Source organism: Dipodomys spectabilis, unplaced genomic scaffold (genome assembly GCF_019054845.1).
Source record: "Dipodomys spectabilis isolate Male_0828 unplaced genomic scaffold, ASM1905484v1 ptg000098l, whole genome shotgun sequence".
NCBI classification, from domain to species: Eukaryota; Metazoa; Chordata; class Mammalia; order Rodentia; family Heteromyidae; genus Dipodomys; species Dipodomys spectabilis.
The window spans coordinates 7609670-7895433 of NW_024870775.1; the positions used below are offsets into that span (position 1 = coordinate 7609670).

The window sequence follows — 285764 nt, forward strand, 5'->3', positions numbered from 1 at the left end:
ACAACCCAGGGACCCAGCAAGGGGAAGACTCGGGTGCTGCCCGCCATGCGTTGTGAGCGCTGTTGCATGCATGCACATGGGTTTTGCGCATGTGCGTGCCCACCTGGCTAGGTACCAAGCCTTGAGTCAGAGACTTGAGCTCTTGCTCTGCGTGGCTTTTTTTGTTGGTTCATTAGAGATAGACACTCAAGCTCTTCTGCCTAGTCTAGCATTGAACCATGTTTCTCTAGTTCTCAGTCTCCTGAATAGCCAGATTTGCAAGCTTGAGCCACCCGGCTTTGGTACTAGGTTTGTGTGTATGTGTGTGTATATGCATGCTGGTTCTGGGGCTTGAACTCAGTGCCTGGTCACCATCCCTGAGTTTTTTCACTCTACCACTTGAGCCATGGCTCTACTTCTGGCTTTTTATTTTTATTTTTGGTAGTTACTGGGGATAAGAGTCTTTATGGACTTTCTTCCCCAGCCTGGCTTCCAACTGCAGCCTTCAGAGCAGCTAAGATTATAGATGTTAAAGGTGAGCGTGATGCTGGACTGGGATGTTGGTAATTGATGCTCAAGGGTTTTCTGAAACTACAGATGCATCCAAACTTACAATGACTTTATGATTTCTGTTTTTTTAAATTTAAAAAACTGAAAAAAAACTGTATTATACTTTGGGTAGAAACTTCATTCCCTTCTTTCCTCCCTTTTTCCTCCTTCCTCCTCTCTCCCTTCTCTTTCCTTCCTCTCTCCTTCCCCGTCTCACTCCCCGCCTCCACTTGGGATGGAACAGAGCTGGGGCTGTGAGGCAGACACTCCACCGCTGAGCTATAGCCCCAGTCCTGAAGTTTCATCTTTCCTCAGACTAGAGATACTCAATTTGATGCTGTCTTGACATGCTGTCCAATGTGAGTCGCAGGGGTAAACAGTATAACTAAAGTTACATAAGGCATTTAGCACCTTTATAACATGAGTCTTGTAGTTTTGTTCAACTGTAGGCTACTCTGTTATGTTGTCTGAGCTTATTAAGGTTGAGCGAGGCTATGTTAGCATGTTTAAGTATATTAAATGTTTCTCTTTTTCTGATATGGAGTTTGAACTCAGGGCCTTGTCTTGCTTGCTTGGCTGGTTCTCTACAGCCTGACCCACGCCTCCAGCCTGGTTTCTTGTTGGGTTAGTTGGAGATGGAATCCTGCAGACTTTTCTGCCCAGGCTAGCCTGAAAGTGAGATCCGGATCTCCGCCTTCTACGTAGCATGGATTACAAGCAAAGAGCAACCAGTGCCTGGATTTAAATGGATTTTTCACTTAAAATTTCAGTTTATGAGTTTATTTGGTTATGATCCAATCCAAAATCAAGAAGAATCCTATTTACATTTTTAAAAGTCATTGATCTGTTACTTTAAAATGTAAGAAAAATAAAATGAAGACTGGGCATGGTGGTACACGTAATTCCAAATACTCTGGAAGTCAAAGGTAGGAGGATTGAGAGTTTGAGTTCAGCCTGCAAAGGGAGCAAAATTCTGTCTCTAAAACAAAATGTTTAAAAAGCACTGATGTATAATCAAGTAACTGAGCACTTGGCTAGCAAGCTGGACTCTCTGATTTCAATCTCCAGCACCACACAAAAAAAATAAGAATAAAGGGAGGGAAGAGGGCTGGGTGCCAGTGACTCACACCTGCAATCCTAGCTACTCAGGAGGCTGAGATCTAAGGATTACAACACCAGCCTTGAGCCAAGAAGCTCAGGGACAGTGCTCAGTCCCAGTACTGGCACGCACATGTGCACACGAAAGAGACATTTATGTTTTCTGTGCAGCTTCCTTTTGGCCATCAATGGTCAGGTTCCAGCCTAGCTTCCTTTTAAAAGATTCCTTCTTCTGTGACCCAGGACTGGCCCCTCAGCATTCCCACCATGCTGTCATCGCTGATTGCCCTGAGAAGCTTTCACCTAGTAACCCAAGCCCTAAACACTAAGTATCTTTTTTTTTTTCTGCTTATGTGGTGCTGAGGAATCGAACCCAGGGCCTCATGCATGCAAGGCAAGTGCTCTACCACTGAGCCACCTTCCCAGCTCCAACACTAAGTATCTTTGTGATTGTTCACTTACAGGTGTTTCCTTTCCTCCCATGAGCATGCCTCTCTTGGACGCTCCTGAGGAGAGGCTGAGAAAATTTAAATACCGAGGCAAAGATGCATCTGTGAGTATGGGGGCCAGGCCATGGCAAAGCATGTGATGGCAAGATATCAAAAGTGGGATGCAAACTAGGTGTGGTGGGGCATGCCTGTAATCCCAGCCCTGGGGAGGCTGAGGTAGGAGGATGGATCTCCAGTTGCAAGCCAGACCAGTGGCATAGCAAGACTTTGTCTCCAAACAAAGGATTGAGGGGTCTAGGGATATAGCTCAGTTGTATGCACCAGGTCTTGGGTTCCAGCCCCAGCACTGAAATAAAAAAAAAAGTGAATAGACTTAGGAGACAGACCATTTTGGACTCAAATCAGGGTTTCTGTGTAGTCTTGAAACCACTTTAAAAAAACAAAACACCTTTTTTGTGTGCTGGTACTGGGCATGAACTCCGGGACTAGGTACTATCCTTTAGCTAGGATTACATGTGTTTGAGCCAGTAGTGCTGGCTTGAAACCACATTTTTTAATCAACAAAATGGAACTAAAATCAGATGCTGTGGTAAATGCCTATAATTCCAGCTACCCAGGGCACAGATGCAGGAAGACTGAAGTCCAAGGCCAGATGGAGCAAAAGTCTGAGACCCTATCTAAGATAGGACTATTAATACTGTGAAATTTATGTAATCAATCTCAATTAAAAAAAATTTCAGAAAGAAAGGTCTGGGCCTGGAGGCATGGCACAAATGGTAGAACACCTGCCTAGCAACGGTGAGGCCCTGAGTTCAAACTGCAGTACTGTCAAAACAATACAAATGAGTCATAATTCTAAATGGGGCTGGGGCCAGCTGCATAGATACTGAGCTGCAGCTGTTTCTGCCTTTTTTTTTTTTTTTTGCCAGTCCTGAGCTTGAACTCTTGGCCTGGGCACTGTCCCTGAACTACTTTTGCTCAAGGCTAGCACTCTACCACTTGAGCCACAGCGCCACTTCTGGCTTTTTCTGTTTCTGTGGTATTGAGCAATTGAACCCAGGGCTTCATGCATGCTAGGCAAGCACTCTACCATTAAGCCACATTCCCAGCCCTGCGGCTGTTTCTGGGAGGTTTACAGAGGCTGCAAATGCTGACAGACAAGCATGCCTTGAAAAAGTCAGACTTGGATCAGAGAAGTCCAGACTGGTCTTATGGTTGAGATAAACAGGGGAAGGGATGTGTGTGTGTGTGTGTGTGTGTGTGTGTGTGTGTGTGTGTGTGTGTGTGTGTGTATGTGTGTGTGCGTGCATGTGTGCATGCATGCGCATGCGCTCTGTGTGTGGCTTTTCCTCCCACTCAGCCACTCTGGCCTGAGGGCTGCTGGCTCTCGCCATGCCCTACGAGTGTGTATGTGCTGCTCATGTCACATACGATTGGTGACATCTGGGATTTGAAAGGTGGCTTAGGTCTGGGGGAGAACCCCCTCCCCACGGCGCCAAGTGACTCTTAGCGCAGTGCTCTCCAGCACGCGTGGTTTCTGGCTGCCAAAACCACTGCATGATAGAACCAGTTTGAAGCTGTACACTTGGTGACTGAAGCAAGGAAAATTTTGAGTTCAAGGCCAGCCTGGGCTACATAGTGACACCCTGTCTGAAAAGAAGGAAAATATTTAGAACAAAGCCAGAGCAAAGGCTAGCAAAGGGGGGCCAAAGGGGCAAAATCTCCTTTCAACAAGGAGATGTGATTTGGCTACCATAGTCCTCAGGTTCCTACCTCGCTGTGTGGCACTACCATGGCCCCACTTTCAAGCAAGAAGCAAATCACTTGCCTCAGGATGTATTTGTTCCTGATACGTATGAACCTCTCGCACAGCTCATGCCAGCAGTCAATCTTTCTGTTGGTCTTTCTGTTCAGGGACTGAACTCCAGGCCACATCTCCAGACCGTGCATTGGTTATTTTTAAAGATCGGGTCTGATTTTATACCCAGGCAAGCCTGGGCTGTGATCCTCCTATTTCTGCTTCCCCGTGTCCCTGGGGGAGGGATGGCCATGAGCCATGGCACCCAGCCATTGTGCTGGCTGGGATTGCAGACTTATGCCACCACACCTAGCTATTGTTTGAGGAGAGAATTTTGAACTTTTCTGCTCTGCCTACCTTTGAACCTCAGTTCTTCTGATCTTTATCTTCCAAGTAGCTAGGATTATAAGTGTGAGCCACCAAACTCAGCTACCACCTACTCTGTGGTTGGTCCCCTAAGATTTTATTGCTTTGTGACACTGAAGCTTTTCTGCTTTTTGTAACTTCATCTTGTCATGTGTGCACAAGACAAAATAAGCCAACAGCCTGTTTCTCACAGTGTGCCCCTGTTGATAAGCAATGCATGATTGTAATTACTATTTCAAAGTCTTTAGTTAAAACTACATATCAGGAACATTGAAGTAATTTCTTTGAGAGTCTCAATACTGTCAAGTCTGTGAGCTGTCTAGAGATGAAAGAAAAAGGTTTTTGTTTTTGTTTTTTTTTAATTAGGGCCAGGCACCAGTGGCTCACACCTGTAATCCTAGCTACTGAGGAAGCTGAGATCTGAGGATCACAGTTCAAAGCCAGTTGGGGCAGGAAAGTCCCCAAGAGACTCTTCAATTAACCACCAGAAAACTGGAAATAGTGCTGTGGCTCAAGTGGTAGAGAGCTCGCCTTGAGCTGAAGAGCTCAGGGATAGGGCCCAGGCCCAGAGTTCAAACCCTACAAGCAAAAAAAAAAAAAATCCAGGCACTGGTGGTTCACATCTACGGATCACAGTTTAAAGCCAGCCTGGGCAGGAACATCTGTGAGACTCTTATTTCCACTAAACTACCAAAGGAAAAAAAAAATCTTCCAAGTGGTGCTGTGGCTCAAGTGGTAGAGCACTAGCCTTGAGCCAAAGAAGCTCAAGGACAGCACCTAGGCCCTGAGTTCAAACCCCAGAACCAGCACCAAAAAAAAAAAAAAAAAAGAGCCAAGTATTGATGATTCACTCATCCTAGCTTCTTTGGAGGCAAAGATCTGATCCTGATTCGAGATTAGCCAGGGCAAAGGTGAGACCCTATCTACAAAACAAAGGAAAGGCAAATGGACTGGTGGTGTGGCTTAGTGGTAGAGTACCCGCCTAACAAGCCTAGTCTTCTGAGTTCAAGCCCTAGTACCATAAAGTTCTAAATCGCCCCAGGAAATCTGGGTCTGGATCAAGGCCTGGGTGATCTGCTTGGGGCATCTAGGTCTAAGGTGGTCCCTGGAAGGGTCGCTCTTACCTGTCTATGTTGGAAGGCTCAGGCCCATCCAGGAAGCAGGGTGATCTTCAGGAATGAATGGGCTTCAGGTGTGAATCCTGGCCTGTCAATGTGCACACGATCTTCCTTTACTTGGGACCAAGACTGAATCATTCATTGCTTAGGGGAGTCAGGTCTTAACGGCAGGAGAGAGCTCAGAGACATTTCTTGTCTCTGGTCTTAGCAGTTTCAGGCAATTGCATCTGTAAAAACGCCTCCAGACGCTACAATGCTTGATAAGAAATGTACTCATTATCTTGCCCATGTAATTGTAACCCCTCTGTACAGTATTTTCACAATAAAAAAATGTTTATAAAAAAAGTATAGGAGCCGGGCGCTGGTGGCTCATGCCTGTAATCCTAGCTACTCAGGAGGCTGAGATCTGAGGATCGCGGTTCAAAGCCAGCCCGGGCAGGAGAGACCGTGAGACTCCTATCTCCAATAAACCACTACAAAACCAGAAGTGGCGCTGTAGCTCAAGTGGTAGAGCACTCGCTCGCCTTGAGCTGAAGAGCTGAGGGACAGCGCCCAGGCCCAGAGTTCAAGCCCCACGGCCGACCAAAAAAAAAAGTATAGGAAAGGCAAAACGATAAAAGGAAAGACAATATGACTATATATGATATCTAACTCCATGACGTTCTGACTTATCTTCTTTGCCACAAATTTTACAACTTCTTTGCAAAGTGATCCAACCTTACCTTGATAAAAATCAATGTTAATATCTTTTGAACAAACATATTTGTTCATACTTTGCCAATGCAAAATAAAAAGGACTAAACAACAAAAATAAGGTAAAGCCGAATTGTCAAAAACATGAAATATATGTATGAGATGCTATTAACTGAAACAATAATCTTAATAAAAATATTTACAGACATTTAAAAATAATTTTTAAAAAAACGCACTGGTGGCTCATGCCTATAATCCTAGCTACTCAGGAGGCTGAGATCTGAAGATTATGGTTTGAAGCCAGCCCAGACAGAAAAGTCTTATCTCCAATTAACTACTCAAAAATCAGAAGTGGTGCTGAAAGTTGTAGAATGCTAACCTTGAACTCAGTGATAGTGCCCAGGCCCTGAGTTCAAGTCTCACAACTGACAAAACAAAAAAACAAGCAAATGAACATGCAGCCAGATGCTTCGAGACACGTATGATGACATCTTTGGTGGACTTACTGAATTGTTTCTCTCCTCCCCTTAGGTGCTGCGGCAGCAGAGGGTGGTGGCCAGCTTGGAGCTCCGCAAGGCCAAAAAAGATGAGCAAGCCTTAAAGAGAAGGAACATTACTCTCCTGTCCTGTGATTCGGCTTTTGAAACTCCAGCCAAAGTGGTATGTAGGCATGTAGCCTATAGAGTAGTGTGCAAAGATCCCCTTCTCCACATGGCTCTCTAGGGTGACAAATTTGAGAGATTCAGTTTGTGACTTCTTATTTAATTTCTTTCTTAAAGAGGGAGTAACATAGCCAGGCGCTGGTGGCTCACAGCTGTAATCCTAACTATTCAGGAGGCTAAGATCTGAGGATTATCATTTGAGGCTGGAACTCCACTACACTTTGTCTCCAAAATAACTAGCAAAAAAGCAGGGCTTGGCTGGCCGCCGGTGGTTCACGCCTGTAATCCTAGCTACTCAGGAGGCTGAGATCTGAGGATCACAGTTCAAAGCCTGCCCAGGCAAGAAAGTCCATGAGACTCTTATCTCCAATTAACCACCAGAAAGGGCCAGAAGTAGCGTTGTGCCTCAAGTGGTAGAGTGCTCACCTTGAGCTAAAGAGTTCAAGGACAGTGCCCAGGCCCAGAGTTCAAGCCCCATGACCGACAAAGAGCAAGGCTTGGAGGTGTGACTTAGGTAGTAGAGTGCCAAACATGAGCGAGCAAGCAAGCAGCAAGATTGAATTCAAACTCCAATGCCACTGAAGGGGCGGGGCGTTGTAAAGAGATCAAGGTTAGAGCTAAAATGCCTTTGTTAGAAGGCTAAGGCTTTTTGATGGCTGAGTCTGGGATCTGTGTTCTACTGAGGGTAGAGAAATTGCTACCTTTGTTTGGGTGCTACTACTAGGGATCAAACTTAGCCTGGAGTGTGAGGAAAGCAATCACCATTGAGCTACACTGCTTGTTCTTTTCCTTTGTAGTTTTTTGGATCGGGTCTTGCACTTGTGTACTTTTGCACAGGCTGACTTACAATGATTCTCCTGTCTCTACCTCCTGAGGAGCCATGTTTGCAGTCATGAACCACCATATCTAGCCCTTGTGTTTTTCTTACCTCTTCAAGACCATCTTAGGCAGCCCAGGCTGGCCTCAAATTTGTGATTCTCCTGTCTTAGCCTCCTGAGTATTGGGGATTAGGGGTGTACAACACCATACCTGGCTAGAAATGATTACTTCTGATTGAAATTTTTCTTGTTCTCTCTAAACCCGGAAATGGAGGGAATGGGCATTTGTGTAGTTTAGGACTTAGCGGGAAAATCACTGGATGTTGTCATTCACTGTACTGCTGTAGAGATAGCCAGGTGTCACATTAAATTCAGTAGGCCTTGGTATTCTATTCTGGAAGGAATGAAGCAGAATGAAGAAACATGATTTTTGCCCCATACGAAAAGGTCCCTTTTTTAAAAAATTAAGATATAATTCAAAATTGAGATACAGCCGGGCGCTGGTGGCTCACGCCTGTAATCCTAGCTACTCAGGAGGCTGAGTTCTGAGGATCGCGGTTCAAAGCCAGCCCGGGCAGGAGAGACCGTGAGACTCCTATCTCCAATAAACCACCAGAAAACCGGAAGTGGCGCTGTAGCTCAAGTGGTAGAGCGCTCGCCTTGAGCTGAAGAGCTGAGGGACAGCGCCCAGGCCCAGAGTTCAGGCCCTACGACTGGACCCAAAAAATTTTTAAAAAATTAAAAAAAATTTATTTTTTAGTACAAATTCTAGGTATAGGTTTCTTCTAGCTTTCTTTTTTTTTTTTTTTAAATGTCGGTCATGGAACTTGAACTCAGGGTCTGGGCTGTCCCTAAGCTTTTTCACTCAAGGCTAGCATTCTACCACTTTGAGCCACAGCTCCACTTCCAGTTTTCTGATGGTTAATTGGAGATAAGACTCTGTCCTGGACTTTTTTTTTTTTGTCGGCCGTGGGGCTTGAACTCTGGGCCTGGGCGCTGTCCCTCAGCTCTTCAGCTCAAGGCGAGCGCTCTACCACTTGAGCTACAGCGCCACTTCCGGTTTTCTGGTGGTTTATTGGAGATAGGAGTCTCACGGTCTCTTCTGCCCGGCTGGCTTTGAACCATGATCCTCAGATCTCAGCCTCCTGAGTAGCTAGGATTACAGGCGTGAGCCACCAGCGCCCGGCTAGTCCTGGACTTTTTTATGCCTGGGCTGGCTTTTACTCATGATCCTCAGATCTCAGCCTCCTGAATAGCTAGGATTATGTGAGCCACCAGCACCCGGCTGGTTTTTTCTTTTGGTGGCTGTACCTTTCTAGGACTTAAATTTCGGTTCATTTCTTGGGTTGTATTTGTTCATAGTTCCTTTACTGTTTTTTAGGTCTGTAAGCTCAGTAGGTATTTCTGTACTTTTCATTCTTGAGTTTAGTAACTCAGGTCTCCTCTCTTTTTTTCTCTTGGTAAGTCTGCCTGTGGGTTTTGTAGTGTTGATCATTTTCAGGATTATTGGAAAAGATTTTTTTTTTTGTTCCATAGTTTTGTTTTCCCATTCTGATTCTATTCAGTCATTTCCTTCCTTCCCTGCCTCCTTCTCTAAAGAACTTCGCACATGCTCTATCCTTTGGAATACCTTCTCAGCCTTTTTGTCCTTGAGACAATCTCACTACATTTGCTGGCCTCAAACTCTCAATCCTTCTGCCTCCACTTCCCATGTAGTCTAGATTACAGACATGAGCCACCAGATTAGGCCCTGCTTTGGGTTTGCTTTCTCTTGCTTTCATAGAGGAGGGAAATTTTGGAGGTCCTCACTTTCCTTTTTTTATCTTTTTCTTTTCCTGCTGCATACACGAACATGTCCTTATTGCATAGGATAAGAAAAAAAGGTTCTGGTGAATCTACACGAGGAATTCTCACATGTGAGGAGTGTCTCCCTGTGACCTATGACCTATGTCCTATGCCATGGACCTATTACCTATGCCACAGCAGGCCTGCAGCTCATGCTGGCCTATCTGATCACCTGGACACCCTGCTCATTGATGTTTATGCTTCCTTTTTGGAGGGAGCTCTCACCTAGATGTATGTATTCTTGCAGGCCAGCCTCACTCTGGAGGAGATAATCGAAGGTGTGAATGGCTCAGATCCAATCCTCTGTTTCCTGGCCACCCAGGCAGCCAGGTATAGCCAAGCCCACAGCTGCTCTTGATGAGTTTATAACCAGAAAGGTGTGCCAGTGGTCTGTGGCATCTTGGGATTGGTAAAATACCCATAAAATTCAGGGAAAGGCTCCTGCCTTCAAAAGCAGATGGCTGGGCTACCTTGTCCTTGAGGGCAGCTTAATAGATGCCATGTGTTGACAGAGATGAATGACTTCATTTACATTGGCCTCTGCAGGAATGTAGCTCATAGATAATACCTGAAGGTGAAATGCTGCTGCTGTGTTTCAGGGCTGCAGAGCTCGTGCTGCAGCCTGAACAACAGATTCTGAAGGAAGTCTGGCCGAGGGGTTTGCCCCATCTGTTCATTAGGGGGTGAGGCTTTGGATGTAGGGGTGTGGTTTGGCAGGGGTGGGACTTTATGGCAGGGCAGGGTCTGGTGGCAGTGGTGGCTATTGAGCTTGCTGGTGTGAGTCCCCAGCACTGCAATATAAATAAATACGTATGTAGATATGTGTGTATATGTGTATATATATATATATATATATATGTGAGTGTGTGTCTATATCTATATAATATCACAAAGGTATCAGACAGATGTTCCTTTATGTGCATCTAGAAAGGAGGGTCTTCATCCCTCCCTGACCTGACCTTTTTCACTGCACAGGAAGATGCTCTCCCAGGAGAAGAACCCTCCTCTGAAAGTGATCGTGGACGCTGGGCTCATTCCCAGGCTGGTGGAGTTCCTGAAGCCCTCGCTGCACCCCCACCTGCAGTTAGAGGCTGCCTGGGCTCTGACCAATGTAGCCTCCGGGACTACGGAGCAGACCCGTGCCGTGGTGGAAGCTGGCGCTGTCCAGTCCCTGGTGGAGCTCCTGTCCTCCCCCCACATGACGGTGTGCGAGCAGGCTGCCTGGGCCCTCGGCAACATCGCAGGTGAGACGCTCTCCTTGGAGCAGCTTGTTTGGGTAGTAGGGTGCACTTGACATCCCGGGCACCCCTTGAAGCACTAGGGAAGAGACGATGTTATTTTGAAAATCATAGCTAAGTTCAGAGATGACAAACAGAAGCTGAAAGTAGACGATGCATAGCATACTAAAGTTACAGTTTTCCAAAGGACACCTGCCCCAAAACACAAATCTGCCTTATGCAGGAGGGGGGCAGGGGAGGGAGTTAAGGCCCTACCTTACATAGCCCGAACCCTGAAAGCCCCAAAGCCCACTAAGGGAACATACTCAAAAATGTATCCTTGGACTGGTCAATATGTGCTGTGCATATACTGATACATTGAATTGAAACCTTTTTGTACAAATAGGTAAAGATAATTACATTTATAAACTTATAAATGTAATAAACTCATTATAAATGTATTAAACTCCCTAAAAATGCAGCCTTGGGTTTCCCTTAAGAGCAAGACTGCCTATCTAGCATGGATAAGATCCTGGGTTCAATCCCTAGTACTGCAAAAAAATAAAAAAGTAAAATTTAAAACTAGGCCAGGCCTGGTGTCTCACACCTGTAATTCCAGCTACTTAGGAGGTGGAGACAGGAATGCAATTCAAGGCCAACCCAGCCCCAAATAGTTATCAAGAAAGTATCTCACAAACCCGACCTGGTGAGGTATCCCTGTAATCCTCATTACTTGGGAGATGGAGGGAGGGGATCTCTAAGGTCAATCCTGGGCAAAAGCCAGGGACTCTGAAAATAAAAAGGGGGAGGGGGTGGGCACCTGGCTCAAAGGTAGAGCATTTGTGAACAAGTTTGAAGTCTTGAGTCCGAACTTCAGGACATTCTCTTCCCCACTCCTCCCCCCCCCAAAAAAAAAAGGCCAAAAAAGCAATCTTAAAATCCCTGTGTGGATTTGGGGTTTGGTGCTTTACTCCCTGTATGGTCTGTGAAACCGCAAGGTAGGAAATTAATGGTGGAAGGGTTGAAAGTCCTGTGTTTTCTGGCTGAAATCAAATGTTCTGTAGGGGGAAAAAGCTCAACTGAGTCCCTCAGTGTGTGTGCATGTGTGTGGGGGGGGGCATGTGTGGTGATAATGGGACTTGAACTCAGAGCTTCATGCTCTTGCCTGGGCTTTTTTCTCTCCCTGCTCATAGTTAACACTATCATGTGAGCTATGTCTCTAGTTCTGGATTTTTTGCTGGTTAATTAGAGCTGAAGAGACTTGGAGATTTGTTTGTCTGGGCTGGCTTTGAATCACAATCCTCAAATTTCAACTGAGCAGCTGGAATTATACCCCTGAGCCACTAGCACCCAGCTTCCCATCAGGGTTTTTGGCAAATTAAGATGGGCCAAATCTTAGCAATTTCAAGTACAGAAAAACAGCAAGCCATTCTCATGGAGCCAGCACAAACACTAGCAAGCAGGACATAAATTAATGGCTTTAACAATACTCGCAGAGGGGCTGGGAAGGTGGCTCAGTGGTAGAGTGCTTGCCTTGCATGCATGAGGCCCTGGGTTCCACTCCTCAGTACCACATAAGCAGAAAAAAATGGAAGTGGCACTGTGGCTCAAGTGGAAGAGTGCTAGCCTTGAGCTGAGGAGCTGAGGGACAGTGCCCAGGCCCAGAGTTCAGGCACCAAGACACACACACACACAAACAACAAAAAACAATGCTTGCAGAGGTGATGCATGCATTACAGATATTACCTCTCATCTTTGTTGTTGTTGTTGTGGGGATTGAACTCTGGGCTTGGGTGCTGTCCCTGCGCTCTTCAGCTCAAGGCGAGCGCTCTACCTCGAGCCACAGTGCCACTTCCGGTTTTATAGTGGTTAATTGGAGATAAGAATCTCACGGACTTTTCTACCCAGGCTGACTTTGAACCACGATCCTCAGATCTCAGCCTCCTGAGTAGCTAGGATTACAGGCATGAGCCACTGGCGCCTGGTGACCTCTCATCTTGCTGGATGCAGTAAGAAGCAGTCAAGACTGGGTGGTATAAACATAATATGGTATAAACATGATATGGTATAAACATGATAAGTCTTCCTTTAATGGCTGAAGATAGAAGTTGAGGAGCCAGCCCTAGTGGCTCACTCCTGTAATACCAGCTAGACAGGAGGTGAAGATAGGAGAATCATAGTTCCAGGTCAGCCTGGGTAAAAACTTAGCCAGACCCCCTCGATAAGGCGGGTGTTGTGGCACAAACCTGCCATCCCAACTTCACAAGAGATCTCAATCTGATGGGCAAAATCATGAGCCTACCTGAATCACCCTTCCTGGCTGATTGCCAACCCCTGTGCACCCCAACCCCTGTGCACCCCAAGGTTTTGCTTTGAATTGCGTTTGGAAGGTATTTCTGCATGCTGAAGCCTCTGCCCCTGCCTCTGCTGCCAGCTGCCGAGTGGCACCTGTCTGTCCTGTTGGGAATGTACATCCAGCAGACCCGGGAGAGCCAGGATCTGGTTCCTGGCTTGCCTAGTATCCTGACAAACTTGTAGTCTCTGATCCTTTGTACGAACTTTTGAAGTCAGACACCCATTACAAAATTTGCTTTGTTCTCCCTTTGGATGTCATGTTTTGATCTATTTGTAGGCGATGGCCCAGAATTCAGAGACCTCGTTATCTCCAGCAATGCCATCCCACACCTTCTGGACCTTATGACGTCAGACATACCAGTGAGTGTCTTTAAACCGCCACACCCAGCAAGCTGACCATTTCTGGGTGAGAAGCAGGGGAAAGGACTTCCGTATCATAGCTGGCCTATGGGCTGCAGGCTAGACCTTTCTGTTAGGGCTCGGGGACTCAGCGTATTTTGGCTGAAGACTAAGTTAGATTTGTCGCTAGGGACCAATAGCACAAGTTTCTGAGGTAACTAGCAGAGGTCCGTTACAGTTTTGTTTTTTTTTTTTCCTATTTTGCTGCAATGCTGAGATTTGAGCTCTGAGCCTCATACTTGGCAGGAAAGCACTCTACCACTTGACCATCTTCTATTCGGGAGGCCCAGACAGATAATCTCCAGTTTTGATCATAGTTATTAGGGGCTAGATTTGAGGCCTAGGGTCAAAGTTCATTCGGGTGGTAACAAGAGAGGAAATTATGTGTAGAAGTTTTGTGGTTTAGAAACTGGGTTCTAGCCAGGTATGGTGACTCATGACTATGATCTCAGCTACAAGGGGCGGGGCAAATAGGCGGTTTATAGTCCACGGCCTGTTCAGGCAAAAGTATGAGACCCTGTCTGAAGACAAGACGACCTAAAAACTAAAAGCAAAAGCAGTGGGATGTGGCTCAATTAAGAGTATTTGAGGGCTGGGAAGGTGGCTCAGTGGTACAACGCTTGCCTTGCATGCTTGAGGCCCTGGGTTCGAGTCCTCAGCACCACATAAGCAGAAAAAAAAAAAAGCCAGAAGTGGCGCTGTGGCTCAAGTGGTAGAGCGCTAGCCTTGAGCTGAAGAGCTGAGGGACAGTGCCCAGACCCAAGAGTTCAGGCCCCACAACCGGACCCAAAAAAGAAGAGTATTTGACTTAGCAAGTGAGACTCTGAGCTCAATTGCCAGAGAAAGGAAGGAGAGAAAGGAGAAAAGGAGGGGAAGAAAAAGGATGGAAGGAAAGAGGGAAAGATGGATGGAAGGAGGGAAACAGAGGCAGAGACCTAGAATGGCAGAAGGAGTGAGGAATTCCTACTTGAGATTTTTGTTGAGGAAAATGAAATTAAGTCATCAAGCGAGTAATATGGGAGAGGACATTTTGAAGGACTGTTCTCTCTGAAGGACCCTCCAGGTAGCATTTGAATCCTTCATCTGCACAGCAGCCTCAAAGACGATGCACAAACTCTTTGGCTGGGGCTTGGTCTGTCACATGGATCTGAGACACATAGGGAGGGCATGCTGCCATTTACATCCTTTCCCCTTGGGCCTGGTTACAGATTGGCTTTCTGCGCAACCTCACGTGGACCTTGTCCAACCTGTGCCGTAACAAGAACCCATATCCCAGCAAGGAGGCCGTGATGCTGATGCTGCCCCATCTCACTCTCCTCCTGCGCCACCTCGACAATGAGATCCTGTCAGACACCTGCTGGGCCCTGTCCTATCTCACCGATGGCCACAATGAACGCATTGAACAGGTGGTCCGCATGGGAGTCCTGCCCCGGCTGGTGGAACTCATGACCGTCCCAGAGCTCAATGTCTTGGTAAATGTCACCCTATCTTCTCCCTGCCTTGTACCCTATTTCTTCTCAGCCAGTTCAAATCCTTTACCTGGAGCTCAGTTTCCTGTGGACATTGCTCTGCTTCTTGCTGCTCTCTAGCCAAAGGAAGGCTGGAATCCCTTTTGATCTGGCTGTTCCAGGAGCTTTCTCTTCTTTAATCTGATAACTAGAAAAAAAAAATGAACCAAGTGAAAAATGAAAAATGAACCAAGTGAAAAATGGCTTAGAATCCTGCCAGTCCGGAACCGTCCTTGCATTCTTGCCTTCTCGTTGTATAATTTGGATTTCTTAGGTAAATATAAGGGGAGATTTCCTCTTCTCTCCCCAGTGGCTTCTCAGATTACCTAGATGCAGGTAAAAGCATTATGGACACTTTAAACAAGTACTTACTGTTCTGAGTTGCGGGTGCTGGCTTGGTGTATGGTCAAGTAGTGGTCATCTCCTCTGAGTTAGTGTCCTATTACCCAGGTGGCCTACCACTTGTTAAGTGTTCTACCACTTGAGCCACATCCCCAGATCTGTTGTTTGTTGTTTGCATAGAGTCTCCAGCTTTTGCCTTGGCCAGCCTCAGTCTTTCTGCCTCCACCTCTTGAGGAGCTGGGATTAGAGACATCCCTCATCCTTCCAGTTTGTTTTCGAGATACTGTTTCACTAACTTTTGCCTTGGCTGGCCTCGGAACTGAGATCCTGTTATTTCTGCTTCTCATGTAACTGGAATTACAGGCATGTGCCACCATGCCCAGTTTTTACAGACAACCTCTTTTTTTTAGTAAGACATCTCACTTTATTAACAAAACAACACTACACTGAATACATGTTACTTTCACTACTACATTAAGTTTTTGATTTTTAATATTTAAAGCAATCTCCTTAAGAAAACCCACTTACTCCTTAATGTATCCCACTTTTAACAACTTCCTTTTACTATGCACTGTGTCAGCCTTTTTATGTCATTACTCATTACACAAGACACAATTACTTTTAAATTTGAATGCTTTTTTTTTTACATATTTTTATTATTTTTAAGTAGTTGTACAAAGAACTTCTCATTCTACAAAACAGTATATGAATATAAGGTGTCTGACAACATTGTCACCCAGCATTCCTAACCCATCCCTTCTCTCACTTTTTTTTTTAAAAATTGAGATTAGGTGATTACATAAATTTCACACATTTCACAGTAATGTGGAATAATGACACTTAAAGTCACAAACCCATTTTAGCCCTCACAAGGCAAATTGCCATTATCATGGTCTATAAAGTTTGTGAGTTCTATGAGCTTTGACAAATTATTTCTTCCACATCAGGTGATGATTACATTTCTTTCCTTTTGCTTAGTGTAAGCCGTTCCCTGTTTCCCTCTCATTCCTCCTTTCCCATCACTGTCTTTGGGTTGCTTAGTTCTTTCTTGTCTATGTACAGACAAGCTTTTATAGAAGTATTGGGGGCCCAGTTGAAGCTGCCCTGTCAAGGCTGTGATTGACCTGCGGAGCTGCTTCTCCATGGAATAGCAGGTGTACAATTCTGATAGGCTAGGAAAACTCTGGAATGGTTAACAGACTCCATTGTCCCAGGGGCAGAGAAACTCAGATCAATCCATGGTCAGTCTTCTACAGCATTTGCTGCCTTGAGTCCAATCATTAGCCATCCTGCAGACCTTCAGGGTCACTAGGAGGCAGTCTGTGAGCATACTGGGCAATGCCATTGGGCTCTCCTATGTCCCACTTAGAAATAAGCAGTCACAAATACCAAATACAAACGTGATCTGCACTGTCACTGGCTTAGCGTTTTCCCCAGTTGAAAAGTAATGCAAGTGGCAGCATTTCCTTTTTACTTTAGTTACCAGGGTTTGAACTCAGAGCCTCTTGCTTGCTAGGAAAGCCCTCTACCATTTGAGCCATGCTCTCAGCCCTTTCTGCTTTAGTTTAATTTTTGATAGGGTCTCATGCTTTTGCCCAGAGTAGCCTGGACCACCATCCTCCTATTAATGCCTTCCTTCCGCAGAGCTGGGATGACAGGTGTGCACAAGTCAGCAGCATTCCTTGCTAAAGGTGTCCCTTGCCCCTTAGCCAATAGAGCCACTATCATAGAAAGCCAGCAAGAACCTGAAACTAGATGGAAAATAGCCACCCATGATTTGTTGCATGACAAGGGTCATGAGTATGGTTCCCAAGCTGACCCTGGGCCTGTGAGTCCAGTCTTCATGTTTGGGAGGGCATGGGGTTCACATGATGATAGCTTTATCTCTTGCCTGGCTCTTCCAGACCCCTTCTCTCCGCACCATGGGCAACGTCGTCACTGGAACGGACGAGCAGACGCAGATGGCCATAGATGCGGGAGTGCTGAAGGTGCTGCCCCAGCTCCTGAAGCACCCCAAATCCTCCATCCAGAAGGAGGCCATGTGGGCCCTGAGCAACGTGGCCGCCGGGCCCCGCCACCACATCCAGCAGCTGATCGCAAGTGATGTCCTGCCTGCTTTGGTGAGGATGCTGAGAGATGTAAGTAGCACACGTAGCCCTCCAGCCTGAGACATCTCCCAGAGGCTCAGGACTCCCGGTCATTGCAGGCTAGAAAGGGAAGCCTAGTTCTGGCCATTCTGTTTTGTCACCAGACAAAACAAGCTTATGTCAATGGATAGGGATCCCTTGGCTCCAGAAAATGTGAGACTGTGCAAAAAAATAAAAGGACTGCTGGTGTGGTTCAAATGGTAGAGTGTCTGGCCAGTAAGCCTGAGACCTTAGGTTAAATCCCAATTTGAAGAGGGAGAGATTTTATTTTATTTTATTTTATTTTGGTAGTGGGGCCTGAACTCTGGGCCTGGGTACTGTCCCTCAGCTCTTCAGCTCAAGGCTAGCGCTCTACCACTTGAGCCACAGCACCACTTCTGACTTTTTCTGCTTATGTGGTACTGAGGAATTGAACCCAGGGCCTCATGCATGCAAGGCAAGCACTCTACCACTGAGCCACCTTCCCAGCCCGAGGGAGAGATTTTAAATATAAATGTAGAAATGCAGAAGCTTCCTTCTTTTTTACTTGGTCTTTCCTTAAGAGCAATTCCTACTGTCTGAGTTTCCTTTTGCCACCTTTTAATGAATGACTTGTGATTATACTACCTGCGTGCAATTGGGCTGTGGTGGGAAGACCATCAGGGAGGGAAATTGAGGCACGTATGCAATCCAATGGCCTCTTCTCATCTCTTGGTACTCCTAGCCTGCCTCCTATGGTTGAGGAAATGCATATTTTTTTTCCTGAGGACCAAGGTTTGAACTTAGGGCCTCATGCCCCTGGTCTCACTAATGTAGCCAACACTAGCCTTGAACGTAAGATCCTTCCACTTTAATTTCCTGATAGCTGGGATTACAGGTTTGTACCATCATGCCTGACTTCAGAACTTGCATATTTGATTTTATTTCACATGGAGGGTAACTTTCCCCAATCATAAAACGAGACGAGCTCTCTGCCCAGGAACAGAAGGTCCATGATAAATTATGCCCATATCTCCGGGGCCAAACACTCTTGCTGCACATGAAGGATTCATTGAGCAGTATTTAAAGTCTTGTTGTTACCTCTGGCCTGACTCTGTCCCCTGGATGACATCTGTGTGCCTGTCATGGAACTTGTCCAACTTTTTATTGGGTGAGAAAGATGAGAAGTGTAGCTGTAAGCCGCTGCCATCGGAAAAGTCCGAGTGTAATTCCTAGTTTATGTTTGTGGCTGGACTGTTTCTGTCTCTGCAGACAGACCTAGGGAAGAAGCTACCTTAGCCTCCCTGCCTCCTTGCCTGAGGGTTTCATGGCTTTATATAGGCGCCATTTCCTGATCCAGAACTAGAGGCAGGGACAAATGCAAGGAATGGGGGGATCACAGCTTGAGGCCAGCCTGGTTAGAAAGTGAGAACACACAGGTGGTCCACACCTGTGGTTCCAGACACAAGGAAGCATAGACAGGCAGATTGTGCCCCCCACACAAAAGCTCTAGACCCTGTGTGAAAAATAACTAAAGCAAAACACAGCTGGGAGTGTGGCTCAAATGCTGGAGCATATGCCTAGCAAGCACAAGATTCTTGAGTTCAATTCCCTGTCCTTGAAAGAAAAAAAAAAGCCGGGCGCTGGTGGCTCACGCCTGTAATCCTAGCTACTCAGGAGGCTGAGATCTGAGGATCTCGGTTCAAAGCCAGCCCGGGCAGGAGAGACCGTGAGACTCCTATCTCCAATAAACCACCAGAAAACCGGAAGTGGCGCTGTAGCTCAAGTGGTAGAGCGCTCGCCTTGAGCTGAAGAGCTGAGGGACAGCGCCCAGGCCCAGAGTTCAAGCCCCACGACCGACAAAAAAAAAAAGAAAAAAAGAAAAAAAAAAAGTCAGGCAGCCAGGACATTCTGCAGAAGTGACCCAGTGCTGGCTGTCGCCAGTCTGCCTGGAAAGCAAACCTTCCGTTTTTCCAGGATCCTGAGAATGTAAACATTATGTTCCTGCAGGGAGAATTCCGGGTCCAGAAGGAGGCAGTGTGGACAGTGGCTAACTTCGTCACCGGGGCCTCGGTGGACCAGTTGTTCCAGCTTGTCTACTCGGGTGTTTTGGGGCCGCTGGTGAATCTGCTCAAGGCCCCCGACGTGCGGCTGCTCCTTCTCCTCCTCGATGTCATCGCCTGTATCCTCCAGGTGTGTGTACACCTGCGACTCCCCGTCTACATTCTTATTTTACTTTTGTTTCTTAACATAATTTTACCAGTAAGGTGTTGTACAAGGGGGCTACCATTTCATAAGTCAGGTCATGAGTACATTTATTTTTTGGGACAATGGCCCCCTTCCTTCGCTTTCCCCCAATTTTCCCCTCCCTACCCACAAGTTTCTCATGTGCTTACATTTGTTTTTTTTTTGGGGGGGGGGTGGTTGGCACTAGGAATTGATTTGGGAGTCTCACACTTGCTAGGCAAGTCCAGGATGACTATGCCATTTCCTTACCTCAAATACTTCTTTTATTTTAATTTATTTATTCATTTATTGTCAGTTGTGGAACTTGAACTCTGGGCCTGGGCGCTGTCCCTTAGCTCTTCAGCTCAAGGCTAGTGCTCTACCACTTGAGCCACAGCGCCACTTCCAGTTTTGCTGGTGGTTAATTGGAGATAAGAGTCTCACAGATGTTTCCTGCCTGGGCAGGCTTTGAACTGCAACCCTCAGATCTCAGCCTCCTGAGTAGCTAGGATGACGGGTATGAGCCACCAGGCCCCGGCTTTTATTTGTATCAGTCCTGGGGCTTGAACTCTGGGCCTGCACACTGTCCCTGAGCTTTTCTGCTCAAGGCTGGAAAGTGGGCCACAGCATCACTTCCAGCTTCTTTTTTTTTTCCCTCCTCCTTTTTGGTGGTTAACTGGAGATCAACCACATAGACTTTCCTGCCTAGGCTGGCTTCAAACCATGATCCTCTGATCTCAGCCTCCTGAGTAGCTAGGATTATAGCTCACCCTCACTGTCCCACCTGTCCACGCAAACATCTCAGGTCCAGGTAGGGAGTAAGTGGAGCCTTCACCTGCGACAGGATAGGAATGGCCTCTGAGCAGAGCTGTGAGGGAGTGAACCGGGAGTGGTGTGGGTATTGGAGGAGAGGGTGTAGTGGGAGCTCAGGCCTGGAAATGCTGGATGATGAGGCCTGCAGGGCCTGGCAGACAGGAGGCAGTGATTAGTTCTGTGTAAGGTAGAGAAACGCACAGAATGTTTAAAATGGGGCAAAGCCAGTGAGCAGCCGGCCCATTAAAACAGCCTTGCTCCAGGGAGAGGCAAGAAGTTAGCAGCAGTAAATCCTGAGGATGGTGGTAAACTTGTGCTCCATCCACCTGTGTGCCTGTGAGGGTGGGGAAGGGACTGCAAAGCACAGACCCGTGATTCTAGAAAAGTCTTAGCTCTCACATATACCAAAATTAAACCCACTAGTTAAGTACTGTTTGAGTTACTTCTATATTGCTGCATCATGAATTCCCATCAATTGAACTCCTAAGCCATACCTCCCTCCCCAATCCTTCTGCAGAAAGGGTCTCATACTAACTTTGCCTGGGTTGGGCCTCCTATCACATTCCTACCTCTGCCTCCAGGGTAGCTATGCACTACCACAGCCAGCCTCAGTAGTGTCTTAGCACAAATATTTGTGTTTCTGGAGTTAGGAATCTAGGGCTGGCTTAGCTAGTATGTTCTGCTTCAGGGTTGGTGATGCATAAGGTTTAGTTAAGGTGTCACCTGGGGTGGGGGTGGGGTGCAAGCACTGTGGCTCACACCTGTGATTGGAATCCCAGCTACTCAGGAGATAGAGATCTAGAGGATTGTGATTGGAGGCCAGACTGGGCAAAAGTTACAGAAAGCTCATCTCAGCCTAATAGTATGGGTGCCTGTCATCCTAATTAATTAATAGAAGAGATCATAGGTGGGAGGATCATGTTCTAAAAGTTTGCAAAAAAAAAAAAAGGGCAAATCTGTATCTCCTTCCTTCCTTCCTTTTGGTAGTACTAGCATTTGAACTCAGGGCCTCGTGCTTTCTAGGCAGATTCTACCACTTGAGGCATACCTCTAGCTCTTTTTACATTAGTTAGTTTTCAGGTAGGGTCTCACACTTTTGCTCAGTGCCAGCCTCAGATTGCAACCCTCCTACCTTTGTTCCCATTTCTTTGCTCCAGCCAGTAACTGACTTTGGACCTTCATATAGGGCTTGAGGCTATCAAGATTTAGACAGGCAAGCCCTGTCAAAACAAAGGCACTTCGAGTATGTTTAATTTGACCAATAGCATATTTTTGTGCTGCTGCTCATAACACTGTAATAAAAGGGCTCTTCAGCCAGATGCCAGTGGCTCACGTCTGTAATCCTAGCTACTCAGGAGGCTGAGATCTGAGGATCGTGGTTCAAAGCCAGCCAGGGCAGGAAAGTCCGTGAGACTCTTAATCTGCAGTAAACCACTCAGAAAACGGGAAGTGACACTGTGGCTCAAGTGGTAGAGCACTTGTCTTGAGCTGAAGAGCTAAGGGACAGCGCCCAGGCCCAGAGTTCAAGCCCCACAACCGACCAAAAAAAAGGGGGAGGGCTCTTCAGGAGAATGATGGCAAAGTACTTTTTTTCTTCTCCTTTCTGTCTGTCTTTCCCCACCTCCAAATAAGCCATTTGGCCCATTTCCCTCCTGTCATAAAATGCAGCATTTGTTTCTCCAACCTTTTGTCTTTACTGTCCCTTCTTTGGGAATGTTATTCTCCTGGCCAGCAAAGTGTCATTTATTATATTTGGGACACCTTCCAAACCTGGCCTCTATGTTTCTTATTACTTTCCTCTCTGATGGCTCACTAGGTTTTTCTAGTGCTGGGCTAGAACCCAGAGCCTTGTAAGTACTTGACCACCAAGTTCCATTTTCAACTCCCATATTTTTTACACTGTAACTATTAATTTGTCACCTTAATGGTCTCAGAGATGAAAAGACCTTCTGAGTCCACTCCCCACCCACAACACAGTGAGGGATGTTGTAAGCAAAACAACTCAGGTTGTTTGCTCCAAGGACTTTGTTCTTTGCCATGCGGTGGCTTCTGTGATGCAGGGGCTCCTGATCTCTCTCCTGAGGCTCCAGGGGGCACAGGACTGATCATCCACGTTACTTGAAATTCCATATTTAAAATGACTTCCACACTGGGCACCTAGCTATTCAGGAGATGAGATGTGAGGACTGCATTTTGAAGCCCAGGCAGGAAACTCTGCTGAGCTCTCCACTGAACTGCCTAAAAAGCCAGAAGTGGAGGTTTGATTCAAGTGGTAGAATACTAGCCTTGAGTAAAAGAAACTCAGAGACAGTTCAAGACCCAGGACTGGCACCAAAAATAAAAACTTCCAGGGCTAGGATATAGTACCTGCCTTGCAAGTCCTGGGGTTGGATCCCCAGTACCAAAGAAGAAAAGGAAAAAAAATACAGTTAAAAACAAAGCCCCCAAAACACAACTTCCCATGAATTAGAAGACCATTTTTACAAACTAGTCATAAAAATGTATTTAGCTAAAAAAAAGACATCATCCTAAGACCAAGTGTGGTAGTATATGCATATAATTCCAGCAGTTTGGGAGGTGGAGATCGATCATGGTCTAAGGATGGCCTGGGCAAAATCCCATCTGGCAAACAAAAAGGCTGGGAACACATGGCTCAGGGTGTAGAGCACTTACCTGGCAAGCATGAAATTTTGAGTTCAAACCACAGTATGACAGAAAAAAATTGTGTATGTGTGTATTTGGTATAAATACCCATGTAGTCTCGAAATACTCTATTTTGTGCAATGAAAATAGGCATAAGTGAATAGCAAAGAAGCATGCGCTATACATACATGTTTTGTATGAATGTGCATGGATTTATATGCATGTAATTGCTGTGTTCTGCAGAGGGCATTATGTAATCTATATATCATATTATGTATTCGGTATATCACAAGTATGTGGCAGGGAGAAGGTGGTGCCATTTCCAGTCACCCTGGGGGTCCTGGGTTTGGTTCCCTGAGGTGACATGAAAACTGGGTAGAGGGTCCCCCCTCCAGGGTGCTGAGGGTCTCAGGAGCGCCCCCCCCCCCCCCCGCCTTAGGCAGCCAAAAAGACGCAGCAGCAGGAACGCCTGCGGCTCCTGATGGAAGAGCTGGGCGGCATGGACCGCATTGAGGCGCTGCTAATGCACAACAACCACCGCGTGGGCCAGAGTGCACTGACCATCTTGGACAAACACTTCAATGAGGTGAGTGAGCCCCAGGACCCTGCACCCCCCTACTCCACCCTACTGGGGAGGAGGAGGTGAGTACTGTGCAACTTGTCTTGTGTACATGTATACGTCAGTCTTGGGGCTTGAACTCAGGGCCTAGAGGCTGTCCCTGAGTGTGTGTGCTCAAGGTTGGCACTCTACCACTTGAGCCACAGCTCCACTTTCTGGCATTTTTTTGGAAATGGAGATAAGTCTTACAGATTTCCCTGCTCAGGCTGGCTTCGAACCTCGATCCTTAAGATCTCAGCCTCCTGAGTGGACTAGGATGACAGGCGTTGAGTCATTTCTGGCAAAATCATGCTTTCCTTGCCACCTTTCGGAGAGGATAGGGTGAGACAGGGAGCACTGGCCCGGCAAACCTGAGTCCCTGAGTTCAAAACCCCAGGACCTCTAAAAATGTTTTCTTTTTTTTTCTTGTTCTCCCATGTGTCCCTGTGGACTTGGCTGGTCATAGGTCTCTGTGTGGAATTCACCATCCTTCTCCCTATGACTGGCATTTATCTACTCCAGTTCACCCAAGTTAAAGCTTGTGTCAGAGTTTGATTATTTATTGTTGTTGGCAATACCAGAGTTGGAACTCTGGGTCTCACACTTGCTAGGCAATCCGCTGCTGAACCATAATCTCCAGCTCTTTTTGCTTTAGTTAATTTTGGATAGTGTCGGATGGGTTTTTCCCTAAGGCTGGGCTCAAACTACAATTTTCTCCCCTACTCCTGCTAAGTAGACGAGACAACAGATGTGGGCCACTACACGTAGATTGTCTGTTGAAATGGGGGTCTGCTCACTTTTTGCATGAGCTGTCGAACCCTGATTAACCTGATTTCCCCTTATCCAAGGTGCTGGGCTTGTAGGCATGTACTACCCTGCCCGGCTCTTCATTCTTTTTTTTTTTTTTTTTCCAAAACAGAATATTCCATCGAATATAGATATATATACCATATCTTGTTTAGAATGCATTCATCAATGGACTCAGGTTGCTTCTATTTGAGTATTCTGAATAACACTGCTATGAACATGACTGAACAAATAATCTATTAGAGCTCCAGCTTTCAATTCGCAAGTAGAATTGGTGGGTCATAAGGTGTTCTGTTTTTGGTTTTGTTTTCTTTTGTTTCCTGGTGCTAGGGTTTGTACTTAGGGCTTCACTCTTGTTCAGTGTGCTTACGCATGGCCACACCTCCAGCCTGGTTTTTTGCAGTTGGGCCTTGTCTGGTTATTTTAGAGATGAAGTCTCACTTTTCTTACCCAGGCTGGCCTTGAACCCGGATACTTCTGGCTCAGCCTCCTGAGTAGCTAGGATTACAAGTGTGAGCCACTGGTACCAGGCTGGTATCTGTTTTTTTAGCTTTTGAAGAATTTCCATATAGTTTTTCACAGTAAATGTGTCTTTTCATTGCTACAGCAGTGTTGAAGGTTTCCTGACCAGCACTTGGTATTTTCTAGCGTTTTGGATAGTCATTGTCCTCATGAGTATGAAGTAATGCCTTGTGGTTTGGACTTGGGGTTCCAATTAGGCACTCTTTATTTGTCCATTGATTTTATTTTGTTATGTATGTGTAAAGAAAAGAGGTTTAGTTGGGCAGGTGTTCTACCACTTGAGCCACATCCCCAGCCCCTTAGGCTTTAGTTATTTTTCAGATAGGTTCTTGAGATTTTGCCCAGGTCCAGCCTTGCAGCATGATCTTCCTCTCCATGCCTCATCCACATCAGATACCTTGTCTGACTTATTAATTAAAATGAAGTCTTGTTAACTTTTTGCCCAGGCTGCTGTCGAGCCGTGATGCTCTCGATCTCTGCCTCCCAAGCAGCTGGGATTACAGGTGTGAGCTACTGTGTCCAGCATGTGAATGTTCTTAATGCCACGGAACTCTTCTTTCAAATGGTGAAGGTGGGAGATCTTTATGATGTATGTTTCACCACAGACAAAACTGCACTTGAAGTATTTCCAGGCTCTGTCCTCAGAGGGGGCTCCTGGCCACTGGCAGCAAACGAGGTGTAACAGGCTGGGCCCCTGGTACCTGTCTTCCCTGAAGAAAAAAAACAAAACATCATTTTCTCCATCCTCTGCCAGGACTGAGAGCTGGAGGTCCTAATATCAGTCTCTGAATTGAGACTGAAACCCAGGTATTCTAGGCTAACTTCTTTGAGAGGCAATACCCCAATATCTATGAGTGTCACAGATGGAAAACTTTTTAAAACTTAATAAAATGTTCAGTGCTTTCACCTCTTAGTATGGTTTGGGATCTGAAAAGTCCCCCAAAGGGTCCGAGCCGTTTGTGGCCAGCCTGTGACATTCTCACACCGGGAAGCGATGTGAGGACCCGGTGACTTCCTGTTCTCTGCTTCCTGGCCAAATTCCACACATATTTTTAATTTGATTTGGATCACATTCTTTTTTTTTTTTTTGGGTCCGGTCGTGGGGCCTGAACTCTGGGCCTGGGCGCTTTCCCTCAGCTCTTCAGCTCAAGGCTAGCGCTCTACCACTTGAGCCACAGTGCCACTTCCAACTTTTTTCTTTTTGCTTATGTGGTGCTGAGGAATTGAACCCAGGGCCTCAGGCATGCAAGGCAAGTGCTTTAACCACTGAGCCACCTTCTCAGCCCCTAGGATCACATTCTTTTTCTACTTTTTTTTCCCTGTTAACTAGGGCCTCACTCTCTAGGCAAGTGCTCTACCACTTGAACCACGCCCTCCAGTCCTTTTGCTTTTACCATGCTTTTTAGAGAGGGTCTTGCACTGTTGTTGCCCAGGACAGCCTCTGGTTGTGATTCTCGTATCTCTGTCTCCCGGCAGAGAATTAGAGGCATTTACCTCTGGAATTAGAGGCATTTGCCACCACATTTGGCTGCTTTCTGAACATTTAAAAAGCATCATTTCTCCCATTTGTAGATTAAAGTTGGAAGGCTGTTTACAAATTATATCTATGACAGGTTTCTTTTTTCAGTCCAGGGGTTTGAACTCAGAGCCTCATACTTGCTAGGCAGACATTCTTTAATACTGAGCCACACCTCTAGTCCTTTTCTGTGCTATTTATTTTTGAGATGGGATCTCACTTTTTGTCCAGGAAAAAAAAAAAAGTCTTACGTTCCTCTATCACAGTGGAGATGGTGTGCACCACGGTGGGTGCCTAGCTTTTGATTGAGATGGGGGAGGGGTTCCCCCTGCCTTTTCTTTTGCTTGGGCTGGCCTCAAACTGCAATCCTTCCCATCTCTGCCTCCCCAGAAGCTAGGGTTATGAGACACCATTATGCAAATTTTTAAAGTCAAAACGGTTGCAAACTCTTGAAGTTTAGTCCCTCTGCCCATGTGGTCTAACTTTGACTCCACTGAAAGTTAGCCTCTTGCTTCTTACTTACTTAACTATTCTTTATTCTGGTGGTGACACAAAGGGACTTTTGTAGTTGGGAGTTACTGATCACCAGCTGGTCTAGCAAGGTTTTAAAAAAAGCAGCAATTTGCTTTTAGGACTTGGCCTGGGTATACATCCAGGCTGTTAGTCACCTTCTGGCTGGATGCCCTTGGGCCTGGACTTAGCCTTTTGGGGTGACTGGCAGGGTAACAATGACAGGAAGGAAGGAGTGAGTGGTGATCATCTAGCCCTGGGTGAGCAAACTCCTGGAACAACAGACCTTGCCCGTGGCTGCCCCTCAGTCCTGTAGCGCGGAAGAGCCATGGTCTCTGCTATCCTCCATCAGGGTGCCCAAGTCTAGCCGAACACTGATGGAGGGCAGAGTGGAGGAGCAGGCAGAGGGTCCTGCACCCGTGTCCTTGCCCAACATTGGTGGAAACATGGTAGTCAACAAAGTTTCTTAACACACACAACCATCCCCACGTATGTGTGCCTACCTGTGTACACACTTGCATTTGCAGGTAGACCCAGAACACGAGTGCCACTTCTTGGAAGGGGAAAGGAAGAAGTGAACAATTTAGAAATACAGCTCTAAGAAAATGGCTCAAAGCCCTTCTGTGAGAGCTGGTGACCAGCAGTGGGTTGGGGGCAGGGAAGGAGAAGCAGGCTTTGGGGGTGAGTACTAGCAGAAGGGGGTTGGGCCGACAAGGATGAGAGAATAAATGAAGTAGTTTGTTTGCATATATGAAGATAGAACAATGAAACCTTTAGGAAGTGTGTGTGTGTGTGTGGGGGGGAGGAACACATTGTAAACATATTTGGAAAAAGCCCCCCCCCCAACTTGTGTAACTAATGTAAACTAATAAAAGCCAAGATATGGGAAAATAGTATCTTCAAAAATGGACACACAGGGGAAGACTTAATTACAGACTCTTTCATAATGGGAGAATCTTGATCTGGTGAATCAAGGAATAAAAGGGTGAAGCTGGGCACGCCTGTTATCCTAGCTTCTGTGGAGGCTGCAATGTGAGGATCGCAGTTTGAGGCCAGCTCAGGCAGGCCAGTCCAAAAGAGGCTTAGGTTTATTTTACTAGCAAAAAAGCTGGAGGCAGAGGTATGGTTCAAGTTAGAATGTTAGCCTTGAGTGAAAAAGCTAAGGTAGGGAGAGTACAGGTCCCTGAGTTCGAGTCCCAGGGTGAGCTAGAGCTAGTGGTACATACCTGTAACATTAGAGTTTGGGAGACTGAGGCAGGCGGACAGTGAAGTTTCAGGCCAGTTTGGGCTATATAGGGAGACTGTTTAAAAAAGGAAGGGGAAATAGTTTATGTACTATTTATAAATCATATATGTGACATTTTACATATAGAAAATTCTAGAATACTTTTCAACTAACTCCTGGCTTCTAGTTGAGACAGAGTTGACTAATCCCCAATTTCTCATTCATAGATTTTTTTTTTAAGTAATGAAAAAAATATCAGAAACCTGATACATTACATAATGTCATCTGACCTTTGGATTCTAAACCTGTATTTCTGAATTACACTACTTACAATATACAATGAAAGTTGGGTTTTTTTTTTTGAATCAGTACTGGGGTTTGAGTTCAAACACTTGATAGGCAGGTTCTCTACCACTTGAGTCACACTCCCAAACCCTTTTTGCTTTAGTTATCTTTCTGGCAGGAGCTCACTCTTTTGCCCAATGCTGACGTCACGCCATGATCCTCCCACCTCTGGTCTCCCAAGCAGCTAGGATCACAGCTTGGTGTAGAGCATCACCAAACCCGGCCTCACACAGTACGAGTCTGATAAAGGGTCTGGGAGTTACCTGGGAGGAAAAGGCGTTTCCTTATCAGAGCTGCTCTCCTCCAAAGAAAACAGTCTGGTTCACATGGAGTGATTCATAAATTGCTAATTCACTTGTCCTTGAGGAACTGGACTATTTAGAAAACCTTTAACTTCTTTGTTTTTGTTTCCCAATGGAGAGAGAGAGGAAAGGGAATCCTGGTCAGTCACTGCTTTCAGTGGAGAAATTCTATGGAGGAAACATTTTCTCTGGTGACAGTTGAGGTACAAATCTCCTGAGATCAAGAACTATCATTTACTATCACTTAAATGATTTCTTTGTAAAGTACTTTCATGGATATCCTCTCTCCCTTCCTTCCTCCCTCTCCCTGCTCCTTCTTTCTCTCACCATCTCTCTGTGCTAGGGAATGGAGAAGCCAGGGCCTTTCTACTTCCTCAGCCTTGTGTTTTGTTGTGTTTTGAAGGCAGGGTCTCGGTATCTAGCTCACGCTGTACTCTAGACTCATGATCTTCCTGCCTCAACCTCTCAAGTGCTAGAATTACAGGTGTATGCCACCATGCCCAGCTGAATATCTGTATTTGTACTACTTATAAGCCTGAGTTGGTGTCAATCTCTGGTTTATAGATGAGGAAGTTGGACATCAGAGATTTAAAGGGTCTCAGGGTAGCAAGTAGGAGAGCACATCAGCCCATCAAGTTTATGTCTGTCTGACAGCCCTACTCTGGAAGTTGTCAGGGAAGTCATTGCTCTGGGATCTCTCATGGTTCTTGAGTGTGTTGGAATTAAGTTTGCTATGTATTTTGTGGGCTGGAAATGCATTTTAAAAAGCAAAATAGTTTATTACTCTCTAGGTTTAAGTAAAAATGTTTGGGTGACCAAGAAGTCAGAACAAGGAGGAATGAAAAGTAGATTACAGGTGCTCTCCTTTGGTACTGGGTTTGATTGAACTCAGGGCTTTTGCTCAAGAGGCAGGTGCTCTACCACTTGAATCTCACCCCCAACTCTTTTGTACTTTCGTTATTATTTTTTGTCAGTTGTGGGGCTTGAACTCTGGGCCTGGGCACTGTCCCTCAGCAATTCAGCTCAAAGCTAGTGCTCTACCACTTGAGCCACAGTGCCACTTCTGGTTTTCTAGTGGTTTATTGGAGATAAAAGTCTCATGGTCTTTCCTGCCCAGGCTGGCTTTGAACGGTGATCCTCAGATCTCAGCCTCCTGAGTAGCTAGGATTACAGGTGTGAGCCACCAGTGCCCAGCTTTGCACTTTATTTCTTGGAGAGGATCTCAATATTTTTTGCCAAGGGTGGCCTCAGACTTCACTCCTCCTACCTCTGGCTTGCTGAGTAGCCAGCCATGTACCATCATGCCCGGCCCTATAGGACTCTGTCATCCTTGAGGCTTTGGTCTACAGCACATACAGACTTTCTTTTTGTGTACAGCCTGAAGATTAGTCCTGATTTATAGGCCCTACCAAAACCCTAGGAATCTTCTGAGTGAGAAGCCAAGGCAAGAACTTTGCTGGTACTAGGATTTGAAATCAGGGCTTCACTCTGGCTTGTTTTGCTGGTGCTCAACCACTTGAGCCACACCTGCAGCTTGCCCTTTGTTTTTTGGCCGGTTAATTGGAGATAAGAGTCTCAAAGACTTCTGCCGTAGCTGGCCTCGAACCAAGTACCTCCAGGTTTCAGCCTTCTAAGCAGCTAGGCTTTCAGGTGTGAGCCCCTGGTGCCTAAACTGCAGCTTTCCCTTTTCAACTTCCAGGGCAATTTCTTTTTAACAAAATAACTTAAATCCATATTCTAGACAACCGGCCAGTTTCATAACTTTCCTTTGTCTTTTATTTGCACCAACAACCCGGTCTCCATTCATGTCTCCTTGTGAGTTCTATTACGAATTCCATAAAAAAACACGGTGGCTCACGCCCGTACTCCCAGCAGCAACTCAGGAGGTGGAGGGAGGAAGATCCAGGTTCAAGATCAGCTGGGCAAAAAGTACAAGACCCCATCAGAACAATACAAAGTCAGACAAAACAAACAAAAAACCATGCAGACGCGATGGCGAGCCGGACCGAAGCCCTCCTGCGCTCGGCGGGCACCCACAGGCCTGACTTTTGCCGCCTCTCCCGGGCGGCTGCACGGCTCAGGGCCCCACGCGCCCGCGGGTGACGGGTGACGCAGAGGCGCGCCCCGCCCCGACGTGCCGGGGCGCACGCGCACGCAGGCTCGGGGGCGCGCAGGGCCGGGCCGGCGCGGCGGCGGGCGCGCGTGCGGCTCCGGGAGGCGGCAGCGCGGCGGAAGCGGCGAGGGCGGCGGGCGTCCGGCTCTAAGGAGGCGGAGGACGACGAGGAGGAGGAGGAGGAGGAGGAGGAGGAGAAGGCGGCGGCGGCGGCAGCAGCAGCGGGAGCTGCGGACCGGGCTCGTCTGGCAGGACCAAGGGCTCGGGGTGTGGGGCCGAGCACGGAACCTCCCCTCCCACACACACCCCCGGCTCGACCACCCTGTCGGCCGCCCCGACGCCTGGGCCGCGGAGTTCGTGTCCCGGCTCGGACCCCGGCGCCCAGCCTGGAGCCGTAACCTTGAGGCGGCGGCGCCGGCGGGGCTGGGCCGGGCCGGGCCGGGGGGCGGCGGCGGCGGCGGCGCTGGATCCACGGTTGCCGGAACGTTGGCGGGAGATGTCGAACCCCGGGACGCGCAGGAACGGCTCCAGCATCAAGATCCGCCTGACAGGTAAGGCCGGACCCAGGCCCACCCGCCGCCCCGGCGCCCCCTCTCCGCGCAGCCCGGGCATCCCCCCCGCAGGGCGCCCTCGGATGTCGCCCTTCCCCACGCCGCCCCGGTCCCCGGACCTCGTCACCCCCCTCCACCCCCTCGGCGAGAGCCCCTCGCTTCTCCCTCCGGCCCCGCCCCCGGCGCCCCGCCTCCTGGATGCTCCCCTTCACCCCCCCCCCCGCGCTTCCCTCCCTCTCCCCCACACCTGCCCCTAGCTTCTCCCGGCCCCCCCCTCCGTCCCCAGGCCACGCCCCCGCACCGAGACCACGCCCCCTGGCTTCACTCGTTTGCTCCCCCCCCCATTCCTGCCTGTGGCTTCTCCCAGTCCTGCTCCCTCCTTCCCCCCATACCCCCCTCCCTGTCAAGGCAACGCCCCCCTAGCCTCGCTTTCCCCCCCCCCCCGCCCCCCCGGCCCCGGCTTCTCCCGACCCCACCTCTGTCACCGAGGCCTCGCTCCTGACTTCACTCTCTTGCTTGTCCTCCCCCCCCAATTCCTGTCTCTGGCTTCTCCTGGCCCCACCCCCCCGACATCAAGCCACCCCTAGGCATCTAGGCAATACCCTCCGGCTTCACCCTCCCCCCGGGTCCCTCCTAACTGCCCCTGGCTTGGCTTCTCCAGGCCCCGCCCCCGGCCTCGAGGCCATGCCCCTGTTGGTCCCCCCCCCCACCTGCTCAAGGCCTCTTCTGCCCCCGGCCTCGAGACCACGCCCCTTGGCTTCACTTACCTATTCCCCCCCCTTCGTGTTCCGGGCTTCTCTGGTCCCTGGCTTCCCTCCTGTTCCCTCCCCTCCCCTGATTCGTCCCCCCTCCCCCACACCTGTTCCTGGTTTCTCCCTGGCCCCGCCCACTCAGTGCCCCTTTTTTTTTCTCCTTCCACCCCTCCTCACCCCCCGTATTCTCCCCTGCTCTCCCCCACCGGCTTCCTCCCTCGGCCCCACCCCTTGCTCCACTCCGCCCCCTCGCTTTTCCCTTGTCCCTGCCCCCTCTTCTCACCCACCACCTTCCCACCTTCTTTATGTCTTTCTTCCCTCGTCCCCAGCCTGCTCTCACTTTTACTCCCACCCTCTCCTCCCCACTCATGTACTTGTTCCCTTATTTCATCCCTCTTGGATCCCCATCTCCAGCCCACCCTCCCCTCCGTCCTCTTTCTGGCTTCCCGCCCCCGGCCTTCTTCCCCCTCCGGCCCCGCCCACTCTTTCCCCTAAGCCCCGCCTCTCATTTCCACTTAGTCCTGCCCTCGCTTATCTCCCCGACTCGCCCCCACGCTTCTGTCTAGCAGCCTCCACCCTTTCTTTCCTACAGCCCCGAATTCCTCCAGCCTGGCTTGGAGGGAGCGGCTCCATGGCCTGTTCTTGCTTTCCCCCTGGTCCAGACCTCACCCGTCTGGTGCATTTCCTTTTTCCTGAGGCCAGGCCACTGTTTTCTGTCCTTTCTGCTTCATCCCTTCTTACCTGGCCCTTGTTGCAATTCTGCCCCATTCACTCTCCCTCACACACTAGGGGCTGTGTAGCAGCTCTGCGCTGGTGCAGGCCCCTAGATTCCCTGAGTCTTCAATGGAATGCCTATGTTTCCTAGGAGGCTCTGTAGTGCCACCTTCAAGGGTGGGCGCGAAGCTCTGCTGTGGGCCTATGACGTGGTTGTGGTTTGGATGCGTAGAGGAGCGAGATGCCTGTTGTAGTGGCTCCTTCTCCGGGGCTCCCCAGGTTCCCGGCCACACTGCAGCCGGGCTTCCCTTCTCACTCTGCAGTCCTGGCTGCGGGCCTCAGCCTCCTCCCCTTGCACCTCCCTGCCCTGCCTGTGACAGCCGGTCCCTCAGTGTTGCAGATATGGTTCTGTTTGCAGAGTTTCAAAACTCCAGTATTTCCAGTCCTAAAAGGGAAGAAAAACTTCAGTCTCAGGAATTTGACACTGGATTTTCCTGCTTGGTGGCCTGAGGATTCTAAAATCGGGCCTGGCCAGGTTCCTTTAAAATGAGCATTTTGAGCTTTCTGGCACAGATATATACCAAGTAAACAATAGATGACTTTTTCATACCGGAATTTCCTTTGAAAGACTGTAGTTGTGTGGTCTACTTTTTGATTTAAGAAAGGGATTTGTATGAAGATGTCAGATGAGGTTATTTGGCCCCAAACACAATCTCTGGTCTCGTAAAGTGACTGTTACATTTGTGAGATCGTTGCTGTTGGAAAAACAATACTACTCATTTGTGCCAGGGCCTGAAACCCTTCTACCTAAGGCATGCATATACACATCGTTATTTTTTGTAGTTACTTAAGTAATTTTTGGTATTGCTATGCTTGTAAAGCCTTAATTACAAATTTGGTTCTGATTTACAAGGTAATATGTAATTGACATCAGATTGGTTTCATTTTCCTTGTTAAAAGGAGTAGTAACTGGTTTGGGAAGTTGTAGTAGAAACGAGGTAACTGTTATAGAAGGACTAGAGTTCATTTACAGTATTTGTGTCAGGTGTATGTGTATTAACTAGTCCTAATTGGCTGCTCTGGTTTCTTTCCTGTCAAAAGGGGGGACTTTGTTGATTTAAGTGTTACAAATGCAGAACTGCTTCAGAGTTTTGGGGTATTCTTTATATGGAAGTGGTACTGTGACTTTGCAATGAATATCACACTAAGCATAACGAATACAGTTCTAAGTCTGTAGGACTCTAGAGTTCTAAAAGAACATGAAGGACTTTTTGGCCCATGATGGCTCATCTGTGGTGGCAAGCAAGTGGAGAGTAAGGTTAGGAGCCTTGGGTTGGTGAGATCTGTACCTGCGCAAGTGTTTAACCTTGCTGGATCTGAGTCCTACCTTGAATGTCAAGTGAGGTTTCAACTCCCTTACAACATTCTTGGATGTCTTCACATGATATATCCACTTGGGTGCCCACTTGTTTCAAGTGACTGTTGGGTGTGTACACTTTCTTGTTCTTGTCTTGATGGTCAGAACAACATCGATGTTTGAGTTAGGCCCAGCATTGATTTTGTGTGCTGATTACATTTGTACTGTTTTTCTTCCTGGGGGACCTGTTTTGATTTTGAAAACAGTTGGGTAATATGGTGAACTACATTTGAAAGTCTGGTCCAAACAGAAGAAAAATGTCTGAGTTTTTGAAATAATATAATCTTAATGAATGTCTTTGTGATATTTTCACAGGGAAATAATTTTTCAACAGTTTCATTAAGTTTGGCAATATAATAAACACAAAATCAAGTGATGCTTGTTAAAGAGCATTGTCCTGCACACATCTTAGAGCCCATTGGCAAATCCAACACTTTCAGAAACATTTTGATTTCAGACTCAAGCAGAATTGCAAAAGCTTTGTTCTTATGTGGTATACAAATGAATCCCAGATACTCATCTAGGTCACTTTGGGTAAAAAAATGGAATTTGGAGAACTATGGGTTACATGGTGCTCTTCAAGAAAATTTTACTCTGATGTTAACTAGTTAGTTGAAATCCTTTATGCCTGAACCTTGTAAATGCTTTAATGCCAACACTCTCCTAGGCCATAATACCTCCAGTATCTTGCCTTTTGGAACACAACTATCAAGACCAAGGTTTCCTTATGGAAATGTGAGGCTAGTTTTTATTTTTGGTGCCAGTACTCAGAGCCTGGGCACTGTCCCTTTGTGCGTGCGTGCGTGCGTGCGTGCGTGCGTGCGTGCGTGCGTGCGTGTGTGTGTGTGTGTGTGTGTTGGTCCTGGGGCTTGAACTTAAGGCCTAGGCACTGTCCCTGAGTTTTTTAGCTCAAGGCTAGTGCTCTACCACTTTGTGCCACAGCTCCACTTCCAGTTTTCAGGTGGTTAGTTGGAGGTAAGAGTCTCACAGACTTTTCCTGCCCAGGCTGGCTTCAAACCATGATTCTCAGATCATAGCCTCCTGAGTATCTAGGATTACAGGCATGAGCCACCAGTGCCTAGCTCTGTCCCTTAGCTTTTTCTCTCTAGGTTGGCGCTCTACTACTTGACTTACAACTCCACTTCTTCCAGCGTTTTGCTGGTTTATTGGAGATAAAGAATCTCATGGACTTGCCTGCCCAGGCAGGCTTTGAAGTATGATCCTCAGATCTCATCTGCCTATTCCTGATCGTGGCTCCCAGCATACGGCTGTTTTTAAAGAAGGAGCACATATGCCTTTGCAATGAAATAGCTGCTGTCCTGGCTCTCTGTCCTGGAGGCTTTTGTTATTTCCATTGTGCAGGAGCAGTTAGGTGGCCTAGTTGATTCAACATAGTTCAGCTTCTCGAGAAAGTTTAAGAAAACCACTAGGCATGTTGATCTTGTCCACTGTATCAGCAAAGAGCCTCACTCACTGGCTGGCCTTAGTAAGAGGTCTTATTTCACCTACTATGGTAAGATGCAGACAGTGTCAGATCATTGCTTAGCCATGTGCTGCATCTCAGTTTGTGTGATAATTTCCTTAGGGTTTGCATCAAGTCTAAGCAAGTACAAGATTTAGGTCCCAAAATCTTTCATGGATTTTATTTGTGTGTATATTTGTCCGTGTGTCTGTATGTCTGTGTGTGTTGTGCCAGTCCTGGGCCTTGAACTCAGGGCTTGGGTTACTGTTTCAGAGCTTTTTTGCTCAAGGATAGAGCTCTACAATTTGCTCCACATCTTACTTTTTTTTTTTTTTTTAAGTTCATTGGAGGTAAGCGTCTCAAGGACTTTCCTGTCCAGGCTGGCTTTGATTTGAGATCCTTAGATCTCAGCCTCCTGATCAGCTAGGATTACAGGCATGAGCCACCAGTGCCTGCCTATGTGTATTTTTTAAAGTAAATTATCCATCAAACTGAAATTTTTTACTCCATGTTTATCACTTAGAGTTCAATGCTGCTCTTTTTGCCACCCTGAAAGTTGTTTCTGAACATTCTGCTTTTTTCTTAGTTAAATTTTTATCTTCTTAGGTCACTCTGGAGGCTTATTACTAGTAAACTATTTTCTCAGGAATTGAAAAGGAAGGAAGAGAAAGAAGAAACACCCAAAATATTTCAACATTAGCCTAGTGGTCCAGTTAAGTAGATGGGCTGTTTTGTAACTTGTGTGGGCACTGTTAAAAGTTAAAATAGCCAAATTATGCAATTCAGTAAGTGGTTGAAAGCTCTGTGGGGTGGAATATTTGATATCTTCACAATAACTTCTGCTTGAGGATTTTTTTTTCTTGGATTGATTTTTTTATAATGTCAAAACTTTCAGAAGTTCAATATTTTTCAGCAAGTAAGGAATGAAAACCTTTGTTACTAAACAGCTAATTTATGGTTTGTTGTTTTCTAAGGGCATTTTATCAAGAGCAAGCCTCAACTTATATTTGCTTGTCTGCAGCTTGCTGGCTCTGACTCTGTCTCCAGCTGATGGAAATCCCACAGGCCATTGCTAGTTAAAGGAGAGCAGAAATCACATAGCCATGTGGAGCGGGTGTATTTTCTTTATACCACATTAGAGAATTACTATTGTATTTACAGATGCAATTTAATCCATTTCAATATTTAAACCTAGTGGAATGCTGTTTCCCCATTTCCGGACTCATGGAATGGGGTGGGCTCCGGAGGACTTTCATTGTCTTAAAACACGGCTAAATCATGTTCAGCTCCCTGACGCTGTGCCAGCCCTGCCATTCCAGCTGTGTGCACCTCCTCTGCAGCCAAAAGGAATTCTAATTGGCTGAGGAATGTCGGCAGCATCGTGTATCACTGAGCAGAAACCTATTCTGCTGCCTGATGCGTTTTAGATGTTGCCAGCTCCTGACTCCAGCGTGGAGTTGCTTTCAGGAGAATGTGTGCAGCTTCAGTTGTAGATGGCAGCCTGATTTCTTATGTGGTGGGCGTGTGCTCAGTTCTCTGAAAGCCATGGGTCTTCCTGGTGCTAAGGAGCCCACTGGCTTGGCAATCAGAAGGCCTGAATTTTACTTCTAACTCACTGAAATACCACCATGAAGAAGAGATGTGGAGAATTACCACGTTTCCATGCCTCCATTTCCTGTCTGTAATATGAGCTATCTTTCTTTTTATACCATGCTAGACCTGAAAAGGATGGGTTAACTATTTTGATGGGTAGTTGTGAATTATTTATGGTCTAGCACAGTGTAATAGACTCCTAGCTGGACGGTCTGTCTTGTGCCACTGTGACTACAAGTGGTAAAGCTCATGTGTCCGTTGACACTGGAGAAAATCTCTGGAACGGATTGATAAACATGGAAGATGATACCCAGAAATGAATAGTTTTCTATGTGTTCAGAAAGTTCCTTAGGGAGATAGTGTTACAAGCCCAAAGCTACATTGTCCGTAATGGAGAAACCTTGGAGGCATTCCTTTAAAATGAGGAGTAATTCAGTGATATACAGTGTCTCCATATTTATTAACAGGAGTAAGGTGTCAATACGGGAAACAAAATGGCTGTGATTTGCAGGTTATATGTTTGTATATATTTTAAAACCATCCTGAAAATAATCTGAAAAGTAATAAGCAATAAAGAACTTTTTTTGTAGCTAAATAGAAAATGTTTCCTTGGTAAATATATGATGAAACCATTGTGCAAGGATAAACTAGGAAAACAATTTCAAATCTATATGGAAATGAATGTCTGGGAGCCTAAGCATGGTGGTGCATTCCTGTAATCTCAGCTACTTGGGAGGTGGAGATGACGAGGATCACGGTTCAAGGACAGCACTAGCAGAGTTAGCCATACCCCGCCTCAGCCAATAAACTGGGCATTGTGTCTTGAATCTGATGCCAGCTACATGGGATATATGTATAGAAGGATGGAGGCCCAGGGCAGAAAACAAAACCCTATCTTAAAAATAACTGAAAGAGGAAATGACTGATGGTGAGGAGACTGCCTAGCAAGCCCAAGGTCCTAGGTCCAAACCTCAGTACTGCCCCCTGCTTGCTTGAATCCCTCCCTCCCTCCCTTCCCTCTCTACTTCCCTTCCTTCCCTCCCTCCTTCCCTTCCCTTCCTTCCCTCCCTCCTTCCCTTCCTTCCCTCCCCTTCCTTCCCTCCCTCCTTCCCTTTCCTCCCTTCCCTTTCCTCCCTCCCTTCCCTTCCCTCCCTTCCTTCCTTCGTTTTTTTGGTTATGGGGCTTGGTTCCAGGCTGGGGCACTATCCCTGAGCATTTTTGCTCAAAAGGCTAGCACTCTACCACTTTGAGCCACAGTGCCACTTCCAGTTTTCTTGTGGTTAGCTGGAGGTAGGAGTCTCTTGGATTTGTTTGCCTGGGCTGGCTATGAATGGTGATCCTCAGATACGAGCCACTAGTACCTGGCTTTGAAATCCATTCTGTAAAGTTAATATATACTAATAAACATTTTAAAAGTTAATCAAGAAAAGGGCAATGACAGAACAGCAAAACTACAGACAGTTCATTGGAAACAAAGTGAAGGTGGATTTCAAACACATGAAAAAACAATCAAGCCTGGTTTTGCTAAAAATGCACTTTTCTTTTTAAAAATATCTTTAAATTCATAGCCTTCTCTGTTTTCATAGAACAAAATATAAATTGGAGCTTAGGTGCAGTGATTTTTCACAGATCCCCTGGGCAGGCAGAAGGAGGACAGGTGGGAAAAATAGTTCTGGTTGGTTGTAGGCCCAGGGCAGACTGGTGCAGGGAGGTGCTGTCAGGTAGGGAGTGTGTGTACCCCTTCTAGCACTCGGTCCCTCACACTTTTCCTCTCAGTGCTATTCAAATCTCATGAACAAAATGATTGCGGCATTGTTTGCAATTACAGAGCCGGAGATCAGCTTAAATACGCAGCCAAAGAGAACTACTTAAATAAATTACTGTGTATCCCCCAAGGGTGTGTAGCTAGTCAAAAGAATAAGATAGTGCTTTTGTTGTGATTAGGAACATTCTCCCAGATACTGTGCTGAGTGGGAAGGGGCATGATTCAGTAGAGTGCTCAGTGCACATACTAGTTAAGTAATAAAACTTAAAAAGGGCGGGGGCGAGGCTTGTAGATAGGTTTGTATAGACTGTCAGGAGGAGGCTACTGTTGAAAATAAAATGCTAACTGGGGGGAGAGGGAAGAAAATGCTGTGATTTCTCTCAGGAGGGGGAACCTGGAGGAGGAGACCCCAAAGTCTTCTGATTGAATTCTCTTTTTTTTTATTTTTGTGTGCCAGTACTGGGGCTTACACTCAGCTTTGCACTCTTACTTGGCTTTTTTTTTTTTTTTAAGGCTGGTGATCTCCTACTTGAGTCACAGTTCCAGTTCTGGCTTTTTGCTAGTTAACTGGAGATAAGAGTCTCACAGACTTTCCTGCCTGGTCTAGCTTCCAACAGTGATCCTCAGATCTCAGCCTCTTGAGAAGCTAGAATTACTGGTGTGAGCTGCTGGCATGTGGCTTCATTGAATTCCTTTTGTGCAGCTTAATCTCCTCCACCTTTTACCTTTTACTCCATTGCTTTCCAAGAGTGAAAAATACTAAAAACAGGAAAGAACCTATAGCTCTTAAGTTTTTAATATATTAACTGCCAGTAGTAATTGTTTTACAATGTAAGTGTTCTGAACATCTGAAATGCTGATACCAAGTGTATTTTATTTATCAATTTCTTGAGACAGGGTCTCAAGACGTAGCTCAGACTATAAGCCTCAGCCTTGTGATCCTCTCTCAACATCCTGAATGCTGGGATTGCAGGTGTAGCCCACATGGCTGGCTCCAAATACTGTTTCAAGACTGGTCTAGCATCCCAGATTTGCCATGTGTCTGGTGTTTCCTATAGGAGGGCTCTGGGTTTTGCACTGTGAAACACTTTGTACACTTGCCTTTTGCTCAGAACAAACTTGTTTTCCTAGAGAATGTGTTTATTCTGATACTGAGACATCTTTCCTCTCAAAATCCTGTTAGCACATGTTACAGTAAGTCTCGGTGATTCTTTCCAGATTCAGAAACTGGAGCCCTGTTGTCCAGGGTTCCTACAGAGTTCTTTGAAAAACTGCAGTCTCAATTTTGAAGATTGATGCTGGTTTTGTAATTTATTTGGAAGGTTAGTTGGGGTTATCACTGGTTTTTGTAAAATAACCTCATCTTGGCGGGGGGGGGGGGGGGGGGGGGGGGGGGGAGGGGGGGGGGAGACGTTTACCCAGTAAAGCAGGTGTTTGTAATCACTGGTCACATGGAGGCTGTTTGAAGGCTTTTTTTTTTTTTTTTTTGGTCATGGGGCTTGAACTCTGGGCTTGGGTGCTGTCCCTGCGCTCTTCATCTTTTTTTTTGGGGTCCGGTCGTGGGGCCTGAACTCTGGGCCTGGGCGCTGTCCCTCAGCTCTTCAGCTCAAGGCTAGCGCTCGACCACTTGAGCCACAGCACCACTTCCGGCTTTTTTTCTTTTTGCTTATGTGGTGCTGAGGAATCGAACCCAGGGCCTCATGCATGCAAGGCAAGCGCTCTACCACTGAGCCACCTTCCCAGCCCCTGTCCCTGCGCTCTTAAGCGCAAGGCGAGCACTCTACCGCTTGAGCCACAGCACCGCTTCCGGTTTTCTAGTGGTTTATTGGAGTAAGAGTCTCATGGAGTTTCCTGCCAGGGCTAGCTTTGAACCGTGATCCTCAGATCTCAGCCTCCTGAGTAGCTAGGATGACAGGAGGGGAGGGGGGGGTTGTTGATACCTGACTCAAGTAGAGAAGAAAAGGCCCTGTGTTATTTTGCTTGTACTTTACCTCTTAGCTCTTGGGATGAAAACCCTGAGGTTTTACTCGCTTTGTAGGTTGGTTACTGCTGACCGTGCCCCATTACAGATGAGTGGATGGCTGCCGTTTGTCTGCAGCTGGCTGCAGAGCTAAGGGAGGCCTCAGAGCAGCCACAGCTGCGCACTGGGTCTCAGAGCGTCCTTCGAGTGCACACACACACAGCTCTCACGTGAGCCAAGGCAAAAGCTTCTTTTTTTGGTGTGTGCTGCTTTTATTGCTGAGTTTAAAAAAACTAGCATGCAATTTGTTTTATTATCTAAAAACATACTGTACCAGAGAGAAAAGGGATGTTCCCTTGTCTGAATGGATAATGCTACAGTGTGCAGGTACAAAACACTCAGAAGCACACTTTATCCAGCTGTTAGAGATGCATTTGTTTAAAATAATATCATGGAGGAGAAAGGGTAAATTTATTGGTGGACACTGACACATCTCTTCTTAGGATATTAGGTAAAGCTTGGGTTTGTTTTTGAACAGGTAGCTTTTTTTTAACCTGTAATTATGCAAGGCTGGAAACTTGATATTCTTTTTGTGTGTATGTGCCAATCTTGGGGTGTGAACTCAGGGCCTGGGCACTGTCCCTGAACTACTTTTGCTCAAGGCTAGTACTCTACTACTTGAGCCACAAGTACCACTTCTGTTTATGTGGTACTGAGGAATTGAACCCAGGGCTTCAGGCATGCCAGGCAAGTACTCTACCACTGAGCCACATTCCCAGCCCATTGATACTCTTTTCTCTAGTGGATTTTTTGTTCGTTTGTTTGTTTTGTTTGTCGGTCGTGCGGCTTGGAACTCTTGAGCTTGGACGCTGTCTCTGAGCTCTTCAGCTCAAGGCTAGCACTCTACTATTTGAGTCCCAGTGCCACTTCCAGCTTTTTCTGCTGATGTGGTACTGAGGAATCAAACCCTGGGCCTCATGCATACAAGGCAAGCACTCTACCACTGAGCTACCTTCCCAGCCCTACAGTGGATGTTTTAAACTTAGTGAATCCAGGGAGTCCCCTCCGACCACAGACCTCCTTCCCCACTCCTCAAATCTGTCTGTCCACATGCCCAAATAAAAAGTCAAGATTGAGTGGGGCACTGGGGGCTTACACCTATAATTCTAACTAATCAGGAGGCTGAGATCTGAGGGTCACTGGCCAAAGGCAAGCATGGTCAGATAAATCCTCAAGACAAAAAGCCAGGCTAGAGGCATTGCTCAAGTATTAAGCTCCAGCTGAGAGCAAGAAAGCTAAGCAAGCAGACCCATACTGGCATATACACCCCAAAATGTCGAGCTCCATTGTAATTGTTCTTAGCTGATTCATCATTAGATCCTCCTTTCTGCCATTAGTGTTTCCCTAGACTTTGTCTTCTCTCTATACCCATTGTTCTGTCTTGGTTCAAGTCTGAACATCTCTTTCTTGCTCACCTTGCTGTGGCTTACCCCATTTTTATCTAATGTACTCATGACCTAAACCATCCTGCTAGTGTTACTTGTTTTTTTAAATTTCAAGATGGTAAAGAATTAAGTATAGTCAGGCCTTGTGTCATCTCAATACTAGGGAGATTAAGGTGTAAGTTCGGAGCCAGCCAGGGCTATGTACCTAGACTTTTTCTCAACAACAACCAAAAAAAAAAAATAGGAAAAAGAGAAGTCAAGCATAGTGGCCTATGCCTGCAATTTCAACTACCCTGGAGGAGGAGATTGAGGTTCTGGTTCAGGGCCAGCTAGGGAAGAAAGTTAGCAAGACCCTATCTCAATCTCTAAGCGATGTATAGTGGTACATGTCTGTTATCCCAACTATGTAGGAGATATAAGTAGGAGTTTCACTGTCGGAGGCTGGTCTGGGTAAAGAAAAGCTGGATGACTGGCTGTTACTACTCTTTTCTCCTGGCTAGAATGGCCCCTTCACTTGGCTCTTCTGCCCCTGCCTCCAGGCAACAGCTCTGAAAGTTCCAGGAAGGTCAGCTGGAGGTCTTTGTCAGGGTGAGGTGTGATGACTTAGGGATGGCCCGAACACAAGTTGAATTGTGTCCAACACAGCATAATGGTGGGGTGGAGCTGACCCGAGGGCCAGCCTGAGGGCTCTGCTTGCATAACGAGCCTGTTCCAGTCCTCTAGTACAGGCACTGGACACTGGTAACCTGTGGGTAACCCCTGTGACCTTTCCCCAGAGGCACTTGCCCTAGCCTGCCCCAGCTTTGTAAGGTGACTCTGCCACACAGGCCATCACCCAGACGTATTGTCACCAGTCCCGACATCAGTGCTCCTATCAGCTGGCGTCATCACCTCATCCTCAAGCTTTATTCCACATCTGTCATCCCTGGTTCCAGCCCCTCACCGCTCCCTGGGGTGTGTCTCCGTGGTCTCCGTGCAGTCTGCTAATTGAAATCTCTGTCACTTATTTACAGAATAGTGGTTGGTGTGTTGATACTTGATAAATCAAACATGCTCATCTAATTAGCAACTAGGTTACAAGTGGGGGCAGTTTTGCAACTCAAGGGACAGCAATGTCTGGATACTTGGTTTCTTGCTGTAGCTTTGTGGGTGCTTCTGATATCTTGCAGGAAGGAGGAGGCCAAGAAAGCTACTAAATGCTTTCTGGGCCTGGATACTGTCCCTGAGCTCTCTTTGTTCAAGGCTAGAGCTCTACCACTTGAGCCACAGTGCCACTTCTGGCTTTTTCTGAGTAGTTTATTGGAGATGAGTCTTACAGACTTTCCTGTTTTGGCTGGATTTGAATCATGATCTTCAGATCTCAGCCTCCTGAGTAGCTAGGTTATAGGGGTGAACCTCTGGCACCCAGCTTAAGGTGTAGCCCAGGGTGGTCTCAAATTTGCGTTCCTCCTCCCTTATTCTTGTTGATTATCATATATGCCACTATGGCCTGCCTCCATCTTTAATATTTTAAGTAAGCATAACATCAAAGCCAGGAAATTGACCATTGTCATTGGTATTGTCCACAAAATTTGTTCACCTTTCCCCAGTGTGTATGAGTGTATGTCCGTGTGCTCACATGCATGTGTATAGTGTGTGTGCATGTGCTCACATGCATGTGCAGAGTGTGCGCACGTGTGTTCACGTGCATGTGTAGTGTGTGCGTGTGCTCACATGCATGTGTGGAGTGTGTGCACGTGTGCTCACATGCATGTGTAGTGTGCACACGTGTGCTCACATGCATGTGTACTGTGTGCACATATGTTCACGTGCATGTGTAGTGTGTGCGTGTGCTCACATGCATGTGTGGAGTGTGTGCACGTGTGCTCACATGCATGTGTAGTGTGTGCATGTGCTCACATGCATGTGTAGTGTGCACACGTGTGCTCACATGCATGTGTACTGTGTGCACATATGTTCACGTGCATATGTAGTGTGTGCGTGTGCTCACATGCATGTGTGGAGTGTGTGCACGTGTGCTCACATGCATGTGTGCCGTGTGTGTGCGTGTGTTCACATGCACGTGTTAAGTGTGCATGTGTTCACATGCATGTGGAGTGTGTGCGCGTGTGCTCACATGCGAGTGTAGAGTGTGTGGGTTGATGTAGTCATCACCACAGGGGAGGTGCAGAACTGCCCCTCCTTCAGGCTCCCAGCTGTGCTCCTTCCCTTGCTGGAGGCCTGGCAGCCAGTTACCCACTCACCTGCTGGAAGGCTTTGCAGAGCCTGAGCACAGATGAGACTTCATCACTCCCTTCCTAAAGAAGGAGGTCTCCGGTGTCTTCCCCCTCAGTGATGCTGTCACTGACTCTCTGGTCTGGCCTCTCCTATTCTGTACAGCTGAGATTTCAGGCATGAGCCACTGTTCCTGGCTTGGTTTTTGAGATGGGGTTCTTGCTAACTTTATGCCCAGGTTAGCCTCAAACTGTGATCGTCTTGGTCTCTGACAATTATAGGCATGAGCCATTAGACTGGGCCCCTTATCTCCATTTTTTTCTTATGGGTTCTTTATGTCATCCAGGTTTCATCATAGAGCTCTTTCCAATCCCATGAAGGACCCTTACCACATATACTCATAGCTGCTGCTGCTGCTGTTACTTCCTCCTCCTTCTTCTCCTGCGCTTCCTCCTCCTCCTCCTCCTCTTCCTCCTCCTCCTCTTCTCTTCCTTTCCTCCTCCTTCCTCTCCTCTCCCCCCCCTCTTCTTCATGTAAAAGTGAGGTACAGAAGGGTTACAGTTACACAAATCAGGTAGAGTCCATTTCTGCCTGGCGTTGGTAGCTCATGCCTGTAATCCTGGCTACTCAAGAGGCTGAGATCTGATGATCAAGAGTCTTGAAGTGAGACTCTTATCTCCAATAAATTACTCAGAAAAAGCTGGAATGGCACTGTGGCTCAAGTGGTAGAGTGCTAGCCTTGAACACATAGAGGCTCAGGGACAGTACCCAGACTCTGAGTTCAAGCCCCAGGACTGGCCAAAAAAAAAAAAAAGGTATTTCTTTTTTGACAGTTCCCTTCCTGGTGCTATCCCAGTTTTCCCTTCCTGTCCCTACCTACAAGTTGTTTAGTTCATTTTCAACATAATATACTCACAACTGAGATCCTCAGATCTCAGCCTCCTGAGTAGCTAGGATTACAGGTGTGAGCCACTGGCGTCTGGTTCTTGATATTTTTTGCTGGGTTGCTGGTCCATTGTTCATCTAGTCATTCATTCAATTTTATATTTTGTATCTGCTCCTGGTCTGCAAATTCCATGACACCAGGGCCCTTGCTGTCTTCTGTGTCCCCACTGAGCACAGCTTGGTATGTGGTGGGGTTTGGACCTGGTCCACCTCCTTGTTGCTGGGGCTCTCTGACAGTGTCTGAGCTGGGCAGCCTTCTGTAAGTCAGCTGCTGCTTGTTGATGTGAGTTGGGGGTCCTGGGGTTTGGGCAGCCATAGACTGTCACCAGCAAGTCTCGGCTGGCTATGTGACTTTTGAATATGTGACTTAGTGACAATTTAGAAACCTATTTTTTGTTCTCCTGAGTTTCTAGGCAGTTCCAAGGCCTTGAACTAAAGCCTGAAATGTTTTCATCTGGAATTTTCTTTCCAACTTCCTGATTTCCTGCCTTTCTCCTTAGCTCTTCCTCTATATGCTGTTGAAACTAGTGTTGGAGAGAGTGGAACAGGGATTTTACTTTTCCTTTTGTTTGGGCCATGCATTTGCATCCTACACAGTATTTTCTGTTTTCTGATTGTGGAGAATACCTTCCAATGCTTGTTGCCTGGAGTGGTACTTCCTACTCTTAGTGAGGAATAGGTAGGAGGATTGCATTGTATAAGTTTGGCCTTGGGCAGAAAGGAGAGACCCTATCTGGAAAACATGCTAAAAGTCAAAAGACTAGGGATGTGGCTTAGCCCTTGCCCAGTAATTTGAGGTCAGAGCCACACACCAATCTTTGAGATAATGAGGCTAGACCTTTTCTATAACAAGTGCTGAGAAGTAATGTTTCTTCTTCTTCTCCTCCTCCTCCTCCTCCTCCTCCTCCTCCTTCTCCTCCTTCTCCTCCTCCTCCTCCTCCTTCTCCTCCTCCTCCTTCTCCTCCTCTTCCTCCTTTTCCTCCTCTTCCTCCTTCCTCCTCCTCCTCTTCCTCCTCCTCCTCCTCCTCCTCCTCCTCCTCCTCCTCCTCCTTCTCCTCCTCCTCCTCCTCTTCCTCCTTTTCCTCCTCTTCCTCCTTCCTCCTCCTCCTCCTCCTCCTCCTCCTCCTCCTCCTCCTCCTCCGCCTCCTCCTCCTCCTCCTCCTTCTCCTCCTCCTCCTCCTCTTCCTCCTTTTCCTCCTCTTCCTCCTTCCTCCTCCTCCTCTTCCTCCTCCTCCTCCTCCTCCTCCTCCTCCTCCTCCTCCTCCGCCTCCTCCTCCTCCTCCTCCTCCTCCTCCTCCTCCTCCTCCTCCTCCTCCTCCTCCTCCTCCTCCTCTTCCTCCTTCCTCCTCCTCCTCTTCCTCCTCCTCCTCCTCCTCCTCCTCCTCCTTCTCCTCCTCCTCCTCTTCCTCCTCCTCCTCCTCCTCCTCCTCCTCCTCCTCCTCCTTCTCCTCCTCCTCCTTCTCCTCCTCCTCCTCCTCTTCCTCTCTTCTGTCATGGGGCTTCAATTCAGGGCCTGGGTGCTGTCTATCAACTCTTCAGCTCAAGGCGAGCACTCGGGTGATTAATTGGGAGATAAGAGTCTCGTAGGACTTTGCTGTCCAGGCTGGATTTGAACCGTGCTCCTCAGATCTCAGCCTCCTGAGTAGCTAGGATTACAGGCGTGAGCCACCAGTGCCTGGCTGTAATGTTTCTTCTTTGATATTTAGAGTTTTGTATTGTTACTTTTGGATTCCTAAACAAGCAAACAAAAAACCCAAAACCAGTCCGGCACTGGTGGCTTACACTTGTAATCCTAGCTACTCAGGAGATCTGAGGATCACGGTTTGAAACCAGCCCAGGCAGGAAAGTCCCTGAGGCTCTTATCTCCAATTAATCACAGAAAAAGCTGGAAGTGACACTATGGCTCAAGAATGCTAGCCTTGAATGAAAGAGCTCAGGGACAGTGCCCAAGTTAAGAGTTCAAGCCCCAGGACCGCCCCCCCCCCCCAAAAAAAAAGTGTTTCTAAGAGGCTGACTGATGTTTGAACCTGTGCTCCCAGAGTGGTCTGTTCTCTCAACCCTCCCCCCTCCCCCAGCTCTTCCCTCTGCGGTGTCAGTGAGGAGGTGGCCAGGGTCAAGGGCTTACACAGTGACTTCCTTGCTTGAGGCCTCCTTGGTGAAAGGGGGTAGAGAACTGAAAACTGGGGGTTGTGGGTGGTATCATCACATGAGAGTGGAGAGTGGTTGGTGTGTGTCAGGTAGTGCTCACATTGTCTTATTTCACCAAATCTGGGATGGCTCTGCCTGAAAGTCATGTCATCACTTTAGGTTCCATTGAAAAGAACCTCTAGTCATTTCTCTAGAAAATGGGATTCACTGAAGGAGTTCAGAGAGGCTGGAATGGTCTTGGAATGCATGGTCTGTGGCGTTCCCCCCAACTCAAAAGTCTTGGAGGACGTGCCTCCCCCATGAGGCTGCCTCCTGCCTTCAGCCACTCACCAGGATTGCAATGTGAGGCTTCTCTTCATTTGCTGCCTCTGCCCTGAACTTACATTGGGTTTGGTCTCCTGTGTTACAGTATTGGAAATTTAACAACACAGATTCATTCTGGAGGTTTAAATGATGGGTTATGCATGATTCAAGATAGGCTTGCCAACTGCTTATTTGCCTTTCATTAGCAAATGAGAAAACAGTCTGAGCTGTGTTTTGGAAGTCATTACTGTAGGAAGCTGGAGACAGGTTACATGGTGAGGCCCAGAACCTTCAGAGTAATCCCCACACAGTCTGTTTTGAAAGCATAGGATTGATATTTCAAAGCAGTGTGTAGTAGTTGACTCCCTATTAAAATTTAAATGTGGACAGTGTATTAGAGAGCCTGAGTGGCAGTCACCTGGTATTTCAGTGTCAACTTAGCATAGTAAAAAGTTGCTACGTCAAATGCTCAGCATTTCAATGCAGAAATGCTGCAGAGAAGATAGCAGATAGCTATGTAGAGCCCAGTTTCCTTTAAAGCCTGCTGTTTAGGGTAGTCCACAGCTGGTCATTTTAATATTAATTTTGCAGTGAATTGCAGCTGACGTCTTTGGGGACTTGATCTGTTTGCTTACCACATTATTTGTAGCTTACCTCATTAGTTGCACATTGGCAGATTGTACTTCTAAGACAGCTACACAAGAGGAGCCCATGTCCTGGTGGGTTCTCTTTTAGTGAGCCCCAAAGGCTGCCCTCTGGTGCACCTCGCATGTGCTGCACTTGGGTATTATTTGAGGGTGTTGATTAGCATTTGTTAAAAAAAAAAAAAAACCAACCGCTTCAAAAAACCAACTGCTTCCCATGGTGGGCGCTGGTGGCTAACACCAATGATCCTAAGTACTCAGGAGGCTGAAATCTGAGGATCGTGGTTTGAAGCCAGGCTAGGCAGGAAAGTCTGTGAGACTCTGATCTCCAGTAAAATACTCAGGAAAAAGCCAGAAGTGCCTCTGTGACTGAAAGTAGTAGAATGTTAGCCTTGAGCAAAAGAAGCTCAGGGGACAGCACCCAGGCTCAGAGTTGAAGCCCCAGGACCAACCAAAAAAAAAAAAAAAAGAGGGCTGGGAAGGTAGCTCAGTGGTAGAGTGCTTGCCTTGTATGCCTGAGGCCCTGAGTTAGATTCCTCAGCACCACATAAGCAAAAAGAAAAAAGCCGGAAGTGGCGCTGTGGCTCAAGTGGTAGAGAGCTAGCCTTGAGCTGAAGAGCTGAGGGACAGCGCCCACCCAGGCCCAGAGTTCAGGCCCCACAACAAGACCCCAAAAAAAAAAGAAAGAAAAAGAAAAAAACAGAACAAAAGAGAAGTAAATAAGATGGCTTCCCAGTGTTATGTTTTAATACTCCCTGAAACAGCAGTGCTTTCTGAAGCCAGCAGGCTTTACTGCATCTATAGGGGGTTTGCCTTAACAGTATCTGAAATACATTTTTATTTTCTTGTATTTCAGTTTTTCTGAGCTAGAGTTGTGCTATGGAGTGTAGGCTGATCTGGAATTCACTGTGTAGTATAGGTTGGCCTCGAACTCATGATCCTTCTACCTCAGCCTCCTGAGAATTGGGGTTACAGGCATGCACCAACAACATTTTTGAAAGGCAATTCTGTTTTTAGAAGATGGTTCTTGAATTGAATTAAAAAGGAAATTGTTCTTCACAGAGGCAGTGTCTCAGGAAGTGCTGTTCATGTCTCCTGCATAGCGGGTCAGGGACTGCCTATGTTCAGGGTAGATGGAGCAGGACACCCTTCCCCAGGCTGGCTAGGCAGCAGAACGTGGCTGTGACAGTGTTCCTGGATGGCTTTAGTTGCTAGCAGTGAGTCAAAGGATCCTTTGATTCTTTTTACTAGAATAGATTAGACTTTATTCAGAAAAGAAAGACTGACTAATTTGAAGTTCATGCATACCTAACAGCCTAAAATTTAGTTAGTGTTTTTAAATAGACAGTGTGTGCATATGCTATAAAGGGATATCCATTAAAAATAACTTTCAGGGCTGGCAATGTGGCTTAGTGGTAGAGTGCTTGCCTAGCATTCATGAAGCCCTGGGTTTGATTCCTCAGTATGCATAAACAGAAAAAGCTGGAAGGGCACTGTGCTCAAAGTGATAGAGTGCTAGCCTTGAGCAAAAGAAGCTCAGGGACAGTGCCCAGGCCCTGACTTCAAATCCCAGGACTGGCCAAAAAAAAAGTCTCCCAGCTGCCTGTTAACTGCTTTGTCTGCAGAAAAGCCTCCCGGCTGCCTGTATGGCAAAGACACTGCCCATAGGTGCTTTACCATTTCTGCTGCCTTGTTGTGAGGTTGGGACCCCGTGGCTGGTTCAAGCTCCTGAGCTATGAGAGTGGCTGTGTAGTCCTACTTCTGGGCTGGGGGACTGGGGCTCCCTGAAGCTGCGTCCTGTCTCCTTCTGTGGCCTGAGTCCCTCTGCAGGAGCAGCTGCCCTTCTCCCCACCCCTCCGTCCCGCCCAAGTCTCTGCCAATCATCCTGACCTCTCCTAGTCAGTAACAGCCCATTTCTTGTCAACAAATGGGAAGGGACTAACACTTTGGAGGAACCCAGTACAGATTATCAAAAGAAGCATCTAATTAAAGAATAATAATGGAAACAAATACCAGATAAACACACATTACCCAAAGTGTTACTATACCAGTGAATTGGTTTTTCTTAAAAAATAAAGGATCCTATTATATATTTAGTGAAAAATATAAAGGAGAAATAAGTATTTTAACTAGGCTTGATTCTTTTAACATAAGTTTTGCCTTAGAACTTGATATTCCCTAGTCATTTTTTAAAATTTTGTAAGATAGTTTTTATTATCTTGAAGTAGTTGTACAAAGTGGTTTCAATTTATCATATCAGTTTATGAGTACAATGCAGTTTTGATCAATGCCACCCCTTCTATTTTCTTCCCCATCTCCCCCGACTCTAACAATGACAGTTTTAATGTCATGCCAGATAAATATTACAAAGAAAAAACACCTTTTAGGAGTTTAAGTTTATAAGGGCTGCTGTGTTCAATAAGATAGTCAGTGAAGGCTGTGTAGAAGAGATGAAGTTCGAGCAGTTTTGGTTGAAAAGTAATATACAGCCATGCAACTATCTGGGGGAAGAGTTCAGATAGTGGGAACAGCACATACAAAGGCCCTGGGTGGGAGCAGGACGTGAGCATACTGATGACAGTGATGGGATGGGACTTGACTTGTTGACCAGAGGCAGCTAGGAAGGCAGATAGTGTCCCCAGTTACTTTTACACATCCACGATAGAGTTCTACATCAGGCCTGTTGAGTTCTATCACTCAGGACTGGAGAGTATGTCCCCTGTAAGGAGAGGTAGCACTTGCTTTTCTGGTGTCCAACACATGATGATCCTTCACAGAGCAAAGTAAAGTGTGAGGTAGATATCAAGCTTTTTACACCAGTAAAGGTCCTGGGAGCTGGGCATGAGAGAAAAAACTTGCCTTCTGGGAATTTCCAACGATCTACTCTTTTATCCTCAGACCAACCAGTCAGGCAATCTCAGTAGCAGGCTCAAAACAAAAACCAGTTGGAGTGCATATAGCAATTGGCGATTGTTGAGCATGTGGTATATTCTAGGCCTACTTTTGAGGGTTGAATGTACAATAATAACTCAGGTTATTCTCAGGGTGAGGCTATACTATTGTGACTCTGTTTCACAGATGAGAAAACTGAGGCATAGAGATGAAGAAAGTTGCCTGGGGTTGCACAGGCAAGTAAGTAGAGAATGAAAATTTGACATTAAGTGTTGGAACTTTTGGGCCAATACTGTTAACCATTGTGCTGTAGCCAAAATATACAGATTCAGCCTCTGTCCCCACTGTTAGGAGACTCAATCAGGATGGAGTTCTGTCTGTCTGCTGCCCCAGTAGATGACACATGAAATCGGTCCCATGATAAAGTACCCATGCCATATGGCTCATTCCTTTAAATAGTCCTAGGTTGTGGAGTGGACACAGGTGCAGGGCAAACATTGGGTGGGCTGGTCAGGTTCTTTTAATTTCTACTGATGTGAGCCTCAGCCTTATGCCCAGAAAGTGCCATTTCTCTGTGTGTCTTCTAGCCTCTCAGCTGTCACTTTAATGTCACCATTCTCTTTCCTCATCCACGTCAGAACACATGGATGATAGATTCTATCTATCTATCTATCTATCTATCTATCTATCTATCTATCTATCTATCTATCTATCTATCTATCATCTATCTATCTATCTATCTATCTATCTTGTAGTTTAGCCAAGGTACAGAATGAGGATCTGAAACAGGATGTTGGTGTTTTAGATTGTTTTCTGTTGCTGTAACAAAGGGACAGGGTAATTTATAAAGAATAGGGTTGGAGGGCTGGGAAGGTGGCTCAGTGGTAGAGTGCTTGCCTTGCATGCCTGAGGCCCTGGGTTCGATTCCTCAGCACCACGTAAGCAAAAAGAAAAAAGCCGGAAGTGCTGCTGTGGCTCAAGTGGTAGAGCGCTAGCCTTGAGCTGAAGAGCTGAGGGACAGTGCCCAGGCCCAGAGTTCAGGCCCCATGACTGGACCCAAAAAAAGAAAAAAGAATAGGGTTGGAGAGGGTTAACCTATGGTTTTGAAGGATGGGCAGTCTTTTTTTTTTTTTTGTCGGTCGTGGGACTTGAACTCTGGGCCTGGGCGCTGTCCCTCAGCTCTTCAGCTCAAGGTGAGCGCTCTACCACTTGAGCTACAGCGCCACTTCCGGTTTTCTGGTGGTTTATTGGAGATAGGAGTCTCACGGTCTCTCCTGCCCGGGCTGGCTTTGAACCTCGATCCTCAGATCTCAGCCTCCTGAGTAGTTAGGATTACAGGCGTGAGCCACCAGTGCCCAGCTTAGGATGGGCAGTCTTAAGAGCATGATGCTAGTACCTAACAAAGGCTTTCTTGGAGTCACGAATCTGGGTACAGTATCACATAACAAGACAGCAAGCTAGACAGTTGCTTTTATCACAAAGTCAGTCCTAAGAAACAAGTTGCTTAATCACCTCCCATAGTTCCCATCTCTCAAATACCAATAACATATGTATGACTGAAGATTAAGTTTCCAACCCAGGAATTTCAGAGGACACATTCAGATAATTGAAATTGACCTTCTACTCGGCTTCTGTGGTTTGCAAACAATGATTTGAGTGGACAAATTAGAATATGCTCACAATGTGATCAAGTGCTGGGCACCTGGCTCCCATCTATAATCCCTGGAGGGTAGACATGGAAAGAATCATGGTTCCAGGCCAGTCTGGGCAAAAAGTTTGTGAGATCTCATCTTAAAAGCTGGACCTAGTGGCACACACCCATCATCTCACCTATTAAGGAAGCATAAATAGAACATGATCCAGGCTAGCCAAACATGAATTCAAGACCTTATCTTAAAAATAACCAAATCAAAAGACCAGGGACATAACTTATGGGAGAGCACCTGCATAACAAGCCCTAGTTATTGTTTTAAGTTTTATTTTTGTTTATTGATTTTTTTTTTGTTTTTTGTTTCTTTCTTTGTGTTGGTCCTGGGGCTTGAACTCAGGGCCTGAGCGCTGTCAATGAGCCTTTTTTTCCCTCAAAGCTAGCACTTTACCACTTGAACCACATCTCCACTTCTGCCTTTTTATTGCATCATTGGAGATAAAAGCCTCACAGACCAGTTCTTGTCTGGGTTGACTTTGAACCATGATCCTCAGATCTCAGCCTCCTGAGCAGCAAGGATGAGCTGCTGGTGCCTGGCTTTTATTGAAGGTTTTGAGACAAAGTCTTGCTGTTTATGTAGCTCAGCCTTGAACTACTGATCTTCCTACCTTGACCTCCCAAGTGTTGAGGTTACAGGCTGTGCTTTCACACATGGCCTCTAATCAAGTTTCTAAAAAATGCTGAACACGAAAGCCACGTTTACCATCTGTCCATTACTGAGTGTGATAGACAGTAATCATTATGACAGAATGAAGAGTACTAGAAAAGACAGCAGTGTCCAGGAATGTCCCAGGATAGAGAAGTAAAACAGACATTCAGTAGAAAGTTAGATGACAGTACCAGCATTTAGAGACTGGAGAGCAACTGTGGGGCCATTTTGAAGGCTGAAGTAAAAGGTAGGGCAGGTGGAGCTGGCAGCAGGCGAGTGGCTCCTTTGACCTGTGCAGTGATCTGGGCAGGTGGGAGGGATTGGAGCAGGAACTCCAAGGATCAGTTATAACTGGTAGAAAGAAGAGGCACATTTTTTTCCGTGCTTGGAGGGCAGCACAGGTGGCAGTGACTGGAGCTGCTTGGTTGCAAGGGGCCAGGTACCTGGCCTTGCTGGGAAAAGTGTTGGAACGGTGCACAGAGCTAGAGCTTAGGGAGTGTGGTCGTACATGGTGGAAGGACTTTTGTGACAGTGCTGTCTGATGAGGGAATAAATGAGTCTCCTAGACTGTGTTGTTTGCAAGTATGCTGGATGACAGTTTTCCTGAGGTGTTTTAGAAGGACTTCTTTATTGTGGACTTATTTATTTAGGCTAAATACAAAGTTTCTTTCTCATTTTTTTTTTAAACCCACTTGTTGCATTGCTGCTTTGGATTCTTTGGAAAGCTGGAGTCTGGCTGTAAGGAAAGGGCATGGGGGGTGGGAGGAGTGCTGTTTATATTCAAGGGATTATTACAAAAGTACTGAAAGGATCTTTCACAGTCCATCTCAGGATAGTCCATCCCAGGGGACCACCCGGAGGCAAGCAGGCACTCAAGAAAGCTTTTTACAAAGTTCATTAGAGGGGCCGTATTTCCCAGGAGGGGAGCATATGGCACCTGTCCCTATTCAGGTAGGAGGAGTGTCTGGGGGCAGGAAGTGAGATAGGTGAGTGCTCAGATTGGTCTGGGTGAAGAGAGGGAGTGGCCAATGTAAGGCAGGGAGGAGCTCAGGTATGGGTGGAGCTGAGGACCAAAGGTGGGTATAATACTAACAAGTACCAAATTCCTCTGGGCCCTCAAATAGCTGCCAGCTTCATTGTCACCTGCTTTCTTGGCCTGCTTTTCTTTTTCTTTTTTGTCAGTCATGGGGCTTGAACTTGGCCTGAGCACTGTCCCTGAGCTCTTCATCTCAAGACTAGCACTCTACTACTTGAGCTACAGAGCCACTTCTGGTTTTCTGGTGGCTTAGTGGAGATAACAGTCTGCCTTTCCTGCCCAGTCTGGCTTTGAACCACAATCCTCAGATCTCAATCCCCTGAGTGGCTAGGCTTACAGATGTGAACCATCACCTGATTTCATTTATTTATTTAGTTATTGGTCAGCTGTGGGGCCTGAACTCAGCCTGGGCGCTGTCCCTTAGCTCTTAAGCTCAAGAGTAGTGCTCTACCATTTGAGCCACAACACCACTTCCAGCTTTGTGGTGCTGAGGAATCGAATCTAGGACCTCATGCATGCAAGGCAAGCACTCTACCACTGAGCCACCTTCCCAGCTAATCACCTGCTTTCTTCAAGCTGTCTCTGTGGCTGGTCTCGTCTTTGTTTTTTTTTTTTTTTCCCCATGGGGAGCACAGGTAGTCACCATCAGTGTGCGCAAGGTAGGGCACAGAGTGCAGTTCTAGGAAGGGGGCAGGGTGGCCTCTGTGTGGGGAGGCAGTCTCTGCCAGCTCCATCCTCTTTTCCCCTTCTGCCCTGTCCTCTACATGGAACCGTGCAGCCTTCACACCAATGCTTGGAGTCTTTCCAGGAATATTCTAGAACAAGGTGCTGTCAAAAACCAACTTTAAAAAAGCTGAGGAGCAATGGGTGACAATGTTGTCAGACACTTTGTATTCACATACTGTTTTGTAGAATGGGAACTTCTTTGTACAACTACTTAAAGATAGCAATAATAAAAAAAATAAATAAAGCTCAGGAGCTGGGCAACGGTGGCTCATGCCTGTAATCCCAGCTACTCAGGAGGCTGAGATATGAGGATCTGGTTCAAAGCCAGCTTGGGTAGAAAGTCTGTGAGACTTTTTTTTTTTTTTTTTTGGGTCTGGTCGTGGGGCCTGAACTCTGGGTCTGGGCACTGTCCCTCAGCTCTTCAGCTCAAGGCTAGCATTCTACCACTTGAGCCACAGCACCACTTCCGGCTTTTTTCTTTTTGCTTATGTGGTGCTGAGGAATCGAACCCAGGGCCTCGTGCATGCAAGGCAAGCACTCTACCACTGAGCCACCTTCTCAGCCCTGTGAGACTCTTATCTCCAGTAAACCACTCAGAAAACCAGAAGTGGCGCTGTGGCTCAAGTGGTAGACCACTAGCCTTGAGCTGAAGAGCTCAGGAGACAGCACCTAGGTCCAGAGTTCAAGCCCTACAACCAACAAAAACAAAAAGCTCAGGATTAGGATATCATTCTTCAGTGTGCCATTTCTGTCCTTTGACTTTTTTTTTTTTTTTAATGGGAACGAGATCAGATTTAGTACCCTGAGGTGAACACATAGGTTCCAGGGTGGGTGTTAGGGCATAGCTCCCCGCTTCCCATTCCAGCCTTGCAGGAGCTGAGTGTCTGTGAGACGTGCTGATAAAGGCATTTGTCACTTGCTGAGCTGTCACTCTTGTCCAGACAGGAAGTGTACAGAGAACTTTTCCTCCTCTCCATTCATGCCCCCTTTTAGAAACATGCAGGGACCCAGTTCCCCACACACCAGTGGCCGTGGGCAAAGGCCCGTGAAGTCGCCTAGTGCCCAGCAGATGCCTGGCAGAGGGCCTGCTCTTCTGAGGGTATTTTGTAAATGGATTCTTAAGTTGAACTGCTGTGTGAAGCATTCTACTTCTTTCTTAGTAAAAGCTGAAGTAGGGATTGCTTGCTGATGTTTCTTGTATTTTTTTTTGGTCATGGGGCTTGAATTCTGGGCCCGGGCGCTGTCCCTCAGCTCTTCAGCTTTAGGCTAGTCTTCTACCACTTGAGCCACAGTGCCACTTCTGTTTTTTTGAGTGGTTTGTTGGAGATGAGTCTCATGGCCTTTCCTGCCCAGGCTGGCTTTGAACTCAGATCCTCAGATCTCAGCCTCCTGAGTAGGATTGTAGGTGTGAGCCACCAGGGCCTGGCATAATTTTTTTTTTTTTAATCTCCAAATTACAGTCTCATGATTGTTCAGTTAGGAACTCCTAAGGCCTGCCCAGGAAGCAGTCAGTCCAAGTTGTGTAGAGGGAAGTAGTTTTAGCTGTAATGGGACTCATAATAACAAATAAAATGAAGGAGAAAGAATATTCATAAACTTCAGCTCCACCCCTTTTACCAACCTAATATTTATTCTGTATTTTTGTTGGTACTGGAATTTGAACTCAAGGCCTCATATCTGTTAGGCAAGTGCTCCAGCACCCCAAGTTCCTAAAACTAGTGTTTTGTTCCTGTTTACAAGTTGGTCTCTCCACTTCTATTGATTACTTAAATCAGAATGAACTTTGCCTATTAATTTATTGCATATGTAAATATGTATTTGCCTGTGGCTTATATGTTTTTGAAATGTCTTTAATGCAGTTCTAGAGTGACTTCTCACAGTTTGAAAAGTCTCAGTACAAGCCGGGCGCCAGTGGCTCACGCCTGTAATCCTAGCTACTCAGGAGGCTGAGATCTGAGGATCGTGGTTCAAAGCCAGCCCGGGCAGGAAAGTCTGTAAGACTCTTATCTCCAATAAATCACTAGAAAATCGAAAGTGGTGCTGTGGCTCAAGTGATAGAGCGCTTGCCTTGAGCTGAAGAGCGCAGGGACAGCGCCCAAGCCCAGAGTTCAAGCCCCACGACTGACAAAAAAAATTAAAATGAAAAGTCTCAGTACAGACTGGCATTGTGCTGTTGTGTGGGCCAAGTCACTGCACTCTCTCTGAAATTTTGCTTTAGGTTCCATTTGATAACGGGTGCCTAGTGCTGATCCTCACTATAGGAGAGGACCAGTTTGTGGTTCAACATAATCAGTCTGTGAACTCTCAAAGCAAAAAGGAGAGACTTTGCAAGGGTGGATAATTGCAAGATCTTGGAAACATTTTATTTATTTAGTTTGTTTTTGCCGGTCGTGGGGCCTGAACTCTGGGCCTGGGTGCTGTCCCTTAGCTCTTTAGCTCAAGGCTAGCGCTCTGCCACTTGAACCACAACGCCCATTCCGGCTTTTTCTGCTTATGTGGTGCTGAGAATCGAACCCAGGGCTTCATGCATGCAAGGCAAGCACTCTACCACTGAGCCACCTTCCCAGCCCTAGGAAACATTTTGAATAGCACTCAAATACAACTAGAGTGGCAGTCCAAGGGACAGCAGGGAAAGATGTGGGATTCTGCTGTGTGAAGGGATGGCTGGAGGCGGTGACTGAGTCAGCTTCTGAGTGCAGAGGAAGGGGACACACACTGAAGACAGGTTGTTCAAGTTCACACCATTTGTTGCTCACGGTAGCTCTTACTGGCTTAGTGAGGAACTGAACTGGTGGTTATCTTTCCTTGTCCCTCTGCCCCCTATTCCTGAACACAGTCCTGTGGGCGCTGTCTTAAACAGTACTTTTCCCTGGACTTGGGAGCTTTTCTGTGTGTGTGCTGTGATTTTAACTCCCTGCAGGTGAAAATGCAAAAGGCCAGGCTGTGTACCAGCTGGTACAAGGAGGTTGTGACCTGCACTAAGTTCCTCCATGTATGGAACAGCTTTCAGGCTGGGCCTTGCTCTGAGTCACTCCACTGTGTGGAACAGCACTTTGCTCCATTTTGACTGAAGTTGTGGAGGCAAAATGAGTCTATATGTTTGTGGGAATTTTGTTTTTGCTTTTGTTTTTTTTTGATCAGAACTGGGATTATGAACTCAGGACCTTGTGATTGCCAAGCAAGTGCTCTTAGCTGCTGAGCCACACCTCCAGCCCTGATTTTTGCTCATTATTTTTGAGATAGGATCTTGTTTCCTGCCAAGTTTGTACCTGTGTATAATCCACCTATGTTGGGTTTCCAGTAGCTAGTCCAGTGCTCAGTTAAGGGGTCTTTCCAGCCGGGTGCTCGTGGCTCACACCTGTAATCCTAGCTACTCAGGCTGAGGTCTGAGGATCCCGGTTCAAAGCCAGCCTGGGCAGGAAAGTCCATGAAACTCTTTATCTCCAATAAACCACCAGAAAACTGGAAGTAGAGCTAGCCTTGAGCTGTGAAGAGCTCAGGGACAGCGCCCAGGCCTAGAGTTCAAGCCATGACCACAAAAAAAAAAAGGGTCTTTCAGACTTTTTTCCTGCCCAGGCCAGCCTTGACTTTTGATCCTCCCAATTCAATCTCCCAAATAGGTAGATACAGATGTAAGCCACTGGTGACACCTTTACATCTTGTTTAGTCAACCCCTTGCTGCCCAGCAACAATAATGGAAATACTGAGAAATTATTGCTGTAAGTGAAAGAGAGCCACCTATCAAATTAAGTCAAGTATATATATCAAACTCATATCAGAAAAATCACACCCATGAACTTACTAAACACATGAGACCCAGGGACCTGAATCATATAAAAAGAGAGGCACCCTAACACTAGGATACCACCAATCTGCCATTCATCAGCCCGGCAAGAGCGATGTGACCTGCCGGCAACTCCCAACTCTGGGCCTGGGCTTCAGCTCAGCTCAGCTGGATCCCCCTGCTTGTGGGTCTAGTAATCCAGGAGGCAGCATTGTGCCTGGGGCCCCTTCCTCCCTCTCCTAAGACCTTACCTAGGTAGGATTGGGTGCCCTATGTTGTCTTATTCTGCATCCTTAGGGAATCTCTGCTGTTGTCTTCAGCAAAGACTCTTGGAACCCTGCAGTTGCTTTAACCCTTTCTTACCAATCTTGTAACCTCCATGTTATCTACAGTGTAATGTGTGATCTGAGTTAATATCAGTAATTAAGATGGAAAAACTTGAACCCATGTTGCCTATGGCTCAGGGCTATCAAGCGAAAGCAGCAACACTTGGCACATTCATGACAAAGAAATTGTTGTAACTTGTGAATTTATTACTATCCAGTAAGCTCTGATATTTTGGAAAGACACAAACAGGTCCGGCTGTTTGTGACCGGCTCACTATAACAGGAGTAGTCTGCCATCCCAGGCATTTCCTGGCCTGCATGCTTTCCCTCCACACTGAGCTTGGACAGAATCTGGGAAAGGCTCCCAGGCGCCTGTTGAGGTGGGAGGGGGAAGAAAGGACACGCCTCCCTCTCTTCCTTTAGTGTCCACAGGTTCTCGCTGAAGTCTGTCCACAGATGTGCTTTGCAAAACAGAACCTCCCCCAATGCCCCTCCCCTAGGGCTACTAAATGTTCATATGAAAACCATCTAGAATGATTTTATTGCAAGAATGGACTTCAGAGATTAGCTTTTAAATGAATCAGCTTTACTCTTGAAAAAAATTTTTTTTTAAATTCAGGAAGCATAGTTTCCTTCCTTCCTTCCTTCCTTCCTTCCTTCCTTCCTTCCTTCCTTCCTTCCTTCCTTCCTTCCTTCCTTCCTTCCTTCCTTCTTTCCTTCTTTCCTTCCTTCCTTCTTCCTTCCCCCCATGCAGCACCCCCCCTCCCCCTGTCTCTGTCTCTCTCTTTTTTTTTTTTTTTTTTGGTTCGTCATGGGGCTTGAACTCTGGGCCTCTGGGCCTGGGTGCTGTCCCTCAGCTCTTCAGCTCAAGGCTAGCACTTTACCACTTGAGCCACTGCACCACTTCTGGCCTTTTCTGCTTATGTCGTACTGAGGAATCAAACCCAGAGCCTCATGCATGCAAGGCATGCATTCTACTACTGAGCCACCTTCCCAGCCCCTTCCTTTCTTTCTTACTTACCTCAGCAGCTTGCTCTGACCTTTGTCATCTGAGTTGGCTGTTGGAAAGATACCACAAGTAGCTGGTTTCTGCCTCCTAATGGACTATTGTAGACAATGTGTTGATTTCAAGTCTCACTGGTAGTAAAGTGGCTTATTAAGCGTTTTGTTTTGTTTTCTAAGACTATTTTGCTATGTAGCTCAGAGTTTTGGGAACTCATAGTCCTCCTGCTTCATCTTCCCAAGTGCGGGTATTACACACAGGCATCACAGTGTGTTTCTTAGTCAAAGTCTTGTAAAAACAACTTCCTTTTTTTTTTTTTTTGGTCAGTCTGGGGCTTGAACTTAGGGCCTGGGCGCTGCCACTGAGCTTTTTCTGCTCAAGGCTAGCACTCTACCACTTTGAGCCACAGTGTCACTTTTCCTGTGTTCTGGTGGTTAATTAGAGAAGAGTCTCACAGACTTTCCTGCCCAGGCTGGCTTTGAACTGCAACCGTCAGATCTCAGCCTCCTGAGCAGCTAGGATGACAGGCTTGAGCCACTGGTGCCTGGCAATTACTTCCTTTTTTTAAGTAGCAAAGGACTATAATAATTTCCTTCCGTCCGTCTGTCCGTCCATCCGTTCTTTCTCTTTCTTTCGGTTATTGTGAAGTCATGGCACACTGCAAGGGGTAGCATGCTGGCTTAAGGGCTGCCTGCTTTGTTTGGTTGGAGCCTATACTGTCCAGGGGTAGCTGCACACAGGTGAAGTGTACCTGGGCCTTGGTGACTCTTGACTGACAGAAACAGCTGTTTCCTCAGTTCACTGTGTCTTAAAAGTTTTTGTAGCTCTTTTGTATCCTTGATGTCCAATGAAGATCCCAGAAGCCGGCTCTTGGGACTGTGCAGTTTCCCTTCCTCAATACACAGATGCATTTGTCTGTGTTTTGAAGTCGTGTTTCGCCCACCTCACCCAGCCCCAGCTGTACATATGGCTCCCTAGCTGCAGAGGCTGGTTGGTGAAAGACTTGAACATAAGTTTAGATCTTCATCCTCTTCAGAGGTTTCGCAGCATATTCTCAGATGGAGTCACAGTCTGCAGAGCTACTGAGAAATAGGGTTTTAAGATGAAGCAGGGCAGGAAGGGCTGGCTCTCACCCCGGCCTGTTTGCAGTTTTCCACCTCTAAACTGAAGGCAGAGAGAGCGTCCATACACAGCCCTTGAGAGAGGGTGGTAGTGTTTGTTAACAGTCTGACATAGGGGAAGCAGTCTGAATATTGGGAGCATGGGGAAAACAGGTACACTATTGGGTTGGGTTGCCTGTCATGGGTGCTAGCAATAGGCTTTCTTTGTCTGCTACCTGTGACTTTAAGCAGAAACTTAAAACGCCATGAGTCAGTTTTAGTGATAGTGGTGCAAGTGGAAGATCTTCAGAGACGAGAGCTGAAAATGGAGTATTGGGCCCTGATTCATGGGTATTTTATACAGTCTCTCCTCATGCAATCTCTTCCCCCCCATTTTGTGTCAGTACTGAGGCTTGAACTCAGGGCCTCAAGCTCTTGTTTAGTTTTTTGTTGAGGCTAAGAGTCTCTTGGATTTGTCTGTTTGGGCTGGCTTTGAACTGTAATCCTCAGATCTTACCTTCTTCAGTAGCTGGGATTACAGCCATGAACCCATTACTCAGTGTTTAAATTCAGGACTTCACACTCCCTAGGCAGGCATTCTACCACTTGAACCATGCAGTTAACCCCTTTTTGCTGCAGTTATTTTTCAGGTAGGATCTCATGTGTGTGTCCCAGCTGGCCTGGATTATGATCCTTCCTCTGCCTCATGTATAGCTTAGCTACACAGGCATGTGCCACCATGCCTAAGTTCTCTTTGCCTCTTATAGCCTCAAACTGCAATCCTCCTGATCTCAGCCTCCCAAGTAGCTGAGATTGTAGATGTGAGCCTTGCACTTGACTCTCCTTGAAAATAGAAATGATGGTTTTTAAGGTTCCCTTCAATCTGGAAAACTCGCTCACTTACCAGTACCGACGGCCCACCCTAGAGAAGTCCAGAATGGAGGGAGCAGGTGGTCATGGCCCAGATTTTCTTGCCCCTAGAGAAGTGTGGGTCCTGATGACATACCTTCCACTTGTGCTGGGGCCCACTTTACTGTTACGGGATCCTGAGCTGGGGAAGAACTACATCAGATCTTTCACAAATTGCTGCCATATCCCTTATTGCCAGATCAATCCCACGTCCTCTCCCCCCCATGTTCTCTCCCAGCTTGGGTGCTCAGCCTCCCACAGCACACTTTCCTTATGTAACTACCCTGTCCCTAAATATTTGCTCTTTAAAAGGTTAATTTGTGTTTTGTGAAAGTCACACATAAACCGTGCAGCCCTGAAACTATACAAGATGGTATTTGACACTTGACCCAGGGCACTGTGGTGATGACTTCTCGTATACTTTTGTAAATTTACATCAGGTACAAGTGTTTATTGCTCTTCCTCTATTCCTTGCCCTTTTAAGGGATAGCATGCTACCTACATGGTAGGTTTTGGTGGTTAATTAGAGGTAAGAGTCTTTTATGCTTTTCCACCTGGGCTAGCTTTGAACCACGATCCTCACATCTCAGTCTCCTGTGTAGCTAGGATTGATTATAGGTGTGAGCCAGCAGCATCCTGCTAGCGTCCTTTTCTAATGTAGCATCTGTCTCCCTGGGTTTCCCTTCCTGTACTGCTCTTCCCAGTTCCATGCACTTAGATAGACTCCTTTTCATTTGCTTGTCTCGTTTTCTGATTTCCTTTGTTGTTTTACTTTTGTCTTAAGTGTGGTGCTTAATTCAGGTAATCATGAATTCATATTTCCTTCCGTTACTAATTTCTAATTTCATTCTTCTTTGGTCAGAAAAGGTACTTGGGAGGGGGTAACAGTGTTCGACAACAATATACTCATTACATTGTATGTGTAACTGTAACTCCTCTGTACATCACCTCTATAATACAATTTTTAAAAATTACATAATTATATGATTATAATATATATGCTATAATCATATAATTATATAATTTTGGTATTTTAAATGTATTAATTCATTTATGTCATATCCAGAATGCGTTTTCTGTTGTTGCTGGCTAATGTGCTCTGTTGTCTGATTGGTAAGTCTGGTTGGTTTATCATCCTGTTTAAGTCTTCTGTTTCCTTGTTCTCCTGTCTGGTTGTGTCCATGACTGAGAATAGGGAATGGGTGTCTCCAGCAGGGACTGGACAGTTTTTCTCCTGCATTCTCCCACAGTGCTGTCACTTTCCCTTCCTATATTTGGGCTTTTGCTGCTAGGTGCTTGCACATATGTTTGTAATTGTTTAATCTTCTTGATGGTCTGACTCACCTATCATTATATAGTTTACACTCTCCTGTCAAAAGTTTTTGGCATCGGGTCTACTGTGGCTGACACTGTCAGCCATTGTGGTTGTCTGCGTGGAGCAGCTTTACATGTCCTGTTCCTAGGCCTGCTTCTGTCCACACGCCGTATCTAGAGAATCCCTTGTAAATAGCCTGCAGTTGAATCAATTCTGTTAATTTCTGCCTTCAATTGAGGAGTTTATCCTATTTACATTGATGTAATTGCCAATAAGGAAGATTGCTACCATAATTTTTGCATCCTATTTTTTTATTATGTTACTCCCCCAATATTGCCTTGTTTATGTTAGGTAGATTTTTTTTTCTCTTTTTCTTTTTCTTTTTTTTGGTTGGTTGTGGGCCTTGAATTCTGGGTCTGGATGCTGTCCCTGAGCTCAAGGCGAGCCCTCTACTCCTTGAGCCATAGAGCCACTTCTGGCTTTCTGGTGGTTAATTGGAGATAAGAGCCTCATGGACTTTTCCTGACTGGGCTGGCTTTGAACTGAGATCCTCAGATCTCAGCTTCCTGAGTAGCTAGGATTACAGGCATGCGCCACCGGCCCCTGGCTAAGTAGATATTTTCTACCACACTATTTTAATTTTCTTTTACTATGAATTTAAGAATATTTTCTCTAGTGGTTGCACTGTGAATTACAATTATTATTCATAACAACCTAGTTTGACTTGATGGCAGTGTAGTTTTAACAGTAGATAAAAACTATGTTCCTAGTAGTTGTATCTTCCTGTTTACCTTCCTTTTTGCTTGTTTTATTGTTTAGAAGCAAAGTCTTGCTTTTGGTCTGGCCTGGACCTGAGATCCTCCCCCCTCAGCCTCCTGGAGGCTGGGATATCAGGCATGCATCTGGCTCTCTGAGGGACTGGGTGCCTGTTGTCAGGAATGGCAATTTGTTTACAAGGCTGCAGTGGGCAGCTCTTTATTCTTTACTCTTTTCTCTTATTTACCATAAGTTTCTCTCTCTTGCTCTCTTGTTATCTTTGTGCCCGTACTGGGTTTGAATTCGGGGCCTTGTGCTCTTGCTTAGTTGTGGGGTTTTTTTTTTTTTGGCTCAAGGCTGGCACTTTACCACTTGGGCTACACCTTCACTTCTGGCTTTTTGCTGGTTAACTGGAGATGAGTATCTTGGATTTGTCTTCCTTGATTGGCTTTGAACTCAATCCTCAGATCTCAGCCTCCCGAGTACCTGGGATTATAGGCATGAGCCACTGGTGCCTAGTTTGCAGTAAGCTTTTGATTGTTTTCCAGAGTTTTGAAACGTGGACTTTGCCAGCTTTTACTAGTAGTATTTCATTGTTTTTAAGAGAGTGACAGACTTTTGTTGTTGGATGCTCTGGCACTTTTATTGTGTTTTACTTTGTAATTTTTTCTGGTGGTACTTGGTAATTGAACTTAGGACCTCATGCTTGCTATTAGGCACCACTGGAGTCGTGCCTCTGGCCCTGATACCTCATCTTTGTAAGAATACTCGTAAGAGATTGGTGTCATATTCTCTCTTTTTCCCCCTCATCTTTTGGCAGTACTGAGAATAGAACTAAGCTGTGGTGCTTACTAGACAGGTATCTACCACTTGAGCCACAGCCCCAGTCTTTTGCTTTCAGCTTGTTTTTCAGATAGGATCTTCAGTTTTTGGCCCAGCTGACCTTAAACCTTAAACTCCCACCTCTACCTCTCAAGCTGGGACTATATGCATGTGCTACCATGCTCACCCATTTCCATTACTTTTTTTTCTTTATTGAGATTAAATGATTACATAAATTTCACAGTATTGTGGGATAGTGATACTTAGTTAAAGTCCTAAACACATTTTAAGCCAGGTACTGGTGGCTCACGCCTGTCTTAGCTATTGAAGAAGCTGAGATCTGAGGATCAAAGCCAGGCCGGGCAGGAAAGTCCATGAGACTCTTATCTCCAAGAAACCACTAGAAAACCGGAATTGGTGCTGTGGCTTAAGAGGTAGAGCCTTGAGCTGAAGAGCGCAGGGATAGTGCCCAAGCCCAGAGTTCAAACCCCACAACTGACAAAACACACACACACACACAAACCAAAAACCACATTTTAACCTTCACAAGGCAAAGTGTCATTATCATGGTCTATAAAGCTTATACAAACTTAGACACTACAACTATTTTTTCCAAATCGAGTGACATGTACATTTCTTTCCTTTTGCTTAGTGTAAATGGTTCCCTTTTTCTCTCTCATTCCCTCCCTCCCATCACTGCCCTTGAATTGCTTAGTTCACTTTCATCAATGTCCAGTGCAGCTGATGGGCTCCTCTGCTATATTTTTTTGCCCTTTTCCCTTTGATTTTGTGCCCTCCTCCTAGTTTCCTCAGATGTGCACGTGTATATACCATATATGAGGTCAGGAACATGGAGTCATCTAGAAATGATGTGACAAAGTAAGAAGTCTTTGTTTCTTGAGTCCTGTTTACTTTGTCATATCTCCTTGCATTTTGAATCCATTCTTTTTTAATGGCTTGCTTGGATGTACACCAATCACCTTGCCCACTCTGATGGACATGTAGGATGTCTCCAGTCCTGTTTCTATTGACAGTGCTGCAGTAAGCATGCTCAGAATCTTATAGCCAAATGTATATGTGTGATAACTTTCCACCATTGGTATTTCTGTATTGGAAGGTGTGTGTATGTGTGTGTGTTAAATAGTTTGTTATAGAGATGGTGTTAATTTGTATGACAGGACCTGTTTCTCCACATCCGCCATACTGTGCCATCCAATTTCTTTGTCTTTTCAGTTGTAATAAGAATACTTAGCCAGCCGGGTGCTGGTGGCTCACGCCTGTAATCCTAGCTACTCAGGAGGCTGAGATCTGAGGATCACGGTTCAAAGCCAGCTCGGGCAGGAAAGACAGTGAGACTCCTATCTCCAATAAACCACCAGAAAGCCGGAAGTGGCACTGTAGCTCAAGTGGTAGAGCGCTCGTCTTGAGCTGAAGAGCTGAAGGACAGCGCCCAGGCCCAGAGTTCAAGCCCCACGACCGACAAAAAAAAAAAAAGAATACTTAGCCATTGTTTTTTTGTAAGTCGTGGGGCTTAAACTCTGGGCCTGGGTGCTCTCCCTCAACTCTTCAGCTCAAGGTGAGTTCTCTACCACTTGAGCCACAGTACCACTTCCGGCTTTCTGGTAGGTTATTGGAGATAAGAGTCTTATGGACTTTCCTGCCTGGGTTGGCTTTGAACCATGATTCTCAGATCTCAGCCTCCTGAGTAGCTAGCATTACAGGCGTGAGCCACCAATAACTGGCTCTGCATAGCCATTTTTGGTGTGGATTTCTCTATAATTGTGGATAAGCACCTGTTCTTGTGTCATTTGTGGTTTTGCCCAAGAACTGCTTTTTTTATGTCATTAACTATTGCATCAGATTGTTGGCCTTTCCTGTTACATTGTTTTGTTATTCCGATTGAGTGGTTCAAAAATCAAAGTAAAAAGATTATATGAAATTTTGTACTGTGTTTGCCAGCTTATCCTTTTCTCATCTCCATAGGTAATTGTAACTTTCTTATTTACTTATTTATTTTGGAGTTGATGTACATTGTAATAGAGGAGGTTTCGTTGTGATATTTCCGTACATACACACAGTGTACTTTGAACAATCCCTCCTCCCCTGTTTTCATTCCTCCTGTCCCTGTAGTGTGTGTATCTTTCCAGTGGTTTTCAGAATGTGAACATTAACACTGCTGTTTTCTTCTCTCCCCCTTACCCAGAGCAGCACCTTGTGTCTAGCATTCTGTATCTTGCTTTTGTCACTGGTTCCCTGGAGATAACATCTGTGTGTGCCACTGCACAGAATTCTGTGGATTGACTAGAGTTTGTTCAACAGGTGTGTGTGTTGCTGGACCATTGGTCTTTGGCAATATGCTGAAATCCCAGGTACATGTCACTTCTACACATGCGCCACTTTGTGGACAACAGCTTTCCTAAAGGAAAATTGTCATTTAAAAAACTGATAGATATGACCAGGCGCCGGTGGCTTACGCCTGTAATCCTAGCTACCCAGGAGGCTGAGATATGAGAATCATGATTCAAAGAGCCTTGGGCAGGAAAGTCTGTGAGACTTACCTCCAATAAACCACAAGAAAACTAGAAGTGTCACTGGCTCAAGTGGTAGAGTGCTCGCCTTGAGCTGAAGAGCACAGGGATAGTGCCCAAGCCTAGAGTTCAAGCTCCATGACCAATTAAAAACAAAAAAACAAAACTGATAGATATGGCTGCATTTCTCTCTCTAGGTGGTGTATCATTTTGCATTGTCCTAGTCTGCTCCCTCTGTGTTTTTGTTTGTTTTGTTGTTATTGAGACATAGTTGCATTGTATAAACCAGACTGGTCTCAAACTCGAAATCCTCCTTCCTCAGCCTGAGTCTCATAGGTGAGAAGTAACATGTCAATGTAGGGGTTTTTTTGTTTTGTTTTGTTTTGTTAGTCCTTTGGCTTGAACTCAGGGCCTGGGCACTGTCCCTGAGCTGCTTTTGCTCATGGCTGGCACTCTACCACTTGAACCACAGCACCACTTCTGGCTTTTTCTGTTTATATGGTACTGAGGAATTGAACCAAGGGCTTCATGTATGAAAAGCAAGCACTCTACCACTAAGCCACATTCCCAGCCCCAATGTAGAGTTTGTCTGTCCATCCTCCTCCCTCCCTCCTTCCCTCCCTCCCTCCCCCCTCCCCCCTCCCTCTTTCCCTCCCTTCCTTTTCTTTTGGGGTTTGAACTCAAGGCCTCACGGTTGTTAGGTAGGAGCACTGCTGAGCCACACCTCCAGCCCTGTTCCTCCCTGGTTGTTGTTGTTATTGTTATTATTATATTCTGGTGCTGGTACTCAGGGTCTGGACACTGTCCCCAAACTTTTTCACTAAGCCCTGTGTTAGGCTAGTTGTGCCATAGTTCCACTTGTGGCTTTTTGCTAGTTAATTGGAGATAAGAGTCTCGTGGAGTTTTCTGCCCAGGCTGGCTTCAAACTGCAATCCTCAGATCTCAGCCTCCTGAATAGCTAGGATTATAGGTGTGAGCCACTGGCACTCAGCTTTCTCTGGTTATTTTTGCAATAGAGTTTCTATCACTTCCTTCCTGAGAGGGGAGCCTGGACCATTTTAGGCTTCTCATTGTCCCTGGGGTGACATGCGTCCAGCACAGTGTCCCACATCTTCCCATTGAGATGGAGTCTCATGAACTTTTCTTCTAGTCTGACATGGAACCACCATCATCCTAATCCTAGTTTGGGATAGCCAGCATTCGCCACCCTGCTCAGCCAGGGCTGGAGAAGGGATCTTGTTTCAAAAGGCTGGCCTGGAAGTTCGGTCCTCTCATTCTCAGCCATTCAAGTAGCTGGGATTTCAGGTGTGAAGCATCAGAACCTGGAACTTTGTAGGATGTTACTCTACATCCTTCTATGCTTATGTGAAGTGGGGCATTTTTTGAAACATCTGAGGACCATTTCAATTTATTTTCTTCGTTACTTGTTGATATCTAGTTCTATCCTCAAGAAAATTGCACTGACAATTTAAGTTCCTAGATTAATTTGGAAAGAACTGATATTTAGAGTATTGGTCTCTACAAGTTGTGTTTTCTCAATTGTTCAATTTTTCACATACCAAGTTTTTGTTAAGATTTCAAAAACTTTCCCTTTTTTCACTATAGTCTAAATAAGGTGTCCTCACACCTTTGAGGTATATACACAAAAGATTTCCGTTTTCTTACTGTGTAACCAGTTATATTATGGAATTATTCTTTATAACAGTGTCTCAGTTGATTCTCTTGATAAGTAATTATGGCATTTAAAATTCAAGTCCACTGAAGGCTCTTGTGTTTTCCTTCTGGCTCTTTCTCTTATCCGTTGAGTCATTCCTGCCTCGGATGGATCTGGATGGATGGCTCTGGCTCGGCAGTGCCGGGAGGCGTGCTGGCGCCAGGGAATGTCCTGGCTTGCTCTCAGTGGATGGAAATGCTGTCGTTTGCCCATGAACTCAGTCTCGTGACAGCTTTCCAGTTGAAATATGTATCTTTTCTCATGGAGAAAATAATCTACCTTTTACTTTTGTCAAGTTTGACCCTCATTCAAGGTTTTATCAAAGGCTTTTTGTATCCTTGGTGACTGAGTCAGCCCAGGGCAGTGTGGGGGCAGCTTGGAGCTTAGGCCTCCCCGCAGCAGGCTCGCGGGTGTCTTTGAGGGGAGGTGACAACATTGGTGCTAAGAGTGAGAAGAGAAAGTGGAGGCTGGAGCTGCTGCCATCTGCTGCTGGGGTGCTACCACAGAAACGGAAATCAGAAGGAAGCCCTCTCTTTCCTCTTTTAGCCTCTTCTTATGTGAGAATCAAACTTCTCATCTCCCTGACAACATACCTGAGAAACCATTGAAGTGGGGAAAGATTTATTTTTCATAGTTCTGGCAGACAGAAAGCAGAGCAGAGTGGCAGCAGGAAGGGGCTAGGGTAAGATCTAGCCCCTTCTTCCAACCACAGTTCTACCACCTCCCTGCTCTGTTTAGTTCTGAGTGGATTCTGTGGATTCAGCCACTGATTGGTCCAGCGCCCTGGTGATCTGAGAGCCACCCCCACACCCTCCCTGACATTTGCCTTGCTATCCTGGGCACTACTCATCTAGCTTGACCATTGAGATCAGCCTTCACAAAGGCTCAGGAGGCTCACGGAGCAGCCATTGCAGTCAGGAGACCCATCTGTAGAGCCTAGCCTCGGTGTCTATGAACAGAGTAGAGCAGAGTGGGCTCAGAGGGCGAGAAGAGGGGCACAGAACCCTATAAGAAGCCCCGCCCTGCCTCGCATTGCTGTGTCTAGATACGCACCATGATTTTCAGCATGGTGTGTAAGCTTCTCAGCATCCTCATAGGAGAAATGGAACAGCCCGTACCACAAAGTGTGCTCATCTGTTGGCTCTGAGTCCTGCTCCTGTGCCTGCTGACCTCCCTTTTGAGTTAAAGTGTGCAGATGATGGGGCTGGCAGCTAGGTTTCTAGTGACTGAACTGCACAATTGGCTCTGTGAAGTGGTGCCCCTAGTGGCCGGCTTGCTCATGCGTGTCCCTTGTTGGCAGATGTCTAAGGGCAGGTAAGTGGCTGCATGTTAGGGCATCTGTACATGAGAGCTGAGGAGGGCATTATCTTAGGTTGGCCAGGTTTTCAGCGCCTACCTGTGGTCCCCACATTAAACTACCACGTGCCTGGGTTGCTTGATACGGTCACCACAGAACACCCTGTCTAGCTGTTGGTCGGTGTTATTCTCAGACATTCTAGAAGTTCAGCGGCTCAGATGTTGAGCTGCGTTAGAGAAGCCATCGTCTGGCTTGGAGGGGGCACAAAAGCCTGTGCTGTCAGGCTTCCGGGTCTTCAGCATGTACACCCTGCAGGCTTTCAACCCTCACGTGCGAGCGTGCACACAGCCTTGCAGATTCTGTTCTGCCCATCTTCTGAGCTGTTACTCTTTAATAAAGGGCGGCTTCTTGGGGCTGGTGGTGTGGCTCAGTGGTGAGGTGCTTGCCTAGCATAGGAGGCCCTCTGCTCCCTCTCAGCTCCACACACAAAAAAAGAATAATTCTAGTTGAGAGATCCCATTAATCTTTTCTAGTTGTCTTTTTTTTTTTTTTCTTTTTTCTTTCCTGGTTTGAACCCTGGGCCTGGGTGCTGTCCCTGAGCTCTTCAGCTCAAGGTGAGCACTCTATCACTTGAGCCACAGTGCTGGTATTCTGGTGTTAATTTGAGATAAGAGTCTCAAGAATTTTCCTGCCTGGGCTGGCTCTGAACCTGATCCTCAGATCTCAGCCTCCTGAATAGCTAGAATTACAGGTATGAGCTACTGGCACCTGGCTCAGTTGTAAGTCTTGAGTGCAGGTGCGTAACAAGGAAATACCTGGTCTGGGTTGCTTGCTCAGACTTGGCACAACAGCAGTGGCCTTTTGTTCTGTGGTGGGAGCAGGGTGGTAATTGCTATAGGTTTGATTGCATTTGCTCTGTTTGTGCTTTCTTTCAGGGAATATTATTATTGAGCTGCTGAGTCTGGCAATGTGTGTTAGGAAGGAGTTCTTTGGACGTATTGATACCCTCAAATTCCATTCTTCTTACATTTTGGGGATATCTGTCCCTTGTTTTCTGGCACAGGTGGGTGTCCATGTGAAGTCTTGTTGGGGAAGTGAACAACACATGGCTGGGTGTGGTAATCCCAGCACTCAGGAAGCTGAAGTAGGAGGATCACAAGTTCAAGGTCAGCCTGGGTTGTTAGGCGAGGCCCTATCACAAGTGAGTGAGTGTTGAAATTCTTGTTTCTAAGTCCAGGTGGACTTGCTTCCAATTTGGTGGTGGGATGAAGCCAACAAGTCTCCAGAGAGCCTTGTGTCCCTGGGTCACAAGAACTGACTGACCTAGCCAGAAATGACTGGATGTGCACTTTTTAGTTTACTGTCAAACTTGAGATTTTTCTTAAAGACCGGTGTCCCCAAGGACCACTGAGAGAGGTCTTCCTGGTGGAGGACACACTCACTATTAGCCCTTCCAGCCCTCTCCACAGGGACGGACATGTTCTACCTGTGATCTGCAGGTGGTGTGGACCGCCCACCATCTTTGTTTCTGCATATACCTTGACCAAACACCATTGGCTGCCTCCAGGGTGTTATTTCCACTTGGCAAGTCATTGGACTTCTGTGAGGAGGTCTTCCTCCCATCTGATCCTTCCTTGTCCATCCTTTCTTGTGCACCTGGAGAAAATGCAAGCGGGAGCCTGTTTTATATTGCTGTAGTACTGCAAGGGTCTGTGCAGGATGAACTGACAGCTCAGGGAGGCGCCTCGCAGCTTCCATTCAGACCCAGGGTTGCTGGAGGAGAGCCAGTGGAATGGGGAAAGGAGAGTGCGGAAGGCCATGGTGTGCATGTGTGAGTGTGTGCGAGCACAAGTGTGTTTATTAGGGTTAGCACTTGCTAGGCAGGCACTTTACCACTTGAACCATGCCTCCAGTCCTCTTTACTGTTAGTTATTTTTCAAGTAGGATCTTGCAATTTTGTAGGCCAGCATCCAGCTGTGATCCTCATGTTTACACAATAGTGTGATCATAGTGTGATCACAGATATGCACTATCATTTCAGCCTTATTTGTTGAAGTCTCAAGATTTTGGACCTGCCTGACCCTAATATCTGGTCCTTCTAATCTTGTCTTTCCAAGTAGCTGGGATTGCAGGAATGTGCCACTGTGCCCATGGCTATGGAATTCTTAAAGCCAAAGGCTTGCAGTATTTACCCACACTGCTTGATGCAGAGATTGCCAGAGTTTTAGCCCCTCTTCCTTATGTTCATGTGACCTTGTATGCCTAGTGTTTACCAAATACTTCAATTTCCTCCTTTGTTTTGTGCAGTGTATACTTGTGGACCGTAAAAGGATCCATTGATACAAATGCTGAAGTTTCACAAATCACAGAGCATCTTACTAACTGGTGTTTGGATTGAGATTTCTAGGTCACTTAGTGGTTTAATGGAGGGGGGCTGGCTACTTGTGAGTTCTTGCTATTTTGCAGTAGCCTCTTTGGGACTAGATCTTGGTAGAACGTTTTGCCCATCCATTTTCTTTCTTTCTTTCTCTCTTTCTTTCCTTCCTTCTTTCTTTCTTTCTTTCTTTCTTTCTTTCTTTCTTTCTTTCTTTCTTTCTTTCTTTCTTTCTTTCTTTCATTCTTTCTTTCTCTCTTTCTCTCTTTCTTTCTCGCTCTCTTTCCTCTCTCTCTTTCTTTCTCCTTCCTTCCTTCCTTCCTTCCTTCCTTCCTTCCTTCCTTCCTTCCTTCCTTCCTTCCTTCCTTCCTTCCTTCCTTCCTTTCCTTCCTTCTTTCCTTCTTTCTCTCTCTCTTTCTTTCTTTCTTTTCTTGGGTCTAGTTGTAGGGCCTGAACTCTGGGCCTAGGCTGTCCCTCAGCTCTTCAGCTCAAGGCTAGCACTCTACCACTTGAGCCACAGCGCCACTTCCAGCTTTTTTCTTTTTGCTTATGTGGTGCTGAGGAATCGAACCCAGGGCCTCATGCATGCAAGGCAAGCGCTCTACCACTGAGCCACCTTCCCAGCCCCCCATCCATTTTCTTAATGTCAGCAAAGATGAATTGAGGAGGCCAAGCAAAGGAAGAGAACTTGTTGGGTGATTCCCTTCTTTGTGGAATTTTACCTTGTTGGGGAAGAGCAGCACTGGGTGGTGTATTAGGTGGTGGGTCAAAGAGGGGAGGCAGAGGCATATTCCTGTCGCCAGAGGGGTTTGTGGAAAACATGCATTGATTGACTTGTAGTGTGCTTGGCTGGAAAGAGGCAGATAAGTGGTGGGTTGGGTGGGCATTGTCAATCATGGAAATAGCTCAAGAAAAGGCTTGCAAGCAGAAAGCACTCGTCCTCTGTGAATAGAACATAGCCTTAGTCCAAGAGAATCTTAAGTAGATGGAGCCCACATTTGTGGGGTCCAAGTGTTGGGACCATTTAATCCCTGTCTGTGACACAATAAAAGAGAAGATATGATCAGAACTCAGATGTCTGTCTTTATAAAACAGTTACCTGGTAGTTGGGGGCATGGCGTTTGAGGCTGGCTTGCCTGTATTTAGGTCCTTAGAGGCTATGGGTATAGCTCAGTGGGTATCACAGAGACCCTGGGTTCCCCTCTGGCATTCTGTGAAAACAACACAGTACAACCTGAGTAGTACACTCCAAGACTCTGATGCTTTTGTTCCTCTTATTAATGCGGGGCTAATAATGCTGGTGAGAGGCTTGCTAGAAGAATTTGATGCTTATGACATGTCCACAGCAAGGCTTGGTGTACTTCACAGCATTAGTAGCTAGCACTCACCCTGGTTTTGGTATTAGTACTTTGGGTAAAACGTGCAGGGTTATCTTTTTCCTCTGAGAGTCATCAGGTTGGCTTTTCTGTAATTTCACTCTTGTGTGTAATTTTTCTTTGGTGGGATTACAGCATACTGGGCATGCCTTACATGAAGAACTGCAGCTGGATTTTCATGGGGATGAAAGTGGCCTTCCTGGGAACCTGAGCATAGATTGCAGCTGATTCCTGACCATCAGTGGGGCGTTTGATTATGAGCCACAGAGTTTGGGTTTGACTAGCTCAAGTGAAAGCCTTTGGACCATCTTGGGAGGGTGTTGGTAGCTGTGAGAATGGCTAAAAGGTTGGATACTGAACTTAAGAGGAGGAATCGGGTTTTAGGCCAGTAGCCTTGTGTGCGCTGTTGGCATCATCTTCCAGGCACACTGCTGTCCCTGTCTAATGGCTCCATGACATGGCAGCAGAATAGTCAGGGCCAGGTGTAGCTGCTGTGTGGTGAGGAGCTCTGACTTCACTGTTGAATAGCCTTGCACTGGAATCCCTTGCAGCCCTTACAGGTTTCAGACAAGAGTTACCTAGTCAGAGATGGTGGTTCACACCTGAAATCCCAACCACTTGGGAGGTGAGGTGGGAGGATTGCAGTTTAAGACCAGCCTCAAGCAAAACATTACTGAGACCCTAACCCAAATAACAAGCTTGCATGATTGATGAGTCATGTCCATAATCCCAGCTATATGGAAGGCAGAGGTGGGAGAATCTTGAGATGCTACCTGAAAAATGACATCAGAAAGGAATTGGGGCCCCAGGTACTGGTACATCATGTCTGTGTAACACTAGCAGCTTAGGAGGCTGAGATACGAGGATTGTGGTTCAAAGCCACACCTGGGCAGGAAAGTTCATGAGACTCTAATCTTCACTTTAATCATCAGAAAACTGGAAGTGGCTCAAAGTGGTAGAGTGCTAGCCTTGAGCAAAAAAGCTCAGGGACAGTGCCCAGGCCCTGAGTTCAAGCCCCATGACCACCAAATAGAAGGACTTGAGACATGGCTGAAGTGGTAGAGAACCCTCCTAGCAAGCACAAGGCCCACCTTGTTGTCCTACCAACAATGAATGACACAGAGGCTGTTAATACATTGTCACAAGTGCACACAGCGGTAGGGAGGTGGTCTGGGGTGATTCCGTTAACCGTTTGATGCAGCGGCAGTGGGAGTGCCATTGCTGCCCCGTGGCACCGAGTCCACCATGTGCGGAGTAAGTAGAGTAAGGGCTGAGCTTGGGAGTTAGGCACCAGGGTGGACAGGCAGTCACTTCCCTGGCTGTGAAAAGGGCAGAGAAAGCACTTTGAGGGCTGGGGAGATTGTGTTCTGTGACCATTTTGTCATTTCTGTGATGCCCTCACGCCACCTCTGTTGTGACTAAACATGATTCATAGACTGTGTAGAGATGTCAGCTTGCAGGGTGTTCTTTCAGATGAAAAGTTAATTGCCCAGAGACACTCACTGAAGGTTTCTCTTTTTGGGTAACAAGAAATCCCAGTAATCATCTCCATTCATGTTTCGGTTTTGAGTTTGTAGGTCATCACTGTGTGTTTCTTATTGCTGGGACAAGCAGATACCTTGCTTATGACCAGCAGATGACATTGGAAATTTACATTCAGTGTTGCTGCATGTTCAGGATTACGATTACATAAAAGCACTGATGAAGTAGCTTGTGCTTTAAGTGGAAAATTTAAATCTGCGAAGCTTTTTCAGATTTTTGTTTGTCACGTCTTGGCATGAGTTTCTTGTTTGTAAAGTCTACTTAGGAAAAGATCGTGGTGTCCATATGTATATTTAAAAACACCGAGTCATACATTCAAATTAGTACTTGACATAATATCTATCTATAAAAGGTCTGCCCTGTCATGTCTTGACATGAAGGCAGGCAGCAAATTTATTTTAGCTTCTCTCCGCGCTCACTCTCTTCAGGGCCTAGCATTTTCTAGGTAGCCCTCTGTCCCAGCACTTATTTCAGTAATGAACAGCAAACATATTTAACTGGTATGTGATACTCGTATTAAATTCCCTTCCTAGTGTCTGCTTGGAGTGTGTAGACATGGCTGTAATGGAATGGAGGCTGTTGGTTTCCCAGGTTCTTGAGTACAGGCGTGCATAGGTGCTGTGGGCACTGTGTGTAGAGGTTTTATAAATCCCTACTTCCATGTCTGCATTCCCACATTACCAAGTCTTACTCCTCTAAAATCACCTTGATGGGCTTGGGAGCAGGGCAGGGGGAGTGTACCCACTAGCATGCTGGAGGCCCTGAGTTCAAATCCCAGTACCCCTAAAACATTAACTGTAAGATCAGATTGCTTGTGAGCCATCCAGTTAACGTGCATCATGAGGGCAGAGAATATGATATTGTAGGACTTACATGATGACAGTGCTTCCCACTCATGGAGAACGTTACTTTACCAGTGAGAGGGCTCATTACTTAGGTCTCCTTCATGTGTTACTGCCTACAAAAATGAAAGGTAGCCAATGTAGATTCCAGAGCTGGTGACCCGGGTGGCTGTCGGAAGTGGATAGTTGGATGGTTAAACATCTGGATACCACTGCACAGCTACAGAAGGGAGCCGATTGTGGAGCATGTAGAGACTTGAATGTGTGTCCAGGGAATTATACTGAGTGAATAGAACATTCCAGAAGATTACATACATCCTGTGCCATCCTGTTCATAGCATGTTTTCTGTGGGTTTGGTTGAGGTAGCAAGGTCTTGCTTTGAAGCCCAGGCTCTTATGGAACTCCTGAGTTCTTCTCCCTCAGCCTCTCAAGCGCTGGTTCACAGGCATGTGCCACCTTGCTTGAACTGGCAACATTGTAGAAATGGAGGGTCCAGTGATTGGTAGGTATTGCAAGAGGGGGCTGCAGAGGCGGAGCTTGAGGGCCCGAGTGATGCTGGAATGATTTGCAATCTTGACTATTTGTGGACACATGGATCTCCAAGTGCTCAGATTGCATAGGACTCACACACAGCTCAGTGCAAGGGAAGATGGGAGCTCTGAGTGAGATGGTGGGTTGTGTCAGTCTCACTGTGCTGACTGTAACAGTGCAGAATGTTGCCACTGAGAGAACCAGGGCAGAGGCGCAAAGGACGTCTGCATTTCTCAGCACTTCTTGTGACTGCAAATATCTTAGTAAATGTTTTCATTAAAAAAGTTAATACAAGGGGCTGGGAAGGTGGCTCAGTGGTAGAGCGCTTGCCTTGAGCTGAAGAGCTGAGGGACAGCGTCCAGGCCCAGAGTTCAGGCCCCATGACCGGACCCCCCCCCCCCAAAATTAATACAATCATTATATTCAATATACAATATGTAAAACTTGAACTAGGTAACTTGAGGGTAGGGGAGGGGTGACATTGGTCAAGAAGCATTTGTACAACTACTTAATAATAAAATCATTTAGGCAGGCACCTCGCTACTCAGGAGGCTGAGATCTGAGAATTGCTATTCAAAGATAGTCTGGGTAGAAAAGTCTGTGGGACTCTTATCCCCAATAAGCCACTCAGAAAACCAGAAGTAGCCTCTGTGGCTCAAGTGGTAGAGTGCTGGCCTTGAGCTGAAGAGCTGAGGGACAGCGCCCAGGCCCAGAGTTCAAGCCCCACGACCAATAAAAAATAAATAAACAAAATATTTTTATTTTTACTTATTTTTAACTATTTTATTAAAATCTTTTTTTTTAAAGTTAATTTCAGCTGCTGAGGAGGTGAAAGAAGGAGGGCTTAGGTCCAGACCAGTCTAGAAACAAACTAAAGCTAAAGGGCTAGGAGTGTGGTACAAGTGGTAGAGCCTCTGCCTAAACAGCTCAGGGCCCGAGTTCAAATCCTAAAATAGTGTTTACCAAATGTGTTATGGGACGCAAGGCTGTCAAAGTGCACCTTGGGCTTAGTGAGGTTGCACATAGCCTTGGAACAAAGCTTGTGACTGGTAACTTCAAGCAGTGAATAGGCTTCACTGTTTTTGGTGGTGGGGAAGGTGTGGATAGAGGATAGAGCTGATGGCAGTGCCGCTGCCCTCTGTCTGCAAGCTCTCCCCCCACGCCCGCCCCCTCCCCCAGCCTTGACCAGCATACGTGAAAGTTGCCTGTGTCCTATATCTGGCCTCTGCTTCTCTTGTGATACCTCTCTCTCTCTCTCTTTCTCTCTCTCTCTCTCTCTCTCTTTATTGTAAAGATACTGTACGGGGGGGGGGGTGGTTATAGTTACATGAGTAAGGTAATGAGTACATTTCTTCTTGAGCATTTTTGCCCCCTCCTTTGTTTTTCCCCAGCCATCCCTTCTCTCCCCACCTCCCCAACTCCTCCTTCCCCTCCACCCCCAAGTTGTAGAGTTTGTTTTGTTTTTTGTTGGTTGTGGGGCTTGAACTCTCCTGGGCGCTGTCCCTCAGCTCTTCAGCTCAAGGCTGGTGCTCCATCACTTGAGCCACAGCGCCACTTCGGTTTTCTGATAGTTATTGGAGATTAGAGTCTCATGGACTTTCCTGGCCTGGCTTTGAACCTCGATCCTCAGATCTCAGCCTCCTGAGTAGCTAGGATTTCAGGTGTGAGCCACCAGCGCCCAGCTTAGAGTTCGTTTTTAACATAATGTCTTGTACATCTCATTGTTGCAATAGGTCAGCCTGTATCTTTGTTTCAGTGTTTTGTTATTTTTTTCTAATTTGGGGAGGAGAAGGGATTAGAAAATTAGAAAAATGTATATACAAGATGCAGGGTACCAGAATCAAATACAGTGAAAACTGGGGTATACCGATAGGGAAGAACATATGAAAGAAACAAAAGAAATCATGTAGTGCATTATAAGTACATGAAAAGCAAATACAACAAAGATAAACTCTTGTGTGTCTATCTTGGGGTTCATTTTGCTTAGCATCATCTTATATGGTCATATGTGCATAGCTTTTGACCTTTTCTACTTGTCTGGTAAGGTTATCCTACACATATACATTACTGCAAATAAGGGAAACCAAGGGACCTATGTTTCTTTGGGTCTGGCTTACTTTACTTAGTATAATATTTTTCCAAGTCTTTCCATTTCCTAACAAATGGGGCGATGTCTTCTTTCTGATGGAGGCATAGAATTCCATTATATATATATATGTGTGTGATATATACATATATATATATATATGTATATATCACATATATATATCACATTTTCTTGATTCATTCATCTACTGAGGGGCATCTGGGTTGGTTCCATACCTTAGCTATGGAGAATAATGCTGTGATAAACATAGTTGTGCTGGTAGATTTACTATGGCCTTGTTTGTGATCATTTGGGTAAATGCCCAAAAGTGGGATTGCTGGGTCATAAGAGAGCTCTATGTGTAGTCTTTTTTTTTGGGGGGGGGGGGCGGGGGGAAGTGTCTGGTCGTGGGGCCTTGAACTCTGGGCTTGGGCGCTGTCCCTCAGCTCTTCAGCTCAGGGCTAGCGCTCTACCACTTGAGCCACAGCGCCACTTCGGCTTTTTCCTTTTTGCTTATGTGGTGCTGAGGAATCGAACCCAGGGCCTTATGCAAGGCATAAGTGCATGCAAGGCAAGCACTCTACCACTGAGCCACCTTCCTAGCCCCCTATGTGTAGTCTTTTGAGGAACCTCCATAATGGTTGAACAAGTTTACACTCTTACCAACAATCAGTAGGGTTCCCTTTTGGCCACATCCCCTCCAGCATCTATTGTTACTAGATTTCTTGATTATAGCCATTCTAACTGGGGTGAGGTGGAATCTCAATGTTGTTTTGATTTGCATTTCTTTCATGGCTAGAGAGGTTGAGCATTTCTTCATGTGTCTATTGACCATTCTTATTTCCTCTTCAGAGAAGTCTCTCTTTAAGTCTCTAGCCCACTTATTAATTGGGCGGGTGTTTCTTTGAGGATTTGTTGTTGGGGAATTTAATTTTTTGAGTTCTAAGTATATTTTAGATATGAGGCCCTTCTTTGTTATATGGCTAGTGAAGATCTTCTCCCAATCTGTGGGCTTTCTCTTGATCTTGCTAGGTATGTCCTTTGCCATGCAGAAGCTCTGCAGTTTATGCAATCCCATTTGTCCAACCTTTCTTTGATTTGTTATGTTTCTGGGTCTCTTAATAGAGACCCAGAATTTGTGTAACGCCTGGGCCAGCCTTCTGTCTCCATCCTGTCTCTGAGTCACATTTGTGTACTGTGCACTGCACCACGGCTGGCCACAGGGTGGGTGAGCAGGGTGATGGATGAATGAGCAGTCCCTTCCATCTAGAAAGTCCTCGAGCAGCTGGGGGTGAGGCGTTGAAATGTCTATGCAGCTGCCCTTCCTGAAAAGGGAAGTGACTTCTAGTAACCTTCAGAAGCAAGCTGGTGACTCAGGGATTGAAAGCAGGCAAGACACGTAGGCAGGTACGGGAAGCAGAGCGAGGCCACATAGTTTGTAGGTCAGGAAGCACAGGAGGGCCGAGGGAGAGGCATAGTAAGGAGTAGGCTGGGGAACCTGGAGCCAGAAAGGATGGGAAAATGCGGCCAGTCTAGGGACCAGGTGGCCTGGGACCATGGCGGAGACCTTGGGTCTCCTGCTGCCACCTCCAGCACAGACTCATTGGAATCCAAATAGCAAAGCGCAGATGGATAGACTGGGCTCATCTGGGACAGTGGGCTGGAGCCTGCCCAGCTGTCCCCTAGCATTTGTGAGGCCAGGGTTCCTTCCCCAATACTAATGCTGTCAGGAGCATGGGCCAAGGCTTGATTTCCTTGGGAACACAAACCAAATAAAGGCACCACAAGAATTTGTGTATTACAGGCTGGAGGTGTGGCCCTAGTGATGGAGCTTAAGGACCTGAGTTCAAATCCTAGTACTTGACAAACCCAGGCATTGCCGGAAATTAGATAGCAAGTCAAATGTCAGTTGGATGAACAAAGTCAGCTTTTCCTCTCTAGTAACATTTTATTTCCCCTTTATAGCATATAGCATGGTGATGAATTGGTTTGCTGGAGAAAGCATTGTTTTGAGTTTTTACCTTCTGTTCTGGGAGGAGAGGAGATTCGGAAAGCCCTTCTTGCTGCTTTTGGTTTGGTTCAGTTGCGTGTAGACTGTATGGTAACAAAGTGGCTTGCTGGCTTGTTCATGTAGGGTACTAACTGCAAGTCTGAAAATTTGTTACTGGTGACTAGAACATACCGGTTGCACACAACACAACAAAGCCATTTGGTGTTGTTGAGTAGGATCTAAAAGCCGTATAATACAGTGTGCAGGGTGATTAGTGTAGGATTAGCCACAGTCTTTTGCCACTGAGGCTCAGCTGGAGCCCAGAGCCTTGGGTCTAAGATGTGGTAACGCAATTCTGCTCTCAAACCTCTGCCACTGAGCCTACAAATTTGGTCTCTCAGACCTTGTGGCTGAGGCCAAGGTGATCATGCACTGGTGGCCTCTTGAGTTCACTTTCCAGCGTGTCTCCTCATTTCTTTGTTCCCCAGGCCCCTGCTCCAAGTCACAGGCCCAGTACAACTCAAACATTTCCAATCTACTGTTTCTATAGAGTCTTATGTTGCCTGTCTTTTGTATAGAGTGCAGATTGAGGGGAATCACAATTTAATAATCCTTCTATGAAAAGATGGCCAGTAAGCGATGGCTTATCTTAAATTTTTTTTAATTGTCCACCATAAGTCAGATTATAAATCTTGGATAGGCATGGTGGCTCACGCCTGTCATCCCAGCTAAACTGAGAAGGCAGAGATGATGAGGATAACGGGTCATTGCCAGCCCAGGCAAAAAGTTAATGAGACCACATCTCAACTAATGGCTGAGCATGGTAGAGTGGGCCTGTTGCTGTGGTGGGAAACATACTGAAAGGATTTGGGTCCAAGCAAAATTGAGCAAATAGTAAGGTCGTATCTCAGCCATAACCAGAGCAAAAAGGGCTGGAGGCATGTCTGAAGTGATAGAGCAACCACCTCACAAACATGGAGCCCCAAGTTCAAACCCAGAGCCACCCAATAAAACAAATGGTGACTTTTCCCTGTATTAGAAAGTATTAAACTTCTGTGTTCTGTTCTCTTCCTGGGATTTGCATTTGAATCTAGTAAGAATCACTTAGGAATCCTTTTTTTTTCCCTGCAGATTCTTACTGCGTCACAGAGTGTGACCATTGGAATTTTACTCCAGTCTTAAGTGTTTATTTGATTATTAACAGAGGGTCCAGCTATGACTGAGTTAATGATTGCTAGTCTCTGGAAGGCAGGACACTCTCCCTTCACTAGTCTTCTTAGAAGGTGGGTACTTGTTTCTCTACTGCTGACCTGGCACTAGGAACCTGAGTCTTAAGTTGGGGTTAAGCTGGCACCCTCCTCTCCTTGGTAAAGGCCGACTCTTTGCTGAGCTCACTCTTTGCATTTCTCCACCCATGTGTGTGCACCTCCCTGTGTGCAAATGAAGACTTGAATATTCATTCTTAGCCTTAGTTTTTAGTAATGATTAAAAATAAAGTGGTTTGTTACATTCAATAAAAGGCAGTGTCCTTTCATTTCAAACACGATTTGCTTTTGACCTTGTGAGGCCCCAAGTAAGTGCCTGTGGTCCGTCGTGGAGTGTGTTTAGTGAATGCTAGCTTCGTAGTGTTTGGCACAAATGCCTGATTTAACTCTGGATTTCAGAACACAGATGAGCTCAGTGTTCCAGTAGATCCTAAATGCTATGTATTTAGGGCAGTAAGAATATAATGTGTTGGCTTTGCCCAACATAAGTAAATACCTTTTGTACTCTGTTTCTATGCTGTTGTCCATCATATTTGTGATAACTTTATTTTTCCTTTTTTTTTTTTTTTGCAGTACTGTCACTTGAACTCAGAGCAGTAAACTTGGTATGCAGACATTCCACCATTTGAGCAATGCCTCCTGTCTATTTTGACTTACTAGTTAAGTTTTTAATAGTCTTCAGTTTTTGCTAGAACTGGCCTCAGATCTCCAATCCTACCTAGGCTGACCTTGTAGCATGGGCACCATCACCTCTGGCTTGCTTCTTGGTTGAGTCTTGTTACTTCAACTGTAATTCTCCCATCTCATATAGTTGGGAGTATATATGTGCACTACAATACCTGGCCTGCAAATAATTTTTAAGCTATTTGTTTATAAAGGGCAGATACTTAACACAGGTGCCAACTTAGCTGATAAACAACAGACGGATACCATGTGTTTTAACATATGTGTGACAGCTGTATTGAAATAAGATCCCCTTGCCATGAAATTCACTATTTTGAGTACAATTCAGTATCTCTCAGTATATTCCCAAAGGAGTACATCCTCCACCACTATCTCAGTTTCGAACATTTTCATCACTCTAAAGAGAACCTCTGCATGCCTGGCATGGGAGGTATACGCCTGTAATATTCCTAATTACTGAGGAAGTTGAGATCTGAGGATCATGGTTTGAAATCAGCCCAGGCAGGAAAGTCTGTGGGACTCTTACTTCAGTTAACCAGCAAAAAGTCAGAAGTGGATGTGTGGCTCAAATGGTAGTGCACCTGCTTTGAGCAAAAAAGCTAAGGAACAGTGCCCCATCCTGAGTTCAAGCCCCAGTATTGGCATGAAAAGAGTCCTTGCTTATTTGCAGTTACTTTCCATACCTGCTAGCCCAGACTTTGGCCATCTCTCACTGATTGACTTTCTGTCTCTATGTTTGCCTGCCCTGCACATTCATCTCAGTGGATCCTTATGATACGTGTCTTGTTTTTTTTTTTCCTTCGTTAACACAATGTTTCCAAGGCCCATGCTTGTTACAGCGCGCTGCAGCCCTTCGTTCCTTCTCATCTTTGAATAGGGAATAGTATTGCATACATTGATGGGTGTTGGTGCTTTCCACCCTGGGCCCTGGCTCCTAATAAGCAAGTGTGTATAACCATCAGCAGTGTGGAAGGCTTCTGGTCCTGCCCTTGCATACACATGCACATTCTCTCTACGCAGGAGGCTCCAGCCCTTCTGCTTCCTCACGTTCATACTAGGCCAGCGCTCTATCACTGGGCTGCATTCCCATCCTGAAGGGTAGGACGTAGTATCTGTAGTGTCTGGCTGGAGTTGGGTTGGAGTTTGTGGGATGTAGTATCTGTAGTGTCTGGCTGGAGTTGGGTTGGCGTTTGACTTTAGAAATCACCTGTAGAGTTATTTAAAAATTCCGATGATATATATAGTTGTAAGGTGCTCCATTTTAGCTATGTTTCTGATTAGTGGGAGACCTCTGTGATGGAGAAAGCTCTGCTTTTTCTTACAGAAGGAATTGTCCGTGAACTTTTAGCTTGATTCAAATAATACTTTTAGTTTGCTTCCGTGAAATATTTAAGACTTCTTTTAGTCAACAATCATTGGGTTTTAATCTCAAGATTAACTCATATATAACTGATTTTCATTGTATTTAGTTTTATTAATTTTGTGTATAAAGTTCAGCTGAGCTAGTCATGAAATTTGCAGTTTGAGTTAATATGGATTTTGATGATCTGTTTGGTGTGTGCATGCGTGCATGCGGGTCCTGGACCTTAAACTCAGGACCTGGGTGCTATCCCTAAGCTTTTTTGCCCAAGGCTAGCACTCTACCATTTGAGCCACAGATCCACTTCTACCATTTTGCTGGTTACTTGGAGATAAGAGTCTCACTGACTGCTAGGTGGTACTATACAACAGAGCCATACCCCAGCACCTCATTAGCTGTGAATTTTGAAATTTCAAATTACTACAACATAAAAATCTATCAGCTCTACTATTTATACTGTAAACTTTTTATTTCAACATACTTATAATCAACTCATAGCTGAAGAATTGGCCTCTTATTTCAGTTTAGCCTGAGGTGTATATATGTGTGTGCTATGCATACAGAAAAGTAGATGTATGAAGAGCGCAAAGCTATAAGCTGCACTTGACACAAAGGAACTTATGCATGACATTTTCAGAGGGAATAGTGGGTTGCAGGGCTTCAGGTGATGTTTCTGTGGGGCTCTAGCAGTCAGGACTGGGTGGTGGCTTTGTTGCGCTTTGCTGAAATGTTGACCTCTGTTCCCTGAGAGTCACAAACCCCAAGCTAAACCTGCACATGGTCCCAGGGTGGTGATACCTCTCCCGCAAGGACAGGGAGGCCCGCTCTGCTCAGGGGCCCCAGACCAGAGATGTCTCCTGATGCTATTCATTGGCAGCTCATCTTGGGGAGACATTTCCCACAAGCGGGGCTTCAGAGAACACTTCTGGAATGTTCTCTGTGTACTGGCTACTCCTCTTCCTTCCATGCCATGAAGTTACCATACGCCACCTCCCCAGCCCTTTGTCTTTCTTCCCAGTGCTCTACTACATTCTGTGCAGCGCAGGCCTCAGGTAGAGCAGCTGAAGTCAGGTCTCCCCACGCAGTGGCCCCAACACCTGACAGGGCTCCTTCTGCATCTGTCCCAACCTTTTCATCGGATGGTTAATACGTAGACTCATTTTCTGTGTGTTTAAGCTGTTCAAAGACACCATTCCTATATGATAGTGAGCTCGTGGCTCCCAGCTGCGGCCGTGGCCACACCACGCACAACCTCCCTGGAGGCATGATGAGCCTCTGCAGCAGGCTTGGGGCCTCTGACACAGCGGAAGTCTCCGAATGTGGACGCTGGCACCGAGTGGATCTTGAAAAAACCACTTGTTTGCAGCGCAAGGCTGAAGCAAGACCACAGTGTTGCTTTTGCATCTGCTGCTTAGGCCCTAGCAGGACTCGGATTGCTGCTTCTCAGAGCCAGGACTAGTGATGGAGCACTGAGCGCTGAGTGGCGAGGGCTGCCGCCTTTGAAGGCTGGGTACCATCCTACCTCGGCCCCCAGATGGCTGGGGCAACAGGCGTGTGCCACCACTCTCAACTCATTCCTTTCATGGGGTGATCTTGGAAAGGGCTTCTTATCCTCCCACAGCTAGTCTTTACAGTTGGGGGGAGTTGGGAGCCATCCAGTTTCTTATGTCACCCTAGTTCTTTGATGGACAAAGGCCTCAACAGGGCCCTCCCCCGCTGCCAGCAGTGCCGTTCAGAGCCAAGGCTGGGCAGCACTGTGAATGCCCAGTCTCTCAGACAGACGTGGTAAGGTTTTTATTCTGCACACATTCTTCAGAGGCCTGCAGAAGCAGAAGGCGGGGAGCGTCTCTCGGAGTTCCTGTGGAGTTCTTACGGACGATTACATCTGCTGCACGTTTGTGGATAGACATTGCCTGATTCTTACCAAATTGCGTGTGTTTCCACTCTGTGTGAATAAATGAATAAGTAGTCAAAAGCAAGGGAGGTATTTTGGGAATGTTTATCTTACTTTCTGAGGGTTACAGGAAAACTCCTGAAATGCCCAGATAGTAAATATTGTATGCTTTGCAGCCATATGGGCTCTGTTGCAGTGACTCAGCCCTGCGTGTAGCCATGGATACCACATAAACCGACTAGTGTGTCTGTGTCCCAGTAAAACTTTATGCAACCCCCGGTATAAAGGAGAGATCTTACCTTGTGACCTGCAGAGCTTCTCCCTTTGTCAGACCCTGTAGAGGTCAGTGGACAGGGCAGTGGAGGTATATACAGTGTGTTAGATAGAAAAGTTACCTTCTGGGCTGGGCACTGGTGGCTTATACCTGTAATCCTAGCTACTCAGGAGGCTGAGATCTGAGGATCTCGGTTCAAAGCCAGCCTCGGCAGGAAAGTCTGTGAGACTCTTATCTCCAATAAACCACTCAGAAAACTGGAAGTGGCGCTGTGGCTCAAGTGGTAGAGCACTAGCCTTGAACTGAAAAGCTGAGGGACAGCACCCAGGCCCAGAGTTCAAGACCGATGACCAACAAAAAAAAAAAAAAAAAAGAAAAGTGACCTTCTATGAAGAATCCAATACCAAGGTACTAAATTCATAGAACCATCTTTTGGAATACCCAGAACTGAGCCTTGCACTCAGAGGCACTCCCACTTGCTAGCCCCCCATCAGCCTGGAAGATCCTCTTACCTCTGCCTCCCATATAGGTAGAATTACAGGCATGCACCACCACATGCATTGAACATTTTTATTGGTGGTAGAAAAGTAAAATGGAAATGAAATATAGGAAGCCTAGTAAATTTGCTTTGTTCTAATAGGTTTTTTTTCTACTATAAATTGAGCATTTAGTGATAAATTCTGGAATATAGGAATTATGTACTCAGGCAGGATATGTTCCAAGACCACTCCCCAGCCTGCCCACCCTCCCTTCCCTCCCTCCCTCCTTCCCTTCTTCCCTTCCCTTTTGCCTTCCCTCCCTCCCTCCTCCCTACCTCCCTTCCTTCCTTCCTTGGCCTTGAACTCAGGGCTTGGATGTTGTTCCTGAGCTTTTTCACTCAAGGCTAGCATTCTACCACTTTGAGCCACAGCATTCTTCCAGTTTCCTGGTCATTAATTGGAGAGAAGAATCTCACAAACTTTCTTGCCTGGTCTCGCTTGGAACCATGATCCTCATATCTCAGTCTCTTGAGTAGTAGGATTACAGGTATGAGCTACAGGTACCTGGCTCTTTTTAAATGTTTGTTGCTGTTGTTGTTGTTGGTGGTGGTGGTGTGGAGCTTGTTTTAGGGCCTGGGTGCTTCTTTGAACATCTTTGTGATCAAGACCAGCACTCTACCACTGGAGTCACAGCTCCACTTCTGGTTTTTGAGTGATTAATCGGAGATATTTTTCTCACCAGGCCAGATGCCAGTGGCTCTTGCCTGTAATTCTAGTTACTCAGGAGGCTAAGATCTGAGGATTATGGTTCAAAGCCAGCCTGGGAAGGAAAGTCCATGAGATGCTTATCTCCAATTAACCACCAGAAAACTGGAAGTGGTGCTGTGGCTCAAGTGCTAGAGCGCTAGCCTTGAGCTGAAGAGAGGGACAGCACCCAGGCCCAGATTCTAAACCCCATGATGGACGAAAAAATAAATAAAATAAACAAAAGAGTCTCACGGAGACTTTCCTGCTCAGGCTGGCTTTGAACCATGCTCCTCAGATCTAAACCTCTTGAGTAGCTAGGATTACCAAGTGTGAGGCACCAGTGCCCATCTTAAAATATTTTTTTTGAGGAATTCATATTGTACATCAGATATTTATGTGCCAGGCGTTAGATAGTGAAAAGTGTATTATTCATCTCTCCAACAGATAATTGTTTCAGGATGAAAATGAATTAGAGCAAAGAGATGCCAGTGCCTGTTGTAAAATCTAAACACGGGCTGAGTGTTGGCTGGAACAGAGCAGAAGCAGTGGGACAGACACGTGGACTTAAGGATATTACAAAAGATGAATTGATATGGTGCTTCACAAAAGTGATCTACGCAATTGTTTGGTTTTCTTGGTGATGATTTTAGCTAACTGTCAAGTCTTAGGGCGTAAACTACATTTTACAGTCCTGTTACAGTAAGTGTCTTTGTCTTTTTGCCCCCAGTGCCCATTACTTCACACAGCACAGCATTTTAAACATCGATTTATAATGCCCTAATAACATAAGGCTAAGACTGAGAAGTTTGTCTTATAAGAAACAAAACTAGCCTGGCAGGTTGGTAACACTTGTAATTCCAGCTGGTTGGGAAGAGATAGAGGTAAAAGGATTGAGTCTGAGCCTGGCCCTGGGTAAAAAGCATGAGACTCAATCTGAAAGAAAAACTAGAAGCTAAAGGACTGGGAGCAGGCTCTAGTGGTAGAGGGCAAGCTGGAGGCTCTGAGTCCAAACCCCAGTAAAGCAAAACCAACCAGCCAACCAAACAAAAACCCCCAAATGCTAATAGAGGGCTTTGTATCATAATTATGTTTAATTAATCACAATTTTATTAGCATATATTTGTTCTGTGGGGGTATCATTAATACACTATGACCCATAAATACAATATTTCCAATTAATCTCACTCCCTTTATGACTCTTTCTTCCCCTCATCCTTTGAAATATAATTACAAGGCCCACATTACCTGTACAAGTCGGTGTTTTAGTGTATATTCAGAGTCCTTCCTGGTCCTAGCTCCAGCCCCTGGCAACCATTGATCCACTTTCTCTCCAGACTTGTCTGATCTGAATAGTCTTATGAATGCAATCATATACTATTTGTGGGGTTGTTTTGTTTTGTATCTTCTCTTTCTTTAGTACAGTGTGGTCAAAGTGCATTTATGTTATATATCAGAACGTCTTTCTTACAGCTAAATAAGATTTCATTATTACAGATTTTAGCTATTATCCAATGATGGGCATTTCAACTGTTTTGCAGAGTAAAGAGTGCTGCTGCAAATATTACTGTAGAAGATTTTGTGTTACCATGTGTCTGCAGATCTTGGGGTATTCTATTTAGGCATAGAATTGCTAGGTTATATCCTGCCTTCTTTTTTTTTTTTTTGGTCGGTCGTGGGGCCTGAACTCTGGGCCTGGGCACTGTCCCTCAGCTCTTCAGTTCAAGGCTAGCGCTCTACCACTTGAGCCACAGCGCCACTTCTGGCTTTTTCTGCTTATGTGGTGCTGAGGAATTGAACCCAGGGCTTCATGCATGCAAGGCAAGCACTCTACCACTGAGCCACCTTCCCAGCCTATATCCTGCATTTTGAGGAACCAGCAAACTGTTTTACAGAATGGCTGCATGCAAGGAAAAAGGGTGAAAAAGTGCAACAGTGGAGTGCACTAGACATTGATGAAAGTGAACTGGGCAGCTTGTGGGTGCAAATGGGAGAGAATGAGGAAACAGATGCCCCTGTATGAAAGCAAATGTACTGATTAGCTGACTCATGTAAATGTAACCCTGCTGTATAGCAGTAAAGTTACCTTAAGAAAGCAAAACGAAGTGGCTGCATGGGTTCCACTGCCATGGTCAACATTGGTATGTCCACTTTTCCAGATCCCTCCTGGCATTTGCCCCCCTCTCCCATAGTCCCTGGGTGCTCTACTGTTACCTTGTTCCTTTCTCCCTGATGAGCACATTGACAGTTTGTATGTGTGGAGGAGTGTCTGTTTGGTTCCATTGCCTGTGCTTTAATTGGCTAATATGTCTTTTCACTGTTGGTGAGTAAAACTAAGCGAAAGAGGCCAATTTGAGAAAGCTACACACAAGGTGGGCACTAGTGGCTCACTCCTGTAATCCTAGCCACTCAAGAGACTGAGATCTGAGGAACAAGGTTCTAGGCCAGCCTGGCCAGGAAAGTCTGTGAGACTCTTTTCTCTCCAATGAACCACCAGAAGACTGGAAGTGGCACTGTGGTTCAAAGTGGTAGAGCGCTCACCTTGAGCACAAAAACTTGAGGACAGCGCCCAGGCCCTGAGTTCAAGCCCCATGACCAACAAAAAACAAGAAAGAAAGGAAAAGCTACACACTGTGGTTCCAACTCTAGAACATTCTGGAAAAGGGAAAAATGCGGTATTAGGAGGAGGGTAGCTTCACCAGGACCTGTGACCTTACCGTCTTTTGAAGTAGTTTCCGCTTCGGTGGTAGCCTTATGAATTCAGTTGGGGTGACACCCTTATTTTCAAATTTATTTTATAAGATGAGAACTGCCTGGATCTTGAAACCTTCATAAGTTGTTGTTGTTTGCCTGTCAAACCCTCTGTTGGTGCCTTGCTTTTGTGGGCAGCACCAATTAAACTTTCTATGAATATTAGGCAGAGCTTTGATTGCTTCTTGGGCTAATTTTCTAATAGGACAGTTTGCCGGTAAGCACTTTCTTGTGGCTTTCTTTTGTCTTCTGTATATTATTTGTGCTCCCTGCTTCCTCTTATTTACTGCCACAGGTTTGCTCTTTTCAGTTTTGTTTTAACTTAGTCCCTCCTCTTCCCCCTCCCCTCAGCCTCCTCCCCCTCTCCCTCCCCTTTGTCTCCTCTTCCCACCTCCCTCCTTTTCCTTTCTCTTGGTACTGGTGTTTAAAACTTGCTAGAACAGGCACACTACCATTTGAGCTACATTCCAGCCCTATTTGTGCTGTTTGCTTTTGAAATAGGGTCCCACTTTATGCCCAGACTCAGCTGGACAAAATTTTACTGTGCTCTCTGTAGCTGGGTGATAGGTGCACTCTACTAAAGCCTGCTATTGTAATAGCTTCCCCGTGCCTGGCTTCCTATCACTCCCTCCTCCAGACCTCCACCTCCTGAATGGCTAAGGGTACAGCCTGAAGTGACATGCCCAGCTGTTTGAGGAAGGATCTCACGTAGCGCAGGCTGGCCTGGGGCTTATGAACATCTTTCCTTAGCATTCCATGTGCTGTGGTTACAGACCTGCACCACCATACTTGGCTTTTCCTGTATTTTTAAGGATTGAATTCCAGTCTGTATTTTAGCAGAGTGTTCTCATTGGATTTCAGATACTCTCTCATTTCTGTTCCGTCTTTAATCCAAGAGCTACTTAGAATTGTTCCAAAAGTTGAAGAATTAAGTAAACTGTCCTTTGTAGCTTAGCATGTAGCTAGCTTCTGTAAGTTGAATAAGAATGGGAAGTCTCTGTTTGAGGAGGGAAACGGTCTTTCAGGATGTAACATTGTGTGATGCTTGTGGCTCTGGGTCGTGTGTCCTTCTCAGGTCCGGGTCTGCTGCTCCTCAGGCAGGGCAGCCGTGTGGGAGAAGGCAGAGTTACCATATGTGGCTCTGTGTACTGGCCTTGCTCTGTCCTTACTGCCCTGAGCCATGCCCTGCCCTGCCCCTGTCTTGCAGCTGGTGCCCATTGTGGTGGGCATGCCCAAGCCACAGGGAGCCTTGCTGCACCACCCCCATCCCGTCATCACTCCAGTGGCCTTTCCTGCGCATTCTTGTGTGTGTATGAGTACATACATGTGCAAGCGTGTATGCGTGCACTCCCCACCTCCCATCTATCTACCTAGAGCTTAGACTCAGGGGCTTGGCTGCTGCCCCTAAGCTTTGTACTCAAGGCTAGTGTTCTACCACTTGAGCCACAGCTCTGCTTTTGGCTTTTTATGGTTAATTGGAGATAAGAGTGTCATGGACTTCTCTGCCTGGGCTGGCTTCAAACCATGATCCTCAGCCCTCAGCCTCCTGAGTAGCTAGAATTACAGGTGTGAGCCACTGGCACCTTTTCACATTTTTTTTCTAACGGACTGTGGTAGAAGAGTCCAGCCTCAGTTTTCTGGTCAGTGAGAAGAATGCAGCAGGAATGTGACCAGCATGGACAGTACACTGCCTAGGGAGCGTTTGATGAGATTTCGCTGCTGACACTGATAAGGAAGGACTTGCGTTTTGTCTTTAACGGCATCCAAGCCATCCAGTTGCTCTGCTGAGTCAATGGTTGTCTGCATGCCTGTCATCCTAGTGAGGAGGGAAGCACAACAGGAGACATTGTAGGCATGTATTAGCAATGCCTCATCTTACAAATAGCCAGTGGAAAAGAGATTTACGGATTGCAGTAAATATGATACAGTCATTAGAGCATGAAAATGTCATCTCAAAAGACAAATTTGTGATTGGACATGGTTGTGTACACCTGTAATCTCAACACTTGGGCAGCTAAGGCAGGAGTAGTTCAAGGCCAGCCTAGGCTACATATCCCAAAACAAGAATAACATTCCAGGAAATGGAAACAAGGTATTTTCGTTTTTTTTTTTTTCCTTAAAAAAAGTAACAATATTGAACATGACACAGTGCAACTGTGTTTATAGTCCCAGAGGCAGGCTTTGCTGAGTCCAGGGGTTTGAGGCCAATCTAGGCAGGAGAGGGAGATTCTGTGTCAGAAAAGAAGAAAGCATCTTGTGGATGTAAGGTCCACCCTGAGAAGGCAGGACGACTCCCTCCTCTTGGCTAAGTTTCCACCCAGTACCTGTCTCCTAAGTAACTGGCACACCTGGAGGCCCTCCCCCCCCCCCCCCCACCCCCAGTCTCATCCTGGGCTGCCTTCCATCAGACTGGGAGGGGAGGCTCTGAGGTCATGTCCAAATCCATGGTGCCATACCTTCCCTGATCACACCTTCTCCCCGCCCCCTTCCCTACTTAAGACTGGGCAAAACAACTCTCTGGCCCCTTTGGCCATGTGCTCTCTCTCCACCATGCACCATGTGGGAAGCTGTACAGTAATACAATAAACTTCTCTTCCTGCCTGAATACCCTGTTCTCTTTATCGGCTACCTAATTAAATCTACCTATTTAATTGACCTTGCAGTGGATTTCGGCCAGGGAAGGCATTGTCATGATTAGATGGCACTAAGAACAGGAGAGTGACTTAAAGGACAGGATGAATCAAGAGACATTTATAAGAACTGACACCTACATAAAAGAAAAAGAGGCAGGTGCTGGTGGCTCACTCCTGTAATCCTAGCTATTCAGGAGGCTGAGATCCGAGGATCACAGTTCAAAGCCAGCCTGGGCAAGAAGGTTCATAAGACTCTTATTTCCAAACCAACTACTTAAAAAACAGTCAGAACTACAAGTGGCTCAAGTAAAGTGCTAGCTAGCTTTGAATAAAAAGCAGCTCAATGACAGCACCCAGGGCGTGTACTCAAGCCCAGGACCACCCCCTCCCAACCCCCCCCCCCCCCAAAAAAAAAAAAGGCTGATGGAGGATCGTGAGCTCCAGGGCATCTTGCCTTTGTAATGAGACCCTCCCTGTCTCTAAACAAGACATAATGTGACATATTTACAGCCAGGGTTCTAGGCTCAGAGGTCAGAAGTGGTGAGGAGCATTGGTACTTGAGTGCCTCTTCTGCTGGAGCAAGCCTCCTGCGGGCCCATGTGCCGGGAGTGCTGCGCCACGTACCCTGACCATGGGATGTGGTTAGAAAAGCAGAGACTGTACAAGATGGGACTGGCCATGGTCAAGGGGCACTTGGGAGCTGGGGTGCAGTAACTATGCCAGGCCTGCCCTGAAAAGTAGGCCAGGTCTCTGACCTTAATTGTAGCCCCAGAACTTCGCATCCATTGAAGCTGAACTCACTTCTGTGGCAGAGCTATGTAACGAGGGATTTATACCATGGAATGAATTAGCTTTTATTCATTACCCTCCTAGCAAGAACAAGGGATTTTTTTCAAGATTATAAAGTTATTTTCATAGGATAAATCACATGCTTTTAAGTTAGATTCAGGATGACCGTAAATGACCTTTTTACAAAGTTGAGGCAACATTTGCTTTGTGCTGAGACCTTCTCTTTGTCATGACATAATCTCTGGAGCATGGCAGCGACACACTGCCTGCCCTGGAAGTTGAAAAAGATGAGTATTTTTGAGATATGACATTAGCATGATTCTGTTTAGAAGCACTCTAGCATTGGCTTCCCAGGGCCCACTGCTGTTGAAGTGAGGTGTGTGTGGGGGGGGTCAGATTGTCCCCCGATCTGGAGCTTAGCAACGGGAAGGCACTGTAGAATTTCATGGGGGGCGGGGAGGTGGTGACCCTTGTCTTGACTGGCCCTTAGGACTGGCATTGGGAGCTTGGTAGGGCCGAGGAGTGGGCACATTGCGGGTGAGTGAGAGGAGGAGGAGCACCTGGTGCTTGGGAGGTGGGCGCTAGTACACACAAGACTTGAAACACTTGAAAACCTCATGGAAAGGCTTTAAAGATCGACTTCGTCAATAAGCCACATTTAAGCATGAGAACACTCGATATATTGTGACCAGGTCAGAATTCCTCTCTCAAGTTCATAAGGTCATCTTTTTTGAAGCTTATTCAAATGATCCCCAAGTGTAGTGAAAGAAATAGGCATGCATGAGGGGAGCAGGGACAGTGGCCGACAGTGAGATTGGTTGAGCACACCGGAAGCCTGTGTGGGAATAAGCAGTGTATGTACAACTAATCCAAGCTAATAAAAATAAACACAACAATGGTGTGTATGAGACCGGTGGGGCAGATGCTGGCACTTCCTAGTCCTGCCTCTCCCCAGCTTCAAGCATGTCGTCCCTAGAGAAGCAACCAAAACATCAGTGGAGGTTGCAGTAAATTGTGGTCTGAAGCCAGTGCTAGTGGCTCACGCCTGTAATCCTGGCTACTCAGGAGACCGAGATCTGAGGATCCCTGTTCAAAGCCCGCCCAGGCAGGAATGTGTGTGAGACTCTTAACTCCAATTAAAAACCAGAAAGTGGAGCTGTGACTCAAAAGTGGTGCTAGCCTTGAACGAATGAGCTCAGGGACAGTGCTCAGGCTCTGACTGGCCCCAGCCCCATGACTGACCAAAAAAAAAAAAAATAGATAGTGGTCTGTCCACACAAAGCCTGGGCGGCCGCAAGGAAAACATATCACTCCTCACCACAGGAGTCCCATCAACACAACAGCTCACATAGCTTAGAGGCAATCCACCAGCTTCCAAGGTGAGACAGAGGGAGACGCGCGAAGTTGGAATGGCCCTATATAGCAGAGTGGAGGTCAGATGAGTGGAGTTGCAAGCAAGGCATCACCGGTGCTTGTTCCCACACACCGAAGAGAATGAATACCAGTCCCCAGAAACTTAAAAAAAAAAATAGACAATATTCCACGACTCAAATTTGTAAGGCCAATATGACTCTGAAGTCCAAACTAGACAAACAGAACAAAGACAAACTACATAGAACACCACTGTCTCTTCTAAATCTGGATGTGAAATTCCTCAACCAAACACTAGCAAGCCAAGTACAGTAGCATATTGAAAGAGTGCTGCTCCAGGACCAAGCAGAAGTGATCTCAGAATGCAGGTGGCCCAGTACTAATACTAGGCCAGGGGTTGGAGGCCTGACACAAGAGGTAGAGCAACAGTCCAGGAGCAGAAGTGTCAGACTCCGTGGAAGACAACAAAAGTAACCAGTCAGTACCATATCAACAGATAAAGGCAAACACCCAACAAGCATCTCTTGAGTGAGTGCAGAAAAAGCATAACAAAGTCTCACTACATTTCATGATAAGAAACAACAATAAAAAAAATGCCAACTGGCAGCATAAAGGATCCTCATCAATAACGAACACCCCCCACCCCAAGCTGGCTTGAGACTCAACTGATTCAAAGCCTGAATACCAGTATCTTTTTTGGAAGGCTCCCACCCCACGAGCAGCATGGCATATGTGGATGAGCAGCTAGGCGTTCAAGTTAGAAAGGAAGACGCGAAAGTTACCTTTAGATGATGCCATCTTACATGGAGAAAAGAAAGGAATCCAGAAAAGAAGTATGAGAGCTAATAAATCACATTCAAGCTTGTAAGGCATATGATGTATATACAAAACTCAGCTCTCTGTACACAATCAATAGTCTGAAGGTAAAATTAGGAAAACTCCAAATATTTTTTGGTTGTCCTATGACTGGAACTCAGGGCCACACATTCATTGCTTGGCTGGCATTCTACCACTTGAGCTACAGCCCCACTTCTAGATTTTGATGGCTAATTGGAGATAAAAGTTTTTTGGTCTTTTCTACTCAGGTTGGCTTTGAACTATGATTTTTAGATCTCAGCCTCCCGAGCAGCTAGGATTGTAGACCTGAATGAACCACCAGCATCTAGCTAATAATTCTATTTGTAATAGCATACATACACATAAATGATTACTTATCAAAATATCAAAACGTTCTTGTTAGCAGTTGCAGTAAAAATAAATGCTTCACACAGATTGAAGGTATTTGTTTTTCATGTGCTCCTATGTAGTCAAAGGACAGATTGATAAATCCATCTTTGTGTGTTTAAGATTTAAACTAAAGTATTTTAGATTTGCTGTAGTTGGTCCCTGTTGAGAAACTACATTTTAGATCAGAGCTGAGTTTTTGTTCATGGGATACTAAATTTAGAAGATAGATCATTGGCTGAGAATTTTTGCAATCCTTTCCCTCCATAGCTGTGGTGAAAATCTTGTCCATAAATGTTAATCTTAGTATTTTTTGTTTGTTTTTAGTATTGTGTGCCAAGAACCTTGCAAAGAAAGACTTTTTCAGTAAGTAAACACTTGTTTTTGTATTTCTGAAATCTTAAACTTAAAAATCCCGTTGAGTACAGTCTCCTAAAAGTCTCCATCTCCCAGCTGATTGGGCAACACCTGCCTCTCCTCCCCCACCAGCCACACCTCCTCCCGCCCCGCCCTGGATGGACCTTTAGCCACACCCACTTCCCTATATTCCTGTGACTAGACACTAGGTCACTGACTGCTTCCTGCTGGCTGGAGGCTCTCCATGCAAACTCACATGACACACTTTTCTATAAAACATCTGCTTTGACTAAAATCATAAATCCAGTTTTACAAACAATCTCACTTTCAAAACCCTGCAATTAAGGGAACTATAAAAATAAGGAAAGGATTCCTTCCTAAAGGAAAACCTCACTCCTTAAGGTAAGAACTTCACCTACACTCAACAGCATAAAGTCAGGGCCAGCAGCATTCAGTCCTTCACGCTTGCTGATCCCCCAGACTCCTAACTTCAGTGGGATTACTCACACTCAGAGGATGAAGAGACTCGGCTCAACGGCTTTATCCAAGTATCTAGAAAGCTCCTAGCTCCCTGCTCACCACCTGTCTGCCAGATTTCTGCTCCTATCAGTGCTTGAGGACTTGGAGTTAGGACTTGGTGAAGGCTTGCTTCCATAGGCAAGACAGACCAGCACCAGCAAGCAAGATTTCTGGGAGCAATGACTTTTGAGGGTGTATACATACCTGTTCTCCACATAGTGGTCCTGCTACCATTAATAAGCTCATCGAGAGATGGGATGGAGCCTATTTCTATAGTTGCCTTTCCTGTAAGAGTGAGGCCTACCGGTATCCCCTAGAAAGCTAAATGATATGCCTCCCTTGCTTTACTTTACTGGACGACTAGACTCCTGGTCTCATCTGGGCATCGCTGTCCTCTTTCCTTCAGGACTCCCTGACCCCTTCGCTAAGATTGTTGTGGATGGCTCTGGGCAGTGCCACTCGACCGACACTGTGAAAAACACATTGGACCCAAAGTGGAATCAGCACTACGACCTGTGAGTTGAATATCCTGCCCGCTGTTTGGGGAGAGCTAGAAGCAGGGGCTGAGTGTTGAAGGAGAAGCATTTTGAAAAGAAAGGAAAACAATGGATTGCAAACCTTTATTGAAAACAAAGTGGATGATGAGCTTGGCATGGGGGGCCCAGCCTGTACCCCAGCTACTCAGGAAGCAGAGCCGTGAGGGTTGACAGTCTGAAGCCAGCTTGGGTAACTTAAAACTTTAAAAAGAGCCAAGACCCAGAACCGGTGGCTCATACCTATAATCCTGGCTGCTCAGGAGACAGAGCTGAGGATCATGGTTCAAAGTCAGCCTGAGTAGGAAAGCCCATGAGGCTCCTATATCCAATTAACCAGCAAAAACCCAGAAGTGGAGCAATGACTCAAATGGTAATGTTAGCCTTGAATGAAAAAGCCCAGGGACAGCACCCAGGCCCTGAGTGCAAGTCCCCTATACCTGTGAGTGCGTGCTTACGCGCGTGTACCCCCCCCCCCCCCCCCGGCTGAGGGTATCGCTTAGTGGTGTCAAGCACTTGCCTGGGGAGCCCTGGGCTCGATCCCCAGTACTAGAAGAAAAATATATATGGGCAAATGAACACATATTGCCTAATCCTTCTGTTCGTGTACTTGGAAATGTTTGCCTTTGACATTCCCATAAATATTTGTATTGGCATGTACCAAACTGTCCGCAGTGAGGGAAGTCATCATGACATTCCCATACATGCACATAATGTGCTTTGATTGTATTCACGTCTACACTTCTGTCTGATTCCCCATCTCTCCTCCCCCACCTCAGTTAGTTAGTTAGTTAATTTTGGGATTTTTCTCCCTAACTTAACTGAACTCAAACTTTTCCTTCCCATAATCATTTGGCAGAAAGAAGGACTGAAGTTCGTGTCTCTGACATGCTGTGTTTTCACTGAAATCACAAACTTGGTTGTAGTTCTTACCTAAAACTACATTATTATGACCATATTTGTTTTTATTCTTTTTTTGTGTTTGTTTTTGTGATAGTGGTGTTTGACTTCCTCGCCTCCAGCTTACTAGGCAAGTGTTCTATCACTTGAGCCATGCATCCCATCCCTTTTGGTTTTAGTAGTTTTTTTTTCAGATAGGGTCTTATAAGGCTTCTACCCAGGCCAGTTTTGACCTGTGAGCTTCCTAGCTGTACCTCTAGTACTAAGCTAGGATTACAGGTGAGTACTGCCCCACCCAGCTTATTTTCCAGATAGGGCCTTGCTAACTTGCCTGAGCTGTCCTCCAACCATCCTCCTATCTCTGCCTCCTGATTTCTTTTTTCTGTTTTAAAAAGCAATGTTTATTTTTTATGTTTTTGATTGTAAAAATACTGTATAGAGGAGTTACAGTTACATGAGTAAGGTAATGAGTACATTTCCTATTGAGCATTGTTACCTTCTCCTTTGTTTTTCTCCTACTATCCCTTCCCTCCTCACCTCCACAACTCCTCCCTCCCCCCAGCCGACATTGTAAAGTTCATTTTCAATAGTGTCTTGAACATCTCATTGTTAGAATGGATCTACCTGTATCCTTAATTAAGCATTTTGTTATTTCCTTTCCCCTCCCCAAATTAGAAGAATGTATATGCAAGATGCAGGGCACCAGAATCAAATACAGTGAAAACAGGAGTTATTCTGTGGAGGAAAAGCATACCAAAAAACCCCAAAAAACTCACATAGTACATTATAAATATGTTAAAAACAATAGCAAGAAAGAAAAAACCACTTGGGTCCCTATCTTGGGGTTCACTTCACTTAACATCATCTTGTATGGTCATATGTACATAGCTTTTGACCTTTTTTGCTTGTCCTAGACATATACTAGTTATTGTAAATAAGGGAAACCATGGGGCCTGTGTTTCTTTTGTGATCGTTTTCTTAATGTTGTTTTAGTACAGAATTATTTTCTATAGGAGAAAGCACAGTTTTGCCTAGCCAAACATATACCTAATCTCGCAACAACCAATTTTATATATTCCTCCAAAACAGTGGATTGTACTTTGAATATTGCACTTTATAGACCACCTTTCTTTCGTAGCTGTGCTTGCAGATTTTCATCAAAGTAACACGGTGTGACTAGTGATTTTATTATGAGATTTCCTTTCAGTGACACGCAAGGCCACAGAAATGGCTTAGAAAGTGGTTACCAATTTTTGTCCTGCCAGTTTCCTGAGTAGCTGCTTGTGGGTTGGTGTGCTTGGGGTGGAGTTGTGTGTTTCTAAGGAGTCCCTTGTTGCAAATTGATTGGTAGCAGCGTGGATGTCACTGTCGTGCGGAAGTTGTAGAACACAGTAAACCTCAGCCTCATCCAGCTGGAGTGCCAGCATTATTTTGTGCAGCTTCTTAAGCCTTGCGGGATGGAATTCAATGAAATGGTTCTAACTCACAGTCATGAGTTTGACATGACTTGCATGTTCTGTGCAGATACGTTGGGAAAACAGATTCTATAACCATCAGCGTGTGGAACCACAAGAAGATTCACAAGAAGCAGGGAGCGGGCTTCCTGGGCTGTGTGCGGCTGCTTTCCAATGCCATCAGCAGATTGAAAGACACTGGCTGTAAGAAGCAGCACCTCCCCGCCCACCTCAGCGCAGCTGCTTTCCTCTTCTTTTCTTTTCTCCTCTTTTCTTCCTCCCTCCCTCTTTCCCTCCCTCCCCTTCTTTCTTCCCTCCTTCCCTCCCTCCCTCACTCCTCCCCCCCCTCTCCCTCTCTCTCTCCTTCTTTCTCTCCCCCTCTCCCTCTGGTGTTGGTCCTTGTGCTTGAACTCAGGGCCTGGGAGCTAGCTGTTCCTTAGCTTTTGCACTCAAGGCTGGCGCTCTTTTACTTGAACCATAGCTCCACTTCCAGCTAAAAAGCTGGTTAATCAGATCGGTGCCTGGCTTTGTAGTTCTCCTTTGGTTTTGTCTTGCTTTTTGAATGCTGATGGCTGAATCCCTGCCTTTCTCCCTAGAGCCCTTCCCTTGGGTAAAGTTTTGCATTGTTTGTTTTCAGACCAGCGTTTGGATTTGTGCAAACTAAATCCCTCAGATTCTGATGCAGTTCGTGGCCAAATAGTGGGTAAGAATCTACTCATCTGTCTAAAGGCTGCTCTTAAAGAACCTGGCTTGCTCTCCACCTCTGAGGCTGACCTCCTCCCCCCAGCAGGCACAGGTGGCCATCTCTGCCTCACCCTTCTCCTCTCCGGGCACTTTATCCATTAATCCAAGGAGTGAATAAGGCTCTTCTGCAGAAGGGCTCGGGCGAATGGGTGGTAAGAAGAGTGGCCACCTGTGCGGGAGTGGGGCAGGTTCCTCGGGCAGCCGCATTGTCTATGGACAAGATCCTCTGTAATGAAGACCCGGCACTGTGAGAGTCAGGGTTACAGTGTTGGCTAGAGGCATTTCAAGGACAGGGCTGCCCTGTCACCTAGCGCATCCCATTGCTCACCCTGCTAGGATTCTAGGGGAATGCAGAGGACTGGAAATGTCTCACGGCAGCACAAGTAACTCTGTCACTGGCTTGAAGCAAATGCATGGAGTGAACCCATCCTGAAAATGATGATGAAGAGGGCCCCACTCGTCTTCCACCTGAGCCCCATCCTTCCTGTGGAGGGGTGTGCTGGGGGTGGGGGGAGGGCAGGGGGCAGGGGACCAGCTTTATGAACATCTCTGCTCATAGTGAATTCAGAGCATAAATATTTAGTTCGATCTTCACTTCTGGACCTGCAAGTGCTGTATGTCCTTATGAAACCTGAGTCACAGCTTCTTAAGGCATTGGCGCCTTGAAGGAACTTTGTACTGCCTTGTGCTGCTTTCTGGGGAGCATGAGAAACGCGGCACCTGTCCAGAGCTTCCCCAAGTGGTAGTGTTGCGCTGCTGTGGGGAGATCGGAGGGCACACGTGGGTTCTGCCGCAGCCCTGGATGCTAATGCACACCACTGTTCTCTTCTAGTCAGTTTACAGACGCGAGACCGGATAGGCTCTGGAGGGTCAGTGGTGGACTGCAGGGGACTGCTAGAAAATGAAGGGTATGTATACCACCGCTGACCACGCTGACCCCAGCTCCTTAGGAATTCTCTGCTCCTTAGGCTCTCGGCCTGTGTCACAAGATGCATTCACAGGCTTCAGGAGAAAACTCGATCCAGCCTATATATTTAGAAAGGATCCGATTTAGGAAAGCTCTCCCCAACCAGAGCTGTGACAGGTTAGCCAGGTATAGTGGTGCATGCCTATAATCCCAGTACTGTAGAGGGTGAGGTAGTAGGGTCACATGTTTGGGGCCAGCCTGGACAACACAGTGAGATCCTATCTTCCTGGCTAGCCTCCCCCGTGGCCCCTCCCCCAGTGGCGTTTGAGCATCAGTAAGGATCTTTAAAATCTATTGAGGGGCAGGGCTAAGACACTCTCAGTTTCACAATTCTTCGTCAACTGATGGACGTAAGCAGCAGTCCTTAGTGCCTGTTACCAACGTCACAAGAGATGGCATGGCATTTATGCCACTCTTGTTACTGAGTAGGGCAGATAGCCCAGTGTCTTCAGTGCACTGAAAGATTGAGAGTCCAAAGGAAAGACGGAGGACCTAAATCAGAAAGGAAAGACTAAGACCTCTACCGGACGCCAGGCATGGGCTTGTGATTGTCACATCAGAGACAACTGGAGAGAGCTGAACAGACTGGGACTTGAGGGTCTCCTTTCAGACTGGAAGAATGAGCTTGGGCTCTCCTGAGCCCGGTGGGGTGCCCCCTGGGATTCAGGCAGGGTGCGTGCTGCCTGTAACTAGCGTGCAGGGCGGGGAAGACTGGTTGCTCAGTTCCCCAATTTCTGTGTGTGTTTGAACTTCAATATCAGAATTTTTTTTTAAGCATTTGCTTAATAAGAGAAAAGGGTCCATGAAAGTCTTCAGAATTGCCCAGGGAACAAAGATTCATGTTTTAAAAGTACTTAGACTCATTGTGGCTTGCTACACAGTAAAATAGTGTACTGTTTGGGTTTGATTTGAAATCAAGAAAAATGAAATATTATTTTACAATCCCCTTTATAGTGCGGGGTTGTTGGTGGTTGTTTTTTGGTTTTTGGGGGGTGGGGTTCCACTCTTTATATTTGAACTCAGAGTCAGGGGGTCTATCCTAGAACTTTTTTGCTCAAGGGTAGAGCTCTGCCACTTGAGTCAAAGCTCCACTTCTGGCTTTTTGGTGGTTAATTTGGAGATGAGTCTCCTTAACTTTCACCAGGCCAGCATTGAGCCTTGATCACAGATCTCAGTCTCCTGAGTAGCTAGTATTATAGGTGTGAGCCACTGGTGCCCGGCCAGGGTTGGTGTTTTTCTCCAGTGTTGGGTTGAAACCAAGGCCTCACTTTGATAGGCAGGTGCTCTAACACTTGAGCCACACCCCCAGCCCCTTTTTGCTTCAATTTTTTAGATGAGATCCTCCTGTTTTTCCCAGACTGGCTTTGGATTTTGATCCTCCCATCCATGACTCCCATTTAGCTAGGATTACAGGTGTGCACAATTGCCTGGCTGGTGGGTGGAGATGGAGTCTCCCTAATGTGTTGCCCAGGCTAGCTAGCCTCAAATGGTGAGCTTCCTGGTCTGATTCGGCAAGAGACAGGAAGCGCTGTTGGTCTTGCCAGCCAGCCAGCACTACCCTAGGCCGCCCTGACGCCCTCTGGCCACCGCCTCCCTGTCTCCTTTTTCTTTCATGAAAGCATTGAGCACTGATTGTTGAAGAAGACGGAGTGTGCGTGACAGCTTGTGGGGACCTGAAGGTTCTAGGGAGTGTGTCTAGGGACACTCGGTTTCCATCTTGCTGCACCGTTTGTTCCAGAACGGTGTATGAAGACTTGGGGCCCGGAAGGCCGCTGAGCGGCCTCATGGAGGAGCCGGCCCCGTACACGGACGGCACCGGGGCGGCGGCGGGCGGTGGGAACTGCAGGTTCGCGGAATCCCCGAGTCAAGAGCAGAGACTGCAGACGCAGCGGCTGCGGAACCCCGAGGTGCGCGGGTCGCTGCAGACACCCCAGAACCGACCGCACGGCCACCAGTCGCCAGAGCTGCCGGAAGGCTACGGTGAGACCGGGCTCCGCCCTGGGGTCCGGTGTCCCCGGGGCCGGGGACGGCTGGGGGAAGGTGGTGGCCAGCCGGTGCCCCGGCCCCGGGTGAGGAAGGCCACGGAGGAGCCAGGCGGCAGGCGGGCCTGCTGATGTCGGTGGGCACCGGGGAGAGGGGCGGTCGCGTGGCCTGTGCCGCAGCGAGGCCATGGCTTTGTGGGGAGCTGGGGGCGGGGGAGCAAGGCCGTCGCCACCCCCGCCGCAAGCTAGCTGTCCTGCGCCCAGGGCAGCCGTGGAGCTCCGCGCGCGCGGCCCTGCGCTCCACCCAGCGCTGGGAGGGAGGAAAGCCGAGAGCGCTGACCCGCCTCCCTCACCCCGTCCTTCTGCAGAACAGAGAACAACGGTTCAGGGCCAGGTGTACTTCTTACACACGCAGACGGGAGTCAGCACGTGGCACGACCCCAGGATACCCAGGTAGGCGCGGGCCGGCCCCACGCAGCCCCGCCCCCGCGGGAGCGCCCCAGTGAGGCGGCCGCCGAGGCCGGTCTCGCGGGCGGAGCCTGGTCGCCATGCGCGCAGGAGCATCGCCTGTCTGTAGCCGGTGGTCGGTTAGTGACGGCTCGCGTGCGATAGGATCCTCGGGAGGCGCCGGGCGGAGCTCCGCTCGGGTTGCGGGGTGACGTGGGCACGGGGCCTGCGGCTCCGCCCGACCCGCTGGCTGCCCGGCCTCGAGCGGCGCCGTGGCAGACAGGGGCAGGCCCCGCGCCGGTAGGGAAGCCCGGGGTCTGGGGTCGTACCGCCCGGCGTTCGGTGGTAAACCGTGGCCTCTGTGTTTGGTAGAGACCTTAACAGTGTGAACTGTGACGAGCTTGGACCGCTGCCGCCCGGCTGGGAAGTCCGGAGCACCGTGTCTGGGAGAATCTATTTTGTAGATCATAATAACCGCACTACCCAGTTTACAGACCCCCGGCTGCACCACATCATGAGGTGAGGTGCTGCGCACGCGCACTCCTGCCGCGTGACTGCTCCTCGCGCACGCGCACGCCAGCCCGGCCCTGGGGGAGCGAGCCCCCCCCCCCCCCCGTGACCGCCAGCTCGGCCCCCCCCCCGTGACCGCCAGCTCAGCCCCCCCCGCGTGACCGCCAGCCCCCCCCCCGTGACCGCCAGCTCAGCCCCCCCCCCGTGACCGCCAGCCCCCCCGTGACCGCCAGCTCAGCCCCCCCCCGTGACCGCCAGCTCAGCCCCCCCCCCGTGACCGCCAGCTCAGCCCCCCCCCCCCGTGACCGCCAGCTCAGCCCCCCCCCCCGTGACCGCCAGCTCAGCCCCCCCCCCGTGACCGCCAGCTCAGCCCCCGCCCCCCGTGACCGCCAGCCCCCCCCCCCCGTGACCGCCAGCTCAGCCCCCCCCCCCGTGACCGCCAGCTCAGCCCCCCCCCCCCGTGACCGCCAGCTCAGCCCCCCCCATGACCGCCAGCTCAGCCCCCCCCCATGACCGCCAGCTCAGCCCCCCCCCGTGACCGCCAGCTCAGCCCCCCCCCCCCGTGACCGCCAGCTCGGCCCCCCCCCGTGACCGCCAGCTCAGCCCCCCTCCATGACCGCCAGCTCAGCCCCCCCCCGTGACCGCCAGCTCAGCCCCCCCAACCCCCCGTGACCGCCAGCTCAGCCCCCCCCCCCCGAGACCTCCAGCTCAGCCCCCCCCCCCCGTGACCGCCAGCTCAGCCCCCCCCCCGTGACCGCAAGGCCTCCCCCCCCCCCGTGACCGCCAGCTCAGCCCCCCCCCCGTGACCGCAAGGCCTCCCCCCCCCCCCCCCCCCCGTGACCCCGAGCTCCCCGTGGCCCTTCCATGCATGACGGGCCGCCCTCCCGCAGTCACCAGTGCCAGCTGAAGGAGCCGAGCCAGCCGCCGCCGCTGCCCAGCGAGGGCTCCCTGGAGGAGGAGGAGCTGCCGGCGCAGCGCTACGAGCGGGACCTGGTCCAGAAGCTGAAGGTGCTCCGCCACGAGCTGTCTCTGCAGCAGCCCCAGGCTGGACACTGCCGCATCGAGGTCTCCCGCGAGGAGATCTTCGAGGTGCGTTGCAGGCCTTTGGGAGAGCACCAGGGGCGGTGCCTGGGGTTCCCACCTCAGAGCCGCGGATGGGTTTACGGCTCCGTGGACTCCGATGGCTTGGCGCCTGTGGTGAATCCCTCCGCACCATGTCGCGGATGCGATCCTGGTCTGCGAAGGTCCACAGATCACCTCTGCTCTCCTTGTTGCTCTGGACCTGGGGGGGCTAAGGCCCCCACCCCCCACTCCCCACAGGATCAAGGCCCCGGAGCAGGGAGAATATGATCATGAGGAATAAATGGTGGTGGTGGTTGGACCACATCTCACCCTCCTGTGTGACACTGCCAACACTGATAGACTTGAGAGTGTAAGCACTGAACTTGGAAAAGCGGGGCATGGTGGCTCATGCCTGCAACCCCAGCTACTTAGGAAGCAGAGAACGGGAAGGTGGGTGTTTGAGGCTAGCTTGGGGAAGAAGTTAGCTAAACCACACTATCTGCCAACAAGCCCAGTCTATTGGTTCACATCTGTAATCCCAGCTGTGTAGATGGAGACCAAAATAGGACAGATGCTGTCCTAGGCAAAAGTTCGAGTTTCTATCTGAAAAACAAGTAAAAAGAAAAGGTAGCAGGCTGGGAAGGTGGCTCAGTGGTAGAGTGCTTGCCTTGCATGCATGAGGCCTTGGGTTCGAGTCCTCAGGAGCACCACATAAGCAGAAAAAGCCAGAAGTGGCACTAAGGTTTGAATGGTAGAGTGCTAGCCTTGAGCTCAAGAGGTGAGGGACAGCGCCCAGCCTAGAGTTCAGGCCCCATGATAGGCCAAAACAAAAAACAAAAAAAGGTAGGGGATGTGGTTCAAGTGGCAGAGCACTTGAGTAGCAAATGTTGAGTCCCTAAGTTCAAAACTAGCACCACCAAAAAAGGAACATGAACTTGAGTGTTAAGAGAGGGCCCTGGATTCCATTCCTAAAGTCTTAAAAAAAAAAAAATGACCTTGTGATCTGTCCGCGCTGAGGGAGGCTTCAGAGGCAGACCTCCACCTCAGAGCCAAAGCTCCCTCTCCTGCTTCTCCCCTGCGTCCCCTCTCTCTCAGGAGAGGACGCTGGCCCTGGGGCAGTAGCCCATAGTGCTGACCTCCACCCACACCTTAGTAAGCACAGCCCTCCCCAGCATTGCACGGGAGGCCTCTCCACTGAGGCGCCTGCTGCCACTTCCCTCACCAACTCCTTTGCTCTGAACTCAGTGTGATCCTGAGTGTTTTTCACAAAATCCTGTGATGCTCAGACTCATGGCAGCTTCTCTTTGGTTAAAATATATATGTTGTTCCCTAGGGCTCATGGAGAAATATCCTTAGGATGCTGAACACAGAGTTGTATTTCCTTCTGTCCTCAAACCTTGAACTTCCTGATCTCTGCTTCCTAAGTAGCTGGGATTGCAGGCATGAGCCACCGTGCCCCGCTTCCCCACGTTCAGTGCTTACACTCTCAGTCCTTCAGTGTCGGCAGTGCCTCACACAGGAGGGTGCATGGTCACCTTCGTTGGAGGAGAGGTGCTGTGGGGGAGGGGAGGGTGGAAGGTTCTCAAGGTCAGGGAACAGGACAGATGAGCACTGGCATAGATGTTGTATGGTTTATCTGTGAGTGGGTGTGAGTGGGTGTGCGTGCGTGCGCACACATACACACACATGTACGTACATCCCTCTGTCTGAAGTGTGGCTTGCCTTGTAGGAGTCTTACAGGCAGATCATGAAGATGCGGCCTAAAGACCTGAAGAAGCGGCTCATGGTGAAGTTCCGCGGAGAGGAGGGCTTAGACTACGGTGGCGTGGCCAGGTGAGAGTCCTGTCTGCCTTTTGCCCATGTTTGCCCTGGCGGCTTCTGTGTCATGTTAATGCACAGGGCTGTGCCCAAGCCCTTGGGGCCGTCAGGGCCGGCGTTAGCTGGCACTGCATGGGGACCCCGGCCGTCACCCACTAAACTCTCAGTTCAGCCTCTAAACTCAGCCCCCACCTCACCGCAAGCGATGGCACGGCGGGACGAGGCGGCATGCCAGTTGTGTTGTGCCACAGGACTCGTGCGAAATGGTGAGGGTGTGGCCAGCGTAATTCAAGGAAATGATTTTAAACTGAATTTTTTTTTTTTTTCTTTGGTCGGTCGTGGGGCCTGAACTCTGCGCCTGGGCGCTGTCCCTCAGCTCTTCAGCTCAAGGCTAGCACTCTACCACTTGAGCCACAGCGCCACTTCCGGTTTTCTATTGGTTTATTGAAGATCAGAGTCTCATGGACTTTCCTGCCTGGGCTGGCTTTGAACCGTGATCCTCAGATCTCAGTCTCCTGAGTAGCTAGGATTACAGGCATGGGCCACCGGCCCCCGGCGATTTTAAACTATTTTATAGAATAAAATAACAAAACCAGCTGGGAACCAGTGGTTCACACCTACAGCTCCAGTGAACCAGCAAAAAGCCAGAAGTAGAGCTATGGCTCAAGTGGTAAAGTCTTGAGCAAAAAAGCTCAGGGACAGCACCTTGGTCTTGAGTTCAAGCCCAAGAGCAGCACACACAACTGACAGCTGGTGGACAGGGCATCTAGCACTCTGGTTCGGTAATGGATGTTTTTCCCCTGTTCTCCTTTCTACCTTCTGCCTCTTAAAATCCTGTCATGAAGACCATTACTTTCTTGTCATTAGTGTTGGTTAACATTTTTTTCTGTAACCCAAATTAAATCTGCAGTCTCTTGCCTTTATTATGACAGTGTGTAAACATGGTTCACTAAGAGGTTAGATTGTATTCTGTAATTTATTTTGTCTGGGGATTTTCTTCTTTTCATTTGCTGGACTGTTCTGAACTACGTAAGCAAGTGTTCCAGCTTTGAACCATGCCGCTCCCCTCTCCCTCTTCTAGTCTCTCATCAGTTTAAGTATCTTCCAGAACAGTTACTTCCCCTTTTTACTCTTGAGACGTGTGTGCACTTGCATGTGCAAATGGTACACACACCCATTGAGCATATGTACATGTTTGACCCCATATGTACATGTTTGATCAGTTGTGGGGCTTGGGCATTGTCCCTGAGCTCTTCAGCTGAAGGCAAGCACTCTGCCACTTGAACCCATAGTGCCACTTCTGGTTTTCTGGTGTTTAATTGGAGATAAGTCTCACCAACCTTCCTGCCTGGGCTGGCTTTGAACCGCGATCCTCAGCTCTCAGCCTCCTGAGGAGCTAAGATTACAGGCGTGAGCCACTGGTGCCTGGTGAACATATGTACATGTTGATAGTAGGACTTGAACTCAGAGCCTCGTGCTCTTGCTTGTCTTTTTCTCATATAGCTGGTGTTCTACAACTTGAGCAAAACTCTACTCCTGACTTTTTGCTGGTTGAGTGGCTACTCTGTTGTCTTTCACCCCTCACCTTCTTTCTAGGAGCACGTTCCTCTTGTCTCCTAGTGCTGCAGGTACTTTTGGCCTTCCTGGCCCACTCCCTGCAGTACTGGGGTTTAAACTCAGGGTCTCACACTGCTGGGCAGGGGTATGCTTTACCCCTTGAGCCACACTCTAGTCATGTTTGAAACATCTGAAACATAGGGCCTGGTGCTTTGCGTTCAGCTCCCTGCTTTCCCTGGACTATGCTGTGTTCAGGTGATCAAAGCTCATCACTGGAGGAGTCTCGAGGGAGGCCCAGTGGGTCCTCACCTGAGGCTGCCTCATGTCACGTTGTCGTCTGCGACCTGAGCCTTGCAAGGGGGTTGCTTTTCTGTGATTGGCCGCTAATCAGTTAGGTGTTAGATCCTCCATAGGGGATCTGCCAGGCCAAAGGACAGCCCTTGGCTTGCACAAGGCGCAGGACGCTTGCCAGGCTGCATATGCCACGCCCTCTGAATAGTGGGCGGCTTCCAGCTGATAGGCCTAGACTGCAGGAGTCAGCCGTGCTGCTCTTCTTCCCAGGGAGTGGCTGTACTTGCTGTGCCACGAAATGCTGAACCCCTACTATGGCCTCTTCCAGTACTCCACGGACAACATCTACATGCTGCAGATCAACCCCGACTCCGCCATCAACCCGGTGTGTAAAGTTCTGACCTGGCCCCAGGGGCCTTGTCCTCCCCCAGGGACTGCCTCTCCCTTCCCCACGTGCAGGGTACGAGAGGCAGGCCGCTCGCTCTACATGTGACCTGTGACATTCTCACCCACTTTCTCTGATGATTTGCATTCAGACCTGAACACAGAAATGTGAAATTCCTTTATTAAACCCAGCCCAGCTCTAGTTTCAGAATGGCTTGTCTACTTCTTTCATGGCTTATTTGCACACCCTGTCCCTAGGGTGGGGTGGCAGAGGAAGGAGGATCTGCCCCCCCCCACTCCCCCAGGGAGGGCTCCCTGCTGGCCAGTGCTCCGCCGGGGACACAGTGGTGGCCCAGTTCTGAAGACCAGCCTGTGTGTGTGAATGTTTAAGCTGGGCAGGGTTGGGCGCAGCTATAATCCCTAAGGCAGGAGGTTCTCAAGATGTGGAGGCGGGTGTGGGCTAGACAGCAAGACGCCGTCACAAAACAAAAACGGCCTGCTGCCCTCCATGGACGACATTGCTCTAGATGAGCAATCGAGGGGCCTCGTGCCGCTTGGCCCCAAGGGGCACTGGCCCTCAGGAAGCGGGGAGGCTGGGGGGGGGACGCCGCTTCATCCCTTGCTACGCTCTGACAATGCTCTCTGATCCCCAGGACCACCTGTCTTACTTCCACTTCGTGGGGCGGATCATGGGGCTGGCCGTGTTCCACGGGCACCACATCAACGGTGGCTTCACGGTGCCCTTCTACAAGCAGCTGCTGGGCAAGCCCATCCAGCTGTCCGACCTCGAGTCGGTGGACCCCGAGCTGCACAAGAGCCTGGTGTGGATCCTGTGAGTCCCTGGCCCCCCGTGTGAGTGTGTGTGCGTGCACACCTGTCTGGGCCTGGGTCCAGTTTGGGAATGCATTACAGCCGCAACGGTCACGATTCCCAGGCTGGCTTGTGTCCCCCATGCTGGCCTAGCCACGTGTGTCTCCCCGGCGTCCCCCCCACGCCATGATGCGCACACTCGCTTCTGTTGTGAACGGTGGTCTGGGAAGCGGAGCCTCGCCTCCCCACACAGGCCCCCCCCCACCCCTGCGCCTCCCTTCTCCTGCACCCTCAGCCCACCTTCACACAGCCCTCCCACGGACAGGGAGAACGATATCACCCCGGTGCTGGACCACACGTTCTGCGTGGAGCACAATGCCTTTGGGCGCATTCTCCAGCACGAGCTGAAGCCCAATGGCCGGAATGTGCCGGTCACCGAGGACAACAAGAAGGAATATGTGCGGTAAGCCAGTGCCATGCCCCGCGCCCGCTCCACACACTCCGACCACAGCGGCTGCGCGTGTTCACCACGGCATCTGCACCAGCTCCCGGGGCCGCCGCCAGCAGCTGCGGGGCCCCTGACGTGCAGGTTTGGCTGCAGGCTTTATGTGAACTGGAGGTTCATGAGAGGAATCGAGGCGCAGTTCCTGGCACTGCACAAGGGCTTCAATGAACTCATCCCGCAGCACCTCCTGAAGCCCTTCGACCAGAAGGAACTAGAGGTGTGTGTGCGAGGCCCAGCCTGGCTGCCAGTAGGATGGGCGGCTGCCAGGACGGACAGGGTTGGGAGTCAAGCGGGAGCCGTCAGGTGGCACAGGGCCCCTGGCAGCGCTGAGCGACTCGGAAGTGTCCTGGGTCAGCTCCAGGTGTTGAAGGCCCTGGCATGGATGCTTGCTGGCCTTCCCACAGGCCCCACAGGAAGCTTCCCATTTGTGGTTTATAGACAGTAAGGGCGGCTGTCTACTAACTGCCTTTCACACTTGAACAAGGCTCCCTTCCTTGTCCCGCCTTGCTGCCTTCTACACTTCCAGATGCAGAGCACCTGGAGCCATGGGGTGGGCGGTGGGTCCCGTGGGTGGGCTGCACAAGCCCGGCCCCAGTGATGAGCAGGCCTGGGGGTACTTGGGGCTGGCGGCATGGGGGTGACCACAGCCCCCCTGCAGCTAATAATCGGCGGCCTGGACAAGATCGACGTGAGTGACTGGAAGTCCAACACGCGGCTGAAGCACTGTGCGGCCGACAGCAGCATCGTGCGCTGGTTCTGGCAGGCGGTGGAGACCTTCGATGAGGAGCGGAGGGCCAGGCTCCTGCAGTTCGTGACCGGCTCCACCCGTGTTCCTCTGCAAGGCTTCAAGGCTCTGCAAGGTGACTGAAGGGGAGGCGGGGCCTCTGCGCCAGGCTCGGGGAACACGGCGCGTGCTGCCGTGTGACAGCGTGGGGCTCCCGTGTCCTCACCGCTTTCAACTAGCCAAGAGGGCTGGAGGGGCGGCAGGGCCGTGGGCTCAGGTGGCCCAACAGGGAGGGTCCCGCCCGGCCCCGGCACCTGGATTGGAGTCCCGATGAGCTTGAGAAGCGCAGTGGGGTGGGTGCGGGGCGCAGCAGCGTGGCGCATTCCCCGGAGACGCTGCAGCTCCAGCTCCACTGCTCGACGTCTCCCTAGGGAGTAGGGCCCGGCCTGGCGCCCGCGCACAGACTCGTGTTCGCCTTCAGGCCGCTGTGCACCCCTTTTCTCCACACGGGGTACTGGCTCTCCTGGCTTTGCCCAGAGAGGAGCGCGCACGCGGGAGCGCAGGGAGAGGGGCGCGCATGTGAGCTCGCCTCAGGAGAGGCAGGCGAGCGCGAGCGCGAGCGAGGCCAGGCCGAGTCCACAAAGCCCAGGCCGAGCCTCGGCTGTCCCGGGGTGCCCAGCGGCCGGCGCTGACCGGCTTGCGGTCCCGGAGCCAGGACGGCCAGGTGGGCGGGGGGCCTCCCGTGCAGTGTCTGCGCATGCTCCCGAGGCTGGGCCGCGGCCTGGCGGGAGCCTGCGGTGGGTGCGGGGAGGGCGGAGCGGGCCGGTGCGGGCTCTGAGCGCGTTAACTACCACGCTCTGTTGTAAGGCTCTACAGGCGCGGCAGGGCCCCGGCTCTTCACCATCCACCTCATCGACGCCAACACCGACAACCTGCCCAAGGCCCACACCTGGTGAGTCCGCCGCGCCCGGCGCCCGGCGCGGCCTCGTGCTGCTCAGCAGAGCTGTGGCTCCCCTTTCCTTCTGGAAACTCGGCCCTCCTCTGCTGAAAAGTGGCAGAAGTAACTGCAAAGGGGCCCTGAGTTCGATTCTCGGGGGGTCATGGCACCCTCAGAGGCCAGGGTTGGGGGTCGCGGGCCCCGCGTTCCTGGTCGCCCGGAGGCTGCGGCCTGGGACACGGGGAGGTGGCGGCCTTGCGCCTGGCCGCCCGCGCCCCAGCTGCCCTGCCTGCCCGCCCTGCCCGCAGCTTTAACCGCATCGACATCCCGCCTTACGAGTCCTTCGAGAAGCTGTACGAGAAGCTGCTGACGGCCGTGGAGGAGACGTGCGGCTTCGCCGTGGAGTGAGCGCGGCCGGCGCCTCGTGAGCACGCAGCAGAGCGGAGCGGATCGCCGCGGAGCGGCCGCTGCCCTCCTGGCCCGGGCGGGAGGACGGGGAACCGCCACGGTGGCCCCGCACCCTCCACCCGCCCTCCCTCCATCGCCATCCAGTAAAGCGCAGCAGGTTTCGCCTCGGCCTCGTGAGCGAGCTGTGAGAGGGCGGCGGCGGCGGCGGTGTGTGTGTGCCCGAGTCCGGCTGCGCGCCACCCGCCCCGCGGCCACGTGGGACAGCGCAGACCAGAGCATCGGCCGCGCGCGCGCGCGCGCGTGCGTGCGTGCGTGCGGCGGCGGGTGGCAGCACAGGGGACCAGCCGCCCCCGCTGCCCGCGTCCGGCTCTCCCCGCACACGGCCGCCCACCGAGCGTGCGCGAGCGGCGGCGCCGACCACCCTGCCCGGCGCGGCCTGCAGCCTCACTCCACTCACGCTCCTGCCTTGCCCTGTGGGGCAGACGAGGGGGACGGGGCCCGCCGCCGCCGCCGCGCCTACGGCCAGGCCCGACGTCACTCCCGGCCCGAGCAGCGCAGCCCTGCGCCGTACGCTCCGCTCCGTCCCAGCACCGCGGGGCCGTGCGGGGCCTGCCTGTCCACCCGCGCCACCCGCCCGCCCGTGAGCTTCAGGGCGCGGCCGCACTCAGGGATGCAGCGAACCCCGCGCAGCCTCGGCCGCGGGGAACCGCGGCGCCCACCGAGACGCTGCCCCGTGCGGCTCCGGCCCCACGCGCCTGGCCACGCGCCGCCGAGGCCTTCCTGAAACATAGTATGGATTTTAAAAATCGGTTTATTTTTGTTTCTCAACCACTTTATAATGTATTTTTAATTTATTTTGTAACGTCGTGTTGGGAGTGCTGCTAGCCCGCCCGCCCGCGCCGCCGCGGAGGGGGAGGGGAGCGGCGCGTCGCGTCGCGGGCGGGGCGCGCGGCCGGGTCCATTTTGTTACACATGCAATAAACTCACGATCACGTGCGGCGTTGTCTCGCATGGCGGCTTTTGTTGCGGCGTTCGTTCTGCCTGGTCGTTGCTGCAGCGCGTGGAGCGCTCGATCCGCGGCCTCTGCGGCCGGGGGTGGACGAGATCCTGATTGAGCGTCAGGGCGTTTTTTTCCGCCTCCTCTTCCTTTCGCCCCTCGTTAACGTTAGCGCCCCCTGCGCCCCGCCTTCCCAGCAGCCAGTCTGCTTTCTGCCCAACCGCGCACCAGTTCATCCGGGCTTCCAGTCTTTCTCCTTGTGCCTTTGGCCGCAGGCTCTCTGGGTCCCCTAGCGTGTTCGCTGAGGTTCCGCAGAGGTTCTGCGTTGGCTCCCGTGTTCCGTTGGACACGTCTTCCTTGGCGCATGCTCTTTCAGCATGTTTCGGGAAATAGTTTCCTGTCTTGGTCTGGTAAGTCTGTGCCGTGTGCACTTTCCTCTTTGCTTGGGCTGCGGTAGGGTTTTGTTGTTAGAAATGGATCCCGACTCTCTGCCTTACTGGGCATCTCCCTTTGGGCCCTCCCTGCTGCTTGCTGCCGGCCTGGCGGCGAGTGCTGTCCTCTGGGGCAGACAATGGTGGTTTCTCAGGTGCTCGAGGCCCTTGTGCCAGGTCCTGGCTGGGCCTCCCTCAGCCCCTCGGCACTCAGCCGACTCCACGGCCGCAATCCAGGGTGTCCGGCCCAGCCATGGTGGGCGCCGGCGCCCCTGCACATTCCTTTGGGTCTATTTCCGTCAGAATCTGGAATGTTCTCCAGTCTGGGTACCATGGCTGCTCAAGCATCAGCCAGATGCACCATCAGGCCGTGTCCTGAGTGGAAGGTGTGCGCGACAGTGCCTTGCCCGCCCTGTCTGCTCTAGCACCAGGAGACAACACTCTCCCACTCACCTTGGCCCTGGGCCCGACTTGGGTCAAGTCTCCTCCCAGCACGCCCAAGTGTGAAAAGTGTGACGCAGCAGCCCGGACCAGCCGCGCCATTCCCGAACCCCCACGGGTGAGGCTGGCAGGACGGCACGGGCTTTGTCGGGGATCCCCCGCTCGGGCAGGGGTGAGGTGGAGGCCACACAGCAGCAGGCACCACGCAAACCCCTTTATAAAATATTTATTCTAAAAAACAATCACACTGTACAAATTCCGATAGAGCGCTCTCAAAGCCAGGTTATAAAAACGTGAACGGAGAGCCACGGGGCACGCGCGCCACAGGCTCTTCTTAAATTAGGAGGGGGATCGATCCGGGCACACTGATCACGAGGGCTACAGGGCTCGAGGGTGGCCACGCGCAGCGCGGGGGAGGCGGGCGTGGGGAGGCGGGGCTGAGCGCAGCCGGCCACGCCCTGCAGCTGCACCCAGCACCCCTGCCTCACCTGCGGGAGGGAGTGCGCGTGGGGAGAGGCCCACCCCACGGAGAGCACCATTAAAAAGACTTCCTCGGCTGAGCCGAGAACCGGGTCCTTAAAAAGCCATGTGTGGGCAGGGCGCTGGGGGAGGCTCAGCCCGCCCACATGGCGCGGGAGTTCCACTCAAAGCCACCGGCGGGCGTGGGGTCACAGCCACGGATGCCAGGCGGGGTCCATGCGGCACAGGTTATCCAGGCTGTTGGCCGCGGCCACCAGAGTGTTCACCTTGCTCTCGCCACCCTCAAACTGTGCCAGGTTGTGCAGGCGCGTGACAATGGCGGTGACGGCCTTCTGCACGAGTGACACAAGCTGCTGGCCATCCATGTTCTCAGGCTGGCCGGCGGCCGAAAGTGGCGACGACGTGTCCTCCTGCGTCTTCTTGTGCCACGCGATCACCTCATCGCGGAGCACCGTCTTCAGGATGCCATCCACCTGCGTGGCAGGGCGGGAAGCAGTCAGGACTCGGTGCCCCACACCCTGACGGGTGACAGGGGGTGCCCCTCCCTTCTGGCCTGAGAGTGCGGGAAGCCTGCACCACCCCATTATTAGGATCCTACCAGGGAGTGGTGAGCAGGAGCCCGGGTCCCCTCCGCCCCAGTGCCTGGACTCCATGGTTGCAGACTCACGTGGGACGGAAGGGGAGGGGAGGGGAAGGGAGGGGTAGCATGGACAACAGCGAGGCCATGGCACTCAGCGCCAGAGTGGCAGCCATGAGTGCAGTGCCATTCCAGGACAGGGCCGCTGAGGTCTGCTGGGGACGTCTGGGATCAGGGGCACCCCACAGGGCTGAGAACTGCCATTTAAGTTAAGGACCATAAGGGTCAGACCTCAGGGCCTCACACTGGCTGGGCAGGCACTGCAGCGCTGAACCACACCTCCAGCTGTTTCTGCCCTGGCTCCCTCTGAGACAGTGTCGTGCCAAGGTGGACCTTAATCCGCCTGTTTCAGCCTTCACTCACAGAAGCAATGACTCAGTCCAGACAGTCTCCTGAGCTTCCCGGCCTGGGGTAGCCCCAAACCACAATCTCAACCTAGTTTCCCACAAACCTATGATGCGAGGTGGCCACCCGAGTCCCACAGGCCTCACAAGGGGCCTTACAAACACAGGCCTGGGCTGGGCTGGCCTAGATACACCATCCTCCCAAACAGCTAAAATTACAGTGTGCAGCAGCTCGGGACAGCCCTAAATGGGACACTGCTACCAGAACAAGAACTTGCCCAGAGGCAGCCAACTTGACATCTGCATTACAGTGAGGAAGGAGCAGGCTTCACTGGGGGTAGAGTATGGGGCCCAGGTTTGATCCCAGCACACAAAAAAACCCCAAAAAACAAAACCAAAAACCACTTTGCCAGAGGTGATGGTTCCTACCTGTAATGTCAGCTACTTAGGTAGTTAGCAGAAGGGTCACAGTTAAGGCTAACTCTGAACCAGTCAAAAGCAAACAAGAGCCCATCTCAACCTAAACTAGGTATGGGGTGTGCCTCTGTCATCTCATAGGAGGATCATAGTCCAAGCTAGTCTAGGCAAAAACACAAGAAGGCTCTATTTGAAAGAAAATAGCAACAAAAGCAGAACAACAAAAGAGTAGGTGTGGCTCACGTGGTGAAGCCTTCAGTTCAAGCCTCAGCACTTCCCTTTCCAAGTCATTAAAAATGACAATATGCCCCCCATAATCCCAGCTACTCGGGAGGCTGAGATCTAAGGATTGCAGCTCAAAGCCAGCCCAGGCAGGAAAGTGGGTGAGACATCTCTAACGAAACACCAGAAAATTGGAAGTGGCACTGAGCTGTGGCTCAAGTGGTACAGCGCTAGTCTTGAGTAAAAAAGCCCAGAGAGCGCCCAGGCTCTCTCTCAAGCTCCATGATTGACAAAATAAATAAGTTGAGAGTGCATGCACTGTATGGATAAGCATTCATGCAATTTAAAAACGGGTCTGAGTACATGTTGCTCCAAATCAATTCCTGATGCCTTCTCGAAGTGCAAATTGCTGTCCAGCAAGGAACCCCATTCTCAAAGTGGCTCCTCTGGCTCATCAATCCCAGGGGGTCACCCTCCCTCCCCACCCCGACCCTGGGTCCCAGGGCCCCTGGCTGCAGACCCAGCCACCCTGACTGTGGCTCTGCAAATGCCGCTCTAGGAGCACAGCAAAGGGAGCGGCCCCATAGGACTCCTGAGCCCTGGGCAGTGACCAACCTCAGTCAGTGGCCGCCGAGGTCAGAGGCAGTTGTGCATGTGAACCTGTAACCCAAGAGTGAGGGCCCAGAGACCCACCTTGAAGTTGGGCTGAGCGAAGCAGCGGGCCACGGCAATCATGGAGGCAGTGAGCGGGCCCGAAACGCCGATGGTGGTGAGGAACTCGGAGATGTTGGGGGTGAGGCGGAACGGGACGGGCCGGTTGGCGTCCAGGTCCCCAGTGGCGTCGTTGATGTCAAATCTGAAGTAGGCGACATTCAGCTTGCCCGTGTCCTGTGGGGGGGGAGGGTGTGTGTGTGTCAAATGCCTCAGTGACCTGGAGGGGGGGGGGGGTGCGGCTGGGGAGCAGTGCTGCACTACCTGAGCAATCTGCAGCATCTCGGGGTTGAGGCGGTTGAGGTGCAGCACGAACTCGGCAAAGCCAATAAGTGCCAGCTGGATGGTGAACATCTTCCGGAAGGTCCAGTAGTCGGTGGCATTGGGCAGTGCGTGCAGTGCCCACTCCTTCAGCATGCTACGGGGCACCATGTTGCCCTGCACCTCCTTCAGGATGTCCCGCAGGACCTGCAAGACACGGCGCCAGCCCCACTCTGCTCATGAGCCTCGCATGCATGCGAGGGTGACAGTGACACGCCCCCCACACGGCCCTGGACATGTCTTCGAGCTAAGGGCAGGGTGCGCAGGCAGGTGGGGGTGCGGCCTGTCCTTGCACCGTGCTCCTGCTCAGGCGAAGCAAACAGCTGGGTCTCATGTGTTTCAGGGTCTGCCGCATTTTAGGTTTGGAAGCTCAGGTGTCTGAGGCTGGGACATGGTGAAGCCTGGTGCCTCCAAAGCTGCCAGAGTGCTGTGCTAGCCCATCAGGACAAAGGGAGAGCGGCTCACTGCCCCAAAGGGGGAAGGGGGAGGGAGCCCTGTCCCCTGTGCCCTCTACCTGGTGGCTGGCCTGGGTCCCCCGCGCCTGCACCGTGGCCAGCCTGTCGTAGTAGCGGGAAATGGGGTTGTCATGCTCGATGCCCTTCTTGGCACAGCGCTGCTTGTAGATCTCCACGAGGGACAGTGAGGAGGGGTTGTCTTCCACCAGGCGCATCTGTGGGGACACAGCCACCACCCGCGGCACTGGGGCAGGGCGTGGAGGGACGCCGGTCAGCACTGGACCCACTAGCCCGGCTCAGCAGCCACCCCCGCAGCTGCCACTGGCGCCCGTTCTCCACGAGGTCTCCACCACACGCGCATGCAAGCGGCCTTCGCCATTCCTGAGGACTGAGCCCACAGCACCCACCCGCAGCCCTCCACCCCTGCCTTCCACAGCCACAAAGCCTGGGTTCCAGCTCTCCCTTGGCCTAGGGCTCCAGTGTCACAGCTCGTGCACCTCATCCGTGCCCAGTGACCAACACCTCTCTCTGGCCATCTCAAGCCCCCACCCAGCTGACAGAAGGCGGGCAGAGCGCGCGCCAGTGGGGCACCTGAAGACAGAACTCTGTGGCTTTACTTACAGCCACTCGCTGCTGCCCCAGCTGCTGCCTACCAACCATTCCCAAAATGACTCTGCACCATCACGGAGTGCCACCATGGCCAGGGTTGCTGGCACAGACATCACTATATGCCTGTGGGGGGGACACCACACAGGACGCCGCACACATGCTCATGCGCACAGCTAGGATGCGCTGCGGGCCGTCCTCAGACTCTTTCCTGAATCTTATTTTGAGATGTTAACATTTACAGCCAGCACTGGGCGCCAGTGGCTCACACCTGTTATCCTAGCTACTCAGGAGGCTGAGAGATCTGAGGATTGAGGTTCAAAGCCAGCCCAGGCAGGAATGTCTGTGAGACTCTGATCTCTAACTACCAGAAAACCGTTAGTGACGCTGTAGCTCAAGTGGTAGAGCGCTCGCCTTGAGCTGAAGAGCTGAGGGACAGCGCCCAGGCCCACAGTTCAAGCCCCACGACCAACCAAAAAAAACCAAAAAACAGAAAACGCCACATTTACAGCCAGGCTGGGCCTGGTAACAAACACCTGTAATCTCGCACTCAAGCTGAGGCAGGAAAATCTGGAGTTTCAGGCCTGCCTGGCATATAGGAGGTCCTGTCTCCAAGAACAAAGGGATGGTGCGGGTTCTTCCACCCCGCTATGCTCATGACAGATTCCACCTAGGATTAGACAGGAAGACATCGCAGCGCTCCAGACTGTGACCTGGGGCCAGGGTATCGTGAGCCACCGTGCCTGCGCCCCCTGCACAGCACAAGCTCAGCCAGGACTCGGGTCCAGGAGACGGGGTGCGTGCATACCTGTGAAGAACAGGTGTCTCTTGGTGGTCTCCTTCCTCTTCTCCAGGCAGGGATTGAGCAGGCGCAGGAGCTGCAGCACGCGCTCCTCACGTCGCGACTCGGTGAGGCACGCATCATTCATCACCAGGTACGGGTAAATCTTGCCATTGTGCCCGCGGATATACAGCCGGCGTGCCGCTGTGTTGTGCTTCTGCACGATCTCCACCCGTGGCATGAACCTGCCACAAGGAAGCAGGAGATGAGCGGGACATCTTGCCCGTCTCCACCTTGCTTGGGGAGACCACCGTTTGGAGCCGAGGTCAGCTGATCTGGCAGTGGGCTGGCAGCGAGGGGCACAGCACCCACCACCCGCCACCTCATCAGCATCTGCCCGTGGCCTGTGCCTCAGTGAGCCGTGCCAGGCTGGCACACTCACCGAGCAATCTTGATGTAATAGTGCGTGGGCTTGGGCATGAGGAACTCGCCGGGGATCTCCACCTCTGCCGTCTGCGCCGAGAAGTTGCTGAGGAAGCGGCACTTCTCCTCAATGAGGAAGAACTTGGGCAGCTGCTTGGTTTTAGCCTCCAAGATTTTGATCCACTTTTTCAACTTTGAAATGAGATTGTGAAGCTTCATGGAGCCTGGAACGCTAAAATCAAAGTCTGCAAGATAAAAAACATGGCTGGAAAGAGTTGCGACACGCAGGCGATAGCTGAGCCCCTGCAAGACCACTACCCAGGCGTGGCTCCTCGGCGGCCTGCGATGCCGCACCGGCTCGGGGAGGGCTGCCTCAGCACGCTTTTTCCTTTGGGGTCCTGAAGCCTGCTGAGGTTCTGGGTGTGATACAGGGGAGCCTGCCCGCGCTCCACTGTGCACACCTCCACGCCGCGCCACCACGCGTGCCGCACTATTCCCTCCGCCTCCCCCCGTGGCAGCCGTGGTTCCATTGCTTTCTCGTTTTGGGGCAAAGGGGGAGACAGTGTAAACCAAGGGCCTGGGGCACGCTAACGAGTGGTCTACTTTAGAGCAGCACCTCAGCCCTGGCTTTCCCCAGCATTTCTCATGGGTTACAATTTCAAAGCCCCAGAGGCCGGCACTGGGCAGAGCAGAGGCAGGATAGAGGGGCCATGGTGCCTCTGGCTCACCCGCAGTGCTCCAGGGCGCCCGCTCTGCCATTCCTTTTTCAAACTTTTATTTACAACATGTACAGTTCCTTAACAGGTTGCAAAGAAACACATAGGCAGTCCCAGGCATACCCCCCCTTCTGCCCTATGGCCCGCATCCGGTGCCAGCACAGAACAGGGCAGGACCAGCAGTGCCCGGGACACAGCTCGCAGGGCAGATTCACATTCTGCCGGTTAGATGTGCACTGTGAGTATGGGGACAGTGTCCACGAGGAACCCTAAGCCACCATCACTAAAGCAGCTCAAGTGTGGACAGGTGCAATGGCTCATGCCTGTAATCCCAGCTACTTGGGAGGTGGAGATCAAGAGAATCACAGTTCAAGCCCATCCTGAGCAAAAAGTGAGCAAGACTTCATCTCAATCAATAAAAAGCTGAACACAGTGAGACAAATCTGTCATGCTAGCTATGTAGGGCTTATAAAGAGAAGATCACAGGCCAGGCCACGCCAAAACATGAGCCTCCACTAGAAAAGTAGCTAAAGCAAAAAGAGTAGAAGCGTGGAGGCCCCGAGTTGAAGAAACAAAAGAAAACAGGAACTCAACTGTGCTGTGTCCTCAGACTCCGCTGGCCCCTTTCCCCCGTCCCCTTCCCCCACCCCCTTCCCGCCACACCTCCCTCCTCCGCTACTGCGTGTCCCCACCTCTGCACTGCTCACGTGTGATGCATCAACGAGGCTCGCACTAGACTGGCCCTCCCAACGGCCCCCAGCTGAGGCTCAGAGAAACACATTCCCCCGGCCACCACTGCTGCCACCAAAGGGGACTGGAGAGTGGTTTCTACCCCGGCCACTTCTAAGTAAGCACAGGCCTCTGCCCAGCTCTTACACCAAACCTCACTCATAAGCACACAGAAGCACCCTGGAAGTTTCTTCCGCCTCTCGGAGGACATGTGGGTGGCGCGTGGAGCAGTTCCTAGCCGCGTGCGTGCAGACGGGTGGGAATCCTCAGGAGCTCATTTCTCCAAGTTTCAGGTACTCTGCCCCACATGTAATGTCCTACTCACGTGACATTTGGTATAATGACTGGATTTCAAGGAAGATCCTGAATGCTACTGACTTCATGGGGCTTGAACTCGGCCTGGGCACTGTCCCTGAGCTCTTTTGCTTAAGGCTAGTGCTTTACCATAATTCCACTTCTGGTTTCCTGGTGGTTCACGGGAGGTAAGAACCTCATGGACATTTCTGCCTGGGTTGGCTTTGAACCGTGATCCTCAGGTCGCTGAGACCTGCGTGGCTAGGATTATGGGTGTGAGTCAGCAGTGCCCAGCCACTTACTTTCAGGTAAAATAGGATGGAGTCTAGAAAACCTTTATCTCAGAGGAGGGTGGAGGTCTACACGATGACAAAAGATTGTTGGCACTAAAGGTGCAGGCATGGGTCGTGTGTCACCTGCTCTTTTTTCATGATAGGGTCTCATTCTTTAGCCCAAGTGAGCCCTGAACTCTTTGACTCTGGATCTCCCTGCCTCTGCCTCTCAAGGACTGGCTTACAGGCACACACGACCATGCCTGGCTTTTTTTTTTTTGGGGGGGGAGGGGGGGTCCGGTCGTGGGGTCTGAACTCTGGGCCTGGGCGCTGTCCCTCAGCTCTTCAGCTCAAGGGTAGCACTCTACCACTTGAGCCACAGCGCCACATGTGGTGCTGAGGAATCAAACCTAGGACCTCGAGCATGCAAGGCAAGCGCTCTACCACTGAGCCACCTTCCCAGCCCCGACCATGCCTGGCTTTATTTTCAAATCAACCTTTCCTCAGTCCAAGTCCACTGTGGACGGGTAAGGCTGAGGTAGGTCCTTCATTCTGCTCTCAGCACCGCCTTGGCCACGCAGCCCCACTGTCCAGGCACATGGCTCAGAGGAGCCACGGCTGCACTGCAAGTGCGCGTCAGTCAGTGGGGGTTTGCTGTTACGTTATTTCAATACCCCTCCTCTCCGGACTCTCTCACACATTGAGTCTTGGAAGCAAAGGCTTAGTGCGTCAATAAGTAAGCCGTGTTTTAGAATACAGTGGAGTGGCGTTTCTTTAACTCTGGGCAGGAGGAAGGGTGGCGCGCCCATCTGCGCAGGGGGCGCTGCAGACCTGCGCCGAGGGCACCCTCCCTTCCCCTCACACCGAGCAACGAGAGGCAACGGTCATGGAAATGGTCCTCGCCCCCTCCCCGGTCCTGTGGCCACAGTGTCCCTGGCTATTCTGTTCTCTTACCTGCACTGACCAAGTGAGGGAAAGTATGGGGCTCCGAGCTGAGCCCCAAATCCCAACTGCACAGTCACGGCTGGCCCGGAAGAGAAGAGCGTGAAGGAACGCTATGTGTACAGAGGTAAAGGCAGCGCAGGGAGGTACGCGGCTTACCTGTTGTGAACTGGCTTTTCAGCTTCTGAAAAACGGGGTCCTGGGCTGTGGCCTGCGCGCGGCGGGCCAGTGACTCGGAGGCTGCGCTGGAGAACATGGTAGACACATTGGACACGTTCTCCAGGCCCACCCCAAATGTGCTCACCAACTTCTTGACAAAATTCAGGGTGTGGGGGGTGATTTTGGCGTCAGACACTGCTCCACTTTTCTCAAAGGCGACCGAGTAGCATTTGGCCAGGCCTTGCTGCAACTGCCTGAGCACCTGGTGGGAGAGAGGCCAGGGGATCAGCCAGCTGCGTGAGCACTTGGCGGGAAAGAGGCTGGCGATCACGCGCTGGGACTCCCTCCGGGTTCACTTCAGAATGCTCATCTGCGTGGACCACACCCAGACATGGGCACCTGGACCAACAACAGGAAACAGAGCCTTTTCACGATCCACATCCCCACCTGCTGCCCAACCAGTGAAAACCTTGTTTCCAGCAGCTGTCCTGTTCCCATAGCACATGTATGTGCGGGCCCACAAAGCCTCCAGGCCCACCTCCAGCTGGCCTGGCAGTCATGTGTGCTATTTCATTGCCAGTTTAAGCAGAGACTGCCAGGAAGAGGGATTGCACTGAAGGACACAGAGGGAGAAGTGATGTGCGCAGCCGCAGCTGCGCATGCCCGCCCTCCCCTCATTCACTCAAGGCTCTCGTCAGCAATGGCTGCAGGGCTGATGGTCATTCCACCCTACGCCTTCGCCCCACATGGTTGAGGCTGAACTAGTGTACAAGCCTGACCATTGTTACAGTCCACAGCTAACAGGCAATGACCACGCAGCTGAAGTTAAAGACACATGGCTATGGAAGTATCCAGCAGGACCTGTGCTCTCCACGGCCGAGATCCCAGAGGTACATGAGCATACCTCCTCGTGCCAGTTCTCTCGGAACCAGACCATCTGATCCACGATGCCTTCGAGAGAGGACAGCAGGGTGGGGTGCAGCTCCCGCTGCATGTGCATGATTCGGCTGCAGCGCCACATGGGGGCCGTGGCTCTTATGGGCCCTGGATCTGATGCAGAATGGGACTGGTTACCCACTGAACTGGGCTGCTGCTGTCCAGAATCTGAGAGCAACACACACAACGCCAATGTCAGCGCATAGCGAGCAACACCGAGCCTAGAGCTCTACAGGACCCACTGGCAAAAAGAATGTGGGCTCCTGCTGGTGTGGGAAGGGCCACTGAAGGAGACTGTGTCCCCAAGGCCACAGAGGGGGTGCCCTGGTTCTGGCCAGTGGTGGGGGAGGGGCGCAAGAGTGCAACATCGACTCCGCGCTTCCACATGGACCCCCCCCCCCCCCCCCCAGTGTCCAGGCGAGGGCAGCCCTGAGCACCACTGGCATTCTACACTTCCTAGAAGCTCCAATGCTTTAAAACGAAAATTTGGAAAACTTATTTCATAATGCATTCCTAGTTACTAAAGCTCAAGGACTCTCGGAAAAACCTAACCATACTTGTAAGATGACATTTTTGAAATATTTTCTCAATGAGAAATACACGACAGAACTCTTTATGCCATTTTCTGGATGCAGCTCTCTATAGACTTAGTTTTGAGATTAAAAATAAAACGTTAATTTTCAAGTAAGCAAGACATCCCAACCGCGTCTTCCTAAGGAAGACGTGTAACAGCACTGAAGGCTGGGGCTTGGTGGGGGGCTCATGTCTGCACTCCAGCGAACAACAAATATGAGACAATTCTTTCCTTGTTTGCAAAGTAACACACTTTATAGATTCAAATTCTTACATTTTTAGTCCTCCCCCTACCCCTGGCCCTACCAGTAGGGACTGAGCCCTAGGTCTCTAAGCACTTAGTCACTTGAGCCACCATCCTGCCTGTACATTCTTTTCTGCTAGTCTCTCACTTTTGTCCGGGCTGGCCTGGGACCATCCAAAGGATGAACCTGCAGGGGCCAGATAGCCAGCCACAGCTGAGACATACCACTCTTGTAGCGCTCCCGTTGTTCTATTTTCAAGGTCAGGTAGAGAGTCCGGATTGGAAAGTAGACAGCTTGGGGGTAGACTCGTCCAACCTGATCAGAGACAAGAAGGTGTGAACACACAGCTCCCCTGCATACTGTGGGCAAAGACAACTCGTACCAAGAATAACCAATGACGAATAAAAAAATGGGCTTCTGGTCTGCAGCTGGACCAAAGGACTAATTACTATGCCACAGACTGAAAATATGAGGCTGGATTACATAGATGGTAAATATCGTTACTAGCTTTCAAAGACTCCAGACAAATCAAAAGTGCATTTCACCCACTCCCCCCAGGGTAATTTGTTCAAGCAGTGAAACTACACTTCAATTTTATTCAGTAAATCTGAGGAAGGCTAAGACAACCCATCCCAGATCTTGTTCAAATAGAAGAACCATAAATACTAGGTAATTTATATTTCTATTAGATACAATTCATTGCAAACAGTAAACTAAATTGGTTAGCGCCATCACCAGGTAACTTCCATTCTGGAGAACTGTAGGAAGGAGAGATTGTCAAACATCTATTAAAGATACGAAACACCAGTGCTACCAAGTGAAAGCCAGTGGCTGAGTGGACATTATTGTCTTACTCGATCCTTCCAGAGGTGCCTAGTAGGAAAAGGTGGGGGGGGGGGGGGGGGGGAAGGGAGAGGATGTGGTGTGTGCTGACAGGTAAATTTGAAGCAGAATGTCAGGACAGAACAGTAAAACCACAATGGAGAATGCTCACATGCACAGAGCAAGCCAAATGAGCATGGTGTATTTGGAATACGTATCTGCTCTATTACTCATCGATGAGATCATGTGACACGAATATAAAGCAAACAGGATAGTACAGTGCACCCTAGGCCTAACTGTACCTAAGCCTCTACTGTTTTCATTCTTTTATCCCTTGATCTTTCTGCAGACAGACGCACCCTGGAACCATGCTCGAGGATTAGGAAAGGATTGTCCATGGGACCTAGGTCTGCCCAGTTTCAGAACTAGCACAGGATAGGAAAGCAGATGCAAAATGCTGATCTGACTACCACCTCCTGCCCCCCATCCCCACCCTGCCATTCCATTTCACTTCTCAGGGCCCCAGCGATGTCACATCTTAAAAGGACTTCATTTCACTTGTATTCTATGTGGAAAGAATGGGCAGGCAACAAAATTACCATTTTAACACTGTTATGCTTTGTTCCCTATCTCATTTTAGCCCCTACAGATTCTTCTGTAACTATTTTGCAGACAAAGTCTTGCTATATGGTCCAGGCTGGCCTGCCTCAGCCTCCTCAGGGCTAGGATTAGCGGTGTGTGTCACCACAGAGCTCAGCACTACCTTTTCTTGCTCTTCCTGTTGTGAGACAGGGTCTCAGAGCTCAGGCTAGCCATGAGCTCAATGTGGCTCAGGCTTAAACTTTTTTTTTTTTGCCTGTCCTGAGGCTTGAACTCAGGGCCTGGGCTCTGTCCCCGAGCCTCTCTCTGCTCGAGGCTAGCACTCTAGCCCCTTCCAGCTTTTTCTGTTTATGTGTTACTGAGGAATTTCCCAGGGCTTCATGCAAGCTAGGTGAGCACTCTACCACTAAGCCCCATTTCCAGCCCTGACTGAGCTTCTGATGTGCTTGCACTAGCCTTCCAAGTGTGAGCATTACAAATATAATTCACAGCAGGTTCTCAGCTTGCAGCAGGCGGGCCATAGCCTATGCTCCTGGGAGTCTGAATCACAGGTATCAGAAGCATCAGATCCAGTTTCTCTCTGTGGTGCTGGGGATACCCTCAGGGCCTTGAGAACCTTTTTTCTTTTCTTTTCTTTTTTTTTTTTGGTGGGGGGGGAGGGGCGTCCGGTCGTGGGGCTTGAACTCTGGGCCTGGGCACTGTCCCTCAGCTCTTCAGCTCAAGGCTAGCGCTCTACCACTTGAGCCACAGCACCACTTCTGGCTTTTTTCTTTTTGCTTATGTGGTGCTGAGGAATCCAACCCAGGGCCTCATGCATGCAAGGCAAGCACTCTACCACTGAGCTACCTTCCCAGCCCCAGCCTTGAGAATCTTATGCAGAGTTATTGAAAAGTGCATGATACCTCCGCCCTTTTTAGTAATATTCATAGTTTATATTAAATGATAATCAAACATGTACAACTTGCCATCTTTTGGTCCATTTTCAATACCTCAACTTTGGCTTTCTAGAATAATCAAAATGATTTTCTGCACAGAGGTATCCAGTAGCGCCCACCTGGCTGATGAGGTTCAGAAGCAGCTTGCCCTCGGAGCCCACTAAGCAGGTGAGCAGCTGCGGGATCCAGGCCAGCCACTGGATGGGTGGCACCCCGATGCAGTACTTATCGACGGCATCTGCCAAAGTGTTCTTGTCGTCATCAAAACTCAAAAGCCACAGCACCTAGAGCAGAGGGAAAGTTCTATAACTGAACGATTACTCTGAAGCCCTCCATCAAGTCACTTTTTTTTTTGGGTCCGGTTGTGGGGCCTGAACTCTGGGTCTGGGCGCTGTCCCTCAGCTCTTCAGCTCAAGGCGAACGCTCTACCACTTGAGCCATAGCACCACTTCCAGCTTTTTTCTTTTTGCTTATGTGGTGCTGGGGAATCGAATCCAGGGCCTCATGCATGCAAGGCAAGCGCTCTACCACTGAGCCACCTTCCCAGCCCTCGTCACTTTTTTCCAACTTAAAAATTTCAAGTAGATTGGCTTTGGTAGCCAGGCAGAAAAATAGCTGCCAGAGTGCTTATATTATCACTAGATTTAATGCTCAAATCTTACAGTGAAGTATAACCTCAAATGAGGATATCATTTTTCTCTCTAATAGCAATCACTAGTTGATCAAATGTGTTGACTTTCAGTAAAGCAGTAACAGATGGCCAGGGCCGGCCAGCTCTGCTCTGCTCATTCACATATATGGCCTCATTCCTGCAAAAAATAAAAAATTAAAAAAGCCAGCTTTTTGCTACAATTCTTATCATTCTGCAGCAGGTAACATGAGCCTGGTGATTCTGGTGTGCGAATTATAAGCAGTTAGAAGCAGGCAACTTCAGATCAGGTAGTTTAGACCCTTGTTTGGGTATCTATATTTGCCGTTAACTACATGGAATTCTAAACTCTCAAGCTTCAAGCATAAAACAGGAATGACAACTGACTCCTACATTTTCTGCAAGCATTATTTCTGAGTTTATATGATCCTTGGGAAGGAAGAAAGGAATACTAACTCAGAATGTCCACCTCAGGATCCTTCAGGACAAGTGCACACCCAACACCCACCCTGCACTTGGGAGCAGGCCTGGGGCACCAAACAGATCACCAATGAGATGCCTCTGTCTGGCAGGTGTGCGGGACACACTCCAGTGCCCTCTTCAGTGTAGGAGACGGTGCGACTCCATCTACAGCACTGAATATGGAGTCCAAAGAACCAGAATCTAGGCAAGGCTTTGCCTCCATTAAGTGCTGGGATGCTAAGGATGCCCAAGCCTCATTCACCAGCTATAACAGAACTGGGGAAAACACTTTGGAGAGTGATGGGAATCAGGCGTTAAGCATGAGATCAGGCCTCTGCCTACCACAGAATTAGTGCAAGCATCAAGATCGACTTTGGTCAAAGCCGAGATATTTTGTCTCACCTTGGCTAGGTATTTCCTTGATTTGCTCTCATTCTGATGCCGACATGCATGCAGGTAACAGGTGATGGCAGACACCCCAAGATGCAGCTGCCGCTCCTTCACAAAGATGTTCTCCAAGTAGTCCCCCCACATGGCCCAGGCTTTCACCAGCACGTCGTGCATCTGCACAGCAGCGGAAAAGGCTTTGTTGGCTTCCTCAGACCTGTGAGGAGACACAAAACCAAATGGTAATTCACATGGCATGAAATTAACTTTTTTTTTTTTTTTTCTGCCAGTGCTGGGTTTGAACTCAGGGCCACCAGCACTAGCACCCAGCGAACTTAGCCATTTCAAAATGTACACCCCAAGCTAGATACGGTGGTGCATGCCTGTAACCTCAGAACTCAGAAGGGTGAGGAAGCCTGGGCTTTATAGCCTGATCATGCCTTAAAGCAAGCAAACAAGCAAAGAGAAGTAAATGTTCCAGAAGCATTCAGCACAGCCATACAGCTACCTCCTAAGCAGTCTCTGATTCCCACCAACTCAGGCCCTGGCCACTGCCACTCTGGCTTCTGTGTCTATGGACTCATTCACTCTATATTCCACATAAACCCTGTCACATATTCTGTCATCTTTTGAGTGTTAGAACTTTATACTCCATTTTTCATATATACCAAGTTTTGGTTATTCCTTTGGTGCTGTTTCCCTGTTTTAGCTATGGTGGCTTTTCTGGTGGACAGTCAATTTGAAACGGTTTTCCACAGAAGTAATGCTTTACTATCACATCAGCAACGTAGGAGACATATCAAGAAAACTAGAGACCCATCTTATTCATGAATATAAACATTCCCAACAGCAACAAAACTATCCCAGCAGCATCTGAAAAGGATTATTGACCAAGTGGGACTTAGCTAGCAACATGTGAGTGGTTAACCATTAAGAAAAAAAAAAAAGTCAATGGCACATATTAATAGATGTAAATATCATCTCATCACTTCAACATTTTACTTAAGGTTCTAGTTGGGACAACTGGGCAAGAAATAAAGGGTACCCTAGCTGGAAGATGCAAAAACTAGCTCTACTTGCAGATGCCATGATCTTATAGTACTCAGAGAACCGTACAGAGTCCACATAACACAACAAAAACTACCAGCAGAAATAAATTCAACGAAGTTGAAAAGTTTAAAATCAATACAGAAAACCGGTTAAAAGGGCTGGGAATGTGGCTTAGTGGTAGAGTGCTTGCCTAGCATGCATGAAGCCCTGGGTTCGATTCCTCAGTACCACATAAACAGAAAAAGCCAGAAGTGGCACTCTGGCTCAAGTGGTAGAGTGCTACCCTTGAGCAAAAAAGACAGTGCCCAGACCCTGAGTTCAAGAGCCCTAGGACTGGCAAAGAAAGAAAAGATAATCAGCTGTATTTCTATGTGTGAACAATTAAAAAACTGAGGTTATGAAAACTTACAGTAACAAGAGAATCTAAATATTTAAGAATGTAGTAAGTGCAAGGCTTTTAAGTTGAAAAACAATTGCTAAATGAAACTAAAGATCTAAGAAAAACACTTTCTGTTCATGCATTGAAAGACCTGGTAGCGTTGACAAAACATTCCCCAAACTGATCTACTGATTCAAAAAATCTATTGCATCACCCGCTTTTCTTCTTTGGAAGTGGATAAAGTAATTTAAGATTCGTAAGAAAATATAAAGGACTACAAATCGCAGGAAAGCAGAACAGAGTCCACTGATTAACCCCTATGTATCTGGTCAGCTGGTTTTTCAAGTAGCAATTTAAGGAGAAAGAAAGTTTTTCAAGTAGCAATTTAAGGAGAAAGAAAACTTTTTAGCAGATGCTGCTGAGACAACAGGCTAGCCACACACAGCAGAGTGCGCGTGGACCCTGCCTCACACCACATGCAAAACAAGCTGACGCAGATCCAAAGGCCTAGCCCTAAGAGCCAATTCATGGAGCTCTTAGAAGAAAACACAGATGTACAAGTGACCAGTTGCTTAGATGACACCAAAAATCGGAGGAAAATGAGGTAGATGTCATCAAATTAAAATCTTTGTCCATTAAAAGGTAAGAAAGCAAAGACAGCTTGGAGAATATGGAACTTTCTTTCCTATTAGGTATCTGAAATTTTAGCTCAACAGAAGAATTATAACTGATGAGACAAATCTCAACATCGTTAGTCATTAAGGAAGAGACCCGTCAAAGCCACAGTAAGATGTGACTGCACTCACTAGGGGAGTCCTCGATAGAAAGCACTCCATGTGCCTCAGCAACACTCAAGACATTCCCACACAAACCATGTTCACAGAGGCACTGCTCATAATAGCTACAAAGCAGAAACAACCCAAATGTCCCGCAACTGTTGAATGGGTGAACAAAATGTGTGAACACATTATTTGCCATGAGAACAAATGGTATAACCTGGATGAATCTTGAGAACACCCTGGAAAGTGAAAGAAGGTCAGTTATATCTAAGACTATTTATGCAAATGTTCCGGACAGGCAGACAGAAAGCACCCGGCTGTCAGGAGAAAGGAGAATGGCTGCTGAGAGGACAGAAGTGTAATTAGCTATCAGTGACGACTCTACATATTCGAAACATAAACATGCAAAGTCCCCTGGTTTGTCCATCTCAAGCACATACCTTGTGACAAAGTTGCCTCTTTATTTAAAAATAAGCCAAAAATTCAATCCTTATGCCTTAATAAAATGTAAAAAGTGGGCATGAGGATCTTCTAAGTCATTTTCATACCATGTATAAACTTCACCCAATGCGTCTTTCCCTCACATAGAGCTTGGCACTTGCAGTACATAGCAGGCCATGGACAGCATCACCCTGTCTGCCATCACCACTCAACTTGGGGACCACAGGGTGGAAGCAGCTACAGACTGGGTCAATGGGTATGGATGTGATCCAATGCAAGTTCACTTCTAAATCCCTGCTCTAAAACAAGAATCATCTCTTAGTCACGTGTGGAGGATGCACCTGAAGTCCCCACTACGTGGGGTGTAAGGTGGGAGGATCATGAGGCCAAGGAAGGCGAAGCTGGTCTAAGCCACAGTTAAGACCTCATCTCAAAAAGAATCTTTATCATAAAGAAAGGCCAACTCTGCTTCAAAATGTCCATGAGGCAGCAGGTCCTCTGTGAAGAACTGTCCAGTATTACATAACCAACTGGCTTCTCTACTAGCTGCTTATTTTCCCTCTGTGCCAAGGTTGACACCACCTAAAAATCCATTCTGAGCCAACTGCCAGAATGGCCCCAGCCATGAGTGGAGCTGCCTGCTAGCTGCCATGTTCGTGACCACACAGCAGGACCTGAGCCACACACGTGCCACTGCCAGGCAGGCACTCCACCTCTTAAGCCCACTCCAGCCCCTAAGTGGTTGAAGTAATCTGGAGGGTGCTTTCCTATCACCCTCCCTCCACATCACATACGTACTTGTTGATTTGAGCCAAAAACATTCCCTTCAGTGCGTAAAATTCAGCTGTCATCTCTTTTGTGAAGTACTTTAGATTTGTAGACTCAATAACTTCAAGGCCCTATTCAGAAGGAGAAAAAATGTTCCAGAAATGTCTAGTTAGTAACACAAAAACATCACAAAAACATTTATCTAAAGCCGGGCGCCGGTGGCTCATGCCTGTAATCCTAGCTATTCAGGAGGCTGAGATCTGAGGATCACCGTTCCAAGCCAGCCCAGGCAGGAAAGTCCATGAGACTCTTATCTCCAATAAACCACTAGAAAACCAGAAGTGGCGCTGTGGCTCAAGCGGTAGAGTGCTAGCCTTGAGCTGAAGAGCTGAGGGACAGTGCTCAGGCCCAGAGTTCAAGCCCCATGACCGACTCCCCCCGCCCCAAAAAAAGAAACACATTTATCTAGGCAATGGGTATGACAAGTTACTGAAAAATACACTTCAATTGAAAACAGACTCACCTTCTCTGAATACGTTAGTAGTATTGAAAGTGAATCATTAAATATCAAAATTAAATCTTAGACAATAAAGGGTATTTTCCTTTTTTCTTTTACACATTCCTCTGAATATGAACACAGCCAACTTAACTTACACCCTCATGATTCTGCAGGCTTAAACACATTAAGCATATGGCAGAAGAGAGACCATATATATAACCATGTCTATTTATCATACATACAATCTCGCTCCTCAGAGGTCCCGAGACGCTCTTGAATAGGGCTGTGCCACTACTAAGCGCACTGTGAGAGGCGCCAGTCCTCCCGAGAAGGCGCTAATGACAACGCCTTCAGCTGTGAAGGGGAGCCCATGCCTGGGGCCTACCTGCATGCACTCATTCTTGCCCATCACTCCTGCCAGCTGAAGGTAGCATTTAACTTGCTGCCGAATCTTCTGGAAGCAATCCACGATAGGAACAGTGGGGATCGTATGAATACGACTTAAGATATCCAGTGCTACATTGACGAGTCCTTGTTTCCGAGCAATTTTGCCATACTGAATGATAGCCGAAGCTGAGGCATGAACCCCAAGCATAGCATTATTTGAACTTGGATCGTGCTGAGAACTATTTTCATAGGCAGTTACAATCGCTAGAGAGCAAAGGAATGAGTTATCAGTCCACACCATACAGTTTTCAGCAGTACACAAGGCTTAAGAAAAAAAATGAAAAAACATCCATGGCTTATGAAAACAGGAAGCTGTGATGAGCCCACGTTACTTTCCCCTGTCGTTTATGTCACAGGCTATCAAAGGCACAAACAAGCATCCAGCACTACGACTCAGCTCACTACATGACCAAATCACGAAGGTAGTCCTAAACACATCCATGCCTGGAGGGTCTAAGGATTGCCCAGGGAGCCAAGAACAGAGACGGTTGCAGAGAACACCAGGGGTCAGCGCCTCTTGAACGTCAGCAACCATTGTAACTAGAAAAGCATGACAGAAAAGAACAATCCCCCCCTCCCCAAACTTCCCTCTTCTTCCCCACATCATCTGTTCCCTCACTATTATCACCACTATCTGTCATGCCTACCCCAAGAGAGAAAACATGAGGGGGGGGAACACAACAACAAAGACACAAGACCAGCACAGCGGGGCGCCTGGGCAATTACATGATGAATGCATGCTGGACCAGGTCGGTTTACCCTGGTAATGGTGCTGCCTCCACATGAAGATGCTGCTCCAGTGGGACAAGTCATCAGACACAATGGGCAGCCGGTTCCTCCAGGTCTTCACCACCGTCTTCATGTCATGGAGGCTGTTGTTCCTCCCCAGGTTTGTGGGCTGCAAGCCTGCATTGATCTGGGCAGCTTCTTGAAGCTCAATGATCTGCTGAGCTGCCTAATGGGAGGAGGGCAAAGGATTCCCCAGTAAGCACTCCATGAGATCACGAGAAACCAACCAGAGTCAGTGCACAAGCTGGTTACCATGACCAGCTGACCAAAGGAAGCCCTCCACACGGGTACCAGAGCCCTGACACTGCTCCAGATATTCACCCACCCTGCTTGGGCTGCAGTGATAGGAGACTGGGGGGGTTGTAGGGTGGGCGTAGAACCTCATTAACCAGAGCTTCTAGCCTTCCATGTTTCATATTCCCTCTGCCAGAACTTCGATTTGCTCCATCTCCCTGTCTGCAGGCTCCATTTCCACTCAATGATTTTTCTATCCCAAAGCTTAGGAGCTCTCTCTGGGCTACTAGTAGGTTCTGAGCACATTCCTTTTAGATGAAAATTCTTAGGTAAGAGGAATAAGCTTTCACTAGTAGGCCTGTGATAAATTTCACAGAATGGAGACTATAATACTATTTGTAAATTATGACTACTTATTACTTATTAAAAATAATATGCCTTATAAGATTGTTTCTTGCTGGGCTCTGGTGAATCATGCCTATAATCCTAGCTACTCAGGAGGCTGAGATCTGGGGATAAAGGTTCAAAGTCAGCCCGGGCAAGAAAGGCTATAAATAGACTCTTATCGCCAGAAAATGCCAAATGTGGTACTGTGGCTCAAGTGATAGAGTGCTAGTCTTGAGCAAAACCAGCTCAGGAGTTGGGCTCCCATGGCTCACGCCTGTAATCCTACAAAGCAGGCTAAGAGCTGAGGAACAGAGTTTGAAGCCCGCCAGGCAGAAAGGTCCTGGTGAGACTCTTATCTCCAATTAACTACTCAAAAACTGGAAGTGGAGCTGTGGCTCTAAGTGGAAGAGCTCTGGCCTTGAGCAAAAGAGCTCAGGGATAGCACCTAGGTCCTGAGTTCAAGCCCCACAACCAACCAAAAAAATAAAGAAGCAGAAGCTCAGGGACAGTGCCTAAGCTCTGAGTTCAAGCCCCAGGACCAGCAAACACACACAAAAACAGATTGTGCAGCTTCATTACAAAAAATAAGTTTGTCAGATACTAAAATTTTTAATTGATACAATCCATTTCCATATACAATGTACCCACCCACTAAATACATCATGTACACAATATACACTTAAAAGTAGGGGCTGGGAATGTGGCTTACTGGTAGAATCTTAGTCTTAAGCAAAAGTTTTAGAATACAGTAGTTTAATAATAAGGATGAGAACTACTATATATTTGAAAACTAAATACTACTTTAGGGCATACTCTCAGAAAAACCCTCAAAAGGGAATAGATACAAAGTAAAAACATACACATAAGTCATTATCCAATAAGTATCTGGTCTAAGAACCTTTAGAAACTACTATAGTGTTATGGATTGAATATGGTTTTTCCTCTTCAGAACCTATGCTGGAATTTCATCTCTACTGTGAAAGTAGATTTGAGGGGGTAGACTCAGTCCAACCATGCTCTGCAATGGGAGCTTGGGGGAGGCCACTGGGATGGAATGGGCCATCAGGATTAATGTTGTTATCTTTGTAAGGGAGGTAAGAAGCAGCACACACATGTCCTCAGGTGCTCTTGTTCTAATACCCGCAGAACCTCTGGCTTCTGCCACAAGAAGCCTATCATGAGGTATGGACCTTCAACCTCTAGAAACAGTTAAAGTAAACCTCTTTTCTTTATAATGTAGCCAGTCTGTGGTATTGTAATCAGCAACACAGAAAAGACTTATACACTAGAATAGAAATCAATATACTGGATTAGTCTCAAATCACTGTGGACAAAGTATGACACGCAAGGTGATGGCGAAAACACTGGTCTATCAGCTCACTCTCGACTCTGCAGCTGCTCCATGACAGGCACCACAGCTAAGACAGGGCTTACGGCTGGCACAGGCTTGGGTACGCAAGCTCGAGGGCATGTGCATGTGTGGAGGCCAGCAGACATGTGAGGAGTTCTGCTGAGAGCAGTGTGTTCAGGGCCTATGGGCAGAGGGCAGCCTGAGGAAGGATTCAGCAGCTCACAGTGGCTGGAACATGGCTACAATGCATGCATCCATAACACCTGGGTTACTGGACAGAGTGGGCATCATATTGGGGATGGTAGTAGGCACCAAAGATGTCTTAAGTCACCATAACCTAAATCCCTCAGAAATCCCCTAAGTGAGATGTAACTTATTTTTCCTCCATGTTCTGACCTGGCTTCTCTCTCCCTGCAATGAATCAGCAGTGGGAAGGGAGGAGAAAGCAGAGTTTCTGCTCCGGCCTAGTCCACAGGCTTGAGCCTGGATTGTGGCGCTGACTGGAAGCTGCACTGGGGAAGGGGTGGGCTCACCTGCAGGAGGGGCGTGTGCACGTGCGACACCACATGGGGCAGCCGCCGCCACTCTCGGATGGCCAGACTGCTAGCCATTTCCACCAGGCGCTCAATAAAGCTGAGCTGCTGCTCCTCGGGGTGGCAGATGGCCAGGTACCCGCGATACATGTTGACCTTCCATGCCATCTCCTTGGGACAACTTACTTCTACCTGTGGCCAAAGATCAGAGGAAGGAGAGAGCAGTCTTCTTAGCACAAAGATTCAGAAGCAAAAAAGCTCATTTTACTTTGGCCACTTGTGCAAAGCAAAAAAGCTGGCTGTAAGTGAAAACATTATCTTCTGAGAACAAAATAAATAACAGGAACAACAAAAAAAGAAAGCAACCCTTTTCTCTCCTAAGAGCTACTTTTCAACTGCCAAAGTACCCAGAGTGAGCTCAACAAAGAAATACATAGAGTGCCCATGTGTGGGCGCGCACGCGCACGCGCACACACACACACTCTCTCTCTCTCTCTCTATCAGTGATGGGCCCTGGGTGGGCCAGCATTCCCTTAACACCACAGCAGGGCAGGGGAGGGCACCTCACCTGCACCAGTGCCTCCTTCATGGCAGTCCAGTTGGACACCCGCCACGCACACTCTAGGACAAGGTAGGGGTTTATATGGCCTTTGGACTGGCCATACTCGGTCAAGGCTTCCCACTGGTTCAACTCCTTGGAGCACCTAGAATATTAGGGGTTGACAGTCAGGGCTCAGCCACAGCACTCTGGTGGACGTGCAATGTCGCAGCACATTGTCACCACAGCAACATGGTAAAGGGCAGGTAGACCAGAACAGTCCACCATGCAGTCAGGACACAGAGCACCAGAGTGGTAGATAAGGAAGGAGTATCTGTTTCTCATTTGCACATTTAATTACTCAAGCCCTTAAATGCATTGCTTAGATCTTTGTTTTCTACGTAGTCATCATGCAGCAATGATGCCTCTTTGAAACACTCACTATGAGGAATTCTCGAGATGTTCCCTTGATTTCTTGTACTGGCCCCCCTTAAATAAGTCACTGTGTTCAGCTTACCGAATCCAGTGGTCTTCCCAGAGCTGGTATTCAGGGAAAATGGCAGGGGACGCATTACTCCGCTCATGTTCCTTTTTGGCTTTGTCCATTGCTTTTTCATAGGATTCCTGAGCCTAGAACATCAACAATGTTGTCAAGTCACCATTTAACAATACACCTGCTGTTACCACCACTGCACAACTGATGGATAGTGAATTACAGGCTTGGCGGCAGGCCTCAGGCTGCTATCCAAGGATACCAGATGTCCCAGACTCCCGATGCAGGGAAAGACAGGAGGGGAGCAAGGCGGGGTGACCCCACACAGAAAAGGAGAGGTTGTCCACAATTGGGACTCATTTCTGTCTTTTAATGATCCAGAGTTACAAGACCAGGCAAATGTTTGAGTTTCTGTGTCCTTGTGTCTACACCTCACAACACGGGCTGCGCCACAGCAGGATACTCATGGCTTTGAAATTTAAACACTAAAAGCAATCTACCTACCTACTTTTTAAAACAACCCTATTGACATCTGCTGGCTGTACTTTAAACATATTCGTGTCACTATGTAGACTTCTCTCACATTAGGGCTTTGATTTAGAGCCTCATGTAAGCTTCAAATGCTTCAAATAAAACAGTATGGATGGACAGGGAGAGTTGGTGGTAAGAGTGTCTGCCTTGCATACATGGGACCAAAAAAAAAACCTACAGGCTCAAATACTAATTTTCTCCCTCAAATGTGACCTAACTTGAAGATGAATGATATTACCAAATTCCTAGAAACAAGATCCAACCGAGCTACCTGCTCAAAGAAGCCATGCTGCTCATAGGCGATCGCAGTTGCCGTCTCTGAATATTTGCACCGCTTCTGCCACAAACCGGCCCACATGTCCTCCTCTTGCAGCAGAGAGTAAAGCTCAGCCAGGGAATCCAGTATCTCCTGAAAACAGATCCGTTTCTGGTGCTTAGGACAAATATGTGCTTCATTCAATAAAGCAATTTCACTGTACTATAGTTGTAAGTATCACTTGGGAGATGGAACAGGGAAAGCAGCACTCAGTGGAGCAAGGTGCGGCCTCACCTGCTGCGGAGGTGTGATGCTCTCCTGCTCATAAAATTCTGTCGTTTGCTTTGGCTTAATCTGCAGACTCAGACCTTTTTCGAAAGCCTGGTGCTCCAGCATCAATGTAGAACGGAACCAGAGGTTGTGTGTCTTCCCCAGATATTTCAGAACACAGGGTCGGATGGGGATCGGAGGGACACACTGGGACATGGCTTCCACAAAGCAGTTCAATGCACTCGGCTGACAGTCCCGCTGTACCTGGTGACTACCACTGCACAGGAACGGGCTGATCTCCCCTGCCAGAGCCTGCAAGCACACAGTATGTCTTTTAGGTCTGCATTCAAAATTGCCAAGTCTGAGCCAAGCATAGTGGTATACACCTGCAATCTCCAATACTCAAGAGGCCGAGGCGGGAGGATCCTGACTTTTAGGCCAGGCCAGCCTGGGTGACACAGCAAGACCTTCTCCTCTCCTCCCACCAGAAAAAAACTCACACCCACAACACAAAAAAACACTGGCAAGTCCTTGCTTCCTCTCACAAGGCACCTAGAATGCGTTGGTAATTCACCTGTGGATAATAGCAGTTTCTTCACCCTCTGATATTGAAGAGTGTTCTCTCCTGAATACTCAACAAAAGCTCAAAGTATATTTTTCCGGGGCAGAATTTCAGAAACCAACTCACATGCTGCTGTCTGTCTGAGAGGATCTTCCAGAGTCTAGGGAAAAGCTGGACCCAGGTTTTCTCTGCCAGCGTTGTGGAAATGTGGCACAGCTGAACAAAGGCGCTGAGCAGTGCTCCCGTCTGGGACAGAAAAAGATGTGCTTAGATATGCCTCCCAAATCCATGCCTAGAAAACCACTGGTGAGCCAGTATGGATGCAGTGACCATCATCCATACAAGGCCTTTGGGTTTAGAGACCCTGATGCATAGATCTCCTTTCTGGCAACAATAGTGGCTGGGAAGGGACAGGGAGCTATGCATGAGAACTTGCCACCTACCTATGTAAGGGGCTCCGCTTCCAGCTCCACCCAGCAGAAAACCAAGCATTTTATGGTTATCCAAGAAGATGATGGGAAGCAAATACAAGTTCAAATACTTTACTGTACAAGCTATTGATAAGTTTTTATTTCTTTTTCTTGCTGGTTATGGGGCTTGAACTCTGGGCCTAGACGCTGTCCCTGGGCTCCTTTTGCTCAAGGCTAGCGTTCTACCACTTGAGCTAAAATGCCATTTCCAGATTTTTCTGGTGGTTAATTGGAGATAAAGAGTATCACAGACTTTCCTGTGCAGGTTGGCGTCGAACCATGATACTCAGATCTCAGCCTCCTGAGTAGCTAGGATTACAGGCGTGAGCCACCAGCACCCTGCTTTTTTATGGTTTTTATACTTAAGTCCTGATGTGAGTGATTCACAGAATCATTGCTGATTCTGTGAGATAATCTTCTAAGGTAACATAGTACATGGATCCTTAACTAATTCTACTCAGAGTTACTGCACAGTAACGACTACACCCGAGCCAGGCCCTGCTGGTTACAACTGTAATCCTACCTTCTCAGTAAGCTAAGGTCTGAGGACCACAGCATGAAGCCAGCTCATGCAGAAAAGTCCACAAGACTCTCATCTCCAATGAATCAGTAACAAGCTGGGAGTGGAACTGTGACTCAAGTAGTAGAGAGTCAGCTCTCCCATCCAAAAAATAGTTGCACCCACAGAGCCAAGTAGTACAGCTGTAATTCCAATACTCAGGAGGCTGAGTCAAAAGGGTCATGAGTTTGAACCTGCCTGAGCCAGTGACCCTGTCTCAAAACAAACCAAACAGCCGGGCGCTGTTGGCTCACGCCTGTAATTCTAGCTACTCAGGAGGCTGAGATCTGAGGATCGTGGTTCAAAGCCAGGCAGGGCAGGAGAGACCGTGAGACTCCTATCTCCCATAAACCACCAGAAAACCAGAAGTGGCGCTGTAGCTCAAGTGGTAGAGCGCTCGCCTTGAGTTGAAGAGCTGAGGGACAGCGCCCAGGCCCAGAGTTCAAGCCCCACGACCGACAAAAAAAAAACAAGCAAAAAACCCAAATTGATCCCTCCCAAAATTAAATGGAGGGTTTGTGGAATCAGTTTCTGTTTGACTAAATCTCAACAACTCAGATATGTTTGGAGTGAACGATTTACCACATCCACTTGTTCTCTTTTGCGGTCTTTGACCTCTTTTTTTTAATGATTTCAACTGAGACAGAAGAGGAAATTGAATGGAACAGAAGAAAGGAAAATCTCTATTACAATGGAGAAGTGAATTCAGGATTGAGAAACAACTCCCAACACTGCTACAGACCTTCACTTCCCGGAGAGTATCGAGGAATTTGTCATGTCGATTAGTTAGCATGTGCAGCTGGTTTCCAATGTCCTTTTCAGAAAGTTCTTTGGTCTTGGGTGTGCTGGTCTGATCTCCAGGGGCCAATTCAATATCTATCTCAACATCCTAAAGAACAAAGAGATCAAGCACAACCAGCAGATCAAATCTAAGAGAACTCCTACAGACGACCTAACACATTTGTAACAAGTCAAATTCTCTTATTAGGGAGGCTTGAAGTACATGAAGAATATACCTCATATGAGATACAAATACAAAACTTAATTCAAACCTTTTTGAGTGCCAATTCAATGCTCATAAAGCTTTGTGTTTGAAGGATTACTTGGATTATGCGTAACTGTGGTAAAGTCTACACAAACATTTAAAAATCCAAAATCCTTCAAAATATGAAATACTCAGGTCACAAGCATTTCTGATAAAAGATACTCAATTTGTATTAAGTAATCTTAAATCCTAGTAAATGACTACTTACTACACCTAGATTAACTAATTTTTTTCTAAGTAACTTTGGAAAGAATATCCCTTTGCTTTCACATCCAGGTTATGAAAAGGAAAACAAAATAATATAAACTAAAAAATGTGAATTATCAGGATGACAGCATTTCATTCTTCAGAACATAGGATGGCTACCTAGCCAACACCTGTGGTGATTGTTCTCTACGACCCAGTCCCAAACAGAATGATAGGAATGAACCTTATTTCCATCTGAAGCCCTCAGGAAGTCAGTCCATTCCACCATCAGACTATATCATAAATGTGTCCTCAAAAAAAACTTCAAAGATGACCATTTATTTCATATAGAAGATTACAAGAAGATTAAGCCATTAAAATAATCTATGATGTAAACCTAATGATCCTATGTTTGTCAAAAGTGAACTTTTTTTTCCCCCTGCTCTGGTCCTAGGGCTTGAAGGGTCTGTGCACCATCCCTGAGCTTTTATGACTCATGCTCTACCACTTGAGCCACACCTCCACTTCCTGCTTTGTGCTGTTTAATTGGAAATAAGAGACCACAAAACAAAGGCTGCATCAGCCTTGGTTGGCACATTCTAGCAGAGAGAAATGGAAGGTTTAGCAGCTGCTGATGGACCAGTTAGTGCCAGGGCTCCTGTTTGGTGTGAGCCCCCCAGAGTGGAGCTTTATAGCACAAAATGGGTTACTTCCACTAGGAGAGAAAAGTCTCAGAACAGTATTCCGTCCTGAGTCGTTCTAGCTCATAAAAAGTGATCTGTCTCCACAAACAGAATGGCAATAAAGCACATGCTGCTTCTGCATTTTAACTTTTCTGAACTTTAACTTAGGAAAATGTCATCAGTGGGATGCGAGGCACAAGCCTGTAATCCCAGCACTTAGGAAGCTGAGGCAGGAGAACAACGAGTTTTAGGATGGCCTGAGCTACACGGCAAGACTGTCTCAACATATGAGAAGGAAAAAAACAGAACAGAACAATCTAACAAAACTCAGGGACTACATTCTAAGACTCAAGGTAGACACAGGTTTTGATCTGATATTTGGGCCAATATAAAACCCTCCTGTGGGAAGAGGAATTTGTCTCCAGGTCCCAGAGCCTCACCTCCTCCTTGGACTCGCTGTTCTCTCGTTCCCGAGGTTCCTGCTTGACATGCGTGACCATGGCAAAGGCAGCTCGATCATGGCTGTCAGCTAGGTTGATGACATTGGTGATGGATGGGAGCATAGCCCCCTGGCAGCTGGTACCAATTGGTGTACTCTTCTCACACACAGCCAAGAGGAGCTAGAGAGGTTTGTGGAGAAAAAAAGCAGCCTGAAGGCAGACATATGGTATGTGTGTACATGTTCAACTCAGAAGGCAAGCACATGGTGGGGTGTACATATGTGCATGCATGTGTAGCTTAGCAGGTATGCACAGGCAAGGGCCCTGAGTTTATGGTCAGGTCTACACTCCTGAGGCCAGATGTGCTTCCCACTTTCCTTCCAGCCGTCCTGAGTGCAAATCTTCCATCTCAAGCCAATCTGATGTCACCTGATGTTACCCAGCACTCCCTTCCTCCCCTACCAAGCATTTCCTTTCATGGGCCCTCAGAAGCATGTCCTGGTCCCTGACAGAAGCCAGGGAAGCTGCCACTTTGCTCATCTACTTTTCCTTGTCTCTCATGGCTCACAACACATCCCTAAGTCCTGACGTGTGTCACCTCCTCCCTAAACAGAAGCCAGCTCAACTCCAGACGCACTCTCAAAGCTTAGTGATTGCCACATAGCTAGCTGACCTCACTGCCCTGTAGCCCCCAGAGGATCCATGGCCTTGGGAGACAGTGGAGGCTGCCTGGGATGGCACACGGGCTTTCTGTATGGATTCACCCTTGCGCCTGCACAGCAGTAACCCTCTCCCCATTGCTCGTAGCTTCTGAGAGTCTCCTTCAATAGCAAACCAGGTGCACCACAGAGCCTTTGCTCAAGCCACACTTGCAATGTGTAAGTAAGCCAAGCACCTAATGGGTGCTATGGAGGCCCTGGATGCTCACTCGTCAGCTGTCCCCACCCCACCCCTCATGGAGCTGAGCAGTGGAGGACAAGCCCTGACATGTTCCTGTGTAAATGCAGCCCAAACCCAGGCTAACAGGATGAAGAGGCCATCCACTATGGCTTAGTGAGACAGTGCTATATTCACAAACCCAGGTGGTCAAGGGCACAAAATCTCAGCTAGACAGAGGAATACTGCTTTTTGAGATCTATTGCATAGAATGTTAAATATTTCATGATCAAATGAGTGCAAAGATGGCAAATATTAAATGTTCACAACACACAGAAAATGTTATAGGTCTGAACGTACAGATAACTAAATCAAGTTATTGAACCTAGCAATGAACTCAAAGCATAACATCACCTTGTTCCTCATAAATATTCTTCAAACTGCCTTAAAATCTCTTTAAAGGACACACAAAACAACAGAAGGCTAGCCTCCAGAGGAAGCAGGACTGCAGTGGGACAAGCCTAGTCCCTTGGGACTTGCACACCTAACTGGAACACTAGCGTTTATGCCAAGTTCTGGGTAAGGAGCACCATGCGTTTAAGAATAAGACAGGAACCTGAGAGAAACAGAAGGGGACGTGGGTGAACTGTCCTTGTCATCTTTGTGAAGGAGGTGGCTGCAGTGTCTGTGATCTGGAAATGTTGGTGGAGAGATGGGGACAGTGAGACCAGAAGAAGGACTGAGGATCCTGGCTCAGGCCACTTCTCTAATAAACTCAAGTGTGCATGCCAGGACCAGGTCTTAATCATCCCTGAATTCCTCAAATCAGGCCTGGTGTTGGGGTCTAATTTGCAGATCACAGACCTCTTAAGTGGGCAGTGACATAATGCCAGACTAGGCCCATTGTGCAGCCATCAGCAAATATCTCAAATCCCTGCCACATAGGGCGCCAAAATGTGTCTACTTAACACAAATAGGACACGAGTCCTCACTGAGGCCTGGGGCATAGGTCCCTTTCCTCTGCCACAGCTGCCACAAGGTGGGAGCCTGTTGCAGAGGTGGTATCCTCAGTAAACAGATGAATATTTGCTGAGTGCTGCTAACCTGTGGCAGGAAACTGGAGATGCTCGGTGTCTGAAGCTGATGAGCAAGGCAAGCCAAAGAATCAAGGACAGCTGATAACCAGTGACCAACACATTTTTCTGTGTTCTGTCAGACACACCAGGAAGGCCTGACTTTGCCTCCACTGAAGCACTAACCCCACTCCAGGCTGGATTTTGGAATCCTAATAATGATCGATGTACACCTGCTTATGCCTTCACACCCAACTCTTAAGATAAACCAACACACTCTGCTTTCTTGCTTTAAGAATGAGAGGATGCTGGTGCCAGTGGTTCACGCCTATAATCCTAGTTACCCAGGAAGCTGAGATTTGAAGACTGCAGTTCAAGCCAGCCTAGACAGGAAAGTTCGTGAGACTCTCATCTCTAATTCCAGAAAACTGGAAGTAGAGCTGTGGCTCAAAGTGGTAGAGCACTGGTCTTGAGCAAAAGAGTTCAAGGACAGCAACCAGACCTGAGTTCAAGCTCCACAACTGGCAGGGGGGAAAAAAAAGAAGAAAAAAAGAATGATGGGGCTAACAGGGCAGGATGGCTCAAGCCTGTAATCCTAGCTACCTAAGAAGTACAGGTGGTGCGGGAGAGGAGAGGAGGGGAGGTGTACGGCGGCAGATTATGGTTCAACGCTATCCTGGTCGTAAAAGCTGCCCATCTCAGTCAATGAATGGCTCTCATCTCAGCCATGTGGTAGTAAAAATAGGAGGAACACAGTCCAGGACAACCCAGACATAAATGAAGAGCCCAAAAATAACCAATTCAAAAATACACTGACAAAGTGTCAAATGCCAAAGTGCCTGCTTATTAGCAAGTGTTGAGTTTAAACCCCAGGACTGGGGTTAAAAAAAAAAGGCTGGGCCCTGGGGGCTCAAGCCTGTAATCCTAGCTACTAAGGAAGCTGAGATCTAAGGATCACAGTTCAAAGCCAGCCCAGGCAGGAAACTCCATGAATTTTATCTCCAATAAATGACCAGAAAACTGGAAGTGGTGATATGGCTCAAGTGGTACAATGCTCGCCTTGAGCTGAAGAGCTGAGGGACAGCACCCAGGGCCAGTGTTCAAGCCCAAAGACCGACCAAAAAGTGTAAGGTTGACAATACTGATAGAATTTCCTAGGAAACAAACAAGCAAAAAATTTATATATATATGTATCTTTGCTTAACAACTAAGCATATTAGCCAATCTTTTGATAGAGTTTTTTTGTGTGTGTGTTTGGTGCGGGTGCTAAGGCTTGAACTCAGGCCTGGTCACTGTCCCTGAGCTTTTTTGCTTAAGACTAGCCCTCTATCACTTCTGGCTCTTTGGTGGTTGATTAGAGATAAGAGTCTTACAATTTTGGACATTTTCCAGCATGTTTGGGCTGACTTTGAAATGTAATCTTCACATCACAGCCTCCTGAGTAGCTAGGCCACCAGTGCCCACCTTGATAAAGGTTTTTATAATCAGTCCCAAACTGTAATCCAGGAGCTATAGCTTTATTTCTTCCTGGAGAGTCACAGCAGGTTTCATGTGTGGAAAATGACTTCTGCACCCCTCAGGAAACCCATAGCTGTCTCCCAGACACCGATGGTGAGCTGAGTATATCGTACCTCAATGCACTGCTTGATCCAGAAGTGGTTCCCCATGGCTTCCCAATTCTGGGAACAAGTCACATACAGCAGGCGCTCGTAGACCCGGTGTTTCATTGAGTTGTCAAAGACCTCAAAAAACTTTGCTCTGATGAGTGGTTGGGCACAACGCAGTCCAGAGAGGAAAGCAGGCTCGAGCTTTGCAGTCAGCTCACTCCCAGACAGGGCTTCATCTCTACAGAGATTACAATCAGAGGGGTCACTAGTGAGGCTCAGGTCTTGAGCAAACAAGCTGAGCTGTGGGGTGAGGGGAATTGACACAGTAACTGCTGTCCAAACACCACAGTGATGGCCAAGAGTGTGTTTTCAGTTCTGACAGACTTAAGCCACATTTCAGTAACAATGCTAACATACATTATACGAATTATAGTGAAATGAGTATTTTTAAATTTATGTGTGAGACTGAAGTCATGGTCCACTGGTTGGAGTACATCAGGACCAGTATGTATGTGTTAACATTTGATTAACTGCTGTAATTACCTGTAGACATAGTTAACAAGGTCTAAAAACTGGGCATTTAATTCAAGGTCTTCTGGGAAGCGTTTTTCTATGTAGGTCATCATTTTCACCAGCAAAATGGACTTCTCTCGCAGTGTAGGTGTCTACAGATTTGTTTTTTAAAAGAAAAGCTTGATTACTTCCATTTGAAAAAAGACATATTTACAAGTATTTCAAGCCGGTCACTGGTAGCTCATGCCTGTAAGCCTAGCTACTCAGGAGGTTGAGATCTGAGGATCATGGTTCAAAGCCAGCCCAGGCAGAAAAGTCCCTGTGAGAATCTTATTTCCAATTAACCATTCAAAACATGGTGCTGGGGCTCAAGTGGTAGAGCATTAGCCTTGAGCACAAACAGGTTCAAGGACAGTGTCCAAGCCCTGAGTTCAAGCCCCACAACCAACAAAAATTATTTTAGCAATCTACTCTGCTATTCTATAAGCTCCTACAAATTTTATCAAGTATAACAAAATGGTAATTTCTAAACAAAACTCCAAGATGACTGGTTATCTTAAAATCAATACATGCCAATATGGTTTATCATGGGAGCAGTAACTGACATTAGAGAGGAAGCTACTAAATAATAAAGCAAATTCCAAGTCCATAGCACCTCACCACTAACCCCACTGTGCTATTAGTACAAGCATTCTCGGTCCGTCTGCCACCATAAAAGGGTAACAGTATTCATTCAGTATTTAAACACAAGTGATCAGTTAAGCTCAAGATTCTATTTAACACCCATTCAGTGCTTACACCACTCAGTCCTAAGCGAGCAAAGACATTATGGAGGTAAAACTAAGAGAAAACAGTGTTTTGCTTGAAGAAGTTTTGGAAGGAAAGGTGAGAAGGTGCTGCTGAGATCTTTTCCCCCTTGAAGGCTAAGCACATTACTTCTTCCAGCTCACCTGGTTGGCTGCCATTGGAGAATTGTTCTTAACCCACTCCTCCACAATTTTCACCACAGCCCGAAGAATCTTGGCATCTGGGGACTTCTCAATGAGTGATGTCAGAATAGCTTGGATGAAGTTCTTTCGCATCTCCATGCTCATCACAGCCAGCCTCGTCTTCACCAGCTCAAGGCTCAGCATTACCAGCTCACTTGTTCCTGCTCGTGTAGCAAAGACAATACACCCAACAAACCTCTACAGACACAGCTTAAAGGACTGTCGTCACCATGCACTACTTGGGAGTGTTTTCCCCCTCAATCTTTTAACTAGCAACTGGAGCTCTGGAATTTAAAGCAACTTGTCAGTATTTTAGTGCTGGACCTCAGACAAGGGGGCCTTCTAGCCAGTCTTGCTAATATGGAGACCACTCCAACTTCTCCATACCCTCCCCTGAGGCCACAGTCACAGAATCTGGGTCCTAATGCTGTCTATCAGCCTTGCTAATGACAACACCCTACCAAGTCCCACCCCACCCACCTGGAGGAAGCTGTGACCTGCTTCTTCAGAAATGCCAACTAGGACTAAGCAGTCTGTCTTAGAACAGTCTAACTCACTCAGTAGTGCTTGTGAAGGCTTAAGCTAAAAACACAATAACCAAGTTTTTTTTTCATTGTTTTCTAATGGTCTTACTTGGGAGTTGAAACCTCCGTTTTAGAACCCAGGTTTTAATAATGAATTTCATGCAAACCACAGAACTATGAGCAAGCCACATTTACATTAGAGTTCAGTGGCACAACTGGCCCCATGCAGGTGTTTAACAGTTGAGAAAACCTGGCCCAGGTGGTCACCTGCAGCTGCCTCAGTGCTTCCAGACGCAGCCTGTGGGTTTAAGTGCTCCCGGACCATCTTCTGTAGGGAGCGCATGAAGACAGAGATAAGCCTGTCAATGTAGCTTGGATTGTTGCTACAGGCTGACTTGAGGATCATCAGGGTCCCTGAGGCACAGAAATTAAGGTTTTATGACAAAACTGAGTAGCAGAAACATGCTTCTCAAACATTCTGACAAAGTACAGACTAGTCCCAGTGCCAGCCCAGGAAGTTTTTTGGCTGGCATGCCTCCAGTTGTACACCCTACATTCTGAAGTACTGCTTTCCCATTTTTAATCTCGACTATGTCAGCACTGTGCTCAGTACAAACCATGCATTTCCTTCAGTTCTGGATTTTTTTAGATGTTCACCAGCCACATCAGTAAGAGTTTTTTATTCCATGATAAAGGAAGAAAGACCTTTCTTTTTGGCCTAGCCAATCTGATCACAATAAATAGTTCACTTTATCCTGAAAAGGCCTATCAAGATGCAATAAATTAATATTTGCATTTTGATCCTGAAAAAATGAGTATCAGTTAAAATCAGCAAAGTCAACAATGGAATGTTAACACTAAGTACATAGAAAGACTTTATCTTTCATAACTGATATTTTTACTATCACCTCGATACTGACATCAACATTATATTTTGATCTGTGTCCATGGATCTTACCATAGATCAATCTTAGGATATTTGCTATTGACAGGTACCAGCACCCCAGCCTTGGACAAGGGTAGGTGTCTTGCTGAAGGCCAGTTCTTCATGGAGCAGGCAAGATATAGCCAGACTGACTCTTAACCCTTAACATTGGTGATGTCAGTAATGAAAATGGGATGCATCTTGCTGTTCCCCTCCACTAGGCAGATGCTGGTGGCAGAGCCCTGGGACCAGTGTGGCCAGCATCCCAGGGCTACCTTGCTCTGCCTTGCCCTGTCGCCATGAGCCCCACAAAGGGGACAGGACCAACGGGTCAGCTCTTCTCCTCTGGAGACGAGCAAATGTTAAAGAGTTTAGAAATGCAAAAATAATGTGTTTATAGACGCAAGAATATACCTAAAAAGGGCTATGTGTATATGTGTACATGTATAGGTACTGTGTATATATACACCTGTGTACAGAAAAAAAATGACCCACACCAAAATGTTAACATTGAGGCTTACAGGTCACGTTTAGTTCTCTGTCCTCAACAACTGTGCAATAAGGGAGAAAAAAACTCGAAGTCACCCAAGTTGGATCCTAATCAGAAAAATGAGTTTGACAAAGGATAGAGTGTTTACACATCTGACTTCTAGGTGCCCAGGAGCCAAACTTTTCCAGCTACCATGATCACCAGTCAGTCAGAGCCTCGCTGACTTGTCAGGGACAGGTCTTCTGAGTGGCTACCAGCAGCATGTTTGCTCTGGTGGCATCTCTGTACCAGGGGTCACTCTAGCCAGAAGGATCCATGTGCTATAGGCAATTCCTCTCACTACTAAACCTGCACCAGAGGCTGAGGCAGAAGCAGAGAAAGAGCAGCAGTGGTGGGCAGGTAGGGTCATTCACCTCAGAGAAGCCAAGATGGCAGCTTTGTGGACAACCAGGTGAAACACAGACTCCTGAAGAATCCATCCATGTAAAGCCCCGCCCCTGCAATGGCCTTGGACCTCCCCAGTACAGCACATCCAGTGAACCATTGCTCAGATACCCACCGAAGAGCTGGGAGGGATTTGCATTGGTCGCCTTCTCGTAGTTGGTGAGTCCTTCATAGATGACCTTCCCCACAGCCGCATAGAGGCACTCCAGCTCCTCGTACTTAGAGGCAACACTGGAAGTACCTGGAACAGAAGTCAGGACTGAGCTCTGCTGTGGTGTCAGTCTCTAGCACAGCAGTGTCTACTGGGGGGACGGCACGGCCTCATCTGGGGAGCAGCTTTACCTCACCATGCCTTTCCAGAATGTGCCCCAAATACAATCTGCCAAACTGTGACCTGCTAATTACCCAACATTTGCCACAGTTTCTTCCCCTTTAATACTTAGTACCTCAACAAAATGCTAACATTCAGGGGGGTAAAGAACTGAATGTCTAAAATAGACGAAACAATGTGATGCAGTTAAGTTTCTATGTCACTTTTCTTTTTTTTTAAAGAAAGGCCAAGGTAAAAGGAAGTGGATAAGGAAGCTCACTGCAGCCTCAGGGGATGCACAGCCTCTGTGACAGAGCACCGCACTGCCTGTGGCTCCCAGGGAAAGGACACCTACTTGGTTCTGTTGGGAAAATGCTCATCAGGCGAGAGAGGAGGCTGTGGACAGCTCTGAGCACTTTGGTATTCCCACACGTCATACAGGCAGCAATACCCCGCTGCAGGGGCTTGAAACTGCTGAGGATAGCCTGGGACTGCAGAACACTCAGCAAGAAACTCAGCACTTCCAATCCCGTACAGATATTCCCATAGTTCACTTGATTTGGTTGCTCCTGGGATGAAGAACACAGGGTACTCACAGATTAAATTAGTACTCAAGTACAGGGCCAGAGAAACACAAATGCAACAAATCTCAAAACTACATAATTTGAAAAAGCTGCTTTAAAATGAACATATTAAAAAAAAAAAAAAAAGCACATTAAGCCAGGCACCCTTGGCTCACCTCTGTAATCCTAGCTACTCAGGAAGCTGAGATCTGAGGATCATGGTTCAGAAGCAGCCTAGGCAAATAAACCCACAAGACTTTTATCTCAAACTAATCAGCAAAAGCCAGAATTGGAGGTGTGGTTCAAGTGGTACAGCCCTAGACATGAGTGAAAAAGCCAACCAAGAATTTAAAGGCCTGAGTTCAAGCTAAAGTACCAGCAAGTAAAAAAATAAAGTAAAATCCCAGGAAGCTAGAAATTAGAAACCTTGGTTTATAGGAAGGACAGGCACTGCTTCATGGAATTTGTACTTTCGTGACATGCATGCATATACATGGCATGCTACATTGCCAAGCCAGCCTGACCAGAGATTGGCCAGAGGCTGAGCTTTTTTTTTTTTTTTGGTCAATCGTGGGTCTTGAACTCTGGGCCTGGGTGTTGTCCCTCAGCTCTTCAGCTCAAGGCAAGCTCTCTATCACTTGAGCCACAGAGTCACTTCCGGTTTTCTCATGGACTTTCCTGCCCAGGCTGGCTTTGAACTGCGATCCTCAGATCTCAGCCTCCTGAGTAGATAGGATTACAGGCTGAGCTACCAGCACCCCACTGAAGCTGAGCTTTTAGCAATAAATACCTATGTGAGATTGCCCCAAATGCTGGTTACCCAACAAGGCAATTCTGAAGCCCATGCACTGCTTGAGAAATGATTACATATCCCTCATTTTACATGAGCTTTAAAAATTCAAGTTTATTGTAAAAACTATTCCATAAATCAACCTCAGATTGTTTTTCAACAGCTAAGTCAGTTTGAGAAACGTGTCCGTCACCCTGTACTCATATACTGTTTTATAGAATGGGAACTTCTTTGTGTAACTACTTAAAGATATAATAAAAAAATGTAAAAAAAAAAAGTATAAAAGAAATAAATTTAAAAATTTTAAAAAAGAAATGTGTCTGCAAATGCCAAGACAACGGTTACAACACTTTCACACAGGCCAACATGTATGTTCCACCCACTCCCTGTCAGCAGAGGAAGAGGCTGCTGAGCAGCCAGGGTGCGGAAAACAATCTACAGACTACAGACACGTGTTAGAGCCCACACAAGCAGCTGACCTAATACTAGCTGTGTCACCTACCACAGTCATCAGCAGCTTGTCAAACCACTGCAGTTTCAGCTCTGATTTGGACCACATATCCGGTCGTAAGGCAGTCTTCAGGAGCGTGACACAACGGCGGGAGAGCACCTCCCCGGGAGAGCCAGCAGTGTTTGTGTTGTCGTTGACCTGCAAATGCAGCCGATTAAAACCAGGCTCTGAATGTCCATGGAGGATGCCCAGCAGCCCCCGCCCCATGGTTGCCTTCCTACAGCTGCATGGCAAGAGCTAGGTCAGGTCTGTGCCTCTGCCCCACAAGCCAGAAGGACGCATGACTGACTCACTGGTTGAGCAGTTCAGCAGTCTGCTGTTCTTAAGAAATTTTTAACTGTATCAAGATGCATTGTTTATTATATTTAATAACTTAAGATCTCAAAATTTAAAAAACAAGATACTTAGAAATCGATTCCATTTAGTGCTTTTGGGGGGTAGGGTGTAGATTAGGGATTGAACCCATAGCTTTGCACATATTAGTGCTGAACTACTTTCTTTTTTTAATCGGTTGTGGGGCCTGAACCTTGGGCCTGGGCGCTGTCCCTCAGCTCTTCAGCTCAAGGCTAGCACTCTACCACTTGCACCACAGCACTACTTCCGGCTTTTTCTGCTTCTGTGATGCTGAAGAATCAAACCCAGGGCCTCATGCCTACAAGGCAAGCACTCTACCACTGAGCCACCTTCCCAGCCCTGCTGAACCACTTTCTAGCTCTTGTTTTTTGGTCAGTTGTGCGGCTTGAACTCTGGGCCTGGATGCTGTCCCCTGAGCTGTTTTACTACTTTGAGGCACAGCTCTACTCCCAGTTTTTATGGTGGTTTACTGAAGATAAGAATCTCATGGACTTTCCTGCCTGGGCTGACCTTGTAGCCCTACGTTTTTTTTGAGATAGGGTCTCACTATGTAGAGTATAGGCTGGCCTGAACTCATGCCTGTAAACCCAATACTGGGATTACAGTCATGCCCTACTATGCATGGTTTGCATGAAAATTACACTGCCATGTACAGTTTTCTGAAAAATGAAATTAACATGGGTAACCATGACATATGCTCATAATCTCAGGACTCTTGAGGAGGAGGCTGGAGGATTATGAGTTTGAGGCCAATCTGGACAGCAATGAGAGACCCTGTCTTGAAACAAACATACAGAACAGCTCCTACCAATGAGAAGACAGTGGAGTCTGTCAGGAAAGTGACTGGCCACCCAGCACAGACACCATGCTGAGTATCACTGGTCACTTCTGCAGTCCCATACCTGACAAGCCACTCGGATGAGGAAGTTCACCACTGTGTCTGTGTGCTGTTTATCAATGGGCTTAGAAAGAAGAGAATCTGCCCCAGGCAGTGACTGGCTCCTCCCGAACACCTAGAAAAGGGTTGTTCTTTTTAACACAAAGGGAATTCTCGGCTGGAATTGTCAACATGATGCAGACTCATTCAGCAAGCAGTCAGGTGCTGGGCAGCTCAGAGGGATGGACACTGTTCTGGGCATGAGAGATACCAAGAACAGATGCCAGCAGGTAAGCCCGGGTGACCAAGGAGAGGGAGACTGGCCAGACAGTGACAGAAGAGTTACCAAGAAGAAGCTGGCAACCCAAAATGAGCAAATGGCTCTAGGTAGAAGAGCAAGGGGCCAACGAGCAAGTTCTTGCAAGGGAGGAAAGGGCATGGGTGGCAAGAGCACGGTGAGAAGTGACTGGTAACACAAGCTGCCAGAGGACCTGCTCACCTCAACACTGCGGGCTTCCACTGAGCACACAACAAAGCCAGACTAACTTCCTTTTTAACTTGAGTTTTAAATGACTACAAGATTCACAAAGTATTATAAAAAACAGTATAGAGAGTGTAGCCTTTACACTGCTTTTTACATTCTGACAGTGTTGTGAACAATACACTTGGAATAAAGGTCCCAAGAATTTTCTTTGTTGATGAGAAAGGTCGGAGGCTCAAGGCCCAGTGGTCAGGGAAGGATGGGGCAGGCTGGCTGCTCACAGCAGGACAGACAGGACTTGTTCTCAAGCTCATGTGGGAAGAAGGAAAGGGATGAAGTGTCTGCCTGGAGCCCTGGATGGATGTGGAGCCACTTAAGACTGGGCACTGTAGGGTGGAGAACACACATGAAGTTGCAAGTGCTAGCCAAAGGCCAATGACCTATACTGACAGCTGAGCACAGCAACCAGGGCTGCCGTCTCTACAAGGGCTCAGTAAGAAGTCCAGGACAATCTTGGAGGCTCCCCTGCAGAAATGCAGAACAGGCACAATTATCTTTTTTAAATTTGATCAAATGTGTGTATGCTCTCAACTTTCTTGCTTCAAGTATTTTTTTTTTCTTTTGGTGGTGAAGCTCACACCCAGGGCATGCTCCTCCACATCCCCAGCCCTCACAGAGATTCTCTTGAGGCCATTTAGCTAACTACCTACCAACACAATTCTAATGGTATTAGGTGAATGGGAAGAAAAATGTGTCCAGAAACTTGGGGACAAGCCTGAGGGAAAAATGCCCTGGGGCTGCCAACTGCCTCACCAGTGCACAGGCCCACAAGGAAAGCATTTGCTCTTACTGCACTGATGGCACCGGTGGCCGTCCGGAAGCGCTTCACTTCCTGGGCAGAGTCCACAGACAGGCCTCTCTTAATGGAGGATGAGACAGAGTTGACGCCTTCTCCACTGGAATTTGGGTCCATATCTGAATCCGGCTTAAACACACACACACACCTGATTTACTGACCAATTTCCAGAGGTATGAGAAACATAAGTAGGCAACACCCAGGCCTGATATTCCTACCTGCTGGTCCTTGATCCGCTGCAATTCCCACTTGATGACAACCTCAGACAAGTCCACAGCCAGCCTCCTCTGCTCAATGGTCACACTGGGCGTGAAGCCCAGTCTCTGCATGGCACTGACCATGTGCTGGACCAAGTGATGCCGCACTGGATAGTACACCTGTAGGCACAGATGTCCCATCAGGGAGGACCTAGGCCCTACATGTGTATACACACACACATGCACATACCCTCACCCCCACAGCCTCCTACTCTCTTTCTTGGTATGTCCTACTACCTATTTCCCCCCTGAATCTCAACAGAATGATACAACTCAGCACTTTCATACCATAATTATAATACGTTAAAAACCTAAACCAGGAGCCATTGGCTCAGGTCTACAATCCCAGCTGTCCTGGAGGCCAAGATCTGAGGACCAAGGTCCAAAGCTAGCCAGGCAGATAATTCTGAGAGACTCTGTCTCCAACTAATCAGCAAAAAAGCCAAACTGGAGGCATGGCTCAAATGGTAGAGCATTAGTTGAGTAAAAAGTTGAGCAAGAGCATGGGGCTTTGGGGCCCTGGGTGCAAGGCCCAGTACTAACACAAGCAAGGAAAATCTAAATTCTTTACATAGATAGGGAAATCTAGTCACTTATGTCACATATGTCAAACTTCAGACTTGACATCATAAAAGCTTAAGACATACTAAAAGACATACAAAAGAGCTGGCTACAAAAACATGAGCTTTGACTCAAATCTTTTCTCTTTCCAGTCTACAAGAAATCCCCAAAAGTGGGTGATTTGGTTATTGAGGAGCTGCTCTCAGCATGAGTATCTCATGAGATTTTTTTTTTTACCCAAATCTAAAGTTACTTATGATAACTACTTTCTACCTAACTCCTTAAGAAGTTACAATAAAATGTACTCTTTACCTGGCTTATGTAACTATAACCCCCCCTCTTTAGATAACTTTTAGAACATTTAAAAAAAAAAAAAAGTTAAAACACTATGTCTTCATAGTCAAGAAAGCAAGTAGAAAGAGACACACAAGACATTGTCTATGTAACTACCACCACCCTTCCATGTTCTTACAGCCATACCCAAATCAATCAATGACCACTTTACTACAGAAAAAGACAAAGAAGAGCAATCAATGTCTGAAAATGCATTCCACATGTTATCTTTGTACACACCTTAAAATGCTGAACGATCAGATGCAAAATATGCACCAGCTGTGGGACCGTGTGTCCCTCCTCCACAATGATCTTCCTGGTCCAGTGTGTCAGCATCTGGTGCCCATCCTCCATGCGGGCAGGCACTGCCGGAGTCAAGATAGCCATTGCTTGTCTGACTATTGCTCGGGCTTCCATTGCATGAGCTTTGAGAAGACTGTGGAAAACCTGAACAGGAAAAAAGTTTGTATGGGGGTGAGAATGATGGTTTCAAAGAACAAAACACTCAGGATGTATTGTTTATGCAAAGCCATTTTAAAAATCCTCAGGATTCTTATTAGAAACAGATTAGTTTCTAGTATTTATTGAGCACCTCCTCTGTGCAGGAGCAGGGTAAAAGCCAGGGCACCCAGAAACAAGAGCCAGCTCTTGCAGAGATCTTCCTTTTAGACTAAGCAGCAGAAAGCTAGCTGAGGCACATAGATTTTACCACATTGTAATGTGGGAAATGGAGGAAAAGGTGCCAAACTAGGGGGAGTGGTAAACGGCAATTTTCAGTTCTTTTCAGTTCTTCAAATGAGAGATAAAGGCCTGAGGTAAGGTCATAGGAACACAAGGAAGCCCACCTGACTGCACTGAACGTAAGGGGACAGGAATGGTACGGGAATCAAGAGGACTGCTGACCAGAAAAGGCCCTTGGGTTGCTTTCTGGGACAAATGGGATAAAGCAGTGCCTGTCCCAGAGCCTGGAGTTGCATCTCAAGTGTCTATAGATGGTGAGACTGGCTTTCTGGGTATCGAGTTTAACATCATGAAAATTCACAAGTCAGGGAAAACTGGGAGAGGTGGTCTCAGGACAAGAGCTGTAACTGCCCAATGCTGAATGTGTATAATTCCCACACAGTGACACTGCCGCCTGTGTGTGGAACCAAGATTCAACCTAGGGCTGCCTGCTATCCGAACCCAAGCCACCAGTGGGGCTCAGAGAAGATATTCTGAAGTGATTCACACAGCAAACAAGTAGTAAGACATAGGTCCAAAGAGTCTATCATTTTTGGCTGAGAGGAATGGCCAAGCTGGGACTCTTGACCTCACTTGAGCCCCCTTCCAGGTCAGCCAGAGCAAGAGTTTCAATGTAATGTTAAAGTAACCAAAATGCACTGAGTAGAGGAGCTTGAGGTGGAAAGAGACATTCTGTTTCAAGAACAAGGCTTTTAAGGAACCAAAAGGAAGGGCACTAGCTAGGGACAAAGGTGACATGGAAGAATTATAGTATGCTTTTTCTTTTTTTACTCAGTTATTCTTTCATTGTGCACAAAGACACATTAACATCTGAACCATCTTCAGCTCTGCAGTCCAGCAGCATCCAACATGATTAAATCTTCTGCAATCACCCCTCCTCCAGAACTATTACTTCATCTTCCCAAACTGAAACTTTCCCATTAAACACTAATTCCCATTCCTCACTCTCTCCAGAGCCCAGAAGCCTCTGTTCTACCTCTACAACTTTTACTAAATACATCATAAATGCCATCATGCAGAATTTTTTCTTCCTATTTTTGTAAGAAGGAAGAAGGCAGAGATGAGCTCTTCTAAAACTGATACTAGGGAAAAAGCAGAAGAAAAGGAGCAACTGAGGCCGTTCGAGGTGCCAGGTAATACCAGGCTGGAGTATCAGAGGAAGGGAGAGAGCCCAGCAAAGCACCTGGAGGACAATTTTCTTATGTATTGCAAATTTGGCAATAATGTGGGCCAGAAGTAAGTGTCCGCTGTATTTGCAAGCAGGATCCACACAGGCCTTGGAGAGCAGGCAGGGCCACGCGAAAGTCATGAGGCGGCGCAGCTTGCTGTTGCGGTTCTTGTTGTTGTCGTGGATGTGGTGGGGGGCGTGCTCCACCAGCAAGGTGGCGTACTGCAGAAGGTAGATGCGCAGGGAATCCAGCATGTCTGCTTGCTTCTCTGGGTCCAAGACCTGATGGCAAAAATGAGAGGAAGGAACTCATTGCTGATTTGAACTGTTAGTAAAACTGGCAAGTAAGCAAGCAAGCAAGAGGCCCAAGTTCAAATCAAACAAATTCCAGGCACCATAAATGACCTAGTACTTTTTCATTAAGGTGGTGATTACACATCACAGTGGCTCTTAGGTAGACTTTTCAAAGCTGATGTCCACAAATGAACCCACATTGGGAATTTTTCTGACTGACTGGAATCAATGAAAGCAAGGCACCTTCAACAATGTATTAGTTATAATTGCAACAGTGCTCTGTCATGAACATAATCATGAAAACTAAAAGCCTTGGACAACTAAATGGAACAACGTATTTCCATGACCCCCTCACACATGAACACACATTGTGTCATCTCCAAGTCCTTGCTCTTGAGATACCACTGGGAATCCTACCTTGGTAATAAATACACTAGTGATGCTCTCTGGGTTGTCTCCCTCAGGATTGGGAGGTCCTAAGAGCTGCTCTCCTTCCCCCTTCTCAAAGCTGTATAGGAAAGCAGGATTCAAGATATGCTGCAGAACCTACAAAAAGAATAAAAAAGATCAGGGTAGGATGGAACAACAACTGTGGCCAGCCTTAATCATGAAGTCAGAACTAACCAAGTCATCATATGATGACTGTCAAGGCAGCTAAAAACTTAAGGAAGAGGCCAAATCCAAGGTAGGCAACTCTCATTGCAAACTAATCACCTTCTCAAAAGAAAACTAACAACCCACTTCTCAACAAACACTGGTTAACCAACAAACCTGCTGTGTCCCTTGGCAGCGGGTCTTCTGCGCAGCCCAGAAGGTTTAAGTGTCAATAGACACAGGGCAGAGCTTCCTAGGAAGCCAACCTACACACCCACATCATCTACCAAATAATCTTCAGTCTAACTGGGGGCCTCACCTTCGCTTTCAGTTCATCTCCAAAGTTGGGATCATTGAAGTCCACAAAGCGAAAAAATAGGGCACGTTTTTGAGCGATGCTGTAATTTTTGGGAATCTCTTCTTCCATGTACTCCTTTAAGAATGTCATATTGCAGAGAAAACGACCAGTGAAGGCTCTCAGCAGCTGGAACAACAATTCTATATCTCCATAATTCCTTCTGAAGGGTTCAGAATAGAAAAGAAAAAAGAAAAAGAAACAGATTAACCAGAGGAAAATTTTGTAACTATGGATTACTCAACTTGCCTCTTCGATGGCTTGAAGTTAAAGCCTACTCTGTAAAAATCCAGCCAACTCATCCATTGAATACAAGCTTACTAGATGCACCTACTTGCAGTAATTCAGCAGACAAAAGGCCAGCAATTTGGGCTCCTTCCAGTTGGTGGCAGCCATGTTCTCTTTGCGGTGTCTTTCTTGAAATGTCTCACTAACCCACACTCTTCTCAGCTGGCTCACCAGAGAATGCTGATTGGCCAGCCAGGTGTCATCATTTTTAACAATGATACTGATGATCTGCAGCAGAAAAGACAATAAAGGAACTGTGGCTCAATCACACTGTGGGGGTTGGGAGACTAACCAAGAGATTCTACCTTGATGGCCTGGAACTGGAGGTCCAGGCGCAGGGTACTGGTGCTAGGAGAGCCAGGGCGCACAGCAGCCTGTGCACCACCCGGCAGCAACAGAGTGATGAACCTGTTGGGGTTAGCAGCCAATACATCTCGCAGAGGCCTGGCATCTTTGTGTTTTAAAAAACTCTGAAAATAGAACAAAGAGGAAAACTAATTTGGGCAAATCAAACTCACAGAACATGAACTCATAGGTTTGTGCTAATTCTCTATAGGTAGGTTTAAAAAAAGGTATCACTACAAGCACCTTTGAAAAATAAATGATGCTTTAGCTAGAAATGGAGCTGTGGCTCAAGTAGTAGAGCACTAGACTTAAGCAAAAATAGCTCAGGACCCAGGGTCTGAGTTCAAGCACCAGGACAAGAACACACACACACACCACCAGGACAAGAACACACACACACACACACACACACACACACACACACACACACACACACACAGTCTGAGTTCAAGCACCAGGACAAGAACACACACACACAGTTTAAATAGTAACCACACATCACAATGATGATTTAGAATCAGGACCCAGGGTCTGAGTTCAAGCACCAGGACAAGAATACACACACACACACACACACACACACACACACACACACACACACACACACACACACACACACACACACACACACACACACACACACACACACACACACACACACACACACACACACACACACAGTTTTTAAATAGTAACCACACATCACAATGATTTAGAATCCTAACAGACTATTTACTTATATACACACAACCAAATAATGATGTTTGCAATACAGATTTACTGGGGCCAGACCGCTCCAGCTCCTACCATGAACATCCGGCTCCACTGTGGATCATTCAGCGTTGCTTCCATCATGAACAGCTCCACTGTCTGCGAGGGGTGTCGCGTCAAGAACTTGATCAGAGGCTCTCTGAATGGACTTCCCGCCTATGAAACATGGGCAAAGCCCCACAGATGAGACATGGGCAAAGCTGCATGCCACACTCCCAACTCATGCACCTGATCACCTGGTGAGGTACAGTAACACACACATTAGGAGGCTAAGTCAGGAAGATTGGGAGTTTGAGGCCTATCTGAACTACATAGATAACTTTTTGGAAAAAAAATTCAATTGAAAACATATTTTTTTAAAAAGTACATTCATTTCCCATTCAACTAGACTAAAAACTATAAGCAAATAATTTCCCTATTAAAATGTAACAAGCTGGGAACTGGTGGCTCATGCCTATGATTCTAGTTACTCAAGAGGCTGAGATCTAAGGAGTGTGGTTTAAAGCCATCCCAGGCAGAAAAGTCTGTGAGAGTTTTATCTCTTAATAAACTACTCAGAAAAAGCTAGAAGTGACAAGAAGACGGGGCTGGGAAGTTGGCTCAGTGGTAGAGCGCTTGCCTTGCATGCCTGAGGCCCTGGGTTCGATTCCTCAGCACCACATAAGCAAAAAGAAAAAAGCCGGAAGTGGCGCTGTGGCTCAAGTGGTAGGGCACTAGCCTTGAGCTGAAGAGTTGAGGGACAGTGCCTAGGCCCAGAGTTCAGGCCTCACAACCGGACCAAAAAAAAAAAAAAAAAAAGCTAGAAGTGCTGGGCACTAGTGGCTCACGCTTGTAATCCTAGCTACTCAGGAGGCTGAGATCTGAGGACCACTGTTCCAAGCCAGCGTGGGCAGGAAACTCCATGAGACTCTTATCTCCAATAAACCACTAGAAAACCAGAAGTGGCACTGTGGCTCAAGTGGTAGAGCGCTTGTCTTGAGCTGAAGAGTGCAGGAACAGCGCCCAAGCCCAGAGTTCAAGCCCCCATGACTGACAAAAAGAAAAAAAAAGCCATAAGTGGAGCTGTGGCTCAAGTGGTAGTGTTAGCCTTGAGCAAAAGCAGCTCAGGGACAGGACCCAGGCCCTAGTTCAAGCCCCAGTACTGGCAAAAAATAAATAAAATGTAACAAAATGAAGGTAAGGCCCCAGAGGTTCATGTATGTATGCCTAGCTACTCAGGGCTGAGATCTGAAGGTCCTGATTCCAAGTCAGCAAGATCAAAGTCTGAGACTCTTGTCTCCAGTTAAGCAGCAAAAAGCCAGAAGTGGAGCTGTAGTTCAAGTGATAGAGTGCCAGCCTTGAGCACAGAGAGACTTAAGAGATAGAGCCCAGGCCCCAAGTTCAAACACCAGAACCAGCAAAAAAAAAAAAAAAACTAGTTGTGGCACTAAATAAACAAAACAAACTGAAATGCAAATCATAAGCAGCAGATAAAGAATCCCTCAATGTGCTACTGATCACAAAATAATATTTATCCAAATGAACTCCAGGAAATGGAAACAAGGTTTTTTACTTTTTTTCTAATTTTGTTTTCTTTTCTTTTTGTTCATTTGTATGTCTCTGGAAGTATAAGAAATGGATGAACAAGAGTGGAAGAATGCAGTGGTACACACTGGATACTATGTGGAAAATGAACTATGTAACTTGTGGATGAGGGATAGAAGGGAAAAACTGGGAATAAGGGAAGGGGTGACATTGTCCAAAAAGAAATGTACTCTTTACCTGACAGTAACCCCTCTGTCCATCACTTTTATAATAATTTTTTAAATTTTAATTAAAAAGTAAGGATCCTAGACGGGCATCAGTGGCTCACGCCTATAATCCTAGCTACTCAGGAGGCCGAGATCTGAGGATCGAGGTTCAAAGCCAGCCAGCCCAGGCAGGAAAGTCCATGAGACTCTTATCTCCAATAAACCACTAGAAAACTGTAAGTGTCACTGTGGCTCAAGTGGTAGAGCACTCGCCTTGAGCTGAGGGATAGTACCTAGGCCCAGAGTTCAATCCCCACAACTGACAAATAAATAAATAAATAAATAAATAAAGATCCTGCTTGTCATCAGTGAAATAAAAAAATAAAATTTAAAGTCCCCCAGATCCATCTTAAGAGACCTTTCAACTTTCTATGTCCTGGATCTTCTCAATAGTGATGGTTGAAATAAAGACATGAAGACTTATACCATTAGAAAAAAAATCCGTTGGGCTGGGACGGTGGCTCAGTAGTACAGTGCTTGCCTTGCATGCATGAGGCCCTGGGTTCGATTCTCAGCACCACATAAGCAGAAAAAGCTGGAAGTGCCACGGTGGCTGAAGTGGTAGAGAGCTAGCCTTGAGCTGAAGAGCTGAGGGACAGCACCCAGGCCCAGAGCTCAGGCCCCATGACTGGCAAATAAATAAATAAATAAACAGGAAGAAAAAATCCCTCAGTTTGGTCCATACCTCAATCAACATGGCTCGCTCTGTTTTCATTACAACCTCTAACAAAGGCTTGACCAGAGTTTGAGGTGCAGCTGGGATCAGATGAAATAGGTTTATAATTGCTGAACAAATCTTCATTTCCTAATAAAGAAAACCAGAAATCATAAATAGGCCAATTAGTTTTGTGAGTAAGACAGCACTACAGACCCAACTACAGTCTAGCTACATTTGCAAGGCTGGCCATCAAAGCAAAGAGTTAACATGGAAAAGCCACAACTTACCCATCTTAAATTAGAACTGTCTTTTGTCCAGAGGAAACTCTCTGCCCCTAGCCTTCAGTTCAGATGTCATTAGGGGATGGGAAGAATGGAGGACCTGAGGGGATATCACTATTTATGCCTATGTTGGAGGTGACGTGGGGGTCTCCTGTGGTAATCTCTCTCCGTCTCCTCACTTTGCTATACAAACTGTCTTGGGGACTTCTTAATTCTCTAAGGGATGAATGCACAGACTTCTCTCACCCTTAAAACCTAGTCAAGTTAGTTCCTCAGAAAATACTTGGAAGTGTTTAACCTACCAAGTATCAGTGTAAACAAATGACTGAAGATGGAACTAAGCATTTGTCAACCTGGCCTCAAAATGAAGCTGACAAAGTGTCGGCTGAATCACATGAAGTGTTTGAATGTCAGGCTCTGCGCTTTTTCATGGCTGATTGCTATATGGGTCATTTAGTAGCCCTCTCTCAAAGGCCTTGGCTTTGCCTCTGCTCTTCTAAGGACCCTTCATGGCCACAGGGAAGGAAGGAGTCCAGTACAGCACCCTACATCATGTACATGGTGGTGTGTGGGGCTGTCAGCAGGTAAAATGGAGATAATAAACACTAGTCAGGATGGGCATATTCCCAGCAGCATTGGAGATACTTTCCATACATTCTCTTTTAAAGGTATAAAAGGAAGAAAGGCTAGAAGTGAGAAAAATTGATTCATTCGCATGTCTGCCCCACCTTTAAAGCTCTTAAGATAAAATAAGTTCTGTCCTCAAATATTGCATTTTAAGATGATCTTTAATGGCATACATTTTTTGTTTTGCAACAGTCATAAAAGTCCTTGTTTGGTCTATTACAATACCACTGGGAGGCTGAAACAGGTGTTATTATCCCCATTTTCCAGAAATGAGAAAACTAGAGCTTGACAATGTGATCACTATATGGTGTGATGTGAATACCTGTGCGTGCCTGTGAGGGAAGGGTGGAATGAGTGTGAGAATTGGCAGGGGCGCAGGACAGTAAGGCTTGAAATTCAAGACAGTAAGTTAGCAATTCTGAAGGAAATACAATCATTCCCCATTTCCAGCAGAAGTCTCCTCTGCAGTTTCCTCTCAGGAGGTTGTTACATATACATCTATGAATATATATATCAACACCAAGATAGGAAAACCAACTCAATTTTAAATAGTATTGAAATATTGCAATTACACGTAGAAAACAAAAGAACTTAAGAGTCTTGCTTAAAATGTCCTAATAGAGAACATGCGTGGCATCCGGACAGGTCACAGCAAGGACACTAATACAACTCTGCCACAGACAGACAGTACAGGTCACCGCACTCAAAGGCACAAGGCACTCTGTCCACTACAGAATCACAACACAGCTAACGAGTCACAGCAAAACCAAATGCAACAAAACCCCCTCCTGCAACTCCACTCAAAGTCTCACCTCTACCCCTTCCATGGCAGGCTGAACCAAAACAAAAATTACAGCATGAAAAAAGGCAACAAAAATGTAAAAAAGAAAAAAAGAAAAAAGAAAAAAAGAAACAAATCAAAGTGTTCTTCACATTGCAAGTCATAAACTGACTTTTAATAGGTTGTTCTCACCTCAAACTGACAGAATGGAGACAAGGAACATCTCCCGCACTCTGAAATGCTTTCCTGAGGATGGGGAGGAAAATCATCTTTTCTATTTATGTCATTTACATTAAAAACTTCCCACATTCTCAAACACAATAAGGGTTATTGGGATTAACAGGACAGTAAAGACACAATTATTAGAAAGCACAGAATAATTAACAAATGCTCAGCAGCAAAACAAAAACAAAAAACAACAAAAAAAATCCACCTCATCTCAGATGTGTCAACACGGCCCTTTCATAGTCTAACATGGTTTTTCTTCCCTAAGTTTAACATTAAAACCAGGATTTCAGTATTTTTGTGTAAAGGGAGAAATGTGAAACCTAGTGGTTATGTAAATACCTTTTAAAAAGACTTCTTGCTGGGCGCTGGTGGCTCATGCTGGTAATCCTAGCTACTCAGGAGGCTGAGATCTGAGGATTGTGGTTCAAAGCCAGCCTGGGCAAGTGAGACTCTTATCTCCAATTAACCACCAGAAGTGGCACCGTGGCTCAAGTGGTAGAGCGCTAGCCTTGAGCTAAAGAGCTCAGGGACAGCAACACAGGCCCAGAGTGAAAGAACCACAACCGACAACAACAAGAACAAAAAACCCAAAACACCTCTTTCAGGGTAATTTGAGATTTCATGTGAAGTACTAAGGCAATTTAAAAACACTCTTCCCCAACTAGTCAGAAGAATCAGGTAGTAGTGTCCATCAGTTAGGCATGCCCAAGCCCCACCCACAAACAACAGTAGGCTACCACATCACCCACCAGAATTGCTGTGCATAAGGCTACAGTCCTTACAAACCAACTTTGCTAGACACACAGGAGTGCCTGTGTTACTGGAATAATAGGTGGATATGTGCTGTTCCCTATAAAATCAGTGCCAAAAAGAAAGCCCTAAATAGTGAAAAGCTATGGTCATCATAGACTTAAGTTGAAGAGGAGGCTTTCGTTTATATTTTTAGTCAACTACTTAACATTTCCAAGTATGGTGACTTGACAAAGCAAAGTACGCTGGGAACAATAATAAATTACCTTCTGAGAACTATTCCTTATCCTGAACAGTATTACTATTAATTGGAGCAAAAAACCTGAGCAGTGGTCTAGCTCTGACTGAAGGCCAAGAAACCATAGCCATCCTGTTTTTGGACCCCAATAAACCATGTCCTGAATTTCAGAGATGGGTAATATAGCACACTGTCTCATGGAACTTGCTGTTCAGGCAGTGGATTCATGGCATGGTAAAAATATCCCAGCATACATGCATCCAACCCCAGCACAACTACCCCAAACACAATGGGCTACAGAAGTTTATGGGATTTTGTCTGAGTCAATGGAAATCATTCATTTGCCCATGTTAATTTTGAACTATGTTTCAGACAACAGGATGTTATTTCAAAATTTAAAAAAAAGTGAAATTTAAAGCACAAACACCTAACAGATGAGAGATGGGAGAAAAAGCATCTGCTCTCAGCTCAGCTCTTATTAATATGCTTTGCTCTCTTACATGAAGATATGATTTGTTTTTGCATATATAAATAACAAACCTTCCCATAGGTCATGTAGTGTTTGAAACTTCTTTTAACAAGTTTAAAGTCCTGTTTTAGTTCGGCTTAGTTTAGAAGGAGCAGAAAGATAATATACTTAAAAAAACAACACCCGGATACAAAATGGTCAAAACGAAGCATAATAAAGCCAAAAAAAATCCAAGTCAGGATGAAATATAGCATCAAACAAATAGGCACAGGAGGACAAAAAAACCACATTAATTATGCCTGTAAAGAACTGTAAGGAATTCTCTAATGGGGATATTGCTGTATGTAAAATGTTACCAGGGGTCACAGAATTTAGTGAAACTGTAATTCCCCTGATGAGACATCATCATAAAAGTAAAACATATGCAATGACAATTAGAACAGCAGGAAGCATGCATCTTTTAAAGAAATAAGGGTTTTATTTTTTTGTGCCAGTCCTCAGCTTGAACTCAGGTCCTATGTGCTGTCCTTTTAAGCTTTTTACTCAAGGCTATACTCTACCGCTTGAGCCACAACTCCATTTCCAGCTTTTTGGTGCTTCATTGTAGATAAGTGTCTCTCAGAGTTTCCCGCCCCAGGCTGGTTTCAAAGATCCTCAGATCTCAGCCTCCTTGAGTAGCTAGGATTACAGGTGTAAGCAACCAGTGCAAGGTTCTAAATTTTCTGATAAACAACTGGGGTGAAAAGTTTAGACCTAGAAAATACACATGCCAGTGTTTATGTGCTTATTACATTCTCCTTAATCCTTTGATAAACTCTTAAAGAGCTTCTAGCTCATTTTACTAGACAATAATTTAAACACAAATGTTTACTGACCACTGAATGATGAAAAGCAATGGAAACAAGAGCGGAGGAATGCGCCACCATGTAAACTGCAGCTGCCAAGAACAGCCTAGAAAATACACCTTTTAAAAAGCAAGACTAGTGAAAAATACTTACTAACATTTCAAGATTCCCAGACTCTCATATCAACAGAAATACCACATTTAAATGATCAAAAGATCGATTTTTAAAGAAATGTAAAAAGAAATGTTCAGCCATTGAGAAATAAAAGCAAAATGTAGTGCTAATAAAAAACTGTTAGCAATTTACATGGACAATAATCACAGGAAATCAGATTTCACACAGGCATTGTACTTAAAGCACTGCTCCAGCATTAGCTCGATGCTGTCAATGGTGGTGCTGGTGCCCTTTCCAGAAACAAGCAAGCTACTCACGTTGCCGTCGCTCCTCTGGCCCCCTTTGTGGGTGATGACCACAACTTCCATCCACTTGCGCAGATGTTGCTGTTGAGAAAACAAATTCTTTAGAAACAACTTCTTCTTGATGATCATAGGAACACTTCCTTTCCCACCACTGCTTTGTTGTGGGAAATTGTCATCTTTAATTTGTACTTAATGTGAGAAATGCAGTAGCCCGCATGCCACTAGTAATGTGGCTCACTGGCTTCTGCTCTTGTTCTGTGAGCAGCAAGGATGAACTTGACAATATAACAGGGAGCAGCCAGACCTGTAGTTTCTGTCCATGCTGAGTACTCGACTGTCCCAGCAGACCTCAGCTGTGCTAGGGAAGCTCCTCGCCCAGTGAGGAAGTAGCAACACAAGGTACATACTGTGTGCAGACAGACAACCACAGTAAGCAACATGAAGGAGCAGGAACCAACTTTAGGGAGGGCTAGGTTAAGGAGACTGTGATGTCTAAACAGGGCTGGAAGGAGAAAACATATGCGCCAGAGATGGAGGGAAGAGGAAAGAGGGAGAGCCCTGAAGCCAACATGCAGCAGGTAGCCACTTGGAGCTGAGCAGACATCATGGATGCAGAGGCTATGCACAGGTGTGGCAGCAGGCAGCAACAGCTGCCTTTCCATGTGGGAAGAGGGCAAGTACATGGGGTGGGAGGAGGGGGGCTGCTAGCCAATCCAGGTGCCCTGTGTCCAGCTAACCCACAGACACATTCACAGCCACAATATATGCTCAAATAATGGGTTTCCTTACTATCCTGCATTGCTCAAATTTATTCTTTAGAATGTTGATGTCCCACAAAAAGTTAACAAGTTACTTTTAAAGGCTAAGAAAATAGAGACAGGCTCCCAGGCCTTTAACATCCTTACAAATCCTTGTCAACACCCACAGAGCTGTACTTCCCAAACTCACATAGCCAAGGAACACTATGCAATGTGGGTCACTGCTCCATGCTGAGGAACAGTAAGAGGAAGGTAAGATACACTTCCCAGCGAGGCTATAAACTAGGCTAACAAAATTCTCTGAAGCTGGGCCCTTATCTCACATCATATACAAAAAATGAACTAAAAATGCACCAAATACCTAAATGTAAGAATTCAAACTGTAAAACTTAAGGGGAAATATTCACCATTGTCAACTGCTAACCTCAAAGATATTGTCACATGAGGAAAATCACAACAGCACCCATGTCTGAGTGTGACTCTGCAGAGCACAGTTGCAGTGGTCCTGGCAGAGCACAGCAGGCAGATGGTCAGCCAGGGAGCACTGTGCTGTGCTTCCTCGGTGGAGGAAGGGAGAGCAAAGACAAAAATCCCCACACTCTTGGCCTTCATTGGAAACTATAGACTAGAGGCAGTTCTCTTCAAGCTGCACTGACAAAGTCTGCATACCAATGTTCTCACTGAATGAACCGCAAACTCAACAACTTATCTAAAGGACTAGACGGGGTTTAAAAAATAAAGCTTCATGCAGGCATGCAAAGGCAGCAAGAAACGACAGCTGACAAAGGACAGAGACAGATAGTTTCTCAAGCCACATATAAAAACTTCAGGCTGGGCACTGGTGGTGAAAGCATCAGAGCCTCCTAACAGGATGGAGGACCCAGGTGTACCTGATGAGTTCTGATCAGAAAATGATATAACTTCACTCATTTGAACCCTGTGTACTTGCCCATATGCAAACTGTTAATGAACTACATAGGAATAGTACATTTGGAGAGTTGGATCAAATACTGTCCAACATGGAAATGCATCCCACTGTCATACTTCATTTCTCAATTACAATCTATTACTAAGGTACCACTTGCAATATTGTGTTGCGGTCTTTATTCTTCACTGGAAGATCTATAGATACAACGAACCTGTATGTGACATCAAAAACAGTGTGGCTTTCCTATTTATGTGCTGAACATCTATACTCTGAATACAGTATCTCTACATCTACATAATCTCACTCCTATTTGCAGCTGATGAAAAGGGTACTACACACACAAAAAATACCTTCCGCATCTCTGTGAAATCAATAGTGAAAGGCTACTTAGGAAATAAAAGCATGAAAAAAACATACATACTTGCAGTGATGCACAATGAAAGCCTAAGTTAACAAATGATTATTAAGCTACTTGCCACAAGCAAAATGGAGTGCAAAAAAAAAAAAAAAGAACACATGAAATCCTCTCTCATCTGCTTAGAGATCAATGCTAAACACTGTTAGATCTTTTATCTGCATAATGATTTGCCTGAATAACTCTAAAACACAAAGGATTTCTGATGTTCCTGCTTTGGGCCATACAGAAGAGTGCTATTCTACTCTGCAGAAGGGCAAAAGTGGCAAGGTCTCTTCAGAGAGCACGCAACAATGCACTTGGGTTAATATGTATGTATTCCTTCTGACCTGCAAGTTCTACCCTACAAATGTATGCAATAGGTACACGCTGACCAACTATAGCAGCAAAAGAGTGGGAACAATCTAATGTTCCCTTCTGGGGAGTAGTCTAGGAGCCCAACTAATAAAATACTATGCTACCAAATAACACAATGAGATAGCACTATGTATTCATATGAAATAGTAAGTGTTCATGGAAATAGCAAGGATTGTATGCAATTTATCCCTTTGGTGAGATAATGTTACATGTCAAATTCTTCCAGAGAGACACCAAGGTTAACTAGCTGTCTTCGGGGAAAAGTACTGGACTTGCAACAAGGATTTTTTTTTTTTTTTTGGGCAGTCATGGGCTTAAACTCTGGGCCTGGGCACTGGCCCTCAGCACTTCAGCTCAAGGCTACACTCTACCACTTGAGCAACAGAACCAATTCGGTTTTCTGGTGGTTAACTGGAGATAAGAGTCTCATGGAGTTTCCTGCCCAGGCTGGCTTGAACTGCGATCCTCAGATCCCAGCCTCCTGAGTAGCTAGGATTACAGGCGTGAGCCACCAGCGCCCAGTGCAGCAAGGATTTTTGTGTTTACCCTTTGCAGCTTTTGCATTTTAAAGCATATGAATGTATTACTTATTTTAAAAACAATTTCAGTTTCCAAAGTTCATTACAGAGTATGAGGTAAATGCATTTAGCTTACCATCATCTGATCGCAAAATTTATCATTGAAGGAATTTGGGAAAAGCCTAGTAACTGAAGTCAGCCGATTCACAACGTTCAACGTCAAGCTTCGGTAATCTCCCAGCATCATCAGCAAGGGTCGCATGTGTGTGTGAATCTGATCCACTTCTATGGTAGCACCTTCCAAAAACTATTACAAAAGAGAAGGTTTAGAGAAAAATAGGCAACCAAGATTCTGTAGGAACTAGAACTCACACACAACTTCCCTTAGGGAAAACAGGGTATTAACCATGCCTTGCAAGAACAGAATTGATCTGTTTTTAAAGTTCAGGCAGAGACTATAATATGCGATATCCAAACAAGTGTACAGAATGAGGTTGTCATCCACTCACCTTCCTCATACAGGCTTCTCCCGCCTCCTGGAGTTCACTGTTGGTAGAATTCAGAGCTTTGAAGAGTGCAGCAATGATTTTCTCCCTGGACTGAGGAAGGTAATTGCAGGCAGCAAGCGCATCTTTAGGAGAGAAAATCGGTGTAATTTCATTAGTAACCTGAAAAATACATGAACAATTTTCTGCCCTAAAAGATCCTACCAACTATGAGTCATACCCTATTTCCTAACAACTGCACTTAAGACCAAAGTCTTACAGCCTCAGATTCAGTACTGCCTCAAAATGAGACAATGGCCTGTCCGAAAAACCATGGTCAAGGTCAACCTTTCACCTCTAGATCCTCAGGTCTCGAAGACAGCCTCATAGGACAAAGAGCATGGATGACCTGGAACAGTCACATCTGAAGTACAGAGGGAATGATCTCTCAAACACTAGTAAGTAACATGGGAAAAGATATCCACTGACTTCTCTCTACTACCAGAATCTAATCAGGTGATAAAGGCTTCATGTCTTCAAAAAATGTGAATATTATTAAGAAAGAGGGACAAACCTCAATTCTGTATTTTAGTTAAGTGAAAACATTCTAGCAAGAGTTAATACTCAAACTTGCCAGTGGAAATGAAGTACCTAAGAGGAACCTTTATACAGGAACTCCCATAAAAGAGAGGAGCTGTCACAGTCTGGTGTATCCCAATCACTTTGACTTGTATAAGAACCCTCTACCCCCATTCTTTCCACCTTCCCCCCCTCCACCCCTCCCCACCCCCCCCACCCCCTCCCCTCCCCCCGTTGAGGGGGCTGAACTCTGGGCCTGGGCACTGTCCCTGAGCTCTTTCACCTCAAGGCTATCCACTTGAGCCACAGTACCACTTCCAGCTTTTTCTGCTTATGTGGTGCTGAGGAATCAAAGCCAGGGTCTCATGTATACAAGGCAAGCACTCTACCACTAAGACACCTTCCCAGCCTCCCCCCCCCATTCTTATTCTTGGGTATCAAGGGTCTTCCTCTCAGCTCTTCTATCTCTAATTCAAAAGAGGAGGGATCTTAGACAATTAAGTGCATTAAAAACTAAAGCAACATCCAGCCACTACCAAAAAAAACCCTTCTGTTATGTATTCAACACATAAAGGAAAATGACAGTTTTGCATTCAAGTTCTATTCTCCTAAACTCTGAACAGTTCTCATGCTAAACAATGAAAACTGATATTCCTAGAAAGACTATAGATTCCCAAATGCTTCCAGCACATTGAAAAGCCTAGGAAAGCCACAGCAAACCCAGTAAGGTTATACATTGAGTCTGGTGAAAATAGCCTATAAGGAGTACAGGACAATTCTCCTAAGCCAGAACACCAGAGGCCTAAGAGAATTACAGAATAGGAGTTTACTACAGAGTGAAATCCAGTTTAGAGTATCATAATCACATGCCACTTGATAAACATAAATCTCTGATACCATCTTCAAAGGCTCACAGAAAAGCTAAAAATTACAAAATAGCAACAACAAAAAAGGATACTTACCCTACCTTTTTGCTTTTATACCCTGTAACTTACTTCTGATTTACATTCACTTACTTAATGCTGCAATCCGTAAAGGAACAAGTGATGGAAGGCTCTTGTAACATGGCAGCTTGGTCAAAGCTGAATCCTCAGCCTCACACAAATTCAGGAGCTGTCAACAGGAAATAAGTTAGGTTACCCACCCCACCCCTTCTGGAAAGACACAGTGACCTTGCAAATAACAGGACACAGCAATCTGCCACACACACTGTAACACAACCCACAAGCCAAACTCAAATCCTGAACAAGTGTGAAAATATGACTGTGCTCCTTTTCTAAAGCATTAGAACTCTGGTAATTTCACTTGTGGATTCTTAGGCACATTCTCACTCACTTGATACCATGATTTATCTCAAAACAGAAGATCACTTTATCTGTAACTTGCAAATCCCACAATAGGAGGTGCATCTCCCTCTTCTTCAGGACTGCTTCCCCAATGCCTGGACAAACCCCCAAGAAACAAATCATAATTTAAAACACTTGAGCAATGAGTAGTATTTCTTCTTTTCCAGTACAGGAAAGCATAATAATGAAGCAGGCTGAATTTCAAGCATTTTAGCATCCAAGTGTATATTCATTTATCTAACATTTAAAGCATTATAATATTCTATTGCTATTTTCCCTTCTCTTTATTGATATCTCAGAAAATAGACTTCTACCAATTTTTCCCTTAAAGATTGCTATCTGAGCAGGGTGCCAGTGGCTCAAGCCTTTAATCCTAGCTATTCAGAAGGCTGAGATCTGAGGATCTCAGATTGAAACCAGCCCAGGCAGGAAAAGACCATGAGACTCTATCTCCAAGTAACCATCAAAAAGCCGGAAGAGGAGAAGTGGCTCAAGTGGTAGAGCACCAGCCTTGAGCGAAAAAGGTAAGAGATAGCGCCCAGGCCTCAGTTCATGCCCCAGTATGGCAGACACACACACACTTACACACATACACAATTCCTATCTGGTAAAAGATTTTATTTTCATTTTACTGTTTTAGCTTTCATTTTGAAAAGACTGTGTGTGTGTGTATATGTGTGTGTGTGCTAGTACTGGGGATTGAACTGAGGGGCCTCCCGCTCTCGCTCGGCTGATTACCTGCATCACTGCCTGAGTCTTCTCTTAATGTTGCCTGACCAGTCCTCATGTACAAAGACAGGCATGGGACTCAGTCATCACCATCCACACGATCCACACCACCACCCCCCTACCTCTGTGTAGAACACCTTATGCTCCACCACGTTGAGGTCCATTGTGAAGAGCCGGGGCTGCAGCGTTGTGCAGAATGTGTTCCCTTCCATCAGGCCAATCTGTGCATTGGCAGGCTGGTGTCGCAGCAGGTGCTTCTTAGGTGGAACCATATCCTGGAGGACCTGGGAAAATAGAGGAGGGGCACCAATAACTAACTGTTCCTTGAAAAGCAAAGACCCTTCCTTGTCAACACGAATGACAACCAGGAGATGACATTACAACAGATGCCTTTTAAGTAGGATGTGCTTCATGGACTAGAAGCAGATTATACACTAAGGCTCCAGCACAGCCTCTCTTAAAACAAAGCAAAATAAGCCTGGCAGTAAGGGTTCACACCTGTAATCCTAGCTATTCAGGAGGCTGAGATCTGAAGATCGTGGTTCAAAGCCAAGCCAGGCAGGAAAGTCCCTAAGATTCTTATTTCCAATTAACCAACAGAAAACTGGAAGTAGAGGTGTTACTCATAGTGGTAGAGCACTAGTCTTGAGCAGAAAAGATGAAGGACAATACCCAGGCCTTGAGTTAAAGTCCCAGGACCAACCAAAAAAAAAAAAAAAAGAGACAATCTACCAGATTATGTTATACAGACTCAGAAAATCAGCCTCCTATTCCCTTAGTAGTGTTACTAATAATGTCATAAACATACCACGCTATTTGTGTATCTGAGGTTAAAAAGAATGTGCACAAAAAAAAGAATGTGCACAATAATACTGTAAAATGGACATAAAATTGTAAACTATTTACAACTCAAATCTAAGAGAAGAAAGGGATGTGAGAAATCTCACCTCTTTGTGGGGTTCCATTATCACTGTCACGCTTTTCCCAGTGACCTGGGCCAGTACTTGAAGGGAATGCATAGCCTGTTTTCTCACAGTAGAGTTTGGGGAGGTGACCTCTCGAACCAAGTCATGGGTCACATGGTGAAAAGACTTCTCCTGAGCTGCTACAATCTCTTCAGCTCTCTCCTCATCTTTCAAAGGAGTTGCACATCTCATCAGAAGCTGTTCCAGAGTGGTCTTTGCCATAGCAACTGCCCCATTAGAAACCTGCAAAGCAGGGAGGCCTTAGAAGGAAAGTGGGGTGATGCTGCCTACCACAGCCAGAGACTGTAGTTGTGGAGGTGGGAGGGAAGGGATGGTAGGGGATAAACAAAGGAGAAGGTAACAATGCTTGATAGGAAATGTACTCATTACCTTGCTCGTGTGCTCATGTAACTGTAACCCCTCTGTATAGTATTTTTACAATAGAAAACGTATTAAAAATTAAAAAACAATTTAAAAAATTTTAAAAAAGGAAGAAATCTAGGGGCTGGGAAGCTGGCTCTGTGGTAGAGTGCTTGCCTCGCATGCATGAGGCCCTGGGTTCAATTCCTCAGCACCACATAAGCAGAAAAAGCTGAAAGTGGCACTTTGGCTCAAGTGGTAGGGTGCAAGCCTTAAGCTGAAGAGATGAGGGACAGCACCCAGGCCCAGAGCTCAAGCCCCACGGTCAACAACAACAACAAAAAAATTTTTAATAAAAATAAAGAAAAAAATCTACATCAGAATATCCACTTGGGAATTAGTACCACAATCACTTCTTTAAGGCCATTTCTGTGTGTTACTCAAGAAAGGAAATCATGACATAAAATGACCCTGGCACTAGCCAATCTAAGGAGCTGGCAATGGCCACCACATCCTACATATGGATCATAAAGAATATTGTTTTTGCTTTTTTTTTCCCTTGGGGGGGAGAGGAGGAAAGGGAGGGACACAGACAGGGAGAGGGATAAACAAATGCAATCATGCTACTCAGTATATACATTACGTGGAAAATGATCTAACTTGTGGGCAGGAATTGGAGGGGAATCTAGGGGAGAGTAAAGGAAGGGGTGGCATTGTCTGAAAGAAGAAATGTACTCATTACCTGACTTATGCAATGGCAGCCCCTTTGTACAATACCTTAATAACAATAAATTATTCTTAAAAAAGAAAAAAAGAGGAACTTGGGTAGCACATAGAAAACAATGTTAGCGCCATTCTGGGCTAGCCTCTATGCATCAGGCACTGTCCTAGCATTAAAGTCACAGTGTCACACCGAGTATCAAGGATCCCCTACAGCATGGGCACTGTGAAACCATCTCAAACTGACTGTTCTCCAGGAAACCAGTTCCTCGACAACACATGGTCCATTCACCCACCTCTCCAGTCAAGTCCATCATGACAAACAGGAGTGCTTTGAGGAACGTCTGCTGGTTCTGGAGAACCCATGTGAGAGGGAGTCGCTCCATGAGAAACTTAATGGACACTACACCTCCAAGCTTTGCATACCAGGCCTGCTCATAGCAACATGCGCACAAGCGCTCCACGATGTAGGAAAAGAGGGGCAGCTGACACGCCTGGAGAGAAAGAAACCAACTGTGTGGCATCACTGCAATTTTAAACTAGCAGCTTCCGAAGGACTCCTCAATATGTACATACCCTTTCTTTTGAGCCCAGGATGATGCTTGCAACATCGAATATCACAGCTAAGGCCACCTCCCCTATTTTGCAAAGTTCCTTTTCTTCATAGGCCATACAGATAGCTATGGCATCAATAAGAACCAAAGGATCCATTCCTTTTGACCCATTCTCTTCACTGTGAAACATGGCAGTGCTCGGCTGACTGCCCACCTGGTAGCAAGGCAGCAGGAAAGGACCTGAAAAAAGTGAACATATAAGAAAGTGGAATTCATGCACATGAACAGCCTTGGCCCTCTAGGTTAAAGAACTCAATAAAATCCAGCTTTGATTACCTTACAGCAACTTTTGTTAAATGCAGTGATTTGTAAAGTGTTCTAATAATTCACAGGCTGTTTTTGTGAATGTTTCCTATGGTATGCTGCACTGCTTTATGATTTCCTCAATTAGTAACTCAAAAACGAGCCACAATGTAAAAAGTCATGAAGCAGGCTAAGGGGACAGAGCCTGGGATGACCCAATATCCTGACTCCTCACACACACTGAAATGAGTACCTTATGGGTCCTAAAGCTAGGCAAGATGGAAGTTACTAATTCCAGCCAGAGAGAGAAGGTTAGCACAGGGAAGTTCTGAGAAATGACATGTTCAATTATATAACGTGGAAGAAAAAAAAGGGGAAAGTGTTCAACAAAAACTGTGGTTGGTCTCAGGGTCTGAACCACTAGAGCAAACTGCAGCAGGGCTAATTCAAGTGCTCTGGAGACTTACTGGTCTGGTAAGAGACAAACAGAAAAAAAAATGAAATACAGAAAATACTGAAGCAGCTGGGCGCCAGTGGCGCACGCCTATAATCCTAGCTGCTCAGAAGACTGAGACCTGAGGATTGCGGTTCCAAGCCAACCTGGGCAGGAAAGTCTGTGAGACTCTTACCTCCAATGAACCACCAGAAAACTGGAAGTGGCGCTGTGGCTCAATTGGTAGAGCACTCACCTTGAGCTGAAGAGCTCAGTGACAGTGCCCAAGCCCAGAGTTCAAGCTCCATAATCGACAAAAAAAAAAAAAGAAAAAAGAAAATACTGAAACAGACTTTTACAAAAGCATTCCATGAAAGGAACAGAAATAAACAAAAGCAAATATAACTGATCCTTCACCAGCAGAAGGTGAGATTCACTGAGGCAGCTGTTCTAGGTAGAGGAACACAGAAGAGGGCTGGAACAGACTAAGTGCTACAGGGGAGAGCTGGCTGGAGAGCAGAGTGGGTGGTAAAGCAGAAGGGAGGCTGGCAGTGGGAAATACCACTGCGGGAGAACCTATTTTACATACAGAATGTCCAAAAGGGCCTGCAGATTAAATTCAGTAATTTTAGTCAAAAAAAAAAAAACAAAAAATGCAAAAACTTTGATCAATGTCATAAAAAACAACAACAACAAAATCAATCAGCTGTCAAGCAGAAAAGGTCAGATAATGTGATGTTAGGAAAATGAACCCTTAGATACGTATTTTAATCTTTTTTTCTTTCATGCATTTGTTTCTAACGCATTTATAAGATTATTTCTTTGTTGCTTTGTATGTCCCTCCCCCACAGTATAACCCCTGCTTTCACTGTATTTGATGTCGGTATAATTTGTGGAGGAGATGGGGAAAAACAAGTCGTTTAAGGATACAGGTGGACCTGTTGCAACAATGAGAAGTACAAGTTGTCATGTCGAAAACGAACTTTACAACTTTGGTGTGGGGGCGGGGGGGGGGGGGAGGATTGGGGGGGCAGGGGGGGGGAGCCTGGGAAGGGATGAGAAGGGCAAACAAAGGAGGAGGCTGCAATGCTTGATAAGAAATGTACTCATTATCTTGCCCATGTAATTGTAACACCTCTGTACAGTATGTTCACAAAAAATAAAAATAAAAATAAATCAATCAGCCATTCAGCTTCTCTGAAGTAACAAAATGTAGTAAGTGTTTTGCAGCATGTGAAGATGGGAGTAAGCACTTCCTCTCCCCAATAACTTCACACTCACCACATTGCTGGGCCACTGCCACCATGGTGTAGTGGCGGATCAAGCTGGCTACAAAAGGGAGAGCACTGGGCCGCAGGTCCTTGATAACAGCAGACATAAACGCCCCCGTGAGAGCCTGCTCAAAGGTCTTCCGTGCTGGAGTGTCTTGTGCTTTGTAGCGATGTGATATGATGACGTTAGGTATGGCCTTTTCAGTAAAGCTGAAAGTCAAAATGAGAACTCACCATGATACTCAACTCCTAGTCAATATTTCTACTGTGACTACCTGCCACTTCCCTCTTATTCAGACATTTTGGATAAGTGAATTTCACAACTTTAATTATGGCAACATCTAGAATCAAATATGAATTTCATTATCAACATTTATGGTCAGTGGCTCAAGACACATCAGTTACTCTAAACACAAGAAAGGAGTAAGATAAATTACAAAACTGGAGGCATATTCAGTAGTCATTACTTTTTTGACTTAAGAGTTGATGATTTTGTGGTATGCTGGTGGCTCATGTCTGTAATCCTAGCTACTCAGAAGGCTGAGATCTAAGGATTCTGGTTAAAGCCAGCCCAAGCAGACTAATCTGAGACTCACAAAAAGCTGGAAAAGACTGAGATTCTATCTCTGAGCTTTCTCACTCAAGATTGATGGCCTGTGCCTTAAGACACAGTTCCACTTTTTCAAGATCCAAGAATCACCTACACTTTCCTGCCAAGGCAGGGTTTTTTACTGTGATCCTCAGATCTCAGGCTTCCGAATTGTTATGATAATACACATGAACAACCAGCACTGACCTTTTACAATTAAAACCAGCTGTATGCCAGTGGCTCATACCTATAATCCTTAACTCCTCAGAAGACTGAGAGACCTAGGATCATAGTTCAAAGCCAACCTGTGCAGTAAAGTCTGTTGGTGGTTAATTGGAGACTGCTATCTTCAATTAACCACTCAAAAAGCTAGAAGTGGAGTTGTGTTTCAAGTGGTAGAGTGCTAGCTTTGAGCAGATAAAGCTCAAGGACAGTCCACAGGCACTGAGGTCAAGCCCCAAGACCAGCACCAAAAAAAAAAAAAAAAAGCAACTAGGAGCCAGTAGCTTGTACCTACAATTCTAGCTACTCAAAGGCTGAGATCTGATGATCAAAGTTCAAAGCCAGCCAACCCATGAGACTCTATGTCCAATTAACTAGTAAAAACCACAAGTGTAGCTGTGGCTCAAGAGGTTAGAATGCTAACCTTGAGCAAAAAGCTCAGGGGCGCCACCCAGACTGAGTTCAAGCCCCAGAACCAACGTGGGGAAAAAATGAACAACAAAAAAAGCCCTACACTTTAAAGAAGCCAAATCCTAAGAAGTAAATCAAGTGAAGATCAAATAGGCATGTAAAAAGTCACAACTAGAAAGGCATGCTGCTACATGCTGAAAAATCCCACCAAGAGAACAGAATCAATCAATTATGTGGATCTAGCTGTTAAAGCATTACTGCCAGTTTTTTCATGAGATTAACTAAAACCCATACAAATGAAGAATCGAGGCAGCACTAGCTGGGCACCAGTTCTGGAAGTTCCAGTCATTATGTCTCCTTCACTCCAGTTCTTCAAGTCTCTTACTATTTTTAATTTCTACCTTTTTATCTCTGCATGCATGCTTCACTTCTTATCTAAAGGATTTCTCTCATGCACATTCTCTCTCAATTTGAGCAATTTCTAGATTCCTAGTTCTCACTGGTATTTATGCGTCTTTTTATTACGTTTAACTATCTTCACTTGATCTTAGCCATAAGGCTGAGAAGCAATGCACTCAACATCTTAAGCGTTTTAACTCCAGGTCAGTCAATGTCTACTTGTTCTCTCTGTTGGGATTTTTTTTTTTTTTGGTCGGCCGTGGGGCTTGAACTCTGGGCCTGGGCGTTGTCCCTCAGCTCTTCAACTCAAGGCGAGCGCTCTACCACTTGAGCTACAGCGCCACTTCCGGTTTTCTGGTGTTTTATTGGAGATAGGAGTTTCACAGTCTCTCCTGCCCGGGCTGGCTTTGAACTGCGATCCTCAGATCTCAGCCTCCTGAGTAGCTAGGATTACAGGCGTGAGCCACCAGCGCCCGGCTTCTGTTGGGATTATTGGTTCTCACTCATATTGATGTATTTCCTTGTATACTTGCTTCTCTCTGACTGCTCCATCTTCAATGTCCTTTCCCCTCATCCCCACCTTTATGCAATGATAAGGATTGAACCCAGGGCCAGCCATGTGCAAGCTAGGCAAATGTGCTACCACTGAACTACATCTCCAGCCCTTCAGTGCCCTCTCAACAACTGATTAGATTCTATATACTTAGAAATCCTAAATTTTTAAAAAAGAAGACCAGGTCTCACTATACAGCCTAGATTAGCCTTGGACTTTCAATCCTCCTGCCTTAGCCTCCTGAGTGCTGGGATTATAGGCATATTCCACCATGCTCAACATGACACTAATTTTGATTCTGGGAGAAATGTAAAAATACATGGGAAAAATCTGATACCTGAAGTTTACAATACTGAAATATACAAATGTCACCTCAGAAAGTCATTATATAAAGATCATATATACAGCCTAAAGTGGTCAGAACGAAACACAAATATCATAACATTTGAAAAGTGAGCACAATGATGCCTCGTATTCCAGATGCTATGGGAAGCCCAAGGGGAGGGGAAGGGACACCACCCTTGATTCATTGAAGCTTATATTCTAAAGGAAGAGGCAAAAAGTGGAATAGAACTAAGATCAGTTCCTATTCTCCACACCCAGGTTCTCCCTCCCAATTGCTCTAAAGGCTAAAAGAAGACCTGATCAGCCCCTCATCCCTCATCTTTGCAGCAAGGTGTGCACAGTCAGATCATGACAAAGCCACATACTTGGGATGTGCAAGCAGCTGGTAGAGTGCATGCTTGTTGTCCTCAAGACTCATCATGGCCACCAGGAAGCACTTGATCACCTCCCAGGCCTGCCTGCGGTAGTAGGGCTCTGTGTTGGCACTTTTCAGGCAGTCTAGGGCAGTTTCAATGGCCTGGGACAAATAGGTACAGAAAATATGATGTGTACTAAAAATCACATGATGTTTGAAAAGCTTTCAGTAAACACTGGCAAAACACAAAAGAACCTGAATCTTGTTTTTCTATAGTGATCACAGTGGACCATTCACTAATGAAAAGTTCTAGAAAAGGTGGTGAAAGTATTATGAAATAAGGAGTTATACAGGTCAAATCAGAATCAGAATAGAGTTAATAATTTATTTACATAGACAATGAATGGTAAGTAACAAGAAACTAAATGAACTCAGCAGGGCCTTAAATGTGGTAGGTTTGTTGGATTCAACTACAATCTGTCATCTACACAAACCATGGCACTCTAACACGAATCATCAACTTTCTACACACCACAGCTTTGCCTATATGTAAGCTCAAAACTGAAAAATAGCTTTCTAGGCTTTTCCTGGATTCTCTCTTTAAAAGAGAAAGAGCTTGCCAGGCGCTGGTTGTTCACACAGTAATCCTAGCAACTCAGGAGGCTGAGATCTGCTAATAACAGTTCAAAGCCAGCCCCAAGCAAGAACGTCCATAAGACTCTTATCTCCAATTAACCACCAGAAAATCAAAAGTGGCACTGTGGCTCAAGTGGTAGACTGCTAGCTTTGAGCTGAAGAGATCAAGGACAGTGCCCAGACCCAGAGTTCAAGCCCCACGACCAGAAAGAGAGAGAGAGAAATAGAGAGAGCGCGAGAGCGCTTGACACCTTTGTTTCCCTTGAAAAAGCTTCACAGCTACATAAATGGATGCATATATCACAAATGCTTTTATCCCTATTCATTTCAATTAGATAAAAAAGGTACAATTACAGAAACACACACAACTTGAAGCCTTTAATAGCTAAGACATAATTACATATTAAGAGTTAGGAAGAAGAGAATAAGAGCTATGTTCAGAGAGATCCAGGTTCTGGGGTAACAGATGAGAGACAAGTATGGGTCCAACTTGAGTTCTCAAAAATACTTAAAATAAAGCCCACTGTGATCAAAACAGACCAAGAGTTCAGAAAAGATGCACTACTCAAGGACTTCCACCGGCCCCCTAGCCTTCGGCAAGGAGATCACCCCACAACTTCATTCCACTGAGTTAAACAGCACACCTTAAGTAAATAATTTCAACAGGCCTAATGTTCTTAAAATAAAATATATCCACTCAAAGCTCTCCAAAACTTTCATCTTTACCTTCTCCATGGGGAGCTGAAGAGAGGCTTTGCAATCAGAGAACTCTACTGTAATGCTGGGTCCTTGAACTTCTGTTACAACATAATGCAGCTTCTGGGATTCTTTTAACATCTTCCTGTTGCTGCCGCCAAACTTACCAAGCACCCGGTAGGCCACATGAGAGATGCTATCGGCAGGATTGCGTAAAGTACGCCATAAAGCCTAAAAACAACATGCTCTGGTGAAGTGCTTTCAAAGCAGCCATTTACTATAAGTCATAAAACACTATATAGCAACCATTCTTCTTCCCACTTTTATCTCCCAACAGTTTCCTTCTGTTTTCAGAAAAGCCAGTTATTAGTCTTATACGCCCTATTTCTTCACCAACTAAGTAAAAAGACATTATATATAAATATAAATGTCCTGTGGGACTGTGTAAAATAGGAACTGTGGCTATAATTAAAATTGAGGCTGGGAACCAGTGGCTCATGCCTATAAATCTAGCTACTGGGAAGGCTGAGATCTGAGGATCACAGCTCAAAGCTAGCTCAGGCAGGAAAGTCCATGAGACTCTTTTTATTTTGGTCAGTCATGGGGTTTGAACTGGGCCTGGGTGCTGTCCCTCAGCTCTTCAGCTCAAGTGAGTGCTCTACCACTTGCGCCACAGTGCCACTTCCAGTTTTCTGGTGGTTTATTGGAGATAAGAGTTTCACGGACTTTCCTGCCCGGGCTGGCTGTGAACCATGATCCTTAGATCTTAACCTCCTGAGTAGCTAGGATTAAAGGTGTGAGCCACTGGCACCCAGCTGTCCCTCAGCTCTTTAGCTCAAGGCAACTGCTCTACCACTTGAGCTACAGGGCCACTTCCAGTTTTCTGGTGGTTAATCAGAGATAGAGTCTCACTGACTTTTCTGCCCAGTCTGGCTTTGAACCATAGTCCTCAGATCTCAGCCTCCTGAGTAGCTAGGATTATAGGTATGAACCACCGGCAGACTCGGCTTATCCATTGGACTCTTACCTGCAATTAACCAACAGAAAACAGGAAGTGACATTATGGCTCAAAGCAATAGCTTGGGGGGTGGGAGGGAGAAGGCCAAGGACAGCATACAGGCCTTTGGTTCAGACCTTACAATTGACAAAAAACAAAAAACATTCTGTACACACTGCTCTTTCTCCCTAGGAATTACAGGTGAGCAAGGGTGGACACCCATGCCTTCCCTGCAGAAGTGCCTTTTTTCACTATGGATCGGAGAATCTATGTGGATAAAGGTTCTTGCTGGGAGCAGATAGTCATACACACCTGTAACATTTGCCTTTCCAAGTTAACACTTTTCAGAGAATCTAATACTGGTAAAACCTCTGTAAAATACAGGCAATGCAAAACAAGCATCCATTCAACACCTAAGGCATTACTGCACATCTTTTAATACATCTGAAAACTCACAAAGCAAGTGCTAAGTTCTACACCATGTTGAAGAGAGCCCACCTCTGAGTATAAAGGCCAAGAATGGCAGACTCCTTATATACAAGTGGAGAAGCGAGGCTCTGGTGCCCCTCGCAGGGCAAGGTCCACTTACCTGCATAAGCTCAGCACGCACGGGCTGAATATGGTCATACAGGAAATCAGGCTGCAGGTTGTCCACACACAATTCCAGAGTCCTCAGGCCTTGGCTGACCAGTGTCTGAGACCCATTGAGTGCAGATACCAAAGGATCCATCAACATGGGCAGGTAAGGCAAGAGAGAGCTCAGTCGTACAGGCACGGTGAGACACAGTTCTACAAAGAGGTCCTTCATGTGCTGCTTATGCAGGCCACTCTGCAACATGTTCAGTCCTAAAAAGAGGATTTGAGACCATCAGAAGGTGTCACTTTCCTGACACATACCAAAATTAGCCGCACAAAATTATGGTCCACCTTTCATGAGATTCTTTAATACACTTCTCCAGTTAAACTGGCTGATAGCTTTTGGAGGGGCAACAGCAGGCTGCATAAAACTACCATAAATTACATTATACTCTCAGAGAAACATAAATTTTTGCTAAAACATCATGTTACACTTTTTTTTGTATTGAACTCAAGGCCTAAGTATTTTAGTTTTCTCTCTCTAGACTGGCATCCTACCACTTGAGCCACAGCTCCACTTCCCACTTTTAGCTGGTTAATTCATGCTAAGAGTCTCTCAGATTTGATTACTACTGGCTTCAAACTAGGATTCTCAAATTGGGATTCTTAAACTGAAAGCCTCCGGAGTAGCTAGGATTACAGGTGTGAGTCACCAGTGCCTGGTTATATTACACTATTTGCATCAAACACACATCCACCTCCTCCCATAACCAGGACCTTTGCTAGCTCCAAGGACAACCCAACCAACTACGAGCAAGTACATTCACAAAGTAACACCAAAAGGCAAAGGTAAAGCCAAGCCACCGCTTTAACCTTGGAGGAGGTTCGGGAGAAGAGGCAGAAATTCCTGATACAGGAGATCATGGCTTCCTCCACCAATAGAACGGAAGAGTGCACGGAGTAGCAGAAAGTAGTTGTAGGGCTCCTTGGCTGTCTGTGCAAGCTCCATGGAACTGTTCACAATCTTGTGCAGGTGAGGCTATGGTGTAAAAAAGAAAAGGCCACTTTGTGAGCAGAGTGTACAGTTGAGCTAACACATTAGTGCAATAGCCATGTGAGTGAGGCAATTCTGGAGTTGATGCAAAAGAAAAAAACCAAGACCTTCCCAACCATGATTTAATTTTTCCTTAATGTACACATTGGTCCACCAGGGTGACTGTAAAGGAAGCATTTATTCAGTTCTGTGGTACTATGTGACACACAGAGGGCAGGGAACTGCAGTAGGAACCAAAGAGCTGGCTGCTATGTGGTTCTGGAGAACATGGTTACCCTTCACAGGACCACAAAGTTTCAGCGGGGCCAAAACCGCCTGACATGTTAAATGCAGTAAGTAACCTAAAGGCAAGGCCAGCCCCAGCAAAGTTAGCTGGAGATCCTATCTGAACAACAAAGCAAAAAGGCCTGGGAGGATAGTAGAAAGCTTGTCTAGGAAGCACAGGCCCAGTTCAATCACTAACACTGAAAAACAAAAAATAAAAGCAAAACCCTTATCAGATTATAAGTACCTTTATTCAATATATATTTTTTTTTTTTGGGTCCAGTCATGGGGCCTGAACTCTGGGCCTGGGCGCTGTCCCTCAGCTCTTCAGCTCAAGGTTAGCACTCTACCACTTGAGCCACAGCGCCACTTCTGGCTTTTTTCTTTTTGCTTATGTGGTGCTGAGGAATCGAACCCAGGGCCTCTGGCATGCAAGGCATGCGCTCTACCACTGAGCCACCTTCCCAGCCCCCCTTTATTCATTATTTTATGGCAAATTATTTTGTATTCCCAATCTTGGTTCAGACGTGCTGGGAATGGTCTCAGGACACTTGTGTGTACGGAGGAAAAAGGACACCCAATGGAAAAGAAATCAGCGAGGCAGTTTACTTCTGCCTCAGGCATACTACTGACAGGAAGCCAAGCAAGCAAGCAGTAGGTGCTCAACACATAGGTTTTATCCCTAATGCATTAGTGCCCTTTGTTCTAATTGGCTAAAACTTAGGTTCTGAACAACAATCTTGCATAACTATTCTGAAAAGGGTTGTTTACCCCAGCACTCAACCAAAACCTGTATGACATTTGGTTAAAGCTTATCAGAAAAACAATTCTTACTCAGTTGGCACTCTACCACTTGAACCATACCTCTAACCCCTAGAAAAAAAATTCTTGTAACAGGTTGTGGTTTCAAGTAGCTTCTTATAAAATGGTGGCTACCCTTAAAAATGGCAGTGCTTAGCTGTGTCAAGCAACCACTTTTACAAAAATTCTGGTTCCTACACATCACAGGTGTTCTTTTGAGTATATATTTGAAATAAACTATAATGTCACTGATATAGTTGAAGTGTTATATATGCATGGTACATTTATTGTATAAACTACACGTTATTTTCTTGACGAAAGTTTTAGGGAATTTGTTCTTTGACTACTTTTTTCAGACAATACTCCAACATTCCAATGTCAAGTTTGTCCTGTTAGGTTTGATTCCGGTTGTTGTTATAGAGATACATGTAATGTTGGCAACAATGGAAATATTTGAAGATAATGAAGACACAGATTACAATCAAGTTTTATATTCTAAAGAAAGTTGAGTACTTTTCTTTCATATTAACACGAAGGTGGCATTAAGATAGTTTACAGTTATTACTGTATAACTGGAAAAAGGTGAGGAAGCCATCACATAAAAGCACAGCTTGTAGGTGCCGATGGCTATAATCCTAGCTACTGAGGAGGCTGAGATAGGAGGACCTCAGTTCAAAGCCAGCCTGGGCAGGAAAGTAGATGAGATTCTTTATCTCCAATTAACCACCAGAAAACCTGAAGTGGCGCTGTGACTCAAGTGGCCAGAGTTCAAGCCCCAGGATCAACCAAACAAAAATAAAAAAAACAGCTTACAGGCATCTGGACAGACTAATGGCCTAGCACTCTAGCACCTTGAACACAGTGCCACTTCCAGTTTTTTGGTGGTTAATTGGAGATAAGAATCTTGCTGGGCCGGGAGCTGGTGGCTCACGCCTATAATCCTAGCTACTCTGGAGGCTGAGATCTGAGGATCCCGGTTCAAAGCCAGCCCAGGCAAGAAAGTCCGTGAAACTCTTATCTCCAATAAACCACTCCAGAAGTGGTACTGTGGCTCAAGCGGTAAAGTGCTCACCTTGAGCTGAAGAGCACAGGGACATCACCCAAGCCGAGTTCAAGCCCCACGACCGACCAAAAAGAAAAAAAAAAAAAAAAAGAATCTTGCCAGGCGCTGGTGACTCACACCTGTAATCCTAGCTACTCAGGAGGCTGAGATCTGAGGATCATGATTCAAAGCCAGCCCAAGAAGGAAAGTCGATGAGATTCTTTATCTCCAATAAACCATCAGAAAACCAGAAGTGGTACTGTGGCTCAAGTGGCAGAGCACTTGCCTTGAGCTAAAGAGCTGAGGGACATTGCCCAGGCCCAGAGTTCAAGCCTCACAACTGACCAAAGAAAAAAAAAAAAAGAATCTCAAGAACTTTTCTGCCCTAACTGGCTTTGAACTGTGGTCCTCAGATCTCAGCTCCTGAATAGCTAGGATTACATGTGTGAAACAGCAGTGACCTGCTCCTGTTGCATATCCTTTTGCCTCATTTCATTTTTTAAAATTAAAAATAGCCAGGTGCTGGTAGCTCATGTTTGTAATCCCAGCTACTCAAGAAGCTGAGATATGAAGAAGATGGTTCAAAGCCAGCTCAGGCAGGGAGTACATGAGACTCATCTCCAATTAATCACAAAAACAAAGCCAGAAGTGGAGGTATGGCTTAAGTGATACCCTGGAGCTAAAAAGATCAGGGTCAGTGCCAAGGCCCTGATTTCAAGCCCAGGCCTTCAAGCCCAGGCCTCACACCAAGAAAATAACAATAAACACAAAAACAATGTGCTCCTATTTTACCCATGTGACCCAGAAACACTGCATTTAGAAGAGTAGTTGTGGCAATAGTAACACTGGTTTACCATTAAAAGTTACAAGTGAAATGAGCTCTACTTAGAAACCACATGAGGCATTTTTCACACTTGGCCCTTATTTGTAGTAAATCAAATTCAAAAAACACTTTACACATACCCAATAGTCACTGCAGTTTCAACAGTTAAAAACAAAAAGTAAAAATCAGACAACAAAAAGCCCCTGTACACAAGTTGTACAAAATCTCAATGAGCTTTACCTTCAGCATTTGCTCATTCTCAGCTGCAAAGAGAGAGACTGAGCCAAAGACCAATTTAAAGAGCTTGAGGTACAGGTTGGAGAGCTCCACATTGGAGCCCATCTCTGGCAGGCGATCCAAGAGATACTCCACCAGGATAGTAGCAAACAGGGCCGAGGTAGTAGGATTTGCCAAGAAAGAATTGGCAACAATCTGTTAAAATAAGAAATGCACAAAATAATTCCTTCCCCAAAGCAGCTTTAAGACAAAGTAACAAGTCATCTAAAAACACAAAAGTAAACTCCTGAAGAAAATTAATTATCCACCAATGGAGAAAAATGAAATGCCCTGTTGAACCTAAGGTGGGCAGGTCACTATGAATTTAAATGACAATAATCTGCATGTGACAATGTCTGTGTCAAGTACCAGGGCCCTACATTTAACACACACTTCATTTCCACTAATAAAGGAATTGGTCAAAACATTTGGAACTTCTAAAAACTTTTCAATGTTATGTTCTTTAATTTTTTGATTTAGCCCTACAAGTGCACTTCTTTAAGTACTTACTCTATGTGAGACTAGAACTCAAGACCTCATGCTCTCACTTGACTTTTTGCTCTCTGCTGGTACTCTACCACTGGGGCCATGCCTCTACTACCAGATTTTACTGCTAACTTAGAGGGATGAGCCTAAGTATCTGTCTGTGCAGGCTGGCTCTGAACTGTGATCTTCAGATCTCAGCCTCCTGAGTAGCTAGATTATAGGCCTGAGACACTGGCACCTAACAGCAGGTACATTATTTTTTAAATATTCTAAAGAAACACGAATTTTAAAATGAATGTAGAAACAATGTGAAAAAGAAAAAATAAAGGAGTTTTATACCTGAAGAGCGTAATTTTTTGAGATTCTTTCCACCATATAAGGAACTGTAGTTTGAAAGATTTCTTTAAATGTTAAGGGATTCATCATGGTAAAGACACCAGCAAAGTGCTCCAATACTTCCTTCTCCTCCTTCATTCTAACAGTCTGGCAGTTTGCTACTCGAATGTACGTTTGTCCATTTCCTGCTATCTGGACCTAAAATAGGAGAAATCACCCCCAGGTATTAAAAACTGAGCTTGTCTATATGGATTATATTGCAAAACCCCTACTTAAAACTGCCCTGGAGGATATGGAGAGGGTAAAAGAGTAGATATGGTCAAATACTTTATATGTACATAGGATAATACAACGATTTGAGATTGAGTTGAGATTGTTTTGCAATGGACAGATGAGGAAGAACGATAATGGAAAGACTAATGGGGTATACTGCAGCATATATGGAATTGTCACAATGAACCCCCTGCTTATAAATGTTATGGAAAAAATCTTAACCAAAAAAAAAAAAAAGAAATAATACATAAATTTTTTAAATGCCACTCCCCTTTGATGAGTACTCTTAAGCTTAATTTGGGGCTTTAAAACAATATAGATGTTCAGATCATGGAAAAAAGTAAACAAATCTGTTTCCAGTATATTCCATCTGTACCAGTCCTCCCCCCCCCCCCCACCCACCCACCCACACCCACACACCCACACACACACTGGCCTTCAGGGACTCTTTTTTGGTCCATTGTGGGGACTGAACGCAGGCCTAGACGCTGTCCTTGAGGTTTTCTGCTCAAGGCAAGCACTCTACCTCTTTGAGCCACTTCCAATGGAGTCTTATAGATATGAATTACCATAAAAATGCACAACTAAAGCAAACCTCAGACCATCCAGACAGTAACCAAGCTCTCAATTCTAAGGGGCATCTTCCACACTCAGCTTGACTTGCAGACATTTCCTCACCTGGTAAATATCTAAGGCCTGCATGGCATACTTTACAAGTTTTATGTAGATCTGAGTTTCTTTAGGTTGTAACTGCTTGTTGGGAATGAACTGAGCTTCTGGAAAAGACATAGAACATTAAGTTACATCCAATTAAATGCACTCAGATGAAATTGCCATTTGTCTACACAATTTCCCAGCATTACCACCAGGCGCTTTACACGACGTGATGCCCCACGTGATCGTCTTGACGCCGCAGACCAAGGTTTTCACCAAGCTTCGGCAGTCTGTGACCTGGAATGTCTGCTTGTCCTCCTTATCTTTTTCTCCTTGCTTCTCAAAGGGAGGCACAGGGGCTGGAGTCACAGGCGTAGCAGGAGTTGTGGGTGGTGGGGGAGGAGGGGCAGGAGTGGGAACAGGGGCTGGGGAGGGTGCAGGGCCGGGGGCAGCAGGAGCAGCGGGCACCCCAGGCAGAGCTGCCTCCACGGCTCCAAGTTCAGACTGAGGTTTGCACTTCTTAAAAATGGCAGAGAGTTGATACCGAGCAATGGTATGGAACTTGAGAACAAAAACCTAATGGAAAAATTAATTGGGGAAGACAAATCATAAACAGGCCAATCAATCCTTCCAGATGACATTAAAACAGGATGTCAGTAACAGCACTGGCTCAAGTCCTGCTTATTCCGAGGTGGGGGGGCAGAGGACCCCTAAAGACCAGCAGTGCCAGAGCAGCTCCTATGTGCTAGTTATCCGTGAAAGGAACCACATGTCAGGTCCATTACCTGGCCGTTAGCGCCATCTTATGCTCAGAAAAGCAAACAACTAGTCTCACAACTAGAGCCAGCACTGCTGGACTCATCCCATTAGGTTCCCACCAACAGCCACTGGCCATGGAAAACATCTTTTATCCTTCATCAAGGCACCCACTGGGCTCTTCCAAGATGCCTGTGGTTGAGTCAGCACTTGTCTGCTGCTCCCCAGAAAATACTTTCAATTATTGCCAGAAGGATGCAAAGAGCACTCACTCACCATTTTAGCTCCTAAAGCAATCCTATGAGGCACATGCCATGATTTACCTTGGTTAAAAGATAACAAACTGGCACAGGGAAGAACAACTCACCAAACACCCTGGCTAGGGAGAGTGGACCCCAGGCGGGTCCAGGGAACCAAGAGAGATATGGGATCCTCATCAACTTGCCAGTCAGGCACTAGCCTATACTTAGCAATGTGCAGACAAAGAGCACAGGCAGGATGTAGCCCAGGAACGGCCTGTACCTCCAGCATCCGCATGAGGACATCTCTCCCATTGCCGCTTTCCTGCTCGCTCTTGGAGCGGATGCAGTCCACCAGGTTCAACAGGAGTTTGCAGGACATGGTCTGGATGCTGCTGGGCAGGGACTCATCATCAATGTTCTTGGCAAAGAGTTGGACAGCGAGAGAGAGGTCACTGAGGGGCAGGTGCTGGCGAACATGGTGTACTAGGTCGGCCAGTGTGCTGTAGGCAAGAGGCCTGTGGACAGAGACCCTGTTAGTGCTGATTCTCTGTAGGCCCCATGAATTTCATTATCTGCACTAGAACACACACTGGGATTACACAGCTAAGTTTGCTATAGCCCTAGTCATGCCTCCCTCCCTCCCAGGAGCAGGACTAAACTAAAAGGCCCAACAAGTCTTTTTTTTGGCAGTACTAAGTTTTGAACTCAGGCCTTCACATTGGCTAAGAGGCAGTGTACCACTATGCCTCCTGTGTAACTGGGATTACAGGTATGAAACACTGTGCTCAAGTCTTGTCATGATGCTATTATAATCTTTCCTTGCCTAGTGAAAGGTTAACTTTCACTCTTGCCATTAAAATTCCTAACAGATACTACTTGTGGCTAACCTGAGCAGGAATACTTTGCAGCGGCATCTTATGGTTTTGATGCTCAAAGGTAAGTAGTGTATGTGGGTCAGCAACTTATAATCATCTCAGAAATATAATAATAATGTTCAGGCTATAGTTCTAGGCTCAGGACAGCAGAGATATCACAGTAACTTTAGAACACAGTCTGCGCTCATAGAGCTTAATTCATGGAGAACACATGAGGAGGGAAATACATTAGAAAAGCTGACAGGTGCTGACGAAGAAGTGAGAAGGACCAGGAGGGTAACTTTTTCAGGACAAGTCCCTTTGACGAGACATTGAAGCTGAACCTTACGGACAAAAAGTGGACACAAGACAAAAAGCCAGAGAGTCAACAATGAAGACAAAGGGCCTAGGGAAAAACTGTCCAGAGTAGCACTAGGAGACTAAGAGTAGCACTAGTAGGCTAAGGAGGGTAAGTGAACACAGCAAGTGGAGGGGAACGGGATGGGGAGGGAGAACAACCTAACAATTTAGGACAAGGGGCTGGGAAGGTGGCTCAGTGGTAGAGTGCTTGTCTTGCATGCATGAGGCCCTGGTTCGATTCCTCAGCACCACATAAGCAAAAAGAAAAAAGCCAGAAGTGGCGCTGTGGCTCAAGTGGTAGAGTGCTAGCCTTGAGCTGAAGACAGCACCCAGGCCCAGAGTTCAGGCCCCACAACTGGACCCAAAAAAATAAAAAACAAAACAATTTAGGACAAGTGTGAAGAAGCAAATCACAAAGAGACTTGCATGCTACTGCCAAGAGTTTGGGTTTTATCTAAGGAAAACAGAAAGCCATAAAACAATCTCAGATACAGTTTCAAGTAAGTTCAACTCCTCCTGTTAATATAACAATAGTTTATATAATAATGTACAGGATTTAAAATGTCCTGCACATTTTTCTAAAGATTCATCATACCTCCCACCTCCCTTACTGGAAGAAAAAAAATTCCTTATTGCCAGTTACCAGTGACTCACATCTGTATTCCTAGCTACCCAGGAGGCTGAGATCACAGTTCGAAGTGAGCCCAGGCAGAAAAGTCCATAAGACTCTTATCTCCAATTAACCACAAAGAGCTGGAAATGGAGCTGTGGCTCAAGTGGTAGAACACTGGCCTTGAGCATAAGAGCTCAGGGACGGACCCTAACCCCAAAATTCCAGCCCCAGAACCAGGACACACACACACACACACACACAAACTTCCTTATTATACAGATGAATATTCTTCTTCTATGACCATATTACATTTTTTTTCCTTTTTTTTTTTTTCTTAAGACAATCCTGGGGCTTGAACTCTGGGCCCAGGTACTGTCCCTGAGCTTCTTTTGCTCAAGGCTAGTGCTCTACCACTTGAGCCACAGTGCCATTTCCAGCTTTTTCAGAGTGGTTTATTGGATATAAGAGTCTCACGGGCTTTTCCTGCCCAGGCTAACTTTGAACCGCAATCCTCAAATCTCAGCCTCCTGAGTAGCTAATACTATAGGCATAAGCCACCAGCGCCCAGCTACATTTTCTTTTTTAAAGTAACAATGTTAAAGTAACAAAGAGAAAGGGAAGGGCTGGAAGGAAATACACCAAAATATTAGTCATGTTACTTGAACTTTCTGCACAGGGCTAAAGGCTTTCTTCTCTCTCCTTGGAAGGTACTACTCTGATTTCATTTAGTGAAGACACAAAAAGCAATATGAAGCCTTTCCAAAAACTGCCTTTTTTAATTACATGTTTAAGTGCCAGTGGCTCATGTCTGTATTCAGAGAAGAGGATCTCAATTCAAAGGCAGACAGACAAATCTGAGAGGCTCTTATCTCCAAATAGCCAGCAAAAAGGCAGAGGTAGACATGTGGCTCAAGTAGAGAGTGCCAACCTTGAGCAAAAAAGCTAAAGGAGAACACCCAAGTCCTGAGGTCAGGCCCCAGTACTGCTTCCCCACAAAAAAAAAAAAAAAAATCCAATTTATAAGACGAAGCCCAACTGCATCTATTAAAATACTCATAACAGGGCTGGGAAGGTGGCTCAGTGGTAGAGCGCTTGCCTTGCATGCCTGAGGCCCTGTGTTCGATTCCTCAGTACCACATAACCCAAAAAGAAAAAAGTCGGAAGTGGTGTTGTGGCTCAAGTGGTAGAACGCTAGCCTTGAGCTGAAGAGCTGAGGGACAGCGCCCAGGCCCAGAGTTTAGGCCCCACGACCGGACCCCCCCCCCAAAAAAAAAAAACTCATAACATTAAGTCCCATTCATTACTACCCCTGGCATTTAACCAGATATAATTCATCTCATTTCATACCGTAGAGTCTCTCGAGCAGTATATCCTGAGCCAATTAGTATGGATTCATCGAACAGTTTGTCCATGCAAGGAATAAACTCTAGAAAACAAAACATATTGCATATATCACCTACGAGAGCAATTATACACAAAACTACTTCATAGTGCTTTCAAAGCTGCCAGTGTGAAGCCTGTTAAGCAAAGAAAATGGACACACAGGAGAGCAGAAAGGGACACGTGCTGTCTCAGACTAAGGCATGACTCTGCTGGGCCACCGAAACCATTTACCTGCGAAGATGTCATGGGTCATGTTCAGCGTCAGAGAATAAACTAAAAATAAGAAAAATAAGCCAGACACTCATGGTTCACACCTGTAATCCTAGCTACTTAGGAAGCTGACATCCAAAGGATCATGGTTCAAATCCATCCTGGGTAGAAAAGTCTGTGAGACTCCATCAGCAAAAAGCAGGGCTGCATACAGAGGTCAACTGGTAGAGTTCCAGCCACAAACAAACAAGTTGAGCAAATATGAGGCCCAGAGTTCAAACACTGGTACCAGCAAAAAACAAAACAAAACAAAAAAAAAAAACCAGCTAAGTGAAGTAAATATCCAATGGATGTTTAGGTTCTGTGGAACAAGCCTGACAATATGGCCAGCCCAGTTTCAGTAAGTCACTTGCACCAGCAAAGAGCCATTAAAAATTATATCCTTGAGACACAATATGCATTATTGGTTAATTTCCAAAGCAAGGCAACACCAGAAATGCCAAATGCTACTGGAAAGCAGCAACAAGCAATCTCCTGACATCAGAAGGGGGTAAAGGTGGTTGAGATTCGGGAGACCTGAAGAATGATGAAAGGGTCAGATACCCAATACTGGAAGGCTGACAAAGAGATTAAAACTGCAAATAATGAAACTGAACTGCATAGCCACTGGCTCCCATAGCTTCTACATGATTCCAAAGTAGAAATCTCTAGAAAAACAGTGAAATTCTGCTAAGAACACTCAGGATTTCTCATACTCATTGAGTTCCTCAGAATTAGTACAAATGGTTTGCCATTTGGTATTGTTTCAGATACCAAAGAAAGAAGGCTCAGAGCTGGGCACTGGTGGCTCACACCTGTAATCCTAGCTACTCAGGAGGCTGAGATCTAAGGATCACGGTTCAAAGCCAGCCCGGGCAGCAAAGTCCATGAGACTCTTATCTCCAATAAACCACTCAGAAAACTGGAAGTGGTGCTGTGGCTTAAGTGGTACAGCACTAGCCTTGAGCTGAAGAGCTGAAGAGCTGAGGGACAGTGTTCAGGCCCAGAGTTCAAGCCCCATGACCGACAAAAACAACAACAACTACTACTATTACTACTACTCAGGGACAGTGAGCGTAGGCCCTGAGTTCAAGCCCCACATTAAAAAAAAAAAGGGGAAGACTAAAAGAAAATGACAAAACTCATGTGTGATGGTAGCTAATGGCATGAGTCTTTTTACTATTATTTCTTCCAATTATCCTTTCTGAGATGCAATGCTTTTACCTACTCAAATCCAGGGACTACTTACTACAAAGGTCAAAACCAAGTTTGCTTTAAAAAAAAACACACACACACATTAAAAAAAAAAAAACTCAATGATTAGAGACCACTCCAAAAGAGTAGTCTAAAAGCTGAACTCAATAGGGGTCTAAGAAGATCAGAGCCTGACAAGAGCAGCCTGGATCAACCCAGGTGAGCAAGTGCTGATAATGACTTAACATCACACTTTATGGCCAAAAGAGCCCAACTGTGCAGTTCTAATCAGGGTTCTACTTGGGAACCCTGACAACCACACAGCCACACATGGACACCTCATACTACCCAGCTGCTCAGACTAAATCGCAAACCTCACTACACTACACTTGTGACAGGGACACTGGGAAGGCAATGCGACAGTGGCAACAGAGACACAGGCCACACCTCAGTACAGTAAGCTGCCATATTCACTCATTACACTTGCTTTTGACCAAGTGCAGCTACATTATAAATTAAAATTTTTTTTTTCCAAATTGCACTATTAGCCAGGCACTGGTGACTCACGCCTGTAATCCTAGTTGCTTAGGAGGATGAGATATGAGGATTGCAGTTTAAAGCCAGCCCGGGCAAGAATGAGACTCTCTTACCTCCACTAAACTACCAAAAAAGCCAGAAGTGGCTCAAGAGGCAGAATGCCTGCCTTGAGCAAAGAGTTCAAGGCCACTGGCCAGGCCCTGAGTTCAAGTTCAAGGACTAACACACAAACAAAAAAATACTGCAATGACAAATATTTCAAATTACTGAATGTTCATCACTTGATCTGAGAAGCTCCATCAGTCCCATGTTATCACCAATTGGGTCATATTGCTGTGGGATCTGCTGAGTGTTATACTGCCCTTAATTCTGCCATACTACACTTCCCAAAAAGCAAATGATGCCTTGAAGCAAGGTAAAAATGTGGTACTCCTTTACCAAGCCAATAAGGGCTGTAATGTGCTCTGATTTAAATGATAAAGCAACTGTCATATATTTGTTGAGGGGCAACATGTCTTTAGCAGAAGTTGGGTGGTGCTATGGGAAGAATAAATCAAGTACCTGTAGCATAGCTCTGAACACACTGCATCAGAGCATCTTTGGATTTTCTCTGAGGCAGTCTCCTTAGAACCAGAGATCCACACATACCAAGGGTCAACTATAAACAGGATTTGGTATGTTTCTCAAAGCTCTTTTTTTTTTGGTTGTGGGGCCTGAACTCTGGGGCTGGGCACTGTCCCTCAGCTCTTCAGCTCAAGGCTGGTGCTCTACCACTTGAGCCACAGCACCATTTCTGGCTTTTTCTGCTTATGTGGTGCTGAGGAATGAAACCCAGGGCCTCATGCATGCAAAGCAAGCACACCACCACGGAGCCACTTTCCCAGCCCCTTAAAGCTCTTCTTTTCTGTATTGTTCAGAGATGAAAATGGAGGAAAGGCCATACATTGCAAAGGAAGCATCCCAGCCAAGTGGCAATGGCAGCTAGGCAGCTCTGGAGGCAAGCAGAGGCCCAGGCAGTGTATGATCTCCAAATGTGGCTAAATAACTAATAATTTGCTTTTGAATCCATATGGGAAAGTAGACTTCAACCTTTACTTTCATGTTTAAAAAAAGCCCACACTGGGGCTGGGAAGGTGGCTCAGTGGTAGAGCGCTTGCCTTGCATGCCAGAGACCCTGGGTTCAATTCCTCAGCACCACATAAGAAAAAAAAAAAAAACCGGAAGTGGCGCTGTGGCTCTAGTGGTAGAGTGCTAGCCTTGAGCTGAAGAGCTTAGAGACAGCGCCCAGGCCCAAAGTTCAGGCCCTACAACTGGACCAAAAAAAAAAAAAAAAAAAAAAAGTCCACACTCAGTTTTACACACTCTCTGGTTTACAAGCTCATGACAAATAAAACAACTGTTCTGAATGACTTACCACCTCTAAATAATTAGGATTTAACTTTAATCTAAAATTTGGACATATCACATAAGCAAAGTATTAATAACTATCCACCAATATTCACAGAAAAAGTATAAGATCAGTAAAAATCAATCTGGTGAATTATCAGATTAGAAAAAAATCAGCCTTATGCATAGAAATAATCATTTTCACAGCAATGAACAGTGGAAACGTACTTTGTTCTTCTTTTAAAGACTGCTAGCTATAATTGAGCAATAGCTACTTGCAATTCCAAAAAATTTAGAAAGGCAGCAAAGTATCAGTCAAGATATTCATAACTTAGGCTAAGGAAATAAACAGCACATTGAGGATTTCGTAAAGATAAAAGGAGACCCCTTATGCCGTGAAAAGACTGGGAGTATAGGCAGGCAATCAGAGATGACGCAAGAAGAAAAAAGAACATACATTCACAAAAGCAATTAAATAAAAAGTCCATGTGGAGATGCAGCAGCATAACCGTGGACTGCCACGGAGCCCCACCCCCACCTCCAAGAAGCCAACAGGCTCAGACAAGCATTCGAAGGAAAGATAGCCATACGGTTTCTTAGTTCAGTGGTAAGGATGTGTTTTGCAGCAATCAGAAGTTCCTTTCTGAGATGTGCAGTCTCTGCTGGACAATTTGAAAGCAACTGTAACATTCCTTTTACCATCTGCTGCGAGTACTTGGTTACCAGCTCCTGTAAGAGGAAAACAACAATAACATTGCCAGGATGGTGAAGAAAATTCCAAACTGCCAGGTGCTGGCGACTGATAGGTGTGCTGTTTAAACCTCCCATTTTATGGGATTTTACTAAGGTAGATGACATAGTAAGACAACACCCTACACTAAAGGAATTCTACCTTTGCCAAGCACTGGTGGCTCAAGCCTATAATCCTAGCTACTCACAAGGCTAAGATCTGAGAATCACAGCTGGAAGTGAGCCCTAACAGAAAAGTTCCAATGAGACTCTTTTCTCCAATTAACCACTCAAAAACCACAAGTGGAGCTGGTACTCAAAGTGGTAGAACACTAGCATTGAGTAAAAGAGCTCAGGGAGAGCTCCCAGGCCCTGAGTTCAAGCCTAACAACCAACATTATTTAAAAAAAAAAAAAAAAGAATTCCACCCTTGATGAAATAACAAGGACAGCTTTCAGCATTATTGCTAAATGAAGTAGTCACTCAACAAGTTGTATTCACTATGCAATGGATGAGCTGATCTCTGTGACAATGAAGAAGGCAAAACTTTGAAGGCAGAAAACACCATCATGTGCAGGGACTAGCAACAAAATGAAGAAATACCATGGTGATAGGAATGTTCTATATTTTGACATGCTGGATTTATCACAGTTAGCAACTGTCAACTCAAAGCATACACTCACAAATGGCGATTTTTACTGCATAAAAAGTCAGCAAACTCACCTGGTAAATTCTGATGATATATGCCAAAAATGACAATGTTTTAATCTGAGCAGCAATGAAGTCAGCATACAACTCCTTGTTGTAAAGCTTATGTTGCCTGAGAGAGAATAAAATTGAATAAAATTTACAGTATTAGCCCTCACTATTTAGGTGCCATTAATTAAATGCCTGTAACAGCAGGACCAAGTTCATTTCTATCAAGACTAGAACACAGAAGCAATAGGAATACATCTCTACTTTGCACTTCAAATAATACAAACGGCTTAAAGACCCTAAAACAAGCAGTCTGCCAAACCACTTCACAGTAGCCACAATGTAAGTGGCACAAAGCCAACACAACACAGATGTGGGAAATGTGCGCATGTCCACCCAATAAGTCTAGGGCTGGGGGTCACATCAGACCCTGCCTCAACTGCCTCAGCCAGAGAGGCCACAAGTCAAAGCAGTAAGCCATAAAGGTCTGAGGAAGAAAGCTATGAAATTGGAGAAAAGACTCAAAAGAATGAGTGTGGTATTAGCCTGTACACAGACTCGGCGTTTGGTGAGGTGTCCCTAAGAAGGTAAAGAACTCTCTAGTGGTCAACAGAAACAGCCAGAACAAAGGCTTGAAAGTGAGAAAGGCACAGACATCCCACAAGTCTCAGTAATGTTCAATGACACTTTTTTTTCTTTTTCCCAGGGTGTATGTGTGTGTGTGTGGGGGGGGGGGGGGGGCGGGGGGTCAGTTGTGGGGCTTGAACTCTGGGCTTGGGCACTGTCCCTGCGCTCTTCAGCTCAAGGTGAGCACTCTACCTCTTCAGCTACAGCACTACTTCGGTTTTCTAGTGGTTTATTGGAGATAAGAGTCTCACAGACTTTGCTGCCCTGGCTGGCTTGGAACCAGGATCCTCAGATCTCAGGCTCCTGAGTAGCTAGGATTACAGGCCTGAGCCACTGGTGGCGCCCGGCTAAATAACACTTCTAAACTTACAAGATAACAGAAACTGGGGCTAGGAAAGTGGCTCTGAGGTAGAGTGCCTGCCTTGCATGCATGAGGCCCTGGGTTCAATTCCTCAGTACCACATAAGCAGAAAAAGCCAGAAATGGTGCTGTGGCTCAAGTGGTAGAGCACCAGCCTTGAGCTGAAGAGCTGAGGGACAGTGCCCAGGCCTAGAGTTCAGGCCCCATGACTGACAAAAAAAAAGCCGGGCGCCGGTGGCTCACGCCTATAATCCTAGCTAATGAAGAGGCTGAGATATGAGGATCATAATTCAAAGCCAGCCCGGACAGAAAAGTCCGTGAGACTCTCATCTCCAATTAACCACTAGAAAACCGGAAGTGGTGTTGTGGCTCAAGCAGTAGAGCACTCACCTTCAACTGAAGAGCACAGAGACAGCGCCCAAGCCCAGAGATCAAGCCCCACAACCGACAAAAAGAAAAAAAAAAGGCAACAGAAACCCAAGTATTGTAACATCTTTTCAAAATAAGGGACTAAAATATCTATAATCATTACCACTGAAATATAAGCTAAAAAAACTTTACCAAATTAAACTTTACCGAAAAAAATTTTTTTTGTTTTTTGCCAGTCCTGGGGCTTGAAATCAGGGCCTGGGTGCTGTCTCTGAGCTTCTTCTCCTCAAGGCTAGCACTCTACCACAGTGCCACTTCCAGACTTTTCTGAGTAATCTATTGGAGGTAAGTGTCTCATGGACTTTACTGCACAGGCTGGCTTTCAACTATAATCCTCAGATCTTAGCCTCCTGTGTAGCTTGAGCCATTGGCACCTGGTTTTACCAAATTTTAACTTGTAATTTTCATCAGTTTACAATGACAGCAGAGAGCATTACTTTTCAGCACAGCTCTGTGGCAGGCAGCTACATGACAATTGGAAGAAGTCTCACCTGGCTTGTGCAGAAACCTGAATGGCAATGGTATTCATGATCAAGGGCACAAATTCAGCGACAACGTTGTGGATGTTCAGCTTGTAGAGCTTAAAAAAAAAGATAACCACATTTTTATATTTTTACATTCCACTACAGCAAAATTAGATGGCACACCAAGGAAACTGTGGGATCTACTACAGTATGGGGAGTAATTTTTGTTCTTGTTTTGTCTTTTTGTTTGTACGGGGATTTATGCAGGGCCTTGTGCTTGCTCAACTCGCTTGTTGGGCTGGTGCTCTACCACTTGGGCCACATCTCCAGGTAGGATTTCTGTAGGTAATTTTAGAGTTTCATGTACTTGTCTACCTGGGCTGGTTTCATGTCAGCTCATCAATTTACAGGTGTGAGCCACCAAAACCTGGCTTAGTTTGTATTTTTCATATACATTTTTGGCTACAGAAAAACAGATGAGAACATTCTTACAGAGAAGCCAAAAAAAAAAAAAGGAAACAAAATTAAAAAGCAAGCTGGGCACCGGTGGCTCATACCTATAATCCTAACTGCTCAGGAGGCTGACATCTGAGGATCGCGGTTCAAAGCCATCCCGGGCAGGAAACTCTGTGAGACTCTTATCTCCAATAAACCAGAAAACTGGAAGTGGTGCTTTGGCTCAAGTGGTAGAGCGCTCGCCTTGAGCTGAAGAGCACAGGGACATCGCCCATGCCCAGAGTTCAAGCCCATGACTGACCAAAAAAAAAAATTAAAAAGCAATACACTTACCTGATACATTAAAACAACAATAATGGGCAATTCTGCCAACACTTTGAGAGAAAGTGATCCTCTTGGAATGATGGAGTGCTGTAAGATGCAAAGAAGAATGTGGTTTTCACTGTGACACCAACAAGAGCCCAGCCAGTTCCCACTGCTAAGCATCACTACAGTAAAGCAAGAAAAAAACACTCAAATTTTTACAAATAACTGAGATGAAAATTCTAAGTACACAGAACTATTATTTAATGTGAAGGATTTTATGTTTTCTAATGTAATCACACTGGGAAAAAACAAAAAACAGGAAAATCCATCCAAAGAGAAAGAAATTTTTTTGTTGTTGGTCATGGGGCTTGAACTCTGGGCCTGGGCACTGTCCCTCAGCTCTTCAGCTCAAGGCTAGTGCTCTACCACTTGAGCCACAGCACCACTTCCGGCTTTTTCTGTTTATGTGGTGCCGAGGAATCAAACCCAGGGCCTCATGCATACGAGGCAAACACTCTACCACTAAGCCACCTTCCCAGCCCAAGAAAAATAATTGTGATAATATTAGTTCACTTAAAAGAAAATATTAGCCAGGCACTTGTGGTTCATGCCTATTCAGGAGGCTGAGATCTGAGAATCATGGTTTGAAGCCAGCCCAGGCAGCAAAGTCCATGAGACTCTTATCGCCAATAAACTACTTAAGAGAAATCCAGACTGGCACTGTGGGTCAAGTGGTAGAGTGCTAAGCAATTGAGCACAAAGAGGCTCAGGAACAGCACCCAGGCCCCGAGTTCAAGCCCCAGGAAAAAGAAGAAGAAAAAAATATTAATAAAAAAATAAAAATTACCTGTTTTACTCAGATATTTGTAAACAGTTATTTTCTATATACGAGAAAAAAATGAAAGGCCTCTCAAAACAAAAAAGGAGATGGAAGAGAAAAACAAGAGAGTAAGAGAAGGGGTGACACTGTCTAAAAAAAAATGTACCCTTTTCCTGACTTACATAACTGTAACTACTCTGTATACCACCTTTTTTTTTTTTTTGGCTGTGGGGCTTGAACTCTGAGCCTAGGCACTGTCCCTCAGCTCTTCAGCTCAAGGCTAGCACTCTACTACTTGAGCCACAGCACCACTTTCATCTTTTTCTGCTTATGTGGGGCTGAGGAATCGAACCCAGGGCCTCATGCACGCGAGGCAAACACTCTACCATTGAGCCACCTTCCCAACACTGTACACCACACACCACATATAACTGAAAATATTTAAGAACAAAAAGCAGCAAAGAAAAATGTCAGATCCAAAATATAAACACAAAAAGGTTATGAACAGATAAGGAAAAATCAATGTGACACAAAAAAATTCCTAAGAAAAATGAAGTAGTGAAATTATTACTTAAAACCCAACTCTAGCAGGATGCCAGTGGCTCACGCCTGTAATCCTACCTACTCAGGAGGCTGAGATCTGAGGATCGAGGTTCAAAGCCAGCCCAGACAGGAAAGTCCGTGAAACTCTTATCTCCAATAAACCACCAGAAAAGGGGAAGTGGTGCTATAGCTCAAGCGCTAGAGCGCTAGCCTTGAGCTGAAGAGGTGAGGGACAGCGCTCAGGCCCAGAGTTCAAGCCCCACAACCAACAACAAAAAAAAACCCAAGTCTCATGTTCATCTTAGTGCAAACTGAAAAATTCCACACGATCATTTCAGTAAGACAAACACAGGCAATGAAATATTCTTAATTCAATGCTATGAATATGCATTATGGCAACAGCTCAACATTGGGGCCAGAGGCATGGCTCAAGAGATAGATCACTTGCTAAGCAAGCACAAGGCCCTGAGTTCCATTCCCAGTAATCCCCCACCCAAAAAAGCTCAATATGTGGCAGACACTACATAAACAATACAACATATTATCTCTACAACAGTGTTACCTACACAAAATCTCACAAGCCAGGTTTTCAAGACAGTAAGAGAAAGAAATAAGGTCAGAAGGATCCCCAATGTCAGAAAAGCCAAGAGGTAGGGCTAGGACACTGTTCTGGAATTGTCCTGGGGCCCAATGCTCAAACAACAACTTTATAACTTCAAGGACTTCACTAACATCCCAAGACACACTGATCTTTGTATCCTGGTCTCCCTCAGATCCAAAGGTTCATTTTCACCACTTCTGCCTGAATGAGGCTCTGACCAGATATAGATTTATTTTCACATCTATTTCTATTTATTTTATTTATAATATATATATTACTTACATTAAATGCCTCCAAATATTAAAAAATACAGAGAAAGAGAAAAAACTTCAGTTGTCTTTAAAAACCTATAGTAGCACACTGTGTCCTCTGCCAAGTAGAGGAGCCCCAGGAAAGTAGATAAACTGGGTGGGCCGGCTACCAACACCTACCGTCCGTGTCTCACTATCCTCCCGCTCAGGGTTGACTTTGACAGCAATTGTTGTTATCATACCAACCATTTCTGGAGGTGGCACTGTGTTCTCGGGGATTACTTGAGGGTTCTCAAAATAGCGATTCTACATCAAAACAATCAAAATTGCCACAGTCAAACAAAACATACCTTATAAAAGTATAAGTAATATTTAGTAGTAGAAAGCAAAATGCTTATACTTATTAATACCCTAGAAAAAAAATTATAACTTACATATAAAGATCAAAATATAAACCTACTCCCAAAAAAAGATTTTTTTTTAAAAATTGGTTGTGGGGCTTAAACTTAACCTGGGCACTGTCCCTCAGCTCTTCAGCTCAAGGACAGCACTCTACCACTTGAGCCACAGCACCACTTCTGGTTTTCTAGTGGTTTATTGGAGATAAGAGTCTCATGGACTTTCCTGCACTTTGAACCACAATTCTCAGATCTCAGCCTCCTGAGTAGCTAGGATTACAGGTATGAGCCACCAGCGCCAGCAACCAAAAAAGATTTTTGAGCTCTATCATTTATATAAAATGCACAAAGTGAAAAATATGACAAAACCTCAATGGTAACAGTTGCTTTCAAATGAGATTCTGGCTAACTGCTTTTACTAAAATTTCTACAATAAAAATTTACTGCTTTTATGTTAACAAAAAAATAGAAGTTTTTAGCCAGCCACCAGTGGCTCATGCCTGTAATCCTAGCTTCTCAAGAGGCTGAGATCTGAAGATCACAGTTCAAAGCCAGCCTAGGCAAGAAAGTCCGTGAGACTTTTCAATTAACCACCAGAAAACCAGAAGTGGCACTGTGGCTCAAAGTGGTAGAGCTCTAGCCTTGAGCAAAAGACCTCAGGGATAGCACCCAGGTCCAGAGTTCAAGCCCGACAACCAATAAAAAATTAATTAACATAAACAAAAAGTTTTTAAGCTAAATAAGGAAATCAAAAGAATTTTTATTTGTTCAATCCTGGGGCTTGAACTCAGGGCCTGAGTATTGATTGCTAAGCCTCTTCATGCTCAAGGCTAGCACTCTACCACTTGAGCACAGAACCCGGCTTCTTCTAAGTAGTTTATTGGAGATAAGAGTCTCACGGCTTTCCTACCCAGGCTGGCTTTGAACTGCAATCCTCAGATCTCAGCCCAAGAGTCTAGGATTATAGGCATGAGCCACCGGTGCCCAGCTGAAATCAAAAGTATTTTTATCTTTGAATTTCTTTTTTTTTTTTTTTTTAACTTGGATTTTAACGTTTTATTAAGCAGGGGTAGGATTTTCTTTTTTGTTTGTTGTGAGGGCTGGAACACTGCCCCTGAGCTCTTTTACTCAAGGCTAGTGCTCTACCACTTCAAGCCACAGCTCCACTTCCAGTTTTCTGGTGGTTAAGTGGAGATAAGAATCTCAGGACTTTTCCTGCCCTGGGCTGGCTTTGAACCACAACCCTGAGATCTCAGCCTCCTGAGTAGCTAGGGTTACAGGTGTGAGCCATTAGTGTTTGGTGATTTCTTTCTTTCTTTTCTTTCCTTCCTTCCTTCCTCTCTTTCTTCCTTTCTTTCCTTCTTTCATTCCTTCATTCCTCCCTCTACCCTTTGTTCCTTCCTTCCTTCCTTCCTTTCTTCCTTCCTCTCTCTTTCTTTCTTTCTCTCTCTCTTTCTGTCTTTCTACCTAACTTAAAAATGTTATACTTTGCTTCATGATTTACTTTGACACCAACACCTGTCTGCTGACATACGTTTCATAAGTAAAACAAAGGATGAACACATTGATTTAGGTAGTTTAAGAGGATCCCATCTGAACCTTTCATTTTGCCCAGGAAAAAGCAAGGGATGTGACATTTTGGTTGCTTCTTGCAAGATCAATGAGCTAATCCTACCCTGGACCTCAGACCTTCCTTCCTATCAGGACTTTTCCTAGCTTATGCCCTGCTGGCAGTCTCCAATACAGCTGTGGCCAGTTCCCATGGGAGCAATCACCCAAACACATTCTACTTTGCTCTTGATGACTAAAAGATCTTCATGCTTAACAACAAGCCACCCTACTCCAGGGTTCTAATGTCCTTGTGTATTTCCTGTTGGATGTGGCAATCTTTACAAATTTCTTGTGTGTCTCTAAAACATCAGTCTTTTTGACCATTTCACAAAAAACAATAAAGCCATCCTTGGAAAACTTGAAGTCACTTTTGGCTGTATACCTCTTTCAAGAATGAAATTGTTTGGCTGGGAAGGTGGCTCAATGGTAGAGTGCTTGCCTTGTATGCATGAAGCCCTGGGTTTGATTCCTCAGCACCACATAAGCAGAAAAAGCTGGAAGTGGCACTGTAGCTCAAGTGGTAGAGTACTAGCCTTGAGCTGAAGAGCTGAGGGACAGCGCCCAGGCACAGAGTTCAGGCCCCATGACTGGCTTCAAACATTGATCCTCAGCTTCCTGAGTAACTAGGATTACAGGTGTGAGCCACTAGAGCTAAGTGACAATTTCATTCCTCCTCCTCCTCTTCCTCTTCTTCCTCCTCTTCTTCTTCTTCTTCTTCCTCTTCTTCTTCTTCTTCCTCTTCTCCTCCTCCTCCTCCTCATCTTTGAATTTCTATTTATCAACCTAGATTTTAGTCATCACTAAACCTTCCCTATTATTAGCAATGTCTTCTCAAATGTTTCTACAAATCCCAGATAATAAATGTTAATAAATCCAAACTATAGTAAAAACATACCACTACTTTTGGAAGCTCCTTGTAAATCTGTTTTACAAAATCCAAAAAATGATGAATCTAAAAAGAGAAAAAAAACGTATAAGAACACATTTAAAAGTAGAAATTTTTAATTGCCTAAATGTACAAAAACTCATAAAACAGGTGGGGAGATGTCAGAAAAGATAAACAGGCAATGGAAATGAACTGTAAAATAAAAGGAATGAAAAGAGCTCCTAAGGGGCTGGGAAGGTGGCTCAGTGGTAGAGCGCTTGCCTTGCATGCCTGAGGCCCTGGGTTCGATTCCTCAGCACCACATAAGCAAAAAGAAAAAAGCCGGAAGTGGCGCTGTGGCTCAAGTGGTAGAGCGCTAGCCTTGAGCTGAAGAGCTGAGGGACAGCACCCAGGCCCAGAGTTAAGGCCCCACGACCAGACCCCCCCAAAAAAAAAAAGAGCTCCTAATTCTAAGAAATGAAAACTAAAATACTGCTTTTTGCCTCTCAGAAATATGAACACACGGGCTGGGAAGGTGGCTCAGCGGCAGAGTGCTTGCCTTGCATGCTTGAGGCCCTGGGTTCGATTCCTCAGCACCACATAAGCAAAAAGAAAAAAGCCGGGGGCTGGGGAAGGTGGCTCAGTGGTAGAGCGCTTGCCTTGCATGCATGAGGCTCTGGGTTCAATTCCTCAGCACCACATAAGCAAAAAGAAAAAAGCCGGAAGTGGCGCTGTGACTCAAGTGGTAGAGCGCTAGCCTTGAGCTGAAGAGCTGAGGGACAGTGCCCAGGCCCAGAGTTCAGGCCCCACGACTGGACCCCTCCCCCCCCAAAAAAAGAAATATGAACACACAGTACTCTAAAGAATATAGTAAGACGGAGAATCTCATACTAAGCAACCAAAAATTGCTGAACCCTTTCTAGAAATCATCTTGGCAATATATTAGAACTAAAGCATTGACACATTTGACTGACTCACTGAGTTAACTTGAATTATAAACAAAGATATCTAGTACAAGTAAGAAAATAAAAACACTTTAAATATCCAGAAATAAGGAAACCTGTAAGAAAAAATAATATATACCATTAACTTTATAAGGAATTTTTAGGGCTGGGCTCAAGTGGTAGAGTACATTCCTAGCAAGTTTGAGGCCTAGTTTAATCCCAAGTGTTGCCAAAAATTTTTTTAGTAATTTTTCTATGATTGGGAAAATACTTATAAAGTGAAATGAAGTCATTATGACATAAAAAATTTTACATGCAATACTGTCACAATTATACAGAAGTGTGCATATATAGAGAGGGAGAGAGAGAGAAAGAAAAGGAAAATAGTGCCAAGCAGAAATTCTTTACCATATTTATGCTTAACTTCCAAGTAATCTACAGCAAGAATTTACTAAGGTTATCTATCCTATGAGAAGAAATGTTCATAATTATGGTGAATACACTATGCTTACTGAAAATAGATGGCAATAACTGGGTTTCAACTTTTTGTTTTGTTTTGTTTTTTGGTCAGTCGTGGGGCTTGAACTCTGGGCTTGGGCGCTGTCCCTGCGCTCTTCAGATCAAGGCGAGCGCTTTACCTCTTGAGCCACAGCGCCACTTCCAGGTTTCAACTTTTATAAAATTAATAAGCTCTTATAAATTAACTGTAATAAATTCCTCACACATTTTGAGGATATACTGTAATCACCCCATATTACAGAGAAGATTCTCAAGGCTATGACCTCACCAAATACCACTCTAAGGTGCAGAGCTAATGTCCTCCCCAGCTATGACTTCACAACTCCCATCTTAACTCTTTCCTTCTCCAACAGAAAATGACTGGAGACTTCCAGTACATCTCATATGTAAATACAATAGCATGAACAAATTTAGCAAAATACTGGCATAAACATTCAAAATAAATGAATTGGCAAACCTACAAAGAAGTGCCTAGACTTTGCTTTCTACAGTGTCCAGTCAACTTTAAAATTCATAAGCAGAAGGAACTTAACACTTGATAAATGCTACCAGGATAAGTAACTTACTTCTTGTGTGATCGGTGGTCTGAACTGTTTGTGTAGTTCAATAATTATTCTTAGACAAATAAGAACATTTTCTTCATTTTCCGTCTTTAAAATAAACATGAAAAGAAGTTATGCTTTCAAAGATGTTTTAATCTTAAGATCAAAGACTAATTTTCTAAATATTTTCTATATACACACTTCCCATTTTGATTTGCTAAAAATTCCTAACACCCAGAACAAAGCTTTCCCAGACAGGAAGTGCCATGGGCATCGATGGAGCACCTACATGCAGGACATCCTGTCAGCCAACTCTATGTAATAACCCTGAGATGGTTGAACTGGCATAATTGGCAAGTCACACCTTGAACTCGTGTTTTCAAGGCCAAATTGACAGTGTTCGCTACTTCAAAAAAGCCAAAACACCTAAACCTGAAAGGTTGAGCACCCACATGATACCATAAGTGAACAGTCCACACCTGACCTCATATGCTGGGCCAGTCAAAACACAAACACATTAAAAGTAAGATATAAAATTACCTTTGAGCTACATATATTAAGTGTAAATGATTTGTAAGTGAATTCCATATTTAGATTTGGACTATGATGCTAAAATATTTCATTATGTATATACAAATATTTGAAAATCCAAAAGCTTTGGGTTAGGAATACTCAGTCTGTACTGTCAATGCCAAAAAAAGAACAATTACCAGATCAGAACCCACAATGCACAGGACCCTGTCTGAGCACTTTAGGCTATGGGAGGGGTTCCAACCACATTTTACCTATGAGGTTAAAAGCCTCACAGAAGGTAAACAATGTGGCTATCAGGGTATAGCTAAGAAATGATGGAGCCAACACTCAATCCAATTTCTGTTTTGGAAAGCTTCTCTTGCCAAGAAGGCCCAATGATACAACAGAATTCTAAACATATTAAGACTAAGATGACAGGAAAACAACTTTAGAGACCAGCTTAAAAGGAAACAAATGGATCCCCCAAGAGCAGAAGGTCTTCCTTCTGAGCACCCACTAAAGTGGAGTAGTGAGAAAGGTCCATACAACATAAAAGACCAGGCAAACAAGCCTAGGCCTGTCTGTGGACTGCAAATTTGTAGTTTCAAACTACGTAATTTAGAAAAATTATCACCAGTCAATTCATCTTTCTAAACTTTCTTGTTAGTTGGTCGTAGGGCTTGAACTCTGGGCCTGGGCACTGTCTCTCAGCTCTTCAGCTCAAGGCTAGCGCTTTACCACTTGAGCCAAAGCACCTCTTTCAGTTTTCTGGTGGTTTATTGGAGATGAGTCTCCCGGACTTTCCTGCCTGGGCTGGCTTTGAACTGTGATCCTCAGAACTCAACCTCCTGAGTAGGTGAGTCACTGGTGCCCAGTAAAATTAAACATTTTTAACAAATTAATCCTTTTTTTTTTTTTTGGTGCTGGTCCTGGGACTTGAATTCTGGGCATGGGCACTGTCCCTGAGTTTTTGTGCTCAAGGCTAGTGCTCTACCACTTAAGCCACAACTCCCTTCAGCTTTCTATAGTTAATTGCAGATAAAAGTCTCAGACTTTCCCACCAGCTGGCTTTTAACTTTGATCCTCAGATCTCAGCCTCCTGAGTAACTAGGATTACAGGCATGAGATACCAGTACCTAGCTAAATCTTTTAAAATTTTTGTTCTTTTCTTAATACCCCGGGGGGAAAAACTGCACTAAGAAAAAAAATGTTACTTACATGAATCAGAATTAGTGGAGGGCAGACTACTGTATAATACTGGATTTTGCAATAACAAAATCTCTGAAAGCTCTGAATCTGGCTATATAGAGAGACTTCATTCCTAAAGCTTACCTCTAAAAAGCGAAACATGACCGACAAAACATTTTTTGTGTGAGGACGAAGATGCTCGTTGGTTGGTATTCTATGAATTATTTCAAGCACTAGCTTCCGAAGTTGCTGGTGAGAAAAGAAAAAGTTCCAAATTAATTGTATCACTTTTTACATATGTTATGCAGTTCTAAGTATCTAGCAATAGCAACCACCATACAACAAAATGGATGTATTTTTAAGCATCTTGAATAGTTAAATGAATCCAGGCTATTTGGGATAGATCACAAACATATAGAAATGTAATAATGAAATCTCCCACCCCTTCTAACTAATTAAAGCTAATAAAAAATGTAATTAAATGTACTGGAATTTGTTATTTTCTTTCAGTATTTCCACAACTGTGTACCTAGCTGACTAAGTCAAATATTCTTTTTTTGGAGACAGTGTCTCACCATGTATAATCTCACCAGGATAATCTCAAACTTGAGATCCTACTTCTGCTTCCCATGTTCTGAAATTACAGGTGATTGTTACCATGCCTGGCAACATTTTCTCTTCCACAACTTATCAGTATTTCATACTGTCACCAGTGTGAATATGGAGTAGAATGAAGATGAAAGAGCAAAACACAAACTGAACATAGCTTGAGGTGTCCCATAATGCAATCTTCTGTTAGTTTGGGCCTATGGAGTAAAGTTGTACCAAGCTTCCTCAGATTCTGTCTGTGGAGCTGACAGACAAGTAAATACGTAAATTCTTGAACTGGTACAACATAAAAACATGTCATAGGAATGAACTTTCACTGGTGTTAGGGTAATTTTCAAAAGTGCTTCTTAGGAGATATACGTTGATGGGCACCAGTGGCTCTAATTTGTAATCCTAGAAACTTAGAAGGCTGACATTTGGAGGATCATAGTTCAACCAACACAGGCAGAAAAATTTGCTAGACTCCATCTTGAAACAACAAAAAAGCAGTACTAAAGATATAGCCCAAGTAGTAGAGTGCCAACCTAGCAAATAGCAAGCCTGAGGACCTGATTTACCAAAAAAAGGTGGTATAAGAGAACTGTTTTAATGATCAACATAGGGAAACCAAAGTGAGGAATGGCATAAAAAACTGTCCAGGTATTAAAAGTATTGAAATTGCCTGTAAAAGGTGATATCATTAAACCATGTTTCTTTTTATTTTTTTATTGTGAAAATACTGTACAGAGGGGCTACAATTACATGGGCAAGACAATGAGTACATTTCTAATCAAGCATTGTAGCCTCCTCCTTTGTTTCCCCTTCCCATTCCTTCCCATCCTCCCCCCTTCCCGTCCCCCCCCATCCTCCCCGCCCCCCCCCCCGGCCCCCCCATGTTTCTTTCTTTAGTGTTTGTCTTAATGGTCTATAATAAACAATGTAGAGATACATAGATATAGATATATGTGATATATAAATAAAACTAAGACACTTAGCTGAGGAGGCAACAGACTTGGACAAAGCATGAACTGACAAAACCTCTTTCATTCTCAAAGTTCTCACTGGGGAGTAGTGGGGGAGTGGAGTCACTGTATCATTTGAGTCATGCCCCAGCCCTTTTTTTATTTTTGATAAGGTCTCATATTTTGCCCACATGAACAAGGATTCTTCTGCCTATTTATCTTCTATTCAACTGGGTCACAGATGCCTGGATTTTATTGGTTGAGATGGAGTTCTCACTTTTTGCTGGCCACAAGTAAGTTTCTCCTGATCTCTGCTTCCTGATATTTGATATTACAAGACTCATCATGCTCAAATAAAACCTCTTTCATTCTTAAATAATAACCATGTTTTCCGAGTTGTCTTAATTTATAAATGCTTACAAACATATAGCATGACACTTTTCTCTCACTGCAACTCTGGATCACATATTACCTGGGCTGGTTTCTCCTGAAGAAACTGGACTTCGCCATCTTGGAGAAATGTAAGAAATCGAGGGATGATGTGTTCCAGGAATGTTGAATATTGAGGAGATGATGTTACATTCTAATCAAGCAAAAATGAAAGATCGTCCCAGTAAGTGATATGTATTTATTTTCATTTCAATTTCACAACTTATAGTAATCTCAAAGGACTATCTGGGTATTTTCAGATGTTTTTGTGATAAAATAATTTAAATAAATTGAGATGACTGGTACTTCAGAAATCAGATTCAAGGATCTAAATACAAAAATTCACTGATAAAAGTACAAATATTGGAAGTAGGCAGAACAAAATGGCTGATTAGAACATCGATCATTTTATTCCATGCTTGAGTAGAGGAGTGACAAGGAAGAGACCAGATCCTGAAGAGAGGAAGAGAATCAAGCACCATGAAGATGGTGACAGGAAGGGATAAAACTATGGAGAGGGCTGGGAAGGTGGCTCAATGGTAGAGCACTTGTCTTGCATGCATGAGGCCCTGGGTTTGATTCCTCAGCACCACATAAGCAAAAAGAAAAAAGCCAGAAGTGACATTGTGGCTCAAGTGGTAGAACGCTAGCCTTGAGCTGAAGAGCTGCCCAAGCCCAGAGTTCAGGCCCCATGACCGGACCCAAAAAAAAAAAAAAAAAACTGTGGAGAAACTAAACCAGCAGGAGACCTGGGCCTGTCCCAGCTCCCCATCAAGGACAGAGGAGCTGAAAACTCCATTACAAGGTTCATCCTAGATAAGGAAGATACATATTGGTTCCAGATTCATCTAAAGGCACTGGAGCAATAGTGACTAGTCTTCATTAGGGATTGCTACAAGCACAGGTTGTAGTTTATCGACTGTGAGAGCTTGTGCAGGCAAGCTTCCTCATTCTGAAGGGAGAAGTCTATACAGTGTCCAGCACTAAAACTAAGTCTCAGGGAAAACAGAGATGTAGCTCAGTCCTATAATCCTCGCTACTCAGAAAGCTGAGATCTGAACGTCAGGGTTCAAAGCTAGCCTGAGCAGAAAAGCCAGTGAAACTCTTATCTCCAACTAACCCTCAAGAAGTCAGAAGTGGAGCTGTGGCTCAAGAGGGAGAGCATCAGCCTTAAGTGAAAAAGCTCAGATACAGCACCCAGATTCAAGCACAGGCAAAAAAAAGTCAAGGAGATCCATAGGATAACCCATAGTAACTGTCAATGACAGAGCTTTCGAGGATCTTCTCCAGGCCAAGCCAAGGAATCCCAGCACTCAAGAGGTTGAGGCAGGAGAATCACCAGTTTGAGGTCAACCTTGGCTACATTGCAAGACGCCATCTCCAAAAAAGGAAGTTAGTATGGAAGTTAGTATGGAAGTATTTCAACTCATTGACTCACCAACCAGTTTTTTTGATACAGATGAATTTATTTTTTTATTGTTATTTTTTTTTTGGTCGGTCATGGGGCTTGAACTCGGGGCTTGGGCACTGTCCCTGCACTCTTCAGCCCAAGGCAAGCACTCTACCGCTTGAGCCACAGTGCCACTTCCGGTTTTCTAGTGGTTTACTGGAGATAAGAGTCTCACAGGGGCTAGGAAGGTGGCTCAGTAGTAGAGCACTTGCCTTGCATGCATGAGGTCCTGGGTTCAATTCCTCAGAACCACATAAGCAAAAAGAAAAAAGCCAGAAGTGGCGCTGTGGCTCAAGTGGCAGAGCACTGGCCTTGAGCTGAAGAGCTGAGGGACAGCGCTCAGGCCCCACGACCAGACCCAAAAAAAAAAAAAAAAAAGATTCTCAAGGACTCTCCTGCCCGGGCTGGCTTTGAACCGAGAACCTCAGATCTGAGTAGCTAGGATTACAGGCGTGAGCCACCGGCGCCCAGCTCAGATGAATTTATTTCTAACATTAAGGCTTCTGTTCTTTGTCTTGGAAGGTACCCCCAATTACTTTGCCTAAAACTTTAGCCCTGGGGCTGGGAAGGTGGCTCAGTGGCAGAGCGCTTGCCATGCATGCCTGAGGCCCTGGGTTCCATTCCTCAGCACCACATAAGCAAAAAGGAAAAAGCCGGAAGTGGCGCTGTGGCTCAAATGGTAGAGCGCTAGCCTTAAGCTGAAGAGCTGAGGGACAGTGCCCAGGCCTAGAGTTCAGGCCCCACGACCGGACCCAAAAAAAAAAAAAAAAAAACTTTAGCCCTAACAAGTTAATGAAATGATGGGTTAGGGGAATGGTTCAAGTCATGGAACACCTGCAGACACAGAAAGAGCCCTGAATTCAAAACCCTGTACCGTCAAAAGAGAAAAAGAAAAAATGAAATCAGTCATAAATGCTTCTGAATCACTAGAAGTGATGTTTTCCTTTAAAAAAAAAAAAGTTTAGCTTGCTTCACTGAAATATGAAAGCATTTCCAGAGACAATCTATATATGAAAGAGTAACTAAGGGGGACAGCCGAGCCCTGAATATGGGCAGTACCATTCCATTGGCTGGAGCCTGAATGGAATAAAAGTGGGAGAAAAGAGGACATCGACTAGCAGAGGCCTTCCCTGTCTCTGCTTCCTGACTGTTATCATATGAGCTGCCCTACTACACTCCCACCGGGATAAACTCCAAAAACTCCTTCCTCCCTCAAGCTATTTTTCCTCTGGTACAATGTGACATTGATAAAAAGTGTAATGCAGAAATGAAAACATGTTTCAAAACAATAACAAAACCAACATTCCTCAACACAGTTTGGAGTCCTTTTTCACTAGTATGAAGACACAGTTCCAAATTTTAATTTTTGAAATACGGTAAGTTAAAATGATTTTTGAGTTGGTAGACTTGACAGAACAGCAATAGAGAAGCATATGTGTTTACCTCAAAAAGAAGAATATAAAACATAAAGCCCATACCTCAAAATTTTCACTAACTTCTTGCATCATTTTTAACTTTGTTTCATCAGCTGTAAATAGCAAAACAACCCATCAGGTAATGGAAATTATGTTTACGTATGTTCCTGAATTCCTAGTTTGGTCATTTAAGAGAAGCAATCAGATCTTATCAGTTTGACTGTCACAGCCCAATAAAAGAAGGCACATAGCAAGTTCTCTATAATTAGCCATCATACATTCATCCACTGCGCGCACGCACACACACGTGCACACACACACATACACACGTGCACACGCATGCACACACATACACATGCCTCTTTGGGGCTCCAGCCAGTAATACTCATCACTTTGCTTCTCCACATGGTAGAGAAAGGAAAAGCAAGGGTTTGGTTTTTTTAAAATAAAAGTTAATGTTACTATTAATGTTCGTGGGTTTATATTTTAACTATGATGGATATCATATTAATCATATTAATGCATTTCTTAGCTACAAAAAGAATTAACTCACGTGTATTCACATCAGTGAGAGCTGCCACAAACTGAAGGTATTTTTTCATTAGAGTGGTTTGGTCAACCACCGTAGCCCCCTGTGCTGCAACAAACGCCATTTTGTTTTGTGAGCTGGTTTCTTTCTCAGAAGAAAAGTAACAGGTCCATGAGTTCTCTCAGCCTGTGAAAAGGAGCATCCTGTTAGCTAACTTACCAGGGCAAATGGCTCACAACCTCTGAAAATGTAAATCGCACACTTGCATTAACCTAAATGCATACTTGCACTTGCCTAGATAACTTAAAGCCTTTGGTTCACAATGACTAGTACTAGGGAGAAAAATCTTCCCAAGTCTTTAAAATCCAAAAACAAAAGCAGAAACACCATTCAGAAAGTTGAGGACATCCTTCCATAGCAAAGCACTTGCCTAGGATGCATGAGGCCTGAACTTCAATCCCCAGCATCGCATAAACACAATAAAATAACAACCACCCTGCCAATCATTACCCTGGAGATAGCCTAAGAAAGTTCCAATTTTGTTTGCAAGTGAGGCACACGGTGTTCTGGAAAATTGCTCCTCCAGGGTGAGCTAGAGGCAGGCTGACCATTCTTTGAGCACTGCTCCAAGCTGCCATACAAGCGGAAACTTGGATTCCATCCAGAACTGTCACATGGGGGTGGGTGGCTCAAGTGGGAGAGGGGGCTTGCCTAGTAAGCTTAACATCAGAGTTCAAACCTTAGTTCCATCACCAAAAAACTATAAATATCCAGAGAGAACCAACTGAAATTGCCTGTCCTCATTCTTGCGTTACCTTAATAAAAAATTACACATTATTAAATGGCTTCAAGCTGGACATTTATGCTGCACACTGTAATTCTAGCTAGTCAGGAGGCTACACTCTGAAATTGCTGTTCGAAGCCAGGCAAGGCAGCAAAGTCTGTAAGACTCTTAATTACCAAAAAGCGGAGCTGAGGGGCTAGAAATGTGGCTTAGTGGTAGAGTGCTTGCCTAGCAAGCATGAAGTTCTGGGTTCAATTCCTCAGTACCACATAAACAAAAAAGGCCAGAATTGGTGCAGTGGCTCATGTGGTAAGAGTGCTAGCCTTGAAGAAAACAAACGAACAAACAAACAGCAGCAACAACAACAAAAAAAGCAGCTGAAGGACAGTGCCCAGGCCCTGAGTTCAAGCCCCAGGACTGACCAAAAAAAAAAAAAAGGTGTGGGGGGGAGCTGTGTGTCAAGTGGTAGAGCACTAGCTTTGGGGGGGTGGGGACAGGGGGAGCTCAGGGACAGCCACCCAGGCCCTGAGTTCAAACCCCAGTTCATAAGCACAAAAGTAATAAAAATAAAAAATGGTTTCATGATGCAGATGATGGGGGTCACCCGGAGCCACAGGTATCACCTTCGGTGCAGCAAGAGAAGATGACTATCAACCTACCAAAACATCCTACCGGAAGTCCCCACTCAAAGAGGCCCAGGAGGGGAGAATCACAAGGACACCACGGAGGGGGGTCCTGCCAGCCTGGTGAGGGTGACATGGCCATTGCTTGCCTCTTTGAGGACACAGTCCTCCCAACACCGCCCCCATCCCCATCCTCTGGGACCCAAGACTTGGGTGACCCACTCAGAACCCCCTCCCCCGAAAAAAAAAAGCCCGGGGCCCGCTTCCCACTGCGCCCCACCCTCCCAAACAGGGGGGAAAAGTCCTAAGGTCCCATCTCGCCTGGTTCGGTAAACTGTCGGGACTCCCCGAAAAACCCTCCATGTCCCCCAGCAAGGTGGGAAAGGCCAGGGCGCCCCGCGACACTGCGCCACGCCCCCTTGACCACAGGCCCGGCCCGGCCCACCGCGCGGGTCAGCACCGCCGAGCCACCAGGGGCGCTCTCGCCGCCCCTACCTTGGCTCCCCGAGTCCGATCCAGCCCGCCAGGTGCTCGCGTGGAAGCCCCGGCGGGGACGGGGGGGGGCGGGAAGGGGTTGGAGCCGGCCCCTGGCTCCGAGAAACAGACCCCAGGCCCTGGCGGAGGCGCAAACGGTCCCGGAGACTCCTGAGCTCCCTCGGCCGGCGACTCCGGTCGTCCCAAAATCGACCGCCTCAGAAGCGGCCTACGGCGAGCGCCGAGGCCCACACCGCGCGCGCCCACCCGCGCGCAGTCCCCCCCCTCCCCTCGCCCGCCCAAGTGCGCGCACGCGCGCGCGCGGCCCGGCCCGGTGCAGCGCTGTGAAGACCCTCGCCGCTTGGGGTCGTCGACTTCCGACGCGGCCTAGGAGGTCGCGGCCGGCCCGAGGCCCAATTCCACCGCCTCGCAGCGGCCTCCCAACTCTCGGAGCGAGCGAGCGCCGCCCCACCCCCTCACTCCCGGCGCCGTTAGCTCCAGCCTTCCCGCACTCACCAAGGACCTGGCATCCGGCGTCCCGCAACCGGGCCCGCGCGCCCCGCCCCCCCCCCCGAGGAGCGGTCGTCGCCGGCAGCCGTCGCTGTCCTGCCGCTGCTGCTGCCTCCGCTGCTGCCTCCACCGCCGCCAACGCCGCGCGCAGCCCCGCCCCCACTTAAAGCGACGGCGTCTGGGGAGGACCGGGCCCCGCCCCCGAGGGGGTGAGGCCTGGAGAGCGGGGCGGGGCTGTGGGCGGGGCGAGACGGGCGGGGCGGCTCCGCCCGTCTCGCCCCGCCCCTCAGCCCCGGGGGCCCCACCTGCCGCTGGTCAGTTCAGCTAGAAAGCTCTCTCCCTCAGAAGCCCCCAGCTGGCTCCTTTTTCGCCTTTTCCGGAAGGCGAATGGAGGAACTCTTCCCCGTGGTTGTCAAGTCACTTAGTTTCCTGACTCCCTCCCGCCCCCTGCCCGCCCAGGGAACCTGGAAGTTCTTGTTTACCCAGTTATCAGCCCTCCCTCCTCAACTCGATTCTTTCCTGTCTTTGGTCCCCCAATGAATTCCCATTGCTCCAGGAATGATGGATGGATGGATGGATGGATGGATGGATGGATGGATGGATGGATGGATGGATTTCCACCTCCCTTCCCCCCTTCCTCCCCCCCCCCCGGATCTGGGGCTGTCTTGTGTTCACACTGGGCTTGCTTTGCTAAACTGTTACTCTGCCACTTGAGCCCCACCTAGAACTTTTGTAATAGGTCGGATGGATCCAGACACGGTGGTAATACCTCTGTAGCACGGGAGGCCGACACAAGAGGCCCAAATTGTTGGGAGGCCAGCCTTTGTTACAATACGGAGACCCTGTCTAAAAAGAAACAAAACTGTAGCCAGCTGCTGGTTGCTCACACCTGTAATCTTAACTACTCAGGAGGGTGAGCTCTGAGGGTCGCCATTCAAACCATCCCAGACGGGAAAGTCTGTGAGACTCTCCCATTAACCACCATAAAACTGGAAGTGGTGCTGTGGCTCAAAGTGGTAGAGCACTAGCTTTGAGCAAAAGAGCTCAGAGGCAGTGCCCAGGCGAGTACAAGCCCCACAGCTGACCAAAAACAAAAAGCTAGGGGTCCCCTGAATGTAGCTCAATTGGTAGAATGTTACCATGCATGGGCCTTGAGTTTGATCTTCAACATTGGAGAAATATATATATATATATGTGTGTGTGTGTGTGTGTGTATATATATATATATATATATATATATAATTCATTTTTAGGAGGCTGAGATCTCAGGATCACAGTTCAAAGCCAGCCCAGGGAGAAAGTCTATGAAACTCATATCTTCAATTAACCACCAAAGCCAGAAGTGGAGGTGTGGCTCAAGTACAAGCCAGCCTTGAGTTTAAAAACAAAAACAAAAAACTAAAGGACAGTACCCTAGTACAAGCAATAATTGAATTTTTATAAAAAACAAAAAAATATAAATGTGGATTTGAATTCAGGGCCTGGGCACTGTCCCAGTTTCTTTTGCTCAAAGCTAGCACTCTACCACTTGAGCCACAGTGCCACTTTCAGCTTTTTTCTATATGTGGTACTGAGGAATCAAACCCAGGGCTTTATGCATGCTAAGCAAGCACTCTGCCACTAAGCCACATTCCCAGCCCTAATTTTTTTTATTTTTATTGTATTTTTTTACTTTTTTATGGTCTGTACTGGGGCTTAGACTCAGGCCTGCCTAAGGTATGTCCCTGAGCATTTTTGCCCAAGGCTAATGCTCTTACCACTTGAGCCACAGCTCCACTTCCAGCATTTTTGGTGGTTAATTGGAGACAAGAGTCTCATGGACTTTCCTGCTTGGGCTGACTTTGAACCACAATCCTCAGATCTCAGCCTCCTGAGTAACTAGGATTATAAGCATAAACCACCAGCACTTGGCTCACAAAGATTATTTTACCACATTAAACAGTCTCAGACATCTGAAACTCTAACCTAAACAGAGTTCCTTCCAGATTCCTAATAAACAGACCAAACTCCCCTAAGTCCTTAAGCACTTTTCATGATGACCACCAACCCTGAGCCCTTGTTTCAATCTAACGGGTGTTTTTTGTTTTGTTTTTTTTTCTAACGGGTGTTTTTTTGTTTTGTTTTTGTTTTGTTGGTCCTGGGGCTTGAACTCTGGGCTTGGGCGCTGCCCTTGCACTCTTCAGCTCAAGGCGAGCACTCTACCGCTTGAGCCACAGCACCACTTCCAGTTTTCTAGTGCTTTATAGGAGATAAGAGTCTCATGGACTTTCCTGCCCAGGCTGGCTTTGAACCACGATCCTCAAATCTCAGCCTCCTGAGTAGCTAGGATTACAGGCTTGAGCCACCCACACCCGGCTCTAAAGGGTATTTCATCTTCAGCTTTACAACGTTTTCCTAGGCCAGGACTATGGCTAGACCCATCTTAAATAAAGGAAACTGAGGCACAGACTGTTGATTTTTCCAAGATCATACCGGGAGAACCCAATGACCATGACTCCTGGTCCCTAGGCCTGTTGTGGCCATTGATGGAGGGACAGTGCTCTAGGGCTCTTCGCGTTTCTAAGAAGGCTTGCTCAAGTTTTCTAAAAAGGCTTCCTCAAATGTGATGCTTCCCGCCCCCACGCCACCCCACCGGGAGTCTGGCTGCTGGGACTCACCCCTCGGAGCCCACTGCTGTCCTGGAGACAGAGTACACACCCTCGGAAAGTCTTGACACCACCTGCAATAGGCAGCCCATGCAATTACAGCCCATTATGGCTTCTCAGGTTGGAGAGGCCATCCCATCCATTTATTTGTGCCAGGATGGCCTGCCCAGGGGCACGGCCAGGTTGAGGCACAGCTGAGACCACAATCCATACCCTCATCCAGTGAAACCCAGCTTGTAAAGGTGAGGCGGCTCTCTTTGCTCTGGGATAGCAGCTGAACACCTGCTTGGACCAAAAAAGCAATGCCTCACTCATCGCAAGTCTCTCAGTGACAAGCAAGGGACAATGGGGCCGAGAATGACCAGGAACCCTGCGTAAATACTTTGGCGGGACCAATGTGTACCAGGCCTCTGTCTGAAGAGCAGCTCCAATGTGATCCCAGGTCCTATGCCCAGTGTCTAGTACACAGTAGGTGCTCGATGTTTCTGGAATGCAGGGCTGCCCCTCAAGCCACCAACATGTAGATGATGACGCGCTTGGAGAGGCCCCCTGCACCCCAGGGCCTGCGCACCCCCCAGGGGACGCTGAGTCAGAGTGTGCACGCGCGCGCGCACGTGTGTGTGTGGGCGTGCGCGCTCAGACCGGGAGAGGGGAGGGGAAGGGAGGAGGGGCGTGTGGGAGGGGCAGAGGTGCGGGAGGATGGGAGGGAACAGGCTCCTGTGGGAGAAGGGGGTGTTGGGGAGGGGCGGAGCGCGCGCACTCGCGCGCGAAGCCGGGGAGGGGCGGGGCGCGTGGATCTGGCGCGGGGAGAGGCGCGGGGCCGCGGGCCGGGGTCGCGCGACGGCTGTGGGCGGCGGCTGCGCACGGCGATCGGGCATCCCGAGATTCGGATGAGCGACGCGGCGCCCGCAGTGTCAGCGCGCCCGTCCACCTACTCCCGCCGCTCCAGTCCCGCGCGCCTCCCGCCACAAGCCTGGCCATGGGCTCCGCTGTCTGGTGTCGCCTCGGTGGCCTCAGCCTCCGGCTGGCCTGCCTCCTGTCCTTAGCACCGGCGAGGATGGCCGCAGGTAAGGCGCTGCGCCCCACCATGCACCGGCCCGCGGCCAGGGTCGGGATCTTGTGGGCCGCCGGCGGAGAGCAACGATGCCTCCCCCTCTCCCTTTCACCCGTCTCCCCAGGAATCTCCGGATGCCCCTCGGGGCCTGCTCATCCCCCCCTGGGGTTGGCGATGACTGAGAAGTGCGCGGGATGGCCAACGCGCTCACCTACCTGGGCCCCGCGGGAGCCCTGGCACCCACCGGGGGCGGAGACCGGGAGGACGAAGCAGGGAGGCCCGGGGCGGGGGTTGGGGGGGAAGGGCGGTCAGTGGTGGGCATTGCGCCACAGACCCCCCCCCCACACACACACACTCCCCGAGGTCGGACACGCAGCAATTTTGCCCTCAAATGTCGTCTTTTAAGGGGGAGGTTTCCATTTAGGGGATTCTTGGGGACTTGACTGGGGGTGGGATTGAATTTTAGAACCCCGAGAGAGAGGCCAGTCTGCCATTTCTTCCCTGGAAATGATTTCCAAAATGGACCCCAGGTTGCTGCCCACCCCGTGCCTACCTCCCCTTCGCCCAAAAGACCAACAAGCACGATGATTCCACCACTTTTGGAGATCAGATAGGAGGGACAGGAGGACCGTGGGCAGCTATGGGGAGGGTAATTAGTAGCCAGCATTTTTTCATCTGTGCTTCTCCCACCTCATCCCCCTCTGACAGTAGTAGGGAAAAGGATCCCATGCAAATCTGTATACAAGCTGAACTGAAAATCTGTGCGTTGGGCCTGACTGAGAATCCTGTGGGAATTGTGTTGCGCAGATTCGCCTGCCCCCTCCTGGGGGAGGGGATCATATAGAAACGGAGTCTCTCATCCATTAGGGTTATGTGTCTAGAAATTATCACCATGCCCGACGTTGAAAAGAGAGGGGTTGGGGCTGGACAGTGGTAGCTCATGCCTCGCTATTTGGGAGGCTGAGATCTGAGGGTCACAGGGTCTGAAGCCAGAGGAGGCAGACAGTCAAAAAGACTCATCTCTAATTAGTAACCAAAAAGCTATAAGTAGATGTGTGGCTCAAGTAGTAGAATCCCAGCCTTGAGTAGAAAAGGCACCCCAACCCCCCACCCCCACAAAACACAAAAACGACTTCAGCCATGGTGTGTAGTTTCCAGGTTGGCAGACTACACTCTTGATACATACGGCTGAAATTGTAATCGCAAAGAAATAAAGGCTCAACACCCTTTTCCACCACGCTTCCTGGGGTGTAGGCCAACTTGTTTGAGTGGTCTGTACCACCGACACGCACAAATTAGAAATGCTGTACCCACTAATTTATCCCAGGTTGCATTCTCCAGACAGGTGTACTGGGCAAGTATTTGGGCTGTCTGTATGTGCCATGTGAAAGGGCTGATGGTGGCCATGTTCTGGAACATTCTAGAACATACCACATGGTATATGGTAAAGTGGAAGTCCTAGTGTCCTGGCAGGTGTTTCTCTTAGAATCAGGCTTTGGAAACACTTGCCCTTTGTGCTTTGGCTCCTTTAGCTCGTGGGCACCTGCGGGGCTCAAGTACCTTCCTTAGTGGTTTGATTTTGACTCCTAGGCAGAGTCACTAGGGTTCTGAAACCTGAAAGGATGAATCTGTATGGACAAGTGTCCACATCTTCATGATCCACTTCAGCCTGGATATCTGGACCTCTCCAAAAGCTTCCCTTCACCACATCCCCCCCCCCCCCCCCCCCCCCGCCCCGCCCCGCCCATTCAGAAGGACACCATCACCTAGAGTGTGAAGCTCCATCTTTTGAAAATCCAACCTGAAACCAGGCACTAGTATCTCACCCGTTATCCTAGCTAATAAGGAGGTTGAGATCTGAGGTTGGCGGATAGAAGCCAGCCCAATAAGGAAAGTCTGTGAGACTCTTATCTCTGATTAATTACACAAAATGCTGGAAGTGGAGCTGTGGCTGAAATGGTAGAGTAGTCACCTTAAGCACAAAAGCTCAGGGAGAGCGCCCAAGCCCTGGGTTGAAGCCCAGGACTGGCACCAAAAAAAAAAAGAAAAAGAAAAAAAAAAAATTGAATCTGAGAAAAAGCACTTGGGGGCCTGCTAGAGACAGGGCTGGCAGAGGATTCCCAGGAACCAAGCCAGCTACTGCAGTAGTCAAGCCAGAGCCCTACCCATCCCGCCCACGCCCCCTCCCTGCCCCAGGGTGCACCTCCTGATTTCATCCCCTTGGCAACCGATCTGCATCACTCAGGCTGCCCCCCACCCCCAGCAGATCCTGAGTGGGCATTAGCATGAGGCCCTAAGTCCCCACCAGCCAGCCTCCATTTGGCCCAGGCTCCTCCTCCACTGCGGGGAGGGTGGCGCCAAGAGCCAGAGGGAGAAAGGAGGGGGTAGCCTCTCTTCCAAGCAACTCTCTAGGAAGCCAGAGACTCGTGTGTGTGTGTGTGTGTGTGTGTCCAGAGACTCGTGTGTGTGTGTGTGTGTGTGTGTGTGTGTGTGTGTCCAGAGACTCGGTGTGTGGTGTGTGTGTGTGTCTCCACTACCCAAAGAGAGGGGGAACAGCCAGAGGAAGCAGCAGTGGCCTAAGCTGTTGGCCTCTTGACTCAATTGTAAATAAAATAAAAAATAGCCTTGAGCCATCAAGTGTTGCTCACATCTGTAATCCTAGCTAGCTACTCAGGAAGCTGAGCTCTGAGGTTCACGGTTCAAAGACGGCCCAAGCAAGAAAGTCCATGAGACTCTTATCTCCAAAAGCCAGAAATGGAGCTGGGACTCAAGTGGTAAAGTACTAGCCTTAAACAACAACAAAGCCCAAGGACAGTGCCCAGCCCCTGAGTTCAAGCCTCAGGATCATTTCCAAAAAGAAATAGCCTTGTAAAACAGGGGACACAGGACTTGGATGACAGGAAAGGCTGGACCCAAAGTCCCCAGTGGGGACAGGTATTGCTGTGTGGAGTTAAGGGGGCAGGTGCTTTTGAGGAACAACTCACCTTCTTGTTTTGCAGAGCCAACAGGTGTCCTGTGAGCCCCACAGGCAAGAACAAAGTGCCCTGGGAGGCTGGGTTCTTCAGGAGAATGGGGCACATAGAAGGGGCTCATTAGTAGCACCTGGGTGAACACCCTCTTGGGATCAGTGCCAGATGGGTTGCTCTGTCTGCCGGCTATCACTTGGCTAAATGGCAGTGCTGAACACCATGTATATGCCCAGAGGAGATGGCCGTGACTTCTGCCCTCAAGGAGTTCCCAGGGCACTGGAGTGAGGTTTCTCTTTTTCATCCAGCATCCTGAGCACAGAGGGGGAAGGGACACAGGGAGGGCTTCCAGGTAGTTATCTATGCATAAATAGGTAGACAGAAGCATATGCAAAGGTCCTGAAGCCAGGAAAAGCAGAACAGGTGTGGGAACAACAGAGGTTCAAAGTGTCTGGTGGCACAGATGTTGTTTTGTAAGATTTCAATCTGGAGGTCTTGGAATGTATCATAAGATGTCTACCCAAGCAGGTTTCTGTGACAGCACCCTGTGACACAGCCTGTTTCTGGTCTCCTAGGTCTGTATGAGCTCAATCTCACCACTGATGGCCAAGCCACCACGGGGACACAAGTGACCATCTCAGCCAGCCTGGTGGCCAATGACAACAGCAGTCTGACCCTGCCTGCCAGTGCCCAACTGTACCATTTCCATTGGATCTACACCCCACTCATGCTCACAAGCAAGACCGAAAATGATCTCACCTCGACCATCGGAGTGGTGAGCAGCGTACCTGGGGACTTCCCAGTCTCCGTCTGGGTCACTTCAGCTGACTGCTGGATGTGCCAGCCCATGGCCAGAAGCATTATCCTTCTGTCTTTCACAGGTGAGGGCTTCCATGGGTGCTAATTGTGCTTAGTGTGTGCGCATGTGCATCACACTTGAACTCAAGGCCTGAGCACTGTCCCTTAGCTTTCTTGTCAATGCTGACACTCTACCACTTGAGTCACAGGTCCACTTTCAGCTTTTATTTTTTAAAATTGTTATTAATAGACACGATATACAGAGGGATTACAGTTACTGTAGGGTAATGAGTCCATTTTCTACCAAGCATTGTTATTCCCTCCTTTTTTTTTTTGTTGGTCGTGGGGCTTGAACTCTGGGCCTGGGCGCTGTCCCTCAGCTCTTCAGCTCAAGGCGAGCGCTCTACCACTTGAGCTACAGCGCCACTTCCGGTTTTCTGGTGGTTTATTGGAGATAGGAGTCTCACGGTCTTTCCTGCCCGGGCTGGCTTTGAACCTCGATCCTCAGATCTCAGCCTCCTGAGTAGCTAGGATTACAGGCGTGAGCCACCAGCGCCCGGCTGTTACTCCCTCCTTTGTTTTTCCCCTCCCATCCCTTTCCTCCCCATCTCCCCACCTCCCCCACCCCCACAAAAGTTGTAAAGTTGGTTTTCAACATAGTGTGTGAGTACATTTCTTTTTGGACAATGCTACCCTTCCCTCTCTCTCATTCCCAGTTTCCCCCCCTCCCATCCCTATTCACAGGTTGTATAGTTCATTTTCAACAAAGTATCTAGTGAGTATCACTGCTGCATTTGCACACCCTTCCTTCCTCCATTCCTTGTCCTCCCCTTACCCTCCCAAAGACATATTAATGAAGATACAAGACAAAAAAAAAAAAAAAACACCAAAAACAGCAACCAAGGGAGGGGGGACACCCTCCTTTCCATTTCCTGGAGTTCATTTTGACAAATACTATTTTATATGATCAGAGACACATATGCATTGCACCTTTGTGATCCTCCCCAAAAAGTATTCTCCTTTGGTCGTAATGTGTGAATGTCTAGAGTCTTGGATAATTTATCATGTCCCAGTGTATTTTAGATCAAGCTTCTGCATGTGAGAGAAAATATGCGCTGACTCTCTGAGCTTGGCTTACCTCACTTAACATGATTTTTCCTATCCATTTCCCTGCAAATGACATAATAATCTAATGACTATGTAAAATTCTGTTGTGTATAGGTACCACAGTTTTTGGATCCACTCATCTATTGTAGGGCATCTGGGCTCTTTCCACAACTTGGCTCTTGTGACTAGTGCAGTAATGAACATGGATGTGCAAGTGTCCTTAGGGTATCCTGGCTTGTGATGTCCTTGGGTAGATGCCCATGAGTGGTATGGCTGGGTCGTAAGAAAGATCTGTTTAGTTTTTGAGGAAACTTCAGACTGCTGTCTAGAGAGGTTGTACTAGTTTACATTCCCACCAACAATGTAATAGGGTTTCTTTTTCTCCACATCCATGCCAGCATTTGTTGTTTGAATTCATGATGGGGGCTGGGAAGGTGGCTCAGTGGTAGAGCGCATGCCTTGCATGCATGAGGTCCTGGGTTCGATTCCTCAGCACCACATAAGCAAAAGGAAAAAAGCCGGAAGTGGCGCTGTGACTCAAGTGGTAGAGCGCTAGCCTTGAGTTGAAGAGCTGAGGGACAGTGCTCAGGCCCAGAGTTCAGGCCCCATGACCGGACCCAAAAAAAAAAAAAAAAAAAAAAATGAATTCATGATGGGTCCAGCCTTTCCTGTCATCCAAGTCCTGTGTCCCCTGTTTTACAAGGCTATTTCTTTTTGGTAATGATCCTGAGGCTTGAACTAAGGGCCTGGGCACTGTCCTTGGGCTTTGAGATGGAGTTGTTTTGATTTACATTTCCTTTATGGCCAGGGATGTTGAACATTTCCTCATGTGTTTGTCATTCTTCCCTCTTCTTCTGAGAAGTCTCTCCTTAGCTCCTTCACTTCTAGCTTCCTAAGCCGGGCACCGGTGGCTCATACCTGGAATCCTAGCTACTCAGGAGGCTGAGATCTGAGGATCCCAGTGGAAAGCCAGCCCGGGCAGGAAAGACCATAAGATTCTTATCTCCAATAAACCACTCGAAAACTGGCGCTGTGGCTCAAGTGGTAGAGTGCTCGCCTTGAGCTGAAGAGTGCAGGGACAGCGCCCAAGCCGCGCTCAAGCCCCACAACTGACAAAAAAAAAAAAAAAAAAAAAAAAAAAAAAACTCAGCTTCCTGAGCCTCAAGGATTGTAAGTGTAAGCCACTGGTGCCTGCCTTGATGCAGAGAAAAGCATCAGCCTAATATCGACACCAAAATCTACAGCTACTCAAGTCCCTTATGAAACATGGCATGGCTTATAATAATAATTGTAAATACCATGCCAAATTGTTTGACCTGTATTGTTTAGACAATAACAAGAAATATGTATGTGTTCAATACTGAAATTTCTTTTAAAGCCTGTACATTTCTATGTGCAGGCATTATTACAATTATTTTATTTATTTATTTTCAGTTGGTCGTGGGGCCTGAATCTGGGCCTGGGCGCTGTTCTTCAGGTCTTCAGCTCAAGGCTAGCGCTCTATCACTTGAGCCACAGCGCCACTTCCAGTGGCCAGTTTTGTTATGGTTTATTGGAGATGAGTTTCATGGACTTTTCTGCCCGGGCTGGCTTTGAACTTCGATCTCCAGATCTCAGCCTCCTGAGTAGCTACAAGTACAGGTGTGAGCCACCAGCACCCCGCTGGTTTTTTTTGGTCAGTCATGGGGTCTGAACTCTGGGCCTAGGCACTGTCCCTTAGCTCTTCAGCTCAAGACTAGTGCTCTACCACTTGAGCCAGAGCACCACTTCCAGATTTTTCTGCTTATTTGGTGCTGAGGAATTGAACCCAGGGCTTCATGCATGCAAGGCAAGCACTCTACAAGAGCCATCTTCCCAGCCCCTATTCCAATTATTATTAATAAATTATTATTAATGTTGAGATTGAGAGGTCTTGCTATGTATCCCATGATGGCTTTGAACTTGTGATCCTCTTGAGAACTGGGATTTCAGGTGTGTACCACTGTACTGGCACCATCACCAGCAGTGCCCACATAGCAGGAAGGTGACTATGGATGCCTCTGTGCTGAGGAATTTGTAAGGTCCCCTTCCCCATCCGGCACCTGGAAAGTCTGGGTGGGAGAGCAGTGGCTTTGCTCCCAGGATCCTCCTGCTCTGGTCCTCTGTGGACTTGCTCTTCTCCTGTCTTTCTCAGAGTTCCTTGTGGGGGACCTGGTCGTCACACAGAACACCTCCTTGCCATGGCCTAGGTCTTACCTCACCAAGACAGTCCTTAAAGTAGCCTTCGTCCTCCATGACCCCAGCAACTTCTTTCAGACGGCCTACTTTCTCTACAGCTGGGACTTCGGAGACGGGTATGTCCTTATACTTTCATGTTCTCTGTCTCTTTCTCTCTCTCTCTGTTTCAACTCAAGGCCTCATGCCAAGAACTATACAATTGAGGATTATAGGCAGGAGCCACAAGCATCTGGCTGGATTTGTTTTGTGCCAGTCCTGGGGTTTGAACTCAGAGCATGGGTGCTGTCCCTGAGCTTTTGGTGCTCTACCTACTTAGGCCACAGCTCCACTTCTGGCTTTCTGTGGTTAGTTGGAGGTAAGAGTCTCTTAGACTTTTCCTGTCTAAGCTTGCTTGGAACTGAGATCCTCAGATCTCAACCTCCTGAGTAGTTAGGATTACAGTGTGAGCCACTGGGGCCTGGCTACTTGTTATTTTTGAAGAGCTGGCATTTTTGCCTGAAGTAGATCTCAGACTATGATCCTTTTACTCCTCCCTCCCAAGTAGCTGGGATTACAGGCATGAGCCACCATACTCAACCCCTTATTTGCCTTCTCAATGCTCCAAAGCCAGGGCCAGTGGCCCAGCATGGGCTCTGCTGTCTCACATGTTTTACAGACTGCCCTCCACTTTCCATCAAACACTCCTTAAGCACTTGCTTTGCTCAGTGTCAGGCCCCAGGGAACCTCCATGAATCCATCTCTGGGCCCTGCTGCTGAAGTGTATCTGCCCAGTACAGGCAGGTACTGGCTGGTACCTGCACAACTCTCTCAGGAAGACAGGTCAAGATAGGGTTTTCTCACCTGATGACTCTGAATGGCATGCACTGTATTAGACAAGCATGAGGCCCCGAGTTCAAGCCCCAGTACCACAAAATGATGGTCACTGGTAGCTCACCCCTGTAATCCTAGCTCCTTAGGAGGCTGAGATCTGAGGATCCTGGTTCAAACCCATCTAGGCAGGAAAAGTCCATCTCGAGGTGTTATTTAATCCATTGATGATTTTATAGCTCAGGGAAGTCAGGTGCTGGTGGCTCACACCTGTAATCCTAGCTGCTCAGGAGGCTGAGATCTAAGGATCATGGTTCAAAGCCAGCCCATGCAGGAAAAGTCCATGAAACTCTCATTTGGCTCTGTGGCTCAAGTGGTAGGTTGTTCGCCTTGAGCTGAAAAGCTCAAGGAAAGCACCCAGGCCCTTGAGTTCAAGCCCCATGACTGACAAAAATTAAAAATAAAAAAATATTAAGGAGGACCTGCTAAAGAGATTACCTAGAAAAGACAGCAAAAACAAGCAAAAATAAATGCTTGTTATCAGGAGATTTTAATATTCCAGACTTAGTACCAGGGTACTGAGCAGGACCTCATGCTTGCTTCACTTACTTGATTACTGGCACTCTATCAGTTGAGCCATCCCTGTAGCTGGCTTTTTTTGCTGGTTAACTGGTGATGGAGTCTGAAAGATGTTTCTGCCCAGGCAAAGATATAAGCCATTATCCTCTGGATCTTAGGCTCCAGCATAACTAGGATTACAGGTATGAGTACTGATGTGCAGCCAAGCACATCCATTTGTAACAGGGTTCCATTACAAAGATAAGGTCAACTCTCTGGCCTCAAACTCTGAACTTATGGTCACCAAATCAACCCAAAGCCTTCACTCAAAGTTACATTGTTAACCTTATCTACAATGACTGAAAGCCACACCAGATCAACTCAAAGCCTTCATCCAAAGTTACATTGTTAATCTGTCCACAATGACTCAAAGCTACTCCAGCAAACAAAGACACCCAACAATTTAATACTGATTCTTGTTGGTTAATTAGAGATGAGTCTTGTACACTTTTATGCCCAAACTGAACTTGAACCATGATCCTCCTGGATCTCAGCTTTCTGAGTGCTAGTCACCAAATGACACCTGGCTTCCTGGCTCTTGATGAGAAAAAAAGACCCACAATCAGTCAAATACTTTTTGTGAATCAGGTTTGCAGATGATTGCCATAGCAACCTGTGGGTGACTAATCATCTGCCCCTGCAGCACAGGGACCATGAGCTATGTTCATCTGTTTCTTGGAGGACACATACATCTCGTCCACAGCAGAGCCCCATGGAGAGAGGAGAGGAAGCTATGGAAGACCTTCCCTGCCTTCTCTGGCCCCAGAGAGCCAGATGACCTTAAGCCCCAGCTGGTGTGTTCATGACAGGTGTACTCAAGGCTGGCCAAATGTCACCATACTGCTGCCCCTTATCCTAACAATTCCCACAAATCACTAAGTTCCAGGAACCACAGCTTTTTAGCTTCCTCTCCCCGCCTCTGTCACTTCACAGGACTCAGATGGTGACAGAAGATGGTGTGGTCTATTACAACTATTCGGTTATGGGAGCCTTCACGGTGAAGCTCAAGGTGATAGCAGAGTGGGAGCAGGCACAGCCAGATGGCTCCAAAGTCGTTATGCAGAAGACTGGTGACTTCGCTGCCTCATTGAAGCTGCAGGGTGGGTCTTCCCAGCTAGTGTGGGTCAGCTGACAAGTGCCCCCATCAGCTGGCCATCAGCTGGCTCCTCATCTCAAATTATCTGGTTCTCACTGATTGTGTGTGTGTGTGTGTGTGTGTGAGTGAGTGTGTGCATGTGCACGCGTGCATGCTTGAATTCTGGGCCTGGGTGCTATTCCTTAGCTTTGCACTCAATACTGGAGCTCTACCACTTGAGCCAGCTCCACCTCCAGCTTTTTGATGGCTCATTGGAGGTAAGAGTCTCCCAGACTTTCCTGTCTGAGCTGGCTTTAAACCTCAATCCTTAGCTCTCAGGCTCTTGTGTAGCTCGGAGCCACCAGCTACCGGCTCTCATGGATTCTTGTTCCCTGATCCCATCAGCCTCTGTTCATGCTGGCAGGGTGGGAGGCCTCAATCTACCACACAGGGAGCTGATTCCCAGGGGCATCTCTCTCCCCCCGCCCTCTGTCCCTCCCCTCTTCCCCCTCCCCTTCTCTCCCTCCCTCCCCCTCACTTGAGGCCACTGCAGGGATTTCTTGGATTCTGCTAATGTAGTGGTACTTAATCCTTGGTTAGAGCCAGTGGCCTTTGCCACTTCTCTTCCCTGGGTCAGCTCTAGCGCCTGCTGCTGATGGGGAGGGGCCTGTTGCCTTCCCTTGGGAGAGGGCCAGAGGAGAGGACCAAGTGGTAGCCAGGAAGAACCTGGGCTCTGGAAACCTCTGGACAGCAGTCCTGAATGAGTCCTGACAGGGTCTAATGGGCTCCTGTTTCTACACAGAAACCCTACGAGGCATCCAGGTCTTTGGGCCTACTGTAATTCAGAGCTTCCAAAGGATGATAGTGACCTTGAACTTCCTGGGGAGGTGAGTAAACCCCAGATGGCACTCTGGGTGCCCTGTGCCCTTCTACATCATGACAGATGCTCCTAAGCCTGCTCCACCCTCATCCTTCCCCCACTTTTTTTTTTTTGGGGGGGGGGGGTCCTGGGGCTTGAACTCTGGGCCTGGGTGCTGTCTCTCAGCTCTTCAGCTCAAGGCTAACGCTCTACCACTTGAGCCACAGTGCCACTTTCGGTTTTCTGGTGGTTTATTAGGGATAAGAGTCTCACAGACTTTCCTACCCTGGCTGGCTTTGAACCACAATCCTCAGATCTCAGCCTTCTGCATAGCTAAGATTATAGGCGTGAACCACCAACGCTGACCTTCCTCTACTTTTTAAATTTTCTTATAAAGTACTTGCTATGTAGCCAAGGCTAGTTTAGAACTTTCCATCTGCCTGTCTGCCTCCTGAGTGCTGAGATTGTGGGCACAAGCCACCATGCCTGGCTGGAGAGCCTCCACTCTTTCTAATCTACTCAAAGCCACTTCTTTCAGATTCTGCTCACACTGCCTTCTCCAGGAAGCCTTCCCTACATTCCTCATTCACAATGTGCTCACGGTCCCCACTTCACATTCTTAGCCTCACCAGGAGGCCTTAGGACATCTCCTTCATGATGCTGTGCTCTTGGGCTGGACTCCAGGGCAGCTTGATGTCAGGTCTTAGAAAGGACACTGGAATCTGTGTCCACCTGGGTTTTTGCTCCTTGCCAAGCCAGTTCTGAAGGTCATCTGTTTCCCTGCAGCCCCCCACTGAATGTGTGCTGGCGGCTCAAGTCCGAGTGCCTTCCACTGGAGGAGGGGGAGTGCCACCCCATATCCGTGGCCAGCACAGCTTATAACCTGACCCACATCTTCCACAGTCCTGGAGACTACTGCTTCAGCATCCGAGCTGAAAACGCCATCAGCAAAACACACCAGTACCACAGGATCCAGGTGTGGCCGTCCAGTAAGTGCAGCCACCTCCCCTCTCCACAACCCTGCTGCCCTGATCATCATAGCCAATAACCTACCCACACCAGCACCACCACCAGCCCTCCTGATACCTCACTACCACCAAATCCTTCCAGGTACCATTCCAACACTCTACCAACACCAGTACCACCACCACACCCTTCCAGTACCATCCCCAACACTGTATCAATGCCAGTACTTCCACCAAACCCTTTCATACCATTGACAACACTACACTAAGCCCAGAACGACCATGAAACTCTTTTAGTACTATCATCACTGATATTGTACCAACCTCTGTGTCACCACTACCACCAACACTCTACCAACCTAAGTACCATCATCAAACCCTACCAGTACCACAGATAGCACTGTATAACCTCAGTACAACCAACAAGCCCTTCCATTACGATACATATCAATCCCGGTACCAAACTCTGTCAGTACCATTAACAATAAGCTCCCAACTGCAATACCACCACCAAACTTACAGAACTCTTACAACACTGTACCAATGTCAGTAAGGAGCCTGCCAATTCCATGGCATCCCTTTTCTCCCTGGCAGGCCTCCAGCCAGCTATCTTTGCTTTTCCATGTGCCACAATTATTACCATATTGCTGGCCTTCATCATGTACATGACCCTGCGGAATTCCACCCAGCAAAAGGAGATAGTGGAGGTAAGTGCTCAGTGAGATGGGAGCTGGATCAAGGGCCCTCCCACAGGATTTCTGGAGAGGGTGTGGGGCTGAGCCAGGATGCCTGGAGGGGATTCTGAACAAGTCTCTGAATGTGGGGAACCATGGCTTACAGTCTTGTCTAGCATGATTAAAGCCCTGGGTTGGATCCCTAAGGCCTTAACACAACATGAAACAAGTTCCTGAGGGTTGGGATGATGTACCAAAGGAGCAGCTGGAGACTGCTTACAAGTGCTGATAGCTCACGCCTGTAATCCTAGCTTCTCAGGATGCTGAGAGCTGAGGATGGAGGTTCACAGCCCACCAGGACAGGAAAGTCTGTGAGACTCTTAGCTCCAATTACCACCAAAAAGTTGGAAGTGGAGCTGTGACTCAGGTGGTAGAGAACCAGACTTGAGTGAAAAAGCTCAGGGACAGAGCCTAGGACCTGAGTTCAAGCCCCAGTACAGAATTGTTGAGTGAGCTGGTGTCCAAACTGACTTACCTCCTTGCTTGCTTGCCCCTTGCCTATGGGTACTGCCAGATGCATTTCTGCATGCTGTTGCCAGTCAGCTGAGCTCCTAAGGCCACCAGACATGGCTCCAGGTGGGCAGTGAATGACCTGTGTTTACTATAGCTGGCTGATTTTTTTTACTCCCTTCCTCCCTTGCCCCCCATGTCTGACAAGAACCCGGAGCCGCACTCTGGGGTCAGTTGTTGCTGCCAGACGTGTTGTGGACCTTTCTGGCTGGAGACACCATCAGAGTACCTGGAAATTGTCCGAGAGAACCACCGGCTGCTCCCTCCCCTCAAGTCTGTCAAAACATACACAGTGTGAGTGCCCTGCTCCCGCTCAGCTCAGTATTATCAGATGTGACTCACTAGGAGCCTCAGGGAGGGTGGCACATGCTGCTTAGGAGGGGTCTCGTGTATGGGCTGCTCTGTTCATCCCTATATGAAGCCCCCATCCTCCTAGCCATCCTCCCATCTGTACAGTCCAGCCACTGTAGTTAGCCTCACTGTGTCCCCCACCCCTGCCCTCTGCCAACATGTGGTGTGCTCCCTTGGGACTCTCCTAGGTGGACCTGGTCACCATTCATTCCATATTGGCCTATCTGTTGTTCACCAGGGGTTCGTAGTTCCCTCCCTGGGGTGGCCCTGCTTATACTAGAGAACTAGGAAGGAAACTGCACATTCAGGATACAAAGCGAAAAGTTATACACAGAGATGGGCACACACTGAGAAATATGTGTCACATGGGCTTCCCAGAATCACTCTGGAACTGTAAGGGCCATTGCTAGGTGAACTTACACTAGAACTCAGATGAAATTTGGCCCTACCCACTCTACCCCTGTGCTTTGCCTCTGCAGCTCCCTGGTCCTATTTTAAGGCCACTTACTTTGTGAGTGCACAGGTGTGCTTTGTAAATTCATCTTTCTTATTGAAGCACAGAAGTTCAGTGTCCACTGAGGAGGTGGGCTGAGTGACCTGGCGTGGGACACCTTGTCCAGCAGCTGGAGAAGGGTGCAGGTGGCCCTGGCTCTCCCCCTCCAGCCAAGTTACAGGGGTAGGCAGAGGAGCAGGGAGAGCAGGTGCAGAGGGAGATGTGGGTTAGGCTGTTTGCAGCAGCCTGCACCTGATGGACTTGCAAGCTGGAGGGGACAGGGCTGTGTGCTATGACCTGTGCTCCTGGATTTCCTGGTGGGAATTGCATTCGCACCATTGTACAATTCATGCCCATGAAATACTGCCATTACTGCTGAATAAAGCTCTATTGCTCTGAGTATTGCCAAGCAAGCTGCCTGTTGTGGAGTCTGTTTTTACCGGTGGGACACTAGGACCTGGGAAGACACCACAGGACATCCATGAGACAGAACCCCTCATAGTTCCCTGTAACTTGGACGGGCAGTCCAGTTGGAGATCCCAGGTAGATACTGTGGGGAATCTGTCGGCCTGTGAGCTCAGCCTCTTACCTGAGTCCAAGCACCTGGGGAGGAACAGCCATCCTTATACACAGGCTTCAGGGGATTCGAGCTTGTGACTGTCCACAGGTGTCCTCACCCTGGACAGGTAGGAAGGATGTTCTGTAGATTCAAGCCTGACCTAAGTTAAGATGGGTTTCCGCGTAGACAGACATACCCCATAGGAACTGGGAATGAACAGCGTCCCTGGGCAAGCGCACGTCCACCTGGCACTTGGGAATATGGAAATCTGGCCGTATAGGAATAAGATCTTTGACTGGGGACAGGTAGTTTATATCTGGAATTAGTAGTTCTCTAACGACACTGACGCGCTAGCTTCGGACTGACTCCAGAACTACCAGGAAATATACTTTCAAGGACTAAGTTTAGAGATGCTCGCACAGCGTATGTACGTGGAACACACAAACATTACGTCTTACAGGCAACAAAGACTACAGCTTGTAGAAGATTCCTCTGCAGCGCCGACTGAGCTCTGGCGGGACCGCGGCCTCCCTCCGGAGGCCCCAAACCACCCAGAGCCCTTCTTCTCCCAAGACCGGGCGGGGCCTGACGGGTGCGGGCGGCGAGGCGCCACCACCAGGGTGAGGGCGGAGATGGGGACGGGACCCTGCAGGGAACGAGCTTCGTCGCCGCGGGGCGGGGGACAAGACCCTGGGCATGAGCAGAACGCAGGGCGTCGGGAAGGGAGAAACGCGACCTGGCCGGGGAGTCGGCGGGCCCGCGTCTGAAGAGCCCGGCGCGACACCGTGGGGTCTTTCGACGCCCTCGGCGCAGGGTTTTCAGGACAGTCTAGATCACTGCCTGGATACAGGGCGGAAAGGGGAGCCACAGAGTGGCAGAAACGGGGTATATACAGCACTCTAAGAGACTCTATAAAGATCAGGAGATATAGTGGGCTGAAGTCTAGGGGCGAAGGGTCCCCGAGAAAGTGGCTCAGTACGCAAACTGATCAGGCACCTTGGCGGACAGCCCCAAAGTCGGGCCTTGGGCGCCGTGTGTAAACAGTTCTCGGGGCGCCTCAGTTTCGCCCAACAAGAGCGGCATCTCGCGCCCCTCCGCCTCCCCAGCCCGCCGGAGCCGCGGGAGCGTGAAGGCTGGGCAGCTCGGGGCGCCAGCGGGGACGGAGCTCCCCGGCCGGGTCGGGATGCACCTCGCGCCGAGGGGAGCAGCATGACACCACCTCCGGAGACACCCCGGGAAGCGAAGCTGCGCGTCCGGGCCGCAGCTTTTTGGGGTTTGTGAGCTTTACACAGCCGTTTGTTATTTTAAAACAAAACAGAAACAGACAAAAAAAAAAAACACGAGCCCCAGAGCAAGCTTTGCGGGGTGAATGTCACCGTATTAAAATCAGCTCGCGGTGGAATCGTAAGCAAGATGGTAAAGAAATGGTTAAAGAGAGGGCTCCAGGCAAGGTGGTTTAAACAAAGCTTAAGCTTGTTGAAGGTACTGGCTTTTGACATTCAGTGAATGGTAAGACTGACTGTCAGTTTAATTTCTTAGTATTAGACTTCAAGTGTGATGACGGTTTATACCTAGTCTTTTTTTTGGGGGGGGGGGAGGGTCCCCTCGTGGGGCCTGAACTCTGGGCCTGGGCACTGTCCCTCAGCTCTTCAGCTCAAGGCTAGCGCTCTACCTCTTGAGCCACAGCGCCACTTCCGGCTTTTTTCTTTTTGCGTATGTGGTGCTGAGGAATCCAACCGAGGGCCTCATGCATGCAAGGCAAGCGCTCTACCACTGAGCCACCTTCCCAGCCCCTACCTAGTCTTTATACACATATTTATTTTCACCATTTTAGACTAGGAAAGTAAGGGGCTTCTTTTGTCTCTAGGTAGCTGGCTTGCAACTTGCCGTGTAGTGTGGAAGTTTCTGTCCTGCCTGCAGTTCTCCTAATCTCTTGCCTGAGAGCACTGAGGAGAACCACTATATCTGGTTTTTTTTTTTCATTGTGAAAGTAATATGTCCCTATCAAAGAGAATTTAGGAAGTAGAGGCAAAATTATATATATATACATATATATATAATATATATACACACACATATATATTCTAGGCATTACTGTGTTTATATGGTTTTCTCCCATTTCCCCTCCCCCCAATGTATGAATTTCTTTAAAAATTTTGTGCAAATGCTGAATGTGGCTGGTTTGAGTTCTCACATTTTATGCTGTTTCCTGCAGTGTGTGGTCAGTCTACGCTCCTCTGCCCTTTGGTCATGGAGCACAGCTCCCTGTGGTAAATTTGGCAATGTAAGTGCACCTATTAAAGTTTACTTGGCCTGACTCTCAGATCTGTGAACATTAACTTTGTCAAGTAATTTAGGGGCTTTTAAAATTAGTTATCGTCCAACACCAGCGGCTCACGCCTGTATCCTAGCTACTCAGAAGGCTGAGATCACGGTTCAAAGCCAGCCTGGGCAGGAAAGTCCTTGAGACTCATCTCTGGTGAACCACCAGAAAACTGGAAGTGGCGCTGAAGCTCAAAGTGGTAAAGCCTTGAGCAAAAAGAGCTCAGGGACAGCGCTCAGGCCCTGAGTTCAAGCCCCAAGGCCAACCAAAAAAAAAAGTTAATGTATTTTTCTCCCCCATTGTCTTAGCTTAATGCTGGACTATAAGTTTAAAGCGAAAAGACTTATTAATAAACTTTCACTGTAATTTTGTATTTATTTTTAATTTTTTGTATATAAATAGTTGCACAAAGAGGTTTCAATTGAACATGTCAGTTGAGTACAATGCATCTTCAACCAGTGTCACCTTCTCATCCTCCTCCTCAGCTATCCCAACCCACTCAGCCTCTCAAATTTCCTTGTTTATGTTTATTTAATGAGAAAACAGTATGAAGCAAAAAAAAAAACCACTTAATTTTCCTTTAAATGCTTAAACCATAATCACACCCGGCAGCATACAGACTAATGACCCAGCCCAACTGGCACATAAGATTAACTGTCTTCCTGCATTTGTGTCAGACATGCTTGCACAAGCTTTCTTGAACATTGCTGCCCCTCACAAGAGATGTTCTAGAAGGTTGCTGCCAACCATGCGAAGTAACACCTGCCAACCCAGGGTGGGCCCCTGCCTTGATGGGAGCCTGAACAACCAAATCTTCAGCTGTCCAGACCTGCTGGCTTGGTTCCCACGTCAAAGGAACAAAAGCCACAACAAGAAAATAACTAGGAACATAACGAAATAAAAAGATGTAGAAGACATTAATAAAAGGCCGCAAAATCAAACAAGGAGAAAAAACATTGGCTCCCAGATGTCACTGCACATTCTGGCCAGCAGGTGGCAGTGTGTGGCAAGTGCCTCGGACTGAAGGTCTGTGAGATCCAATTTAGGTTCAGTGAGGTCTTAGAGGTGTGGACTTTTATAGCTCCTCCCCTTCCACCACTTCGCTCCAATCCCTGCCTTGGGAGTTTTCTGTCCTGCAGCCCCGCTGCTGGCTGCTGTGCAGTTCAGTTTCCAACGTGTAGCTGAGGCTGGAGGAGGTACACCACAAAAGGTATGCTACCTTTTGTCTTGGGATTCTGAGGTGCACTTGTGTGTGTGATGTGACTGGCTGTACAGTCTCCTCCAGCATCTGAGTATATCACTTCAGGGCAGTGCACAGAATGGCATCGCCAAAACACGTTTGCTGACCCTCAGCAAGTTCTCTGGATGTTGGAGTTCAGATCTGTGTCCTCTGCTCTTGTTCTGTCAGCAGCCTTTGTGTAGAAGCAGGTTCGTAGTTTTCTTTCACTCCTACTGAGTGCTGGGAAGTCCTGCTGCTGTCTATATAATACCTGTCTGCTGCTGGCCCGACTCCCAGGGTCCTGGTCATGAAGCTTGGTAGAGCCTAGGTTCAAATAGGGCCATGCAGCTGCATGTGCAGACAGCACCAGACCCGTGTTTAGCTGTGGGAGGTCTCAGTTCCATCCCTTTAGTAATTAGGGAGGAACCCCAGAGCATGAGGCTGGGGTCCCATGATCAGATCTACCTTGAAAATGTTCTAGTTTGGGAAGGCAATCAGCAAGACAGCAAGCGTCTCTAAGTGTGTTGCTACACTCCAGAGTACCTGCGTGACAAGGACCCAAAGTGACAAAATCCACTCCAGCCTCTCATGGCTCCCAGGGACTATGCCTGCCTGCCACCCACACATCCACTTACCCACTTACCCACCCATCCATCTACTTGCCTAGCCATCCACCCACTACCTACCTACCCGTCCATTATCTCCCTATCCATCCACCAGCCTGTCCATTCATCTACCACCAATCACCTGTCCACCAGCCATTTATCCATCATTCACCCGTCTATCCTCCTACCCATCTTTTTATTCATCCAACCTGCTTTCCTCTCCTTGCCCTTTCCTTGCACATTTGTGGGCTAGCCTCAGCCCAGAAGCTGCCACAAGAAGAAGCTTTCCTGTCCTCAGGAATGGGAAGTTTATCTGCACATATCTTCTCTTCCTAGCTGAGCTAACAACTATGGGTTCTGCTTCTCCCTTTCTTTTTCTTTTTTTTTTTTCTTTTTTGGGGAGGGTCTGGTTGTGGGGCCTGGGCGCTGTCCCTCAGCTCTTCAGCTCAAGGCTAGCGCTCTAGCACTTGAGCCACAGCGCCACTTCCGGCTTTTTTCTTTTTGCTTATGTGGTCCTGAGGAATCAAACCCAGGGCCTCAGGCATGCAAGGCAAGCGTTCTACCACTGAGCCACCTTCCCAGCCCAGCTTCTCCCTTTCTTGAAGGAGAAAAAACCAAATAACCCAAAACATTCTTTGTGCTTTGTGTGTGTGTGTGTGTGTGTGTGTGTGTGTGTGTGTGTGTGTGTGTGTTCACGCGTGCATGCATGTGTGCACACCTAACTTCTAGCTGTTTGTAGACCTTATTGTCAGAGGTTGTCCCAGTACCAGCCCTCACCTTTCCCACTTTCTGGCAAGCATCCTTTTTGTCAGTCATGGGGCTTGATCTCAGGGCCAGGGCACTGTCCTGAGCTCTTTTGCTCAAGGCTAGCACTCTACTACTTTGGGCCTCCATTTTTCTGGTGGTTCATTGGAGATAAGAGTCTCACAGCCTTCCTTGTCTGGGCTGGCTTTAAATCACGGCCCTTAGATCTCAGCCTCTTGAGTAGCTAAGATTCCAGACATGAGCCATTAGAGCCCAGCCATAAGCATCATTTTGATTTAGTAATGTTCTCCTTAGCCATGGCTCATTGTCAGCTGACACTCTTGCGAGAGCAACAGAAGGCAGAAGGCAGTTGTGGGTGACCAGCAGTGCGTTGGAAGCCTGGTCCCCCTCCCTGCCCACCCCCAGGCAGTGATTTCATGTCCAGATAAGCAAAAGCACAGATTTTCTACCAACACGGAGATAAAGGAACTGCAACCTGGCCTGTCGGCCCTGACAGTGACACTCCAAGCCCCACCCAGTAGCCTTCCCCATCCCCTAACTCCTTAGGGCAGTCCCCTCTAGTTCTGAATTCTAGGTACAAGCCAGAGAGTAGTCATTTTCTGACTCAGAGACCTGGTAACCAAGGAACATCCAGATGTCCTTAGAAACAGGACCTTGAATTTTTCTTAGAGTGCTAGGGAGCAAGCTCAGACCCTTGCAAAGGCGCTCTACCACCCAGGAAGGGGAAAAAACAGAGAACTAACCCAACCTTAATTGCCTCATCAGTGGCAATTAAGTCAGAAGTCACAAGGCTGGGGTGATACAGCTGGCATCAGAGGACATGCCCACCAGATCACTCACTAGCTTCCTTGGAAGACCACCTGAGCTGCAAGTGTCCAGCAGAAGGAAGCTGGACAGAGAAGACAGAGACCAAGTTGCAGAAGCTGGTCTAACCACCAGGGGGCGCCCAGGCTCTGAAAGAGAGGGAGAGATGCCACCAACCAGAGCTTAGGGTAGAAATCCAGGCTCAGGATCCTTTCTCCTGTACTTCATCTTTCCTGGGCTCCAGGGTCTGCAAGCAGTGTGACCTTGGGCTAGTTATTTGCTGTACTGAAACGCTTTTCTTAGGAAATAATAGTGCTAGAGAGCTGTACCATGTACTACCCAGTTGGGGGTTTGGAGGTGTTTTTTTGCGGGGAGGGGGTAATACAAGCATTTGACTTCAAGGACTTGAACTAGCTAGACAAGTACTCTGCCTGTTGATTCACTGTCCATGTCTTTTGGAGAAGCTCCCATTTTTTGGTGTGGGTAGGCCTCAGACCAACCACAGATCCTCCAGTCTGGGCCCTCACAGTCATGAATCGTCATACCCTGCTTATTGGTTGCAATGAAGCCTTCCTAACTTTTTTCCCAGATTGGCCTGGAACTGTAATCCTCTTGATCTCCTGAGCATCTAGGATTGCAGACCGGAGCCCCTGTGCCTGGTGTTCCATTCAGTTTTTAATAAAAATCTGGCTGGCTGTATGATCTATGTGGACCTTCCTTCAGATGAACTTCCAGAGCTTTCCAAGGCCCTTGAAATGGTAATCTATAATAGGATAGGGAGCATTGTAGAAAGTTGGAGCAGGGATATCTGGGCAACTCCCAGCCACAGTGACCTCCAGGCCTCAGTTTCCCTGAAGATAAGCCCTTGGAAGTACCTTCATTCCCAGGAATATTGGCCCCAACTAGGAATTCCAGGAAGTGAGGACCAGCAATGTCCAGCAATGTCCTGGGCCAAGAGGATGGGACTCCAGAAGGTAGAAGAAGATCCTTGGGTGCAGTGGACAAATGCAGTAACAGGGCCTGGCGTGCAGGATCTGTGGGGTGCCCACGAATATGCAATCTATCCCTAAGTGCCAGGTGACCTTCAGGAGAAGACTCCCAGTGATTTTCCTCCCAGCCTGGCCTGCAGCTCCATCTGTAAAGATAGTTGCAGGAGAGCCCATTGCTTATTCAATGAGCTCTTTTGTTAAAGGGGAAAAAAAAAAAACCCTGCAGTTTTAGTTTGTTTAGTTCATAAAAGGCCCTATGCAAGCATCAAAGAGCAGGCTCATTAGAGAGTGACTTGCAGGGCGGGAAGGAGAGGGGCAGGGCAGGGGAGGGACAGCAGGATCTAGAAATCAAGGTCAGCCATCCCACTTCATTCAGCCCCACTTGTCTCCTCTGTGAGTGGGGAGAGATGAGACCATCAAATAAATAATGTGGGGTGCTAAGAATCACAGCTGAACGGGGTGTTCACTGTCCCCATCCATCCACTCATCCATCCTTTTCCTGTCCATCCAGCCATTCATCTTTTTTTAGAATTTTTTTTTGGGGGGTCAGTCATGGGGTTTAAACTCTGGGCTTGGGCGCTGTCCCTCAGTTCTTCAGCTCAAGGCAAGCGCTCTACTGCTTGAGCCACAGCGCCACTTCCGGTTTTCTAGTGTTTATTGGAGATAAGACTCTCAAGGACTTTCCTGCCTGGGCTGGCTTTGAACTGTGATCCTCAGATTTCAGCCTCCTGAGTAGCTAGGATTACAGGTGTAAGCCACCGGCGCCCAGCATACCCAGCTTTTTAAAATTTTTTTTTGGGGGGGTTGGGTCATGGGGCCTGAACTTTGGGCCTGGGCACTGTCCCTCAGCTCTTCAGCTCAAGGCTAGCGCTCTACCACTTGAGCCACAGCGCCACTTCTGGCTTTTTTCTTTTTGCTGAGGAATCGAACCCAGGGCCTCATGCATGCAAGGCAAGCGCTCTACCACTGAGCCACTTCCCAGCCCTTAAGGTTTTGTGTGTGTGTGTGTGTGTGTGTGTGTGTGTGTGTGTGTGTGTGTGTGTGTGTATGTGTGTGTGTGAATACTGGAGCTTGGACTCAGGATCTTGTACTCGTGCTCAGCTTTTCTGCTCAAGGCTGACACCTTGAGCCACAACTCCATTTCTGACTTAGCCCATTTCCATTTCTTTGGATATGTTTCCCACTTTTGATTTGGAGAGCCATGAATAGCTGGACAACTCCAGTTTGCACATCCTTGTAGAGTTGAGGGTGGCCTAGGGAGCTAAAACCCAAAGTTTGAGGTGAAATTTCCACGAAGTTCTGTAGGATCATGGGAAGTTTCTGCCCTTTCCTTCCACCATGATTCTAATACTAGCCACTGGCCAGTGAGCTTGATGATAATGGTTTTCCATCTGGCCCCCTGGCTCCCTCTGTTCTCCCGGGGGCTGGCACCCAGGGCTTGGGTGCTGTCCCTAAACTTCTTTTGCTCAAGGCTAGCACTCTACTACTTGAGCCACAGCTCCACTTCTGGCTTTTTTTTTTTTTTTTGGTGTGAGTATGGAGCGTAGTTTATTAGAGATAAGGGTCTCAGAGACTTTCCTGCCCTGACTGGCTTTGAACTACGATCCTCAGATCTCAGCCTCCTGAGTAGTTAGGATGATAGGCATGACCCATCCATACTTGGCTAGAATTGAATTTTAAATTCTATTCATTTCTCATTTGTTCAAATGTAGCCACATAGACCAATGGCTGCCCTACTGCTTCCTGCCTTTGTTACCCTGAGGAAGGAAGGAGGAGAGGAGAGGAAGGGGAAAGCCCACCCTCCCCTTTCAGGCCAGCAAATTAACACAGCCCATCAGGCGTTGTTCAGGGAGCTTTCTATTAGCTCACATCGTTCCCAGGTCAGCATGGTGTGTTTTAAAGCTGGGGACCTGATGTACTGGGACATCCAGTAACTTGTTTGCTACGCACAGCCAGTAACAGGAGAACTCAAAGCAAAGGCCATGGGCCAGGCTGCAGTGGGAACTGGTTTTCCAGCCCCTCTGACAGTGACCTGCAGAACGGTGCACGTTGTATATTCACATCCAGTACATGGCGCTTACATAACAACCCTGCAAGCAGCTTTATCAAATATTAATGACAGTACATGCCATGCATTCTGGTGTGCTCTGTTCTAGACTGTTCCGTTTTCTTCTGTCTCATTTGAACGTGTGGGTTGTGCCCCATCCAGCTGGTTTCACGACTCACTCCACTGTTATTATTTATACAAACCATTTTCTGTTTGGAGATAAAAGAGTTTCCCTGTGGAGCTCAGGGTGACCTGGAACTCGTGATCTTCCTGCCTCAGACTCCAAAGCCCCAGGATTAGGCTTGTGCTACTGCAAACCTTTTATTGTTGTTGAACTCACAGCTTTGTGTTTGCCAGGCAGGTATGATACCACTTGAGCTGTACCTCCAGCCCTTTTCTGCTTTAGTTGTTTTTCACATACGGTTTTGGAGTGTTGCTTGGGCCAGCCTTGAATCTCGATCCTCCCGCTGCCATCTCCCAAGTAGTTGGGATTACAGGCGTGAGCCACAACACCTAGCCACTGAGATAGCTTTTCTTCTGTACTGGAGCCCCCCAGCTGTAGCAGAGCTGGCCATGCGGGAGTCTGCTGTGTTGAGGACTTGCTCTGATTTTCAAGGCCACTGCCTCATGGCTTGTCTTGGGCAAGGTGATTTGCACTGGGGCCTCAGTTTCCCCTCTCTAAGAGCTGCAATGCCAGTTAGGCCATCCCAGCTTGCACATTCCGGGATTCCCCTACCATCTCAGGGCAAGCCCAGAACCTTCCAGGCAAGCATCAACGCATCTCACTGTCTTTTGTTTTTAGCAGAAAGTAGAAATCTGTGCCTTGAGGACAGGAGGTGGTACCCAAGGAAAGCTGGGAGGATTCTAGGCCTTATTTCACTTTAAAGACTTCTGCAGAAGCTGTGGTGGAACCCAGGAAATGTTGTCTGTGGGCTAGTATGGAGTCTGGAGTCCCTGACCCTCTGTGGATGTGGCACCTGGCCCAGGAGGAAAGGTTGGCACAGGCGGATGGAGAATCCAGTGAAAGCCAGAACTTGGTGCCAGATGGGCCTGGAGCAGTGTCAGCACGCAGAGGATGCCCAGGGAGCCGGCGGGTGCCGGGCCTCCCTCCCGAGCCCTGGGTGGATGCCAAGCCCCAGTTTGGTTGCAGTGTAATAGGACAAGGTGACCCCAGATGGCTAAGGGCCTGGGGGTGGTGGAAGAGGCTGGCAGATGGGCACACTGTGAGAAAGGCTGTGCCAGGCTCTCTGCTGTGTGCCCCAGGTGCGCTTACGCCGGTACACAGTCACGGGCATGCACACCTCTTTGTGTGAATCGTCGTGAAGCAGGGCTTTCCATGGGCAGTGTGGCATGCAGGCAGACACGGTGGGGGGGGGGTGGCGACTTCCAGGCCCAGCCTCACCCATGGTGCCTTTCCTAGATGTGTGGTATTGGCCTAGAAATCCCTCACCATTTGTTTGAGGATTTCTTGGAAGAGCTGCAGCCAATTTTCATTCCTGCCATGAGCTCCTGGCAGACCCTGCCAGGAACATCTCTCTCTCTCTCTCTCTCTCTCTCTCTCTCGAACATCTCTCTCTCTCTCTCTCTCTCTCGCTCCCTCTCTCTCCCTCTCCTTCTCCCTCTTCTGTTTTTTCGGGCTCCAGAGACACAGTGAGGTGGGAGACTGTCCCAGTGTTTCCTCAGACATGACAGCTCCGGAGCATATACCCAGCGCTCCACTCCAGAAGAGGCAGGCGCCTGCTCTAGAGCAGATAGGGCCCCAGTATCTCCATGCACCTCCATTCCCAACCCACCCCCCCACCTGTCTGATGCCCACATTTTCTGTCCTGTGCCTGGCTCACAGAGGTGACAGCACAGGTCCACTGGGAATCAGGACTTCCTCCGAGTCGCTCAATGTCATAGGTTGAATCCTGTCCCTGCACAAAGCCACCACCAGCCAGGCCGCAGCCTCACTGGGAAACAGAGCCTGTTGATGTCATGGATCAAGAAGCTCAAGATGACAACGTCCTGGGTGTGGGGACAGCCCTTGTCCAGTGAGTGCTGGCTGACCTTAGGAGAAGAGAGGACGCTTGTGGCCGCAGGGGCAGAGATTGGAGCACTGTGTCTATGAGGCAGGGACAAGAAGGGTGGTGGAAGTCACCAGGTGTTGGGAGAGTGCTAAGGGCCCAGGGAGAGGGAGAGAGGGAGGGAGGGAGCGAGGAGGAAGGTTTCCTTGGAAACATCCTCTACTTTGGGATGACTCCAGCCAGACTTAGCCCTCAGGGTCCTGAGTCTCAGACCTGGTCTGCTTCAGGCGTTGCTGGTGACATGGTCACAGGGCGGCATCAGGTAAAAGAGAGTTCTGGATTGGAGTGTGGGTCAGGGAGTGCCTGCACTTTCTCGCTCCCTCCAGCACTGAGTGAATGAACAGACAATGAAAGGAAGTTGCTGCTGGCCAAAGAAACATCTTTGGAGCTAGGACCTTCCTTGAGCCGTCAAAACCCAAGAGAGCTGGTGCCATACAAACTTCTAGGAGGAAGATGGTCTGTGTCTTATAGAGCTGTTGTCACAAATTGCCGAAACTCCAGCAATGAGCGGCAGAACTGCCCCAGTCCAACTGCTGAGGTCCTCTTCACTTAGAACTTTCTTCCTCCACAGGCCTGGAGACCTGATACAAAGCAGTCGGGTGGGGAGGGGGGAAAGGGGGGAGATGCTGGGGGTGCTCTTCCACACCCAAAGGGTGAGGTGCAAGGATTGTGAATTTTAGGCAGCCTGCACTGCATAGCAAGCCACTTTCAAAAAACAAAAACTTGGAAGTGGCACTGTGGCTCAAGTGGTAGAGTGCTCATCTTTTTTTTTTTTTTGGGTCCGGTCATGGAGCCTGAACTCTGGGTCTGGGTGCTGTCCCTTAGCTCTTCAGCTCAAGGCTAGCACTCTACCACTTGAGCCACAGCGTCACTTCCAGCTTTTTTCTTTTTGTTTATGTGGTGCTGAGGAATCGAACCCAGGGCCTCATGCATGCAAGGCAAACACTCTATTACTGAGCCACTTCCCAGCCCTAGAGTGCTCATCTTGAAGAGAGCTCAGAGACAGTGCCCAGGCTCAGAGTTCAAGCCCCGCAACTGACCAAAAAACAAAAACAACTTGCTGGGTGCCAGTGGCTCACACCTGTAATCCTGGCTTCTCAGGAAGCTGAGATCGAAGGATCTGGTTCATAGCTAGCCCAGGTAGGAAAGTCCACGAGACTCTTGTCTCTAATTATCAAACAAAAAGCCAGAAGTAGAGCTGAAACTGGAGGGGTTCAGTGCTAGCCTTGAGCACAAAAGTTTAGGGATAGTGCCCAGGCCCAGTATTCAAACCCCAGGACTGGCAAAACAACAACTAAAGCCAGGGTGCCAGTAGCTCACACTTACAATCCTAGCTTCTCAGGAGGCTAAGATCTAAGGATCATGGTTTGAAACCATCTCAGGAAAGTCCACAAGACTCTTATCTCTAATTATCAACTAAAAACACTGGAAGTGGAGCTGTGGCTTAAATGGTAGAACGCCAACTTTGGACACAAAATCTTAGGGACAGCATCTAGGCCCTGAGTTGAAGTCCCAGGACCAGCACATGATAAAAAAAAAAAAAACCCATTAATAAGAAACAGTCTGGAAGGTCTCACATTCTGATACCATTGCAGTATCCAGAAGTTTCCATGACCACCCCCAAGCCTGAGTCCTTTACTAGGGTTCTGTCAAATGATAGGCACATGCTCCCCTCCCACCGTCCATCCTCACTGCCCCCCCCCCCCCCAGCGGTTTCCAACTCAAGTCCCCTGTAAACACTTTTGCCAGTTAAGGTAGGGATTTTGAGATTACCTCCTAGGAGCTAGTGGCAGAAACCTTGCCCCCCTTTGTTTTGTTTTGGTGGGTTTTTTTTTTTTGGTAGTACTGGGTTTTGAACTCAGAGCCTTCACTTGTTAGGCAGGTACTCTGCCACTTGAATCACATATTCAAAGCCCATATTTGCTTTAGGTTATTCTTCAGATGAGATCTTTCACTTTGAGACCTTAGACTTTCATAGCGTCCTATCTATACCTCCCGCTTAACTGGGATTACAGGCATGAATCAACACTCCTGGCTTGTTTGTTGAGTTGGAGGGAGGGTCTCAACCTTTTTGTCCACACTGGCCTCCAAAACAGTGATCCTACCAATCTCTGTCTCCCTAGTGGCTGGGATTATAGGTGTGATACTGGACCCTAGCCAAGGAGCCCGAACAAGAGGCTAAAATCTCCTGGCATCCTATTCCTACATCTGCAAAATGGGCAGCCTTTTCAAGAGGTTTAGATAACAGCATGACAAAGGTCCCAGCCCAGTGAGTGAGTGGGCACCTCACGCACAGCTGATCCTCAGGAAGGGCAGCAGCCTCTGGAGGGTAGCGCTGGCTCAGCCAGGCCTGACTCACAGGAGACTCATCTGCAACAGGGACTGAGGAGATCTGAGCAGAGCAGAGCCGCGTGGGCTGACGGGAGGCTGAGCAGAGCAGAGGAGAGCAGAGCGCTGAGCTCATCCCTGAGCTTTTTGATGAATTATAAAGGGCTGCGCCGCCAGGCCAGGCTGGGCTTTATTTCTAAACCCACCCTCGCCATGGCCAGGCAGCGCCCCCCCCCTCAGCCAAGAGGCACAGAGCAGGACGTGGGGTGCCTGGCCCCCAGGCCAGCTGTCACCGGTGTCTTTCAGGGACAGATCTGAGTCCACGCTCTCCCTTCAGATCACCTTGCATTGTGTCAACCTCCACCGCTAGTCCCCCTACAGATCTCACTAGCAGCCTGCACAGTTTATCCAGACTCTTCTTCCTACTGCTCCCATGCTGGTGCGGCCCTGGCACCTGCCCTGCTTGCTGGAGATCACTGCCCCCCCTCTTTTTTTTGTCCATTGTGGCGCTTGAACTCAGGGCTTGGGCTCTGAGTTTAAATGCAAGCCTGAGTGAAAGAGCAGCTCAAGGCTAGTGCTCTACCACTTAAGCCATAATGCCACTTTCAGTCTTTTGGTGGTTCATTGGAGATAAGAGTCTCATGGACTTTCCTGTTCAGACTGGCTTCAAATGGAGATCCTCAGATCTCAACCTCCCGAGTATCTAGGATTACAGATTTGAGCCACCACTCCTGGCTGAGACCCCCCTTCTCGTAGTCAAGCAGGGCAGCAGCGTAGAGAGCCAGGCTGGGGAGGCTAGCACCCCACCCCACAGGAAACAGCCCTTGGGAGTCCACAGAACAGCCTACAACAGGTGTGAGTAGCTCTCTCTCTAGTTTCTGTGGCCACATTTGAAGCATGGCCTGACAACAGCCACATGGAACTTCTTCCTGGGATGTGTGGACTGCTGCTGGTGTGGAAAACAACCTTGACTTTGGTTCACAGAGTCTCTCAGGAACCCTCAGCCTTGAACTTGGAAGTATTGTTGGTAGCTCACTCACACCCCCCCCCCCCAACTCTAGTAGGGCCTGGCAGAGAACCATAAAGGCAAGCTCAATCTCAGCAGGCTCTCTCCCTAGGCCCTTGGTGATTACCATATGCAAGTGAATGATATTTAAATATGTAAATATGTTATGGTAATGGCACTGACAGCTGCCCTGCCCAGCCCTTTGATCATCACCTACTTCTACTGAGATCCCAGGTCACTCCTTTTTACAGGTGAGGAGACCAAGGTTCAGAGAGATGAAGTGACTGTTGGGAGAGTGGCTGGGATTCCTGCTCCACTGATGTGCTTCCTGTCTGTGCAGGCACACGGAAAGCCAGGGACCCCCTTTCTTCTGCACCTTGCCAGGAGCACGGATGCATCTGTCACTCTGGCTGGTGACTGATGCTCTCTGGGTCTTCTGCCATATTCTGCACAACCTGCCAAGCCCTGGGCCTCCAGGGCCTCCTGTCCTCACCCTCCAGCAGCCCACCACCCCTTCCCTGCCTCTCCAGGCTCTGCTGAGGGACCAGATGGTAAAAATACACTCGGGCTTCAGCACAGGAACCCAGGGAAGCTGTGCTGCAATGGAAAATGTCACCCAGTCTTGTCCAGGTGCAATCAGCAGCTCACCTGTCTTCCCAGCCCTTCTGGGGTCAGAGGTGGGAGGACTGTGATCCAAGGTTGGCCCAGGGCAAAAATGGAAGACCCTCTCTGAAAAGTAAAGAAACTAAGACAGAAACATCTGGGGTGTGTGGCTTGAGTGATAGAGTCTCTGCCTAGCAAGCTCAGGGCCTTGAGTTCAAATCCCAGTGCCACTGGGAAAAAAAAATTATCCAGACTCCCAAAAAAGTGCCAAGCATGCAGCCCAGCGTCTGAGACTCACAACCTGGGATGGATGTCTCCACCTCTGGGTCCCCAGCCTCCTATCTGCAGCCTCCATTTCTCCATCCCCCTCCCCCTCAGTGATGGGGAGAAGGTTCTTTTCTCTTTCAAAGCAGATCTGCGGGGCCATAAAACAAGGCAGTAGCCATCAAGCAGGCATTTTAATCAAAGCCTCTATCAGTCCACCCTTTCCCCGTAGCCTCATCCCAGGCCTGGCTCAGAGGAGCCTAATAAACTTATAGGTGAATGGAAATTAGGTCTTTAATGGCTCCATTAGCGGCAAGGGCTGGCTCAGGCGGCCATGCCCTGCGGCCTGCGGCGTTCCCTGTTCTCTTCACCTCCCCCCAATTGTCTCATCTTCCACAGATTTTTTTTTTCTTTTGCTGTATTGGGGTTTGAATTTAAGACTTGGTGCTTGCTAGGTGAGTGCTAGAACCACTTGAGCCACCTTCCTCCCAGCCCTTTTTGCCTCTCATTTGAATATACTTTTTTTTGGCTGGCCTCAGATCACAATTCCTCCTACTTAATGTTTCCCCAAAAGCTGAGATTACAGTAGGTACCACTACCCCATCCAGCAGGGGGTATTATTATTATTATTTGAGATGAGGTCTTGATAACTTCCCCCCCCCTCCCCACCCCAGTCCTCCTGAGCTCTGTCTCCCAAGTAGCTGAGATTAAAGGCATGACCCAGTGGACTAATGGGTCTGGGAGGTAACTGGCTGCTTGTGATGTGCCCATGCTGGGTTAACAGAGCCAACTTGACACTCTCAGCATCTGCTTGCTGACAGTCATATAGGAAATGAGCCCCCAGGGCCTGGCCCCTGCAAATGAGGGCCAGCTCTCTGCTGGCAGCCCCTGCCATGGCCCACGCAGGGCCACAGTTTTTATCTGAGTGGGACAGGGAGAGATGAGAGATGGGCAGGGCGGGGTGTGGGAGAGCCCTGGGAACAGTGACCTTTCATCTCAGTTCCCCTGTCCATCCCCACACACACCGCAGGGTCACCCAAAGGACACGGCCTGCCAGGGGACTGCGCCCAGGACTGTTCTGTTGAGTTTCAAAAGGAGACCATGTGTGTCTTTGATGCCGTGCACACCCACACTGGGATGGCATGGCCGTGTCCCTGTGGAGGAGAGGCAGAGGCGGTGGGTCATCTGGGGACAGCTCAGCAGTGGAGGCCAGAGGAGGACAGGGGATGCGCCACGGGGGCAGGGAGCAAACACTTGCAGGGGAGGAAGAGTGGGTGAGGGACACCGATGGACAGGCCAGAGCCAGAGACTCCCAGCAGGCGACCCTTCAAGAAGGTGCTTAGGAGGAGAGACGGACAGAGGCCACGAGCGGTGGCTCATGCCTGCAATCCCAGTTGTTCAGGAGGTTAGCAATCAGGAGGATTGTGGCCTGAGGCTGGCCCACAGAAAAATGTTAGACCCTCCTACCCCATCTCAATTAATTAAGCTGGATATGGTATTTCCTGCCTGTGATCCCAGCCACTTGGGAAGTATTCATAGGAGCATTGTGGTCCAGGTCCGCTCAGGCAAAAATACAAGGCCCTAAATTCAAATGTCAGCACTGCAAATAATAATAATAACAATAATAATAATGAAGATGTAAAAATATAGGCTGGGAGCTGGATGCTGGTGGCTTATGCCTGTCATCCTACCTACTCAGGAGGCTGAAATCTGAGGATCATGGTTCAAAGCCAGCCAGGGCAGGAAAGTCCGTGAGACTCTTATCTCCAGTTAACCATCAGAAAACCAGAAGTGGCGCTGTGGCTCAAGTGGTAGAGCGCTCACCTTGAACAGAAGAGCTCAGGGACAGCACCCAAGCCCAGAGTTCAAGCCCCACGACTGACCAAAAAAAAAAAAAAGAGGCTGGGAAGGTCTGAGGGTGGAGTGGAAGGGAGGGGGGCGAGATCTCTGGACACAGTAGGACTAACCTGCTCAAATGCCACACAGAATAAGGCATGGCCATGAACTGGGGTAGGCTAGAAGAGACCATGAGGAGACAAAGCTGCTTTGACTGCAGATGTCTGAACCCCCAGCCATGCCTGCTCCAACACAGGTCCTGTAAGACCTTGGCACCCTGTGAGAATTTGGAGAGACCATCTGACTTCCCAAAAGTTTGCAGAGCCAGGAGCTGTGGTACACTGCTATAATCCCAGCCTCTCAGGTGGCAGGGGTAGGATGATCGTGGTCTGAAGCTGGCCCAAGCCAAAGTGTGAGACCCTATCTGAAAAACAAATGAAAGCAAAGAAACGACTTGGGGGGGCATGACAAGTGGCAGAGCTCCCCCCCTGCCTCCCCCCCCGCCTCCCCCCCCCCCGCCTCCCCCCTCCCGCCCCCTTAGCCTGCAAGAGGCCCTGAATTCAATCTTTAGTAGCCAACACAAATGAAAGCTTCTGTTTACAACTGAGAGCCCATGTGGTACACTGTGGCCTACTGTCTTCTGCTTCTCTACACTTCATGCTCACAGGCCTAGTGTTTGCAAAAGTCTTGGACAGTGGACAGGTCGGGGCCCGGGGGGGGCCTGCTGAGTTCCTCCATACTCCCCAACGCCCCCACCACCCCGCACCAACTACCAACAGCACGTGGATATGCCAGAAGGTTTGCACAATCAGAGCCCCGCCTGCTGCTCAAGTAGGGAAAAACCCCTCTGGTTAGCACAGCCTCTTGCTGCCTTGAATAATTCATCCCCCTCTTGAATATTCAACCCAGGGTGTGCTGTTGAAGGAAGCAAAGCTCTTGACAAAAAAGCCGGGCATGGTGATGCACACCTGTAGTCCTGGCTACCCAGGAGGCAGAGGCAGAGGAACATGAGTTCAAGATAAAAACACAAGGTCCGGTGGGTGTGGCTCCAGTGGTAGAGCATTTGCCTACCCAGCACAGGTGAGGGCCAACAAAGAACAAAGCAAAGCAAAACAAACAAAACAGAACAAATCTTGCTGGACTGGGGTCACTAGCCCTGTGGCCAGAGGCTGAGTGGACTTGAGAATGTACAGGATCCATTTGCAGGGGACACAGAGCCTGGCCCACATCCTCGCTCCCACTTCGTGGAGGAATGATACACGCAGCTGCCTTCCCATGGCCTGGAAAGCCGGAACACCCCCTCACACCACCACCACACACACTGGGGAATGGAAAGGATGTGTATGGGTTGCCATGGAGATGTCCTGCATCTCCCAGCATGGGTTGGGCCCAGCCGGGCAGAGTTCCCTGTGGTCCCTGCTAGGGAAGGGAGTGTAGCTTCTTATGGATGCTTCCAGTGTAGCTGGGATTACATGCATGACACAGTCCAATTGGGCTTTTTGATGGACATGGGGTCTTATGTCCCTCCTTCCTAGCTTAAGGCCAGGCAAAGGTGTGGCCAGGGGAGAGGGCCTTTTGTACACAGACGTTCACAAAGTACAGATGACATTGGATGTTGGGTTTACTGTTCTTCAAAACCTACCTGGAAGCACCGGTGGCTCACGCCTGTAATCCTAGCTGCTCAGGAGGCTGAGATCTGAGGATCATGGTTCAAAGCCAGCTGGGGCAGGAAAGTCCATGAGACTCTTATCTCCGATTAACCACCAGAAAACCAGAAGTGGTGCTGTGCTCAAGTGGTAGAGCTGAAGAGCTCAGGAACAGTGCTCAGGCCCCGGAGTTCAAGCCCCATGACTCACAACAAACAAACAAAAACCCCACCTGAAAGGCGGGGACACATGGATGCTACAGCCACTGGGCAGAATGGTGCATGCCTGTGATCCCCAGCATTCAGGAGGCTGAGATAGGAAGATTATGAGTTTGAGGCTAGCCTGAGCTACACAAGGGGAGCTTGGCTTATAAATCTCAAAAAACAAAAACAAAACAAACCACCATGTTCCCAGAAGTGGAGGACACCTGGCTGTTGGGGAAGGAACTCTTCCTACTCCCCGGGTCAAAACTCTGTTGTTGGCACTGTCTGGGTACATTTCTTCCCAGGGCTGCAAACAGAGACGTGACCCACTTCATCTTAATCATAGCTAGAGCCAAGTCAGGATTTCCTGGGAGCCCCAGAGCCTTGGCAGGCTCCTCACTGTGCCCAGAAAACCCATTTTCTAGCTAGTAGGGACACGGGGCCTGCAGCTCCCCACACCCCAGCACTCCAGTCTTCCCACTCTCCCCCCAGCCAAGGGTTCCTCTCCCCCCTCCCTCCTGTGATTTATGCGATTAATATGAGGAGCGCCATGATTACTCTGTTAATTTATCATTCATTTCACTGGTGATCTATCCTCCCTGCACCCAGCACGGGGAGCCCATTCTCCCTCCCTGCCAGGCTAATAGAGCCGCATTTGAAATGGTGAGAACAGTACATTAAACATGTATAAGATGTAATCTCATTTACAATGCTTTCTTCCAGCCCATCCACCCGCTCGCGCGCGCATACACACACACACACACACCATGAAAAACACTACCTTGTTAGGCAAGTCCCACCCCTAGTGGGAGGGCAGCTGGGGAGAGGCTGCCCCTCCTGTTGGGGGGGGGGTTAAGAGAGGTCCCTTCCCCTGTGCCACCCATACCTCTAAGAAGGTGCCATCTAGCTGGGTGCTGGTGGCTCATGCCTGTAAATCTAGCTCCTCAGGAGGCTGAGATCTGAGGATCATGGTTCAAAGCCAGCCTAGACAGGAAAGTCTATGAGACTCATCTCCAATTAACCATTCAAAAATCAGAAGTGGCTCAAGTGATAGAGTATTAGCCTTGAACCGAAAGGAGCTCAAGGACAGTGCCCAGGTTCAGAGTTCAAGCCCCAGGATCACCACACACAAAAAATGATAGGGGTATGACTTTCTTCCCAGGTGTGCACCTAGTTTAGATTGGGGCACAGGTGTGCATCACCACACACAGCTTCTTCCATTGAGATGGAGTCTTGCAGACTTCTGACCCTCAACCCTCTCTTGTTCTCAGATCCCAAGTAGCTGGGATTACAGGCATGAGCCACTGGAGCCTGGTGAAAAATTATTCCTTTACTCAGAAGTTTAAGTTCCCAGCTACCAGTGCAGAGCCCTATTAACAACAACAAAAACAACAAAAAGCAAACTAAACACAAACATATGTGGTATAAACGGTGTCGAGAGTCATCTTCTATCTAGCAAGATAGCTCTTTATGGTATTTTAACAAAGAGTAATAAATCTGGCAAAGAGAAGACAAAGAAGTTTCTGGCATCAGAGGCAGAAAACTACTGGAAGGTGGTAAAGCTTATCCCTGGCTTTCTGGCCTTATTGGTGGTCAGATCTGTCTGACATAGGCTTCCATATGGAAGGGTTCACATTTAGAGATCTTTTACCTGCAAGCACTGCTGCCCTGCTCAGGAAGCAGAGGCAGGGAGGAAGTCCCGCCCATCTCCTTCCCCTTCCTTCCACCTGGCATTCTGTACCTCAGTAAAGATGGTCTGGCTTCCTTCCATCATGGCCGACCATGCCATGTTGCACTTGCAGAGTACACACCTGAAACCTGTTCTCCCTCACATAAGCTCTCTAGCTATGTTAGCTTGCATGGCATGGCTGTGAACAAAATATCTGGGAAACTTGTAAAGAGGAAAGGTTTGGCTTGGCTTTGAGTCTCAGGGCCTCAGTCTGTGAGCAACTGGACTTGTTCCCTGTAGACCTGTGCTGATGCCTCAGCGCATGGTGGAAGAGCAGGTGGGGGACCAGCTCAAACCTCAGGGGGTCAGGGATGGGGAGGGGGTGACAGTGGAGAGTGGCGGCCAGGAGAGAGAGGAAAGAGAGGAGAGAGGGATAGAGAAGAAGACAGGGAAAGGGAGGAAGACAGGGCAGAGAGGGAGAATAAGAAGAAGGAGGAGAAAATGAAGTGGCCAGGCCTCAATATTTGTTTCATGGCTGTTGATGATATAACAGCTATGTTAGAGAGCTGCGTGGGGGCTTACAGAGCTAATAAGACATCATCAAGGGGCCAATGGCTGTTGTTTCTCCTCTCCTTCTCCCCCCGAGCAGTGAGTGTTCCCCAAGCAGACTTGGATGGGCTCTCCCCAGCCTGTACCCCTTTCTCTTTGGGGAAGGGCAGGGTCTGGGAAATATGGCTTGGGCAGGGGTGATGCCCATGGTCCAGAGTGGCCTTGCCCCGGATCTGGTCCCCTTCGAGGCTTGGTCTCAGCACACAGCGGGAGACACAGCCTTGGCTCCTTCAGTGGGGGTGTGGGGAGTCCCTACGCCATTCCCAAAGCCACGTTGTTCCTCTGCCTTCCTCCTCCTCCCTCCTCCCATCACCCCCGGCCCCTCCCATCCCCACTCCACACACGGATAATGAGTCCCAAGGAGAGGCCGCGTGCCAGGCGGCCGCCTTTCCTGTTGGCAGATGAGGGCCCCTGAGAGCCCCTGGCGTGTTTGGCTCTGCTAAGTGCAGCCCAGACTCCAGGTTTCCATGGTGATGGCACTCGTGGTAACAGCCTTGGCGCGTTGCCAGGGCAGATGGCAACAGCAGTCGGACGGACGGCCTGGAGCTGCAGGTGCAGCCGCAGGGGTGGGGGTGTGCGTGGGGACAGCTCCCCATGTCCTTCCCCAAGGCCTTGGCCTGGTGCACAGTGCCCTACTTGCTGGACAGCCTCAGCGTGCAGGAGAAACCCTGGATGGGGGGCCTGGGCCTGGCAGCCTGCCACATCTGGCATTTCTTACTGTGCACACCTGGACAGGCTAGTGTCTTCTGGGGGATCCATCGCCCTAGGGCGCTGGGTTCCCTGCTCCCTGGAGCCGCAGGGCCAGCACAGGCTCCTGACAGCACTCCTGACAGAGTGGATCTGTAGTTTCCTTGCTGGCCCTGCCCAGTGTCACCTGTAGTCTTCCCTTCTGGGCCTGGGAGTGAGGCCTGGAGCCTTCCCTGTGGGCCTGAGAGGCCCGGATGCAGGCATTTGTGCCTGGATGTTCTTTCTGTTTGAAAAATGCTCTCTGTCCTTCTCTCCTCCCTCCCCTCCTGCCTCTCCTTTCTCCTTTCCTTCCCCCCCCTTCTTTCCTTCTGATTCTTCCTTCCTCCTTCCTCCCTTTCTTCCTCTTTTCTTCCTCCGTCCTTCCTAGCATTGTCACTTGAAAAGCCAGCTGCCGTGGGTCACTCTGGGACGCCCCCACCACCCAACCCCAATCTTGGCAATCTCTTTGGACCTTGCCAGCAATCCCACGATTTCTGGTTCCAGTAAGTATAGAAGGAGCAATGGGAGGGAGGAGGAGGCAGAGGTGGGAGGCCCCCCCAAGAGCCTCCTCTGCTCATCCGCTGTGAGTTCTCTTGGTCTGGGGTGCTGGGCTCAGACCCCACAGCCTGTCCCACCCACAGCCTCTCCTGTGCTGTGACTGGCGGCTGGGACAGCAGGGCTTCTCTCTGAGGCAGGCGGTGTCCTGGAGAGCACCTGGTTGGTTCAGCCGGTGGCTGCTGTGCTTCCAATAGGGTTCAGGCATGCTCCCAGGTACTCCTCTGTGGGACGCTTGCCTGCCACTGTGATGATGGAGGAAGGTGGCAGCACCCTTTGGAGACAGGCCCTGGTGCCATGAGGTCATCGGAAGCACTTCCTGCAGACCAGAGGGGCAGTTCCCAGGAGAGAGATTGCTCCAGAAGAGCAGGGCTGTCCCTCCTCTCTCTCTCAAGTCCCCACCATGGCCGGGAGTCCTTCCTCAGCCTTTAGGCTTTCAGCCTCCAAAGCTCTAAGGTAAAAACCTTTGCCCAGTCCATGGGCAAGAGCTCTGGGTGGGGGCGAGCTCCCCCCTGAATTGGGAGTCAAAAACTCTTGGTGGGCCAGGCATCGGTGGCTCACGCCTGTAATCCTAGCTACTCAGGAGGCTGAGATCTGAGGATCATGGTTCAAAGCCAGCCCAGGCAGGAAACTCGGTGAGACTCTTATCTCCAGTAAACCACTAGAAAACCAGAAGTGGCGCTGTGGCTCAACTGGTAGAGTGCTCACCTTGAGCTGAAGAGCGCAGGGACAGCGCCCAAGCTGAGTTCAAGTCCTACGACAAGCGTCTGATGAGAAGAGACTTGAGAGACATAGAGACGGATGAGGGAGAGACGGCAGGAAGACAGAAGCCAAGAGTGAAATGTCTGTGGTCAGCAGTGGAGCTGGGTCACATGCATTTCGCTGCACCTCCTGACCCAAGTTTGTCATGTCTTTGTGGGGAGTGGGGCAGAGGAGAAAGATGGGGTGATGGCTACTAGATAAAAGTTCCTCTTCTTTCCTTTTACAGCCTGTGTCAAGAGCCTGGGGCACCTCCCTTCGGTGATGTGTGGCTAGCCCAGGAGAGGACTTGTATTTGTCCCTGCCATCCTGTTTCCTTTCCTCCATTCACCATCCTGGAAAGCCAGCTCAGACTCTATGTTCTTTTCATTTTTGTGCGTGTGTGTGTGTGTGTGCGTGTGTGTGTGTGTGTGTGCGTGTGTCCATGTCCATTATGGGGCTTGAACTCAGGGTTTGAATGCTATCCCTGAGCTTTTCACTCACAGTTGGCATTCTACCACTTTGCAATTCGGCTCTACTTCTGACTTTCTGGTAATTAACTGGAGATAAGAATCTCATGGACTTTCCTGCCCTGGCTGGCTTCAAACCACAATCCTCAGATCTCAGCTTTCTGAATAGCTAAGATTATAGGAGTGAGCCACCATCTTTTTTTTTTTTTTTCCTTAATTGATGGTATTAGGATTTGATCTCAATGTTTAATCACTTAAGCCCACTTTTCAGCTTGGGTGCTTTCTGTGGAATGGCAGCATTGGCCCTTAGGACTTGTGAATTGGTGGAATGGAGGGAGTCCGGAGGCGCCTTAAGCTCCTCTTGCTCCAGCAGAGGCCTATCTGCAATGAATGCTGGGAAATGTAGTCCAGCTGTGTGGCCAGGTGGCACACAGCTGCTGTAAGGACCACAGGCCTTGTCTGCTTCCTGCTTCCTCCTTAGTTGGTGCCTTGGTCCTATAGCATGTAGCTGCTGTGCTCTGGGTCAAGTTCAAGCCATGTAGACCATCTCTGTTCAGGACATGGGGTTGTGGGGTTGAGGGTCCTCATCATTCACAAATGAGCAGAGCCTCCTAACTCTTCTTCCTCCAGGCAGGCTAAAGCTGGACCCTTCCCACTGGGGCAGGATGGCCTGGGTCACATGAGGCATGGGAAATGGCTGCCAGGAATGATAAAGACTAGTCACCACCTCACACGGGAGTCAGATGAAATCCCCATCAGCGGCTAGAATCAGTGTGCCTTCAGCTCTGGTCTGTGTGTGCAGTGTGGGGGCTGGAAATGAGCATTGCTTTCCAAATAATATCAACAGCAACCTCATTGCAAAGGAGCCTCGGCCTGCTGAGCGTGCTCTGCGCTTTCCTGAGCCGGCTGCTTCCAGGCCAGGCAGGATGGAGCCGGGGAAACAGGGGCCCAGCAGGGAGGATGGATGCAGGCCACAGGATTGGGATATTTGGAAGCAGGGAGGGAGGGAACACCCTGGAAGCGCTTGCTGCATAGACACAGGGCCCTGATGCCAAACGCTGTTCTGCAGGGGGCCATGAGGGACAGGCAGGCCCAGGCTTCCAAGCCAGCAGCTTTGTGAGGCCAGTGGCTCAGAGTCAGCCCACAGGGGGAATCTGCCACCAGCCCCAGGGGCTTCTCCTGCACTTCTTAGCCATCACCCCCAGCTCTGGGTGGAACTGGGCTCTTACCTGAATTCTAGACCCCCTGGTCCTATCTCATCTGCCATGAGACCCTGAGCCGCTCGCTCAGCCCCATCTGAGCCTTAGCATTCTCATCCAATAAGTGGGCGCAGTAGTGAGCTGGTTTGGGATTCCATCACTGGAGGGCTAGTGTTGCCATGGTGATGAGAGGGCTGTGGAGGATGGTGATGGTGCCCCTCCCTTGCCTCCTACCTGACTCTGTCCAGCCGGATCCCTATGAAGCAAAGGGCCAGAACTGACTCTTGATTCTTTTCCTTGCTGGAAAAATCTTTCTCAGGGGTTGGCAGTGTGGCTGAGCTGGTAGAGTACTAGCCAATCTGTGATCTAGAACCTAAAATAAAAAGGCTTTCCTGGTGCCAGGTTCAATTATTCTGGATCTCTTCAGTTGAGAGAGCAGCCCAGCTCTGTGTGTGTGTGTGTGTGTGTGTGTGTGTGTGTGTAATGTATATAGATTATATAATATAAATTATATATATATATATGTTATGTACACATCCAGAGTCCTCCCACCCAGGCACATGTTTGAGGGTCTATGCTGATAGTTTCTGCACTTACAAAATCTCTGTGAGCCAAGTGTGGTAGGGTGTGCCTGTAATCCCAGCTACTTGGGAAGCAGAGATAAGAGGATCTCAAGTTCCAAGCCAGTCCAGGCAGAGTTATCAAGACCTTATCTCAAAAACAACACAAGCCGGGTGCCAGTGGCTCATGCCTATAATCCTAGCTACTCAGGAGGCTGAGATCTGAGGATCATGGTTCAAAGCCAACCTGGGCAGGAAAGTCCATGAGAATCTTATCTCCAATGAATCACCAAAAAAACAGAAGTGGCGCTGTGGCTCAAGTGGTAGAGCACTCGCCTTTAGCAGAAATGCGCAGGGACAGTACCCAGGCCTTGAGTTCAAGCTCCACAACCGACAATGAAACAAAACCAAAAACCAAAAACTAAACACAAATATAAAGGACTAGAGAGGACAGAATGCTTGCTTAAGGCCAAAGGCCCTGGATTCAGTCCTCAATACTGCCAACAAATTTTTTTTTAAAGAGAGAGAAAGAAAGAAGGAAAGAAAGAAGGAAGGAAAGAAAGAATGAAAGAGAGAGAAAAAAGCCAGGCACTGGTGGCTCACGCCTGTAATCCTAGCTACTCAGGAGGCTGAAATCTGAGGATCATGGTTCAAAGCTAGCCCAGGCAGGAAAGTCCGTGAAACTCTTATCTCCAATAAACCACCAGAAAACCGGAAGTGGCGCTGTGGCTCAAGCAGTAGAGCGCTTGCCTTGAGCTGAAGAGCTGAGGGACAGCGCCCAGGCCCAGAGTTCAAGCCCCACGACCGACAAAAAAAAGAAAGAGAATGAAGAAAGAAAGAAAGCAAAGCAAAAGGCTCCATGGACACACAGCTGTTTTCTGTCTCTATGGTCCTTAGAGACCTCAATCCAGGCAGTGTTCCCTCCAATCAGACAAGGTTTGTACTGCATGCTCTCTCTCTCCCTCCCTCCCTCCCTCTTCTCTCTCTCTCTCTCTCTCTCTCACACACACACACACACACTCACACCAGGCTCTGACCTAGTTGGCCATGAGACCCCGGAGCTCCCAGGGCTGCTTCCGGATGCTGGCCTCATCGTGTGATCTCATGTGACAGGCGCCCAGGGCTTGTTTGTGCCTGGTGCCTTCATGAGCCACAGCAGGTCATCTTCCAAATCCAGCCTGGGCACCAGAAGCTGGGGACACACGATCGGGGTTTGCCCAGGCCTGGGAGGGCAAGGCCACAGGGTCACCCTGCCCCACTAGGCTACTGTGAGCGGCCCTGTCCATCCGTGCGTGGGCCATGATGAGGTCCACGTGACAGGAGCTCATGCTGCTCCCACGTGCACTGCTCAGCCCTTCCACGCAGCCAGGCACCACATAGGCCCCCTTCCATCTTCCCCAACCCAAAAGACACACTGTCAACTCCTGTTGCAGCCTCCTGAGTGCTGGGATTATGGGCCACCACCAGCCTCAGTCTCCCTGAGCCTTCGTGTGTGTGTGTGTGTGTGTGTGTGTGTGTGCAGGTGTGTGTGTGCAGGAGGAGGAGGCTGTGTCACTGCCCCCTGCCCAGCCTCACTGGCTGCCTCCCTGCCTCTGGGCTAGCTAGGGTAGGTGGAGCCACATACCCCACCCACTTCCTTGTAGCTCCTCCCACCAACGACTTAGGTTTTAAATCTAGGCTGTGACATCCCAGCTTTCTCCCAGGGGCTGCAGGAAAGCCCTTGACCGAAATGACAACAAAACAATGACAACAACAACAAAACAACAATGAAAGCATAAATTAATTGCACACAAGGATTTCACGGTGATATTTACATGCCTGCAAAGAATGTACCTGGATCAAATTCACCCCATCCACAGTTTTTCTGTCCCGATTCCCACCCTGATTCCTCATCCTGGATCTTCTAAGGCTAAAAATCAAGATGATCCCAACACAAACCCCCTATCAGGTCATCCTACTCCAGCTCAGTTCCCTCCTTCCTCATCCTGGACAAGGAGAACCCTTCCCCCCCCACCCCATACACACACACACACACACACACACACACACACACACACACACACACACACACACACACACACACACACACACACACACACACACACACACTGGAGTGGCTCCTCACCCAGACTGGTGATATAGATTAGCTGAGTGGGCCAGCATAGCAATGCATGCCTGTAATCCTAGCCCTTGGAAAAACTAAGGCAGATGGACAGTTTTAGGCCAGTCAGGGCTTCATTGTGAGACCTCGTTTCACAAAACTAAAATAATAAAATGGAATAACAAATAGAGTAGCTGAACAGCTGCTGTTGTTGAGGTATCAGGATTTAGGATTTCAGATGTAAGTGTGGGACACAGTTTATAGCACGTGATGGGGGCTGAAGTGTCCCACAGAAACATTCCCAGGTCCATGTGAGTGTCTCAGTTCAGGCTCTCACAAAATACCCTAGACCGATGGCTTCAGAACAACAGAATGGACTTCTCCCACCCCAGTTCTGGACGCTGGGTGGCCATCATGGAGGTAGCAGCCCACTCTGTCTGGTGAGGGCCTGCCCATCTAAATGACACTTATCCCCACACAGCAGAAGGACAAAACAAGCTCACTTCAGCCTCCTTGTTTCTTACTCCAGTGCTCCACTACTTAAGCCACATCCCCCATCCCTGTTTTGTTTATAGTTTAAGTCAGATAGGGTCTCCCATTTGTGTTCACACCTGGCCATGGACCACGATCCTCCTATGTATGTCTCCTTCCTAGCTGAGATTACAAGTGCTTACTACTACGCCTAGCTTGTGGTTGAGGTGTGTACTTGCTAACACTCTGCCTGGGTTGGCCTAGAACCTCGAGCCTCTTGACCATCCCATCCTGAGTAGCTGGAATTACTGACAGGTACCACCTTGCCTGTCACCCCCCGTCCTCTTTTTGCAAGGGCGTTTGTCCCATTCAGGGAGGCTTCATCTCAATAACCTGACCACCTCCCAAAGTCCCCCTCTTAGTGCCTGAGGATTAGGTTTCCACGGATGAATTGGGGGTTTGGGGTGGGGAGGGCGGACACTGAGATCAGGGCAGTGAGTTTATCAGACACAAATTGCTAGAGGACCTCATTCATTTTGTGCAGTAATTAAATAGAAGCTGTTTGGAAATATGATTATAGATTGGCCCATCAAAGCAAATTAAATCTTTGAAGAATAATGGCCTAATTAGCTTCAGAATTCTGCCATTAACATTAAAAAAAAAAACAAACTAAAAACTCCAAATGCCCTGTTGTTCCTGATCAGGAAATAAGGGGCCCGGCTGTAAAAGGTACCAAGGGTGTTGGAGCAGGTGGCTGTGAATTCTGAGAGGATTGAGGGGTCTCAGCTTCCTCGCTAAGATGCTCCCCGCTGGCTATGAGGCTCTTCTGCACAGGGTCTTGATTTGCTTTGGTTTATCTTAAGACAAGGTCTTGCCCTTTTTGCCCAGAATTCTCCCGTCTCAGCCTCCTGATGCTGGAATTACAGGCATGTGCCACCCTGCCTCTGGTACGAGTCATGATGTATGTGTATAAATTTGTCCTTGGAGGAATCAGCTCAAGGTTTTGGTCACTGTCTCTCCCCTGGTTCCTTTCTTGCTCCACCCTTTTGTTCTTTTTGGTCCTTCTTGAAGCTGGCCCTGCTTGCTTGTCTTGTCATAGTTATTTCTGCTGACTCCAGAGAGAAGGTAGTTGAGATTCCAGAAGGTTCTAGAACTCACGGGAGTCTTAGGCTTCATTAGTATCCGAGTCTTGATTCTTGATGGGTTAACACACTCTCTTTCTGTCTGCTCTGCGGACAGAGGCAGGGGATCTCCCAGCAAAGGTGACCACGCTGAGCTCCACAGTCATTCACCTCAGTAGTAGAATCCTGAGCTTCCGGGTAGACCCTCCAGCCAGTTAGGTTCCAGCAGGTGGAGCTGGTTAACCTAGCCCCTTGGCCCAAGAATGGACATGTGATCCAAGTCTGACAATCAGAACAGAGGACTCTGGGCTGCCTGGACACATGGTCTGGACTTGGCCAATCAGAACACCTGGAGTTCTTTGGGCTGGCTGGGCATGTGATCCAGATCTAGCCAATCAGAATATTTATAGAGCTGTTAGTCCTGGGGCCAGGGCTACTTGCCATCTGTTCTGAAGATCTTCCCTTGTGTCCTGGGCCTCGCTGGACCTTTGCCAAAAGCTTTAGCAAGACACACATCAGAACCACCCAGAGAATGTCTGCAGCAGCTACCTCTGTGGGTGCAGAATGACCCTGGGTGGCTTCCACCCCCAGGCTGAATCTTGAGGACCCAGAACCAGGGAATCCTCCGATCTGCTCAACTCCTCAAATTCCTCCTGTCAACAAGAGTGAGCCACAGCCAAAACTGCGATTTATTCCTGCTCATTACAGGGCCAGCTTTGTAGAGCCAGGGGAAGACAGGCTGGCAGGCTGGTTGCAAATGAAAACCAAACACATTCTAAATTATGAAATGCACACACACAAATAAGCCTCGGAAGCCAGACTCTCATTGAGATCCTGAGGGCCACAGCGTATCCTTGACAACGTGGAGTTGTAGCAAACCAGCTCTCCTCCAGCCCCAGGGTAGGAGGCAAGGCTGATGCCTGACCCCAAGCCAGCTCCTGACCAGCCCTCCCTGTGTCTACTCATGTGTGGGGTCAGGAGGAAGGAAGGAAAACTTGGTAATTCAAGAAACTTTCTGGCAGCTGGGCGCTGGTAGTTCACTCCTGTAATTCCAGCTATTCAGAAGATCGAGATCTGAGGATTGTGGTTCAAAGCCAAGCCAGGTTGAGTGCACAGGAAAGAAGGAAGCAAGGAAGGAAGAAAGGAGAAAGGAGAGAGGAGAGAGGAGAGCGTTGTGGGACACAACATGAAAAATGCAGCCCTTAGAATTGTTGCCAGCCCATTGCCATTTCCTCGTTGCCGTAATCTCTTTGATAAATGGCCTCTATAATTGCACCTCCCTTAGAGTCAAGCCCGCAACAAAAACATGTAACCCTGGAAGATAAAATAGTTGCTTTGTCATCGCAGGAGGCGGAAGCATTAATGAACACGTTTGGGATAAATTTAGCTTTACATTTAATTAGCTCCATATTGATTTGCATCCGTGTGGTTTAACTAATTACCTCCGAGTGAGTTCTTAGTTTAAGAGGAAAAGTTCAAGTTCCACAACACAGACACAAAGGTCTGGAAGGTCCATGAAGTTCTCAGGCCAAGTGGTTCGGCCATGTGCCTGACACTTGTATCCCTTCCTTCCTTCCTTCCTTCCTCCCTTCCTTCCTCCCTCCCTCCCTCCCTACCTTCCTTCCTCCCTCCTTCCCTCTCTCCCTCCCTCCTTCCCTCTCTCCCTCCCTCCTTTCCTTCCTTCTCTCCTTCCTTCTTTGCTTCCTTCCTTCCATTCTTCCTTCCTTCCTTCCTCCCTCCCTCCCTCCGTCCCTTCCTTCCTTCCTGTCCATTTTCTTGCTCTCATGTTCCGTCCCTTGGCCATGCTGCCCTGCTCGCCGCTCTCCCCCACCGCCTGCGTCTGCACTGCTCGCCTGGCACAAAGCTGTGAATTGTTGGGATTTGCGCTAAATTCATTTCCCAGAAATGTCAAGCATCAGCAAGGCCACAGGGAGGGAGACACGCACCGTCCTGTCTTTTGTTCCCGCAGAGAGAAAATGTTCTTTTCATACACAAATGTGTTATTTCACTCGTGCTGCCCTGAACCTCTGTACCTTGAATGGAGCCCCTTTTGTGTGTTGGGAGGGGCGGGGAGGGGGGGGAGAGGACCCAGCTCTCCAACCTGCAGGGCTGCCTCTGGCTTTGTTATACCCACGAAAATAATCGCTTCATATCTGATTCCCAGAAAGAGGAGGTCAAGATTGTCCAGCTCTGGCTCAGTGGAGGAGCCACAGAATCCATATTCTGGCCCTGAGCAGGACAGATGGGACCCCCAAATTTCTGCAGAAATTGTCTCAAGTGTTGGCTATTTCCACCCCCCCCCAACTAAAAAAGGGGTCTCCTCTGCCTTGTCTTGAACAGCCTGATTAGAGCTCAGGGGTAGTACCAACCTTTCTGTCATTCCTAAAGACTCCCAACATCTGCTGGACAGCTGTGGCTCATGCTTGTAATCCCAGCTACGAAGGAGGCTGAGATCTGAGGATCGCAGTTCAAAGCCAGCCCGGGCAGGAGAGACCGTGAGACTCCTATCTCCAATAAACCACCAGAAAACCGGAAGTGGCGCTGTAGCTCAAGTGGTAGAGTGCTAGCTTTGAGCAAAAAAAGCTCAGAGACAGCACCCTGGCCCTGGGTTCAAGACTAGCACCAAAAAAAAAAAAAAAAGGGCCATCTTTGTGCCTGTGGTATTAGTCATTTTTCTCCTAGGCTTTCTTTTTTTCCTAAATGGTTTGTGCTTCTCCCAAGCTTGGAAGACACACTTCCAGGTCTGCTCTGGGGCCATGGGCACAGGGGCTGGAGAAGCAGCTCTGTGGAGGGTAGGATAGAAAATGGCTTCAGCCTAGTGTGTGTTTGCAAGGGTGCGACCATGACTCAGTATATATTTTTTATTTTTATTTTTGGGTCCGGTCGTGGGGCCTGAACTCTGGGCCTGGGTGCTGTCCCTCAGCTCTTCAGCTCAAGGCTAGCGCTCTACCACTTGAGCCACAGTGCCACTTCCGGCTTTTTCTGCTTATGTGGTGCTGGGGAATCGAACCCAGGGCCTCATGCATGCAAGGCAAGTGCTCTACCACTGAGCTACCTTCCCAGCCCGATGACTCAGTATATAATAATAAGTCAGCAATCAGGTACTGCTTCATACTCATTAATAATCAAGCTTTTATTTCTTGTTGTGGTTCTCGGATTTGAACCCAGGGCCACAAGTGTTTAGGTAGATTGCTCTACCATGTGAGCCATGCTCTCACTCCCTTTTGCCTTATTTGTAATCCCAGCTACCCAGGAAGCTGATAGCTGAGGATCATGGTTTGGAGCCAGCTTGGACAGGAAAGTCTGTATGACTCTTATTTCCAACGAGTCACCAGAAAATTAGAAGTGGCGCTGTGGCTCAAGTGGTAGAGCACTAGCCTTGAGCTGAAGAGCTCAGAGACAGTGCCCAGGCCCAGAGTTCAAGGCCCATGACTGACAAAAAGAGAGAGAGAAAGAGAGAGGGAGAGAGAGAGAGAAAGAGAGAGAGAGAGAGGAAGGAAGAAAGGAAGGAAGGAAGGAAAGAAAGGAAAGAAAGAAAATCTCAGTTCCAGCCACATTTGTCTGCAAAGACTCTTCGAATGTTGTGGCTCCTGCCTTTCCGAGTAAGACCTGGAATCTTCCAGAAGCCTTCCTCGTATATTTCCTGGGTTGGAATGCTTTATGGACAGGGCAGAAAGAAGCTTCCGTTATGCAATGCTTTGTGATCTCCAAAGTGACACGAATGTAGGTTTTTATCCCATGTCCTCGGCGCAGGAGTTTTCATTTCTAAGCTTTATTGAACATTGTTCTCTTTTTTTATTATTATATTTTTAAAATAATGACCCATCTACAACTTCTGAACAAAGTGTAATAAAAGTGACAAATACTGCTACACTGTACCTGGATTGTCACTTTGGATTTACCGCCCTTCCCCTTTTCCTGGTAGAGTTACAGTAAATTTACAGGCTAGGTCTTAATCCATCACTCTATCTTTTAATGCAATATCTAATCTCCTTCCTGCTTTTCTCCTTTTAATACAATTTCTCTCGAGGTGCGTTCCTACAAGCGATCTTTATCACTTGCAACGTGGTTTAAAATAATGCTTCAGCCATAAATCAAGGGTCTTTATTGGGATGCTGGAAAAGTCTCTTAAAACTCAATACACTTCCTCCTTCTGGTTCACCCTGGGGAGGCTGATGGTGTGGGAGGAAGTGGAAGTCCCCTCCTCCCCCAACCTGGCCTTTGGGGGGCTGGGGTCTCACCCCCTCAAGGTGGACTGGAGTATTTTCTTCAATGGAGAAACTTGTTGCCTTCCTTCCAGAATTCTGGCAATGACAGCGTACCATTCGATCCAGTGGGATCCTCTGGGGACCAGATAAAGCTGGACTGAAAGCCACGGTCCCAGACACTCGGAAGATTGAGGCTCTCTGCTGGAGCCTGTGTTCAGGCAGGTGCCACCAGCCTGGCTTTGTCCCCAGGCTCCTAATGTTCAGCCTCCAGGGGACCATTTACCCCTCCCCAGTCCTGACAGTGTGTCAGCCTCCCTCCCCCAGGCCCTCCGCTGCCCTCCTCCATTCTTTTTGTTGGAAACAGTGTCTCCCTGGTGTAAGGTCCACCCTGGGGAGGCGGGGCAGATTCCTTCCTCCTCTTGGCTAAGTCTCTGTCACCTAGGTAACTGGTATACCTGGAGGCAGTCACCTACCCCCTCCTCTGAAGTCACATCCTGGGCCACCCCTGGTCATGCCTCCCAAGGGACCAAGGGAGGGTCCCAGGCCCTAAAGTCACATCTGCATCCAATGTGGCCACATCTTCCCTCACGTGGCTACATTAACCCTCCCCCCCCCACTTCCTTGCTTAAACCTAGGCTGGATTTGAGCCCACCCCTTCGGCCATGTGGTCTCCACCATGCACCATGCACAAAGATGGGGCAGGAAGTCTTCTTGCCTAAATACCAGCTCCTAATTAGACCTAGATATCCCAGGTTGGTCTGAAACGTGCCATCCCAGCCTCTCAAGCACTGGGATGACAGGAATGCACCTCCATCCCCAGCTCCAAGCCATCGCGGAGGCTCTGGCCAGATGCCAAGGCTCTGTGCTGGGACACAGACCTTGTCTGTTTTCTTGCTGTTGGAACACGCAAGTTCGTTGACCTCAGGGTCTTGGCACAGGCTGTTCTCTGCCAGATGGCACTTTTCCCAGACCTGCACACGGCAGACAGACAGTGTCCAGTCTAGGCCAGCTGTCAATCTGCAAGTGGATGCTTCCAGTGTTGTATGCACAGGGCTAGAGTCAGGGAAGAAGAAGGGGCCAGGAACCCAGAAGGGATGAGGAGGATTTTCTTGGGGGGGGAAAAGCTGGACACGAATGAACTAGAATAGCTAATGTGGGAAGAAACAGCCTTATGACCTTGTGAGTGGCCTTGAACATTTCTGACCCAAATATTGTCCCTGGTGGGGGCTGGGCAGCCTGGAGGAGGGGACCGCCAAGCAAAAGGAGGCTCACAGGTGGCTGGAAATGGAGGTCACTTCAGAAGATCCTTCTAGAAGCCACCCAGCTGTAATGAATGGGATACACGGCTTTCGGCATCCTTACCAGCAAGACATTTGCAGAGCGTAAATTTGAGCAGGAATTAGTCACTCTAAATCGCTTGGTTTGGTTTTAAACTTAGAATAGCATCTACATTATTCAGCTACGGAGGGAGAAGCAGCGGGTGGAGGGCACAAGTGAGTTTGGCAGGCCGGCACCAGCCTTACGGAGCCATGGGCGGCAGGCACGGTGGCATCTGTTTGGGGGTGGCCTTGAGGAGGAGCTGGTGGGTTGCCTGGATTCCTTCTGGATTTGGTTAAAAAAAAAAAAACCAAAAAACAAAAACCAACCCTGGGATGTGGGACTCACAGGCACGAATTCACATCAGTCACACACCTGTGCGGTGCCAGGAAGGGATGTCAAGTTCTTCCTTGTTGCTGGGTGTGGTGGTACATGCCTGTAATACCGGCACCTGGGATGCAGCGGTAGGAGGATTTGAGAGTTCCAGGCTGGGCGAGGCTACAGAATGAGATCTGGTTCCAAAACAAAATAGGTTGGAGGCGTGGCTCAGTTGGTAGAGCGTGAGCCAATGAACAAAAGGGTTGGGTTCCAGGTTCAAATGCTCATCTAAGCTGGGCACCAGAGGCTCATGCCTGTAATCCTAGCTATTCAGGAGGCTGAGATCTGAGGATCTTGGTTCAAAGCCAGCCCGGGCAGGAAAGTCCATAAGGTTCTTATCTCCAATAAACCACCAGAAAATGAGAAGTAGCGCTATGGCTCAAGTGGTAGCGCACTCACCTTGAGCTGAAGAGCTAAAGGACAGCACCCAGGCTCTGATTTCAATCCCCAGGACTGGCATTAAAGTCTCTTGAGGACTTTCCTGCCCAGGGCCCGGTTCACCATCCTCCACCTACCAGTGTAGACCTTGGCATCCACTAACGGCTCTCGGTTAACACCAGCTCCAGCACTCTGTGCTGTGTGACCCCTCTGGACAGAAGCCTCTCTGGGCTTCACCAGCTCTTAGAAAATACCTGGGGTGGAGGCCGGTCAGCTTATGGAGGAAAAAGGTTTGTTTTGCCACACAGTTTGGGGGGAGGGCTTTTATCCATCAGAGATGGATCTCGTTTTGGGGGCGCTGTGGAAGGAGGCTCACCATGGCTGCGGAGTCTGGAAACACCACTCACCTTCCAGAGAAGACCTGGAAGAGAGGCAGAAGAGGCCGGATGCCCATCAAGGTCAAGGCAACCAAAGACTGTAAAGCCTCCTGCTAGGCTCCACCTTTTAAAGGCTCAGCAACCTCTCAACAGCACCTTAGCCGTGGAGGGGAAAGTGGCCAGTGTGAGCAGGGTTCTGGGAAGCACAGAGTCTGATGTTGGTCCCTGGGTGGAAATGGAGGCACAAAGGAGCCCTAGATCAGCAAGCTTGGCCAGGCCAAGGCTTAAGGGGTGGGCTTAAACAAGGCATCCAGGGCAGGGGCGCACTTCCAACCATCTGCTTCACTTTGACCTGCTCAGTGTGGTGGTAGGGGAAAAAAAAAAAAAAAAGGAGCCTGGAGTGGACTGCTGGCTAGATGACTAACGGTCCATACTAGCACCTAGATCCAGTGCTACCTGAAGCCATCCCTAACCCAAATCCTGCCTGCTTTCTCTCAGGTCCCAGCTTGGTCTGTGGAGTAACTGTTACATCATCACCTCTTTTTTTTTTTTTTTTTTTTTGCCAGTCCTGGGGCTTGAACTCAGGGCCTGGGCACTGTCCCTGAGCTGCTTTTGTTCAAAGCTAGCACTCTACCACTTGAGCCACAGCGCCACTTCCAGCCTTTTCTGTGTATGTGGTACAGAGGAATCGAACCCAGGGCTTCATGCATGCTAGACAAACACTCTACCAGCCCACATCGTCACCTCTTTACATCTCAGATTTGGTCAACTGTGGCGTGGGGGGCGGGCAGCACCACTCAAAAGAACCCCCATAAACTGATTTATAAGACAGTTTGTGCTTCAAAAGTACTCAGAGGGGGCTGGGAAGGTGGCTCAGTGGTAGAGCGCTTGCCTTGCATGCATGAGGCCCTGGGTTCGATTCCTCAGCACCACATAAGCAGGAAAAAAAAGCTGGAAGTGGCGCTGTGGCTCAAGTGGTAGAGCGCTAGCCTTGAGCTGAAGAGCTGAGGGACAGCGCCCAGGCCCAGAGTTCAGGCCCACGACCAGATCCAAAAAAAAAAAAAAAAGTACTCAGAAGGCCAGGGAAAGGAGCTGAGCGTGTGCCTCCCGGGGAAGGAAGAATTACCCGGCACAGATTCTGGAAGCTGGTCCGTAGCCAACAAGGCCATGTTACCATTGTTTTCTGGCAGCCTTGGGGACCCCTGCTCCCCCACCCCTCAGCCTGCAAAGCAGATGTACAAAGCAAAGAGACAAGCCATTCCTGCAGGCAAACAAGGCCTCTGAGGTTTGAGAAAAATCCCTGTCCAGCGCTCACCTGCTTCTGCCCAAATTTGGGAATTGTGGAGTGTTCAGAGAGCCCGGGCTGGGTGTTTGTGGGAGTCCAGGAGGCTACAGAAGCCACAGCAGACCCAGGAGAGAGGCCCACAGAGGCCGCCGAGCCCTTCAAGTTGGCAAATAATTAACGCACCTAATTAAGGCCTCTGGGTGCCAGCGTCCTACCCAGGGTGCACTGGGATCCGCCGGACACCCCCCACGGGAAGGTCCCTGCACTGTTGGGGAGGTGGAGAGGATTAGTGAACGTGGGAGGCGGGGAGCAGAGGCCTAGGCACGCACAGCCTCGTGGAAGGTGCATTTGTACCTGGCGGGCACCAAAGGGCTTTGGATGGATTCACCTCCATCCCCTCATTAAATTCTACTTGCTCCAATCACTGGTGAGCCTAACTATTCAGGAGGCTGACATCCGGAGGATCACAGTTGGAGGCCAACTGGGACAGCTGCTAGCTGAGGAATTTGAAGCTCAGAGAAGGCAGTTTCCTTCACAGCCTGTGGAGGATGAAGGTGGAGCAGGGAATCCCACTTCATAGTCCTACCCTAGCGTCACCGACCAGTAACCCCAGTGACCTCAGCTTCCAGGGCCTGTATGCCACTCAACAATTGGGGACAATGTGAACCATTGTCCTGTGGCCTCCAAGAGGATGGGGGAGAGAGGCTAGAGGGTCTCTCCACTGGTCAGCCTCAGTCCAGGGAGAGAGGCTGGGGGAAATCAGGCAAGATGGAAAACAAGCACGTAGTTTCCTTTTAGGTCTGAGCCCATGGTGGGTCAGGAGACCCCGTGGAGGGTGGGGAAGCTGTTGACCTTACTCTTGCCCTTGGGCAGGGTCTTTCTAAATCTGTTGCTGTTTCTGGAGGTGTTGGGATGGAGCCCAAGGCCCTTGCACATGCTAGGCCAGTCATGTCGTGGGGCTTGAACTCTGGGCCTGGGCACTGTCCCTGAGTAGCCAGGGTTATAGGTGTGAGCCACCAGCGCTCAGCTTCTTTTTTTTTTTTTTTTTGTCGGTCATGGGGCCTGAACTCTGGGCCTGCGCGCTGTCCCTCAGCTCTTCAGCTCAAGGCTAGCGCTCTACCACTTGAGCCACAACACCACTTCTGGCTTTTTCTGCTTATGGGGTACTGAGGAATCGAACCCAGGGCCTCATGCATGCAAGGCAAGCCCTCTATCACTGAGCCACCTTCCCAGCCCCCATTTTTTTTAAAAAATCTTTTCTTGCAGATCCTGAGACTTGAACTCACATCCAGGGCGCTGTCCCTGAGACTTTTCTTTTTGTTCTTGTTGTTCCAGATTGGCTCGCTATCCATTGAATCCCACCTTTTAACTTTTTGCTGGTTAATTGGAGATTAGAGTCGCTCGGGTTTGATGGCTTGAGCTGGCTTCAAACCTCGATCCTCTGGTCTCAGCCTCCAGAGTAGCTGGGATGGATGACAGACGCGAGCCGCCCGTGCCCAGCTGAGATTTTATTTATTTATTTATTTTTTGAAGCATTCTTTGTCTCTCTTGCAGCTTCACTGTTGGGCTACCTGCAGTTACAGCTCATCACCACCAGGGGTCGCAATGCAGCGAGACTAGAGCTGGGTTAGAAAAGTGCACCCACCCTCCACCCCCAATGGAAGTAATCAGTGCTCTGTACCAAGTGGAGAAATCTACAGACAACTCATTATTAGGGCTTTGCTTACCTCAGGTTTCCAAAGACCACCACCACCACCCCCCAAAGGAAAAAAAAACAAACCTGTTAGACCAAGAGCACTCCAGTTCCACTATGACAGAAGGCTGGTGAATACAAGCAAGAGCTCCTGCAGGTGTGAGGCCCAGCCTGGCTCCACCCCATCCTTGGATCCCATTCAGTTATTACATTTTTAGATCATTTTCCTGGAGCATGAATAATAAAACGCTACGCTGTGTTTGGCTTGCTGAGAGAATGCTGTGTATATAGGAGGTTCTGTTTTGTTTTGTTTTGGTCTGGTCGTGGGCCTGAACTCTGGGCCTGGGCACTGTCCCACAGCTCTTCAGCTCAAGGCGAGTGCTCTACCACTTGAGCCACAGCGCCACTTCCAGCTTTTTTTTTCCTGCTTATGTGGTGCTGAGGAATCGAACCCAGGGCCTCGAGCATGCAAGGCAAGCGCTCTACCACTGAGCCACCTTCCCAGCCCTCTGTTTTGTTTTTGTTGGTCATGGGGCTTGAACTCAGGGCAACTCAGGACCTGGGTGCTGTCCCTGAGCTCTTTTTTTTTTTGGGTCTGGTCGTGGGGCCTGAACTCTGGGCCTGGGTACTGTCCCTCAGCTCTTCAGCTCAAGGCTAGCGCTCTACCACTTGAGCCACAGCGCCACTTCCAGCTTTTTTCTTTTTGCTTATGTGGTGCTGTGGAATCGAACCCAGGGCCTCTGGCATGCAAGGCAAATGCTCTACCACTGAGCCACCTTCCCAGCCCTCCCTGAGCTCTTTTGCTCAAGGCTAGAACTCTACCACTTTGAGCCACAGCGTCACTTCTGGTTTTCTGGTGGTTCATTGGAGGTAAGAGTTGCATGGACTTTCCTGCCCAGGCTGACTTTGAACCACGATCCTCAGATCTCAGCCTTCTGAGTCGCTAGGATTATAGGCGTGAGCCAACAGCGCCTTGCTGGTGTGTACACTATTTGATGGGCTAATTTCACCACACTATAATGACAACACGGTTGTTGTCTGGCACTATAAACGTGTGGCCAATTAGGCTCAAGTCATCAACTACAGAATGTATTATAAATGTTGTTCAATCAACCCAAGAGCTATTAGAAACGCTGCTGTGATAGCCAGAAAAGTGGACGCTGCTGCTGAACGCATTTGGCCCTCTAAGTTCCAACATGGCTGTGGAATTAGAAAATTGGTTTAATGAAGAAATAACCTTGTAATCAACATGAGTGCAGATTTAAAAAGAAAACAATCAAAGCATAGAATGTGTAGCTAAAACCCTGGTGGACCCAGTGTGTTCTCTGCCTGCAAGTATTCAGTAGGATGGAGGAGACAAAATCAGGCACAATTAATAATAATAATAATAAAATCAGTGTCCTGGAGGAAAGAGGAAAGAGCAGGAAGACCCATACCTCATCTCCATCTCTGATCTACTCCACTGTGTTGGGAAGAAATGTCATGATTAAATATGTTGCCTTTTTTTGTTGGATTGTTTGTTTTGTTTTATAGTTAGGAAAAAAAAATAGAAGAAGTGTGGGCATAGTGGCTCATGCCTGTAATTCCACTGCCTTGGGAAGTGGAGATTGGGGAGAACTATATTTCAATGCCTGAGAAAGAGTTAGTGAGACACTTCCCTCCTAACTCCCCCCCCCCAAAAAAAAAATCTCAATAGTAATCAAGGTTTAGTGGTTCACAACTTCCTGGGAAGTAAAAATAGGAGGATCACAGTCCAGAATTGTCCAGGAATACATACATACATACATACATACATACATACCTCTGGAGAATGCGAAAGCAAGGGCTAGGAGTGTGGCTCAAGTGGTAGAGTGCCTGCTTGGTTTTAAACTCCAGTGCTGTAAAAAGAGGGGACAAAATGCATGGGGGGAGGCTGGGAAGGTGGCTCAGTGGTAGAGCACTTGCCTTGCATGCATGAGGCCCTGGGTTCGATTCCTCAGCACCACATAAGCAGAAAAAGCTGGAAGTAGTGCTGTGGCTCAAGTGGTAGAGCACTAGTCTTGAGCTGAAGAGCTGAGGGACAGCGCCCAGGCCCAGAGTTCAGGCACCATGTCTGGCAAAAAAAAAAAAAAAACAAAAAAACGCATGGGGGTAACTAACACACAAAAGCACGCACATACACATGCACGCGGGCTCTGCACTGTGAGCCAGAGTGAAATCATGGAAGTCCCTGGTAACCTGTGTGTGGTCTGCCTTGACATAGGAACTTGAGCACGAGTGAAATCAGTAGGACTCAGAACACACAGCAAGGCCCATACACACATGATGACAGCCAGGCCTTCCCTGGGGGCTCCAGCCATTCATCCTGTACTACGTCTGCATCCCCCACCAACCAGGGCCTCTTTGGGTCACAGCTCCATCCTGGTCGTCGGAGGGTCATAAAATGACCCAGGACTCCCTTCCTTCCCTTCCCTTCCCCCTTTCCTTCCTTTCTTCTTTCCTTCCTCCCCTCCTTTCTTGCATAAGGAAGTTTCTATGAATAATGGTCCGTGATCATTATCATTTGACAAGTAGAAATGAACGATAATGACTAATACTAAAGCAGGACGATTAGAGGGATACACTGTGGTCACAGTTCAGTGCCTGTGCTCTGTCTCTCCCTTCTCTTCTTGCTGGCGCTGGTGGCGCTGTGGTGCAGTGCGGTGTGGCTTCAGGAGGGGGCGCCATAGTGAGGCCTCTGCCAGTGTGGGCGGTGAAGCCATGGATGGCTCCTGAGCTGGGAGACACGATGGAGACTGAGGGGAGACCTGTTGAAGTTGTGTGTGTGTGTGTGTGTGTGTGTGTGTGTGTGTACCTCGGAGGTGTGGCCTGTCCTGGCCTCTGTGGTCTCCGTCTCTATCTGTCTCTGTCTCCGTCTGGTCCTCTGTCTCTGTCTTTTCGTTGGTCGTGGGGCTTGAACTCTGGGCCTAGGCATTGTTCCTGAGCTCTTCAGCTCAAGGTGAGTGTTCTACCACTTGAGCCACAGCGCCACTTCCAGTTTTCTGGTGGTTAATTGGAGTCTCATGGACTTTCCTGCCCCAGCTGGCTTTGAACCTCGATCCTCAGATCTCAGCCTCCTGAGTAGCTAGGATTACAGCCATGACCCACTGGCACCCAGCTCTCGCTGTCTTTCTTGTCTCTGTCTCTCTGTCCCTTTCTCTCTCTGTCTGTCTTCTGGCTGCATGGAGCATGTCGCTCTGAGCTGGGCACTGCCATGAAGCTTTCCCCCTCGCAGCGCCCAGCAACACAGAGCTGGTGATGAAGGGCTAGAAGTCCTGAACCTGTGACCCCAATAAATCTCTTCTAACTTGCTTTTCTCAGGGACTAGTTTTTTCAGGAAGAGGAAGCCCATGGGGACAGGGGCGGGACAATTCCAGCTGCTGCAACCATGACCACCTGGGATCCAGTGACAGGACTGAGCGACAGCTTGCTCATTGGGGCTCCTGGGGGGCTGGGTCTCCCATTAGCAGAGAGTAATGGCTGCCGTCTGCAGGCAAGACGTGCTCATCACTGAAGAGCAATGAAGGGTGCCGTGGTGAACTTGGCTCAGCTCACGCCACCGGCACTCAATGGATTTTCCTGCCTGCACTGGCCTTGAACCATGATCCTCAGGGCTTGGCCTCCTGAGTAGCTGGGATGACAGGTGTGAGGCTCTGATACAGCTCCGTCATCACCCCAGTCCAGGCTAGCTTCTGGAAATCACTGTCCACCTTGCTTTGGGTTTATTGTGGTTCTGCCACGTACTGAGGTTTGAGCTCAGAGTCCCCCAGTCCCTCAGTGTGTGTGCTAGCCTGGTGTTCTACTGCCGGAACCGTACCCTCAGTCTGGCTTTTTTGCTAGTTAATGGGAGATGGGATTTCTCACTGCCTGAACTGACTTTGTGCTGTGATCCTCTGGAACTCAGATTTCTGAGCAGTCATGATTACAGCTCAGCACCCATTATACATCTGTTCCTGCATCCTGGTGGGCCCCCAGCATGCCAGGGTTAAGCTGCTGAAGGTTGCCCACTCATCTTCCTTGACTGCCTGGATATCAGTCCTGCCTGTTCTCAAATCCACACTCTGGCCTTGTTAGGAGAAAGCCTTAGAGATGCCCGGCTTTTTTTTGGGGGGGGGGGCTGGGCATGGGGCTTGAACTCAGGGCCTGGGTGCTATCCTTGAGCTCTTTTGCTAAAGGAGAGTGCTCTACCACTTTGAGCCAAAGCACCACTTCTGGGGTTTGGTGGTCCATTGGAGATAAGAGTCTTGTGGACTTTCATACTTAGGCAGGCTTTGAACAGCGATCCTCATTTTTCAGCCTCCTGAGTAGCTGGGATTACAGGTGTGAACCACCAGTGCCCGGCTGACACCAGGCTTTAGACCATTATCCACCAGCCCTGTGACAATGGGGATCTCACAGAATCTCTCTGGGCCAAGACAGCCCCAGCTATAAACGCAGGAATGGCCATGCTCCCCCCTGCCAGGGCCTCAGCTGGGGTCACGCGGCTGAAAGGGCTCGGCCTCCCGTGGACACAGTGGACACAGCCCTCCTGGTGTTTGGCAGCTCTCTGTCACCACAGCCAGCGCCCCAGACAATCCAGTTATAAAGAAGAAAGGGTTGTTTGTGGCTTGCAGGATGGTAGGAGCCTCCGTGGTTGGTTGGCCCTCTCGTGTTTGGTGGGAGCACAAGGAGGAGGAGCATGCTTACCTCATGGAGGCCAGGAAAGCAGAGGGAAAGAGAGAGAGAAAGAGAGAGAGAGATAGACAGACAGACACAGAGGGAGAAGGAGAAAGGAAGAGAGAGGGAGAAAGAGATCAGCATTCCACAATCCCCTTTGAGGCCACGCCCCCAATGACCTAAACACCTCCCAGCAGGCTCTGCCCCTTAATTAAATATTCCACCCCCTCCCAGAAGCACCCAGCTGTGGACCATGCCTCCAATACACCGGGGAGCCGTCACTCACACTTTGTCCATCAGGAAAACACATACTGGGCACATCTAGGGTGAAGCTGGTGGTGTCTTGGTGTCAAGATCAGATTCCCCTCCATTCAACCCACTGTGAGGCCATGGGGTCTCCCCAGATAAGATTATCTGTGAGTCATCTGAGGAAGGCATTCTAGAGACACGGGGTGGTTCGCACCTGCAATCCTAGCTACTCAAGAGGCTAAGATCTGGAAGCTCAAGGTTCAGAGTCAGTCTGGATAGGAAAATCCGTGAGATTCCATCTGCAATTAACCAGCAAAAAGCTAAGCTGGAGGCATGACTCAAGTGGTAGAACACCACTTGGACAAGCTAAGAGAACACAAGGTCTTATGGTCAAATCCCAGTATTGGAGAAAGCAGGAGAGGGGAAGGAGGGAGGGAGAAGAAAAGGAAAGAAGAGAAGAGAAAAGATAATATTAGGCTACGAGGGCCAGACTTTCAAATGGCATTGTTGGACTCTCAGCTATTACCCCGGCTGGTTCTCTTTCTCCTCCTTTTGCCTGCCTCTTTAAGACACTTCTTTTTCAAAATATAGACACCATTTCCTATATCACCAGCCTCATTTCTTATTCACTACTTTTCTTTTTTTTTTTTTAATAATAAAACCCTCCTTGGTGTCTCTGTCTGAGGGTGTGTGGAGTTATTCTGCATTCTGACAGCCTAAATCAAATATTTTAAATCCAATCAAGAGGAAGGCAGTAAAAGCCCATGCTTGAGATGCAGACCACACACACACACACACACACACACACACACACACACACACACACACACACACACAACAACAACAACAATAATGATTTCAGAGTCACAAGCTACAATGATCCCTGTGTCTCATTAGAGTTCATGATTTGTAATCGTGATGGACAAGCATTTTTAATAAAAAAGGGAGAAGGTGATGAAAAATCCAAATGTTTATTTTCCCTCCCTCTTATTCCATCTCCTCTCTTTATTTGAGCGGTATGACTGTTTGTGTGGTTGGGTTGTTGGTTTTTTTTTCTTTTGTGATTAGTTCTTGGGGTGCACAAATCCTGAGCCGTCCTGATTCTGATGAATAAATATGGCCAGAGGATGCACTTGTAGGGTAGCAGGAGCCAAATAAATCGGATCGTGAGCAATCGCTGCCTGACTCTGAGTCATGTCAAAAAAGGAAAAAAATAAAAATAAAAGAAACACTCCTCCTGCATTTCCACCCACCTCGTGCTGGGCCAAATTCTCCTCCGCAGAGGAGTTTGCTGGGGTCCCCCGGGCACAAACGTGTTCAAGTGCTGAACCAAGTCCCTTTGGTTACATAGCCAGTTCCCAACTGGCTCCCTCTTATTGGTGGTTTTGCTTTTCTGTGTGCAATCAAAGTCTCCAAAATGGCTTGTGGAACCTTTTAGAAAGAAAGTTCATCGTTTTGAGGTCTCCTGGATGTTCTACAGGGTGTCATGGAATCTCACACTGGCCTGCTTAGGGGGTGGGTTATGAAGAATCTCCTTGTCCCTTTGTCCCCCACTTCCATTCTGTATATGCGACTCGCCCATCGGTCACTGAACCATGTCAGTGACCACATTAGTCCTTGGGTTCGAGGACACCTCAGTTTCCTTCACCACAGACCCTGAGGCTCTATGGTAGTGAAGCTGGCAATTCAGAAACGCTGAAGAATGGCTGTGAAAGTATTTCTTTTGAGTGAACATCTCCCAGGCTTTGCCCCTGTGTTTCAGGCACACACTTTGGAGGTCTTGGAGTCTATTCCCAGTAAATTAAATGCGGGGGGGGGGATCACGGTACCTCAGTGTTCATCCACTTAAAACAACAAATACATCTCAGTTCCCACCACCTCTGTGAGCCAGGACTTGGGGTGAGGCTTCACTAGTCAGCTCATGCACTGGGGGTAACTCAGGAGGCTCAATCAACAAACAAGGCAGAGTCTTCATCATCTGAAGGCTCAGCCCGGGGGGTGGAAAGTCTGGGGTCCCAGGTATCCCAGGCAAGAGAGGATGCACCTTACAATATGGTGCTGGCTTCCAAGTGGGAGATTCAAGGCAGAGGCCCCAGATGCCCATACCAGGATGTATTTGGGAGAATGAGTACTATAGATGTGACAAGTAGGCTACAGACTCGGGGCGAGCTTGTTGGTAGAACACTTGCCTAGCACCCTCGAGGCCCCAGGTTCAATCCTCAGCAATGCACGAAAAATTCTCCCCCATTCCTCCTCTGCACAGGAAAGAAAAATGTATTGAGGAGCAACAAGCATCAAGCCGCAGCCAAGCCCCGATCCACATCTCCAGGAGTTTTTTTTTTTTAACAAAGAAGGGAAGTAGGGAAGGGAGGGAGGCAAAGCAATAGGTTCTATCTTCTTTTTTTAAAAATTGTTTATTAATATTGTGCTGGTACTGAGTCTTGAACTTAGGGCCGGGGCTAGAAGGGACAGAACTGGAATTCTGACCCCTAATCTGAATAGGGCAGGAGAGCTCGGTAGTTGATTGGTGATGTCTGCCATGGTCAGGTGAATAGACACCTCACATGCCTGACTTCCATGCCACATTCTATCAGAGATACAGAGCTGTTGGCCATGGGGTCACAATCCCCACTCTCAGACAGGCATGGAGGTGGCCGTTACCTCCAGAGCAGTTGGTGGGCAAAATTGTACACTAAGGTCCTGGAAGGGTTTGACGTTCTGGGTCTGTGAAGGTTAGAACCATGAATTATACCCTCCTCAGCAGTCAGTGAGTGTCTGGATTTTGGCTTTGCACAGGTAGGAATCTTCCCAGCGAGACCCTTCATGAGTCGCCATAGAGGCTTTAAGGTGTCTCTGCCGGGGTTCCACAGAGCACTGTTTGAGAATCACTGATGACAGCTGAAGAAACTGAGTCTAAGGGAGAGAAAGGGATTCTGTGAGAGTGGCTGCGGATGGGCTCAAAAGCTTGGAGTTGGACTGGGAAGGTGGCTCAGTGGTAAAGCGCTTGCCTTGCATGCACGAGGCCCTGGGTTCGATTCCTCAGCCCCACATAAGCAAAAAGAAAAAAGCCGGAAGTGGTGCTGTGGTTCAAGTGGTAGAGTGCTAGCCTTGAGCTGAAGAGCTGAGGGACAGCGCCCAGGCCCAGAGTTCAGGCCCCACGACCGGACCCAAAAACAAAACAAAACAAAAAAGCTTAGAGTTGCAGGTGGTCGTGACTCAAATGCAAGTGTTATTTGGGGAAGGCTAGGAAGGGGATAGGTGCACATGCCTGTAACCTTAGCTACCTGAGAGGCTGGAGTAGGAGGATCATGGTTTGGGGGCAGCTCTGGCACGAAAATAACAAGAAAAATAACGCAGGCAAAAGGGCTGAGGGGATGATTCCGTGAGTAGAGAGTACCTGCTGAGCAAGCTTCAGGCCTTGAGTTCAAATCTCAATACATGGGGGGGGGGGGAGGGGGGGAGCTAGAGAGAGAAAGAGAGGAAGAGGGAGGGAGGGAGGAAGGGAGGGAGGGAGGGAAGAAAGGAGGAAGGGAGGGAGGGAAGGAAGGAAGGAAGGAAGGAAGGAAGGAAGGAGGGAGGGAGGGAGGGAGGGAGGGAGGGAGGGAAGGAGGACAGCCAAAGAGGCCGGCACTGTGCCCTTGGCCCTGCCAGGGGCCCCTGGCATGCAGGATGGCTTCTGGGAACCTTTTAAAGCCTAGCGAGAGAGCAAGGGTTCGAAGCCCGTGACTGCCTCCTCTTTCTCCTTGGAGTGGGGCCGCAGGCCGCACCTTGGAGCAGCCTCCACCACCGGCTAATTTAGCAGTGATTTGTAGCCCGCATTTGCGGTGTGATAAAGTGAGTTTGCAGAGCCGAGTGTGTCACAACTCAGACCCGGAGCCTCGCTGGGGAAGCATCTGCCGCCGCCGATGATCACAATAAAAAACACGCGCGTGAGCTGTCTGCGACTCCCTTCGGGCAACAAGCCGTCTTCCCACGACGGCACAAGCCAGTGAAGAGAGCTTGGTGTGGAGAGGGGGGGCTGAGGCACGGAGAAGGGGGTCTTGGTGGGCAGAGGAGAAAGGAGAGGAGAGCGGGGAGAGGGGAGAAGAGAGAAAGAATAAACACATCCGCGTGTGGTAGTGCATGACTGAATCCTGGCCCTGAGAAGGAGGAGACGAGAATTTTGATTCTAAAACCAGACTGAGCTAGTCAAGAGAAACCAAGACAGACTGGCTGAGTGAGGTGACTTACACTTATAATCCCAGCTCCTCGGGAGGCAGAAATGGGGAGGATCACAATTTGAGGCCCAGACAAAAAGTTAGTGAGAGACATCTCCATCCCCCATCTCAATAAACAAACTGGGTCTGGAGGTGTCCAGGGAGACCCAGACACAGAGAGAAAGACAGAGAGAGAGAGAGAGAGAGAGAGAGAGAGAGACTAGAAAAATAACCAAAGTAAAAATGAGCCAGAGGACTTGGTTCGGTGGCTCATGCCTTGTCATCCCCGCTACTCAGGAGGCTGAGATATGAGGATCGTAGTTCAAAGCCAGCCCCAGCAGGAAAACTTGTGAGACTCTTATCTCCAATAAACCACCAGAAAACCGGAAGCAGAGCTGTGGCCCAAAGTGGTAGAGCGCTTGCCTTGAACAGAAAACTAAGGGACAGG

The 285764-nt window shown here is 47.6% G+C and overlaps 4 protein-coding genes across 15 annotated transcripts; 3 read left to right on the forward strand and 1 right to left on the reverse strand.

Moving 5' to 3' along the window:
• The first annotated feature begins 2113 nt into the window (after positions 1-2113).
• On the forward strand, positions 2114-27406 carry Kpna7 (karyopherin subunit alpha 7). The gene is made up of 10 exons (XM_042686734.1): positions 2114-2179; positions 6582-6710; positions 9623-9705; positions 10351-10619; positions 13225-13307; positions 14555-14818; positions 17101-17334; positions 19312-19494; positions 23423-23625; positions 27289-27406. The coding sequence occupies exons 1-10, from the start codon at positions 2114-2116 to the stop codon at positions 27404-27406; spliced, it is 1632 nt and encodes a 543-aa protein (XP_042542668.1).
• Positions 27407-31081: 3675 nt separating this feature from the next.
• Smurf1 (SMAD specific E3 ubiquitin protein ligase 1) lies at positions 31082-114809 on the forward strand. Of its 2 annotated transcripts, none has more exons than XM_042686960.1 (18): positions 31082-31472; positions 97937-97975; positions 98892-99000; positions 101443-101576; positions 102010-102075; positions 102949-103024; positions 104822-105063; positions 105434-105518; positions 105885-106031; positions 106913-107111; positions 108814-108917; positions 111021-111135; positions 111788-111966; positions 112270-112407; positions 112546-112666; positions 113108-113309; positions 114041-114125; positions 114419-114809. In XM_042686960.1, exons 1-18 carry the CDS (start codon positions 31418-31420, stop codon positions 114516-114518), a joined length of 2196 nt encoding a protein of 731 aa, XP_042542894.1. In that variant the 5' UTR covers positions 31082-31417; the 3' UTR covers positions 114519-114809. The 2 variants fall into 2 exon arrangements, with proteins under 2 accessions (XP_042542894.1, XP_042542895.1); XM_042686961.1 differs by having other exon boundaries at positions 114050-114125.
• Positions 114810-116604: 1795 nt separating this feature from the next.
• LOC122113880 (transformation/transcription domain associated protein) lies at positions 116605-219966 on the reverse strand. 11 transcript variants are annotated; one of them, XM_042687025.1, is made up of 71 exons: positions 219887-219966; positions 217514-217675; positions 217024-217073; positions 214139-214249; positions 212261-212365; positions 210440-210523; positions 208441-208497; positions 205717-205842; positions 203349-203426; positions 202587-202675; positions 200707-200803; positions 199845-199983; positions 195853-195931; positions 192959-193193; positions 191890-192256; positions 191705-191799; positions 190757-190951; positions 189896-190087; positions 186545-186710; positions 185685-185941; positions 184129-184329; positions 182777-182928; positions 179903-180102; positions 177908-178125; positions 177628-177825; positions 176234-176494; positions 175409-175570; positions 174228-174324; positions 172657-172778; positions 172284-172454; positions 169184-169252; positions 164561-164680; positions 162122-162241; positions 161275-161439; positions 161016-161197; positions 160646-160844; positions 160150-160278; positions 159454-159720; positions 157770-157976; positions 156597-156755; positions 156373-156507; positions 155067-155177; positions 153802-153948; positions 152302-152515; positions 151752-151877; positions 150045-150191; positions 149215-149417; positions 148295-148416; positions 147776-147989; positions 144196-144375; positions 142584-142730; positions 140939-141058; positions 140275-140562; positions 139996-140133; positions 139218-139330; positions 138731-138866; positions 138163-138354; positions 135628-135823; positions 134807-135072; positions 133953-134053; positions 130521-130722; positions 129127-129291; positions 126875-126965; positions 125801-126000; positions 124897-125158; positions 121804-122029; positions 121389-121606; positions 120034-120218; positions 119463-119666; positions 119181-119375; positions 116605-117340 (listed from the first exon to the last, which is right to left on the reverse strand). In XM_042687025.1, the coding sequence occupies exons 2-71, from the start codon at positions 217611-217613 to the stop codon at positions 117056-117058; spliced, it is 11550 nt and encodes a 3849-aa protein (XP_042542959.1). In that variant the 5' UTR covers positions 217614-217675; positions 219887-219966; the 3' UTR covers positions 116605-117055. The 11 variants fall into 11 exon arrangements, with proteins under 11 accessions (XP_042542959.1, XP_042542956.1, XP_042542957.1 ...); XM_042687022.1 differs by having other exon boundaries at positions 135595-135823; XM_042687023.1 differs by having other exon boundaries at positions 135595-135823; positions 175424-175570; positions 191705-191802.
• A 3538-nt stretch (positions 219967-223504) lies between these two features.
• On the forward strand, positions 223505-237458 carry Tmem130 (transmembrane protein 130). The gene is made up of 8 exons (XM_042686885.1): positions 223505-223592; positions 227121-227426; positions 230624-230783; positions 233026-233192; positions 233970-234054; positions 234813-235015; positions 235586-235698; positions 236384-237458. Exons 1-8 carry the CDS (start codon positions 223505-223507, stop codon positions 236531-236533), a joined length of 1272 nt encoding a protein of 423 aa, XP_042542819.1. The 3' UTR covers positions 236534-237458.
• The last annotated feature ends 48306 nt before the right edge of the window (positions 237459-285764 follow it).

Excerpts from the sequence above, each read along its gene's own strand:
- Tmem130 (XM_042686885.1), top strand. The coding sequence starts at position 223,505 with ATGGGCTCCGCTGTCTGGTGTCGCCTCGGTGGCCTCAGCCTCCGGCTG. Across the intron at positions 223,593-227,120 it reads ACCGGCGAGGATGGCCGCAG|GTCTGTATGAGCTCAATCTC; the intron begins GTAAGGCGCTGC and ends CTGGTCTCCTAG. Across the intron at positions 235,699-236,383 it reads AGCAAAAGGAGATAGTGGAG|AACCCGGAGCCGCACTCTGG; the intron begins GTAAGTGCTCAG and ends ATGTCTGACAAG.
- LOC122113880 (XM_042687019.1), bottom strand. The coding sequence starts at position 217,613 with ATGGCGTTTGTTGCAGCACAGGGGGCTACGGTGGTTGACCAAACCACT. Across the intron at positions 210,524-212,260 it reads TCATGTTTCGCTTTTTAGAG|ACGGAAAATGAAGAAAATGT; the intron begins GTAAGCTTTAGG and ends TTTATTTTAAAG. Across the intron at positions 161,440-162,121 it reads AGTGGAGCCGGATGTTCATG|AGTTTTTTAAAACACAAAGA; the intron begins GTAGGAGCTGGA and ends TTCTATTTTCAG.
- Kpna7 (XM_042686734.1), top strand. The coding sequence starts at position 2,114 with ATGCCTCTCTTGGACGCTCCTGAGGAGAGGCTGAGAAAATTTAAATAC. Across the intron at positions 6,711-9,622 it reads TTGAAACTCCAGCCAAAGTG|GCCAGCCTCACTCTGGAGGA; the intron begins GTATGTAGGCAT and ends GTATTCTTGCAG. Across the intron at positions 17,335-19,311 it reads TGGTGAGGATGCTGAGAGAT|GGAGAATTCCGGGTCCAGAA; the intron begins GTAAGTAGCACA and ends ATGTTCCTGCAG.
- Smurf1 (XM_042686960.1), top strand. The coding sequence starts at position 31,418 with ATGTCGAACCCCGGGACGCGCAGGAACGGCTCCAGCATCAAGATCCGC. Across the intron at positions 103,025-104,821 it reads GGACTGCTAGAAAATGAAGG|AACGGTGTATGAAGACTTGG; the intron begins GTATGTATACCA and ends CGTTTGTTCCAG. Across the intron at positions 105,064-105,433 it reads AGAGCTGCCGGAAGGCTACG|AACAGAGAACAACGGTTCAG; the intron begins GTGAGACCGGGC and ends GTCCTTCTGCAG.